The 265,068-nt window shown below is 46.2% G+C and overlaps 4 protein-coding genes across 7 annotated transcripts; all 4 read left to right on the plus strand.

Moving 5' to 3' along the window:
• Positions 1-115,587: 115,587 nt before the first annotated feature.
• HSD17B12 (hydroxysteroid 17-beta dehydrogenase 12) lies at positions 115,588-212,905 on the plus strand. Its single transcript, XM_075427451.1, has 11 exons — positions 115,588-115,788; positions 155,461-155,507; positions 160,911-160,986; positions 176,783-176,893; positions 181,015-181,079; positions 182,145-182,189; positions 192,557-192,591; positions 199,051-199,132; positions 204,057-204,122; positions 210,852-211,001; positions 211,224-212,905. The coding sequence occupies exons 1-11, from the start codon at positions 115,626-115,628 to the stop codon at positions 211,326-211,328; spliced, it is 945 nt and encodes a 314-aa protein (XP_075283566.1). The 5' UTR covers positions 115,588-115,625; the 3' UTR covers positions 211,329-212,905.
• A 333-nt stretch (positions 212,906-213,238) lies between these two features.
• ALKBH3 (alkB homolog 3, alpha-ketoglutarate dependent dioxygenase) lies at positions 213,239-236,013 on the plus strand. Of its 4 annotated transcripts, none has more exons than XM_075425102.1 (10): positions 213,239-213,353; positions 214,210-214,322; positions 215,552-215,586; positions 217,386-217,433; positions 219,018-219,121; positions 220,334-220,422; positions 223,586-223,795; positions 232,886-232,984; positions 233,513-233,617; positions 234,848-236,013. In XM_075425102.1, exons 1-9 carry the CDS (start codon positions 213,266-213,268, stop codon positions 233,603-233,605), a joined length of 879 nt encoding a protein of 292 aa, XP_075281217.1. In that variant the 5' UTR covers positions 213,239-213,265; the 3' UTR covers positions 233,606-233,617; positions 234,848-236,013. The 4 variants fall into 4 exon arrangements, with proteins under 4 accessions (XP_075281217.1, XP_075281218.1, XP_075281216.1 ...); XM_075425103.1 differs by having other exon boundaries at positions 233,513-233,609; XM_075425101.1 differs by having other exon boundaries at positions 233,513-236,013.
• Positions 236,014-244,299: 8,286 nt separating this feature from the next.
• LOC142361849 (uncharacterized) lies at positions 244,300-246,243 on the plus strand. Its single transcript, XM_075425105.1, has 2 exons — positions 244,300-245,559; positions 245,690-246,243. The coding sequence occupies exons 1-2, from the start codon at positions 245,412-245,414 to the stop codon at positions 246,241-246,243; spliced, it is 702 nt and encodes a 233-aa protein (XP_075281220.1). The 5' UTR covers positions 244,300-245,411.
• A 3,125-nt stretch (positions 246,244-249,368) lies between these two features.
• On the plus strand, positions 249,369-250,139 carry C7H11orf96 (chromosome 7 C11orf96 homolog). The gene has a single exon (XM_075426398.1). It carries the CDS (start codon positions 249,407-249,409, stop codon positions 249,767-249,769), a length of 363 nt encoding a protein of 120 aa, XP_075282513.1. The 5' UTR covers positions 249,369-249,406; the 3' UTR covers positions 249,770-250,139.
• The last annotated feature ends 14,929 nt before the right edge of the window (positions 250,140-265,068 follow it).

Below are 265,068 nucleotides of genomic sequence, written 5' to 3' on the forward strand. Positions count from 1 at the left end.
CAGCCCCCCCCCCCCTCAGCGGGAAAGCGGGAAGTGCCAACGAGCAGCAGCTCTGACTCAGCGGGGGCGGAGTCGAGTGTGACAGCGGCCAAACCCCCTCAGGGATAAGAGCAGCCCCCAGGGAGCGCGAGCGACCAGGAGCGCGGGCGAACAGAGCCGGCAAACAGAGGCGGCGCAGCAGCCCGGGAGCGGCGCAGCAGTTTGCGCAGCAGTTGGCGCGGGCAGGGCGAGCGGGGAAGGCGACTGGCAGGGTACAGCCGCCCCTTCTGGCAACTCAAGTAGTGGGCATCGCTCTTCCAGGAGATACTCTAGCCATGGTTACCACCCGTGGTAAAGCTGTGGCTCGAAGGAGTGTGGGGACCCAGACGGAGGCCCCATGCAAGAACGCGGGTGTCCAGGTCTCTGGCTGCAGGGAGTGCCTGAGCCTGGCGCTTGTACCGGAGGACAGCAGAGACAACGGCTGTGTTCGGTGCGAGCAGGTGAATGACCTGCTCAGCCTGGTGGCAGAACTGAAGGAGGAAGTGGAGAGGCTGAGGAGCATCTGGGAGTGTGAGAGGGAGATCGACTGGTGGAGCCGCACCCTACCCTCCCTGAGGCAGCGGCAGCAGGAGGCGGCTCCACAGAAAGCAGAGAACCCCCATCCCTCTTGCCACCGAGCAGAAAGAGGGGGCCTAAGAGATGGGGGGGAATGGAAACAGGTCCCTGCTCGGGGGGGCAAGCGAATTTCCCCCCAGCCTCCCTCACCTGCTCAGTTGCCCTTAAGCAACAGGTATGGGGCTCTGGAACGTGAGGGACTGGCCACAGAGGATGTGGGTGAAGGTGAGGCTCCATCCAGGGGGTTGCCTAGAACGAGTCAGACAGCCCCACGTATTACAACTGCCTCAACTAAGAAAAAAAGGAGGGTCATTGTCATAGGTGATTCCCTTCTGAGGGGAACAGAGGGCCCGATCTGCCGACCGGACCCATCCCACAGGGAAGTCTGCTGCCTCCCTGGGGCCCGGGTTAGGGATGTTGCGAAGAAACTCCCTGGTCTGGTGCGGCCTTCTGATTACTACCCCCTCTTGGTAATGCAGGTTGGCGGAGACGAGGTAGCAGAAAGAAGTGCCAAGGCCATCAAAAGGGACTTCAGGGCACTGGGGCGACTGGTTGAGGGATCAGGGGCGCAGGTGGTGTTTTCCTCCATCCCATCAGTGGCAGGGGACAGCACTGAAAGGGGCAGGAAAACTCACCTGGTTAACAGGTGGCTCAGGGACTGGTGCCATCGGTCAAATTTTGGCTTTTTTGATCATGGGGAGGTATACACAGCACCGGGCCTGCTGGCAACAAGTGGAGTTCAGCTATCACAAAGGGGGAAAAGAATTCTTGGCCACGAGCTGGCGGGGCTCATTGAGAGGGCTTTAAACTAGGTTTGAAGGGGGAAGGGGATATTGCCCAGCTCACTAGGGATGAGCCTAGGCTTAGAGTGCCAAGGCCAGGGGTGACATTGACAGCCCAGCTCAAGTGTGTTTACACCAATGCACGTAGTATGGCCAATAAACAGGAGGAGCTGGAAGCCATTATACAGCAGGACGGCTACGACTTGGTCGCCATCACAGAAACGTGGTGGGACAACTCGCATGACTGGCATGCTGTCATAGATGGCTACAGACTCTTTAGGAAAGACAGACCAACAAGGAGAGGTGGGGGAGTTGCTCTATATGTGAGGCAGCAACTGGAATGCATTGAGCTTGGCCTGGGGGCAAGTGAAGAAGGAGTTGAAAGCTTGTGGGTTAGAATTAAGGGACAGGCTCACACGGGTGACATTACGGTGGGTGTATACTACAGGCCACCCGACCAGGAGGAGGAGGTTGATGAAGCCTTCTACAGGCAGCTGCAAGCAGCCTCACAGTCACAGGCTCTGGTTCTCATGGGGGACTTCAACCACCCTGACATCAGCTGGGAAGACCATACAGCTAGGCAGGTGCAATCCAGGAGGTTCCTACAGAGCATCGATGATAACTTTCTGATGCAAGTGGTGGAGGAACCAACAAGGAAAGGCGCGCTGCTGGACCTTGTGTTAACAAACAAGGAGGGACTGGTGGAGGACGTGAAGGTTGGAGGTAGACTCGGCTGCAGTGACCATGAAATGGTCGAGTTCAGGATCCTGCGTGGAGGAAGCAGGGCGATAAGCAGGATCAAAACCCTGGACCTCAGGAGGGCTGACTTTGGCCTCTTCAAGGAGCTACTGGGAGGAATCCCGTGGGCCAGGGCTCTCGAAGGCAGGGGGGTCCATGAGTGCTGGTCGCTTTTTAAACAACACTTCTTCCATGCACAGGAGCAATGCATCCCCCTGAGAAAGAAATTTAGCAAAGGAGGAAGGAGACCTGCATGGTTAAACAAGGAGCTTCTAGCGGAGATCAGGCAGAAGAGAAAGGTGCATGGCATGTGGAAAGAGGGACAGGCCACTTGGGAAGAGTACAGAAACGTAGTGAGAGCATGCAGGGATGCGACGAGGAAGGCCAAGGCTCACCTGGAATTGAAGCTGGCAAGGGATGTCAAAAACAACAAGAAGGGCTTCTTCAACTACATCAGCAGCAAAAGGAAGGCTAGGGACAATGTGGGGCCGCTGCTGAATGAGGCGGGTGTCCTGGTGACGGAGGATGCGGAGAAGGCAGAGCTAATGAATGCCTTCTTTGCTTCAGTCTTCAGTGCTAAGACTGGCCCTCAGGAATCCCAGGCCCCGGAGGTAAGAGAGGAAGCCTACAGAGAGGACGACTTTCCCTTGGTCGAGGAGGACTGTGTGAGGGATCGCTTAAGCGATCTGGATGTCCACAAATCCATGGGCCCCGATGGAATGCACCCACGAGTGCTGAGGGAGCTGGCGGATGTCATTGCTGAGCCACTCTCCATCATCTTTGAGAGGTCCTGGAGGACAGGAGAGGTGCCCGAGGACTGGAGAAAGGCCAATGTCACTCCAATCTTCAAAAAGGGCAAGAAGGAGGACCCAGGGAACTACAGGCCGGTCAGCCTCACCTCCATCCCGGGAAAGGTGATGGAGCAGCTTATCCTGGAGGCCATCATGAAGCAAGTGGAAGAAAAGAAGGTTATCAGGAGTAGTCAGCATGGATTCACCAAGGGGAAATCATGCCTGACCAATCTGATAGCTTTCTACGATGACATGACTGGCTGGGTAGACGAAGGGAGAGCTGTGGATGTTATCTACCTTGACTTCAGCAAGGCTTTCGACACAGTCTCCCATGATATCCTCCTGGGGAAGCTGAGGAAGTGTGGGCTGGATGAGTGGTCAGTGAAGTGGATAGAGAACTGGCTGAATGGCAGAACTCAGAGGGTTGTCATCAGCGGCGCTGAGTCTAGTTGGAGGCTGGTGACAAGTGGTGTCCCTCAGGGGTCAGTACTGGGCCCAGTCTTGTTTAACTTCTTCATCAACGACCTGGATGAAGAGTTAGAATGTACCCTCAGCAAGTTTGCTGACGACACCAAACTGGGAGGTGTGGTAGACACACCGGAAGGCTGTGCTGCCATTCAGCGTGACCTGGATAGGCTCGAGAGCTGGGCAGAGAGGAACCTGATGAGGTTCAACAAGGGCAAGTGCAGGGTCCTGCACCTGGGGAGGAACAACCTCATGCACCAGTACAGGCTTGGGGTGGACCTGCTGGAGAGCAGCTCTGCGGAGAGGGACCTGGGTGTCCTGGTGGACGACAGGTTAACTATGAGCCAGCAGTGTGCCCTGGCTGCCAAGAAGGCCAATGGGATCCTGGGGTGCATCAAGAAGAGTGTGGCCAGCAGGACAAGGGAGGTTCTCCTTCCCCTCTACACTGCCCTGGTGAGGCCTCATCTGGAGTACTGTGTCCAGTTCTGGGCTCCCCAGTTCAAGAAGGATGAAGAGCTACTGGAGAGAGTCCAGCGGAGGGCTACGAGGATGGTGAGGGGACTGGAGCATCTCCCCTACGAGGAGAGGTTGAGGGAACTGGGCTTGTTCAGCCTGAAGAAGAGAAGGCTGCGAGGGGACCTTATAAATGCCTACAAATATCTGAAGGGTGGGTGTCAGGAGGATGGGGCCAAGCTCTTTTCAGTGGTGCCCAGTGACAGGACAAGGGGCAATGGGCACAAACTGAGGCACAGGAAGTTCCGTCTGAACATGAGGAGGAACTTCTTCCCTCTGAGGGTGACGGAGCACTGGAACAGGCTGCCCAGGGAGGTTGTGGAGTCTCCTTCTCTGGAGATATTCAAGACCCGCCTGGACAAGGTCCTGTGCAGCCTGCTGTAGGTGACCCTGCTTCGGCGGGGGGGTTGGACTAGATGACCCACAGAGGTCCCTTCCAACCCCTACTATTCTGTGATTCTGTGATTCTGTGATCTCCAAATCGGTTCTCTCTTTGGTTGGTGGAGGACATGGTTCTCCAGACATCATTGTTGAATCAACAAGGGCACATATTTGAAATAAAATACATTGTTTATGAACAAAACACAGCTTCTCCTCTAATCTTTGTGTCAACGCGCCATTTGCAAAAGGCTGGGCTTGGGGAGCTACAGGCTTGCCGCAGGAGCAGACAGAGCTGGGAGGCAGGAAAGCCTTTACCACTCCTGGTTAGACAACGGTTTTCTACGTATCTGTGGAAAATTCCCTGCACCTCTGTGTCTGACTGCTTTGCCATGGCAGAATGGAAGAAGGGAAACTTAACTAAATCAGCTGCCTGTCATGTAACCTACTCCCCAGCTTTTAGTGTTAAACATACTAAACATACTGCTTCATGATTCTTTTCAAAGAGCTAACAGTGTTTATGCACTTGCTGGGGGGGGGGTGTCAAACTTATTTGTTATGCAGATTAAGAGCAGCAAATATGACAGTGGTGGAAACTGTGATGTCAACATAATTTTTTTTTAATACTGTAAATTTTACTTCATAAAAGGATCCTTGACTATTTTTATATGTAATTGAAGATGAGTAGTTCTAATGCAAATTTTCCCTCTTTTTTACTGCAAGTGATTTTTGTTCATCTGGAAAGCCTGACAGAGGTATGAGCAAGTTGCTACTGTTGGGTAGATTTTTATAAAAGATGGGTGAATGTGTTAAATTTTTGTGAACCAAGCCTTCCCCTCCCAAGGCTACTTGGAAGGTTGGACGTTGTTGACTGGAGATGGGCATAGCTACATCTGTATAAACTCCAAGAGGATGATCACCTCCTGGAAGGTCTGGTAACACCTCCACTAGGATCATGGACTGGATTCATGAATGACAGAGATCTCTCACACAGAGCTGCAGGAGGAGAAACCGGTAAGGCAGGTACGAGTAAATGGAAAGAAGTTTCATTTGAGCTAGAAAAAAGTTAGGGCAAAGGCTTTTCCTTGGGCTAAAGCAATGCGTGGAGAGGCTGCTTACATTCAGTTTCGTTAACTGAGCTGCTTTGCTTTTATAGTGGTTGATAAGTACTTGGGAGTCACTTAAATGTAGCTGGTAAATCTTCCATTTCATGTGCTAGTTTTAAGATGTAATATGCAAAAACGTCCCCTGGTACAGAGGATCCACCTTACTACTTGGTTCCCTAACGCGTCACATGGTCAAATCAAGTGATTGCCACACGCTGAACTCTTTTCTGCTGCATCTGTCTCACTGATGATGAGAGGTGCCGGGATTTAAGGGAAGAGTAAGGCTGGTCCGTAAGAACCTAAAGCAGCAATATGTGGAGCACAGATGGTCATCCTTGGCTTTGACGAAAGATGGAATTAAAACAGACCTTTTCTGGATCACCCAGGATTATGCTCAGAGACAGCACTGATGGGCACTTAAAATTAGCCATTAATACTCCTGTCACTTTACATCTTGCTTGCTAGTGTATTTTTTTTTTATTAAGAAATGCAGCAAGGTGCACTGTATACCGACATCATACAAAAGGCAGGAACGCGAAGTTTTTTGTGCATGAACATACTGTAAATTGGTATTGCCACCAAGGAGACAGCAGGCTTTCGGTCTTCTTACTCTGCATTTCCAGAGAACTTGCACCTTATGATGCACCTTGTAAATATTTCTTGAAAAATACAGTAGTCTGACTTTGTGTAGTTCTTTTCTGAATCTTGGTTAAGTAGTTCAAGAGAGTGTGTACTGCCTTACTCTCCTAAAATTTGTATGTACAGCTGTTCATTTGCTACTCGGCTACTGTATGCTGTATCTGCCATACAACTAATTTTAAAATAGCCCATGCTTCCCTCTTAACTGTATTTTCACAAATTTTAGGTAATTTCTCTAAGGGTGCTGCATAAGCAGTACACAAAACTGAAGCATGGAAGCAAAAAGATCTGCTCAAGAGCATAAACTTGACCTAACGCCAGCAACAGAGCATCTGTCCTAAAGATTTCACCCATAGATGAATCTGCTGCAGAATGCTGCCTCCCACCCTGGAGAAGGCGAGTGGAAGAGTCTCCTTTCTCAGCTCCATGTCTTCAGGCCCCCTGTATCAGTGCAAAGAATGGTGGTTTTCAGTGGTTTGACTGTTCAAATGCGAGCCAAAAAAAACCAGATTATGCTGATCTTATGACCAGAAGACAGGTTGGGCAGCGTGTCTGAAGGGAAGCCAGTGAATTTTGTGGAGCAAAGGTGCACCTCTGCAGGGTGAGCTAGCTGTTTAAGGATGACATTCCTCTCCTTCCACTTAAGCTATTTTAAAATAAGCTAAGGTAGTTGTCTAAGCTCTATCTTCAGTAAATGGAAAAGATTGCTATCTTGAGAGGGTGATCTGCCCTTCCTGTTGTAAAGCATGACAGCTTGCCTGTTTGAACTGCCTGTTCCTTGCCATTGACTGTTGAGGTACCTTGGACCAAATGAACTTCACTACGACTTCTAATAATGAGACTTAGTAACTCATTTCATATTGACTGGCTCTGCTAAATGCATCACTAAGTAGTCTAATTTAGGGATGACATAACCATAGGTAAATGGCAAATTCCTCTCTTCTCCAGAAAAGTTATTTTTCCAGTTGTTCTCAGAGCATACCCAGAAATGAAGTAAAGATGGGCAAAAAAAGTCTCCATTTGTTTGAAGACAGCATCTTGCTCCTGACAGTCAAGGGCTTTTTTGGGCAAAAGCTGCAGGAGGAGAATCAGATACTTCCATCTATGGGGCAGTGACTTTGGTTCACCGTTGATCGCATACTTGTACTGGTCCAGGGCTGCGCTGATGCCATACAAAAAAGTAAACCCCAAAATACCATGCTGGCACCTTCAAACAACAGATTTTATAATGCAGTGGAGGCTGGAACCCTAATTTCCTTCGGCTGTGGACACCTTGCATCACCTATGATGACTAGTTATAATAACAGACTGAAAATATTAATCAGAAATTTGATGGCGCTTGCACCCTTCTTTCCCTGCTCTCTAACCTTCCCTCCTTCCCTTTCACAGAAAAAGGAATAAAAACAAGCACAAAATCCATCACATCTCCCTAACAATTGCGTGATGTAGCCGAAGATGCTGTGTCGGCTCTCTTGCAGTATGGTGATACTGAAACTTCTGCTTCTTGCAGTTTTCAGCAGCTGCCATGAGCTTCTCTGGGTAGCAATTTCGGACCTCCTGGGTTTGGACCTGCTTCGTGAATAGTAACCTTCCCCTCCCTGTTGCTGTCCTCCTGTATGACCTCAGGCAAGGCGTGTCCCCTCCTCCCTGTACCTCTCTTCCTCCCACATGTTGTCAGATGTCTTTTTAGAACATATGGGGGGTTTTGGATGCTGGAATCCTTGCTGTTTATGTCTTTGCGTGAGAAACAGCTGTAGTGCCAGAGAATACAAATAGTAGCAATGCAAATTAAAAACAACTGTGTGGAGACCTATGAAGCGGGTAATAAGAAGAGTTTAATAGTATCTGTATCAGCACTGAAAGAGTGAAAAAGCTTAAGAACTTCCCTTGGCATTAAGAAAGACGGAAGCTCCTGCTTTTCTCCGGAGGTACTGGCTGTTGTGTGGCAGGTTCAGGGTGGCCCTCCCATCTCAAGCATCACTTAGAGGTGTTCTTCTGGAGCGCTGCAGGTTGCCTTGATATCTTAGAGGACCAGGTGGCCATGTTTGGGTCAGCAAGACTCTCTCGAATGAGATGTCCCCAGACAGTAAGGTTTGTCACTTGCAGGGGTTGCTTTTGTTGATTTTTTTTTTTTTTCCCTCTTAAATTGCTGAATATACTCAAATGTGCCACTATTGATTCAAACAAAGCAGATGGGTCTATGAACACTGAGGCTTATGAAGCTTTTCTATCAATTTGTGGTCTTCTCACTGAAGTCTGATGGCTGGTCACCTGTGAGAGCCAGCAGAAGGTTGTCCTGCAAATGACTACCAGGAAAGGACAGGCAGTGAGATTAAAGGCAATTTATTTTCATTATTATTTTTAGGGAACCTGCACAAGAGTGATACAACCTATATTCCATACATATAATGTTAAGAAAGTCTGAATTAAATGAGAGGGTTCTCATACCTTAAGCTTTTGTCATTTTGAAGTATTGAAAAGCTCAGGATTGATTAGGCTCGGGCTGGAGTACCTCTCCTACGAGGACAGGCTGAGGGAGGTGGGGCTGTTCAGCCTGGAGAAGTGAAGGCTCCGGGGTGACCTTAGAGCGGCCTTCCAGTACCTGAAGGGGCCTACAGGAAGGATGGAGGGGGACTTTTCACAAGGGTGTGTAGTGATAGGACAAGGGGCAACACCTCTAAACTAAAAGAGGGCAGATTTGGATTAGATATTAAGAAGAAATTCTTCACCATGAGGGTGGTGAAACACTGGCCCAGGTTGCCCAGAGAAGCTGTGGCAGTGTTCAAGGCCAGGCTGGATGGAGCTCTGAGCAACCTGGTCTAGTGGAAGGGGTCCCTGCTGATGGCAGCGGGGTTGGAACCAGATGATCTTTAAGGTCCCTTCCAACCCTTACCATGCTATGATTAGGAACAGTGTTTTGATAAGGCTGGCTGTTTAAAAAAGCAGCCCCTCAAACTTTTGCAAAAGTAGTTGATTATTTTTTTTTTTAACCTTTCAAACCTAATGATCTGCTTCTGGGTTCTAGAGTAAAGATAACAGTAATGGAGTTCGATAGTCCCGGAGGAGGTGCAGTGACAGTGCCACAGAATGAACAGTTTCCAACACAGGTGGGGGTGAGTTAGCTTTGTGGTATTTATAATCTGGGGGGATTGTTTTAAGGCAGGTGTTTCCATTCGTTGATTTGTTTTCTTTAATCTAGTTTCAGGCTGCTCCTTCCACGTTCAGTCCTTCAGAATTGGGTTGTTACTGGTCTAACAGAGCTTTGCTATTTATATTTATTTGTGCCCACAGCATGCCAGGTGTTTCACAGAAGAGCCAGTCTCTACCTTGAAGAGCGCACAGCCCCAGGCATCAGCCCCTGGGAGACTTCCAGTGGTTACAGGCTTTGTCTGAGGAGCTCATCCCATGCCCCGGGGTCAGAGGGCTGCTCAGTCAAACCTTCTGGCTGCAGTCCTTCCATGGTAACACCACTGCTGGTTGTAGCATCCCAGCAGCCCACGTTTCTCGGAGAAGACAGTACTCTGCCAAATCAGTCATTGTTCCAGTACAGGTTCATAGAAAACTTTGAAGTTGGATTTTTGACTGTTCCACTTTTTCATCTAAATCCAATCTTGTCTTCTCTCTGTAATTGTTGAATTCTACTGTTGTTTTTTTAAAAAAGAAATTATTTCCCAGGGCTGCAGGTGTTACAGCTTGCAGTATGATATCATGAGTTACTGCTATGTCTTATGACTGCCTTTTGCTGTACCCTGTCTTGGGATCCACATGCTGAGGAGCAAAGAAGTAATATTTAAAAATCATTAAGAGACACTAACTTGCGGGCAGATGCAATCCAAAGAAAATAAGTGGAAGAATCCCAGACAGTTTTCTCCCATGACTTTGTCAGTCATTTTTCTAGATTGTGGCTATTTTACCATCCACAGTGACCCACGACTGGGAGTTCCAGAGTTCCGTTTAGTTTCTGGTGAAGAAGTGTCAGTTAGCTTTGAACCCACCCGTTTAGTGTGATGCTTCCTACTTCTCGTGTTAGAAGACACCACGAACAGTTGTTGTCCCTCACCTGTTCCGTTAAGTGCTTATCTAAGACACACCTTTCTGACTAACCCAAGCCCTGGCTAGACTTGGTTTGGCTTTCAGCCTACTGACTCATTTGGGAAGGTGGAACACTTGCTCTAAAGCGACTTTTTTTTTTTAGAAGGAGACTGTGCAGCGTCTGCAATCTGCTTTTTTCCCCGACTTCTCCACCTGGATTGCAAATGCTGCTGGAAAAGAAAGGTCAGGATGTGATTCAGGTACCTGAGGTGTTAACACCGGGGTGGCCAATCTACAGCCCACACACCAGATGCACCTTCTGGCCCACTCGCTCTCGCCCTCTTTCTCGGGGACCAAGGTCTGTGTCTCGTCATGCGGCACAGGTATGTGCCTGCATCTGGGGTCACCTGAGGAAGGGTTTTCTACGCCAGCAAGTGGCACGATGAGGTGTGTCAATGTCCCCACGCACAGACGGGTGCACGCATTCACGTAACAAAAAGTACCCAAGGCACGCCCCAGCTTATCAGGTTGCAGAAAGAGGACCCCTGTTTGCTGATCGGGCATCTGGCCCCACCAGCTCAGTGAGGTCACCACCAGGGGCTTTTTGAAAGACTTTGTGCTAGGTGGCATTGCCTGCCCCACCATACCAACGACTTCACGCAGCACCGTGGGAATGCGTGGCTGTACCGCTGTGGGAAACTTCCTTGTGGTTAATGGCGAGCATGAGGTATAAAACGAATTGCTGATTCGTTCACTGAGCCGGTTCTATTAACTATCAGACTGCCAGAACAAGCATTGGAACTACGGCCCTGGTAGTCTGTGCATTATCTGTTGATTACAGCAGTGCCTTACAGTCTTTTTCCATGAACTGAGAGAGGTGAATTGAGTGATCTCCCAAGCCCTAATTAATTAATTCCTGACTGTCATCATAGGGCAATTTTAATTACTTGGAGCAGCTTGGTCGGCACATCAGGTTGCAAAAGCTCTGCAAGTGTTGTTATCCTAGACATTCTAGGTTTATATGGGCCTTCCTTTAAATTCCTGTAGCGACACCCCCCTTGCAGCCGCACACAATAGCCATCCTCAGCAGGAGCATCACTAGAACTACTCCAGCAATGGGGGGGCTACAACCTGACTGGAGTCCTCTCCAGCCAGGGCGGGAAGGACAGCGTTTGCTCTGGATCGGATCGGCGTAGCACCGACACTGCTATCCCAACAAAGAGCCCTGTGTCTTTCACAAACAGGATACTTTGTGCTTTTAGAAACCCGGAGTGTTTCTTACCAACCACTTTCCCCTAAAATGTTTTGAAGACATTTTGACCAGAGGAACAAACAACTGGACACATTTTATTGTAGGCAAGCCTTTTTTTCTTCAACTGGAGGACCCGCAAGAGAAAAAACAAAAAGACATAAAGCCTCAAACCTGGGTGGGAGTTTCCTTAGAAACTCTTCAGAAAAGAAGCCAGGACAAACCCCTTCTGTGCGGACTGGAGTTTCAAACGTCTTCAGTGCTAGGCAGAGGAGTAGAGCCTGCCCATTAGCTATGTGAATCCAAGGACGGGGATCTTTTCTTTTCATCTTTTTATTTATCAGCTTAGCCCTGAGCATCTGGAGTTTTTGTCCCCTTTTTGAGCGATGGAGTGGCAGCTGTAGTTCTTCCTGTCTGGATAGCATGTCCTGGCATATCAGGTTGCTGCGATTTATCTGTTCGACATGCAACCCTAGAAGTTAGTGGAAAAGAAGAACAAGGCTCTGTAATATTGTCAGCGTGGCACTAGGAAGTTTGAGGGGGGGAGGAGAAGCGTGGATGAATCCGTAATACTGGTTAAAAAGCTGATGTTTAGTAGAATGAGCGAGAGCACAGCAGATGAGATGGAAGTGAATTCATCCCTGGGACTCCTGCGCTTTGAAGTGCCACCAGCAGCCCTGGATTGCCATTTCATACCCTTGCTTGCACACTGCTCCCAAGGTCTCCGCAAAATGGATCCTGGCTGGCACAGCTTGGTTTTGGGTGGATGAGGAGTGAGTTTTAATCTTTTTTTTTTTCGCCCCCCTGAATCCTCCTAGGATCCTCCCTTCTCGCAGCAAAGTGACTTCTTCACAGGGCTGCAGCAACCAGCTTTAGCTGCCAAGCACCCACGTTTCTCCACACCCCACGTCTCTCCACACCCCACGTCCTCCATGTTGAGCAGCCCGGCCACCCCTGCGAGCGCTGCCGCCAGCTCTGAGCGAATGGAGGAGACGGTGAAGGCCGAAGGAAGACGGGGCTCTGGAAAGAAACCAGGCAGTGGCAACTGCCAGCCTCTAAGTGCTTTCCCTGTTCCTTACCGTCTCCTCCAGCCTCTCAGAGCTGCTGTGTGGGAGGAAAGAGCAGCACCAGCAGCTGGAAGAAGGTGGGAGGAGTGGGAGGAAGATGAGGGAAGAGCACCTGGGGGCTGAGGGCCAGCCTCGCCGCCTGCTCCCTGCCGCAGCCCCCTCCAGCCATGCTCTTGTCACCCACCGAGTAGCCGAAGGGGCTGGGGAGCAGTCGTGGTGTGGGCAACGGGCCGTGGGGCGATGCCCCCACCTCCCTCGCCCTTACCGTGCCCCTGACATTCTCCGTGCCAGGAGCAGAGCCGTTCCTGACACTGAACCACTCCGGCACTGCCACCGCCTTGCTCCCTGCACCTCAAAGTTAGTGACCGGGCAGCCGAAGCAAAGATGAGAAGTGGCCAAGGGCAAAAACACGATTGCCCCCTCTCTGGGAGTGTTTGGGCCAGGGTGGATGGCCTGTCCTGCTAGGAGCAGGTAAGAACTGTCCCGTCCCAGTGCGCCTGTCCTGTCCCAGGGACTGTCCCAGTACCTTCCCTGGGGAGCCCGTGCGCTGGGAGGGCCTCGCGGCTCCGCGACAGCCCAGGAGCACCGGGCTGCCCGCGCTCCCCGTCCCGCCACCGCCGGCTCCTGGTCCTCGGGCCCCGCTTCTCGCCCCGCCTGCCCCCGGGGGCTCCCCGCGGGGCGGCCGAGTGCCCGCACACCCACAGCGCTGGAGCCTCCTCCGTGCCCCCACCCCGCGCATCCGGGGGGTCCCTGGGCTGGGCCCGGGGCGGGCGGGAGGCGGCGGGGAGGCGTCTTTCCGCGGGCGGCCGGCAGGTGGCAGCCGGAGCCCGGCTTGCGGCGGCCGGGGAGGGGGGCAGCGCCCCGCAGCCGGGTGCGGCACGGCCCGGGCGCCCCGTCCCGCCCCCGCCGCCGGCCCACCCGGGCTGCGGGACCCCCGCGGCGCCGGGCTGCCTGCGGAGGGGGAGAGGTGCCCGCCTCCGCGCTGCCGGACCTGGGCTCCCGTCGGTGCACCCCCCTCCCCCACTTTGGCGGCCCCGCGGCGGGAGAAGCAGGCTTTGCGGCGGTGTTGGCGGGGGGCTGCCCGCCGCCCCCGCCGCCCCCCTCCAGCAGCAGCTGCGTGTCAGCCCGCGCAGCGTCAGGGGCTCCCTCAGCCCCAGGGTCCCCGTGTGAGCGACTCGGGGTGCAGAACCCCGACGGGACGGGACGGGGAGCGCCGGGGGCGGGCGGTGGTCCCGCAGCCAGGCTGGAAACCCCCGGCTGCGGTGCCACCTCCGGCTGCGGGGAAACCCCCTGTCTCCCCCGCCGGCGAACGGCCCCGGGGGCGGACGTGGCTCCCCCGCGGGGCTGGGTGGGGACGGGGGGGCCTTCCCTCTCGCCCACGCCGTCTGAGAACCGGCGCTCTTTGCGCGGGACCCGGGGTGCGGGGGTGGAAAGGCGGCGGAGTGCCAGGGGCCATCCCCTCCCGGGCAGGCGGCGTCCAGCCCTCTGTTTCGAGGGGGGGGTGTGTGATGGGGGTTACCCTCTTCGGCTCTCGGTTCTGCTGGGGAAAGGGCTGCCCCTCGGGGGGGTTCTCCCGGCCGCCCCCGCAGTCCCCGCCGAAGCCCTCCTCCGGGCAGCTTCGCGCTGCGTCGTGAGATTCCCTCGCCTTTCACTGTGGGTTGGTTTTTTTTGGCCCAAACCTTAGTCACAGCTGGGCTAATCTATATATATATTGCACGAATTTCACGATCTTTCCTGTCCAACTGACCCTCCTCAGCTCCGTTGCGGGACCGGTCCCTCAGCTCTCCGCGCCCTCGGGGTTGCGGCACCAGCCCCCTCCCCAGCGCGGGAGCCAGCCTGTGGCGGGGGGTTCCCTGCTCCCCCCCCCCCGCCCCCGGAGGAGGCAGAGGCATCCTCCAGCCCTGCGTCTGTCCTGAAATGTCTGCAATTCAGACCAGAAGCCACCTCAGGCTCTGTCAGCTTCAGACCTTTCGGGCTGGATTCATACTTGGAGGACAATGACACCGCTTTCTCCCACGCTGGTTTAAATTCAGTCAAAAATCAGACGGAAGAGTCACGCTCAGGGCCGGGCTTGGCTCCGGACCTGGGAGTGAAACATGAGGGCTTCTCATCTGTTGGTCACCAGTCCCGCTGAGACAGGTAACAGCTGCCGTGTGGAGATCTAGAGGGGCAGAGCTGGAGATGTGGTGCAAGCATCCCCACCTCAAGTCCCACCACCACTCTTCAGTCCCTGCTCCCAGCCTGGGAGGTGATGGGAGATGAACTGGGATTTTGCCCCTGCAGGGTGTGGCACAGGCACTGAAGGCTGAAGTACACAAGCCATGGCCATGGTGGGGACTTGTCCTGCCCGCGTCTATGATGTTCTTTAATGTCTTAGGATACATAGGGGATGGCAGTCGACAGGGTTCTCTGTCTGCCCCCCATTTGCCAGCATGAAATGCTCTTTAAAACGCATTAAAAAAAAAAAATCCAAACACTATTAAATGCAAAGAAATCATGAAAAACAACAAGGAACAAAAGCTCTCAATCCTAGCTGAGCACTGCACAGACAGGAACCTGCTCTGACGTACATGAGCACCCCATAGGGATTAACTCTCTCCTGCCCAACAAAGCCAGCCTTCTAGTTTCTACTTTGCAGCACATTTTGTGTGCTATAAATGTATTTAATCTAGCCAGATAGGGAGATTAAAAGGTACAGGCTTAGTACCTATCTGCAGTTGCCTCCACCCAAAAAAAAAAAACCCACAACCCTGGTCCAGGATTTTTCTGCCTATATGTCAGATCTAGAGAAATTCCACTTGTGAAGCAGACACGAGAAATAGGCAGCAGAAGTCTAAAGCAAAATGAAAAGGAGCAGCTCTTGGAGTCTGTTTCCCCTTTGCTTGCCTGTAATAAATACGCAGAAGGGAGGCTGTTGCATGTCTACTACCAACCAGTTAATATTTTGCTACCCTTAACTGAGGTTCCTAAAGCCCTTCGCAGCCACTGCTTCATTCGGTCTCAGGTACCCCCGTCTAGGAGACAGCTGGTGTTATTAACCCCCTTACACAAAGAGGGGCAGTGAGCCACAGTGGGGGCTTGTGTAAAGCCACCTTACAGGCAATACCTGGAACAGAAATTAGGAGGTGAAATTCTCAGTTTTGACTTTAACCTTCAAGTCAGGTTTCCTCCTTTTCCCAAACCTGCAGTGCCAGACCACTGCAGTATCAAACGTGCAACGGCATCCTCCATCTTCTTGCCATCTTTGGTACCACACTGGAGTGGAGGGACATGTAGCCTGCAAGCCTCCACACCCTCGTCTGCCTATCTAGGAGACTGCCATTTGGAGAGCTGGACTAGGAGATTGACGCTTTTGGCTATCTGCATTATCCTTCATTTCTCTAATGGAGCATCATTGCTGAGGAGGGAATTACACAGAAATTACTTGCTTCAGGTACTGTGTCACTGTGTCTGTCACATGTTCAAGCACAGTGAGAAGGTCTGATGCTTTTCTCTATGTACCTTGTACTCCTAGTCCATTTTTTTTCCCCTTCTTCTGTGGGCAATTCAGAGTCTCACCACGGGACCACCTGCGCAGGCACACAGCCCGTAGCAGATCTCAGCTGTGGCTGCAGCAAGAAAAATTGGGAATAGCGCAGAAGAATTTATCCATTGCCATGACAATTGAGGCATAGCATTGCCTAAGTGAGCTTGTCCTTACCATCACAATCAGCGAATTCTGAGTTCTCGTTTTTTTACTTTCAGGTCTGATTGGACACAACTAACGTCTTGAGGTGCCTGACTGGTATCTGCATGTGCAGACACTGGGTCTCTCTTTCCCTGATAACCAGTTACTGTGGTACAGCACAGGACCTGAGCGAGAGGCTCCATAGCATCTGAGATGGCAGTGAGACTCCCGTGACTGAGGGGAGAGACTTGGAGACAGGTAGGTCATAACAGGTATGATGTTTTCCTTGAGAAAGCCAAGTGTAAAGTATTTACTAGTTTTCACTCTACTGCACTTCAAGAAAATTACAGAGAAGAAATTGCAATTTGTCCCTCAAAAGAAAGGGGGGAAATGGCTTCTTGGGAAGAAGGGATTTATGGCAGGGAATTCCTCATGTCTGCACATCTGTTCTAGAAATGGAATATGTTCACAAGCTGTATCCAATCACTTAACTGAATTCTTTTCCCGAAACACCACCTCTACTTTTCTTGATTCTGGGATGAATTCTGAATCTGTACTTTGAGTTCATCCTAAAATGAGACAGCGCTAGGTTGAAGACACTTAGTTAGCATTGCAGGAATGTGGTATGAGACATTCGGGTGTTATACGGTACGAAAGTGTGGTGGCCCGATACCGAATTCAAAAGCACCCCAGCAAGTTTCTGGCTGATCTGGCTGATCAGTTTGCCTTGTGTTTAATGTGTTTGTGCTCCCCACGAGTCAGTGCAGTGTCGAAGTGTTGGTGGAAGCACCATAGGAGACATCCTCGACTTTGCTGAGCCTCTTGTCTTCCTCTTGGCGGTGCCTAAGGCCCTTGCCCGCCACGAGGATCTCTCTAGAAGCAAGTACAAGGTTTGAGAGAGAAGTCACTAAGGGTATTGTGGCGTAAGAAGGTGGAGAAAAGAGGGAGAAAGCAGCAGCTGACAATCAGAATGTGAAAAAAAACACTAATTTCAGGCTTGTGTTGCTCAAAACCACCGTTCAGTGGCATTTGACCAGAAATGAGAACTTCTCAGCTGAGACCAAACAGACATCAGTGTGGTTCAATGTTTCTTGAACACTACAGAGGAAGGCTTAAAATCCCTTCAGTACTCCTAATTGCTTAACATTTATCTACCTCTAGGAAGTCCAGCAAAGACTGGTTTTCGTATTGGTTTAAGTATCCCGAAACTTCGGCTCAAAACCTAAAACCTTCCTCACCCGTGGCTGTCCAGGTAGTGGTGAGACCACAGCATCACAGATCCTCTTAAGGGTCTTAAGTTAAAACCGCTTTCTTCCAGCACTGCTCTTCTTGTCTCCATTTGCTAATTGTGAACGTGGAAACTTGATAGCCAGAGACCTCATGCTAGAGCCTTAAAGATCTCCAGATTACACAGCCGTAATTAAATTGAGGAGAGCAGAGGGAAAGGAATTAATATTAAAAAAAAAAAAATTAAAAAAGAAATTTTTTTTTTTTTTAAATTGAAAAAGAAACCACAACCTAACCCTCAGAAATCAAATCCATGACAATGAGTTTAAATGTATGGTGTGTGGCCAGTGACATATGAGTCACCTGAGCCTATCTTTATAAGAGTAGCAAAGTATGAATAAAACACCCAGCTGGCATGGTGCCACTGTCCCTGGAGATGTATCAGAGCATAACAGCAGCCTGCGCTGTCAGCTAGGGGCTTATTGTCATCCAGGCCAATAGAAATCTTAGTCCTGGTGCTTGGGTAAGAGTCATCCTACACCTCAGCCTCCTATTGCAAGTCTGCCTCGGAGCTGTCTTCTGTAGCTGTATTTCTCTGCACTGTCTTTACACCCTCATTTGATTTCCATAATCCCAAGTGAGTTTTCAAAAGAAGTCATAGTAGGTACCCAGGGCTCTTCCTCTCGTAGTTCTGTTGCCCGCAACTCTAACAGCTCCGCAGCGCAGGCTCAACTTATGCTTGCCTTAATGTTTCTGGGCTAACAGGGAAGCTGCTTGCTGCCCGCCAGGATTAGCGATCCAATGCACGGCCATGAAGTCCCTTTTACGCGGTGTGACCACAGACTTTGGCCAGGCCCATCCAGCTTCTCCCTTTGGTGACAAGAGTGTGGCCAACGCTGAAAAACTGCGCTTGCTCTCTGCAGTGTGGTGAGGTCATCTGTGAAATGGAGATTGTGGCGTCATGGATATTTGCAAAGCCTGTAAAAATGTTGAACTGACATCTGCCAGGAATGACGCTGGTTACAGTCAACTCCGCTCCAGCTAACGGGATAGATTAGATAAGCGATACAGGTGCCCTCCAGCTCTGCTGCTCTGTGGCAACCCCCTTAGAGCAGTTTCCACCACCACTGGCTCATCGATGAGCCATCACAACTGAAACGTAAAGAGGAGGAAAGAGCCTTTTTCAGTGTGGGGAAGAGAGCTTGTAGCAAATCAGCGTACTTCCAAACCTCTAATTATGTAGATACAGATATATCATAAATGCATAAGTTGGTACCCTGCCATAACTGAGACCTGTGTCCATCTCATCCCACCCTCTGTTGCCAAGGAGCAGACTACAGGGAGGCTGCGAGGGCAAGATTAGTTTCCCAGCAATAGCTGGTCTTCTGCTCTACAATGTTCTTCACCAGCACGCTGACATCGCAGCGGCGTCGTGCTAAAAGGTCAAACTCGTCCGGCTGCCGTGTTGTGGCTGCAGTCCCCAGGGGGCTTGCACAGCACGCGTGCTAGCTCACCCCCACCTCCAGCCCCAGGTGAAGCAGCCTTCTCCCTTGGGAAGGAAAGCCTGGAAGAGGGGAGAGTTTTTGCAAGAAGTGCCAGATCGGCGGTGGGAGCACAAGCCCAATTACCTCGCTTGAGCCGCGCTCCTCAGCCCCTAATCCCCAAAAGATGGGGGCTCTTCTTAGTGGCTCTAAATGGGAGTAACACACGAATTCCCAAACGAGTGAGGGAATTATGCAACCGCAAGGCAACTGCTCTCCTGCTCGTAGCGCTGGGAAGGAGAGGAGCCCTCCCCCGCGTCTTACCCCAGCAGACAGTGAGTGGGGTTTCCTTAATGGGAATCCCTCTGCTGCTTCTCCCCCAAATCCCTAGCTCGTGTGTGCGGGGGGTGCCACCTGCGCATCAGACGGGCAGAATGAGGCTGTCGACTTGTTTTTCATTCAAAGGTTTAGCTGAAGATAGATTAGAACTCCACACGTATATTTAAAGAGAAGTTTTTTCAGCAAGCGTAGTAGGCTTAGCCCGAATTGCCCACCTCTATCCACCCCTCTTCCTCCAGGGAAAGGAGGCAGTTCAGTTCTGTTGCCTCTCACTGTATCTGTAAGAAAGTTGTGAGGGAAAAGCTCAAACATGTGGGCTGACCACTCCAATAGAAAAAACAACAAAATCGAAAAACCACCAAGATCCTCACAAAGGAGCTGACAGCTTGAGGTTCACGCTGATGTTGGTGAAGACCAGTTGAGGAAAGGGAAGGGCTTTGTCCTTTCCCGGTGGTGTGGCAAGTGTGTGGTGCAGGGCAGATTAAGAAAAGTCAGGAGCTCCCCCACATTTCCAAACTTTTCAGCATCTTCCGTCACCTAACTTTCATTTACCCAGAGTTCAGAAGCATTTAGAAGTCATTAATTAATCTCAACCCCTGGCTTCCCCAGCTGCTGCTGCTGGGTAAGGTAGCATGACTTACCCTGGTCAGACCACAGCAGAAGCAAGAGAAAGCCTGAGGAGCATCTCCTCCCAGTGCTTTTCTACCTGTCAGGCCACGTCTGTTCTCTCTGCACGCAAGTGTGGGGACAGCGTGGTGCCTGAATGGGTTTTGCCAGGAGTCAGGGGTGTATTTGCATATGCAGATCTGCTAATTAAGTAACTGCCATAGCTGATGAAGGCTAGCTCCCTCCTAGGAGCCCACAGAAGATGATGACCATCCCTGCCTGGTATGGCCGGGGAGCAAGGCTGAGCCCTGGCCAGGAGGTGGGGACAGGGGACAGGTTGTGGCCCTTTAAGAGTGGATTTCCCCAACGTCACCAGGACACCCCTCTGGGGAAAGACATAAAGCCCCTCACATCAGGTGTCTGAGCAGCCAGGATGGAGCCTTCTCTACCCTCACCTCCCTCTGGGTGAGAGACCTTTGGGCTAGGGCTGACTCGGCTCGGCAGGGTCTAAAAGGGGGGACACCCCACCGGGCAGCCCCACCAGCACCAGGACAGGCAGCACCGAGGTGACCGCAGTCATCTGCTGCCCTGAGTCCTGAGTGCCCCTGCCCGCTGGCCAGGGTGGAGGCAGGGGGTGCCTGCGGGAGCCTCACGGCCAGACTGAGCGCAGGAGGGACAGTAGCTTGGGGGGGGCCTTGAAGGCTGCCTGAGGTGTCCCCCTCACCATGCTGGGCCTCGGCTGGGGAGGGCGGCTCCAACTGGTATGCATCCCTCCATGAGAGAGTAGTAGGAAAAATACTGGAATTTCTGCTTCTGTAAACCATCCTGCCTGTGAAATAGCTCAGCAGAAACATCTAGGAGAAAAAAAATTGAAGCATCTTCTCGATCACATGAAGGGTGTTGTGCCAAGGTGGAAAAGCTGGCTTTGAGTCCCCGCAATGCCACATACTCCCTCTATAGCCTTGGGTGAGTCACCCAACTTTCAATCACCCAGTTATAAAGTAAGTGTAAAAGGTTCTTTCCTTCTGTCTTTGTTGTTTTCTTTTTCTCCTCTTTCTCCTCTTTCCGTATATGAAGCTTCTTGGGCAGTCTCTTAATGCTGGACATGTATAGCTCCTGGGGTGTTATGGTGCAAATCTTCTTTGATTGCTTACCTCCTCCCATAACATAAATGAAAGTTCACCATTAAAATCCCTGTAGGAATACTGAGATTGGGAAAGGTTGTTTTGGGAAGGACAGGATGGAGAGGGGGGGGAAAAAAGGATTTTGTTCAAATGCAGACACTGCCCTTCCTAAGCCAGGCTGAGTTAGCACCCCAGAATCGAGTAATAAGTGCTACTTTTTTGTGCCCATCCCTGCTTTCAGCCATTCTGAGCTGAACCTTTCTGCTGCAGCATGTGTTCTTCCTCAATTAAAAAAAGGAAAAAACCACAAAATAAAATAAGCCCCCGATAATATATTTCTTCTCCCACTGCCGGAGTCTCTGCACCAGGGAACTGTGAATAATCTCCCAGTGCAAACAGCCCCCTGTGTAAAAATAGCAACACAACTGCAAACTTCAGGGTAATCACTGCTTGATTTCAAAATATTTGTTCTGCTCCTGCCCTGTCCTTTATCTCTCAGGCCTCTATATGTTGCTTTAGTGACAGCCCCTCGCCAGGTCTGCCTCCTCCAGTGTGCTCCACCATCATTAATGGAAACAATCTCCATCTCGGAGTATTTAAAAATGTACCCTTTTCTAAATATAGGCAATCTGCGTGTGCTTAACTACTACAGGGCAGAATGAGAGGGACCAAAATATTGACATGCGCTGGGTGTGCATAATTTGTTTTGATTCCTGCTCTCTCTCTCTCTCTCTCTCCCCCCCACCCCCCCATGCCAATCTGTATATTACCCACACACCTTGGTGGAAAATCTGTTATTATTTAGCAAGAGGAACGTGGCTGCCGCTTGGAGCCCAGCTCGAACGGAGTTTCCTTTGTTTATTTTTCCATCCTCTGTCCAAACGGTGTCAATGAGAGCGGAGCTTACGGAGCTATTTATAGCCTCTCGCCACGCTGGGCTGCACCTTGCCAGCAGCAGCGGCAGCAGCAGCTGCCCCAGGGGGGACAGCACAGGGCCACAGGGCTGGGCACAGGGCCCCCGGGCAAGGAGAGGCGGGCAGGGGAAAGCCTGGAAGGCGAGGAGGGGCCGGGAGCGGAGCAGAGGACGTGTGGGCAGCGGGGGCCATGGTGTGCAAGATGGAGAGGAGCAGAGGGCAGGTGGAGAAGCGGAGCCGTCTTGTACACTTGGCGGGGGACCGAAGCTGGAAGCATCAAAAATTGTTTTGGGAGAGATAGGAGGAGGGAGATGGGAGGCAGCTATTCCCTGGTTAGGACGGGGGCTTTGAGTGAAACCATCTTGGGGCAGCCCTTGCCTGGCATCTGGGAGTGACTGGGAGCTGGCTGGAGTGAGGCCTGCCTCTTGGGAAGCGGATCTCGGGGGTGCAGAAACATCCCAGCACGCCCAGTACAGAGGAAAAGTTTAAAAAAGAGCAGTGCAGGAGTTTGTCCCATGGGCAGGGGGCGACTGGTCCAGTGAGACTCATAACTGGGACTGGGGGACTCTGGGCTTGTGCAGCCAGTTGCTGCAGGGGGCTGGATGCAGGGTGTGCTGCGCACCCCTTCCCTGGCATCACCCCTGTTCTGGGGTGCCAGGCTCTGACCTTGGCTGGGGAAATGCACAGCGAGGGGCAGAGCCGCAGCACGTGTGGCAAGACCCCCCGAGAGGGTCTCGGCGCCTCCTCGCCAGCCCCCTCAGCCCCCGCTGAGCCAAACCCTTGCTCCCCTCTCCCCGGGGGTCCTGCCTGCCTCCTGCGCCCCACCGGGACCCTGCCCGCAGCTGGGCTCGGTTCATGCCTGCCTTCATGTGCGGATGTGTGCTGGTGGCAGGACCCTAAAAGGGGGTGAGGGCAACCGAGGAGGAGGAGGAGGCAGGCTGACAGAGGCAGGCTCTGGGGCTCGGCTGGCGGCTGTGTGGTGGTGGTGTGAGCGGTAATGAGCTTGCCCTTGGTGCAGTCTGCAGGGCTGGAGGTGCTGACTAAGGAGCAAAAATCCGGGGAAGGGGGGGAGTGGGAGAGGGAGCCCGCATTCGGGAGCGCGTGTGCGTGCTCTCTCCTGGGTACATGTTCAGAGTTTAGGGCCACCCTGTTTTCCTAATGGGGTGCAGGGAAAAAGCTGCAGTTTCTGCTTGAGGTATTGCTTGAGCTGGCAGGGAGAGCTGGGCTGGCCAGATGGAGGGATGAGAGGGAGGCAGGGAGAGAGAGGCAGGCAGAGATGGGAGGGGGGAGAAGGGAGCTAGACACCTACGCAAACACAGAGTGAGAGGAGATCCTTGGATGCAAACACAGACACAGGCGTCCTCCTCCTCCTCACATGCCCCTGATTCATTTCCACATGCCATACACGTGACATGCTAATTCAGGGCTACTACAGAACTCCAGGGCGAGAGAGGAACAGGAGAGAGAAATAAAACCCAGTAAGACACCAAACTGCGGATTTTTAGAGGGGGTTCAGCGCAGCTTTGCAGTGCCCCCCGCCCCGCGCTCCCTCCGGCTGGCCGGAGCCCCGGCAGGCGGGGGGAGGCCTCGCCAGCAGCCCCCCCTCCTCCTGACGCCCCCGCACACCCACGCACCACCACCCTGCGGGAGCGGTTCCACGTGAGCCCCGCAGCTAAACCCAGCGCCGCGGTGCCAGCGCGCATCCCCCTTCCCCGGGCTGGGGGTTACGCCAGCGGCACGCTCCCCTCCACGGCCCCCGGCACCACGCAGGCTGGGGCAGCGTGGGCTGCGCTCTGCCCTCCTCCCTAAAACCGGGCACTTGGCAAGCTGGAGTCTATATAAACACAGACACATAGGTCCTGCTTGCTGGAGGGCGAAGAAGCTCCAAACAACCCTGTTGCAAACCCCAGAGATCCCCAAGGTAAATGTTACCCGGCAGCAGCATAGGAAACGCTCCCCGCCGCAGCCCCCCCTCGCCGCAGCCCACCTCCCCACCGCAGGCCCCGGCGCTGGGTGCCCCTGCCTGCCTCCGTTCCCAAACCTCCTGCCCTGCCTGGCTCCCACAGCCGCATCCCCGCTGTGGCAGGGAGCTGAAAAGGAGGGGAGGAAAACTCCGAAATACAGCTGCGGCTGCCGGTGGGCTAGTGTAGCTGTGGCAATATGGCTGCTCTGACCCTGCTGGGGTTTGCACCAGCGTGAGGGACGGCACAGTTTTATCCTCTGTCCTTGTACATTTGCCTGGTTTATGCAGTGCTTTCTTGCCATCCACTTTTCTAACACTGGGTCCAAAATGAATGAACCACCTGGATTCATCATTCCTATGGTGAAGAAGTCGTGCCAGTACAAAGAGCCCTGCAGCCTGTGGAGAGCCAGCTGCCTCCCACCCCCTGCTTCAGGCTGTCTTGATGCAAAGATCTGGAGGGCCCCCTTGGTCACTACCAGGTGTGCCAGGGACCTGGGCAGGGGAAAGGAGAGATCCTCTTCAGAGCATCTTTGCCCCAGCACGGGTGGGCAAGGACTCTCGTCTTGGCTGTCCCAGGCAAACCAAGGAGGGGATCAGGTCCCCAGTCCACACCGGAGCAAATGCGGTGATCGAGACCGAGTGACCCTCTGAACTGTGCCTGGGAGCAGGGGTGGCCAGCAACGGCAGGGCCAGACCCCTCCCCAGCAAACCCCCAGCGCTGATGGGGGCTTCCAGCGCCCTATGGGGTTAGCCATGGCCCCCCCCCCCCAGCTCTCGCTGCAGCAGGTCATTCTGATGGGGGCTCAGGCCTGGGCAGGAGGAAATCCAGATGGAAAACACTTTTTCATTCAAGGGGGCAGGTTGTTGCACTCTGGGCAGCAGAAGGGAAAATCCCTCAACCTCTTTCCTGCACCCCCACTTCTGTTGGGAAATGAGGCAGGGACAGGTACCAGAACATCAGGGGAGAATTGTGTCTCAGCAGAGGCATCTTTGTATTCTTTTCTTCATTAGTTTAGTGGGCATGAGACAAGGCACTTAGTGGAGTTGATCCCTCTGTAGCATGGAGCACCAAAGATATTTTGGGCTGTATTGGATCCTTAGGGTGATTTTGCTAACTAGAGTAACCCTCCAGACGTCTCTGACAGGAGCTCCAAATCCAGTAGGGCAAAACCATCTTTGCCTTCTCTCGGATAGCATCTTGCGTGCTGTACCTTTGGAAAGCAGAGAGGAAAAATTTGGGTTGCAGTCCTGGGAATTTTCTCCCGTGAACAGGTGGCAGTTGCAATTTTTTCTCCAAGTGCTGACTCCCCTTCTCTTTTTGGGAGCCAGGGGAGCTGGCCCCGAGCCCCGAGACAGACAGCAGGCTGCTGTCTTCCGCTGCGTTCCTGAGGAGGGAAGCAAGATGATCTAGTTTACTGGCGGCTCTAGATCTCCCTGTGTGCAAAGGGGCTTTCTCTGCAAGGCTGGGTGTTTTGAGCCGAGACCGTGAAGAAGAACACACAGCGATCCCAGGTCTAGCTGCCATAGGCCATAGTTTTTATTGGAGAAGAAACCTGTGCCGGTTCATGCAAAGAGCGAGGGGAGAAGGTGGAAAGCATTCAAGTTAAATATTCCACCCGAGTATTTCAAACTGGCAGCCTCACGGAGTAAAAAATCCCACAAGCTGTATGAGACAGTGTGAGGCTTGCTGGAAAACAAGGCTTTCTGTCTCAGGCAGAAGAAACAAAGGTCACTCATAACACCCACTACTGTGTGTATTTTTAAACTCTTATTTATGTCCTTTCGCAGAGGCCCTGATCACGTTTGAGGTCCTTGTGTGTACAGACGTGAAGGTAAGGTCCCCACCCCGAAACACTGTCAGTGATGCACGCAGAAGGTTATGCAGGGAAGGGTCGTAAATACACAAATGCGTGAGCGTGTGTACGTATTTTATGTCTAACATTGTACCTCTTCACAATGTTGCCCTTGAGCCCTACGGGGCTAGACAGCCCCCCAAAAGCAACGAGGAAATCCCTGACCAAAGAAAATGCAACTGCATGTAAAGACCAAGCCTACCTGAGCGTTTAGTCCGAGCCCAGCAAGCGGCCACGCACACGCCAGCGCTGCAGGCCGGGAGTCCTGCCCCTCCCTCTCCCCGGTAACCGTGAGACTGCACTCCTTCCCACGGCTGCAGGAGCAAAGATTTTATTTTTCGTAATTGTATTAATACCTGTCCTTCCCTCATGCTAGCAATTTGGCTGATTTCTTGTTTATTGCTTTTCACCTTCCACCATCAATAATTCAGCCACATAGCCCCCAGGAGGTGGAGAGCTAACCACTTGTTTTACAGAGACTCGTCCGAGAAAGGAGTGATGCAACGGCAGGGACGGGAGCCCTGGCATTCCCGGCTCCCAACCCCAGCCACCATCCCGGAGACAGCAGTCCCACAGCCTCTGGTGCCAGGGCTCTCCCTGGCTTTGGGGGGCTGCTTCTGGCTTCTGTCTCTTCGGGTTTTGCCACGAATAACGACCGCAGGATGTGACCCCAATCGTAGAGGAGGACCACGGGCGAGTTCTGCATGGACGCTCTTGCCCGTGCTCCGCTGGCGGGTGCCCTTCGGTCTTGTGTGCCCCAAATCAAAGTGTTTGTGCCTGGGTCCTCTCAGGAGTCCCTCCGTAGATCGCGCTGTGGGGTGCTCAGTAAAAGCCAGTTCTCGTAATTAAACTGCTGCTGTAACCGGCCCCAGCAAATCCTGTGTTAGGGACTGGAAGGGGTGAGGAGGGAAAAGGCTGCGAAGAACCAGCTCCACTCGCGCTCTCTGGCGAGTGTCTGAGCCATCTAGGTCAGGCAGCAGCCATTTGCTGTGCCCTACCTGCTCCGCGCGTGGATGAAGGGGCACCGCGTGCTGCACGTGCGCCAGCCGCCTTGCTGTGCAGCTCGATTCAGTTACCCAAACCCTGTGGAAATAAAGGTCCCCCTGCTCCTCCAGCAAATGCTTCTTTTTGCCCCCTCCCGCGACCCCCCCCGCACGCTGCCCTCCCGGCTCATCCCCCCCCAGGCCCCGGCCGTTCCCTCGGGCGCCGTGCGTGGGCCGCTCTCCCCCCGCGCCCCCTGGGGCGGAGGCTCTGCCGGCCGGGGCGCGGGGCGGGGAGCGCGGCCGAGCCACCAGGGGGCCCCTGCGCCTCCGATTCATAAAAACCCGCGCATTCATTGACAAAAAACCGCCGCGCAGCCGGTGAATGGCGCGGCCGGGAGTTGGTGCCGCGGGAGGACACGGGGGGAGCGCGGCCGCGGGGCTGCTCTGCGGGCGAGCGACGGGGGCTGCAAGACACCCGTGGCCTCTCTGCGGCTGTCTCTGGCTGGGAGCTCGGGTGGGGGGAGGGGCAGAGAGCCCCATTCTGCTTCCCAAACTCCTCTGAAAGTAGTGGCAGCGGCAGCGCCAGAGCCGGGAGGGTGCTGGTGACAGTCACAGGCTCGAGCCTTAGCTGGCTCTGGGCATGCTTTTTTGGGTTTTTTTAATGTTTTCTAGCAAATGTGCTCAACTGCCAAACATTTTTAATCCCTTCGCGAGGTGAGACGGGAGAGGAGACTAATGGCTAGGAAGAATGTTTACACGCAGAATATTTATTTCTAAACAAACTCGATGTCCACCTCCATGTCCTAGCCTGGTGTGACTGGACCCATCCTCACCGTGGTAAGTTCCCCAGCTTCTGCTGTCTCTTCCTGCCCAACAGCACTGGTGTCAGGGTTTGGGGGGGGGGGTTGCACCAAAGGGCAACCAGATTAGAGGGAAGAGAGGGGGGCTGAGCCCTGAACAGGGAGCCTGGACCCCTGGGGATGCTTTAGCCCAGCTCTGCTATGGTCTCATCAGATGCCTACAAGTGCTCTGATGAATTGAAGGAGTAGGAACTGCTAATGACCGCTGTGAAGTCTTGCTTTCAAACAGATTTCCCAATGCAATGGATAAAAGAAAATACAAGATGAGCAGAAACTTTTCTGGCTGGGCTTCTCACAGCAAATAGTTGTTTTATTGGCTTTTTAAGTCCCATTCTCTCAATCCGAAATGGAGCCAGATGTGCCAGGAGTCAGTTGATAGCGTCACAGGATATGAGTCAAAATGTGCAGCTCACCACCTGTAACTCCTGTGACTGCAGTGGAGCTCAGCCAAGGACCAGTTTGGCAAAGAGGAGTGGTCAGGATGGTCCTAAGCAATATCAGGTGTGGATAAGCAACCCTCACTTCTGCCTGCCCTGCAAGACTGTGCCCATTTGCTGTAACCCATCCTCTCCATGTGTCAGGGCAGCGCAGTCAGACCTTCACCCACCACGGGCTGGGATCAGCCCACGTATACAGTCGAGGGCCCTTCCTCCAGTCGTTAGAGACTATAGCTCTCTACAACTACCTGAAAGGAGGTTGTAGTGAGGCAGGTGTTAGTCTCTTCTTCCAAGTAACTAACGATAGGACGAGAGGAGATGGCCTCAGGTTGTGTCAGGGGAGGTTTAGATTGGATATTAGGAAAAATTTCTTTACTGAAAGAGTGGTCAGGCATTGGAACAGGCTGCTCAGGGAGGTGGCTGAGTCGCCATCCCTGGAGGTGTCCAAAAAAACGTGTAGATGTGGCGCTTCGGGACATGGTTTAGCAGGCATGGTGGTGTTGGGTTGGCGGTTGGACTTGATGATCTTAGAAGTCTTTTCCAACCTTAATGATTCTATGATTCTATGTTAGAGACTGCACTGCAATAGGGGGTAGGGTTGCAAAGGGCGAGACTGACCCCACTCTCTGAATTATTTCCTGCCTCTCTTTCCTCTCTTTGATGGTGAGGCGGAGGGAAAAAGCCAGGCAGAAAGAAAACGTACCAGTGCTGTCCCGACAGCACACAGAGGGGAGATACTGGATTGCTCCATGGTGACAAGCCGGTGCGTCACAGGGAGCAGCTCCTCCAGTAACCACGCAGGGGAGGACCAGGCCTACAGCCACCATTATTCAACTGCAACAATTCAGCCTTCAATCCCCTTCATCTCACTTAGAAAAGGCAGAAAGCCCCTGTCACACGGGTCAGAAGGTAACCTTGCCCTCTGTCTCCATCTCTCCCCCGCACAGTTATGAGCAGGACATAGGTGCTGAAAGGTTTTATATAAAAAGAAAGAGGGAAAGCAGACTGGATTTACCTGTGGTATGAAACAGATTTAGCTCTTGACTGAGTTTGCCTAAAATGGCCTCTCTGAGACTTTGAGCTACAATGCAGTGCAGGTAGAAATAAACCTGTAAAGGGCTTTCTATCCTAAACAATGCTCTGACACCACAGCAATGTACACGCATGATAAAATTGTTGGGGAGATCAGCAGAAACAAACCCACACTGAAGTGTGCTAAAGCCTGGGACATCATATCCGAGGCTGCTGCATAGGGGCCTCCTGTCAGAAGCTTTGTGACTATTTCATGGTGCTGACAGCAACACCGCATCATTCAGCATTTGATGTGTGGCATGGGCAAACCTTTGGGAAGTCCAGTTCACCTTTGGGACATGTCTGGTTAGGTGCGATGCAGGATGGACACCTTTCAGTGTGTTACAAGTTTGCCAGCGCTTTGGTAGCGCCCTAGCTGATCATGACTTTGCTTTTGTTAAATTCCAGCTAAATCCCCCATCCCTCAGACTCCTTGCACTCTGTGCAACCCGGAAATTTCCCTTTGGAGTTCAAGTTGTGAGGGTAGCCCTCCCTTGCATAAGAAAAATACATCTTCCTTTGGCCTGGGGCTAGACACTGCCACATGCTTGTGTGCTCTGGTGCCTGTGTAGCCTGTGACCTCTAATACCCATGTGCCATGCAGCCTACCCAGACCGAAAATGTCCTGGTCCTTCTTCCGGGGCTGAAGCTTCTGCAGTAATTCCTAGTAGTCCTTGAACACAGGATGCCAAATTGATTAAAATGCTGAAAATACCAAGAAGTGTCTGTCCCACCTACAGTTAAATTTGGTAACTTACCTTGTCCGTCCTCCCTCCCCTTTTCTATTTGTTCTTCTTTGTATGATTCCTCATTTGGGCTGTAATATCCCTGTGTACAGAATGCTTGCCTATAGTTGACCATAACACGCTGTGTGCACTGAGCTGCCTTCTTTCACCACTATTTAGTGCTTGGAGCATTTGTTGCTGCACAGGTAGTGTGGTATCTCCCCGCTCTTCTAGAAAACTCCAATGTTCACAGAACTGCAATGTCTGAGAAGTCAGCAAGAAATGCTGACAGAAACATCCCTCCCCAACACAATCTTAACTGTGTCCTGCGGGCATTAGCTCCTGGGAAAGGCACAGCAAAAAGTGAGGAGCCGAACAGATAGACCTGAGACACTCTCTTTGGGTGTGCTATAATTAGAATCACAGTCAACAAATTGGAAATCCAGCATTTATCTGCATCTATTCTGAGCGTATTAACTGTGTTGACTGTAGCTGTATTGATTATCCTTTGGAGCAACTTGGAAAAGCTGATATCGTGATACAGTGCAAGGTCTATGCTGAGAGATGGCATCTGGGTTATTTGGTTTGCCAACAGAGGTTTGGCCGATGGGCTCGTAGTAATCTCTCGCTGCAGGAATCGTCCACAGCCTCGTGGTGTACATCAGTGTGATCTCATCTTTGGGAGAGGCAAGCGAGGCCATCTTGCAGAAGCAATCTGTTTAGAAAGTGAAAAGTCGAGATAACCTTTAGTGTGATGTGTGTAGGGTCAGCATCTGAGCATAGGCCAAGCCTAGCTCCCGCCTGTTTGCTGTGCATGACCTTCCCCTGCATTTTGCCACAGCAAGGGAGACGTTAGACTTTGTCCAGGAGTCGTCCGTGCTCCTTTCCAGCACGTCTGCAGCGGTGGGTGAAGGAGGGTGCTGGTGTGTGGGTGAGGGCCCTGCTCTGGCGCAGTGCCCAGAGGGCAGAGTTGAAGTTGCATTGCAAACAGCACGTGCAACACAATTCTGTATCGCCGGGGTTTCCACGCTTCCTTTCAGCCGCTCTGTGCTTCTCTACTTCCTGAAAGGAAATGAAGGAAATTTAATTCCCTCTAAGCAAAGTTTTGGAACATTCAACCCCACCAGAAAAGCAACCTTTTCCATGTCCAGAGCCCAGCCCTGCACACTGTGTTTGGTTCACTGCGTTGCACCCTGCTTCCCTCCCCTTTCTCCTCCCATCTTTGCAGGTACCAGCATGGAGCCCCGGCGAGGAGCTGGGGGAGGACGGTGGAGTAGCCTGGAGCCACTGAGCGCACTTTGAAAGGTGGAGAGGACAAACGTGAAGGGAGTGTATACAACGAGCAGGAGACCTGAAACAAAGCACTCCAACGCCCCGTGAGTTACGGATGTCAGTTGTGAAGTTTGTAAAGCCCAACTGTTCAGCTTCCCCCATTCCTCTTCATTGCTTTCATCCACCGTATTCCTTCTGGCTCTTTTTACTCCACTGTAGCGCTCCAGCTCCTCCGAAATCCCCGCCATTACACCCACACTCCGTGTCTTCTGACACCCTCCTCTTCCTCTCCATGCATGCACAGTTTGCAGCTCTCCTCCTTCTTTTTCTCACATGCGTCCACCTCAACTTTACCCTTCTCCTTCCCACCCCACACTCAGAGGTCCTTTGAGAGACCTGTGACCAAGGGGGAGCATGACAGCGCTGCGAGGTGTGATTGTACCAGGCGCAGCATGGCAGGACGGAGAACCAGAGCTGAGGTGCATTGGGAAGGGGGCTGGCAGCCCTGGGAATTCAGGGATTTGTTCTTGGTTGAACTACAATGCCATGTGAAGGAAAACACTGTCTAACCAGCTCCAAGTGGCTCTGGCTGCAGATGGGCATGGTGCCCAGCAGAAGGGCGGCAAGATGGGTGCAGATTGCCCCCTGACTAACATGTTCTGCTTACACAGTGGTAAGGGAGAGAGTTTCTAACTCACTCTCTTTGCCGCCTGCCTGGCCTTTGCTCTCCACCAGGCCTCTCGGCACACTTCTGGGCCAGTGCCCCCACGCTGCTCCCTTGCCTTTGTTTCCTGCCACCTTTTGATCCCCTCCCTCTAATCCCTTTCACCTCCCCAGAGCCCTAACCTCTCCTCCAGAGTCGTCTTCTGTCCGCGCCCAAGCAACCCACCCTGCCCCCGTTCAGTCAGTGCACGTGTCCCGAAGCCTTCCTTCTGTCCATCACCACCACCACCCCCAAAATGTAAAAAATTTAGAAACTCCACAACAGTTCGTGTTAAAGGGATTTTGCATCACTGACTTACTGGGACAGATGACCAAGGTGCTTGTTTTTCTTTGACTGCATTCATGTTCCTTGCTCCAGGTAACCTAATGCTGTTTTTTTGACTGTCCCTCGGTTAGTCATTACTGATTTATCCTGACTGCTTATGTTTCTAAAACAACATTGGACTGTTTATTTGAGAGAACTCACAAATGTTGTTTTTAAACCAGAGATAGTGGGGCTTGGACAAAAGGCGCCCTTGTAAAACGTGAGACACATGTACATCACTCCGTTCCCAAAAGCTGGCAACAGAAGCTGTCACCTGCATGGTGCATGGGTGCATCTCAGCTTCAACCAACACCCCGTGTCACCCAGAATCACCCAGTCATTTCACCAGCAAGCTGCCTGGAGATCTTCTTGCCTCAGCGCATGTCTGACTGCCCATGTGCGCTTCGCTTTCTTTGACTCGACCGTTTGGCAGGAGCTGACGTGGGGACTCGAGCTCGAAGGTCAGTCACATTTGCGGTAGAGTGTCATCGTTTGGGTGCTGGGCGCCAGCAGAAATGAATGCCAAAGAACGCACTGGTCTGAACAAGACCAAACCATCTTTTGCAAAATAAGAATACTAATGTCACCGGTAGTACAAAGATGAATGAATGCATGAATGAATGATTCATGTAATGGCCGTGCTTTCATTCTTCCCCTCGATTTTCCCCTCAGAACGATGCTAAACTTGGAGTAACCGGCAGGCTGCAGATGCAGTCGCAGCCGTCGTACATGTGTAGCCATTACATGGCAAAAAGTGACACGTGAGACGCCCATCAGAGGCAGGCTGCACATCCGCAACTTCTTGCTCAGATGGCTCCGAATTTGCCCCGAGTGGGATCAGCCGGGGCCTCGGGGAGGCTCATCAGCATCGCAAAAATCAAATCGAGCATGCGAATGTCGAGGTGTGTCGCCCCGCTTCCTTGTTGAGCAGAATGTGATGCTCGCTCTTCCCCACGGCAGAGCAACACGCACTCGCCGGGGTGGGTCGGAACGTAGACAGTGCCGAGGCAGCGTAAGTCAGAAGTGGTGCACCCAGCAGTGCCTAGCTGCAGCGGCGATTAATCAGTTAGGCCCTGATCCTGCAAACACGCAGCAGTTTAATGTTACTACTATGAGTAATCCCCTTGATTTCCAATTAGATTAGTCACAGTCTTAACACTTGGCACGTGAATAAATGTTTGCAGGGTGAGAGCCCTATTTATGGCCTGATCTTGCAAATTATGACTGTCTAGCACAGTGCCTCTGTTCCTGAACAGTTTCACCAATGCAAAAAAAAGAAAAAAAGAGCTTCAAACACTCCCCTGCATTGTGAGCACGGCAGGATTAGACCTGCTGTAGGTCCGTATGCACAGCCCTGCACGGCGTGGGTCGCGGGTGGGTGTAGCTGTGCCTTGCTGTGGGTGGGTGCCTGCTCAGGGCTCCGATGCAAAGCACTCGGAAGCCGATCGCCACCAATGTTTTCCAGTGTCCTTTACCACTGGTTCTAAGTTTTAGGTCTTGCATCTACAGCATAAATGGAATTTTTCTCCTATTTCTTTGTAAAGAAAGAGAGAGATTAAATCAGTTTTGCGAAGTTGGAGTGGAGACAGTGAGGAACCCAATAAGCAGCTTGCAAATTTAAATCGCCAGCCTAATCGAATTCCTCTGGGCTGCGGCGTCCTTTCTGTGAAATCAACCTGCATTAAAGGGACGGGGCTGCTGCTTGTGAATGTACCATCTCCACAAATTACTGCTGCTCCGTTGCATTGTGTTTGTATGAATGGGGGTGACATGTGCTTGCCCACAGGTCCACGTGAGAGAGGTGGGGTGAGGGAGGAAGGATATTTTTAAAATGAATCTAGAGGGAGAAAGTGGAAGCTGCGGCTTCGGAGAATGTGAATGGTATCCTAAAATAACCCCTGTCATCTGCCCACCCGCCCACCCTCTGCCAAAATCAAGGTGCAGCTCTTTCATTTAAAATTAATTCTTGGCCCCAGAGGGTATCGATAGATCAATATCTTGCGCTTCTGATCTCTTGCGGGCCACCCTTCAATGGCTCATGCAAAGGCTAAAAACAGAAAGATGCAACACAAAAGATACTGCAGTCAGCTCAAGCAGGGGGGATATTTTTAGATCAGAAAAGGGAAAGGAGGGGAGAGCGAGAGGGAGAGAAAAGAGAGGGAGTGAGGCGGGTCTAGGGTTTGCAATCTAATTTGGTCTCTCTCTCCCCCCCCCCCCCCCTTCTTTCTTTCTTTCGCTCTTTTTTTATTCCATCGGTGGTATTTTCCATACAATCTGATTTCTGCCTGCTCGGCTGGGGGGGGCCGGCACAGCAAAGCCAGGCTGAAGATTCTGGAGTTTTATGGCTCATTCCAGCTAGTGGCTTCTCTCTGCCAGTTGAATTAATTTGATACTATTTTTGAAAGTCAGTGTTTCTAAGGGAGACCTAATGACGCAATGACGTCAATGCAGGTCAATAGCACACACTGGAGGAACTGACTGTGCTACCGGGAGCCAAGGGCTGGGAGCCCGCTCCAACACCCCGGCTCCCGCACACGCACCCCCGCCGCCCCTCCCTCCCCCCGCACCCCGCGGGCTGTTCGCAAGCACCCCCACGATCCCCCCCCAAAAAAAACCCGAACCTAAACTAAAAAAAAATATGTGATGAGACGCAGTGCAGTGAAAAAAAAGCCCACTCTCGCTACCTGCCAAAGGCAGCGTTATTGTGGCGGTGCTCGCCGGGGGGGTGGGGGGGGGGGGGGCGGGCAGGGACACGCGTGTGCCCGCCCGGGCCGGGCTATAAATAGCGGCGGGGGCGCGGGGCGCGGGGGCGCAGCGGTTCCGCCCCGCGCAGTCACTCCGGAGGCGCCGGGCTCGGCGGTGCGGGGGCGGTGCGGGGGCGGCGGGCGGGGGGGGGAGAGAAGAGGGAGGGAAGGAGGGGGCTGCTTCTCCCTGTCTCCAAGTCAGGCTCGGAACACGAACTGGCTTTTTTTTTTTTTTTTTGCCTCTTTTTTTTTTTTTTTTTTGCCTCTTTTTTTTTTTCCCCCTGCCGTTCTCCTGGAAGAGTGCAGGCACACATTACGCGAAACCCACAGCCTTTCGCGATACACAGCTCGAAACGCGCTAGTTTATTTATACAGCCCCTCCACCCTCGGCTCTTCCCACCCGTCCCCAAATTACCTAGAAATCCAGCTGAGGCGTGGGAAAGCGGTTTTGGAGGGGGGAGAATTCTTTATTTTTGTTTTGTTTGGGGTTTGTTTTGGTTTGGGTTTTTTGTTTTGTTTTGTTTTTTCTTTGCATACAAAAATAAGTGAAGAAGATGTTGCAAGGTAGGTTTCTCCGTGTGTGTGTGTGCGTGCGTGTGTATGTGTGTGCAGGTGTTTTGCTTTTTGCAAAGTTTTCGGATTTCAGTGGCTAGATGCTTTTGCAAGAAATAGACTTTTCTGATTTCTTCTGCTGCCTGCCTTTGAGAAGCCTGGACAACATTGCGTTCCCCCCCTCCTTGCAAAGAGTTCTCTAGGCTGTCGTGTCGTGTGTCCTTTGTATTTGATGTTCCTGCAGGAAAGCATGCTGGTTTGCGAGCCCAAACTGCAGCCAGGGAGCTATGTATTTATGTATTTAAGACACCCCCCCCCCCCCAACACTTTTTGCAGAGGCTGCAACTTTCACTTTGTCACATTTTGGGCTGGGGGGAGAAGGAAAGGCATTGACTCACTCGGGTAACGCGCTTGCAAATTAGATTTTAACTGCAAAAAGAGTCAAAGTCAGCAGCGTTAAAGCTTGAGGAGGATGGAAGGGAATTGACATTTCTTGCATGGAGAATTTGCTACCACTGGGAATAGACTGAAAACCTGTAGTGGGGAAGGACAGGCAAAATAAGAAGAAAGCAAATGATGAGACAAAATACTAATTAAAGTGATGCAGGAAAGTGAGAGGCTGTTACAAGCTCTAACCACCTGTAGAGGGAAATCTTTATACATAGTAATTTCTGATCGCTGATCTACAGAGAAACTAAAGAGAATTACGTGTTCCAAACTTTGCTGCTCTGCAATGTGCAAGCTGAGATGCCAAGCTGCTCGGTTAATTCTCAGGGGCTTGCAAACTGCAGAGCCTGTTAGCTCAGGAGAAACTAGGGTTTAGCAGCTACTGAGTCTTAGTCTCCACCTTGGCTGCAGCCATCTGTGGTGCGTGTCCTGGTTTTCTTTAATGCTGCTGCACTTCATGTGGGTATCAACAGATGTCTTGCCTGAGAAGAGTGGGTTTGATTTACTGCTAATTTGTAGCACATTTCTTAATTGGGAAAAGTTGGATGGCCTTCACTGTCTGAGGGGAAGGTACCCAAAGTGGCTGTGAGGACCGACTGCTCTAACCAGTGCAAAGCCTCTTCCCCTCAGAGAACCCTACTCAACTTCAGCGTAACCAAAAAAGTGATAACTAACACCGTGTGATAATTCACATGGGGCATGATGTGAGTGATGTGCCACGCCTTGTGCCATGCCTTTGCTTCTGAGGAACCTCAGGGCACTCAGTGAAGCGATGAAGCAGCCTGACCTGAGAGGGGACCAAACATGGGACTGCAGGGTGATGGCCAAATGCCTCAGAAGTGTGAGGTGGCACTGGAAGTCAAAGCCATGGCAGGTGGTGCAGAAAGTCAAAAGTGAGGTGGTTTGGCAGCAGCGTTTTGCCTTCTCGCTTGCTCATGCACTCTTTTCACCCATTGTCATGAAGGGCAGGTCTGTCAGGAATGGGCCGGGGATTACAAAGCCCTCAACTCTTAATTCTCCTACCTAACACATCATTGGTCCACCTCCCCTGCAGAAAAATGGGCATCTTACGTGAGCTTGGCCTTGAATCACCTCTACGGCCATCTGTTCACCCCTCATCTGTCATTTGCCTATTCAGCTGAGAAAAGGTGGAAATCCCGTGGTTTATTGCTATGAATCTTGATGTGCAAGTCATCGGGGTCATCTGATTAGTGAGAACTGCAGGAGGTGAAACACCATGGGGCAGTGCCACTCTCTTCTTTCCTCCGCGTAGCGTTACGACAGCTGGAGTCCATCACCTGGGGGTGCTGGTTTAGGTCTAACCTTTGCCCTCCTAATATGCATTTGTGCCTCTGATTTCTGGTTCAATGACCTGTATCATCTCCTGCCAAAAAAGCAAGTTGTTCTCAACTCTCATTTTCTGAGGTTTGGGCTTCATCTGTTTTCTTTTCTCTGCTCCCCACCCCCAAACCTTTGACTGATCCGGATGTCTTGAGGGTTTTGAAATGCCACCAGGTCTAAACAGCTTCAGGAGCTCCTCACTTGCCACTTCAAGGACGAAGTCTGTGACAGGATGACTCTTCATAATTTCATTAACTCGTTTCGCTTCCCCTTCACTGGGAACTTCTGAGGTCCTACACATGGTCTTCTCAGTACAAACTCTCTTTAACCCAGATATTCTCACATCCACTTCACCTATGAGTCACTGCACTTTCTAGCCTACAATTACATTTGCATAGCTTGTGCAATAGAGGGAATTCTCCAGCTTGCACACAGCCCATCTACCTTCCTGCAGCATTCCAGATACAGTGTCTTTTCATGTCAGGTTTAGAGCGATTCTCTGTGTTGAAAGAGATCACCACTACCTTTTTTTCTGCCCTGTCCTTTCTCTCTACTTCCATATCCTCCTAGTCCAACAGTGAACAGGGCTGCATCAACACAGCAGCTTACCCTGAAAGTGCTTGTCTAGGTTTAGATGCTTCTGTTGAAGGATATTCCCTATTAGGCCTCTTCCTGCTTTGTATGTTCTTCTGCTACTCTTGATTTTTTCATGTCATACCACGTCCTGTGATGCCTCTTATCTCAACGAGGTCACCTAAGCTAATTCTAAAACAAAGTTTTTATTCAAGATGGTGGTAGCGTATGCCACCATGCAACTTACTTAGTGAGAGGTGGCCAGCCGTGTAGATGAAAATCCTGCGTTTCTTCTCACAGTACCTCTCTGGGTTGTCTTAACAATAATTGCACAGTGCTGTTACAGATCTAGATACAGCCTTCTTCACAGTAAATGGGCAGCTAAAACAGCGCTTTCTTATGAAAAGCCTTCAGAGACGCAACCCCACGCTACATTGTCTACTCTAGGAATAAGACGCAAAACTCTCTGCTGCACTATGTAGAGGAAGGACTGAAAAAAACATCAGTACTGGTGAGGTAGAACTGTATTTTGTTCTTTCATCAGACATCTTATGCTATTTTATGACCATCGATCTATCAGGCTTCAATTGTGCTAAATATTGTACTTTACGAGTGGATAAATGGAAGAACAAAACAGTTCATTGCTTGGACTCACCTCTAGTTTATGGAAAAATGAAGCAAAGGGCACCAGTCCACAAACTATCTGGCAGAAGTATTGCCCCCTCTCAATTTTATTGCAGACCTCTCTGGAAGACACTCCAAACTTCATTGACACCCATGTGCAATCTCACTGCCAGGTTAGTTCACCTCCACTTTCTCATTTGAAAAACTGGTATCAAGCCAAGATGAGTGGCTCCACTCATCCACGTACTTCATGGAGTATTTTCGACACTCCATGACATTTTTCCCCCAGAAACACCAGGATTGCAGGTAAGAATGTATGATTGTCTCGCCCCTGATACTTGCCTTATCGCAATGCAGTCTTGCAAATTCTTGTTGTATAGAAGCTTCAGTTTCTTCCACTTTTCAAGTTTAGTCACCAGCGTCCCACTGACTCCCACCGTAACTGTGAGGCCGTACCTCTTGCTCTTCCACTTGCGACTTTCCACTCCTCTTTGTTCTACCCAAGATCTCAAGTCCATCAACTTGTGTCTGTCTCTTACTGTGATCTTACCAAAATGATACGCAGAGCTGGAATACCATTCCGCAAAATTTATTTTTACCATGTCTCTTCCAAAATACAAAACCATGCTGGGACACAAGACATTTTCCTCTGTTCTTCATGGGACTCTGTCTTTGTTCTGTGCCCTTCCATTTGGATTGTTACCTCATGGGGCAGGTACTGTGTCTTGTTCTCTATTTTGTACAATACCCACCACATCATGGGTGGTTGGGTAACAATGACATAATCTGTCATTTTTTTTTCTTTTCCTCCCCTCTGAGTAAGGACCAGCTTAATTTTAAGGTCCCGACCTCTGTTTTTGGGTGTTGGCTCCAGACTAGAATATCCCACGTGGTTACTTTTTGATTCTGTGTTTGCACAGCATCCAATAGAATGGGAGCTTAATCGGTGATTGCAAATATACTATAGTAAAGCTCGTGTTTGAAAGTTTGTGACATGTGTTGCTAATGTAAGGAGCAATCAACTGACATAAGATTAAAGTGAAAAAAAAAATAACACATTTCTAAATTTAGCTAAGTACTTATTGTCGGTCTCGAACAACTCAGGATAGCTTTTATATGCAAACCTTGAACTACTCAGCAAATCCTTACATGGAATATAATGTAACAGACTTCGTAGCTCTGTTCATACAGTCCTACAATAATTGCAATTATTGCAGAAGCAGAACCAAAATTATGATCTGTGAGGGATTTGCAGAAGTATATGTGTTTCATCAGCTGGCTCTGCCGTAGGCATATATGGCAATACAATAACAGCCTGCACCTCACTGTTGTTCATCCTTGAATCTCCAGATATTCTACTAATACTCAGTAAGTTATGTGTGATACTCATTTCCCCATCCAGTTCACATCATGAGCTGGGGAAGTATAAATGTACATCTCCTGACATTAAGAGAATGTAAATGTAGCCACAGCAAGGAACAGAGATGAAACTGCTATCCATCCTTTGCTTTGATGTCCCCATGGATGAGGGGAAAAAATGGAGGAAACCACAGTGGTTCCACTACACGCATTTGGCCATCCATTGGCTGATGGTAGGGGTGTGATCAGCTGTATGCAATGCAGGGGTGCTTTGGAACACTGTCTAAAGGGCCTATATTCTTCTGAGTACTGAAGTGTGTCCTTCTTCCTGTTAATTTCATGGCATGTCTTGTCCTCTCTGTGATAGCTGCTGGTCCAATAGCTGTCACAGTTTTCCCTAGGCAACTGAAGAATGTCTTCACACCAAAAACTTGTTGAAGTTTCCACTCCTGTGCCCAGTCACATGAATTACCTCCTTCCAATTCATGAAGGAGTAACGCCATGTACCAATAGTTGCAGTCATTTATGTGGCAAAGCAAAAGAAAGAGAAGTATTGTAAGTTTCTATAGAGAAGATTCAGCAGCTGGGAAAATAAAAGCCATTGCTGCTTGGCCAGCTGGTCCTCTTGGGACTTCCACAAGTTCTGTACACACTGATGGTTTGCCAGTCACAGTCAGGGAACCAGGAGCTTAATTTGTAAACTGTGCATAACGAAGACAGCTTGGATCCAAGCAGAAACAGCTTGGATCTTGGTGCCATTTATAGGGTTGAACTTGCTATTAGCACGCAGTGCATAAATGTTAACTGGTGATAAAAATAGATGTTCAGACACAAAGTCATATGTGATCTAGATCTTGTGCTCCATTCATGTTTTAATTCTCCCTGATGTTATTGGAAGCCACTTTGCCAGATGTTTCTGTCCTACTGAACGTGGATTTCTGGAAGTTTGGGCTCTAGCTAGATAGGAATGCTAGAATTACTGAATGGTGTGAATCTGAGACTTTTCTTACCCCAAAAGGTAAGTAGAGAAGTGACTGATTGAATTGTCATGCTGTCCTGGTTTGAACATCCATTGGATTTTCTGGCTGAGTAGCAATTTTATGTTGTGATTGTTGATAGCCAGATTGGACTACATTAGAAGGAAGAACACATCAGAGGCAACAAATTAGGAATGAACAGTTTTACAGGAGCAGCATAGGTCAGGAGAAGAGCTCTTAAGACTGTGTCTTCATAATCCTATCAATCTCACCTTGTCTTTCACCTCACCGTCTATGAAATGTAGCTAAATGAATGTATTTTCTTTTTTCACCCCCCTGTCTTCTTCCTTGAGAGAACTTCAATTTTTTTCTTTGACTGGATGCTTTGGCTTCATGTTCTATTATCCTAGTAAATAAATTCTTCCTAAACTACTTCACTAAAACCCTACTCCGTATCCCATTCTCTCCCACTGGCTATGATACTGGCTAACTTGAGGTAAAGACTGACACATTTTTGGTATTTCTTCATCACTGCCTTCTCTTTTTTTCTACCAGCACAAGATCCTGTATGATGCACCTCAAAATGTTGTCTTATCCTTTTGTTCTTGTTTACAACTCTTTCTTTAAGGTGGTTGCCAGATATGTGTGCATGTTATGTTAAAGGTCATGGGTCTTAGTCGTAAGAAGTTCCATTTTAAAGGCTAATGAAAATCAAATCTTAGTGTAAAGGCTCATGAAATTCACAGCAGAATTCCTCAAAGGTTGTGTTCCATGTATCTGAAGTATGACGCCTATTCACTGTATTTCTTCCATAGGTTCAACTTTTATTGAAAAGTGGTATGATTTTCTTTTGATATCATCCTCAATTTTGAGACCTTAGTACTCTTTTCCAACACCTTCATTATGCTAATTGTTTTCTTCTTTTCATCCCTGTTACACAGAAGTATGTCTCTAGAGTCTGATTTTGCAGCCATTGGAGGAAGAGCCAGTTTCTGTCCTTTTACATGTTGTAGCCATGATATATCTCTACAATGTAAACAGAAAAGCTAAGGATAACAAAGTGACCAGGTATTACTGGCATTTCAGTCCAAAACCATTTGAAGTGTTTACTAACGCAATCTGTGTGAGATGATATTAGTACGTGAGTTGTCTGTTTTGTTGGTTTCCTAGTCTATGCATCCAGATTCTCGAAAAAATCCGTAAATCGAAGTCACAAGTCTTAATAAGTACTTGATCTTCTGACACAGGTGAGATTTTCTTTACTAACATACTGCACAACCTCTCATTCTCATGTTGGAGGAAAAGCACTCTTTTCCTCCTTGTACTTCCTTGTATGCTCTGATCTCTCTGATTATTTATATTGCTGTCTTCTCACTGATGACTTTGATTATCCCAATGCTATAGATATCTTCAAGAACACCCTGGTTAGGTAAGTAGGTATGGTCTTATCTTCTTTTCGTGGGTGGATAAACCAAGCATAAAGCAGTGGGAACTTCACCTGAAATTTGAGGAGAACCTCAAAAATATTTGAGAAAAAAGCCTTTCCATGAGAAATTTCAGATCAACACTTGTTGCAGCACATTTGTGATTGGAAGAGGACTACCTAGATCCTAATCCCTGACTTCAGCTAGTAATTACTCTTCTTCAGGTCCTTTTGCTAGCTTATACTTCGCCACCTATAATAGCCAGTAGATTGTTGAATAGATGTTGCTCTAGTTTATTCCCATTTCAGTGTGATTGCTCTTTCCTCTGGGTACTGTATTTTGCTGTAACAAGAGTTAACTAGTATAAGTTATTGATTGCCCTGTTACACAGTGAATTATACTCAAAAAAGCTGAGGTTTTCTGTGAGCTCCTGGTATATCTTGGTGGCACTTCATTCGGTTTCTGGTCGTCTTCTGCTCTCTGTGTGTCTGGAACATACCACGAGTCGTTCAGGTGCCCAGGTGAACTAGGCCAAGAGCAGACTCTTAACTGTTTGTGGGAGTAAGACTGGGTTAGGAGCACGTGTTACAGCCATTATAGTAATGAATCAATCCCTGGCTCCCAGGTCAGCAGAACTCCAAGGGTCTGAGGATGTAACACTCGAACTACAGCAACATGTTGTTAGGCTATTTTCACCTCATTTTGCAGCAGTCCCTCTGGCTGACCCTTGTCTTGAAGAGAGAAAGTGGAAACCATCTTCCAGGCCAAAATGAGAAAGAGGTGGAGCCTTGAAGCTGCTGGATCAAAACCCTCAAAAAGTAATGGATACCGCTAAAATAGCTTTGCTTGCAAATGAAGGAACTTTGTAAGTGGCAGATCGTAGTTGTTTTGAGCAGCAATTTTGTGCAGGCTATTATTTTACTACTAAAAATAATGGTAGTATTCCAATATGTGCCATTGTCCATAGGGAAGAGTTTGGAAGGGAAATTTCCAAGGGTGAGGACAGTCCAGTATGTAGATTGTACGAGTTACAAACTCTTTGGTGTCTCCAGTAGCTCTAAGTGAAAGGCCATGTACCTGCAGCTGATGGGCACTCCACTGCTTCAGCCAGTATCAGCGGTATTACTCTTCAGTGGAGGAAAAAATACAGAAGCCATTGCTTTCGTTAAGACTTCATTGGTAGGAAGGCTTAATTGTTTGGAAACAAGGAGATTGCTGATAACTAAAATATCAAGATAGAAGATAAATTTTCCTTTTAGCGCTTCTAATGATCAAGAGAAGTGGGAACTGCTGTTTGGTACACGATAGCCTGCCAAACATTCTGTCCAGTTTGGAAGGTTTCCAGCTCTTTTTTTTTTTTTTTTAAACCAGAGATTCACTGGGCACTGGACTTTGCTTCAACCAACCCTTTAACAACAGACAGGCAAAACAGGAGATGGTTCTCCTGAGATAGAGATAACACATTTGGGTGGAGAAGCAGAGGAGAGCAAAGAAGGAGGCAGGCTGCTTTTGTGAAATTAAGGCTGAAAGTTGGTACTACAGCTTCAGAAGAACATGTCAAACCCTTTGGTAGAAAGATTTAGTTCTTTCACTAAGATTGAACAGATTAGGAAAAGACCCACGAGTATGACTGTGAGGAGCTGCTCAGGATGGGAAGCAGGGAGGGAGTTCCAGGCATCTGGCCGGCTGGGGAGGGCCTGAGGTCCAGGAGCTGCAGTGCTTGCCAGTGTGCCCCCTCCTGACCGACTACTGAGATCATCCTTTGCACACAATCCTGTTGATACCTGTTCTTTGCAATGGAGAAAATCTAAAGCTGAACAGCTTTCCTCTGTTCACGTGCGCAGAGGTGAACATCACAGAGAAATGCAAAGCTCTGAGGGTACGTGAGGGAGGGAAGTGGGAAGATGACCATCCCCTCCTTCGACAGTAGGCCGTGGGTTGTCTGAGCGCTCTTGGGTCTGAATGTCAGAAGGTGGTTTAGGTGTGCACACCTCCATCCTTCAACTCCTGTGTGGCCTAACATTTTCATTCGTGCAGGGTGAGCTTCGTTGCAGCTTCTCGGAGAAGATATGTTTTGTGGTGGGGTCCTGAGGTGACAAGATCTGTCTTTGGTATGGGGCCTTTCCCTACTTTGGTATTGCTTAGTGTCATTCTGGCTTCTGGGCTGCTACTGGTGTACAGGCCATCTTTCCAGGTCTATACGGTGAAAACATGGTTTAAGCTGGGTTTTTCTTCCAGATCTGAAGAGCGACATCTCTCCCAGTCCTGGGAAGATGGGTTCGTGGCTGGCATGTGCGGAGATGTGTGAATGACAATGCGTCTGCTCGCTTCTACCAGAGAGTGCACGTAGTCATTTTAAATGCCTAATCTATCTCCCCGAGCCTGGCAGTGCCTGCGACGCGATCTTGTGTAGGTGTGTGATGCCCCCCTCCCCGGGTGCTGCTGCAGCAGTAGTTGGCAATGGCGTTGTGTGGCGAAAAGACAGAGAGGGAAGGAGAAACAACCTTACCTCACTGATTGCAGTTTATTAACATTAGGAAATTCATTGTCTATGAAAGAAGTTGGTAATAATTAAGGGAGTTAATAAATGAGGAATGTGTGTGTACAGATTAGACAGTAAATAACTTACTGGCTTCTTGATTGCCCTGGCATTTTGCTTCTCTCTTCATACAAGGTGTGAAGTGGGCTGACGGTGGGCAGAGCGCAGTAGGGGATTTTTGATACTCACCTGGGGAAGAGGCAGCCCCGTAAACCTTGGCTTCTCCTCGGGTGCTGGCGTGTGTGTCTGAGCCTGTCCCCGGGGGCGGGGAGGTTGTTTAATGCTTTTAGTGCCATTTTCCAACAAATGAGAGACGCGTTTAAAAATAGCAGCAGCCCTTTGCGCTTGCCTTTTTTTAAGGCATTTTAAGAAAGAGCTGCTTCCCTTTGTCTGGGAAGAGGACCTGCTCTTCGAAGTCCTCATTAGCTCCTCTGGGACCGTGGCAGGGCTCCTGGCGGCCCCCCTCCTCTCGCCGGCTGCGTGCGTTAATTGTCCCCTCTTCATGCGCTCAGTGGCAAGCGAGGTTGTTTCAGAGATGCGTTTTGCTCAATGGGAGCCGGGAAAGGTGCGGTGCAGAAAGGAAATACCCCTCTTGGCCAGACAAATCCCGCATTTTCCAGCAAGACAATTCTCTTTTGTCTGGTTGCTTTTGGGGCCAGGGGCTCGGGGGGTGCGAGTGTGTGTCTGTGAGTGCCACTGTGCAAGCTCAGGTTTAGCCATTTGCGTACAGACTATAGCAGCATTATAATTTTTAATTGCAATTTCATTTGTTATTCTCTCCCTTTCCCCCACCCCGCTCTCTGTATAATCTGGATCATTGCTCTCTGTAGCTGATTCCGTGGGAGACCAAGCAGAGTGCGTGGGTGCAGAATATAGAAAGCCAGAGCCATAGAATCTGTTATTTGCGTCATTCTAGGAGACGGGGCTGTTTGCCTGACAAATATACAGAATTAATCCTGGTTTTATCAATATCTGTCTTTTGCTACAGTAGCCAAATACAAGTGTAAGGTGGTAGTGGTACTAGCTGCTGCTGTTCCTGGAATTTGAGGGGGGGGACACACACAGGGGGGACAAGAAGGGGAGAGAGAAAGAAATGATGCTAAAATATATTCAGCTACCCCCATGCTGTTTGCCTTAGAAATATTCAAAAACCTGAGATTTTTGTCCAAATTCCTTGTTGATAAAATTGCTAAACATGAGAAGGGGATGGAGGGGGGAAGGGGGGGGGCAAGGGGGGGAGATGATTTTTCAAGGTCTGGCTATGCAGATTGCTCTCCCTGCCTGTGTTTCTGCACAGGATATGTGTGTGGTTTTAAGAAATCTCCCCCGTCCCCAGCACATATTCCCTTCCCCCCCCCCCCCCTTGCAAACACACATATGCACACCCCTCAGGATTTCTGTGCAACTGTACAGAGAGCTGCACAACACAAAATATGGGGCTTGCTAATTAACTCTTTTCCTCGAATTGAAGTGCCTTACTGCAAGCACAAAGCTCCGAGCACAGACATCTTTTATGATGAACTAGAGCCTGTGAAGAGGAGAATCTGAACGTGACGTCAATAGCTGATAACTGACGCAGCCTTGCAAAGGAGTCTCAGGCTGGCTCCTTGCAGCCTGCAAGCCCTAATGATTCTATTTTTTCCCCAGTCCCCCCTCGTAGTGAATTACTAGAACGCAAACACACACACCCTTTTTTTTCTCCGTATATATATTTATAGATCCTTTATTCACCAAACAATGGATTTTTTTAAGGGGGGAAAGGCACTGGGCGGGGAGTAGAGAATTTTTTTTTTTTAAAAACAAGCCTTCTTTGTGCTGGGTGCAATTCACTATATGAAACCGTCTCTGTCTCTCGGCAAAGCATCCCTGCCTGAAATCCACATTTGTGCATGATGGCAAACTGGTGCACGGTGATGGCTGTGTTTTTTCCAAAGCCCACTTCATAAAGACACTGCAAGAACACAGACCCGATAATGCTTGCGAGGCAACAGGCAGAGGCACAGAGACAGACTGAATACAACTATGGATTAGGGGTTTGTGCAGTAGGACAGCGTGGAAGGTGGTCAGTTTGGGTTGTTTTTGGTTTGAGGTTCGTTGGTTTGTTGGTTGTTTTTTTTTTTGTAAATTCTCTGCAATGATGCACCTCAAGCAACTGTGGATGGTGGTGGAGAAAGAGGCAGGGGTAGGGGGGTGCATGGTTGGGGGTGGTTGTGTTGTAGGGGGACAGACTTGATGCACATTTAATGTTTTGGACGTAGCGTTCCAGCGAAATGCCTTTGTGTGTGGATTTTTTTCCCCAGTACCTGCTAAAAATAGCATCAGGGTTTTGATCGCGTTCCAGAAATAGACAGAGGGTTGCACTTGTATAAAAAGCGAGCGCGGGTGGAAGAAAACCTGGACATCACTGCAGTATTTTTTTCCAACTCCTGTCTGGAAATTAATTGTTGGATTCCCTCGCCCCCCTCCCTTCCCTCGCCCCCCTCCCCCCTCCCTCCCCTAACCGAGGAGTTCCCGTTTGGGTAAGTAGTGATCTTTCCTGTGCATGGTGCAGAGAGCGGCTGTGAGTCTTGTCTTTTATTTTCTGCATGCCTGGATTAATTTTTTCCCTTCCTTTCTACTTTTCTTCTGAAGCAAGAGGGGTGTGCTGGTCTACGTAAGGAATTTGGTGCATGCACGGAGCCCAGAGACAGGGAATTCTTGCAGAAAGGGGAATCACCCTGCCGGTAAATCTCTGAATCAATAGCGAGCTGCAACACTCTCTCTCTCTCTGTCGGCGCTGTTGAGCCCCTCTCCCTACCCGCTCCCCCCCCCCCCGATTTTCGCCTTCCGAGGCGGGGGGGTGGGGGGTGGAGGGCGAGGCAGGGCCCGGCCGGCGGCGGGGCCGGAGGGCGAGCGGGGCCGGGCGCTGCCCGCGGGGCGGCTGCCGGGAGCTGTCCGCGCCCCGGTGCTGAACCCGCCGCCGCCGCGCGGCCGTGCGGGGGCCGCCCGGGCGCCGCTCCCGCCGCGGCTTCCCCGCCGCCCGCCCGCCCGCCCTTCCCGCCCGCGCGTTTGAAAGAGCCCGTACCTGATGATGGTGCTCCGCAAAATAAGAGGCTATAGGTTGCTTTATTTGGACTCACCCCTTCTCCTCCCACCTCGTTTTCCCCGCTCCGAGCGCTCACACCTTCCGCAGCCCGTGTCTGTGTGTCTGTGTGTCTGTGCCAGCGCTTGTTTTCATTCTCGCCCGTCCTTCGCGTCCCCAGTCGTCTCCTCACCGGACGAGTTGGTGGAACGGCGGAATTAGAGGCGAAGCCGCGGGGGTGGGGGGTCGCCGTGGCGCGCGCGGAGCTGTAGGGTTACCTCGGCGCTGCGGACGCCCGCCATCCCCTCCCCGCTCCTGCGAGCCGGGGAAGTTCTCGGCAAGGCTGCGAGCGGGCAGGTCCGCGGGCGCTCCAGCGAGCGGGGACACGTCTGTCATCAGCTCGCCTTAAAGGGGACGCGGGACCACCGCCCGGCCCCGGCGCGCGCCGCCCCGCTCCCCCGCGCCAGGGCACCCCTCCGAAACGGCCGCGGAGGGGGGGGGGGGCTCAGCCGCAGGCTCCCACCCTGCCAGGCAGACAATGGCCGAGGCGGCGGCTTCGCCCTCCGCGCGTCGAGCCGCGGCCCCGCAGCAAAAGGAAGCTTAGAAAATGGTGCACCTACCACACAAAGCCCGGCCAGGATTGCGGATCCCGCAGACAATGGCACGATGCGGCCGGGAGCACCGGCACAGCTCAGCTCAGCGGGCCGGGGGGCGAGGACACCTCCCAGCCGAGACCCCAGGCGGTGGCTCTAATCTAGGCACACAAAAGACATCATTTCTCGCAATTAATCGAACACCAGCGCCTGAATTCACAGCACGGTACTCCACCCACGGCTGCCCTTCGTGTCGAAACCGTCCCTTCCCCGAGCTTGCGTGGTCGTATTTACAAGCGGACCCGCGATCTAGTTTGTTTGTTGTGTTTTTTAAAGAAAGGGAAAAAAAAAATTCCCCTCACAACACGTGTAGCCAATCCTTGCAACTCTTAATATATCTCTATAAAACAGTCATTAGGAACAAGAAATGCCCTCCTTCCTCGCCCCCTCCCTCGCCCTCCCAGCCCTCCCCTCCTAGATCGCTGCCTCTCTTGGCACAATGCATAAGATTACCCTTAACTGGATCCTATTAAATAATTCAATGGTGGCGGTGTAATTTTGGTTGGAAACTGCACGGATTTCCAAGTCGTGACTGTAAAAGTGAGTAATGTGCTCTGGCTGCGTCATGGCTCCAGTCACAGATGGTTCCAAACTGAGGAGAAATCGTGACTTCGACTTGAGACGTCCCCTCTCCATGAAAAGACCATCCAATCGCAGCGGCGTCGGGGGGCAGCCGGACTCCGCGGAGCTCGCTTTCTCCTTGCTCTCCCCTCCGTCCGTCCGTCCGTTTGTGTGTGCGTGTCCGTGTGTCTCCGTGTGCGTGTGCCCGTCCGGGTATGTGTGCCTGCGCGCGCGCGTGTGTATAAAATCCTCAACAAGTTGCAGAAAGGGAAGGGAGAGGAGGGGTTAATCCCGGGGAATCTTCTGCACCTAGCGACATCGTGACCCTCCCACACAGTACAGTAACTTATATACATACCTGGAGGAAGGGACGCTTCGCTTTTGGGCTTTCTGAAAAAAAAAAAAAAAAAGAAACAAAACAAACAAAACCCCAAACCCAACCCCAAACCCTGTTGCTGAGTGTCGCACCCCGCGCGGGACTGCCCGGAGCGGCCAGGGACGCGCCCCGCCAGGTAAGTGCTGCCGGGGGTTCGCAAACTTCTGCTGCCCGCCCTGCTCCGCTCCCGCTCCGCTCCGCTCCGCCGCTGCCGCCGGGCTCGCCGCGGGCTCGGGAAGTCGTTGCCACCCGTCGGTGCGGGGCCGGGGAGGGAGCCGCGGCGATGCGGGCTGGGGCTGGCGCCAAGGGGGGGGGTGGGGGGGTGGTCTCGCGTGGGTTTCCCGCACCGCTGGCGCGGGACCCCGTGCCGTGGCGGAGGTGGGCTCGCGAGTTCTGGAGTTGGAGCTGAGGCGCGGATTCCCCCCCCTCGCTCCCCGGTGCCCCGGGGGTCTCTGCCCCGGCGGGACGCGGACGCGTGTTTGCCTTGCTCCTGCCGCCGCCGGTTCCCCGCAGGCTTTGGGCGGCAGACCCCCCAGAGTCGGGTGACGTGTCCTGGAAACTTTTACCGGGCGGGTGTCCCCGCCAGCCGGGTGGCTCGGGGCGCCGGGACGGTGTCACCGCGCTGAGGAGCGGACGGGACAGGACGGGACGGGACTGGACGGGAGGGGGCCCCCCCGCCGCCCCGGAGGCTCGACGGCCCCCCCGGGAAGGCGGTGGCGGGTCCCCCGTGTCCCCGGCTGTCCGCCGGGAGGTGGCGGCAGCCCGGGGCGGCCCCGGTGGCGGGGGAGAGCAGCGGACGGGGGCGCCCGGAGAGGGGCTCGGGGGGCTCGGAGGTGTCCGGGCTGGCCCAGCCGCGCGCTCGGACGTGCTCTTGTCGCGGGTTTGGTGACTGATTCAGCGTGGAGAGGTTGTTTCCCCCCCCCCCCCCCCCCCCTTATTTTTCCTTTATTTTTTTTTTCCTTTTTCTTTTTCCTTCCCTCCCTCCCTCCCTCCCTCCCTCCCTCCCTCCCTCCCTTCCTTCCTTCCCTCCTTCCTTCTCTCCTTCCTACTGCTCTCCTCTGCTCTCCTCCTTTCGGGGAAAAAAAAAAAAAAAGGGACAAACCCCCCCCCCCCGGCAGGCGCCGCGCGGGGCGCTGTGAGGCGGCCGCCGATTGGCGGTGACGATGTCGGCCCGCACCAATGGGCTGCCCGCCTGTGCTCTATTTATTTAGCGCTCAGGGGGGAGAGTTTTCTCTTTACGCAGCGCCCGCGCCCGGCGCCGGAGCCTCCGCGCGGAGCGGGGACGGGGGCACGCCGCGCGCCGGCACGTTCCCGCGGCCCCGCCGGGGGCGGGGGGGGGGGGCGCGGCGGCGGCGGGACACCCCCCACCCCCCCCCCAACCCCATCCCCCCCCGCCGCCTCGCCCCGGCGGGGTCCCGGGGTTTTTTCGGAGCGGGACTCGGTGGGGATGGGGGGGTGGGGACCCGGCGCGGCGGGGGATGGCGGAGCCGATCGCCCGTGGGTCCGGTGGATGTTTGCTGGCGGCAGCCGGATGGATTGGATGTGGGAAGCCGCGGGAGACTTTGCCCTTCGCGAATCTTTTTGCGGTCTGGGCTTGCTGTACATAACTGCCTACCCGGGAAGCCCTTACCCCAAAAAGCATTCGCGGAGGGCGCGTTCGCCGAAGGAGCAGCAGCCGCGATCGCCGAGCCTTGGACTTAACTAGACCGTGGGCTTCTATTCCTGGCACCTTTCCCTTTCCCCCGTCCGGCCACCCCCCCCCCCCCCCCCCCCCCCCCATGCTGTGAGTGTATATATGTGTCTCTCTAGATATCTGTGTAGTGAGAGAAACAAACGCCCTGCTCCCCCTCCCCTGCTCCTCTCGGTTCCCCCCAGACGTTCAGATATTCGCCGTCGCCTATTAGCCTAACTTTTTAATCGACTTTTGCCTAACGGAACAGATCACACCTTTATTCGGATAACTGTATGGCGGTTTTTATTTCATTAATGGAAAAATAAAAATAGAATGAAACTTCCCAAAAGTTCTCCGCCCTCACCTTCCCCCCCCCCCCTTCTCCCAGGGCATAGCTGTGTTTAAAAAAAAAAATACGGGTGTCCTAGCTAACCGAGATTAATTCATTAAAAAAAAAAAAAAAAATCTTCGGAGCGATTCATTAAATGCTCCGTAATCGGGAGCCTCGGCTTATTTCGAGGTGGGGAGGGTGGGATTTACTGGGATCGCCCCATAAATAATAGGGAGGGAGGAGGAGGGGGAGGCGCACGGATCCGCCGCGCTTTGGGGGAGACCCCAGTTAGCAGGAGATGCACCATGGAAGCGCCTGCCAAAGACGCCTCCCTCCCCCCTGCCCACTTCCAACCCGATTTTAAGCAACTTGCAGTCCGGCGATCTCTCTGATCGCTCTCTCACCACAAGCTAGTGCCCCCGAAAAGGGTAAAACAGGCAGAATCAGGGGGAAAACCCAGCCGAGGCGATGCTTTTGGACGAGGTGATTGCAAGCGAGCAGAGCAGCATCAGCACCAGCTCTCTGGTTCTGAAACTGCCTTGTGCGTGCACACAGCACTGAGAGCATCTCAGGCACGAGTTGGGGAAGCTGCATTTTCCCTCTCTTTGCGGTAATTACCAGCCCGGATTGCGTGGGCAAGAAATAAATAGCAAAGAGAAATCCCCCCCCCCCCCCCCCCCGCTTGCCGCCCCCCAAAAGCAGGAGCGATTCGGAGCAGATCTGTCCGTGCAGATCAGCCTCGTGAAAGAGACACGATCTCAGCAGCAAGTTGGTAGCGGAGTGGCCGCTTGACGCGACACAGGGGCCTGTGGTTCGCCCGGCCGTAAAATAAAAAGGAGGTGGGGGGGCGATCTGATGTCTCTGCTGTTAGAAACTGGAAGGGTTCTCCCCTCTGCTCCTCCGACGGCGGCACGGAGGGAGATCCGGCTGGGAAAGGGCTGCTCTTGCATTTCAGGGAAGCCTGCATTGGAGAGATCGGGAAAGGACCACAGTCGAGGCTAGGAGTTAATATTTCTCGAGAGATAAAAGAGATTTTGAAGACCTGCCCGCGCTTTAGAAAAAAGTAAAAGGACGGCTAAGGGACAGGCGAGGAATGAAGGCGAAGGAAAAGCACCTCGTTGTTCCCCTCCCTCCTTTCCCTCTTGCTCAGGACACGTAGCTTGAGCGCTGGCTGGTTTGATGAAAACAAAGGTGGAAGGGTCACACCATCTTCCAAGTAGACTTGCGTTTTCATAATTATTTGCCCTCTCCTATTTAGAGAAAAAAAAAAAGCCACGCGTTTGTCCTTTCCGGCCGCCAGCAAACCTCTTTGCGGGGGCTTTATTCGCGTGAGCCTGTTTTAAAGGGAGAGACGAGGTACTAGAGGGAACTTGGAAAAAACAGAGAAAGAGAAGTGATAAGAGGGATCAGCCAAGCTGAGGCTAAAAAAGCATCCTCTCTCCCCCCCCCCCCCCACCTACCGCCGTCCCTCCAGAGGATTGAAACCAGGAGTGATTTGGGGGGGAAGGAGGGGGGGGAGCAGCTTGGGCGCGGGTGGGAATCGGAGCCACGGCGGTGCAGCTCCACGTCTCCTCACCTTGCCAGCCAACTGTTGCTGCCATGCTAAGGGCTGCTGCTGCTGCTGCTGCTGCTGGGGGAGCCGCTCTGCTCAGGGTCTACCCCCAGCCGGGCTCCGCGGAGCCCCTCTCCCTGCCCTCCGGCCCCCGAGGGATTCTGTCCGCGCCGGGGGAGTTAAACACGTCGGGCGAGCCGAGCTGAGCCGCCGCCGCGCCTGCCCCCGCCGTCTAGGCGCCCACCCCCGGCAGCCCCCTCCGGGGGGAGACCCCGGCCCCTCTCCTCACCCCGCCGGGCCCTCGCACGGCCCTGCCCGGGCGCACCCCGGCCTGGCCTCGCCTCCCCCCGAGGTGCTGGGCCGGGGCTGGGTGGGGGTGTGTGTGTGTGGGGGGGTGTCCCCACGGGCGAAAGGGAACCGCGGGGGGTCCGCGCTCCCCTCGAGGCGTCAGGGCTACGCCGCGGCCAGGCGAGCGGCGGAGGAGCCCCCGGCGGGAGCCACCCCCGGCCCGCTTCACCTTCCTCTCCCTCTCCCCTCAGGTGCGGCCCAGCCCGTCGAGGCCGGAGGCGCCGCGGGAGCAGCGAGGGCCACGGGCAGGTGAGAGCGGTGTCGCAGCGGGCTTCCCCCGGGGCTCCCTCAGGCTGAGGCGGGGGGGGGGTCGGGGCCCTCGGGGCGGAGGCTGCGGGCCCCCGCCCCTTCTCCCCGGCTGCCGCCCTCCTCTGTGACCCCGGCGGTCGTTACAGCCAGGGCCGGCCTCAGGCAGCGCTAGGCCGCGGCCGCCCCGGGGTCCCCAGCCCAGGCAGACGTTGGTCTGCGCAGGGGAAAGCCCGGGTCGGCGGAGGGGAGGTGAGGGCGTCGGAAGAGGCGGAAAAATCCGCTGGAAGTTTATATGAATTATATATAAAAAGCCGCCGCGTTGAGTTCGAGGGAAAGCTGTCGTCGTAAGGAGGTGGGGAAGGCAAAAAGTTAGTGGGCTTTGCCTCAAATCTCCTGCTTTACCTCATCTTTCCTTCTTTATTCACCGGTTAACTCTCTCTTCCACTTCGTAGTCCAGTGCATTGTCCGATATTTGCAGTTCTCGTAGGTTTCATCTCATAGGTTTCTTCTTTTTTTTTTTTTTTTTTTTTTTGAATCCACGACCCTTGAGACAGCTAGCACAGTTTTCTGCCTACTGCTGTCATCATGGGGTAGCAAATTGAGAGGCGAGTTAATTAATGGCACGTGTTTTAACAGCAAAAGGACCCCCTCCCAGTAAAACAACATAACATCTTGTTGTGTCCGGTCATGTTTAGTGATCGTCCCCTGCTCTGTTTCCAGACCTGGCAATTTTGGAGAAAGAGGAAATGCATTCCAGTTACGAAATTAAAAGTTTATAGATAAGTAACTACAGCAAAGGTTTTTTACGTTTACTGTATTTTGAATTTTAAATTCAATTTATGAGTAAAAAAAGAATACCGAGGAAGGCTTTTTGCAAGACGTCCATTTTTGTCCTTTCATTCTGGCATCTAATTTCTCGACGGCCATTACCTGCTCACGAATTGCTGTGTCCTCTTTGCTGTAAAACAACAAAAATGTCTTCCTTCTGAAAGCTGCCATTGTGGACAGATGTCTTCAGAGGTGAGGGGCTCCGCGTCCACCTGACTTAGGTCAAATGCTTCATTAGGACCCGTAAAGCTTAGCAGCGCTTCAGTGGCATCAGCTAGTTTACCAGCAAAATAGACGAACTCTGCCTATTTAGAGAGAGGAAAGAAAAGCAGATCCTCATAGCCAAAGATGGACAAGGCCTGCTAGAGCCTCGAGTACATACACCTCCTAGGCCAGCGTTTAATCTCCCACAAAAGAGGACATATCAAATATTAAACTAGTACTACTCTTGAGGTTTTTTAAAAGGTCAAGGCATATATTGCTAGGAGCATGGGGTCAGTGCATGTTAATTTACGTCTGTTACTGCACTTAATACAATTATGTAAAGGCTAAGGGCCTATGAATAGAATTGCTGCTTAAGGCCTCTGAGCCTCCTGTATTCCTGTCAGTTAAGGGCTGAGAAATACTCCAACCATCTGTAAAAAATAGTTTTGTGAATACGGGTCTCATGAAATAATGATTAACACTCTTACCCTCCCCTTCTTCTACCCTACCCCCCAAAAAAATTTTATTAGTGTTCGAATCTTTTACAGATCATCTGCACATCAGTTCTCATTCTTTCTCTTTTAAATCTGTTATCACAAATGCATTTGGCTATAATATTTGCATTAACTGTGGTATGCTGCCATCTCATTTCTGGCTGTAGAGATTGCTCTAATAAAGGACACATGTAAATTAACTTTTATTATTATATTTTCAGGCAAGTTTGGTGGTGGTTGTTGCTTGTGTAGCTTTCAATAACTATCAACTTGCTGAAATGCTAGTAGTTTTTAAATATACTTTTGGAGGGGCATTTTCTAGAAAGTAAAATGAATACCTTTTGGCTTTTATAGTACCAGATACACCCCAGATTCAGCGGGTGCAGGTTAATTTGGTTGGTGTCATGTTGCTTCACCGCCCCCTCCCCCCCCCCCCCCAAAAGGCAAAAAAGTTGTCATTTCTCTGAAATTTTTTATGGGGACTGCTTGATGATCAGTAAGGTTTGTTGCTCGCTGGCAGTGTCCACACAAGTCTGTTTTGCCAAAATATTCCTACTGTTATTATCACCTGTTTAGCATGACCACTGGAACTGCTCTGATAATCAGTAATGCAGTTAGTGGTTCTTACAGCATGCGTAGCTGCCATTGCGTTTGTCTAACGTAGGGAGTGTAAGAGTGAAAACCCTGATGAAGCCTAATTAGCAGTAGAAGTGGTACGAAAGGTTAGCAGATTTATGGTACTGCAGCCGTAATAAGCAGTCTGGGGGAAAATACAGGGTGTAGGCTTACCAAACTTCAGGGAGGAGCGCTACAGCAGCCAAACTTAGTCCAAATGAGACTATGCTGTTTCACTTTAATTTCTGTTTGTAAACATAATCCATTTCCATTTGTAAATATAACCAGGAAAGATGCATTTGGACCTGCAGCAGTGTCCACGGATGTTGTCTGGAGCAGGGAGAAGTTGCACTTTATTTAAATACAGGCAGTTTTCTGTGTAAGTGACCTGGTATTGTTAAGAACACTACACAGAGGCACAGGGTTGACTGCACACGTCTGTGCACACGTGTGCGCAAAATACATATGTATGTAAATATAAAACAGATTTTTTTCCTAGCATTTTGTTTTAATTCTGGATGGTCAAGCTTCCTGGTTTGTAGAAGAGAGTCACAAAACTTGTCGCTGTGAAACTCAAAGTTTCCACTTAAAAATAAGAAGTGACACCTGTGTTGTGTAGCGTATTTGATACTGTTGTTTGGATGGGTTTGGAAGGGCGATAGAAGATGCTTTATTAATTATTATATCTGCACATGGAGACATACATCAAGGTAGCAGCATGACGTGAGTCTCATTTCCAATACAGCTTTAGTCTCTGTAGAACCTCCCTGGGGCTGGTACGCACTGTCTCCTCCACATGGCCACGGTGCAGCCTCCAGTGCAGCTCGGGTGCTTCCATGACAGGCGTTCCCGTCCCTGTGCAAGTAGCCACTGGCTGGGCTGTAAGCACGGTGGCACGAGGGCGTGCATTCCCATACCGATGGTACCCGTGCTGGTCACAAGGATGCAGCATGAACCTCCTCAGGAGAAAAGGGACGATTCCCTTGAGTCCAGAGGCGAAGCGTGACCCTTGTATTTGTGTAATGTTGGTAAGTCATGGCGTTGTTAGTCCTAATGGCTAGGCACCACGTTGTTCCCTCCCAAGCAGACATAGGTGGGAGACATGGGAGGAAAAGGGAGGTGAATTTTATTTTCCATTTGTTTTATTAGAGGATTCCCCAAAGCTCATTCTCTGAATTTGGCAAATCTCTGTTTTCCTCCTGTTCTCCTTGCTCTCCCATTGCAGCAGCTCAGTCTCCCAGGTGGTGGCCAAGCTATCTTCCGAAGTTGACCCCTTTGCTAGCCAGTGGAGGTACTGAAAGGGTTATCAGCAATTTCTCCCCACACCTGGAAGTGGCTGCTCCAGTTGGGCATGTTTTTTAAAAAGGGATCGGAGTAACATGAGTTTCTAGGCCAAGAATATAGTAAACAGTTTACTAAGAATAAAGTCAGGGTGTGCCTGGGAAAATGTGTTCCATCATCCCTTATTTTCAGCGAGATGTAAGTAAACAGTATGGGATAATACCATGCTAAATAGCTAACTTAAGCTACCCTGGGCTTCTGCCCGAGTGGACAAGGTTCAACTGCTGGGGAAACATGAACATTTTCAGTTTGCGTGCAAAGCTTTCTGAAAAAGGGAATTACAAAAAAAATTTCTTCTGAGAATTTGATTGTTTTAAATGATGCGTTTTCAAAATGAGCGCATGGTTGAAGGAAAAAAATGGAAAGCAATGGGGAACTGCCATGGAGAAATTACATTTAGCTTTTAAAGGACACGATTCTTCCATTTTTCCTCCTTGAATTCTCTGCCCTCACGTGAACAGTTCTACCAGATTGGTGTGGGAGGCAGAAAGCGCTGCCGAATCAGGGCCCACCGCACTCTTGAGCTTATAACTTTACTGAAGCAAATAAGGTTATTTTCCAGCAGAGGAATCGGGACAAGCACTGAAAGAATGTGTGCTGTTGTGCAGCTCGTCGCGTTACAGTCCCAACTGTACGGATGCAAGTCAGCGCCCACGTCGGTGTCCACCCTCGGTATGAGCAAAAGGTGGGAAAGGAGGAAGTGGCCTAGAGGAGAGCACGTTTGATCTTATGCTGAGTGAATGGCACATAGTGTCCACTCCGGAAAAAATGTCAGCATTTCCCAGGAGAGGAGTAAAGACAAAAAAGGCCGGTTAATTAGGAGAAGGTTTGGGAAGAAGTGGCCAGCAGCCATGACACTATCAGTTGTTTAACCTCAATATACAGAATATATAGTCAGCTGTATTAATTTAACATAAGTAGCATGAGCTGCGAGCGTCCAAAGGAAGACACAAAAGCCAACACAGAAACGTCTCAATGCCTTTGCCTTTCTCTGTCTGGAAAGCCTGGCTGGGTGACTTGCTAAAATTCTGCGTGTCTGGCGGAGCTGCCCCTGTCCTTAGTGGCAAGCTGATGCCAGGTCTCTATCACTTGCTGGTTTCCTTTCTAAATCTCTTTTATTATGTTGTTGTGTTTTAGTTAATTTTCAGCATGTGCTCCTGTGCTCTGTTTTGTCGCATTAGAAATGGCCGGTGATGTAAGTGAAGAGAAAACCAGTAGGAGTAGGGGGGTGGGGGGAGCGGGAAGAGAGGGGAAATGTGCGTAAACTATTTATTTGCTATGAGAAGGTAAAAAATCCTGATATACCTGTTAGAAGTTGCTGGCTGTGCCAATACGTTTGCCAATTTTGATGCAAACAGATACTCGTCATTAATTTGCTGTTTGTTGGTACATCTCCAGTGCAGGGATGGTGCAGTGAGGGGTTCGCTGCCCCCGGCACAGTTCTCAGCCCTCACTGTAGATCTGCTCATGTGGCCTCCTGCTCCTCGGAGAGGCTCCAGCCCATGCGTCCCAAACGCAGGGCCAGGCAGAATTGCCGCCTGGAAGAGGAACTGAATTTCCTCTTGAGGAGCTACAAAGAGAAGGACATCCTGAAGTATGGGGAGAGATGACACGGCTTTGGAGAGTGTTGGTTTTTGGCAATATATTTGGTAACTTTCTTTTCCTTCCAAATCAGGACGTAAGAAGCCAAAAAAAGAAATGAATTAGCAGAGTGACTCGTAGGCTTTTTAAAAAAAAACCTGTCCACTGTTGGTTCCCAGACTCACCCTCATCAAAGCAACACTTCTCAGTCACCCTCCTTACCCTCACAGGAGCATCTGCTGGGGAAGTATGGTACGGCACAGGCAGAGAAATGACTGAATGCAAACTCATGACGTGAACGTGGCAAGACAGTTCCTATTTCTCCTCTTTCAATCCCCTCTCTTTTAAAAAAAAATAAATAAAAATCCTGTTTTGCCCTTCTTTCTGTTTCATTGTTCCCCCTTCTCCTTTGTCTGAACTCAGGCACACGCGCACTGTCTCTCTGTTTTCCTTCCGTTGTGTCTCCCAGATTTTCACCCACCTCTGTGGACACCTGTGTCGGGAAAGGGCCCTCAGCCGATTCCCCTGCTGCGCTGCTCCTCCCGCCTCATTTCCTACGACGAACAAGACGAGCGCTCCTGGTGAGCACAGGAGTAGAAAACGGGGAGGCAGGGCGGAAGGCAGAGGCGTGAGCTTGGGCCTGAGCAGCCAGTTCAGCAGACGTGAGCACTAGCTGGGTTGGCCACTGTCTTCTGGCGCCTGGACGATCGCAGAGTTCATCATGGAGCAGAGGAAGCAGATGTCAGGGCCTGTCAATGTAAGTGTGAGAAATCTCCCCCTCAGCTGCTCAGTTTGGTGTTAAGGTTCCTCGCCTTAATTGCTTCGTAGGTAAATTAGGGTGGTGTGTGTTGCTGTGCCTGTTGCACAGGACGGACGTGGACTTTGCAGGCAGTGTGGCTGGATTTGCAATGGATTACCCATCTGCAGTGTGTTGCAGACGACGATGGGAATTGCAGGGCATTGAGGGGAGCATGTGCTCCCTGTTTATGATAAGCTGAGGCAAGCAAGGGTGGGAAGGAAGAATCCACTACACAAAAATAGGATTTGTTAACCTGTATTCCACATATTTGTAGAGAGTTTTGTAAATAAATGTGTGTGTGTGTATGTTCATATGGATGCATTTTTATCACGCAATTGTAGCAAAAGGCCAACCTAACTGAACCAAATAAGAAAAACAGGAGCAAGAAAATAGTCCCAACTTTATGGTACTGAGTTGTACCCTGAACTGTTCTAGTCCATATACGGGCAGGTCACCCACACCTTCATCTCTAGGCTTTATGAAGAGGTCGAGGGACTTGGGTATAGTGTGACATAAATGAACAATGTGCCACGTCACTAAGCAGAAACATTTGGGAGCTCTGCTTAGCAGGCTTGCAGTGTAAGGAGTGTTATGTTGAAGCGTGACCCTAAAAGTCAGCTTGAAGGACCTATGACAATGACTTCATAAAGCCCCATGTTTTTCTTTTTTAAAAAAGTGTGTTTGTGAGAAGGAACAGTAAAAACAAGTATCTTCTGTTTTTAAATTAAAAGACTTTTATATTTAGTGTCAAAAAGCCAAATGCAACTGATTTGTGTTAGTACATGACAGCAAGGAGGTAAAATGGCTAGGACAGGAAGATAAACATTGATTTTGTAGTTTTTTGGGTTTTTTGCTGGCCAAGCTGAATGAAATACAACAATAAAAAGCCTATAAAATGGGAAATCAGCATTGCCCTTTTTTTTTTTTTTGTTAGTTTCTCCAAGTGCTTTCTGGTTTTGCTCTTTAAAATAAAATCAGTATCAGAAACCATGACATTTTTTACATAATAATTTAAATTTATGCAACAGTTTTAACTTACTGTAACAATTATACAAGGTGCATTTTTTAGTTCTTTAGTTTTTCTGATCTGGTATTTGTGGACATAGAAGTCTTTGTATGTGCGTGCAGACTATTTTATGGGTGCGTGGACAGATGCGTGTGTGCACATGTGAAGTTATACACAAATGCATGTGCATGCAAATCTGTAGTAGAAATAATAAAGGCAAAATGTGATCGTTTTCTTGATACGTAAAAGTTTTACAAAAATTTAAAAATGGTTTACTGATTCACAGGTTTTACTGTACACTAAGAAAACTATGGTTCATTTCATAAGTATTTACTAAGTTTTTAAAGGCCTGTTTACTATTAATTGTGCTGAAGTACAGGGCAGACTGTTATTATATTGCAGTTTATGGAGTTGAGGACATTTTTTTAAAAAATAGTATTTATTGATGTGTGATTGCCTGCATTTCTGCGATTTCTATTTTTTTAACCCCAATTTTAACTATTTAGTCAGGAAAATAGTTTGTGGCTGTCTGTATTCACCAACAGTCTGTTGTGATACAAAGCTTTGTACGTTATTGGCAAACCCAGCAGCTATTTCTTGAGTAAAGTAACTACATCCTGATCCAGTGAGAGCTTTCCTCCTCCAAGCAGTCTTCTAACAGGACTTAGCCTGACCACAATAGGGCTTCTCACAGCAGTAAGCGCTGCTCAGAGAAGGAGATGCTTGCAGGGAAAGGCCTTTTGTCTTGCACTACTGCATCTGAGATTTTTTTGCCTTCCTTTTCACAGTGGGTAGAAATACTTTGATTGTGTTGAAAATCAAGATCTTGCTGAATTTTGCTTTACTTTTAATTGTCCAGTCGCAGGATTGGGTTAAATACCTTACAGCCCTCCCTGAAGGATCCTGGTTTCTATGAATTTCTATTTGTTGTTATTTTGAACAGTTTCCATAGAATATAGTTCTGGCACTGTGTGACTGATTCTCGGTTCTCATGCTTAGTAAATCCATTAGCAATAGATATTCTGGCTTTATTAATTCACTGCCCCATGCTACACCTACTCCAGGGCAGAGGGACTATTCAAAGCCTGAGAGGAATATTTGGTTTTCCAGGTCCTCTCTGCTCAGGTTGTAAAAGATGAGTGGTGTTTGGTTTGGTTTTTTTTTTTAATGCTAACAATTATTGCCTGGCAACTGAACAGAGACCTTCCAAACTCGTATCACATGAACCATTGGTACTTTGTTTGTTAGCTTGCTTACTTGTTTCCTTCTCTGATTATTTCTAGTCAAATTAGGCCTTTCTCAATGTAATGGGTTTTAAAAATATATGTGTAATGCAGCTGCCAAACTGAGAATAGAGATCCTGCAGTTTAGCAGTCAGTAAACAAAATGTGAGCAAGTACTTCCACGCCAATAGGTTTAAAGATTCCCAAATGAACAGGAGTGCTGAAACCCTTGTAACCTGCTATACTTTATCTTTTTGCATAAGACCTGCACTTACTGTCCTATATGGATCATGAGATTATGGAGTCAGTTCTGTTCCTACAGTAAGGCCATCAGCAAAACTTCTTTAGACTTGTATACAAGAAGTACTGGTTCAAGAATGAGTAGTTTTTATTCTGAAGTTGTTATCTGACCTCTTCTTTTGAGGCATATTCATCCTTTTCATTTATTTTCTTCAATTGATATATATGTATATACAGTAGAAACATCACGATTTAGCTATTTTGCTTGCTGCCCAAATTTAAGCAGATATTACATGCAAGAAAAGCAATCTTAGGAAAAAAAAAATCAGGAAAATCTGATGAGATTGAAATGGAAGACAACATTGTTCTGCATAAAATAATATTTATTGCATTTCATCTTCATTTTTTCTTTTGTCATTAATTTTGGGTGTTCCAACCTGCAAAAGACCACAGTCTGTCTCTCGCATCCCCCCGCCCCAGTCATGTAACACCCATTAAACACTACTGAACTCACCGGTACCACGTAAGCATGCCTACCTCTTATTCCCCACACTCCACATGTGAAATGTTAGGTAACGCTGTCCCAATTAAATAATGGTCATTGCTTTTTGCTTTTATTAAACTAAATCTGTCACTTGATTCATTCCCATTAAAAGAATTTCTTGTCTAAATTTGAACTAGTATAGTGGGACTCTCTATGTGGGGGTCTGGGTATATATGCATATATGTAGGGATATGTGCATTAAAAAACCAGGAAAAGTATAGTAACAGAAAATAATAAATAGACTCAAATGAATATGTTCTCAGTTCTTTTGTTTATAAGGCATTTGGGTAGGTTAATAGAATTTTAATTTGTTCGTGAAACTGTAGTATAGTTCTCCTGTATGGTGAAACAGTTATGCTGGAGAGGGATTTCACAAATTTATTGCTGTTCCGGTAACTGCTTTGAAAATGTGCTTGACCATGTATGTCTCTAAGGTGCATAGTGCTCACCTAGTTTAAATGAATCTGATCCAAACCCCACTGAAATTATGGGCTGTTTTTTCACTGAATAGGAATTGTATCAGTCCCTTCAGTAGCCTTGTTTATTTGAGGGAAACAGCTGTCAGGATTTCTGTTTGTGTGTATGTGTGCCTCTGTAGCCACGTATGTGTTATGCATCTATCTGTCCATGTACAAAACCGGCCTTGTGCATGCCTGAGGTGAGGTAGACACATGTGCGTGAGGTTGTACATGAGAAGAACTGTGTAGCAGTGGTCTCCTATGTTTGCACAAGTATGTATGGTTTTTTGTATCTAGGGGAACAGGCATCATCTAGACTTCAATGGGAAAAATAGCAGATTAATTTTTGCTGCTTTTTTCCATTTTAATCTGTCCTTGAAGGTCAAAATTATTTTGGTGATCACTTCATGTCACGATTTTTATTTGGAAACAGACTGTAATATCTCTGGCACAGGGACTGAGGAGTCATGAACACATATCTGAAGTGTCTAACACACCAAAGGAGGTTTTTATTTTGCTCCATAGTGGTAAAACAACTGTGGGCCAAATCCTGCTTGCTTTATTATCCAAATTTTCCTAATAAAGTCCACTTACTTCATTACAGAGCTAAAAATACTGTTTGCTTTCATAGATGGACTTTTGCATCTGTGTGTATCATAGACATTACATCAAATGGTTGTTCCTTGATTTAAAACGCTTTTATTTATTGGCTTGCCTTTCCCTGCCACCTAGTTTAGGAGCCTAACCTCAGACAAGCAAGTTTGAAATTTTAGGCCTTTGGTTTTTAAGCTTATGGATAGTCGCCAAACTATACGGCACTTATTTCTGTATCAGCTTTAAGAATAAATATGTATAGAATATAGCAATTAGGAGATACCACTTTCTGGTATCCAAAAGGTAGCCACACTTAGGTCTAACGGAGTTTCGGGCAAAGATGTCAAGAAACAAACCAGTGAGCTTGCTCTCTGACGTTTCTAGCAGTCCTGAGCAGTATGGAATTCGAGTAACAGAACTTCAGTGGAGCAAATAGAAGATCTTCGGTCCACGGGAATTCTGAGAGGTGCAAAATGTGCTAAGAGAGCATGATGAAATGTGCCCATTTGGTCATCTAGGCATCAGCCTCGGGTGAAACAGGTCTGTGCAGCCAGTCCCCTGCCCTCTCTGTCCAGTAGACATGTACGGCTGCGGCAATGTGTCCGGCCGGTTGAGCGGGCAAGAGAGGGGACAGGCACCGTCACGCCGAGGCCACCACCTCAGAGCACAAGCTCCGCCATAGCTGCAGCGCCAGGCCATGCTCTGCTGGGCTACCCACTGCCCTGCCGCAACACTAGCTCGGCCGGTGAGAACATCTGGGTTGAAATAAAGGTGGAATATAATTGGTCCTGACCCTTCATCCCAAATAGTTTTTAACTTTAGCGGGCTTTAGTCTTGTAAACCAGTAGGTCTGTAACACATGTGAAGTCCCTTGGAGCTGCGGTGGCTGGTGCCAGTCAGCTGAGCCGGCAGCCGGCCTCAGTGCCTGCAGTGTCAAGGCTCGACCTAATCTGTCTGTTGAGGAGGAACAAAAATGAAGCAAACTGAATGCTAAAAATGTAAGAGGGAAACTTAAACATCAAAAAGATACCAAAAATACTTTGGGGCTCTTTTTGAAATTACAAGTTTTGGATGCATGGTGAATGCAGACTTGGCTTCTTATTTGAAGGAATATTTGTAATAGCTTTGTTTTATTTATTTGGAAGTTAGGCAGTGTTGTAATGGAGACCTTGAGGATGTTTTAGAATTGTTGCTTAAGAAGCAGAGTTGCCTGGTAGAAGTAAGCCTTAATGAAAGTTTTAGTTTGTATATGCTTATTCAAATGTCCAGTGTGAGTAAGAGAGTGGGGGTTTTTTTTTGGGGGGGGGAGGAAGAGAAGTGTGTCTGGTAGGTATGCTACAGATTCCAAGCCCATGTGTGTAGAGGCCAAATGCAGCTCACTTTCCGTACATTATTTACCATAGTCTTGTTTCCATGAAGTGAAAGTATTTATCTGAGTGGCCAGAGCAGAAACTGACATAAGAAATTAGCCATAAGTATTATTCCTTTGCACCCTTTGGAAAAAAAAATATCCAAATTTATAATGTAGCAGAGAATAAACAAAAAATTAATACTTTGTTGTTCTTGCTATAGCTAGTCAGGGGGTTATTGATACAAAGTGCATAATGGCTGCTACAGCTAATAAACCAAAACTTAATTGCATGTTTTGATAACAGTCAAATCTGTATTGCTCTGTCCCATGAATCTAGTCCTACTACACATAAGCAGGATCTAGCCCATTGGCTTCATAAGGGCAATTCAAATGCATAAAGAGAGCATGTTTGGGCTCAGTCGTATGCAAGCAAAAGTCTCCTGCACATTTACAACAAACAAAGCAGGTTTAGGATGAATTTTTTACATGAATGTAACCCAAAGTAGGAAGGAAAAATAGTTCCATTGAGGTAGCAGTGGAAGCTAAATGTTAAACAAGCTTGGATCAGAAAAAAAATTACCGGAGCAGCATACTGCCATTTTATCACTCTGTCATCTGTTAATATAAAAGTTATTAAATAAATATGAATATTAAAAATAAATGTTAATCCTCTTTTTGTATTTACGCCATAGTAACAGTCATATTTTCCTTTTTTTTTTTAATTCTGACATTAAAAATATAAAAAATTTTTGCTGTTGAGAACAAAGGCTGGAGACTTTTTTTTTCCTCCATTTAAAGTACTGATTAACAATTTATTTACTTGTCACTTATTGTCGACCATCCCAGTCATTGCTTTTTATTTGACATTTTACTTGATGCTTCTTTCTGGGCAGTATATGAAGCAGGTTTTAATTTCAGTATGTTTCTAAGCCTTTATTTCTGCGTATATTACTAGTATTTTCCTTAGAAATACCTTGTCTTTCAAATGAGAATTTTCCCTCTGTAGCTTTACGTTTGTATTTCAAAGCACTAAATACTCTATACTGAAGTTTTCTTATTTTGAGCAGTCACTGTTTGGGATAGTCTTTCTTGCAAGCTTGGGCATTCAGGTTTGAGGCTATAAACACTTCTGTACGTATAAGTCCAATTTTGTGAGTAGTCTAAGCCAACAGGGCTCCTCAAACAAGTACGTCTTTGCAGGCTTGGGACCCGCAGATATTTGGATGGAGGAGAAGACACGGGAGGACTACAGATACTAAGTTTTATTTTTAATTACATGTGCCTGCCAGGATCATCAGGAAATATGACAGTACATTTCATGAAACTGGCTGGATTGTTTGGGACATGTAACACACAAATTAAACTGCTTGCTTAATTTGATACCATAAGATAAAGTTAACTCAAATACCTGACATCTTAGTCATATCTAATCATTGTGATTGTTGAAACCTTTGGTCCTGATTTAGTTAAATTTGTAGGTAATATTCTAACATCTGGAAATCTTCCCATCTGATGATACCCTGTTGAAAAATTTGCAAAACCAGGAATTGGTCTCTAAAATTTGTGAGGGGGTCAAAAAGCTTATTAAAGATGCTGTTAGATTTAACAGCTTTTTATTTTGTGTGTGGAAGTTGTTACAGTTGCTGTGGTTTTTCACTAAGAATTTTGTTTGGGTTAGTTAGGCTTTTTTTCCCTTTCGCCCCACCCCTTCCAAACTGCAGCCACAAATTTAAAACCAGCTAAGAAAAAGCTGCATGCCTGGTTCTTGATACCGCTCCTACTGAATTTAATAGGATCAGTATCAGTTTCAGAGGTGAGGGATATGGTGTAAAAGCAGAAGGACAAAGGTGCATAAAAAGAGTGTTTCACAACTCAGAGAATATTTATAACATAGTCAGAAGCTTGTGCAATGGGAGAAAAGAGATCTGAGGACATAGTCAATGGTAAATAAGGAGGCCAGAAAAATCAATCTTTTAGAAGCCATGTTTGCAAGTGTGACAAATATATCTGCCTGGGAAATGGCAATTAAGTTTTTAAACAATATTGGTTTTACAGTAGTGGAAATTACAGAAAGCTATGAGAGTCAAATTCTGCCCTTAGATGTACTCGTATATTACCTGTTGACACAGAGGGAAGATTTTAACATTTCACATCTGACTTGGAACCAAAACAAAAAGACTATTTTCAGATGACTCTGGAGTGACTTCCAGATCAGAGGATCCCAAATTGATCTGCCAATGTATAGAAATATGATTTCATGAGGCAGTGAGAGCAGCCTCTTTGGAGTCAAACGTGATAGCTATATAACTGTACATAGCAATGATAAATGGCAATTTTGGCTTTTACAGGAAAGAGGGAATTTGCTCATGTGTAGAACTTCATCCTACAGATGACTCTGTCTGCTGAAAGGAGTGAGAGCTATACTGGCCATCATTCCCTCTTCAAACTACTTCGTAACGGCTTTGCTCCTCTGTCCTGTAAATAGGACTAGCCCAAATGGATTGCTAGGTTCTGTGATTCAAATAGACTGCTAATAAGCAGGACTTCCACGTCCTCCTCCAGGCTCCACCAGCTTTGCAGTATAACCCCGGACAATCACCTGTTTTTCAAATAGTGTGTAGTATTTACGTGAGACGTGGTTCAGCAAAATGGAGGCTTCAACAAGCAGACACAGTTTTGGGCAGACTGATCCTAGGCAGCTGGTTACTGAACTGCAGAGATAGGTGTACGCTCATTTATTCTACTTCGTTCGCTTCCCTTATGAGTGTAGCTTGGTGATCCCATCTGAATGGCCTGGTTGCTGATAGTTTCTGAAGGTTCCTGTCTGGAATAGTCATTTGCTCCCTCTCCGTTGTTAAAAATGATTCAGAAGAAGAAAGAAGGCATCCTGCTGTGGCAGAAGGCCATGGGCAAAGATAGGTAGAAAGGCTTTGGTGGGTCTTCCCAAACTACACTGACCAGAAGTTAACTCTCATTTTTACCTGGCAGACCTCAGCAATGTCAACACTGAGGGTTTTTCGGCTTTCTTTAGAAGACCCGGCTAAGCTGCCTGTGATGTTTCTTGGCCCTTTGTTGAAGAAGGCAGTCATCAAATCCTTGATCCTAATTTGTCTTGCAAAACATTTTACTTATGTGGCTATTGACATATACAACAGTCTTAAGAAAATTCTGAATGAAAAGTTCTTGTCTCCTTGCTGTCAATCAGGATCAGCTTCCTGAAGACCAGCAATGGGGGTGCTCCTGTTAACTCTCACCAGGAAAAATACAGAAAGGAACGTCGCCTGAATGTCTTGCACACTGTAGCACCCGAACTGACAAAGGTGGTTTCCTAGGGTTGTTTCACACTTTGCTGCAAGTTTTGATGGATCCTTCTCCTGCAGTTGGGACATTCATCACTGCCCTGTCCTGTGTGGAATCTCTGGTGCCTAGTAAGGTGTAGCCTTTCACTCCAACTTGGGAAACTTACAGGTCTCTGTAGTCTTTGTGGCCACCTGCTTCCACAAAACTTGTGGGAACTTAATTATCATAGAGACCTGTATCCAAGTGCCAGGTCTGACTACAAACTAGCAATGCATTCAACAGTTACTGAACACCTTGATGGTTACTTTCGGTCTGTCATTTACACACACACACGTATGCACACATACACGTGCACACACGGAGCATGATCACAAGCCTTGTTGCTATAGGAAACCAGGCTAAAAACAAGCAAGGTCAGAAGACATGAGCTCACTGGTTTTCCTTTGCAGCTTCTTTTTAAAACTGCTAGCACAGGCTGTTTTTATTCATTAGATCAGATGTGTTCTTGGATGCTAGGTAATGGAAATCATACTTGCTGCACGCTCAGCTCTGTTGTGCAATGACACTGTGTTGTCTGCCATGGAGTCTGTCCGGTTGCCATCTTTGTCAGGCCTTAGCTCATTCCCATGTCATTCTCGACTTGATTCTGTAGTAGTACTTCGTGCTTTGGCTTGCAGGTTTCCTTCCTGGTCCCCTGCTTATTGCTGAGAATATCTCCCATAATCACTTTGATCTCACTGCCGAGTCTTGCCCACCTTGATAAAAGTAGCAGCATCACAGGAGAAAGGGATGTTCTCAGCTGGATTTCAGTGGTCTGCACCGTTTGCATAGAAGCCCAAAGCGGGGTCATCAGTGGTTAAATATAAAGGAAATCTCTAGTCTGGTTAGGACTAACTCAACCACTATTGCCTTTGCTTTAGCATAATTTATGGCTAAACCTTTATAATACAGAGGTACTTATACTGCCTAGCGTTTCTGAATGTGAGCCACATTCATCCTGTGACCAAGTTGATGGCCAGCCACCCCTCCAAACTGTTGTGTTGGCAACAGATGGAGAAGCAGTCTCTGCTGTCAGTTTGAGAGGCAGCTGTGAGTGCCACCAGCTGGCAAACCCTCCCTTTCCTCACCGCAGACCGTGTTCTCTACCTTTGAGGGTATTGTAGGCTGAAGAACTAACCCTGGGCAGGCGATCAAATGGATACCAGCGGCCCCTTGTCTGCAGACATTGATCACCTTTCTGGTCACTTATATACATGTGGGTACTTTTAACTTCTTGGAAGGGCAGGGTGACTGTGACCAGATGAATCTGAGGTGGCACGGAGCTGCAAAAATTCAAGAACTCTCCATTGGGGTCATGAAAGCCATACTTTTGGTAGCTTTTCATGTATACCCTTCCTTCTTTGGCCCCCCTAGTACAGCAACACAAATGTCTGCTCTTTTGACCAACATGGTTACTTGCGTAGACTTATGTGTCTTTTCAGCGTGAATTATTGCATTCTCTTCCACCTTCTTCTAGCAAATATAGTTACAAAGTACAAACTGTAAGGAGCAGGAATTCATCTGGGTATGCATGTGTAAAACAGCTTAATTAGTGATAAAGCATAGTACATATCTGTCTGTCTATCTATCTCATTAAAACATTAAATTATGGTGCCTACAAATGGGCACAGTTATTTGGACATTTATTTATCGTGTAAGAATAAATCCAACTTCTAGTTTTCCTTACAACTGTTTTAGAAATTCAGAAAATGTAGACTGACTTGGTTATGAGCGCCTGTCCCCATGGCCAGGGTAGGCTTGCTCCTTGCTTGTGATTTTCCACACTTTAACCCCTACTTGCTTGTACAGAAGTTCTGTTCTTGGGTAAAACAGAGAAATTTCAGCCTTGGAAAATATTTCTTCTTGTCCTGTCTGGATGGTTTTTCGTTTCCGTGGATGGAAATTATATCGTAACTGGACATATTGTTTATTAGTGATTCCTCTGCCTTCCAACTCCCTACTTGGATTGGCTGGCCTTTTGACCTAGTGATAATTAGTAAATCCTGGTGACACGTAGGTCACCCAGATCCTGTCTGCATTTCTACGTCTCCTCTCCCTGGGTTTGTCAGTGCTGCAGAGACAGAGTACCTGAAGTCACTCAGCAGTGGCTTCTAACCACCTGGGGCCTTCCAGGTACAAAAGCTCTTCTCAGCAGCAAGGGTTTGTTGGGGAGTGGGAAGCCTGTTAGAGTAAAGGTGGGAAATTGTAAAACTTGGAGTACTTCTGGCCACCAACAAGGGCATGAAAAACCTATTTTCTGAAACTCTCTTTCACCACCCTGTCCCCAGCTTCCCTAGAACCATATTGCCCTCTTTACTGGTCATGTGCACGTGGTTTGGGCTGGTCCTGGTGCTGAGCCATGAAACGTTTGTAGTCTGGGAGCTGTGCTGATGTTCTGGTTGATGTTATCGTATCAGCAGAGAAAGGAACTACTAGAATGCAGTTATTTTCAAGAGCCATCTAGGAGATTAAAGTTGCCACAGAGTATGCACCTATCTCCCTGCATGTCTTTCAAATCCTGGGCATATAGCATTAAAATCCTTAAAGAAAAGGGATCTGGCAGCTCACTGGGAGATATCTCAGAGCTGGCACCATGTATCTCGAAGGCTCCCATCACTGGCTGTGTCCATGCTAGTAAATTAAACGCATCCTGGAGCATTTTCTGGCATTGAGGTCAACTGGCACAAAATAGCCAGCATCCATACTATTAAGCTGTCTTGAATTCCAAGACAGGACAGCCGTATGCAAAATGCCTATTGAGAGCAGTCCCTGGCTCGTGGTAACTCCCAGCCCGCACCCGGGAGCTGTTTGGGAGAGTGCTGTTTGGCCCTGGCCTCGGCCATGCCACGGTGCTTCTAGAAACTGGAGACGAGGTGCCAGCAGTAGTGTCCCTGGCACCGTTTAGTGTTTCAGAGGAGGAGTAGCCAGCAGTGGTGCAGGTGACTGAGCCTTTGCCACAGCAACAAGATGGAAGGGTTGATCCTTTCCACAAGGGCTGAGATTCCCTCTCTTTGTCAGTCCCTTTGTCTTGTCTCTCAAACCTAGATTTTATTCTGATTAGTGCTGGAATGGTTTACTATTTTCAGCTGTTTAATAGTTTGCTGTTGTGATTGTATTTGATTGTGTTTGAATTTCTATCTCCCCAAGGATAGAGAAAGGGATTCTATAAATATTATTTGATTTAATTAATAAATGTCAGCTTCTTTTGTAATGTAGTAGGGGAGTGCGGATGTGCACTGGGAGAATGACCGGTAAGGCAGAAAGGCATTGCTGTTTTTATTCCTGTGCCACCTCTGCCATAGTTCCTGTGCCACTGTTGCCACTCTTAACGCCACCGCAGAGGGCGGTATGTATTATAAAAACCTTTGCTAATGCCCCAAGGTATTGAGGGCAGATCATAAAATGCTTAATACCTTCTCAGGTATTTTTTTTGTAACTCACGGTTTGCTGCCACGAGCCATAGAAGCCCCATAGTACAGATCCTACTGGAAGGACGTGTTTGGTTAACACGTTTTTCTGGGTTTGAGCATTCAGATTCTTTTGATCCCTTGTAGGCTCTTCAGCAGAAGAAGATGGTGATTATTTTGAATCAGTATAATTTCCAAGGCACGTCTTCTTACTAAAGTGTCCTCTGTAGCCTGGTGTAAGCCATGGTTGAATTTGGCCAGGCGTGTTGATAGGGCTTCTGCACGCTGAGTCAGATCATTTTTTGGCAGTGGTCTAGGAGGCGTACTTTTAGCCAGGGAGAAGTGGTTTCCTTTTGCTGATTATTTGATTAACTGAGAAGACTTTAAATCGTTAATAATATTTAACAAATCTAAAAGTAAAAATATAAATTAAAATAAAATTTTTTAATCAGATGCTGATATGTCTTGGGGCAAATTAGTGATGATACAGTGTCGTGTAGATTCATGGTAGTCTATTAAGGTTGTGCTTACACTCTCAAACTGGTGTATCTATTCCTAGAGCTATGTTGGATAAGTAAATAAAATGTCTTTGGTATTTTTGCTGTTCTGGGGCATTCTGATAGACTGATAGTTGGATGAAATATTCTGTGGGCCGGATGCTGTCTGCTTAACTCATGGGAGCTAGTCTGCTTATTTCAACAAGTTAGCAAAGCAAACTGGCTTTTGTTGTTCAAAAACTATTCCAAAAGCTGCACTGTATTTTTACTGAGGATTCTCCACTAATGTGGATGCCACTATATGCTTAAATTAATGGGAAACCTGTGGGAAAGTCAGAAGGTATGGCGCTGAGTTTGCAATGATTTAGGATTTACAAAAAAATCCTTGGAGGAGGGGCGTGCACAGGGCAGGTGGAACCAAAGTCCAATACACTCCAAATGGCATTCAGTAAGATCCATGGCTATTTCTTACCCTGTGACGTATGTATGGGGCTGCTGTGCATAGGAGTTATGCGTATACAGCGCTGGAATTATTATGCTCTAAACCAAGAATTTGAGAGTAGTTTTAACAAATGTTCTATTCATCTGTAAAATCTGGAAATGTATTCTGTCAATGGAGGTTAGTACATAAAGACTGATGACTGTTGAAAAAAATTGTGAACTTTTGTTTGAATATAACTATTTGTTTTGATGGTAATTGAGGCAATTCCTTCACTTTCCACAAACATTCATTAGAGTGATATTCTGTAGAAAAACTGTCACATGCAATGATGCATTTCTGTATCCATATGAATGCCTGAACTGGAAGTCTGCATGCAGCTCTTCAGGCAGCCTTTGATGGGTTGTAAATTTACCAACCAAGGGTAAAAAAACGATGTCAGGTTATTTGGGTGACCAACAACCCCGTGTAAATACTAATCTATGAGTGGTGACTTCCTAAAATACTCAAAGCAGTCATTTTAGTGAATAGCTTGTGAGCAATCTCATGGGCAGAAATATGTTGGCAATTACTCATTCAATAATTTGTGAAAAATATGTCTGCTCATTGACATTTTGAAAAAAAAAAAAGATAAATCTCATAAATGCATTGCGGGAAATATCTTTTCAGCTAACAACACAAAACACATGACTCCACTTACGAATATTTAACCTTCTGAACTTCTGATACTCCTTATCGGAAGAGGTCTGTCTCAATGTACAGACCCCACCAATTCCCTGAATAGCAGAAATGTAACCCCACAGTTGCGACACAATTTGAAAAAAAGCCAAACCTATGTGGGTGGCTTGGTCCCAATCTGAAATTTACAGCTGGCTGGTTTTCTTAAACAAAATTTCAAATTCTTATTCTTGGATGTGCTGAAAAAATGGATTGCAATTTGAGCTCTGAAACAAAATTCACTTCTAGAGGTTGTGATGCATGTGCATTAGGGATCCTAGTATGTGTTTGAAAAAGCAGTTATTTGCAGTCGTTAGTTTAAACACCTCTGCTGACCACAGAACAGTTTATCGCTTGTGATCTGTGATCTGCTGCAGCTAGAAGATTTATGAAGGCCCATTCCTGCATCATTCCCTGCTCATGGGCCATCAGGAATACCAGTTCTCTCACGCTGCTCCTCTGTGACATGCTTTAGAGATTCAGAGGACGTTGATTTTCTGTGGCTCCTTTTTCCTTTTATGTCTTTACTGAAACTCCCAGGAAGGAAGGTCATTTTTAAGGATATATCTTTGTGATGTGGACATGGGATATGAATTGAGACTGACAGATTCATTTCATGCAGAATACATGAATAGTGCTCACAACTTGTGGTTCGTATGTGCCTGCACTGATTTCAAATTGGTAGCTTGGCTGGCATAGCTACTTCCAACTTCTTTTTTTTCAAGGTTATTTGTACCATTTCAGCCTCAGCTTGGTAGTGACTGGACGACCGATCCCATCATATATAGACACGGAGCCCTTCATATATTCTTTGTCTGTTTTTTTAGTATCGTTTGCTGACATGTTTGCTTATTTTTTACAATTTTCTAATTAAAATCCAGTTCCTAAAGCACTTGTATTACTAAAATCATTTCATACTTTAGTAAAATTTCTTCTGGTTCTCAAGTATGCCGTGACTACTCTACCACAGTCAAACAAATATCCTTCCATTATAATTTGATGGTACATCAACATTAAAATGACTTTGTGTTGTCTGCCCATCTATCAAAATATTCCAAAAAGCAATTTATGATGTTAACAAATTTTGTTTTTGTATTTTGTACAGTTAAAAAGTGTGGAGAATTTTGAAACCCTTCGCATTCAAGGCCAGTTAAATGAAAATACAGCAAAAAAACACGTTCTGCAATAGGTACCTTACAAATCATTTGTTTGTCTGTCAGTTGCATCTGTCTTGCAGTGGAAATAATAGTTAAAAGGGGCACATGAGTGAAGTTGTTCTAGTTTTAGGTTTTGTTTAGAAATACAACAACTGAAGATGGGTAAACATATTTCATTGAACTTTTTCCTGAAATATACAATGCTTTTGTATATATTTTTAGATTTCAGCTTTCCTGTGAATGATTTGCTATCCAAATCCAAAACAGGGCTTTTCTAGTCCACAGTAATTAAAAAATGAAATCTAACAAGTATTAGAAAATGAATCGTGTTCATTGTAGATTGGTGACCTGTACTGCAATGCAGAAAGCAGATGATGACACAGAAGTCAGAGAGACTGAAAAGAGTGACAAAATTTATTACAAAATGACTACTGAAATTGCTAAGGAATCTGTGTTTTGAGGCAGCCGTGTGCCTTTAAGTCTGTCACAATTTGATTCAACTTCTTTTTTTTCTTTTTAAAGTGTTCAGTGATGAGACTGAACTAAGCATTCCCAGCAACTCTGGTAACGTTGATGCTGCTGGCCTGAAATACCCAACCTTTTGTCCCAGCCCTTCTCCTCCCATGGCGTGCATTAGTACACCTAGCCCTGTTATCAAGTGTCCCTCTTGTTCTGGCCCATTCTTCTTTCAGTCAGTGGGAATTACAGTAGAGGTTTTTGTGAGAACAGGGGCTGGCCCTCTTTCTCAGGATTTCTTTCCTCAACAAAACAATAACTTTGCACAATGCCTGATTGGTTTGGGGGGGCTGTTTATGATAACTACTTGAGTTCAACAGTGGTTTTGTATTTTCTTTTATTGTTGCTAATTTGAATTTATTTTTAAAAGGGGAATTAAATTACCCAGACAGGAAGATGTTGATGCAAATTTCCTAACTGCTAAGATAATAAGATTGAAATTAGGAGCCTGTACATATCTTCAAGAAGCATCAAAAATACATAACTACAATTTAGGGACCTTAGAAAGATTTCAGTTTTAACAGAAATGTGATTCCTTGACTTGCTTAGTTCAAGTCTGTTCTTTAAATGCCATGACCAGGACTGAAAAGCTCTTTGCTTCCTCAATGATTCAGCAGGATTGTGTTGAACCCTTCCCAAGAGCAACATTCTGCAACCGGCTTCTCCCCTTTTTCTTCAGATAATCTCAAAGACTCCCCAAACCAAGCACTGTAAGAATTATTATTTACAGACCATTCCACGGTATATCTTCTTTTTAATTTTACCTGGAAATTTTATGGGGGAGTTCAAACAACAAAACTTACGCTATGGCAGAGTTGTAATATGTACTACCGCACACGTACACGCATGCAATTATTTTACAGCTCAAGAAGCTTGAAGTCCATCTCTGAGACTAGCACTTTTTAACCAGTCGAATGCTACAAAAATGTAGCACATCTATCATTTATTTCTCCTTTTGCATACAGCTAATGGTACATACTCAGCCCGAAGGATCTTGCAGTGCTTTACAAATTACACATGTACAGGAATTCCTTCCACACTGAAATTCCCGGGCTTAGAGGGTGGGCTGCAGACAGGAAAATAATCAGCTTATGGCATGCTGCATAATGCGTGTGAACTACCAATGTGTGTAAGGATAATTCTGGCCAAGGGCATATCAGACAGTACATCTCACCAGTGCATCCTACTGGAAAAGACTAATATTTAAAAGCGGTATTAAAAATAAAAAAAACCACCACAACAACATTTTTCATTGACAGTATGACCCATTAAGTTTTTGTTTGCAAATATATATATTTATATACATACAATTAATTAGTGTTGATTTATCACTGGCATCCCTATAACTTGTCTGGTTTCACAACTAATTTCCTTTAAGCATTAGGTTTTAATAACTGATGGCAAAGGGAACTAGAAGAAACTTGGCTTACACATCTGAGAGGACCATATACATCCATATTGACTAATGATATTGACTTACAGCTCAAAGTACCAGCCCATACACACTGGTGTAAACTGTGAGCTAGACAGTGAAGTGTGTGTGTGCATTTATTTTTTAAATACTACAGCACCTAGTGCCTAATTCTTGTTACCTATATACTGCTGCCATCTTGGAGATCTCCAAACATTTTACCAAGATGAACTGAGAAATAATCTCATTTAAATGAAAAAAAGAAGGAAAAAAAACTCTAACAAAAACCTTAAGCTTTTTCTTCTCCATTTAACAAATGGGAAACCATCAAACAGTTATATGATATGGCTTTACCAATAATGCATGGTGAACCATGAGTTAATACTTACTGTCAAAACTGAGTGCCATAACTATATCTGCCATGCTCTTCCTCTGTCCTGGCTTATCCTTCAGATTGCTTTTGGGGCAGAGGCAGCCAATTGTGGGACTGTACAACCCTACCACAGTGGGACTAAATGTGGTTGTCCCTTTCCACCCGTGGCAGTTTTAGTGTTGGCTAGTGATTATAAGGAGAATAGCAATGCGCATAACCGCTCCAGTGGTACCAGCATCTTCTATTATAGAAGTCTTTTCACAGAAGATCTTCAATAAATGCTCCGGTATCTCACGGAGAAAAATGTGTTGACTACTACCTTGACCTTCCTACCAGCATGAGGAGAAGGAGCATTGTTAACCTTCATCTTCACCATAATTCTTGCTTCCTAGTTAATTTAACTTAGCTTCTCGAAGATGTTTCCCTTGCTTTCTCTTCTCATTTCACTCACACCATCTCCACACTGACTACCAGGATGTCTCTATTATCAAAATGATTACACCAACTCTCAGTTAATTTTGCTGTTCAGTTACTGTCTTTTTCTGCATATTCCTCAGGACAGATTTCTTCTGCAAGTACTTTCAGAGGAGATCTACCAGTGAAATGTCAATGATAACAGGTTAAAAAGCATGATAAAATAAAATGGCAAGGAATATGTGGAACCAAACAGCAACCACTGGCTGTCTTCTGCAGCAAACCCTTGCACTGCTTAAGCACCCCCACTCTATTTCTCCCTTTTCCTTATGCCCCTTAAGGTGTGTTTTGGATTAGTCTAATTTAGAACATGAGCTTCTCAGCAACAGATTGTTTTATATTTTTTGCCTGTACTGGGATATATGTATGTATGGCACCATATCAGTAACAACAAGAAAGGCATCAGCACAGTTACTTTAGCTCGAATTTGTGTCTACTGACCAAGGGATTCACTATTTCTGCTCCTCCATGCTTTGATTTTGAAGTCAGATCATTCATGACAAGGCTGCAGGTGGAAAGCCATGCTTTGGAATAAAACTTGAAGAAATGGGGGAAGAATATCTTTATAAATGTAATCCAAGCAGTTATTATTTAATGGCTGATATTTTTGGTTCTGTCATCCCACTTACTGCTGAAGAACACAAGCAGCTCATAAATAGAAAGAGGCATACTCAATGGGGAAAAAAAGCTGATTTTTTTTTTCTCAAAAATAGGGACTTCTCTCTGAAATGTATGTAAGTGGTGGTATGTACACATTAAAGTGTGCCTGCATTTATTGTAATTGGTGTTCTTGAAACATTATGTGTACACAATCTCTCTATGCAATAAAAAAAAAAGAAAAAAAAAAAGATGATTCAAGTTCAAAGAAAATTCCAGACTGATTTGGGCAGACAGTAGTATGAGAATGTGTACACAAGATACAAATGCGTACATAATGTGTTTGTTGTCTGTGTGTAACTGTCCACGTGTTCTCTCTGTGTGTGTCTGCGCATGTGCTCTTAGCTTTTTTAGTATTTGTATGTGTTTATGTCAAATAGTTGATTACGTATATTTGTGTTTATTTTTATGTGTGTTTGTCTGGACATACATACAATCCATTTTAAACGTTCTTCCAAGTGAGTAGAAGGTATAAGTATATCCATTTAGCCGTGTCTGTCAATGCTGTAATGAAAGGATGCATATACTTGAGTTCATACTACACATACTAGTTAGGACCTGTACTCGTCCATAATACATCTATGCACGCAGTCATGTAGACATGGTTAACCTGTTTTTGCCTGATCTGGAGAGCTAGTATACCTCTGCGCAGTAGTGTGTGTGCAAGGGAAGTGCGTTTGTGCTAGTTTGCAGACATTTAATATATTCTCAGTTTACAGAATGCTGACCACTGAGTCTTTATGACAACGTCAGGGTCAGCTGTAATTGCTAATATTAGATATTTTAATTTGTCAAGTCAATAATGTCCATATTCTTGCACAAAACTGACTCTTTTCTCTCATCCACAAAAAAAATCAGTATTACAACACTGTGAGAGAGGTGACTTTTTTTTTAAGGGCATGCAGAATATGGCCAAGATTGGTTTTGATATGTGTTTTGAATTTTTGCTTCATCCTTAGAAATACAAATCTTTAGATTTCTGATCCCAGGTTTGGGAATTGCATCCCTAGTAAATGTTTTATAGGCTATTTGTAGCTGTCTGGTGAGCCAAAGCAAAGGACTGTATCCGTCAGTTGTTCTATCTAGTTAGTTTATTAAGGGAAGCAACCCTCCTGAAGATCTCCTTGGGAGAATTTTGTACAGTTTGCTAAAGAACCAGGATTTTTTTTTTTAATGGTAACAGAAAAAAAAGTATTTCAGTCTCCAGCACCTTGAATAATAATAAAGACCTGGTTTTTCACTGCTTCATCTAATAATTCAGGCCTGTGCAAAGCAGGTGAGACACTCTGTTTTGCACTTACTTTTCTTATCTGAGTCTTGAAATGTGATTCCATAGTATGACACAGAGTACTGGTGTGGTGAAACGGATCCACTTTTCTTATGCGGAACTGAGTATACAAGGGGCAAGACAGCAGAAAATTAGGGCATAGGGGCCTGTCCCAATTCCCCTGAAGCGAATGGGAGCTGGATTAAGCCTAAATCTGTAATTACATAGGGGTAATAGTCTATCAGAACTCCCACTGAAGCAAAAGGGAGTTGGATCAAGCCCAAGACTCTAATTACATTTTTTCTTGCCATTTTTGTTCATATATTTTGTTTACTCTGGCTCATCATTACACTATTTTGTAATTAATGTGATGGGATTAGTGGCCATTAAATATCTGATTTCTGAATGGTATGACTTGTTCCTAGTGACTGATGTCATTGATGTGTGTCAGAAAGCTTTGTATATTCTGGTGAATACGGCAAGAGATAGATGAATTTATCTAATGATTGAAATGGTTCGAGGCTTATACATTTCCTACCAGCACTTCAAAGAGCCACACTACTTTGTGCAGAAAACAACATAGTGCAAGGCCACACCAGGATTTTTTTTCTCCCCTTTTTTCATCCTGGTGTTCATACCAATACCTTTGAAATTCCACTGCGAGGACTGGATTTGTTTAAGTAATTTGATAAGAATAGAGCATTACTGACTATGTGATAGGTAGCTGTTATTTGGAGAAAGTTTCCATGATACCTGTCGTTTTGGAGCACACCAGTACATTTGTTCAGTTTCTTCAATACCAGATTTCCTGCCGCTCTTCTGAGATCAACTCTGCAGTGGTATCAACATGTCATCTACAGTATAGACGTTTGGGGGTTTTTCCCATCCTGAATCCTGTCCCCAGACATCACAGTTCTAGAGTAAGAAGAGAGTTACCACACATAGCAGGCAAGGAGAAGTGTACTCGTCCTTCCAGCGGTACACTGACTGCACCATACTGGCAGTATTAAAACTGAAGGACTGTATAGAGGCCCTGGTACACGATGGGAATTCTCACTGACGACAGCAGAAACTGCATGCGTCAATCTAGGCAGGACTCCAGGTAGATGACGTCAATGTGGCTTGGAAAACATCAAAGTAGGAAATATATGCTGGAGCAAGGGGCATTTCTGCAGTCATTCTTCACGACATAATTCTAGTTAGTTGCCCATTAATAATGTCCTAAGACAGATGGGCACTGCTTTATTTTTGAGATTTTATTGTTTTGGCCTAATTTGTACTTCTAATTTGTGACCCTAAAATATAAGCTGAAAATTAGGCAAGGGCTTTACTGACACATGGGTGCAGAGTTCTAGAACAGCTTTCTTACAGGAGCAGTGGAAACAGGCAAGCAAATTAACTATGGGTTTTGATTAATTAATGGAAGGGAATGTGTAACAGGATTGTCCAAAATAGGAGGGCTTTACTCATCGACACAGGAGATCCCATCCACTGTATTAATCCGGGGAGCTGTGAAGGAAATAATTATCAATACGCTGTGGTAGGACGTGGTGAATCGTTGATACATCTGTTCGTTGCTTTCTGGGACATAAGGACTTTGACCAATTTGGAGGTGATTTGTTCCCAATTAATGTATTTTTGGCTACAGCAGAGGTACAGAAACTTTGAACCAAGTAGTAGGAGACATGTCTGTCAATTAAACTATCCAGGAGAAGTATTGGTAAGCGACCTTCAGTTACAGAGATATAAAGTCTAAGTAACCTCAGTCACTTCACTGGAGTCATTCAAGACTTAAACTGACAGAAGAGAGGAAAGAATGTCTTCCTCGTTGCATCCCTTTTATCCCGGTTAGATACAGCCTCAACTTGTATCTCCTATCTGCAGTAGGAAATACGGTTTTCTTTCAGATGGAACAGTATTTTGGTGTTTAGCTCACTTGACATAGTCTCTGTCAAAGAAGAACATTTTTTGAATTTAAAAGCCTGGTTTGCAGTGTTACCAATGTGGGCATTAAAATCCATAGGGCCACATCACATTGTAGTCCTAGCATGCCATTGTTAATATTGAGAGGGATATTTGCTGAAGAACAAGCAGGGTGAAATAGTTCATGATAAACAACAATAAAATGTTTAAAAATAGATCTGACTATCTAGCTTAAAACCAATTTCTTTCTTACATTTGTAATGAAGATTACTTAGAAATGTTTATGTGATTTTTAAAGAACAGTGTCACAGGGCCATTTTGGCCACTTGGTGCTTGCTGTCCTGGGCTGCACAGAGCCTGGGAACTCGAGGAGGCAGAGGAGTGGGCTGGCCAGTCCAGCTTTGCTGTTCTAAGTGGCCAAGGTGCACTGACAAACAGGTCCTACAAGCTGTGAAATGAAAGTGAACATGTAAAAATTGCTCTCTCTAGCAGTTCAGTGTGCTATTGGTAACAAAGGTAAGGAAGCTATTTAAAGTATATACCTTAACTAAGACATTTACCTTAACATTGCTTTTGAAAAAAGCAGTATAAAATTACCTGTCAAATCTATTTTAAAAGATAGGTTGTGTTTTGCTGTGAGGGAGGAAACCAGGTACTGGATGAGGAGACAGTTTCATGAGTGAGGACTGACATAAAGGTAAGCAGGTCTTCTCTGTAGACTTTTAATGACAAGGCTTCCTCCCCTGCTCCGCTGCCAGCAGATGCAAAGGGCAGTACATCCCCGACCAGTAAAGTTAGTGGAGTTTTGGGTGGGTTCAGAGGGGCTAACTCTGGTAGAATTCTGCTAGAAAGGGGAAAAGTGCAAGTTCTGTGACACAGCTTTTGTAAATAAATACCTAAATTATGTGTAATTCAGCAGCCGACCATTTCCTTAAACACTGACATCAAGATGCAGTAAATAATGTGAAAAAATTGTGTTAGTAAAAAAATTCTCTTTCCTAAGATAAAAAAAATGGAGAAAAGACATTGTACATGCAATATGTTTTTTGTTTTGTTGAAGGAGAGAGTGTATATGAAGAAAACTGAGCTAAGTTTAAGATTTCTGAATGTAGTACTGGTCAAAAAAATGACAGTACAAGATTTTATATACTTCTCTAGTTCATTCTAAGCAAGGAAAATCTGATTCCTCTGCAAAGTGCAGAGAGACAGACGGCACTCCATAGGTTTGGGCTGGGGCTCTATGTAGGTGACATGTAGGTCCTCAGCACAGAGAGTGATTTCAGAGAGTTAGGTGGTAACTTTTTAAACAGGTGATTACCCGCATTTCAGGCCCCAAGATCTGAAAAATCGAGGTATGTCTTCCTGCCTCTCACAATGTTTATTGCAGATCTCTGTGCTCCAGTCGTAAGAGGTCACGAAGCTTTACCAGGCAGATGGAAGTCCCACTCTCTGTATCTCGTACAGGTGGTTTGGCAGCGTTAGACTGGTAAAAGTACATCCAATGGTCCTGAATCCTTGCTGGCATGCAGGAGGGAAACTGCTAAAATCATTGCAGCTGCAGATGTTCACGTCAGTAACTTTGGCTTTAGTTTGTCACTAAAATGTGGAGATCTTTGCTCTTAAAATGTCTGGAAGTTTTCCACCATGGGTCAGTACTGTGTACCACGTAACTCCAGTTTAACAGATTGCATTTACATGCAGGGAACCACACGCATGTGCTAGGAATGGGTAGTTTTCTGCGGTCACTTTTCTGGAAGACACATGCCATAAACCTGCAGCAAAGAGTTAACAGTGGTGGGGACTAATAACAGAACAGTCGCTGACCTCATGGGATTTCAGCAGATCAGACCCCAAGCAGCTTTTGTGAGCAGACCCCGGGAGGGCGGTGCAGACGTCATGGGTTGGGCTTGCAGTTGTGCATTTTTAAAAACTAGTTAACGACTGTTGACTTTAGTGGAAAAAGCGTAATAAAAAGGATCTTCGCTGCTTAATGCAGAATGTTTTAACTTTTCAGAAGGTAGTTCTTACTCCTCTCTTACCCGTCTGGTCCTCTGGGTTGGCCACTTGCACGATAGGCGTTTTTGCAGCTGAGGACGCTGGAGCACAGCAAAGACGGCATACCCCAGGCTGTGCAGTCGGTGCAACCGGCAGCACACCAGACTGTGACCATTAGACTCCAGTTAAGTTATAGACCTTTTAAAAAATAAAATCTGGGGTTAAGGTGTTTGCTTAACTGTTTGGAAGTGGGGACTTTTAAAAGGCAGGGTGGTTTGTCTGGGGAAGCACTAATACATCATGATCTACCGTGAAAGGGCTAATAAAGGGTAAAATCAGCAGCTCCATGGGTCATAATACCTGTGGAGCAGGTACTCTTTTAAAGCAGACTAACTCTTTTCTTGCCTTATAATAGTTACCTTCCATGTATAAAAGCACCTTTTCTAGTTTAAATAATTGTTTTTATTAATGATTAATGGGCTCAGAACTTGAACTTGCTTTGTTTGTAGTTACAGAAATATTCAAAATCACCTGAATAGCACTAATTTCTATTTATTAGTAATGCCTTTTTTTTAAACAAGTGAAAAATAGGACAATTTACTAATTACATTTTAAGTAAGTTTCACAGTTAGTTTAAATGAAAGTTTGTTACACACCTAGACTGAAATTTTAGATGTCCTGTTTTAATTTAGAGAGACAGTTTTTGGCTCAGAGAAGGGTGATTCTGAACGGAAATGTTATCAAAGCTTTATTTTTGGCAACAGCTTTAGAAAACGACACAAGGTGTGGTCTCCTACACCTCCTGTAGTTTGGAGCTCTTGCTCTGCTGAAAGTGCTCCCGATTTCCTTGGATCAGGTCCATAACTATCTTTGTCACCTCAGATGGAGCCATCAGTGTCTCTCCATAACAAAAACCCCATTAACCCTTCCCTGCCCGGCACCTTCTCAAAAACTTGCTTCGATTCCAGCCATTCGAAGAACCAGCAGTGGAAAGCTTTTCTGCTTGGTTAGTCTTTACCAGACCGTCCTGATTTAACTCCTTTTTTTTGGAGAAAGTAAAGGAGTTTTCACCAATTCTACCTCTCCCCTCCCATTCAACACTTTCTGTATTAGCTGGGAAAATTCCTTTCCAGTTTGCTTCTTTTTTGGGGGGGAGAGGGGAAGCCTACGGTTTAACAGCAGATAGACCAGAGACATCAGGATCGCAGGTGAAACAGATGGAACTACTGGTTTTACACAACCGTATGCTAGCAAGAGCGTGCACCACAAAGGCCTGATCCTGACTAACCTTCCGTGCCTTTCTGTTGCCCTCTCTGTTTGACACCTGCAGGTCTGTGGATTGGAAGCCGATTCTGAGCCCTTGCTTTTGGTAGTGCCCCGGGTCTGAGCCCTTCTTTTGGTAGTGGCCGGGGTCCTGAGCCTGCGGGGGACGTGGGTGCCTGGGACCACGCAGGGCTGGGGACCTTGTGAGCATCCTGCCCTGTCTCCACACCACACTCTTCTCCTTGGCTTCAGAGTCATTTTTACAGGAGGCTAAACTGCACTGCTTACTGAAGGGGTTTATAAATCCTGGGGGCTAAATCTAAGCAATGATTTCCAAAATTATTTTGTCCTGTTAAGGTAGCTTCTATAAACAGCAGAACTAAAGATGCTTTCTGCTCTTTACTGAAAAAGTAAGGAATCTCTGCTGGCTATTTGGAGCCTAAATCCTACAACCTCTAGTGAATATTCATGCATATTCATGAAAATAATCTCAAAGAACTCAATAGGAACGTTTCTGTGGATCGGGATTATTCCTAGGAATGCAGGTTAGCATCATATCGCCCCGGCAGAACCTCCATTTGGTAATGCTGCAGTGCTTCCTCTCATAGTACCTGCTTTCAGAGCTGAGTTTTGAAAGCAGTAAATCAAAAGTAACAGTTAAAACTTTTAACTGCATGTTTCCAAATGCAGTATACATCAAACAACATTACCTATTTCAAATGAATTAAAAAGCAAGTAATCAAAAAAGGCCGTTAGCTGTAGTTTTGTTTGGATTTCTCTTCTTGGATGTTTGGGATCTGCTATAATGAGTCCTACAAAAATTAAAATATCCAGGACAGGCAGCTTGAATCTTTAACTAAATAAACAAAATGTTGCAAAGTACTAGACTTTTTAAAGGAAAGAAACTGGCGATTGGATTTGTAACAATAACTTGCAAATTTAACTTGGAAACCAGCTTTTTTTTCCAGATGAGGGAGAACCAGAAGTAGCCAGAACATTCAGAAAAGGTAACTATATTAGCTTTCAAAGCTGCTTTGAGAACATACTGTCTACTACAAACATTATTTTCACATAATCCTAAAAAACATATTTTCAATATTAGGGGAAATTTCATACGGGTCTTTTGACCTCCATAGTTAACTTAGGCAAAATACCTCCTGCCTTTAAATGTACTGCCTGAAATTACTTTTGTCTGGGGAAAAAAAAAAAAAAAAGAAGTTAAGCTTTATATAGCCTTTGTATGTATTACATATTGTGAAAGATTGACATACAGAGAAAGGTTCTCTTAATTATCTACAATTCAGACTTGAAGGACATTAAAAATTGGAATAGGTTAAAATTTAGGGAAAACACTACAGGACTACAGCCATCAGCCAGATAATTTCAGTGGGCAGCTTATTTTTTTTAAGTGAATATTTATACTAAATGGCATCCAGCTGAAAAATAATTTTCGGGGAAGTTATTTTCTTATATTATATTCCGGGAAGTTAGACTCATAATAGCCAAAGTACTACGCAGTATGCAGCTAAATATAAAACAAAGTAAGTTCGGTTATCTAATATAGATATAAATACAAGTATTTAGGAAATCTATTTAGAGCAAGGGTGGGGTGTTTTGTACCTTAACATACAGAAGAAAATGCTGAAGTTAGAATATTGTATGCTTTAGCCAAATATCAGTTATTTTTTTTTCCTTTTGCTGGATTTGTTTCCTAATAGTAATAAAAAAGATTTAGATTAACAAAAATGTCCACAGAGTAAGCATACCTAATTGTTACCAAGTTCATACGGTAAAAGTTAGAAGACAGTTGGGTTTTAAATTCCTGTGGACTGATCCTGCTCTCCTGAAATCAGTGGTAAAATTCCCTTTGGCTTCAAAGGGAGCTGAATTTCATGTCAGCTTTTTAAATACGATTCATTAACTCTTCAGTATTTTGCTGAAGAATAAAACTTCACTGTTTCTTTAAAATCAAAGTAACAAAAATTGTAGATTAAAATCTAAGCAAACGGGAGTAGCAAATACTGTAAAGAAAGCTTTTAGGTGGTTGCTATATTTAGCCTATCAGCTGATAATTTGATAAAAAGAATTCAGTCTTATTTATCTACTGGTTTTCAGTGGTTTGTAGGACTTAGCAGTTTTACATTCTCCGTATAACATATATAGGATCCGAAACAAATAAAGCCCTGCCCTTGCAGAATAAAGGCAGAAATATGTTTTTGCTATTAGAACAATAAGATCTGTCTACTGGATCTAAAACTTAGTTACTTAAGCATTGATATTTTAATGTTAGCAGCAGAAAATAAAGCAGAGAGATCTTTGTATCAAGAAATAATTTATTTTAATAAAATATAGAACTTTGGTCTTTCAGACATTAAAAAAATTCTTTATTTGTATTTGTGAGTTTAAATTTGTAGTTGAGTAAGTACGTTGTTTAAATAGCAAGCAGAGACAACCTTCGAAGAGGGGTAATTGGTAGTATTAAAACTTACAATTTGTACAAAGAGAAAATACTTTGATAAGGGCAAGCAATAAACAGAAGTCATTTTGGGGTTCATTACTATCCTGTGGATTCCTACAATTCATACTAATTCATATAACTTAAAGACTAAAATATTAGAACCATTACTCATCCTTACTGAATATATTTTTTAAAAAAAGTTGTGCTTTTTCCTCTTTTTCAAAAATCTCTATTGACTTTTCTACAGAGAAGCAAAAAAAGTCAGTAAATTCAATCATAATTCACAACTGCTCCTTCTCTTGAAGCAGATTTTTTACTATGAAATTACGAATAGGAAATTATTTGAACAGTTTTTTAAAGTTAATTTACGTAAGAAGCTTTTTGAAAGTTACAATATTATCTTACTTTCAACTGACTGCAGCTGGAATACAGCCCTTTTTCACATTTAATACTGTACATAATAATTAGCAAAACATGTGAATGTAGATACAGTTACAATTATTAGGAACATTAATTTGCATTGTTGAATCTTAGTGGGGGGTTTGTTCTTTTTTAAGGCTTTTAAGCAGTTAGCAAAGAAAATAAATTGAGATTAAAAAAATCTCTTCCAAATCTTCCTTAAAAACTTCAAAAACGTTTCTAAACCTTTAAATGTGGTTCGATATATTTTTGCCTATTATGTATAGGTTATTTATAAATCTTCTTGCGATAAAAGATTTCTATTTATAGATAGTTCATATCTCATTAAACCGACTGAGCAGACAGGGTTGCATCATACTTGTTTGTAAGTTTAACTGAGACTTATTTAATAGAACAATGAGCTATATAAATATTCTACATCAAGTTTTATCCAAATAAAAGCATTTGTAATAATTAATATATGTCAGCAGTCCCATATTGATATGTATCTGGAAGCTGTCTTTTCAGTTTCTACCTATTATTCTTGGAGTTTTTTCCTTTTATGGCTTCTAGAATAATAAACACAATATCCCTGTTGTTTTTGAAATTTATAATAAAGAATAAATATTTATTTTGTTTTGACATTGAAAGAAATTACTGATGGAAGGAGAAATGCACTAATTTTGCAAAGTAACTTTATGCAATTGAAGTTTTAAAGTCCTTGAAGTAAGGGAAGGAGTTTAAAAGAACAAAAGCAAACAAACTACCCCCCCCCCATATTTGAATAAAATTGTTTTTAAATGTCTGCTGCAATTTTTTTTTAAGAGGGGAAGACAGCTTTCTTGCTTTGGTAATGTATTCATATTCAAAGAATGCCATTAAAACTTACGATGAGAGTTCTACCACAGAACCTGGCTTTTCAAAGACTGGTCAGCTCCTTAAATTTAATTGAAACTACATTAAAAAAAATGTTTTCATGTACTAAGTAAACCTAAATGTTTACCTTGGAAAAGAATAACTGCATATATCTGATCGATGGAGACATGAACACCACAAAAGTGATTTTTTTCAAGGAAAGTAATTCTTTCCACATAACTTTTAAATCAATGGGCATCTGTTTATGGCCATATTAGTGCTACAATCAGAACAACAAGATGGACTTTATAAACTAAATGGCAGGTACGTACAGCATGATCTGAAGTGGGAGCGAGCTCAGAGTTGGCTGAGTGTAGTGGCAGCACATAAATATAAATGTCAGAAACAAAGTCCAGATTCTCTGACTACAGTTTCCACTGAAATACTACCTTAAATTGGAGTTTGCTAATTGTATGAGCTTCAATGAAATCATGTGCTTTTAAAAGATGCATTAATAAGCTTAAATATGATTATGTTACTAAATATTTCATTAATTAGAAAGTGAGCTCTGTAAGCCATAGTGTAAGCCCAATGTGGAAAACAGAATTGATGCACAAGTAATATGCTTCATTATTTATTAATGAACAGTTTTAGAAGTGAACAGTAAATTCTCCAGAATAAATTTACAAATGTGTACTTCTATTATGTTTTTTTGAAAATGTTTTTTTCTCCTGTCACTGAAATTATGTGTTCTTTTTGCTCTCTAGAAATAATGTCAAAGTTACTGAAAGGGTCAAACATATTATCAGTTTGTTTTAAGTCCCAAAAAAAGTTTTTCAAGATAAGGCAGATGTGGAAGATGATTCAATGATTTCCATTAATTTAAAAATTCCCAATGATGAAGATTCAGCTATAAATTATTGTTACAGTAAACCATTATTACATAATTTGATAGGAGTTTCTTCTGTAGGACACCATAAAAATAAGACAAAGTCCTGCAGTCAGAACTCCTATTGATGTTCGTATAAGATTAGGCAAGGCAGATACTGCAGGATTTGCAGTGCAGTATCCTCGTTTGTGACTGTAATCTTGTAACCAGAGCAATATCTGTATTAGAGGTTCAATTTTTAATACTTTTTTCTACTACAGCTATCTAGATTTCTGTTCTGTGTACTAATACTAGTACTTTTGCCACAGTTTTCATTGTTAATGTATTTCAAACAAGAAGACCTAATTGCTTGGTCTCTGGTCTCTAAAAATCCATCCTGTCAGGATGAGAATTAATTAATATAGCTTTAATTAACTTTAAGTTTTCCCTTTCCCTTTTTCTCCCTGGTTAATTTGGGAGAGGAGAAAAATAGGACTCAGATTAGTATAATTTCCCAACTCACATCAAATCCTGTGTTCCTGCAAGACAAATTCATGGGGTTATAATGGCATGCTGCTACTAGTATGTATTTTTTAACCTAAAATATACCATTAATTAAATTTATTTCACTTTAAAAAAATCTGTTTAATTTGCCTTAATGTTTATTGGAGGTTGCAAATTGTGATTTTAGTTATTAACTCTTAGTTTTAATGGTCATTATACTTACGGTATGGAATGCTATTTAAACAACCAGGCCTCATGCTTTTAAGGTCTAAAGCAACCATTCAAACTGTCTTCACCACTGTTCTGTTATAATAATGCAGCAACTCTGTATTTCATGACATAGGGATATAAGATGAGATGGCACTGTGTCCGCAAGGGCATCTAATGGGAACCGAAAGGAAAGCAGTCAGAATACAAGGATATCTGGATTTAAGTGGGTTAACACCAAACTTCTTTGTAAATTGCTGAACTGAAGATGTAATATTTCAATTCATATAACATCATAGGTGTGAAGATGTGAAATGATGTAGACTGTCTGATCTATATAAATCCAGCCAAAAGCTTGTCGGCGATCGTTGGGCTCATGTGATAGCAGTGACTAGTTGTACTGCAGTCTGACTCCACACCGACAGGGAGTTTGGCGCAGAGATGTAGCTGAGTTGGAGGTACAGGCTAAGCTTCCCAGCGGGGAGACGGGCCTGCCTGCCCTCGGAGCTGTCTGGCTCTGGGATGGGGACTGGTCCAGGTCTGTGTTACCTGGCTGCATTTGCTTGGTCCTCCAGAAATTTTTGGTCAGGCCTAGTTTTGTAAAAATTATTTGGCTACTTTCTAGTGCACCGTGCAGCTGGTTTTAATCAGGCTGTATTTATCAGAATATTTCTGTGTACAGTGTTCTATATTTACAGGTTAGACTTTGTGATTATTCTATCTGCTTGCTTAAATGGAGCTGAAGCTTTAGGAATAGAGAGCTACTATTTTTTTTCCACAGAAAAAATATTGTTGTGTAGAACAGACTCTATACAAAAAAGACGGTATGTCACCTAGCTGCTGGTGCATTTGTTCCTCACCCGTATGAGATGGAAAGTAACATGAAGCTAGAAGGTATTAATGGCTGCCTTAGACTAACAACTGGTAAAAACTAGGTGGACGCTGATAGATTCACTTGCCATCCGTGTGTGCTCCATGTGTGTCTCATTGTCCAATTTTAATTAAAATTAAGAATTTTTCCCATATGTGAAATCATTCTCTGGAATTTCGGAGTTCACTAGTGGCACACAGATGTGCAACAATAGTGCGGTATGGGTCATACTCTTCAGCTGTATGGTATGTAAGTGATACATAAGCTCTGAAGGTTCGAAAGGGGGAAAAAATCTTAGCTAGGTTGTGTCAATAAAGAGTGCTCTCCCTGTGTATTTGAGAAGAGGAACTGAAGTTTGAATTAATCTGCTTGAACCTTCTCTTTTGTTTGACTTTATACTCTGGCAGCTAGCTGGGTCCCTTTACAAAACACAGTAAGACCAGCTTCCATATCGTTGTTGTGAGAGACACAAAACCTGAGCAGAAATATCTTACCTTAACCTGTATGAAGTGGCCACTTCATACTGCTTTGATCACGAATAAGTACTTGAGCCCACAACCACTGTTTACAGATAGGTCTGTAATTAATTGACATTGTGTGGATAAATATCAGGCCCAAATTTTCTTCTGTACCCTTGCCTGATTCCTGATTATTTAAACTACGTTTGGGCAGCTGGAGAAGACTGGGTTGCTATTAGCCATGACTGAAAGTCCTGCAGTATTTAGACAAATAATGTAAACCTTTTTATAAAACATTCAACCATTAATATTGAGGGGCTGCAAAATCATATAGGACAGTAAGAAATGTCCATGGGAAAGACAAAGAGGGCCTCATTTTTCATAAAAATCTGTAGGATCATTGGTGTAATTTTTATAAAGCACTTAATTTTATTTTCTTTTTTAAAATATCAAAGTCACACACAGAATATTTCTGAAACCAGAACAATTCATTTTCTTTTTGTGGAAATCTATTGGATTTTGTTTCATTCCATTTAAATCATTATGTCATGCTTAGCACTGCGCTGCTGGAAACCCCTCACTGGTTTAGTGCTGACAAGTGTGCTTTGCTGTGTGGGAATGGCTAGACTTGGCGTCCAGGAAAGGGATGGCTGTACCATATGTCCAGGTTTAGTTGGACACAGATTGGTTTACAACCCATGAGTATGCATTCTTGAGGACTAGAGACAGTATGTTTTCGGATGGTCCTCCTGAGGATAAAAATGGACGTTCTGGTCATCCTCTGTTATTAGATGGTTTCTGACCTTCATTATGATACAAAGCAAAAATTTCTAGCCAACCTTTTTTGACCAGATGGTATTATTTATGATGCTAGCTTGTTAGAAGTGCAGGAGAAATAAGGGGTATTTTGTCTTTTGCAAGCAGTTTGATTTAATATGGTGAGCTGAATGTATACCATTTGCCTAGGTACCCTGGAATGTCAAATAAAATGTAGAACTAAGTAAAATACATTATTGTCAGATTTGCTGTAGGAGAAACGGCATACCATCTTCCCCAAGCTACAGTTGTGGAAGGACCTTGGGAGTGTACTAAACTGGTCTGAGCACAAGAAAATAGAAGGGCTGTTTGGCACTGAGTTGTTTTCATAGCTGAACCCCTTCAAAAAGGCAGAGGGAGATAGAGCAAGCTCATCGGCTGTCTCCTTACAAGCCAAAATAAATGACAGGTACCAAGGTTGCGATACTTTTTGTGACAATCGGAATCCACAGGATTTTTAGACATACTGAGCACTTCTTCCAACTGAGTCGAGTGGTGTGTGGTTCCCTCCCATTCTTCCACTAACAACTCATTCAGAAGGACTGGTGCTTCTGGGCTATGAGGATCACGCTATGCTTTTTAATTGTAGAAAGATGCTGGATGTATGGCAAAAAGGTAGTCACTAAGTGAAGCGCTGTTAATTGATCAAGTCTGAGAAGTCTTCTATCAGTCAGCCCATCTTGGAAAAGTTTTGTGTTTCCTTTTTTTTGATCTCATAGGGATCACGTGCTCGGTACCTGTGGTACGGTTCCTTTTGATGTTAGCAGGCAGTATATGTACTTCCTTTTTTGCGATCTACTATATGCAATGTCATTATGTGCAATATTTCTCAAACTTTCTGAATCTGGGACCTCCTTTTGACTCGCCTCCCTCCCTGTTATTGTCTTGAATTCTTCCCTTTTTCCATGATAGAAACTAAGACTCTATAATCGCTGCTTGGAAACTCACTCACTTGTCCAGGGAGACTGGACTTGCTGCCAGCAAGTTAAGGTAGTTAGCAGCCTAGTGGCTACCCTCGATAGTTGCAGGAACTTCTCAGTCCCCTGCTGTCAAAAACTGAGCTACTGCTGGCGAACTTTGTTTTTTTCTAACACTGTGAATATCCTTATGTCCTTTTGCAACCCATAGTTTGAGAAACGATTCTTTAGGAGAGATGAAGTTCCTGACTAGTGATGAATTCCCTAGCAGCACAGTTTTAGAAAGTGCTGGAAACCAGGTTTGTTGAAGCTGAATGCAGCACAGGTCTGTTGATAGTGGCAGAGGACCTACGTAATTCCATGACAGTGCGAAGTCCGTATGATCGTCTGAGTTACAGCCATCTTTCTCTCGTGTTCCTCTTCAAACAAGATTATTCTTGGTAAGGGATATGGGCGATAGAAAGAGGTTTTGATGTTGGTATGTTTGCCTTAAATTTAAGGAAAAAAGTATTTTTTTCCTTATGTTGTGTGTATATTGTTTTAGATCTCTTGATCAGCGGGTCTTGAATTAGAATTTGGAAAAAATTGTACTGGAAACCTATGGGGTTGTGTTACACTGGTTGTTTAAAATAGGGCCAGATGACATTTCTAATACCTGTGTTGTAATGCTCAGTGTATCTCTGTCGACCCCCTTGGGCAAACAGGGAGATGCTGCTGGCCCACAGGCATGAGCAGGGGTCCTTGACGCGATGCGGATGCTCTCCACAGATTCCTGTCCCCAGCAGCTATCCGGGCTATTTCTGTGCTCATCTTGGTCTCTCCTGTGTGAATGCCCCATTGAGCTAGGATCAGGGCACTGCTTAAGAGATTGGGAAAAGGTAGAGAGCTAAACTCTGGTGTGTTTGAGACAGAACTAGAGTGAAAAGGAGGTGAAAAGTCAGTGATCCTAGGCTGTGCTCTCTACACCTGTCACAGACACCGTTTGACCTGTTCACTTCTCTGTTCCTCAGTTTAACCTACCTGTCATGACAGTTACTCTCCGCTACAATTATTATTAATAATGTGACTATTACATAGCACCAGGGGTTATGCCTGATGCCTTCCAAAACAAATACATTAACGAGTATTTGTTAATAGTTTCTCCGCTCCTTGTTTCCAGATGGGAAGAGGAGAGAGGAGCAGGCTGCCCCTGTGATCACCCTTTGTAATCTGCAGCAGGACCTGTCAGGAGAGGGCTGCAGACCATTAGAAGCCCCAAGGAGAGACTGCAGAGCCCTTCAAGACTGCTGGCATGGCTAGGCAAGGCACCTCACAGGGAGTTCCCGCCTTTGCACTTCAGTAATCAGTATAACAGTAGTTGTCTTTGAAAGAACACCAACCCTCTTTCCATCATCTTTCCCATGTAGCTGTCTTCTGCCCCTCTGCCACACATAATATTTCAAAGGGTCTATTGATAATGCTTGCTGTGAGGCCTTAATACCCTTAATGTCGGAAGACAAAAGATGAGTAACAGTCACACAGCGAAAGTTATCTGGTTAGTTTAAGTAGCACAAAAATGTATAGTAAACATTTGTATAAAAGCCAGGTAAAATGCAAGGCAGAGTGCTCCAGAAGGAAATAATTTTTGTAAGTGCACCAAAAGTGGCATTTAAGAGCAAGGTTAAGTTATGAAACATGTCCTTTAGAGGAACCATTTTGAAACAGGCCATTGTATTTCTCTGTAATTATTTCTTTTATTGGTAATGATCCACCAATATTAATTGATGGATATTTATTGATTTCACGTGTGCCCGCTTAAGTGAAGCTTCATCATATCTTAAAGAAATTGATACAATTCAGGGTCTTTGCCCTAAAAGCTAGTGCAGCGAAAGCTAGCAGTAGCAAAGTCTTTCTCCCAGGACACTTTATCACCAGTGGAAATGCAGCCCTGGGTGAAAGCCTGATGCCAAATCCACGTGATAGCTAACTCCCACCAAAACACTGTATCAGCAGCTCCGATGCAAAATAGGAAACTGGGGACAAACAAGTCTTAGACTTTGCGGTTAGGAAAGAGTGAATTTCGGCACTTAAGAGGAATGTGGCTACACTGGGATACAGCTGTAGTGCGTTGTAAGTCTGTGAAAGTCGGTGGTGTGATCGTGCTTCCTGGCAAGCAGAGTGTTTTGTGACCCGGATGATCGTAGTGGTCTGCCTTCATATGGCACTGAAGCACTCGAAGGTGCGGGTGACTTGTGGGAGTGAATAACTCCACTGAACACGGAGGGGTGTATTTGCACACTTGAAATTAAGTGTATTTGTAAGTCTCATGTTGAACTGGCCTTGGAAACACAAAAGATGTCTTCTGGGGAAAGGAGAGGAGAGGTGGAGGTAGAGAAGGAAGGCTGAGAGAAATTCTTTGAGGGAGCAGTTACTTCTCTTCCGTGTAGTGGCATCCAGGAAAAGAGAAAACGGGAATGTGTGCTACAGAGTGCTGTGGAAGCTGCTCGTGTCTAGATGCATGACGTGGTAATAGAAGTCAAATACATAGTACCACAGTCTACTCGGACAGAAAAGTGTGTGTCTGAAGCGGATGGGTACACGATCACAATGCAATTCCCCATTTTTATTTATGTTTCATATGGTGAAATAAAACAGTAGGGTAAATAAAACTGAGATGTAAGTATTCTCACAGGAGTTGCATACGTAAGCTTTTAAAATTTAACTTTTGGCACGTAAACAGAACAACAATTTCTGTAAGCAGCTAGTGACAGTTTCTGTGTGTGTGCTTGTGGGATATGAATTTCTAGGAAAGAAGTTGAAAAATTGCATGTCGCGTGGCTCCTATGAACCTTTAAGTCTTTCCATTTACTCTCGATCTCTGAGAAACCCTTATGTCTACAAAGGCAGAAACTGCAGTGCTTTGGTAGCTAGAGGAAGATTTCGCTGTATGTATATGCGCCTGCTTGCACATACGCGTGAGCACATGGCTGCGTTTCGGTGTCCGTGCCGTAGAGAGAGGGTGGGCACATAGAAGGGAAGATACAGGTTTTGGAAATGTGGATGGAAGCGGGGTGTTTTATTTTCTGCTATTGATAGTTCTGGTTTCTGAAAGCGTTGTGGTTTATCCTGAAAAAAATTAGGGTTACAGAAGTATACGGTTTGGAAACTTTGATTAAACAAGGTCTTGGTGCAAGACAGTGGGGGTTCTGTATGGGTTGGAGAGTTTCATAGAGCTGGCGCTTGGCGCAAGGAGGAGAAATAGTCACTGGCAGTTGGTAGCAAGGAGATACAATGTTTCCCTCCCCAGGCAAAGTGAAGTGGATAGATGCCCTCCAATTTCCTACGGACTATGTCAGGAAGGGTACTTTTTTTCCCTAAAAGCATATGGAAGGGTAAATGCAGGGGCTGTTTTTTTTTTTTTTCTTGAGTTTGCAAAGGAAAATAATTGAAGGCAAACATTGTGTATTATAAGAAATATATTGGTCTACGTATGGCGTTCTCTTGTTGCCGATTACAGACCCAGAGGCCGGATCCTGCTGTCAGTGAAGTTAGTGGCACATTTCCTATTGATTTCAGGGAAAGAAGGAGCAGAACACAACCTAACGTGAGACAAGTGAGAGCTGCTGCTTTAGAAGGACGCTGCCCATTACATTTAGGCCCCCGGATTTTTTCTTCTTGGTCTTTCTTTTCCCATCCTGGGAAAGAGATGGACATGAATTGTTCATGTTATAAGTGTAATGAGGATTGTTTAAAAATGTAAATGTCTTCTTTAACATTGCTGAACTGAAAATAGAAAAGATTCTGCCAGTGCATGAAAGTGAAACTGGCTCAGAACAAAAGTGAAACCAACAGGCGACTTTCACTCCCCAGGCTGAGTGAAATGCAGAAAAGTAAATCCTAAACAGGTGATGATGAACAGTAAATTCGAATTTTTAATTTTTTTTTACTTTTATTAGTGTAGAAAAGTGTTGCTGGTGATCTAGATAGAGATTTCCCCTAAGATAGGTGTTTTCTCTTGATGGCATGTCTTTAAAAAGTCAGAGTCAGTTAAAAATGTCTGGTTTTTTTATTTATGATATTAAGGGGCATCTCTACATGTTACCCCCTTTTCCTTTTTCATGCTTTGCATCACAGGCTTGCAAGTCATTTACACACAGGATGCCGACAGGAGCATGTACTACAGCAGGACAGGGCTCACCTTGCTTTGCAAAAGCATGGGTGACTGTAGTCACCAAGTTACTAGAGAAGGAAAAAAAACCCCCTATCTTTAAAAATATATTAAAATGACAGTAGAATGTGTTTAATCTGTAAAACACTAAAAAATGGGAGAAAGTGTAGCAAATGGGAGTGGGAAACATTCAGTTCTTCCTGCCTAATCTAATAGGATCAGCAGCAGACAAATGTACAAAAAAAGTGGGCAAGGACCAAACAAAGCAACAGCAGAGGGTAAAAAAAGCATAGAGTGCCATGGAGAAAAAGAGAGAATGGGGGAATGAAATTATTTTGCTAAGTTAACATTGTGCAAAATGCTTCCTTGGTTCACATTTGTCAATGTCTAGGAAATTCGGTGGAAAAATATATGTGTGGCAACAGTCCGCTAGGATCTAAGCAGTATGAGGGGGGTAAAATATGTGGAAGGAGGAGGGTAAAAGATGGAAGAAAAGATTTCAACACAGGTAGATGCTTTTTTTTAATTTAAAAAAAAAAGGAGAGTTTAGTCATAAATACCACACCCTGCAGTGCTGAGGCTTTCTGACCATCACTTACATTGATAATGCTTATTAAATGACAAACTGAAGTAAGAGTTTTTCTGGAAATGTAATACACCGTGACTTTGTACTCATTATCTTATTTTTTTTTCCTCTCCCATTTGTTTGAAAAACTGTAGAGGGGAAAAAGGGCATGAAAATGGTGTATAGACAGTGATTTTAGCTGATATCTTCCTCGCAGGTGAAGGGAGGAGATAGAAGTCTCAAAACTACAGGCCTGTGTAAATTCTGCAGCGTCAGAAATAAGTACACAATAACACAAATCGCAGAAAAATGGGTAAAACAAACACCATATCTACCTGAGAATGTATTCAGCTTTTAAAACAGGGGAGGGAAAAGTTGACATGGGAAGGAATATCTCTGGACTCTGTCCCTCACGTAAGTGGCTTTTAAAAAAAAAAAAGACATTTCGATATATGTAAAATAAATATATTTTTTTCTTTTTTAATACAAGATCATGCTATTTGCAGATTAAATGTTGCTAATAAGATGGAGCATGCAGCAGTGTACAGGCCTCTAAGAACTGAAAACCAGATTTGGAGAATCTGGTACTTCAACTGATCATGTATGGAGCTAATTTTTTATGTGCATACCTGACTTATCAAAAACAATTTTGAGGGCTCTAATTAGAATGTACTAGGAGTTTTTAAAATGCTTTTCAAACCAAGAGGTACAAAGCCTTGTGAGGGCCAGAGAATCTGAATGTGCAGAAATGGGTCTAAGCATACAATAATTTGAATCTGTTCTCTCTTCTGTTACAGGAAGCGCGGCACAGCCCCAGTTCTGGACAGAAGGACGGCCGTCCCGGGAAAGCGGGCATCACTGCTCAGGTAGCGTGCTCTTACTGATGGCTTTTGACACAGAGAGAAAATAACTTTTCTGTTCGGATTAAATAGTGCCTGACCTTTTGGCCTTTTCGGTTTTGGAGTTTATTGACATTTCAGACAAACCCAAATATTTTTGTGTTATTTCGAGAGAGCTGAGGAGGCAAAGTGTTGTGAGGGAGGGAAGTTAATGCCAAATCCTTCTGAAGTCCGGTCGGTTGCAGGAGAGCAGGAGTGCTGACAGTGGTATGCTGGATTTTCCCAAAAGATGCAAATGATAGGATGTTATAGAAAGAGCGATGTATTTGTGAGCTGTGGTGTGTGTTTCAGTTCACCTCATATTAGAATAGCAAATAAATTGCAAGTGAGTGCTGTAATTTATGGTTGGTCAGAGACAGGGCTAAAAAATTAGTTCTTTCTGATTGTGCGTGGATTTATTGTATTGACAAATATATTTGATATGGTAGCAGTTAAAAATAGTCTGTTTTGATGAAGTTGAAGGAACAAGACTTGTTTTTAAAGCATGCTGGTTAATTAAGCAAGAGTCAGTAAGTGGCAGAAAGCTATAGACAGGATGCTTTTTGAGAAAACGCAATTGCTGGAGGTCAAATTAGTCAATAAGTAAAATTTTCTGATCAGGAAAGAGGCTATATTTCTGAGATATTTTATGCTTTGTGTGATCTTATTATACACCAATAGAGAGAGGAGCTGTGTTAAAGTGTTGGACTTGCTGTTTTATTTCGGTGCATCACTTGTTCTTTCTGTTTTGAATTGTTGATTCAACTCTGATAATTTAGACGAGAGAAATGTAAATTCCATTTACCAGATGGGATGTTTGTAGCATTTAAAAAAGAGAGAGATTAAAAATGGTTAGAAGTCTCTAAAATCTCTAATGTTGTTCTGTAGCCTTTTAAAAGGCAAAAATCCAAATAATAATATTTCCACTGGCAAAAAAAAATATACAATATCTAAAAACAATATAACCTGCTGTTAGAAGAACTTTGAAATAAACAATACGTGAAGATAGGTAGCTAGGATTTTGCAGTATTTTTCTTCCTCTAGTTTCCCTCCTTTTTGGCAAGGAAAATTGAAAGATTTCTTTTATATATAAAAGGAATAAAGAAATAAATTTGGAAGGAAACATTATGCTTGATATTTGTCAAAATCTGTTTTCTTATAAGCATTTTGGTTTTTAAATGTAAGTGCTGCGAAATAGTTCAGATCTCAAAGTTCGTGGGGAAAAAATGTTTCGGCATCTTTGTTCATACCTGAGGAATTAATTTTAGAAGTCCCTTTTCCCTGTTTGCAAAATACATTTTTATTAGATCTATGTATTTGGGTTAAGACTTACTTAAAATTACTTAATTAGGTTATACTGAAATTCTGAGTGATTTAAAAAGAAGGATTATGGTAATATGACAAAACATAACACTGTTTTCATTGAAATCCTTAAATAAAGCCCTTTTAACATGCCAATTCTAAAAATCTATAAATTTGGGGTGTTAAAATAGTACAAAATATAAAAAGGCCGAGCTCATAATGGCATGTATAATCCCGTACCAGTGAGCAGGGATTTTGTAGGTACGTCTGGAACATGGGAGGAGGTCCTTTATATCTGCAGTTTGTTTTTAAGCATTTCTCTTGTGGTGTTGTCCTTTTTAAGACTTTGTTATATGTATGTAAAATACTTCTAAAATGTTTGTGGTTGATTTGTAAAGAGAAAATGTAGAGAAAGAGGCAACAGTGTAGGTGCGCTAAGCTAGATGGCAATTCATTGTGTTTTCCCAGGAAATTCTGAAAAATATACCAAAGTAAAAATTGACACAGTGAGGAATAAATTGTAAATAATTGTATTTGTGCCGTTTGGAATAGCATGGCTGTGAATTTTCTTTAAAAACCTCCTGTAAGTGTCTGCAAAACAGTACAACATAAAAAGGCTTTCCAATTGTGTTTTCTCGAGATAAAGCTATTGGCTTGTAGGCTGATTTAAGGGACAAGGTATTAAAGAATAAACTTTAAAAAAAGAGCTATATACGTGCTTTTCTTATCGATAAGTTTTTTTTAAAAAAAAGGAAAATGTGTGTGTGTTTCTTTCCTCTGTGTTGTTTATGGTCTGAAATAAATAATACATTTGTAGTGATTTATTTTGTAAAAAGAAGTATTTGTATGAGAAAATCTGGCAGTAGGTTTGTTTTACTTCGTATCTGAATTTTGGGGAAATAGCAGAATGTTTCAGGGTATTTGCATTTGTTTCAGAGGTTGGAGCATAAGCCAGATTTCTGTGTAGTCTGTCAGGCAGTTACACGTCTGAGCATGTTACAGTTTGTAGCACTACAAATTAGAGCCATTTGACTCGTGTTTGCTGCAACAAGGCTTTTATAAAAAATATCGCAGACGGAATAGAAGCGTAGGGGCCGAGCGCTGCGTGGGGCAACTTGGGGCGCAGGTGCCGAGTGGCCGAGGGGGCTCGGGGGGGACCTGGTGAGTTTTGCTTTGGGGTGCTGCTTCTCCATCAGCCTGTGCCATCTGCCCCCGGCCCTCGCTCGCCTCAAAAGATGGATCCTGGCTCTCCGGGTTGTTTGTTGGTTCGCAGTGGAGCGGGTTAGTCGTGTGCCCACCATTTGCTACGTGTTTTGAGAGAGGGGCTGGAAGGGTGCTGTGCGTGTGTTTGTCACATGCATCCTGAGCACCCACATGAAGAGTGTCGGGGCAGGAGGGCACCCCACGACAGCATGACCGAGTTTCCACGCTACCGTCGCTGCAGGGCAGCCCAGCCTGTCCCGGTGACATCATCCCAAAGTTCTCTGGGGGTCCCAAGGCTATTTTTCAGTCAGTTTACTTACTACAGTTTGTCTTTTGAAACACACACAGGAAAACCCCCAAACAGGCAGCCGGGAGATGGCATTTCACCTGCTTGTTATCCACTGGCAGGGAGTGGGCAATTAATGCCCCCGCCTGCGGCAGCTGGGACCAGAAACCAGGCTGTGGGAGCACAGAGACCGGCCACGGCAGCAGCAGCGGACTGGGGCCGGAGCCGGAGCCGGGGCCGGGGCCGGGCCGCACCGCTCGCAGCAGGCACCGCCGGGCCGGGCCGGGGGCGGTTCTCCCTCCGGGGGCCGCGGAGGAGCCAGGCCGGGGCCCCGGGGGCGGCCTGGCGGCGGAGGGCCCGCAGCGGGGCAGCGGTGGCGGGCCGGGCCAGGCCGGGCCGGAGGGGGCCGGGCGGGCGGCTGCGGAGGGCCCTCGGCGCCGCAGAGGGTTAACGGCGGCGGGGCCGTGCAGGCTGGGAGTTGTAGGCGCCGCGGCATGCCGGGAGCTGTCGTAAACGCCGCCGCGACGCTCGCCCGGCATGGCGGGCCGGGTGCCCTGGGCCTGCCCGCCCTCAGCCGCCGCGCTGGGGCAGTCCGCGCCCGGCCGGCGCTGCTGGAGGGGGCCGGCTCGATCCCCCGCTCAGAGAGGACCAGCCGCGGGGCGCCGGCCTGGCCCGGCCGGGGTGCCCGCCTGAGGCGCCGGCAGGTCAGTGGCGGGTTTGCCCCCTTCCCCGGAGCCGCCCGGGCCGGGCGTGTCCGGCCGGCCCTGCCCTGCCCTGCCCTGCCGTGGCGGCGGCGCTGGCCCGCCGGGGAGCGGGCCGGGGCTGGGCGGCTGGGCCTCCCGCTGTCGCCTCCTGCCCGCCAGTGAGCTCCCGGCGGCGGGGGCCCGGCCCGGCCCGGCGGAGCCTGCCCGCGGGCTCGCCCAAAGCCGCTTCCTCCTCCTGCTCCCGTGCCGGAGTTCGCCGCTTCGGGCAGCGTGTGCGGCCCGGCGGCCCCGCCGCGCTCCCGCCCGCCGCAGCGGTCTCTGCTCGGGGCCCCGCTCGCAGCGTGCGCTGCCAGGTCGCGGCGGGCCGGGCCGGGGGACTGACGCCGGGCCGTGGCGGGAGGGCTCTCGGTTTGTGTCTGCCAGTCTCTTCGCCTGAGGCTTTTCTGGCGCGGGAGGGAAGAGCCGAGGTGCGTGGAGATGCGGGAGCGTGTGGGCGGCCCCGAGGGACAGAGCCGGGGAGGCGAGCGGGACTCGGTAGCCTCACCGGGTAGCGAGGGCACGGCGGGCAGGGAAGCGACAAGGGGAAAAGCGTTACGTGTTAATTTGGTTTATGCCAATAGCGGGCCCAAAGCACAACGTCAGGCTCTGATTAAACCTTCTGATGTTTCAGAGGAGTTGGTTATTTTCTTGGAGGTACCTTATTTTACGTGTGAAAGAAATGACGTGAAATAAATTAGTCTGGAGTGAATTTGGTAAGTTTTGTTTGTTTTTTCCCTCCTTACTTGTTGAAGGCAAATCTTGAAAGATGGTGCCAGGCATCACGGGTTAGCTGAACTTGGAGCTGACCGTGCGTAAACTTCTCGTGGGAATGGACCGGGAAAGATTCTTGTTAGGTACTTTCTTTTTCTTGGTAACAGTAATCCTCTTGAAATGCAGAAGAAAACATAATTTATTTGTAAACTAATAAATGAAGACGTGCAAAGAAAATTACGCTGTTGAGATCAAATAAAAAAGGGAGATATGCCGTAATAGGTCTGTTTTCTGTTGCACAGGTTACAGTGCAGCTCCGAGAGGAGGTGTGTGAGGAGCTCTACAAACATGTTTGTATTTGTGTCAGATTTTCCCAGTGATCATCACCTGAAATACAATCCTTAACGTGTACACAGATGGGTGTAATTCTCTGGGAGAAAGATAGCGAAGAGATGGTTTTTCATTTTTCTAGGGAAGGTATTGTTTTAGTGGAGGAAAAAAATGGTTTTTTGCTTATAAAAGAAGTTGCTGGGTAGACACAGAGAAGGGCTAAGTGTCTGAAGTGCCTGCTTTGTAACTCCTGATGGTTTGCACTTACAGAGTTAAGCTGTTGAAGATGACTTGAGATACAAAATAAAATATAAAAGTTCAAGACGAGGATAATGTGAATACTGTATTGTGTTTTAAACTTATTAGCGTATGGCCCACTCTATTCGCATCTAAAAAGAACCATTGCTTTTCCAGTTCTTCAATAGGAAATTAATTTTACTGGATTCTGTTTTCTTATTTCAGTGCCAATGGAAGTGCATTAGCACAATAAATACTATATATCCCCTTTCCAAAAATGTACAGTCTAACTTTAAATACTATATAAGCAGTGGAAGCTACACATAAAGGGCACAAAATACTTGAGGATACTCAATGGAAAGACAAGATTTGGAATACAGATGATCTGATCTCATAGCCGTAGTACGCCTAGCTGTAGAATAGCTTTTGGAGGGCAAAATAAAAGACAGAGAGAAAAATTTAAGGTGGGATGAAATGCAACATAGTTTTAGCAAAAGCAGACTGTGCCAGACTAACTTGTTACCCTGTGCTAGGATTTTCTAGACAGGGGGAATACACTAGATCTAATATGTTTCAGTGTCAGGAAAGTATTTGATATTGTACCATGTGAGGAAATTGTGTAAAATGGAGAAAATTTGGATTAGTTGCGTTGTAAGGTGACTTGGGAATGCACTGACAGATAATGGGTGGAAAGGGAATGTACTGGTGCAAAGGAGGCAGGGAACTGAATTTTCAAACACTGTATTGGAAAATATTCAGTTTTTTCTATAGTGGCACTAGTGAAAAAGCGTAACATCGGTGATGAAAATCTTAGGACACAAAACTGGTAGACTGTATCGATAGAGAGGAGGATTGGAATATCCACGTACCAACAAGATGAATCAAAACTGAGATTAACAGAATTAGATGAGATGTAGTGATGCAAATAGAAGCTAATCACAATTTGTTCTGGAAGAGCTCATCACCTCAGTGGTGAATTGGTAGTTGGTGTAGTAGTCAGCAGCAGAATGATAGCATACTGCTATGTGACGTGGCTGAGAGAATAAAAAAGGATTGTGTCCTAGGAATTATGAGGAGAAGGATTTCTTGCATGTATAGAAAATATTAATGTCAAAGTGTATGGCATGAGTGAGACCTTATCTGGAGCCCGAGTATCACTGCGTTCAGATAAATGGATGCAAACAGATGGGTTGAACAGATGCAGGAGAGGACCACATGGATGTGAAGAGGAATAGAGAGACAGAGAGATACAAAAGTGACAATTACGCAGTTTTTATGTAGGGGAGGAAAATAATTATGTGAGCTCAAGATTAGAGTAAACAAACAAAACAAATGCGTATAAAGGGGATAATGAGCACAGTTTGCTGGAAATTACAGGAACAGTTCTAACTATTGGACCACCGATATTCTGGAGTGGTTTCAAATGAGAAAGAAGTTTAAATTTCTTTTAAAATGAAGTTTGATAAATCCAGAAAAGAACATCAACATTTGGTTCTGCGTAGTAGTGGGGAATATGACTCGGGAATCCTGGATGTCTCCTCCCTTAATTCTGCGTTCTTGTGTTGGGAGATGGGTATATACCTTTACAGTGGGTCCATTTTGAAAGTGCAGCTGGTTTCAGTCATCTTAATTTCCTTTTCCATGAATCAAGTTCTTTTTCTCAGGTCCCTTACTAGAAGCTGAGTAGTTTGGTTATATTTGCTGTCAGCTGCTTATCAGCTGTGCTCTCTGAATTGTGCTGGCAGAAGAGAAGTAATGTGCTTTACCTCACTGACTTTAACACTGGGAGTAGACAAATGATGGTTTGGACACCGTGGTGGAAGGTGTACTCACACAGTGCTGCCTGACTTCTTGTCCCGGGATGGGCTATTTGTAGACGTCTTCATGGGACAATTTTTAGGAAATTATTTAAATGAGAAAGTCATCTAAGGCAAGACAAATACTGCATTCTGAAATGTAGGTATAATCAGCTCCCTTGGGATGTTACCTGAGACCTTGTATCTTTTTTTTTTCTGCCTTTTAGACTGTATGGTTTTTAAATAGAGCACTTAGTGTAGCACTGAAGAATTAACAGAAGAACCTTAAAATTGAAGAACATTGCTTTTCAGCAAGGCTACCATACTCTGGGCAGACATTTTAGGTGTTTACTTGGTATTTTTGCTATTTGGGAAATCTTGACAAAGCAGGGAATTAAGCCGTCGTTGCTCAGCCATCCATTTTAATTTTATTTTTCAGTCCACAACTGTCACAGTTTATTCAAAGAGAAAGAATTTGTTTTAAGGAAGTAACTTCCTATTCAGTGGTCAATAGAAAATTAAGTGATGGAATCAATCTGATCATCAATGTATGTGTTAAGTGCTACCAGTGGCACTTTCACTAGTTGCTGAAGCAGAGAAGTGAATGGATTATAAGGATTAGACTTCCTTCATCCCCCTAGAGGTAAATGAGTCATGTGAAAATGGAAGGCTCATTTGGTAGGAGACAGTAAGAAAGACTTGGAAGACAGAAAGAAAAAATATATATATTGTCTCTAAATGGTTTCTTGCACATTTTTTTCTATAATAGATGCTGGGATGTGAGCTACAGACAGAATCTCGACGCTTACAGGGCAGAAATGTGACGGTAAAATGATTCTATGAGTATAGAATGAAACATGCTTGGTGGTTATTTAACCTGGATTCCTGAAAAATAATTTTCTCTTCCATTGTAAGTTTATTTCTTTCAAGAAAATTATTCCTTTTAATAGCAGATATTTTCTCTTGTTCTTTTCTTAGAATCATTGGACCGTAAAGATCATCTGGTTCCAACCCCCCTGCCATGAGCAGGGAGCCCTTCCACTAGACCAGGTTGCTCAAAGCCCCATCCAGCCTGGCCTTGAACACTGCCAGGGAGGGCGCAGCCGCAGCTTCCCTGGGCAACCTGGGCCAGTGTTTCACCACCCTCATTGTAAAGAATTTCTTGCTTAGATCTAGTATAAATCTACCCTCTTTCAGTTTAAAACTGTTACCCCTTGTCCTATCCCTACAGGCCCTTGTGAAAAATCCCTCTCTGGCTTTCTTACAGGCCCCTTCAGGTACTGGAAAGCTGCTGCAAGGTCAGCTCGGAGCCTTCTCCTCTTCAGGCTGAACAGCCCCAACTCCCTCAGCCTGTCCTCGTAGGAGAGGTGCTCCAGCCCTCTGATCATCTTCGTGGCCCTCCTCTGGACCCTCTCCAACACATCCATGTCCTTCCCATGTTGGGGGCTTCAGAGCTGGACGCAGGACTCCAGGTGGGGTCTCACGAGAGTGGAGTAAAGGGGCAGAATCACCTCCCTTGACCTGCTGGCCACGCTTCTCTTGATGCAGCCCAGGATATGGTTGGCTTTCTGGGCTGCAAGCGCACATTGCTGGCTCATGTTGAGCTTCTCATCCAGCAGTACCCCCAAGTCCTTCTCCTCAGGGCTGCTCTCGAGCCAATCTCCGCCCAGCCTGTACTTGTGTTTGGGATTGCCCCGACCCACACGCAGGACCTTGCACTTGGCCTTGTTGAACTTCATGCGGTTCACGCAGGCCCACCTCTCCAGCTTGTTAGGGTCCCCCTGAATGGCATCCTTGCCCTCCAGCGTATCAATCACAATGACCTTTTTGATTTTGGAAGGAAGTCATGGACTTTCCCAATGTAATGGTGGGAGCACAGTGTTAGGGCTACAGCAAAGGAAAATCTTCTGACCTGGTTTGTCTATGTCATCCTTCAAGGTTTTCTGCTGAAAAAAGAGGCATTTCCACTAGTGTCACCAGCTTTTCGTTCTCTTGTGCTATATTACACTTCTTGAAACACTACTGACTGGAGGAGCAAATTTATGGAAGTGAGAAGCATTCACGTGATAAGATTGATAATTACATTTGCATGATTCAATAACAAAAGGAAAACAGGTAATATTAAAATATTAAACAAAAATAACGTGTTAGTGCTGTTATTAAGAATAGGACAAATCCATTCTTTTGCTGGTTTTATATAAACAAGTCTGGGAGGGATGTGTACGTGTAGATACACACACAGACATACATATATGTACATATACACCTGCTTTGCTGTGTATGCTGGCTGATGAGTAAAAATAGCAGACGATCAATATGTAAAAGTACTGGGAGCTTACACACTGAACAAAATCAAAGTAGGCCAGAGCTTGGTTTGGTAGCAGGCTGGGAAGGGGATGGCTCACTGCAGCCTGCAGCAGCATTTTTTGGGTTGTGGGTTTTTTAATTGTTTGTTTTTGATTAGTATTTGTAGGAATGCTTTGGCGCCAGGTCACCGCTGTTGTAAATCTTCGTATTTTCATTGGTGTCCCCAGAGGGATAGTGATTTACACCCCCCAAACAGATGGCCTTTTGGGTGGGGACATCATTGTGGTGTCTTTGGTCTTACATCATTTACTTCCTCTTATTCCCAGAAAGAAAAAACAGTCAAAGGAGTGGTAATTATAAGCTCCTCAATAAGCTCCTCCTATAGGGGGAAAAAAAAAAAAAGCTCAGTACCTCTAAAATGGTTGTATAGTTTGTACAAAAGCTGTTGGATGTTGTTGTTATAGCAGCATCTGTAGGAATAGAAACAGCAAGAGGAGAAATAGGAATTTTGGTATTCCCCTGGTCTCTCCAGCTTGTGCAGATCCTGGGATGGAAGGAAATGCCATCTTCTGGAGTTACTTATTTTGTTTTCTGCAGTGCCTTCACACACAGAAACTTCTGTCAAAATTTAATCAAAGCAGAATAACTAATAAGTAGGTAGGATAAAACTGTTGTTTGTACTTGTTTCAGAGTGGCAGTGGTCATTGCTGTCTCAAGTGTTTCTGTGGAAAGAGAGTCCAAATGATTGCTGATATTGTGGTATTCAGATAGATGACAGCTTGATTTAAATTACTAAGGCGCAAAGAGTTTTGCTCCCCCACCATCAAGCACAAAGAAGCATCGAGTTAGAGAAGCCAGACCTCACCTGCTTGAGCCAGGCAATATTCTACTACCATAAATTGCCCAACATAGTATCAACCTTTAATATTTCTCTTCCTGTTACCATCCAGAACATGTAGTTTCCCCCTTGCCATCTAAAGGTAAAGCTTAGGCCCCCCACATCACCTGCTCAGGTGCCATATGACCGTGAGATGACCTTGGTTCCTGCTCCTAGGTTTCTCCCTGTGAGAAGCGGAAACCTGAAGTTCAAATCCCATGCCCACCTCAGCAGATAGACCTCCTAAGAGCTCGTGCTTCATTCCTCCCAGGACCTCTGAGGTATGTGGAGAAGACAGGTATGGGATGGGTGTGCGTGTTGGAAGAGCTGTTGCTGTTTGGGCAGGAGAGAGCACAGTGCCCCATGGCTGAAGCGGATGATGAGGGCAACCATCTGCAATGATAGATACTTGGGATCCAAATCCTTGTTGTAGCAGGGAGCAATATACAATCTCGGGAATGACTGAATCCCAGGGTGTTTTTAAAATGCCAGCTTTAATGGTTAACATTTTAATGGTGAAACTCTTAGGAATTCTGGAAGCCAGACATTTTAAAGAATTACAGAAGGTTTGAAGAAAAAAATACAGAAGCGTAATTGGGTGTTAAAGACGGGAAACAGATTTTTTTTTTTTTTTTTTTTTGCCTTCAACTTCTGTCCCTGCTAGGGTCCTAGCTGAGCTCTCTGCCCTTGTGTTTCCTCACGTGCAAACTAGTGGCAAGTCATACTTAACGGGCATTCTTCAAAGTGTAATTCATGTTTGTGAAATACTGGGAGTGGCCAAAACAAAGTCTGCTAGAAGTACGGCGGGGGCACCAGAACTGTCGGGCAAGTGGATCTTTAAGGAGACACTCGGGGAGGATGGATTTTATTGAAAGGGTACAATGGCAAAGCTAGTCCACTGGAATATGGAAGAGGTGAAGTAGTTCAGTAGCAGGGAAGAAATGTTGCCTGATTCCTGCCCCGTGGATGTGAACCAGCTTGTGCTAGGCGGGCTCTCTCGGGGACAACAGATGCGTTGGAGGGGGCTGGAGGGAGGGCTACAGACACCATCTCGCATTCCGTGCGCTCCACAAAAGGATGCGGTGAAAGGGGTTTGAGTGCATATAGTACAGTGCAGGGGGTGAACAGTAGGTTGTAGATGAGGAGACAAAGGTTCGTTATCAAGTGTAGTCCATCATTTGGGTCTGGAAGTGGATGCATCGTGCAAGGTGACAGTGAGTGCTGGCAGCGGCATGACGGACACGTGTTCCTGAACTTGGTACCTTTTATGTGGGCAAGTGTCTTTATCGCTTATCTACAGTTGCGAAACTAGGTAGCAGAGACATCAAGAATTAAACAATGAGAACACAGTATTTCATTTCTACAGATGATATTTTCAGCTCAAAATCAATACATTCAGTGGGCTGTAGAATTGAAGAAGGTTAATCTTCTGTTGCCACGGACCTTATTATGTCTCTTCACTAAACACAAGCTGCACCTGGATTTGCGGCATGCACAACTATTAGAATTTTTTTTTTTTTTTGAGAAGTCCTTGATTTCCATCATTGCTGAGGGTTAAAAAGCCCCAAACTTTATATGTGTCCCACTTAATCCTTTCCTTGGTTTGCCTGATGAGAGGATCTGGAGCTCCTCATTGTAATCACTTCTAAAAACTCTAAATGGGGAATGGCAACAAAAAGAGGAATTTTGAGATTTTACAGGAGTCTCACCTGTTAGTGCATAGTAGGTAAAAGTGAAAAATCCTTGTATGAAGTGCTAGAAGTTTGTAGTGCCATTTGCATTGTTTCCTATTCTTCTTGTGGGGAATTGAATGGACTTTCTCATAAAGAGCAATGTGCGTCTGCATGGCATGTTAAATTTACAATCTGTAGACTCAGCTAGGTAATATGCCAAGTACTGTCTTGCTTTAGGTTGTGTTTAGCTTCCATTGCTACATTTGCCTGGAGTGATTTGCTGTTGTGAAATTTGGGACTTTAATCTCTGAAGCAGAAGGACAGGTTGCTGACGCCCAAAGTTTATTTAAGAAACGAGGAGTGTGTAGCTGTTACACAGTGTGGCAACCTAAAATGCCTGGGTGACTCAGTTTCAAAGCTAAGACTTGTGTGTCAAGGCTGACTTGTGTTTGCAGGTTCCTGTCCTTACAGAAACTCGAGTCAAAAGTGTGCAATTACAGGGTGGGAGATGCGCAAATCAGACTTTGTGCTTGGTTGCTTATTTATTGTGGCACTTACTGGTACCGGTTCCGTCCCTTTCTCTGAACCTGATGCTCTCTGTCTCGCTTGCATCTGTAAGCTCCGCAGAGCAGGGGCGATCGGCTCTGCTGCGGTTGTTCAGTGCCTGGGTGAGTTGGGTGCCGCTTCTTCACGAGTACCGAGGCGCCTTGTGTTAGGCCCACGGGATTGCTGGAGGGGCTGAGAATGAGAACCAGCTAGCTGCTGCTGTCAAGGCCACGGTCTAAAGCGTAGATCCCCAAGCCCCTGCTTACTGATGAGCACGCCAGGAGTGAGGAGGGTTACATAAATACCGGCTTCCAGCACTGCCCAAATACACTGCGTAAGATTTATGCACAGGATGGGGCTGAGAACACCTGCCCCAGCCCCTCCAGTCCTGCTGGCTTTCCCTGCCATCGTTGCAGCTGGTGGAAAACCAGTTATTCTGTGTGCTGGGCAACAGCTTCAGCTGAGGGCGCCGCACCCAGCACACGTCTGTGCCATGCTGTTGAGACACTTTGCTGGTGCCTTTGCTGGAGGAAAGAAAACTGAGTTCCTAGGTGAGCGCTAAATAGTGTGTGGGCTCGGAGCGGTATTGTGACCCCCGCAAGGGATGGAGTAGGTGCCTGAGTAAAGGCTCAGGATTGGGAATTCCGCACGAGGTATCTTACCTCAGCCCAGCCTTAGGATCCACTGCTATTTGAGGTGTCCTGAGAGATTTATTGGCATGTCCAAGTGGTTCTTGTGGAGTTCTTCACTTAGCAGGGTGGACAGTGTTGGTCCCGTTCTTAGGTATTCTACTTTTTGTCTGCAGTGTGCGCTGAGGCAAGGTGTCTTAGTTTGGGGCTGTGGATTTAGGCAAAGGCACACTGCAGTGCTCAGCACCGCAACAGCCAGGGCCTTTATTGAATCTGGGCTCACTGCGGTAAGTGTGAGTAATGGTAAGAGAGGCAGGAGAGCAGAATGACTGTACAGGAGGGAGAGCTGCACTTCACTTGCTAGAAGGAAAAACATATTTGTAAAGGGATAAAATTAGTGCTGGGTACAAGAATGCCATTTAACGAAACAAATGACTACACCTCTTCTCGGTGGCAGGAGACAAGTGACACATCACAGGTAACCAGCAGTCCCCCGTCCTGCGCTCAGGGCTGCTGCGGAGCAGGAGGCACTGCCGGCTGGGCTGGCCAGGCTGGGGTGAGGAGTGGATCCCCGCTCCCGGGTGTCGAGACCCCCAGCCAGGCGTCTCGCTGGGTGTACCATGAGGGACTGGCTTTGGTTCTCGTCTGTGGGCTGGTGGTAGGAGGTGCCTTCCTCAGGTACTGGGAGAGTGGGGCAGGAGGGAGGATGTACGTGTGAGACATGGGAATGTGGTCTCACTGAGATCTGTGATGCTCATGAGGTACTTGTGGTGGCAAAGTCACAGAGAAACTTAATAGAGAAAATTCAATGTCTCTTCTTATTGGATGCTCTTCTGTCCCCTATTTGTTGTATTTTATTTTTCCTCTCTGCTGTATTTTTGCTTTCTTTATGTCTGCTTTTGATATTTTCCTCTCTGTAGTTCTGCATCCTTATTTTTTGTTCATTTTTATTTACCGTTGCTTTTTCACTCATGCATGCCTTTACCCCTGTAGCTTTCATAAATACTTTCTCTTTTGTCTCTCTTGTGATCTGCCGTGCAGTTTGGCCACCTTCCATGTGCCGGAGCAATGCAGCCGAGTTGTGGGTCGGCTTAGGCTTGCATCACCACCCTGAACCAGATCACAGCTGCAGTCGGCTGGAGCTGCCGACGTGCCTGAACTGATAGAAGGTGCTGTGGTGACGTGAATGTCTGGGGCCTTGGCAAGGTATCCGCATACATGCACGTGTGCGTGTTGGTGTGCGAGTATGTTCAAAATGCCCGTCTGTTCCATCAGCTCGGCTGACTGGGTGCTGCTTTGGGCTTCGCAGCAGCTTATGGGAAATAGGAACGGACCTGCAAAGCTCATGGGAAGAGCGGGTTTAACCCTGAAAAGGGGGATATGCCCGTTATCTGGGGATGCATGATGACTGTAAGCAGGAGATCCAAAACCCCTCACTTGACCTTTGTGTAATTCTTTCCCTTCCACTGCGTCCCTTTCCCTGCCTGTGACTCATCTTCTAAATGCAGGCTGTAAGCCTCTCAGAGGACTGCCTTTCTCTCTGAACAGAGTAGCATAAAAAATAGCAACGCTGTTGAATAACCAGTATTATTTTTTAACACAAAAAGCCTGAGGACTGCCTTACTGTGTCTGTGCTTCTCTGTCCGGGGATATATTGGCTCCCCAAGAGAACAGCGGAGCAGGTTCTGTCCTGACCCACAACAAGGAGGTTATTGAGACAAGAGGTCTCTGGAGCTGCGCAACTGCAGTACAGTGGGCAGTAGATGTTGTAACAAAAGATAGATAGGCTCTGAAAAAGGCCAACAAATTTTTCATAGCACCCACGTACTTTCTTCCCTATTTCTGACCCGTTTGCAATTGGCAGCATCCCGGTGGTAACTGCGGTGTGGCTTACAAGGGCTCCCAGTAGGAAGCTGCCTGCTTCCTTCAGCAGGGCGCCCAGCACCAGTCTCCTTTCCTCCAGCCTCTACGTGTGCTGTCCAGCTGCCCAGTCCGCTTCGGTTCTCGACACTTGGTGACCCTGATGATCATACTGTTACCTTCCATCCTTCACTTCAGCTCTTGTGTTGTCTTTGACTTGTGGCAGATCTCGTGCTACAGCCAAACTGGTTCCTTTTCTCTTTTCAGATGCTTTTGCCTTATTCGGTCTCCTTACTGCCTGGTACTGTGGAAGACAAAGGAGTGAGAATCAGCGGTGTGTCGTTATCCAGCAAACAGTTTGAGAACTGCTTTGACAGCCAGTAGAAGAAAATAGTGTGATGTGGCCACAGCAAGGGTGTGCTCTTTCTAACAATTTACAGTTGCACTGTGATCCTAACCAGGAGTGATGCTCGAACCTCCCTCTGATTACCTGTATTCTTTTCTCTTGCTGTTACAGCGTTGTTTCTTTCCAACACACAAGTGTTCCTGCAAAAATGCCAAGGTTCTCCATGCAGATTAAAGTAGATTTACAAATTAAGGGAAAGCTGGTATGGAACAAAAGGAAAATTAAATTATCCTAGCAATTTTGCACTTCCTTGTCATCAAAGTCCTGTTTTTGGCAGGTGTTGTGTAGGATACGAACTCGGTGAGGGCTAGGAGAATCTTCCTTGTGTAAAGACTGCAGGAGTTAGCCCTGGCAAATCACACTGTTCTAAAAATAGTGGCCAGTAAGCGGTAGGTAGGCTCTCTTGGGGGGGGAGTGGGGGAACAGGAAGAAGAACTTGGTGAGAGCTTGATCCTCTGTGGTGTCACCTTTCACAGCTGAGTGACTGACAAAAGAAAAAAATGTGAGCTAAACCACCGTGAGGATGACTGCCTCCTGTTGTGGAATGGAACAAAGTCCGGTGAGGTGCTCCCTCCCATTAGATCTGATACAACTGCTGCATGATAAGGACTAATTTCTAACAGTCAGCTGTAAACCTGTAGATCAGCTAATGAGACAGCGACTTGACAAGTTTTTCATTGCAAAGTGTGTGAGAGTTTCATGCTTTTAATCTGCATCACTGCAGTGTATTGTTGAATCCAATGAGGTTTGAATCCCGCTATGAATTTGTTTTCCACAAGTAGATTATGAACACAAACCTTGGATTTCTATTAGTTATGTGTCTTTGAGTGAAAAGCTGTTGTGTGTGTATGTATATATTTAATAACATGAAATGTAACAAACATTTATTTTTATTAATAAAACAGATAATCCTATCAGAGAACTTTTTGATTTAATTTCTTTGGTCTTGTTTCTCTTAGTGTAGATGAAAGATCATTGAGTGCAATCTCGTGTATCTCAGGACACAGTTCGTTGCGTCAGGTGGCTGATGACATACAAAAGTGTCTGGTTTCTAAAGAAGAGCTGAGAGGTTGCGATAGTCATTGTAACTGCATCCACCTAATCTGATGTGGACCTAGGTGCAACACTCGGGGTATTGCATGGCTCCGTGGTTGGTGTCACCACCACTGTTGTGAGTTTTTCGACAATGGGGTGGCCTACGTGGCCCCGAGCCTGCTGGTGCCAGACAGGATTCGCTTTTCTCAGGGGGGGAAGAGGGTCTTTGCTCACGAGCTAGTGCGGCTGGTTGACAGGGAGTTAAACTAGGCTTTAAGGGGGATAATAGGCTCGCCCGTGGCAAGCTGTGGGATGACAGGCCAGGGTCAGAGGGATGGGGCGCTAGCGAAGGGGCCTCAGCCTGGTGCTCTGAGATGGGCTGGCTACACTGGAGCACAGCTGAAGTCTCAAGGATATGAGCCAGGGGCTCTTGAGGTGGTAGGGGCCAGCAGGGAAACACCGGTGAAGTCCCTCAGAGGCTACAGGGTGTTCCTCTAGGGAGGTGGCATGGCCCACAGCCCGGCTGAGGTGCCTCTGCCCCAACACAGGCAGTGTGGGCAGCAAGCAGGAGGAGTTGGGAGCCACCAAGCTGCCAGACGGCCACCACCTAGATGCCCTTAGTGGAACTTGGTGGGACGAGTGCCATGGCTGGAGTACAGCTATCGATGGCCACAGGCTGTTCAGAAGGGACAGGCGAGGAAGGAGGGGGAGAGGTGTTGCCCTCTACATCAAGACACAGAATGTGAAGAGCTGTCTCTGAAGAACCACCACGAGCAGGTTGGGAGCTGATGGGTAGGGATCAGACACGCGGGCAGCAAAGGGAACAGGCCGCCCGATGAAGGGGAGCCTGCTGACGAAGCCGCCTTCCTCCAGTTGCGGGAGGCATCGCGCTCGCAGGCTCCCGTCCTGCCGGGGGGCTCCAACCGCCCCAGGACCTGCTGGGGACGCGCTGGCGAGCTGCGGGCGGTCCGGGAGGCTGCCGGAGTGCACCGGGGAGAACTTCTCAGGCGGGTGACGGCCCTGCCGGGGGGTGCGGCCCAGGGCCTGCCGGTCACCGGCGCCAGGGAGCAGACCGGTGGCGCCGGGACCGGCGGCAGCCCGGGCTGCAGCGATCGCGCACTGGCGGGGCGCGGACACCCGCGGCCGTGGGTGCCACCGGCTTGGCGGCCGTGGCGTTGCCGGCGGGGGCGGCGGAGGCGGTCTGCCCCGGCGCGGGGTGGAGGACGGGGCCTGCAGCGGCTGGGCCGGGGTCCGGCGGGGGGGAAAGGCTGCCCGCGGTGGGGGGAGGGGAGCAACAGAGGGACGTATTCACGTCCGAGGCGGAGCCTGAGCATTTTATGAATGGGCTCATATGACGTCACCGGGGGCGGGAGGAGAGGCCCCGTCTCCCGCCAATCCTGCGAGACCGCCCGGCGGCAGGGCCAATCGGAACGCGGCCGCTGGTTGACGGCCGTCCCCGCCGGCCAACGGCGCTAGGAGGGCGGTGCCGACCACGTGGGGCGCAGGCCGCAAGTAGTACGGGGGCGTGTGGCCGCTCACTCCCTGCCCCCCTCCTTTCCGGCGCGGCGGGAGCGTGGAGGGGCCGCGCGGCCCGAGGGCGGGCGGGGCCGGCCGCGTTGCCGGGTTACCCGGTGGCTGAGCGGCCCCTCAGCCAATCGCGGCGGAGCGGGGGCGGGCGCCGTGACGGCTGCGGGTCGGCGGTGGCCGGGAGGGCTCAGTCCGGCCGCGGCCGCCTCCGCAGCATGGTGGCTGCCGCCGCGCTCCCGGCCGCTGGCCTCCTCTACTGGGTGGGCGCGCTGGGCGCCCTCTACGCGGCGGCGCGGACCTGCTACCGCCTGCTGGCCGGCCTCCGCCTCTGGGCGCTGGGCAGCGGCGCCGTGGGGCCGGCGCTGGGTGCCTGGGCAGGTGAGTGCGCGTCCCGGCCGGCCGTCAGCGCCGGGGCAGGGCGGGCCTCGGTCCGGCGGGGAGCGGAGGGGGGCAGGCCGCCCCCGGGGCGGGCCGGGCCGGGGCAGCGGCGGAGGGCCCGGCGGGTGCTGTCGGGGGGCAGCGCTGTTCGCCGGGAGCTGCGCGGCCGATTGGAACTTCGGCTCGGGCCGGGCCGCCCGGGACCGGCGCCGCGCAGTGCGGTGCCCGCCCGGGGGAGCCCGTGGGGAGCGACCCCGGCCCCGGCTCCTAGCGCGGCTCGGTCCCCGCCCCCTCCCCTCCCCCAAGCCCGGTGCCGGCGCTGGCGGGTGGCTCCGCGCGCACCGGCCTCGCGCCTCGCCGCTGACGTCACGCCAGCCCCGTCCCCCGTTGCCCCCGGAGGAGCGGGCCCTCCCCTCCCCCCGCCCGCCTGCCCGGGGGAAGCGGGCAGGGGGAAGCGGGCAGCGCGAGGCGGGGCGGCGGGCCCGGGGCGACTCCCGCGGGCCGCGGCTGGCGGCGGCTCGGGCCCCGCGGGTCGGGGGAGACGGGGACGCACACGACGTGCGGCGGGCTTCCCTCGGCCGCCGGTCCCCGGAGCCGCGCTGGGGAAAGGCCGCGGCGTCCCTCTCGGCCGGGCGGCGCCGCGGCGGCCCGCCGGTAGCGGCCGGGAGCCGGAGCGGGCCGGGAGAGCGGTCACAGCCGCGGCGTCCAGGGGCGGCGGGGAGGGAGGGCCCCGCGGCGGGCTGGGAGGGGTGAGGCGACGGTGACTGCGAGCCCCGAGAGCTGCGGCGCTGGGGCGAGCTGGGGGTGCCAGAGGCGGCGAGCGGTGCTGCCGGCCCGCCCCCGCGGGGAGCGGGCGGCTGCCGGGCGGGGGAGTTGGCGGCGCCGGCTCCCGGTCACTTCCGCGAGTGGCAGCGCAGAACTCGCGTGGAGAAGACGCGGCTGGGTAACTGAGCGTCTGCTTGCGTGAGGCGCCAGTAAGGCAGCAATAAAACCTTATCCCAGAGCACGCTGTGGGCCCTGCGTGTACAGGCCTGAAAGATGGCAGCGGGGCTTTGGGCAAGTTACGGCGTTGTCTGCAGGCGGCTGAGGCCCACGTCTGCCTTCCAGTGAGAGAAATGGTGTGTCTGTTAGGTGTGGTGGGCACAGGAGACTCAGCACCTCTTTGACTTGCTGGGGTTGGTTTTGAATATATTGCTACGTTGTGGTTACTGTAGCGTGTTCTGCATTGTTTCAAATGTGAAAGTTTGCAGTGCTTGAGCCAAACACCAGCTTACAAGCGGGAACCACAAACTGCAGACAGCAGGTCTTTCCTCAGTTGCATCCTCAAACATCACATGAACACAGAACTGCGATGCGAATGTCCACCGTCCCTGTTTCGTGCAGGGAACAGCAGCCCGTTGTAGGTGGCCAGCGGCTGCTCACGAGAATTATTCTTGTTCTTTGCCGTGATCATGCTCTTCAAGGCGTGGAGGAAGAGGAGCGTTGGCAGTACAGCAAAATGCCCTGCATTTGTTACCCCCGCTCTGAAGCGGGAGCACTGCGGTGATGTCAGGGAGGATGGAGAAATAGAATGGTGGTGCCTGCTAACCTGGACCGGGGCCGTCACTGCAGAAAGAGACACGGCCATGGTCAGCCAGCTGTTGTATGTCCTCTGCGTGCTGCTGATGCAGGCGAGATGCTGCCTTGCTGGGGCAGCTGCTGTGGTCTCTAGGTGAAACAAGAGGTTTTCTTGATCTGAATAAGCACTGGGGTGGTTTGCCCTGAAGCGTGTTGTGGCCCCAGCAGTAGGCTGGGCAGGCTCTCTGTTTTCTCTCCCACTGGAAAGGAGGCTGAAGGCCCAGCAGCAGATGTTTTGGGTCACCTTGAGAATTAGCAAGTTACTTAGTCATACTGTGGGAAGAAGTGCATCTCCTCCTCTCCTGGTCTTCTAAAAACCAATGGATTTGATGCTGATTAGCCGCTGTGATTCCTGTGACAATGCATTCTTTCTACTGCACAGCTAGAAGGCAACTTAACAAAAACTAGAAAGCCCTTACAGGCCCTTTTGTAAGGGCTTCTTACTGCCCTTTAACTCTTCTGCACGTCTGAAGTTCAGCTGCAGATTCTTTCCTGGTTTTCGTAGCTGGTTTTTGGTTGCATATGTGCAATTGCTTCTATGCTCTGTCTAATTTGCTGGTATTTAGAAGGGGCGGATGTGAGGAGGAGGAGCTAGGTGAACTGGTAATGTACTCTGAGAAAATTAGGTTTGTATTACTTTAAATAGCAGCTGTTTCGACAAAAAGTTAATTTTTCTACAGCCACACTTATGTGTGAAGGTCCATATGCAGCTTTTCTGGTTTTCTCTCCCCATAACTCACATCTGGCTTGGTTTTGGGTACTGCGCAGTGATGGAGGTTGGGTGGATGCCTCATAAATTGGTAACAGAAGATGACAGCTCCCTTGCTGGGAAAACAGTTTAGCTAAGTAAACCACATACTCGACAGGAGCAGAGTGCCAAGGAGTTGTTCTGAAATCACCAAGAGTACAGCAAAGATGTGGCTATTCCCCTGCCTTCCTCTAGACAGGGGGATCTGTTGGCAGCGCTGTTCATTGTGATCCGTAATGGTGTTTCCTGAGGTTGGATGAGAGTGTCCCATCGGTGGTGGTGGCAGGCAGCCACCTCGCTTCTCTGCCATTGACAGTTGGGAGTATTCTGGAGTGCTGAGTGTCTGGAGCAGGGAACCGTCTGCTGCTGTCATAGCTCCTGCTTGGAGAGTTGCCGTATCTCCTATTTTAGGAAGCCGCCTCTGTTTCTGGAAAAGATTTAAATCATTTTTCTGCCCCTTCCCTTCAGTAGGTTGGTGAAATGAAGTCAAAATCCAATGGTAATTCAGGCTAGGAGGGACCTCAAGAGGCCTCTAATGCAACCTATTTCTCAGAGCAGTGTCTGCTGTGAGATCAGACCAGTTCGGTATATGCAAACAGTCAACTCTGTATATTCAAAATACACCAGCACTGTAAGATGGAGTGATCTGATGCTCGAAAACTTCTAACATCTTGCTTATGTCAGATGCTTAAACTTTTCTTTTTTCTTGGCTCAAAATTGCAAATATTTTAATGAGAAATATTTATTTTTTTCCCAATTTGCTTCGAACTGATGTGTTAACTGGAAACAAAGTTGATTTTGACTGTGTAATTGGCCATATGACATGCAAAGAAAAGGCTTGTTTGCTTTCAAGCCTCGCAGTGGCTTAGAAAAGCACCCACTTCTTCCCCCAGTGCTTTTGATATAAGCATGGTTGAATAATCGCACATTTAGTGATTACAAAATGTCTGATAGTGATGATGCTTTCTCATGTGGTGAATACAGCTGTACAGTTGTACTGGGGCCAACAAATGTTTGTGAAGATGAGCTTGCCTTAATTAAGCTTCTTGGAGTTTATTCACTAACATGCAAAAATAACTAAATGTAGGCAATTCGCTCTAGGTTTCTTAAAAAAGACTCTGTAAGAGGTCATTAATTAGGATGGTGCTCTCAACTGCTTCTAACTTTCTGTAATTTGATTTTAGACAAAACCCTTACTCAGTCTTAAACTGTTCTTTTCCTGTGTAAATGTTTAACGAGAAGTTCTTTCATCGTCAGCAACTGGGTGAGTGCTCTTTGCCTGCTTGTGTTGGCTTCTTTTGCTGAACATGGGCTACGTTTCACTATGCATAGTCCAGCGTCTAAAAATAGCAACTTGTATACCAGAGCCACTAAGGGAGGCATGAACAATGTGTGTGACTGGGTACACGAGCAGTGGAGTAGGTGCTTACTTGTGTCTTTATGGTCAGGTCTTCTGAAAACTAAGAATGTGCAGGGTGATTCCCAAACTCTCATTGACTAATAAGGGAGTCGGGGTGATAACAAGCTCTAAATCGGACCTTAACAATAATGTTATTAGATTAATGAGGTGTGAGGCTGACATGGAGAGGAAGAATTGACAAAATGGCTTTTGTGCTTGTAAATGGTTTGAGTTAGATTCCATCTGTAAGATTATGTTTCCTGTGGTTCCTGGAAAATACAGACCCTGATCCTTATGAAGTTCTTGGGACAACCTTAATGAAGTAAGTTGGATGATAAATGACAATTTAAGAACTCCATACAGAGGACATTCACTTTAGTGGTGACTAGGTGGTAACTTGTGGATAACTTTGAGCAGCTTTCACAAGCAACGTCATTTTTCAAGCTCCTTAGCATCAAGTGAAATAGTTGTTACCTGGAGGCTTTTTTGTTCTCTGCAAATAGGTTTCAATCCCTGTTGCACAAATGAGTGCAGTCTTGCTTTGCAGGTGTTTGGCAATGCGCGGTGATAGTTGACAGACCATGTCATGAATCACTGTTGCAGATTAAACTGCCCAACCTTGTGCAATGTGTGGCGAGGGTGTAGTTAGTGGTGAAACAGAGAGTTGCAACCTCTCTTAGCACTGCTCTCTCTGCAGGATGTGAGAGGAGAGGCTCTGCGCAGCTCCCTGTTTTCCCTGCACCCGAGTGCTTGGCTGGTGTGTGCGGAGCTTTGGGAGAGCTTTTGGTTATCTCTTGTTCTTTAGCAGAATCACTTATTTGGGGATTTATCATCTTCAGCACTTGGGATCCGTGGCGAGGGTTTTCTGGTCTGGTTCTCAGTGCTGGGCACTACACAGACTCTTCTGCCCTTGTATGAAATCAAGCATGGCACTCGTCAACCCAAAAGGTAACATCAACAACGTGTGAAAATATGCCAGCTTGCTTGTAACTCTTGGTCTGACGGCTCAAGTCAAACTTGCAGCCTGAACTTGGAGCATGTGTTGTTTTCTTCTATAGCTATTTGCAAAAAGTGCTTCTGGAGAGTCATTGCACTGAAGTGTGGCTCTGGGAACGATCTGCTGCAAGTGTCCTCATCCTGTCTGAACTTCCCAGAAGTGCTGTGCTCCAGTGTCTATGGCTTTTTCATTTCCCATTTATCATGTACTGTTTCCCAGTATCCATCCTAAGTTTTCTCTGGTAAGAAAATTAGCTGTCTTCCTTTAGTCCTCAATCCTACTCATAGCTTGTAATTTGGAAGACTTCTGTCAGTGTATCCCTCCAGCCTGCTCTTTGTTGGACTGAGCAGGTGCTGCTCTTCCAGAGCAACCCAGGAGAGGTGGGATCTCTGACTCCGTTGTTCTAGGCTTGGCAGCTCGCGCTGCGTGGTACTTCAGTGGGCTGCAACTCCTTTGGAGACCTTGCAGCTCTTGGTGAGTCAGGGAGGAGGTTCTCCAGTATTTTTCCTGTAGGCTACTGGTACTAACATACCCTAAGATCAGTTTTGCTTCCTGGACAATATAAAGGAGTGAGCAATACTCCGTTTTCTACAGTTTTGCTGTCTTTCTGCTTCTTACTGCTTCTGTAACCTGATGTTACTGGCTGTTCAAAATGTCTGCTTAGTAGGATTGCTCAACACTTGTTTCGTTAAGTGCTCCTTCTTGCACTTTGGGGTCAGAAGAGGAGAGGGAGGGGAGGTGCTTAGAGCCCAGAAGTCCGGAGTCCCGTCTCCGGCTGTGCTCTGTGCTGTGTCCCTGCTGATGCGCTTCAGTGCTTCACTTCTGGCTTGCGTCAGCGCCTGCTGAGACTGAATGCTTACTTGTGGGCACCGCCAAGCTCAGGACCAACCTGGCTCATGATCTCCAGCTCTAAAGTTTGACTCGGTGTGAACACTTCCATTCTCCTGTGTGGTGGTTTTTTTTTTTTTTGAGAGATGCTTTTCATTTTTCGAGTGAAATTCTGGCTGAAAGTGTTCAGCAACACAGAGCTAATGTCACTGGGGAACTTGAATCAGAATATGAACAGGCTTTGCTGTGTTTAACTGCAGGAACAGAGATGCAGTGAAGGAGAGTTAAATGCTGTAATATGGTCTCTCCACCTCCACAAAAAAGCTAATGGTGAGTGGAGGACAGATGCTGTTTGCATTAAGGTGAAAGGAATACCCATCTCTGATAAACAGCCTGAGAGGGAAATGCTTGAAAACTTACTAGCTTGGGGGCTGAATAGCTGGGTTATTTTAAGCTAGCTCGATCTCTCAACCTTCTGTATATTTTGAAGTAGAAATACTTGTGATGGAAACCAGCTATTTAAAACTAGGGAATTTATGCAAGATTGTAATCTAGAGTATCTTTATATTTTAATCTAGAGTATTCTTTATATCACTTTTTTGGCCAGTGTACTTTGCTCTTCTTGGGGAAGGTTACCTGTGAAGTGCCCGGGTGAAAGCAAGGAAAGGCCGTGTGTAGCAGTGAGGAGCACAGAGGTGTCTCCAGCAAAGAAGTCCAGCTGGAGCTGTGCTGGTTGTTGGAGCCAGGCAGGTAAATGCACTCCTGTGTAAGGAGCAAGTGAGCTAGCAGGAGGTCCTGAGGGTGTGAGGGCAGAGCTGAGAGTGGGGTTTGGGGAAAACTGCAGTAGTTTACCACCTGGGAATTATTTTTTGGTAAGTGGATGAAACATGTTGTTGTTCTTGGTCTTATGAGTATTTTCATACCTAATCCATAGGGTTGGGATGACCATCTCTGCCACAGAAGGGATGACAGTAGGAAAGTATCCTTTCTAATTATTCCAACAGAGGTGCCAAATGTGATTCTTTAGGCTTGTTTATCACACGTTTCTGTTCATGTACAGCATAGCTAGTGAGTAAAGCATCTCATGTTGTGTTGGGCTTGCATGGTTTACTAACTTGCCTAATTAGATGTAGGGTTGCTGCTTGTAACTTCAGATAACTTCTGTTGCTCACTGTTGATAGGCTTTAGGAAACCTAGGTTCCTAGAGTACAGCAAAACGCTTTTCAGACTGAGTACATTAATATCTGAAAATGTTAGAATTAGGGCTATTTGACTTCCTCTGTAGTACCTTTAATTGAACAAAAGGATTCTGCCTTAAAACTCTTGTTTTTTGACTCCTGATTATTTAACCTTAATGTAGTATCTTTTTTCCAAGTCTCTGCATCTTCCCAGATTCCTGGAGTTGAAGTCGAGAGCAGTACACACTCACCCACTGGGTGAGTCATTAGCAGAGCTGAAATCCTGATCCACCATCTAAGCTTCTCCAGCAAACACTGTAAAAGAATATGCAAGGTTTCCTACTGAGCTTTTAAGTTACTCCCCTGCCTTCAGCAACAGATGGTGACACCTAAAGTCCTGGGGTTTGGTAGGTTTTGAAAGAAACTTCTTGTGTAGCAGTTCTTAAAACTGGAGGTGAGATGTCCAGAAGCTGAGCCTCAGGGAAAGCAGTGCCTGTCCCTTTGTTTCTTGTGCTGCTTTTCACATTTTTATGTCACCCTCCCTGCTGCTTCTCTCCTGAGGGTTCTGTGTTGTATTTCTCTCGTGACTCGGTTGCTTGTCCCAAAGAGGGTGGGAGACAGCTGTGTGGCTCAGGTTGAGGCATGGTCTGTGTGCGTCCAGTACTTGCTGCCTAGTGGACTGTACAGCTTTTGGGTTTGGTTGCTTGGGGTTTTTTTTCATTCTGGTTTTCCTACTTGCTACTTTCTCCTCTGAAGTAATTGTGAGCCATGGTGTCCTAGGAAGGTGTATTGCATCAGTCGTGCCAGTACCTGAGGGACAGCTGCACTTCCACTTCTTGAGGATGTCTACACTTACTGGACAAGGAAGACTAGGGGTGAGGAGCTCAGCTCTAGGGATGTTAATGACAAAGATTTTCCAGAGGATTTTCATGTGTGTTAGAAGACTGCTACTGAAGCAGAAAGGGAGAAGGGGAATGGGAAGTGTGGGATAACCTCAGTGGGGCAAATGTTTTTGTTGTTGAGGGGAAGACTGTTGTGCAGAGACTAAAGAGTCTCTGGTGTCCTTCTGAAGTCTCTAGTCCCCAGTTTTAGATGCAGAGGCTTGTGGAGGTGTGCATGGGTGTGTGTAGGTATGGAAAGCGGAAGGCAGAACCGTCTGCAGTGTGGCTGCTGCTACCCAACCAACGCTTACTTATGCTTGCGTGCTGCTCTTCTCTGTACTCTGCTTCACCACTGCATCCTTGTTCCTACAAGTCCCAGTTTCACGTTCCTCGCCTGTGTCCAGCCAATCTGTTCCTCCCAGACTCTTCCCTTGTATCTTTTCTGAAGCCTCTGGCTGAGCTGTTTCCTGTGGGCTTTGGCCACTCTGCTGCCTTCCCCAGGACTCTTACCCTGCCAGCAAAGGCGTTTGATCTATGAACTTGTTATTCACTAACGGTTTTCACAAATATTTTTTTCTTGAACAGGTCTGTATGCCCAGTACTCCTGATGTCCAAGTCCCATCTGCTGCGGGAGCTTTCCATCTCCAGAGTGTGACTGAGGAGAGGTGACTCAGCACAGCTCATGAGTCAGATCTCTTAGGAGGAGTGTCACTGTTTAAAGCAGGGCAGCGATAACCAAAGTGGCAGATGCTCTCTGTAAACCAAAACCAGGACAAGGAGGGAGAAGAAGCAACCAGCCAGGAGAAGGACAGGGCAGTAAAGGATTGCTGCACTGCTGGAAGAGGCTGCTACCCTATCAGTAGTTGAACAAGGGATTAGAGTTTCTTGGCATTTGTTCCTGCCCTCAGGTGTTGCATGTCCAACTCTGTGTTTGTTTGGCATGGCAGAAAGCATTGTGTGTTCTGATCAACTTACAGTTGTGCTTAAAGGCATGTTACCTGTCCTAGCACAAGCTCTTTACCTCAAGTCTGCTTGTCCCGGTAGTCCCAGTTCTGTCTTCAGATCTATGTCAAAACTTCTGGTGCTCTGCAGCTTTGCGTTAGTTCCTAGATACTGATCTAAGATCTTCCATTTGCTGGACTGGTTCTTCACCTTTGCTATTTTTTGCCAATGCTAGTTGTCATCTGGGTGTTCACTCCAGCCTCCAGGGCCTCGTTCGTGTTCGTTTGCACTGGAATCAGTTTATGGCCTCTCTCAAGTGATGTCAGTTTATAAATGAAGTATCATCAGTCACAAGAAGACTCAGAGTGGTTTTACGTCACGTCTTTCTAATGTAATTGTTTGGTGTGGGGAGAGAAGGAGGTAGATGGAGAGCTCTGCTGCTTTTCTCCTGCCTGTGGTGGCACCGGTGTTTGTCTTGTTCGGTGGTGATCTGGTTAAGGAGTCTGCCCCGCAGAAGACTGATTACTTTTGGCTGTTTATGCTCCTTAGACTGCTTTGTTGTGGGTCAAATGAGTTCCAGCGCAACAGAAGGGGAACTCGGCAGTATCATGAAACTGCTTGTTGAGGATACAGCTAAGCCCAGTGGTCAGCTTGAGTTGCTTCAAGCTGCTGCCAAAAGAATTGCTTCTGCTCTAGTCGCTGGCTGTGAGCTCTCGCCGCTTCCCTTGTGCTGCTTCCAGCTGACGCGTGATGGTGGTGCGGGCGGGTGAGGTCTGCTCGCTACCACAGCTGGCGGCTGACTGCGAGAAAGACCATCTGCAGGGTTAGCTGGTTCAGCTTGTTGATTTGCCTGAGAAGTTACTGCTGGGGACGCAGTCGGGAATGGATGGTTGGGTGACATCATGGTTGGGTGACATGCTGCAGCTATGTTGGCTTACACTGAGCATAGAACTGCAGGAGGAGCCTGGTGTCACTTTTGTTGCTTGGCCCCATCTTGATGGGCTGTTCTGAAGTCGCCTCTTGCTGGGTTCCGTGTGGGTCAAGGTGGGTGGCACGTATGCGGTCCTCTCATGGGTGTGTTGAGAGGTTTGTTTGAGTTGCGGAGTACAATTTGGAGATCCTTGCTAACAAGTTCTAACAAGCTCCTTTCCTTTTCAAAGACTGAGATAATGCTCTTGTATTGGTTTGCTAGTTATGGAATTAATTTCAAGAAAACTTTAAGCCACTCCTTACACAGTAGTTTTAGTACTCTGTTCTTTCTGTGGGGACTTCTCCTTAGGGACAGACCAGTTGTATTTGGCCATTTTTAAAACTCTAATTCTGGAACTGAAATCTTGATGTTTTACAATGTTTGAAAGTGTGAGGGTGGGTGGGAAATCTGTTCATCCTGAAGTCATTTTGACTAAACTTCCTTGGGTTATGAAGAAAGAGGTGGATTTTCAGTCTGCCAGCTATGCAGAATTGTGGTAGGATCTCATCCCAGCTGGATTCCTCACTTGTACGCTGTCGCTGGTTGTGGTTAAAATCAAAGTGTAGTAGAAGTTCTGATATGAAACATTGCCTTGCCAATGTGTGAAAATCATGCATTTGTTCAGAGAAATGTTAGTGTGACGTACCGGTATAGACTGGCTTCTTTAGTCACTGTTAGTAAGCTTTGCATTGAACCCACATCTCTTACAAACTAACCTAGAATTTGTCTCCTGGCAGCTTTGCTTTTTTCTTCTCAAACTTACTTCTTAGTGCAAATTCTGAAGTAGATCTGAGTATATTTTGTAGGTGCGTATTGTTTTAAAATAGTCTTTTCCATGGAAGATGATTTATATTTTCATTTTTAAAGGCTTGCTTTTGGGGGAATTGGTAGTATGGCATACGTCTAAGCAAGGGGTGCTGATCAGAAGTTTTAATGCTCAGTCCTGTCCTGCATGTAGTCTTACTAGCAGTGGGTTTTCTGCAGTCTGAAGTTTTGCCCTTATTCCTAAATCTTGGAGCAGTAATGTGGGTGTAGTTTTGGTTTGGGTTTTTTTTCCTTAAGGTGTCTTGGTAGCTTTGGTGCAGGCTACTTCCACAATTGCCTTTTTCAGCATGACGGATGTCCCTAAGTTCAGCAGTGCGTTGGTCTGCCAGCGGGGTGGGCTGCCCTGCCTCCAGCAGTGACCTGCTGTGTCCCGGCTGGCCTGTGGTCCGAGTGCTGACGTCCAGGTACGTGCCCTCCTGCTTTTGGCACAGCAGTGTTCTGGTGAGGTGCCACCGGCTGGCTGACCGTGCTGTGGGAAAGGCGTTGGGGACCTGAAGGAGAGCAGCAGAAAGCAGAGTTGCTGGAACAGTTCCTGCTGGCAGTGGAGGAACTTTGTGCTGTTCTGAGGGGGTCTCTCGCTAGCGGGACCTGGGGATAATAAAGCAGTTCTGGCAGGGGGGTCCTGGCTGGTGGAGTGAGGGCAGCTGGCTCGGTCTATGCTGAGGTGGTGAGAGCGACCTCCTTTGCCCTTCCTAGTGTCCCATTTCTAGAGGAGGGTTTTCTCTTGGACCAGAAAGAGAAGTCCAGCAGCAGGCCCACAGTCCCACTCGGAGAGGAGCGGGGGAGGCGCTGCTGGAAAGCTTTTCGGTCGTGTGTCCCTCTGGTGGAAGCTGTAAAGCTTTCTAAGTCAAAAGGTCCTGGAGAAGTGGGGTAAGGGGGCTGCAGGGATGGGATGTCAGAGAGCGGGGAGAGCAGCAAACAGGGGGGGAGAGGTGTGGCGGGAGGCTGGTGAAGTCAGCCAGGAGCCGGCGGGGTGCAGCCTGCCTGGGCGCCGCTTTCCGGGCGTGCGGGCAGTTGGTGGCTGCTGTCCCGGCCGGGGCGGGCCGGAGCGGGGCTCCCGCGCCCCGGCAGCGAGCGGTGTTAGCGTCGGAGGCTTGGCCACGCGGCGTGCCCGTGACGTGGGCGTGCCGGGAGGGACGCGTGAGGACAGCAGGCGCCCCTCCCCCCGGCCTGGGGCGGGGCGTCACGCGTGGGCGCGGGGAAATGGCGGCGCGGCGCCGAGTCCCTGTGCGCGCGCCCCCTTCCCGCGGCGCCGCGGCGCCCCCTGCCGGCCCCTCCCGGCGGTCAGGGCAGGGCTGGGCGCCGTCGGTCGGAGCCGGTGCCGCCGCGCCCCGCGCTGGGAGCCTCGCTCCGGTGGGCGGCGGGGGAATCCCGCCCCGCTCCCGGGGACCCGCGGAGGGTCCGCGCCGCCGCGCCTCGCCCTCCCCGGGCGGAGGAGGGGGGGAATGCCGTGGCTGCGGCGGCTCCCGCGCCCGTTACCTAACCGGTGACATCACGCGCCCGCTCCGCTCCGCTGGCGACGCGCCCGGGGCCGGCGCCGCGGCGGGCTCGCAGCCCCCGCAGGGGAGTGTGGCTGGGTTCCCCCTCCCGGAGCCCCGTTACTCCCGGGTGCGGGAGGCGCTCGCTCCCGGGGGGCTGCGGGCTGCCTGGTCCCGGTCCCGGAGCCGGCCGGCGGCGGGGTTCTCCTCCCCGAGCGTCGGTAACCGCTCGTGGCCAGCCGCGCGGGCGGTGAATGGACGGCGCGCGCCGCTATGAATGGGAAGGGGCGCCATTCATGCGCCGGGCCTCTGCAGCCGTGGGGCGCGCCGGGCCTGGGCGTGACGGAGCCGGGCAGGGGGTCCGCGGCCACCTCGCGTGGCGGGGGCGCTAGCGGGTTCACGCGCGGCCGGGGGGGCCGGGGGCCGCCTCACGCAGCCCGAGCCCCTGCTCTGCCCAGGGGGGACATGCGGCGGATCGGGTCGGTCGTAGCCGTGGTGTCCGCGGAGGCTGGATCCGAGCCCGTGTCCGCGGGAAAACCGGGGGGGGTGGTTCTGCGCCGGGGAGAACGCTGCGGGTCTGCAAGAGTCCGGGTGAAACAGAGAGGGCATCAGCGGCCGTTCCTTGGTTTATAAATGGGAAGGGAAAGGCAGTGTTGCCTGAGCTTTTCCTTCGGTCTTTAATGCAAACACCTACTGCAAAACAGCGCCGACACAAACAAAACAGCCAAGGATTTCTAAATTGAACAGAAGAGTCTCTAGTCTCCCTAATGCTCGGTGGTAATTTATGGAGGGCATTCCTCATGAGACAGCTGTAACCTTCCAAATTGATTAACTTGGGCATGTTAACATCCGTGTCCCCCTCCTGATAGATAGAAATACTCAATTAAAGCAAATGTAATTAAGAGTGGGATGGAAGGGACCTCTGTGGAACAATAATTGCCAAATATTATCGTTTTAACTAAAACAGTATATGTATATTTTAAGGCCAGAAAAATGCAGAATAGTCTTCAGATTTGATCGGTTTCTAGCACTACATCGTTGTCGTTCAGCCCTAGGCGACCCCCTTTTTATGAATGGCTGGTTTGGCTCGATTGAGGAGACTGGGCTCTGCTCCCTTCCTGCTTCAAGTCTGTGGGCTAGAGGGTGCTGCTGAGCACCGGAGTGATCTTCCTGACTATGCGGAGAAGAAAGACTTTTTCGAAAGGTGTGGTTTGAGCCCGTTTAAGCTTCTGTTGGAGAACTGCAGTGCACAAAAGCAAGATAGTCGGATGACTTCTAGTTTAGACAAAATCACACTTGTGTATCGGTTTCTAGTGCGTAGGCTAGAATGTAAAATGCGGACTTTAAACAAAATATTGCAGAGTACCTCACGCTAGTTGTAGGCAGGGTGTCTTTTGAAGATAAGTTTAATGGCTTTTCAGCAACTTTACACTTGGTCTTGTTTTGTGTGAACCATCTATTTGAATAGATTGCTTCTCGTCATAGTTAGGTAACTTTCAGACTATAGAAATTTGAATTCTTCTTGTGCTGCTTCTCTACATTTTTAAGATTTGCATTTATAAAATCTGGGCAGCTGAATAAAAAATTGCCAGCTACATCAGCTTTTATCTGTGCTTGTCTTTGCATCTTTTTAACAGCACATTATCTACTAAATATATTCGTAAAGCCATCTTTGACAGCGCAGGAGAAGCTATTTCCGGGTGTGACTGAGAGGGCTCCGCTTTTAACAGAAATAATGGTCTTATTGAGAGTGAGAGGGTATAAAAGGTGTAGAGCCATTCCTAGCATAGCATAAACATGCTCACCAGCTTCTTGTGGATCTTGGAGTGCACGCAATCATGCTTGAACCTGTGAGAGGGGCACCCTGAGGGGTGTTTTCTTCTCTCCCCAGAAGGGCTACTTTAGCAGTTGGTTTGAGCAAGATTGCACAGATAGTTCGTTTCAAACTCGCGAGGGGGAAGGGAGAAAGAGTCGTATTTGATGTTGTTTTGTGTCTTGGGTAGCACCAGGCAGCTTAAACTGTCTGGTCCACTTTTTTTTTGTGTGCTTGGGAACTGAAGATTTGGATGACCTTGTTTTGGTTTCGGCTGCCGCCGGCAACAAAAGCGCCACGCGGCCGCCCCTCCCCCCGCCGGCGTGCGGAGGAGAATGGAAAGAAAGAGGCAGAAACTGGTGGGTCGGGATAAGGGCAGTTTAACAGAACAGCAAACAGAGGGAAAACAGGAACAACAACGATACAAATAAGGAGAAAACACAACCACGAACCGTACACAGCCGCTCTCCCGAAACCGGACCGGCGCTGCGCCCGCCCCAAGCCGCGAGTGCGTTCCCGCCGCGCCGCTCCCCCCCCACCGGAACCCAGCGTGACGTCACATGGTATGGAATACCGGGCTCTGTTTGGCCAGGTGGGGTCAGCCCCCACCCCCCGGCTGTGCCCCTTCCTGGAGTCTGGTGAAAATTAACCCTGTCCTGGCCAAACCCAGGACATTATCCACCCCTTATTCCATACCATCTACGTCATGCCCAGGTCCCCCATTGTCCAGTTGATCACCACCACTTCTCCTGTCTCCAGATATCATTCCTTTAATCTATGGATCATCACTCTAAAGTGTCCGTTGAGTTCATTTAATCCATGACTTCAGGCTCCATCTGTCGTAATGGTCTTCCATGGCGGGAGAGGTGATGTGTGGTGATGGGCGGTCACTTGCCGCATCCGGAGCTCACGGCTGATATATCTGGTGCAGCCCGTGCCCACAGTCTGCAGGAGATGTTGATCTTGATGAAGTTGCTGGATGCCAGTTGTTGAAAACCAGGTCCAGTTCCATCATCGCTGTGCTCTGCTAGGTTTTCATCGAAAAAGTCCATCCTTCTTTAATCTGGACGATTCTTACTATGCTACTACTGGTACAAAATATAACAATTATAACAGTGATAACAGACAGTGACAGGGTTATTTAACAACTAACTTTATACAATTTATTTATGGACTATTCTCGCCCAAAATTAAATCCCCATGAGGTACACATCGGACTTCCCCATCCTTCTGCATTACCCACCAGGTACACCCAGGTCCTTGAGCAAAGGCAATCCCCCGGACGGGCTTGCCTTTGCCCGAGGCAGGACTAACCCAAACTGTCTTCCCTAACATGTTCCGCATGTGCACTACAGGGACTTTATCCCCTTCTACTGGGCGCTGAGGTTTTGACTGGGCAGGACCAGCCCGGTTGGTGGACCCTCTGGTGTTAACCAACCAGGTGGCCTTTGCTAAATGGGCATCCCAATTTTTGAAAGTCCCACCCCCCATTGCCCTCAAAGTGGTTTTTAGCAGCCCATTGTAACGTTCGATCTTTCCCGAGGCTGGTGCATGGTAGGGGATATGATACACCCACTCAATGCCGTGTTCTTTGGCCCAGGTGTCTATGAGGCTGTTGCGAAAGTGAGTCCCGTTGTCCGACTCGATTCTTTCGGGAGTGCCATGTCGCCACAGGACTTGTTTTTCCAGGCCCAGGATGGTATTCCGGGCGGTGGCATGGGGCACAGGGTAGGTTTCCAGCCATCCGGTGGTGGCCTCCACCATTGTGAGTACATAGCGCTTGCCTTGGCGGGTTTGTGGCAGTGTGATGTAGTCAATCTGCCAAGCCTCCCCATATTTATATTTTAGCCATCGTCCTCCATACCACTGAGGCTTTACCCGCTTGGCTTGCTTGATTGCAGCGCATGTCTCACATTCATGGATAACCTGTGCAATAGTGTCCATGGTCAAGTCCACCCCTCGGTCACGAGCCCATCTGTATGTCGCGTCTCTTCCTTGGTGGCCCGAGGTGTCATGGGCCCACCGAGCTATAAAGAGTTCACCCTTATGTTGCCAGTCCAGATCCACCTGAGCCACTTCAATCTTAGCAGCCTGATCTACCTGGTGGTTGTTTTGATGTTCTTCAGTGGCCCGACTCTTAGGGACGTGGGCGTCCACGTGACGGACTTTTACAGCCAACTGCTCTAGCCGGGCAGCAATATCTTGCCACAATGGGGCAGCCCAGATAGGTTTGCCTCTGCGCTGCCAGTTGTTCTTCTTCCATTGCTGCAGCCACCCCCACAAGGCATTGGCCACCATCCAAGAGTCAGTGTAAAGATAGAGCACTGGCCACTTCTCTCGACTGGCAATGTCTAAAGCCAGCTGGATGGCTTTCACCTCTGCAAACTGGCTGGACTCACCTTCTCCCTCGGCAGTTTCCGCGACTTGTCGTGTAGGGCTCCATACAGCAGCCTTCCACCTCCGCTGCTTCCCCACAATGCGACAGGACCCATCCGTGAACAAGGCATACTGTTTCTTATCTTCTGGCAGCTGGTTATACAGTGGGGCCTCTTCAGCACGTGTCACCTCCTCCTCTGGCGATGCTCCAAAATCTTTGCCTTCTGGCCAGTCCATGATTACCTCCAGAATTCCTGGGCGACTGGGGTTTCCCATTCGGGCACGCTGGGTGATCAGAGCGACCCACTTACTCCACGTAGCATCGGTGGCATGATGCGTAGAGGGGACCCTCTCTTTGAACATCCAGCCCAGGACCGGCAATCGTGGAGCTAGGAGGAGCTGTGCTTCAGTGCCGACCACTTCTGAAGCAGCTCGAACGCCTTCATATGCTGCCAGAATCTCTTTTTCAGTGGGAGTATAGCGGGCCTCGGATCCTTTGTATCCCCGGCTCCAGAACCCCAGGGGTCGACCTCGAGTCTCCCCTGGTGCTTTCTGCCAGAGACTCCAGGTTGGGCCATTCTCCCCGGCTGCGGTGTAGAGCACGTTTTTAACATCTTGCCCTGACCGGACTGGACCAAGGGCTACGGCATGAACTATCTCCCGTTTAATCTGTTCAAATGCCTGTCGTTGCTCAGGGCCCCATTCAAAATCATTCTTCTTCCGGGTCACGTGGTACAGAGGACTCACAATTTGGCTGTAATTTGGGATGTGCATCCTCCAAAAACCCACAACACCCAGGAAGGCCTGTGCTTCCTTTTTGCTGGTTGGTGGAGACATAGCTGCTATTTTGTTGATGACATCCATTGGGATTTGACGGCGCCCATCCTGCCATTTTATTCCCAAAAACTGGATCTCTTGCGCAGGTCCCTTGACTTTACTTCGCTTAATGGCGAAACCGGCTTTCAGAAGGATCTGAACTATTTTCTCCCCTTTCTCGAAAACCTCCTCCGCTGTGTCGCCCCATATAATGATGTCATCGATGTACTGCAGATGTTCTGGGGCTTCACCCTTTTCCAGTGCAGTCTGGATTAGTCCATGGCAAATGGTGGGACTGTGTTTCCACCCCTGGGGCAGTCGATTCCAGGTGTACTGGATGCCCCTCCAGGTGAAAGCAAACTGTGGCCTGCACTCTGCTGCCAAAGGGATGGAGAAGAATGCATTAGCGATGTCAATTGTAGCATACCACTTGGCTGCCTTTGACTCCAGCTGATACTGAAGTTCTAGCATGTCTGGCACGGCAGCACTCAGTGGTGGTGTGACTTCATTCAGGCCACGGTAGTCTATTGTCAGTCTCCACTCTCCAGTAGATTTTCTCACTGGCCATATGGGACTATTAAAGGGTGAGCGAGTTTTGCTGATCACTCCTTGACTCTCCAGTTGACGGATCAGCTGATGAATGGGGAGAAGGGAGTCTCGGTTGGTACGATACTGTCGCCGGTGCACCGTTGTGGTTGCGATGGGTACCTGTTGTTCGTCAACCCTCAGCAACCCCACAACGGAAGGATCCTCCGAGAGACCAGGCAAAATGGACAGCTGTTTAATTTCTTCCGTCTCCACAGCAGCTATGCCAAAAGCCCACCGATACCCCCTTGGGTCCTTGAAATACCCTCTCCTAAGATAGTCTATCCCAAGGATGCACGGAGCCTCGGGGCCAGTTACAATGGGGTGCTTCTGCCAGTCCTGCCCAGTGAGGCTCACTTCAGCCTCCAGTAGACTCAGCTCTTGGGACCCCCCTGTCACTCCCGAAATGCAAATGGACTCTGACCCTTTGAACTCTGATGGCATTAAAGTACACTGTGCACCAGTGTCCACTAGAGCTTTATACTCTTGTGGATCTGACGTGCCAGGCCACCGAATCCACACCGTCCAATAGACACGGTTGTCCCTTTCCTCCACCTGGCTGGAGGCAGGGCCCCTCTAATCCTCGTCAGAGAAATTGCTGCTCACCTGCTGTAAAAATGACTTGGAGGTCCCCTCCAGAGGATCAGAATCAAGGTCAAACTTTCTACCTGGTCTGGAGAGCTGGCTTTTGGAAACTGGAGCGGCACTTTTCCTAACAGAATCCCCTTTGGTGATTGTTTTACCTCGCAACTCACGTACTCGGGCCTCTAGACTTGAGGTGGGTTTTCCATCCCACTTCCTCATGTCCTCTCCGTGGTCACGCAGGTAAAACCACAGGGTGCCCCGTGGTGTGTAGCCTCTGTATTCCCTCTCCTGAGCAGGGAAACGCTTGCCCCTAATAGCTGAGATGATGGCCCGTACAGGTGGGGAGTAGGACCTACTCTCTTTCATTTGTCGGACCTCCCGGGCCAGTTTCTCCACAGCTGAGACAAGGGAGGAAGAGAGACTTTCCTCATATTGGCGGAGTCTGACAGCCACCTCGTCCACTGTTGGTGCGTCTTTACCTTTCCAGTTTACAACTGCCAGTGAGTTGGCATGCGAGGAGGGTGCGCTCCGCACAAACTTCCTCCACATGGATTGTGAGCACTGGAGTTCATCTGGGTCTGTGGGTACCTGCTCATCGTCTGTGTCACAGTAAACCAGCTCCCGCACAGCTAATTCCCTCAAGTACTGAATACCCCTTTCCATATTGGTCCACTTGCCAGGATAACATACAAAATCGTCACTGAAGGGGTACCTCTCCCTCACGCCTGACAGAAGTCTCCTCCAGAGGCTGAGGATTTGTTCCTTTTTCCCAATGGCCTTGTCAATGCCCCCATCCCTGGCCAGGGATCCCAGCTGCTTGGCTTCCTTGCCCTCTAATTCCAAGCTGCTGGCCCCGTTATCCCAGCACCGCAGCAGCCAGGTGGCAATGTGCTCACCTGGGTGGCGGCTGAAATCTTTCCGCATGTCTCGCAGCTCGCCCAGGGACAGGGACCGGGTGATGATCTCTGTCTCTATCTCCCGTGATGACCCTGGCTCATCATCATCCCTCCCGGAGCGATCTGCTCTCTTTGCGTCTTTCTTTAGTTTTACGGGGGCGACTGCTACCTGCACAGGTTGGTCATTGGGCTCAGTCACTGTGCCTGCGGCTGGAGCTGGGGCTGGAGCAGCTGCTGTGCCCGCTGGGGAAACCGAGGCAGACCCTGCAGCTGTGGCAGCGGCGGTGCCAGTCTGGGGGGCTGTGACTGCCTGCTGGGCTGGAGGGGCTGCAGGGCCGGCTGGGGGGGCAGCGCCAGCTGCAGTGCCTGCTGCTTCATTCCCCCCCCTTTCCCCTTTAGGGCTCTGAACAGTGTTGAACAGGGCTCGGTAGGCGTGGGCCAGACCCCAGCACATTGTGGTGATCTGTGTCTCTCTGGAGTTCCCAGGGTGGCAGCACACTTTTTTCAGATATTTTACTAGTTTGTCCGGTTTCTGTATTTGTTCAGGGGTGAGTTTAAAACACACCGGGGGTGCCCACTGCTCTAGACACCTGCCCATGCTGTCCCACACACCCAGCCACTCACAGCTATCCGGCCCCGGGGCAGGTCTCTGCACGATGTTCTTAACGACTTGCTTAACCCTAAACAAAACCTGCAACCCATTCAGGAGGCATAACAAAAGGAGAGTGCTGCCCTGAGCATCCCACGGGTACTCGAAATTCTCAAAAGCAGTTAGGACCAGCCTGAGGGAGAGAGGGGGGGCGAAAGAGTGGGGGGAGGTATCCCCTTCGGCTTTCCCCACAGACTGGGTTTGATTATTCACAAATTCTAAGACATAGGATCCGAGGTACGGAAATGACCGCAGTGCCGCATGCAAATACAAGACTAATTTCATGCACAGTGATGTTATCACATCATAAGTCGATATCGTAAGGTAGAGCAAAATTATCATCCTGATCTTTTTCCCCGTGACGATGAATAGCACCACAGGGAACAAGTACAGCAAGTACGGATTCAAAAACCACAACCATCTGATGAAAGACAGAAACATTTTTACCGGCGACTATTTAAGTAACACAGAAAAAAAAATGCCTACAACAAAATTTAACAAAATCTAAGAAAGCAGTTTTAACACCCGCTGCTCAGCCCTGCCGTTATCCCGGCTCCACGTCTGGGCGCCAATTAAATGTTTTGGTTTCGGCTGCCGCCGGCAACAAAAGCGCCACGCGGCCGCCCCTCCCCCCGCCGGCGTGCGGAGGAGAATGGAAAGAAAGAGGCAGAAACTGGTGGGTCGGGATAAGGGCAGTTTAACAGAACAGCAAACAGAGGGAAAACAGGAACAACAACGATACAAATAAGGAGAAAACACAACCACGAACCGTACACAGCCGCTCTCCCGAAACCGGACCGGCGCTGCGCCCGCCCCAAGCCGCGAGTGCGTTCCCGCCGCGCCGCTCCCCCCCCACCGGAACCCAGCGTGACGTCACATGGTATGGAATACCGGGCTCTGTTTGGCCAGGTGGGGTCAGCCCCCACCCCCCGGCTGTGCCCCTTCCTGGAGTCTGGTGAAAATTAACCCTGTCCTGGCCAAACCCAGGACAGACCTGAAATTTTGGGTCTTTTGATTTTCTGGGAATAGAAACATAATCTTTTATTAGAAGATGGGATAATATCTCTAAACAAGAAGATACCACTTCTCCCCTAAGCTATACTACCTTGAGAAGCCACCTAGGCTAATGGGTGTTCTAAACCCTTCAATTTTATTACCTGATTTAAGTGCTGGACACTTTCACCCGTAGTGGTTGCATTAGTTTCAGCCCACATTTATTGTAGACAAGGTGCACACAGATGTAATAAGGATGCGATGGATTGACCTGCTCACTTAAAATTGTGAAAGTCCTGCAGTCCCAGGGTTCTACAGCTTCATGTGAGGAGTGGGGGGAATGGGAGCAGCTCTTCCAGGCTCTCATGACACCGGCAAATGTTTCTCACCTCTGTCTAGCACGACACATCTTACGTTGCTGCTGTGCTCTGCCTTCGTCTCGGTACAACCACCAGGAACTGGCTGTGGGAACTGGCCCGGTCTCCTGGCTCATGGTCGCTTCTGTGGCGCAGGAGTGAAGCAGATGTATGCTTGTCCTCTTGCTTCCTGCTGTGTATATGCTAAAGGGCCTAAGCTTGCTTTCTGCAGTTGTCACCCTCCTGCCACCTTCAGAAGGCCTTGTAAAATTCCCTGTGTGACGCTCTCTGTACTGATGGTTTGGGTCTTCAGGTATGGAAGTCTCTGTTGCTTCAACTTGCCTGCCTTTGAGCAGGTTACGTGGTTTGGGTATGAGACTTGTTGCCACTTCAGCTGTTCTGCAGAATCCTTATTTTTGTACCTCTGTGTCCCTAGAGCAAATGCTAACTTCTCAGTGCACAGCTTGTTTTAACGTTGCTTATAGCCAAAATGAATAAAATATCACTGGGTGTCTTCCTGCCTCAATTTCTGTTCTACTTCTGAGCAGTCAGGATCTCTAAGAGAGTTTAATTCCCTGTTCTGTATATAGCTTCTGAATGAAGTCTCTCCAAGTCTTGCTGCTTTGCAGCTGGATTCCTTTTTCCCCAGGTAGCCTGCAGATGTTACAATTTCTACCTCCATCGGTTTCCCCATGCTTGTGTTGGAGGGGCGGGAAGTAAGTAGATCGTGTCGGTGGTGGGGAGGTGGAACTTGACTGCTCCAAACAAGTAGTAAAGAGTTGTCAGGCTTTTCTACTTGTGTCTTTCTTGCATGGTACATGATGTGAGGAGAACTCATGAAGGAGTGGAGATCTTGGAAATCTCCTAAAACAAAGCAAATGCTTTTGCTGAGCTCAGATCCATCTCTACACCTGCTCGCTCCTGTTCTGTTATGCACTGTAGGAGCTGAGGTGTGAAAACTGAAACAAATGTTAACTGCAGGCTGTGCATACTGGCCCGTGAAATAAGGTACGGATTGACTTGTGCTCCAGTTGTGTTTTTTTGTTTTATGGCTGCTTAAAAAACAAAAAATCTAAGCCTGGAACAGAATCAGGAAGTTAATGTAGAGTTTAAATAGATAATGAGACCAAAGGTTTGGAAATACAAAACCCAAGCCAAATGTGAGTTTGTTATGCATACATGATACATGCAGGGGAATTCCTGCAGGGCTGTGATCTCGTTGGCGTCATGGAGACATGGTGGGATGGCTCCTATAACTGGAGTGATGGAATGGAAATATCCAGGATTTTTAGGAAGGACAGGCAGGGAAGACGAGGAGGAGGTGTTGCCCTGTATGCCAGTGACCAGCTGGAGTACACAGAGCTCTGCCTGGGGATGGATGAGCAGCTGACTGAGAGTTTATGGGTCAGGATTGAAGGCAGGCACAGGTGATGTTATAGTGGGGGTCTGCTACAGGCCACCCAACCAGGAAGACAGAGAGGATGAGGCCCTCGATAGACATGTAGGAGCAGCCTCGCCTTCACAAGTCCTGGTCCTCATGGGGGACTTCAGCCACCCCAATATCTGTTGTCAGGGCAACACAGCAGGGCAGAAGCAATCCAGGAGGTTTCTGGAATGCGTTGATGACAACTTCTTCCTCCAAGTGATAGAGGAGCCCACAAGGAGAGGTGCTATGCTGGACCTGGTTCTCACCAGCAAGGAGGGGGCTGGTGGGGAATGTGAAGCTCCAGGGCAGCCTTGGCTGCAGTGACCATGAAATAGTGGAGTTCAAGATCCTTAGGGCAGTGAGGAGGGCACACAGCAAGCACACTGCCCTGGAGTTCAGGAGAGCAGACTTTGGCCACTTCAGGGATCTCCTCAGTAGCGTACCGTGGGACAAAGTCCTTGAGGAAGAGGGGCCCAAGAAAGCTGGTTAATCAAGGGTCACCTCCTCCAAGCTCAGAAGTGATGCGTCCCAACAAAGAGAAAGTTGGGCAAAAACACCAGGAGGCCTGCGTGGATGAACAAGGAGCTCCTGGACAAACTCAGGCACAAAAAGGAAGCCGACAAGGGGTGGAAGTAAGGACAGGCACCTGGCAGGAACACAGAGAAACTGTCTGAGCAGCCAGGGATCAGGTTAGGAAAGCTAAAGCCCTGACAACTAAATCTGGCAAGGGATGTCAAGGGCAGCAAGAGAAGCTTCTATAGGCACATTGGTGCTAAAAGGAAGACTAGGGAAAATGTGGGCCCTCTCTGGAAGGAAATGGGAGACTTGGTTACCTGGTATATAGAGGAGGCTGAGGTACTCGGCAACTTTTTTGCCGCAGTCTTCACTGGCAAGTGCTCCAGCCAAGTCGCAGAAGGCAAAGGCGGGGCCTGGGAGAATGAAGAACTGCCCACTGTAGGAGAAGATCAGGTTCGAGACCATCTAAGCAACCTGAAGGTGCACAAGTCCATGGGATGCGATGAGATGCATCCGCGGGTCATGAGGGAACTGGAAGTTGAAGTTGCTAAGCCGCTGTCCATCGTATTTGAGAAGTCGTGGCAGTCTGGTGATGTTCATAGTGACTGGAAAAGGGCAAACAACCCCAAAGACCTGGGGAACTACAGGCCAGTCAGTCTCATCTCTGTGCCCAGCAAGATCATGGAGCAGATCCTCCTGGAAACTATGCTAAGGCACATGGAAAATAAGGAGGTGATTGGTGACAGCCAACAGGTCTTCACTAAGGGCAAATCATGCCTAACAAAATTGTGGCCTTCTACGATGGGGTTGCAGCGTTGGTGGATAAGGGAAGAGTAGCTGATGTCATCTGCCTGAACTTGAGCAAATCATTTGATGCTGTCCCACACAACAGCCTTGCCTCTAAATTGGAGAGACATGGATTTGAAGGATGGACCACTCGGTGGACAAGGAATTGGCTGGATGGTCGCACCGAAAGAGTTGAGGTCGAAGTCTCGATGTCCAAGTGGAGTCCAGTGATGAGTGGTGCTCCTCAGGGGTCGGTAGTGGGACCAGTGCTGTTTAACATCTTTGCTGGCAACAGGGACAGTGGTACTGAGTGCACCCTCAGCAGGTTTGCCAACGACATCAAGCTGTGTGGTGCCATCGACATGCTGGCAGGAGGGGATGCCATCCAGAGGGACCTTGACAGTCTTGAGAGGTGGGCCTGGGCACACTTGGGCTATTGTAAAACCTAAAGGGTCCACATATCTAAAGGGCTGAAAACCCCCTGTTCTATTTTTAAAATAATTGAAAAAACCCTACCATCTGTGGAACTCTCATTGGCTTTAGACTTTTTGGCTGTTGAAACAGTCACATAGCAGAAATGTCTCAACAGTTGTCAGTTATACACAAGAACTTTTTAAAAGATCTCCAAGAGTGGAAATAACTTTGGGATGGATTAGATGTTGTATTAGCTTTGTGAGCTTTTCCAAGTCTTCCCAGAAATTCAGCAAGGAAACCAAGCTACTTCATATTCCAATAGAAAATTGGGAGGTCAGAAAATCCCCGTGTGGTATTGTGTGACTTTCTGGCCATGCAATCAATGCAGGGCAGCTGTTTGCTGATGGGTGTATCCATATGCTTCATGTGTAAAATCTGACTCTTTGTTGGAAGATCCAACTTTACCCCCAGAAGTCACCCTTTTTAATGTGCTGGTGCAGAGAAGGGGAAGGTGACAATGCAGGGTTATTTAGGTAACTTGTAACACGTTTTAGTGTGGCTTGGGCTCTTAAATGAAAGGTTCTGGGAGAGCCCTTGCAGCTATTGCGTCACTTACCAAAAATAGCATCTTTACTGCATAAGGCAGCCTGTCTGCAGTGTGGATAAGCCTGAGAAATTAGTGGTCCTTGTGAATGATGTTCAGTCATTTTTGCTTCTCAGTTAAGCAGGTTTTCAGTCTAAATTTTGAGGCAGAATGAAGTAAAAGGTTTTCTTTTCTGTCTGTGGGGGTGGGGTGAGGTTGGAAATAGCAGTGTCCATGGTTCTGTCTGCAGCATGAATCTAAAAATACATTTTTAAGCTTACTGAAATTACAGTTTAAAGACACTGATAAATATGTTCTTATATTGTAATTGTCTGGGGAAGGGAAGAAAAAAATTTGCTTTGTGTAGCATGAGGTAGTATTTCTCATCAATCAAAGTTTAGGAGTGTTTTTTTTTTTAATTACAATTATACAATGCAAACAAAGTATACTGTTAGTCTAAATTCTTATTTTAAAAAAACCCACAAAACCCAAATCCCTGTCTTTGAAAACAGAAGATCTGTTCTACAGTGTTGGTTTTTTTTTTTTTTTTCTCTTGCCTTCTCCTATTCTGAAATCTTAGTCAAGATGTACCAGCAAGGGAGTGTGTTTGTATTCCGGTGGTGTTGCTGAACCAGACAGGTCTGCAGCAGAGCATTTTATTTTTAGACTCTAGGTTGCCATTTTTATCCTGTAGAAAATATTCATCAGCATCTGGGTGACAGGCCATCAGTTTTTATAAATGTGTCAGACCACGTTTTTTTCGCCTCTCCCTCTCTCTTCTTCTCCCTTTTATGCCCTGCTGTATACATTTCTTTTTGGGAGGAAAGGGAGAGGGGGAACGAGGGTGCAGATTTTAATTCATGCATTAGATTTTTCGATTCACAGATCACACGGTTCATTCATCTTCTGTCCTCAGTTGCTTACGCAGCTTTGCTGATTGTCTGCAGTGGGTGAACTGTTCTGGTGCATTGAGCTGGAGGCATGGGAAGGGGTGAAATAGGTTTGCTGCCGGACCGGTTGCCTCAGCCACTCCCTCTCTGCTCGCCCCCAAAATACCCTGATGCGGCAGTGCTATTTCTGATAGTTTCATCTATGGTTCCAGGGTACTTGTCAGGTATAAAATTACTTCCTGGAGAAGCTATTGAAGATGTCTTTGCAATGAATTTATATAGGTCAGCTGACTTCTAAAAATAGAAGTGGGGAGATCTCTTCTGGTCTGGGATGCTAAGAAGTGGCTGGTGCATGGCAGTGGGTGCTCCAAACAAAGCAGTGTTAGGATAGTGAGGCAGTAATTCTCATTAAGCGTGAATCTAAAGCACAAATTTCTCTTCATGGCAGGAATGCCACATGTTACAGTTGCTCTCTAGGGTGCTGGACTTCTGGACCTCATAGTGCAGCTGCCCTGTGTATGCGTGAAAAGCCTGGGGCTTTCATAAAGAGTTGTTCCTTGAGTCTTTGAAAAGCCAACTGGGTTGGCAGGAACTCAGCGTGGACAGCTGTCACCAGAGGAACTGGTACTGCTGCTGGCCCCTTCCTTCTTCTCCTGAACCCAAACATGGGGATCTTGCTGTAGCAGGGATGGGGCTTGCTTTTGAGTGACTCTTGGCTGCATTTGCTGGTGTTGGGGAAGAGTTGTTGCCTGTGGGAGGTGGCAACCAGGAGCAGCTTGCTGCGAGTTAGCTCACTGCCAGAGGGGCACCTGCCTAGGAGGGCGATGGGTGGCATGATGGTCTAGCTGTGTGCTTAGGTTTTACCCGAATGACAGGAGACGTAGCATCTCAAATGCTAAAAGAGGACTGAGAGAAACAAGTGAAAAAGGTGCAAATACTCTGTCAGCAATTGAAGGTCTGAGTCAACTCTGTCCTGATTAGTTTTGATTTATTTGCAATTTTTTAAACTTTTGAAGTCTTGGGAGCACTAGTACCCAAGAAGTGGGTAGGGGCAGGGCCAAACTTAAGTGTTACGATAAGTAATGGTAGCTATTCACAAATGTAAGGGCAATAAAATGATTAGGATGGTTGGTTACGGGTACCTTTTTGGGTTAGAACTGGAGATTAAGTGTGTTTAGACTGTATATAAACACATGTTAAGCCTTCTTTAAGGGAGAAAAATGGATTGGATTTCTATCTTATTTGATTATGACTCTCCTAAGGAGGATTCTCGGGTACAATTGTGCACCTTTTGTGTATGGGAGTATAATATACTGAGTACGTGATGTGACTTAACTAGTAACCTCCCTAAGTGTGAATAATTAAAAAGTAGCTTATCAAAGATACACTTTGTCAGTCATATTTCTGCTGCAGGAGATAATGTAACACTATGCCTTTCTCAGGGTTAGAGCTTGTTTTACCTTCTACACAGATAGGTAGCCGTCCTGGTTTGAAACATTCCTTCCTAAAAATGGAACTCTCATTTTTGCATATTAGGATTTGTAAACCCAGGGGAAGTGACCTTGTGGATAAAAAGTTCAATGGTAGGTGGTATTCCAGAAGAAATTAAGTAACATGTGTTTTTCAGGTTTTTGATCTGTTTTGACCATGATGAGTTTGAAACCATGTTGTAAATAAGGGGTTAAGGATTGGAGGCTAGACCTAAAATGGTTTACTGTTGTGAAGGATAATGATATCCAGGTTGGATAAATGTTACAGGAGAAGGCAGGTGAGGCAGAAATGTGCTAGTGACTGCATGAAGTGAGCACGGGCTTGGGGTGGCTAGTGTGAGCCAGAGCGAAAAGGCTCGTCCACGTGTGAGGCTGCTCCTGTGCGGCCTCACGTGTGCCTTCAGCAGGCAGGGGCGGCAGTGGCTGAGTTCATCCGTGCAGACCTAGGTGAGCTGGTGAGTCCAGTTCTGTCCAAAAAAATGCCGAGGAGCGCAGTGCAGGTGTGTGGTTCCAACACGGCCAGCCTGCTCCTCGCTGCGATATTGGCACCAGTTTGGCAGCAAGTAGGGTGAACCCAGCCTGGCTCCCGCCTGGGACCCTGTTGGCTGTCTGCTTTCCTTCCCAGGGGCTGTGCTGCAGGGAGGTTTGTCGCTTGGATGCAGTGCTAGGGGAGCGCGTGAGTCCAAGGCGTTCCTCAGCGCTCTAGGAGGCTGAAAGGCTCCTTAGGGAGGCACCCAGTGATTCTGTGGGACACAGCTTGGGTCTGGGTGGGCTTATCAGCTGCAAGCTGCCAGGCTGTCTTAGGTGAGTATATACCCCTGGGAGTATCTGTAGCTGTCTGTCTTCTCAGAGACCATCCACCTGTCTTTCCCAGAGCACGTTTCATCTTGGGCACAGTGATCCTTGCTGCAGACTTAGATGCTGCAAACGTTTATTGTCTTTGGCACAATGTAGGGTGCTGATGAGGGTGGTGAAAAAATGTCCAAGCAGTTCTGCAGCATGGGGTTCACTGGAGCTGGAAGTTGAGAAGAAAAATCCGTTTCTACAGCTTCAGTTTTCTTAGTCTTTCTGTGCTTCCCAGTTTGCCTATTTTTGGTGTATTGTTGACGCACTGAAATGCTATTCTAACTTGCATTTGAAATTAAGATTTTAATTCTGGAGATAGGGAAGAAGCATGATTTTTCTAATAGGTGGAATATATTTAGATAGTTTTGATATTTTAAATGTACTTCCTGTTGTAATTCATTTGCTATCTGCAAACCTGTAGTCCAAAGAGATTCTGATAGAGGCTCCCATCAAAGGGTTGCCTGATTGATCTTATAAATTTTGTTCTGTTAGATTTACCTATTTAATAAATATATAAAATAACTTGAAAATCTACAACTTCAATTTAAAGGACAGAGAAAGTTAAGCAAAGTGATCAGCATCATTGCTTACTGTGATCAGGAGATGGTAGAGAAAGCAACAAATCCCAAACTAGCAGATCAGTTTCGAAAAGAACGGGAGGAGATGATGTCCCATGTAGGATGTAGTTCAGCTGTGTAGCTTGCTGTTAGTCTGTATGAGATGCTGAAGGTTTACATGGATTAAAAAAAACCCTACTGTAAAAGGTCTTGATAGCTTTTTCTCCTGTGAATTTGTCCAAAATCACAATCTGTAGCCCACCAAATTGCAGAGCTGCTAGCTGGAGACAGGAAGACTATGCTGGAGAGGCATCATGATGTGCTTGACTGCTTCTGAAGTTCTCCCCTGACTGCCTGTTACTGACCACTGCCAGGGGTGACACCTTGGGTTAGCTGGATCTCTCTTCTGAGCTGGAAGATCTATTCTTGTGGTAAAACTTACACTTTGAGACACCTTGTCTACACCATGTTTTTTTCCCTTGCTTCCAATATAGGTAGTTAGATATGTGCAAATAGAGGGAATGGGTGAATGATAACAGGATGCTTTCGTTAAGTTACATGGAGTTTTTTTTTCTAATGACCTGATGCGTGGGGATGTGCCATGCCCATACTGAATGATGCCTTATGCTTTAACTGTACCCAAACATTCATTTGAAGACTTCTTCAAGACTTGGTGTTTTGTATCATTCTGAATAGTTCAGGTCTTAGCCACGGAGCTGTGAAGGGTCAACAAGTGTTCCAAAAGTGTAAAGAAAAGGTTGTGTTTAGCACAGCATGTGGGGTCTCTTGACACGTACAGCAAAAAATTATGCAATTTCATGCCCACAGTCTGATCTTAAAAAGATGCTACAAGGTGCTGTTGCTGCTTTTCATGCCCCAAGTATTTTTGGAGACTGATGTCCTGATTTTGTGTATGGAGGTGCTGAAGTAAGATGATCTGAGTTTCTGCCAGCACAATAAGGAGTTTCAGAAGGAAGCCTTTCCCAGTTCAGGTTCCCTCCATGAAACCAGAGTCTCTGTTCTCTTAGAACCACTGTGCATTTGTGTTTCGTGTCATTTGTGTCTCGCATCTCGAGCTGCGACTAGCCACTCTTTCACGAAGAGATGAGCAGAGACTCTCTGGAAGTCAAATTGTGTCTTTGAGACGAGGAGGGGGAAAAGGAGAACTTCTCTGATGCCATCTGACAACCTGAGGAAGCCTGGAAGCAAGCGATTAATAAAGTGTACCAAAAATAATGAACAAATTAGGCTTATTTGGTTTCGTGTTTTCCTTCTGATCCATTAAATTTATAGTAATGAACAGATCCTTGTTGCAGGCTTGTAGCTCTGTTTCCAGAGTTATGTCTGTCTTGTCCTGCGCTGCTGTCTTGGGTCTCAGAGCTCTTCCAGCAGGTCAGGATCCTTACCCTTGCTGTGCTCTTCAGAGTCAGAAACAAATTTTTTCTCCTTTGAGATATCCTGATTTGCAGTCTTAATTGTGATGAACTTACATTTTCTTCCCAATTTTAACCTAAGCTTTTCCTTTTCTGGTGGTTACACTACATTAGCTTATGAAGAGCAAACAAAACCCCTTTAAACTCATCTCCTAGAACAGGTAACTCTTAATCATCTTAGCAACCTGTTTTTTTTTTCCAGCAGTTCCCATTTAAATGACTTAATGTATTATTGCTTTCTATTACTATGGGAAGCACCTCATTGGATGCAATCAGGTTGTATAAGTTGTCTTTATAGCTGCATCAGAGTGGCAGTTTATAGTCCGTTTTATATTCAGCCACTGCACCCCAGGTACGTTTCTTCTGTTGCTTACAGTGGTCACCTCAAGTCTAGGCAAAATTAGTCTCAAGTGTGCATCTTGACATCTGGTACCACCATGTCACCACGTAATATCTGGTAATGTTACGTTTTTGTTACTCTGGTCTGTACAACCATCTGATTCTTCGTGGTGTGAGGCTGTGATCCTTTTCAGTAGCTAGGTTGTCTGTGAAGTTCATAAAGCATTCCCTTCTTTGCGTGGGGGTCACTAGTAAGTGAGGAATAGGATTGTGCTGAGATCGGTGCCTGAGGAGTGTAACTAGTAGTTTGTTTTTTTTAATCCTAATAAAGTTGGGGTTTTTTTGTTGTTTTTGTTGTGTTGTTTGTTTTGTTTTGTTTTTTTCTGAACCATTGTAGGTGCCTCCCCAGGTAGCTCCTGATGATACTCTAAGATTCTTGTTTGGTTCTACTCGCCTATGGTCAGCATGTAAAACTATTTGCTTTTGCCTTGTAGGTCTGGAGCGTTATTCTTGTCTAAACAGATCACATTTTTTAGAAGTTTGACACAGTTTGCCTCCATTTTATCTGAATCTCTACGTTTTTCTATGCTAGTGATTATTCTGACACCTTGCATAGCTTTGACTTGAAATGAATATGCTCGTAGCTTGCCAACATAGCTTGTTATCCTCTTCTGTTTGCAGGTGTTGTTTTTTTGTTGCCATGTCACTGACTTGAATTTATTTTTCTGCCTGTTACAGATGTATAGTGAGAGAGAGAAGAAATTTGAGATTATTTTTTTTTTAGTGAATTCTTACGTACGGCCTTAGAGCCTTCTTTCAGCTTTGCAGGCTCCAAACCCACAGGCCCTTCTATGGGCTGCTTAGTTCATTCTCAGAAAAGCATCTTATCTATGCGTGTTTCCAGTGGCAAACACACTGACAGCCTTCAGATGGTGCCAGTCCTGAGTTATCTGGTCTTCGAAATTTTGCTGTTGTATTCACCCTCTCCTAGAGGCAGGAAGAACCCGAAACTGTAATTTGAATGACCTCCGCGCACGTGCTTTCTTGGCCTGGTCACGCCTGCGGTGACAGTCAGCATCTGTCACATATTGCACGATGACGAACAAATGAGAGCTTGTTTTTGCCAAATACTAATACTATGCAGTAACTCTTACTGTAGTGTCTTACTGAGCACCAGGTAGCTATAGCTTTTGCGTATGTTTGAGTTGACTTGAGCAGATGATCAAAAGCCTTAAAAGCAGCAAAGTTCTTGAATTCAAAACAGGGTGGGGTGGGGCCTTCTAAGTACAAGAGACAGGACGACAAAGTTCCCGTTCTCCTTCCAGACTCCCACGTCCCTAACACAGCAGCCCGTGACTAACAGGAAAAGGAGCCCTCATGGCAAAGATCTGAGCGAGAGCCGGTAAAAGAAGGACCCCTGAAACTGGAAGAACTCACGTAGAGGCAGTTGGAACTGGTGTTGCTTGAACGTTGCCTGTGACTTCCATGAACTCTTCCATGCGGTTTTCTTGTTGGGATTTCTAGATTGCTTCTAGCTGTCGAGTCTAAATAAATCTTAAGAGTGAACTGCCCAAAACCCTTTCTTGCTGTGGTTCTGGATGAAATGGGAACTTGTCAGTGCTGTGATATTTATAGAATATTTTTCTACCCACAATCCTAGCTCCTAGACGCAAGCTGTTACCAAGTAAGTGTTTGGTTCTGGGAATTGAACCTTTTTCTGTAGCCTGTCTTTTCAAAGCCTGACCATTAGGTGTTAGCTCCTTTGTGCAGGAAAAACCCTTTGTATGAAAAAAATATACAGAATTTCTAGGATTTCAGCTCTGGTACAGATGATCTTTCTGATGAGGCTTCCCATTTCAGCAAGTTAAATTGAGAATAGAAGTGAAGTTTGTCTTATTTTTGCATGGAGTTTTCTGGTTTTATTTAATAAAAATGCAGTGAGTTACTGCTGTCTTATTAACTTGCAGCCAGCATGCTTATCTTCTTTGTTCTTTGTTAAATATGAGCTGGCATGTGTTAGACTGCGTTAGCGTTCACTCTTTGGGACTTCAGTGGTTTCTAAATCTGGCATTGCTAAGCCGGTGCCTTGTTTGCTTGAATCAATTGGGGCTGCTATTTTTAGCAACAAAGGGGAATTGAAATAGCAATTTTCTTTCCATGTAATAGATCCCCAAGAGGAATACTGATGCAAGCTCTCTGTCATCCCATATTCTCCCCCTCCCCAAAAGCACTCAGACGAAAGGCAGCTGTCATGGTTTGCGGCGGTATTAATCTTTAATCAATCGAGTGTTTTCTGCATTCAGGTGTTCAGGGAAAAAAAAGGTCAGGATGAGGATCTGCCTAGAATAACTAAGCACTCGTGCATGGTCTGTGCAGTCAGAATTTGTGGGCAATGGCAGGGATAGACAGAGCAGCTAAAAATAGTGTTTGCTTCCAGTGATTCTCCAGTCTATTTTTGATGCTTGATTTTGATAAGGTTGATTGGGCTCTTACTAAAAATAGCCGTTCCTAGCAAGCTGAGGACAAAATGTAGAATATTTTTAACTAGCTCAGACTAAAGTACTTTTGTTGGCTGGAGATAATCTAGAAGCTTGGTATTGGTCAAAAGCCAGCGATTTATATAAATCTGTAATAAATGAAGCACTGCTTTATGCCAAGCAGGGATAGTCTTTTCTCCCCTTGCCAGCTTTTGTTTTCCCCAGGAGCTGTCATATTCTTAATATAGCCTCCGTGTTTCGTAGCAGAAGAATCTCGAGTCTTAAGTTATTTATGTGTTGTACTTTAAACCTATGATAAGGTTAGCTGTGCTATGAAGTTTCTCTCATCTGTATTGCTTTAACAAGACACACTAGGTTCCTAGTTTATTCTTTGTGTTGATGTCTGCTACAGCTGGGTGCTGTGCCGTGCCAGACCCTCCCTCGCATCCGGATTCAGTCTTGCAGGACAGGGAGGGCTCTCCTGTGCGGATGGAGGATGGAGCTGAGAGACTAGCTCTGCAGTAGCCATTTTGACAACAAATTTGAATACCTCTCAGGGGATCAGAAATGTAGCTGAGCTGCCCTCCTTGAGTCCGCTAGCTTGATTTTTTGGCAGGAAGAGTATAGGTATTCCCAATTGCTGGACCCACATCTTTCTAGGGGGAATAACGTTGTTAGTGGCTTGAGTTCTCCTTCCTAGGTAATGACGTGCATGAGTGCATCTGCAGTACTTTAAAAGGTTGCCTAAAAAGTCATGCTTTTTTAATGAAAACAGGAAAATGGCTGAATTGAAATGAATTTGTGTTTTGAAGAGATTAGTAGAGAACATGCATAATAGTTGTTAGCTTCATTGTGCAGGTAGTCAAAGCAGTGCAAGAGTATGCCTGGTGCTGTTTGCTAGCAGCAACATGGGTAAAAGTATCCTGTGCTTTATTCCATTACGAATTGCAAAAGCTTATTTTGCCATGGAAAACGTGTGTTTGTATCTGAAGGCAAGCTTGATCTCTTTAAGCTTTGTCTTCACTGTAGTCTAACCTTGAATTGAGGAGTCACGAATCTATAATCTTGTTTCAGCGTGATTGCTCTGCAGAACTGCAGTAGAGTTTTCTGTGCTTGCTGTTGCTCCCTCTCCCTGTGTCAACGCCGGTCCTTGCTCCCATCATGAGATGAGATGATTTCTACGTGCCTGCCTTGTGCTTTACTGCACCATTCTTTGCTTTTGTTTTACGATGTCCTGGCTGCATAAGAAGCAGATTAAAAGGTTCTTTCTGGGCCTTGAATATTCACTTCATTCACAAAACAAACTGCCTGGGTCTGTTGGGTGCCGCTTTTGCCTGGCTGTAGAACGGTAGTCCCCTGTTTAACAGCAGGTAGTGTTTATCTAGTATACCTCTTAGGAGGCGGTGGATGTTTTCTAGGTGACCTCTTATTTGGGAAGGCAGCGGCTGTCACTCCATACAAGCAGAAAGAACACGTGAGCTCCCTGCACCGCCGGTGGGGACCTTATCCCATGCATGTTTAGCCATGGGCTGTGGGATTTCTGAAGCATGCAGGTGCTATTGGAAGCATTTGGATATTCACCCCTCTGTAAGCCTTCTGGAGAAGAGTCTACATTTTTAGCCCCTGAAGTCATGTACCACTGGGCATATTAATCTTCTAGACTAAGCTGGCTGGTTGCACAGTGTGTTTCTTAGGCTTGGTCTATGGCTTTTTTAATAACAGGAAAGCTGTTCCCTTTTAGTGCAAGATCATGTATCCCACTGGCTGCTGAGTTCGTTCAGCTTTGCCCTGTGTTTGTCAAGGGTTGCCTTGACTTTGGTGCTGGACAGGAAATTGTGTCAATGCTTATGAACTGCGTCATAGCTGTTGTGTGTGTGACCAAAGCTGTGAAACACAGCATGTGAAACGTAGGAGGTGAAGTGGCTGGGTGGTATTAAGGTTTAGAGAATTAGTGAGTTGCGCCTATCGTTAACTAGTCCAGGAATAGAGGCTGTGGTGGATTCCTGTGTAGCTGTATCTTAAATTGAACAGATCATTGTAGGAGGTCAAAGATGTATAAGTAAACTCAAAAGAGGAGTTGAAAAGGGTTTCTTTGTTTGTTTTTTCCCTCCCTCCTCAGACCATATAGGAAGCAAAATTCTAGCAGTCTTTAGGGTAAAGATGCTATACTGTCCTTAGGTGGAGATTTTGGTGATTATGGAGCTGATTGCATGATGTGTTAAGGATAATAGTATAGTTAAAAATTTAACTGCTGATCTGAGTTCTTGTGCAGATGACTTGTGTATATATGCAGTGGCAGTTGAAATATCTACAGCCTACGTACGACATAACTTTGTCCAGTGGTGTGCGCAGATGATGCCCAGTACTGCTTTCTTTGCTTGGAGACCTTGATACCACATTGGAAGTTTCTCTTTGCACACTTGCACTTGAGTAAGGCTGTATCCAAAGCATTGGTGTGTTTAAAGTCACTTACACTTAAGTGGTGTACACCAGTGGCTAGCGTGAATGGTGATGTGTGTTACCAGCTTTCCCGCTTCTTGCCTAACGTTTTGAACAGTGTAGGGTCAGTTGGAATACAAGACTGTTCATGCACAACTGAAAGGAAAGCTGGGATACCTCTGTAACCTGTTAGTGATTATGCCAGTCTTACCCAGTCAAGCAAGTGTCATTGCACAGAAGACGAAGATGTTCCTTTGGTGTGCGGGACTCACTAGGGCTAGGCTGGGTGGACACTGTGACTCGGAACTGGAGTCGTTGGGCAGGTTTTTCAGAACTGAGAAAGGAAGTTGTCTTGCACGTGTCAGCTCGGTATTTATACATATGCTAGTTTCAAAAAGCATGTCTTGAGATGGGAATCTGTTCTGGCTGCTGTCTAATTATTGTGTGAAATATCTTGTGTCCAGACCTGTTGAACTCTCCAAGTAGTGGTAACTGCCTGGCGTAGAACATCTCTAGCCCAATGGGAGTGCATGTATTGATTTATTAAGAGTGAGCTGTTTTCAGAATATGTCATGTTACTGGATACCTTTCCTTATTTTTCTTCCCCTTTTCCTCTACAGCTCTGAAAGTCAGGGGAAGAGGGACGTTGACTGCTTTGCCTGAAATGAGGCAGTGCTTCAATACAAGCTTCCATTCAGGCAAACTTTTTTATTTGGTGGGCTCATATACGAGTTGCCTGGGCACTCTTCTTGCTTCTCTTCTGGAGACGGCAGATGGCTGAAGTGGGAAGCTACTACAGTTAGTCTGACTACTGAGTAAATGTCTATAATCACACTTATGAGCTAGTGCAACTTTCTTGTACAGACAATAACTTATTCCTTCCATACTTGCTTTGCCTTCTTTAAGCTCTGCCAACTGCAGGAAGTTTGTAACTTTTGCTAGAAGGCAATCTGTAGAAGAGACAGAATTTAAAAGCTTAATCCACACTTGGAGTTAAACTAGTTTCAGCACATCAAGTGCAGAGTGGAAATTTAGTTAAACTGGCACAGCTTTGGAGTGGTTAAAACTACAACACTTGGCTCTGGAATGGAAACATAATCAGCATGGAACTCAAAAATGCCTTGCTAATGCGCAGGTCTTACTAAAGCCTTTTTTTTTTTTTTTTAATTGCTCTCCCCTTTGCCATATCACTTTAGGTAATCCAAAATGGTGGAAGCTGGAGGAGGTGAATCTTGGCATTTGTGACGTTGGTTCAGTCAGTTGCCTTTACCGCACCTATTTTCCTTGCTTTTTCAACATAGGGTCTGAATATTGCTCTCTGCTCTGGCGGTTGTGTCTGTCTGGGCAGCTTTTCAGACACACCAAACTTCTCACTAGGATCCTGTAAAATGGGCAATAGCCACAGCTCCCTGACTGAACTGGGTGCTACTGGTCAGCAGCAGGACAGGTCTGTGTTAGTGTTTGCCATCGCGGTCCTCTGGTTCCAGCCTCGGTGGCCCCTGCGTGAGTGCAGCCATTGATGGGAAATCCATTTGCTTAGAATGGGTGAGAGCTGAGCCAGGCAGTTTCTCTTGAAGTGGCTTAGGAAGAGAAGTGTGGCCTTGAAAGTTGGTGAGGTTTAGGCTATATATTGGAAAGCAGTCCTTGTCATGTCTTTGTTCTTCAAGATGGTGTGGGAGCACAGAGCAGGAGACAAAATTGTCCTTCTCAAAGTGGAGCCACTAATAAAATGATGGTATTAGTGCCTTCGTGTGAGAAGAGGATTTCCCCTGTTGTTGAGAAAATTAGCTGCGTACTTTATTGTGCTGCCTATGTCTTTACCTGCAGCAGAAGCAAAACAGTAATGTGTATCAGCTAGGTGCCTGTTTATGTAGGTGATGGCTCAAGCACTTTTTTTTTCCTGATGGGATTTTGTAATGCTTTTCATCATTTATCTGTATTAGATTTGTTTAAATTTCTCAAGTTCTGTTCCACAAGGTACTTGAACCTCTGGACTACAGGTTATTTTAATTTGAAGTAGAGCCTAAAAAGGGAGGAAACGTTCTGTTACTTGTACTTCAGTTGGAAATCCCTGATCTTCAGCTTCTTAAGTCTTGTGCTCCAGCCAATTCTATTACAATTTACCTAAGCAATGGATTCAATAAATGAGGTAAATATCCTTGACTGAAATTGTACTTGCACTTTACTAAGCCTTTAAAGTGCTACAGATGCTTTTTTGGAGTCCTGCCTTACGGAGCATGCACTCTCAGCTGTCGTTGCTAGAAGCTGAACAACTTGCAGTGTCAGAAAACAGCATTTTAAAATGCTGAGCTTGTTATCTGGGAATAAAACCATTAAGTCCATGAATTTTCCATTGGAAGGAGGAGAAACGATCTGTAAGTGTTATAGTGAATGGCTATTCTTTAGGTACATCACGAAGTATAATGAAAGAAAAAACCTCTTTCACCAGGTCACTGCAGTTGAATGTTTTCCAGGTTGGGTCAACTTAGAACATGTCCGACTACTGTTGTAAGCCTAACGGGGAGTGGTACCGGTGTAGGTTTTCACTGTGCTCTTGTTTGTTTCATTGTTTTGCTTATGCAATAATGAATTGTGTGATAATGCATAATGTGAAACCCAAGATGAGCAAGGCTGAAACTGAAGCTTGTTAGTCCTTGAACTAAAGGTGTGGTGCCGTCCCCCAAGACTGTAATGCTGTCTGGCTAAATGGGTCACGATGTTGATACAGGTTCAGCTGCAGGCAAGTAGATTCCTGAGAATGTATTCGTGATTTCTTCCCCAAGGTCTGCTTTTTTAGTCATTTGGACTCTTGCTTGGCCTTTCTATATGTGGATTTGTTTCTGTAACAAAACTGTTACTCATACTTCCCTAATTGTGGCTGGGTAGGAAGTGGCAAAATGATGCGACACAGACACTTGGCTTTCCCAATAAAATTCACTGGGGCTGAAGGTGCAGCAGCTGGAACTCTGTTTACTACCTGGAGCATCCTGTATGTGCAGTATGTGTTAGTATGCTAACGGTACGGCCCTGCGTACCGTTATTACACTGGAGCTATGGCATCTTGGAAATAAACCTTGAAACCAGGGAAGGGGTAAATGTGTGTGTAGGTACCGTCATCTGTAAATCTAGCTAGAGTGAGGGGCATGGCTGCATCTTTCATTCTTAGCCTGTTACTGCACTGTTGGCTGGCCATTCAGGCTCAAATAGGACCTTCGCTGGCAGCTCCATCACTTGTTGTTACATCCACTTATTTATAGCTAGCAGGCACAGAAATTGAAATGGTTACAGCATTTCCTAGCTGTTATTACTCAAACAGAAATATTCTGGCTGCCGTTTGCATGCCAGCTGTTACGGGTGATCTGCAAGCGGTGACTAATCAAATCGTCTGCAAACACATCTCCTTCTGGTGCCCTGAAGGGAAGTTATTGCTGAATCCCAGTGCCGGACAACACCTGTGTCTGCTGTGAGCTTCACTCAGGTAGAGGTTGGTTGACCTGAGAGTTGTGCCAACACTCTCAGTTCAGTTTTCTGAAACATTAAACAAGCCCTTTTATGTGGGATAAGCAGTGGAAGCACAAACCAAGCTGTTCTGATCTGACACGAGGACAAACGGAAAAATACAGTATATTCTGTAGCCACTTGGAGAGTGAGAGCAGAGACGGATGAATGAGTGGAGAGCTAAATGAGTAGGATGTTGAGGTGTAGGCGTTGAGTTTGAGAAGGAAGAGCTGAGAGATAAAGGACATGGCGCTGAATGTGCTTGCTTAAAAAGTAGTTGGAGAAGCAGATTGTGCATGGAGGAATTGCTATTTAGTGAGCAAACTGAGATGATCAGCTACTGGTGTGGTGAGAGCCCTGGAATAATCAGTCAAACTAATGGCGTGTTGAGTCACTCGGAGCTTCTCAGCATGTGGAAAAGAATCCTGGAAAGACTTGCAGCTTGACACAGATCCCAGTCACCCACGGGTGAAGAAGTTTAAGCTCTAGCAGCCCAGCTTGCAACTGATGGCTGCATTGGTCACTCACGCTTGCTGCTGGTAAGCACAATGGTCACGGGGATCTGAAATCTACTGAAGAGTCACTAACACAGACCTGTTGCCCATGTCCTAAAATGTTTGTTTTATTGGGTGCTTACAGGCTTTAAGATACTTTTTATTTTAATATATATGTAAAACTAAGTTGAGAGCTGGTTTAGTAGTCATAACTGAGCTTTTTTAGTTGGATGTCATAGAAATCTCTCTTAGTCTGCAAAGCTTCTGAAGAAGTGTAGTGGGCCAGAGGACTGGCAGGAGAAGGGGTGCTGAACATGTAGTTCTTAAAAGAAATGTTGGGCTTATAACCCCTTCTCTTCCTCTCCTTTCTTACATATGAGAAGACTTTAGTGCAAGCTCCCAAAGAGATTTAATAAGCTGTACACCTATTCCAGAAACTTTGATGTGTCTCTTGGCTGGAATGAGTACTTCAATGGCCTGCTGTTGAACACTCATGGCAGTTATTTCTGTGAAGCAACTAAAGTATGTCTTTTTCTATTTTTTTTTTTCCAGTGGTCACAGGAGCTACTGATGGGATTGGAAAAGCCTATGCAGAAGAGGTAAGATTTCTTATCACTTGGAAGTGTATCTTGATCCTTGGCAAGATGTCATGCTGTCTCAATTCTGTCAAACAGCAGGTCATATCTCCTCACCTTGTCTTAACATAGGTATCTGTGGAGAAGGAGGTCTTTTGCCTTGCCTCCCTCAGGTGACCAGCCAAATGTCGTATCCCCTTTTGTTTCCTTTATTTGTGAATTCTATTTTCAGCCCTTACCTTGTCCTTCAGTTTTTGTTTTTAACTTTTTTAGTTTTTACAATTATTCTAACTTTCTCAACCCTTGGTATTTCCCGTTGGTATTTCCAGGCACTGACTAAATGGCATTTCTAGCTGCCTGCAGTGTGTTCCAGTTATTCCCTATAGTTTGTGAAGTCTCTGAAGCTGGGTTTTACCTCTATCTCTTACTGTACTTTTGCTCTTGGTGGATATGTGGACTGCAAATATGGTACTGGAATGTATTGTTTAAGACAGAAAGTTCCTGTTAGTATGGGGCAATTTAGCCTAGAAGCCTAGAGAACATCATGACAAATAGTGCTGACTACAACAATTTACAGCAAAAATAACTTTCAACTCCAGCATCAGTACCAAAGTGAGCCTGTCTGTACTCATTTCGGTGTTCTTTGACATAGCAGCATGACTTTTGTGTGAGGAGATCAGCAGTGAAAGATTCCCTTTTTCTGGAATTTTTTATTTTGCAGAGCCCACAGGGAAAGTCGTGTTCTTCTTTATGGGTAGTCCTCACCTTTCAGATTTCTCTTCCATCCCTGTGTGCCCTGTCACCTGCAGCCCTAGCCCCCAGATTCCCTTCTGATTTGCAAAAGGTAGTGCCTAGTCCTACTGTGTCAAGACAGGGGGAGTTGGCTGCAGAGGGAATTAAGCCTCATGCCAGTAGTGCCTGATTCTGGCATAGAGCTGATATCTTGTACATGCCAAATATCCCAGTGAAATTTTTATTATTGTTATGTATTTATTTAGAATAAAACACATATCCACCCTTAGACAGTTTACATGGGTGAAGAATACTTGATGACGTCAAGGGTGAATGCAGGGTGAAATGTGGAATACCTGAAAAGGCTTCTCAGTCTTTCAATTAACTCTAGAGATGTCTTCATAAGACTGCCAGTGGAGGCTTGACTTTCTACTAGAAATTCCCATCATGTTACTATAAGTTCTACTGGCATGCAGCTGCATACAGCTGCCTGGGCACTGATGGCTATGATTATAATCATTCAGATTACTTCCTTTGCCTTGGAGGAGTTTGTAAGAAATGTAAAGGTGTGTTGAGAAACGCCTCTTCGGAAGTTTGACGTGGTCACCAGTAAGTGATGGAAGAATGTTTGTGGATTCTCTGGTTATACTCTGCTCTGTTGGTTACTTTCCTTCTTTTCGAAGCAAAGAACTGTTTTTACGCTTTTCATGCTTGCAGTATTAAGATCTTTATTCCTTGCTCAGCACTGATGTCCTTTTCATCACTAGACCACCCCTTCACAAAAGGTAGTGCTGTAGTAAATGCAAGTTTTGTTCTCTGCTTGGGTAATGCTCACCCAGTCTCTGATTCCAAAGCAGCTCACTTTCTTTTTATCCTTTTTTTTTTTTTTTAAAGGATATGGTCGGGAGTTGCTATTTGTTGCCCCTTTTTTGCAGCCTGCTGTTTGCAAAACAGGAGTTAATCTCAGGTGTATTTGTATGCTAATGATAAACTAGAGGTTGTGATCCCATTGTGTACTCTGCAATACTCTGCTATGCATGTCTGCTTAGTATTGCTTGTTGTAGATCCTCTTGCTATACCTACTCTGACAAGAGCTTTAACTCTGCTTCGGTGGGCTGTCAATGACATTCCTTTCCATCTTGCAGAGGAAGGGCTTTAACAGCAGCTGTGTTTTGCTGCCAAAGTGGAAAAAGTGGTAGTTAATAACATGGGATTTAAGTAAAGTAGACACCTATGTCCACCAACTGCATTAGAATGGTAGTTCTCGTTTGCATCAATCCTTAGGCTACAAGAGCATCTTCCCAATGTTTTCTGTTCTAGGTGGGTTTTTGTGATTAGTTTTTAGGGTCTTCTTATTCAGCCTTTTCACAGAATCACAGAATGGTAGGGGTTGGAAGGGACCTCTGTGGGTCATCTAGTCCAACCCTCCTGCCAAAGCAGGGTCACCTACAGCAGGCTGCACAGGACCTTGTCCAGGCGGGTCTTGAACATCTCCAGAGAAGGAGACTCCACAACCTCCCTGGGCAGCCTGTTCCAGTGCTCCGTCACCCTCAGAGGAAAGAAGTTCTTCCTCATGTTCAGACGGAACTTCCTGTGCCTCAGTTTGTGCCCATTGCCCCTTATCCTGTCTCTGGGCACTACTGAAAAGAGCTTGGCCCCATCCTCCTGACACTCACCCTTCAGATATTTATAAGCATTTATTTGGTCCCCTCACAGCCTTCTCTTCTTCAGACTGAACAAGCCCAGCTCCCTCAGCCTCTCCTCGTAGGGGAGATGCTTCAGTACCCTCACCATCCTTGTAGCCCTCCGCTGGACTCTCTCCAGTAGCTCTTCATCTTTCTTGAAGTGGGGAGCCCAGAACTGGACAGAGTACTGCAGATGAGGCCTCACTACGGCAGTGTAGAGGGGAAGGAGAACCTCCCTCGTCCTGCTGGCCACACTCTTCTTGATGCACCCCAGGATCCCATTGGCCTTCTTGGCAGCCAGGGCACACTGCTGGCTCATGTTTAACCTGTCGTCCACCAGGACACCCAGGTCCCTCTCCACAGAGCTGCTCTCCAGCAGATCCACCCTAAGCCTGTACTGATGCATGGGGTTGTTCCTCCCCAGGTGCAGGACCCTGCATTTGCCTTTGTTGAACCTCATCAGGTTCCTCTCTGCCCAACTTTCCAGCCTGTCCAGGTCACGCTGAATGGCAGCACAGCCTTCCGGTGTATCTACCACAGCTCCCAGTTTGGTGTCATCAGCAAACTTGCTGAGGGTACATTCCAACTCTTCATCCAGGTCGTTGATGAAGAAGTTAAACAAGACTGGGCCCAGTACTGACCCCTGGGGGACACCACTTGTTACCAGCCTGCAACTAGACTCAGAGCCACTGATGACAACCCTCTGAGCTCTGCCATTCAGCCAGTTCTCAATCCACTTCACCGACCACTCATCCAGCCCACACTTCCTGAGCTTCCCTAGGAGGATATCATGGGAGACTGTGTCGAAAGCCTTGCTGAAGTCAAGGTAGACAACATCCACGGCTCTCCCTTCGTCTACCCAGCCAGTCATGTCATCGTAGAAAGCTATTAGATTGGTCAGGCATGATTTCCCCTTGGTGAATCCATGCTGACTACTCCTGATAACCTTCATGACCCTGATGACACTGACCAAAGATCCAAGTATAATAGCAGGTTATCTACAAAGCAACTGGGTCTTCCTTGTTCCTTAAGTAGAAACATAATTAGTTACTGGGATATCAGAGGATCATTATTGCTCTTTGGACTATTGCAGTTCCTTTCAACTCATCGGTGAACTCAGAGTGCTCAGCAGAAACCAGAGATCTGGTTTCATCAAACTCAAACTGAACTTTCTGCCGAGCACTGTATTTTTTCCAAGTTTGATTACTGAAGTGATACTCGTTCCTACTTATAGGGTCTTCCCTTGGCCGTTGTATGTGCTCTGTACTCGGAGAATTCCTCTTGTAAATGAGTTTCCATTTCCAGATTTCGGATGTGCTTCTCAGAGTGTGTCCCTTTAGTGTCTACATAGCAGCAGTTTCTCTCAGGCTCACTCTTGTGGTGGAAGTTTTCTAAACGTGTTGAGGTTCCACTAGCTGTGTGTGTTGTCATGGCTTCCCCAGCTTTGGAGACAAATACAGCTGGATACTTTTCCATAAAGCTCAGGTACCTACTTCAGCAATCTGGGAGCCCAGAGGTTATCGGTTATGACTACTGAAAGAAAGCAAACTGCGCATCAGTGATTTGGAGCTTGTACCCATGAGGAACATCTCTGGGCCTTTTTTTGGCCGAAGGGACCACAGCTATTTCAGACTCTGAGTAGATTACTGTCAGGTTGTCCTTGGTGTCACAGTCTGAGGTACTTTTAGGCAAAGTGTTTGCCTTCGCTGCCTTGATCCTGTGGAATGAGAGAATGCTATGTTATTCCCCCCATCCCCCCGCTCTTCGAGCCTACTGCTTGGCTTTGAGATGTTTATTCCAGTGAGCCAGGTGCTTATCTGGAGATGGAAGTGTTCATCCCTTTTAGACAGTTGTCCTCATAATACTAAATCATTTCCTTGAGCAGAAGGCTAAGTTACCTGTCAGCCTGAACTTGGTGGCAGTATGCTAGCAGTTCCTAGTGTGAGTGTCTTTGGTTTCATCACACCTCACTCTAAGCTCAAGAGAGAGCTAATACGAGATTTCTCCTGCTTAGAGATCACAAGTCGGAGTGAAGTACGGAGTCCACTGGTGAACTTTGTCATGCTTCTTTATGAATGAAGCTTTCTTGGTTTGCCTACTTCAGCTAGAAAGGTAGATGAGATTAAATCACTTTAGGTTGTCACTGTACCACGCTGTGGTGTGGTTTTTGTGGTTGTTTTTGTTTTTTTTTTAAGATTTCCTTGAAGACCCCCTTCTCATCTGCTTCCTAAGTCAGTGAAGGAGTTTTATAGGAGCAGTGAGAACTTACCTGTTTTCATCTGCAGGTGTTATGTCTGACAGGCAGTGTCACTATGAACTGTGGATGTATTGTTTTTACTTTTCATTGGAACAGGGACTTACAGTAGTCACAAACTTTGGTTTCATTGCAGAATATTTCAGATATGTAGCTGTCTTTTTGCAGACACTTTTAAATTGAGTTGTTAAATCGTGTTACAAACCTGCAGCGGTGGGTCTGATTTGATGACCAGGATATGCTCGGGCCACAGCTGAAGTTACACAGCTTCCCTAAAAGAACTGCATGAGAAAATTAACCTATGATTACTACAAAGTATGAGTGGAGCCTGACTGAAGGAAGCAAGTATGGAGTACTGGGGTCATCTTGCAACATGGTTGTTCAAGTGACTGCTGATATCTTTACTTGGCATATTGAACTTAATTATGGGTAATAACTTTTTTGCTCTGACTTGCGAGGGTGTTGTGAAAGTTCTGTAAAATACCTGCTGTTGATTTTTCTATTTTATAAATGTGCCTATACACCTGTATTGGACAGCTGAGAAGAGAATAAGTTTGCTGTGAAGGGACTCAAGAAGAAGCATGGAAGTATTTGTCCTGGTTTACCCCTTCATGTCACTATTTAAAATTGTAATTTTTTCAGACTTGCTGGTCATATATTGTTGTGATCAACAAATCATGCGATTCATTTCATTAGAATACTAACTTGAAAGCAGTGTATGATTGTTCTTATGTCTCCTGTTTTGTTTTGTTGCAGTTAGCAAGACGTGGAATGAAAGTGGCTCTAATCAGTAGGTCAAAAGAGAAACTGGACCAGGTTGCTAATGAAATAAGTGAGTTGAAAACTTCTTCCTAAACTTCACAGGCATGCTTATAAATGCATTTGCACATTAAATTCATACATGCTAATATATACTGCTTTAATTTTGAAAAAGGTTAGCTCTTGTGCACAGTGTAAATGTTGCAGACAGAAGTGGTAAAAGCCTTGCAGGTTAGTTTTGCACACGTTCGGATTTGACTTCTGGGAACAGTAGAGCTTAATTCCAGAATAAGCACTTATAAAACTGTTCGTCTTCCATAAGAACAGTTTACCAGGTTAAAACCAAAATACCACATATCCCCATAGTAGCTGTCTAAAATCATAATAAGGAGAAAAACATGTAGCCATTACTTCATCTGAACATTCCCTCAGCTTGAAGCAAGTTTGATTTCATGGGCTTCCTCAGCCAGAAGGGTGGTTTCTTTGTAACTCAGAGTTGTTAAAAACATGTTCTTTATGCTACTCATTGTATTACCAAGTACACAAATTTAGTGTGCGTAGTTTCCCCTTCCTCCTCCTTTTTTTTTTTTTTGTTTTGTTTGGATAAACTATTCAAAGATCAGTTTAGAGCTGTAAGCTTTTTTGGGGTGACAAGTGTGTGTAGTCATAGGAATATAGGAAATGAGTTACTGTGTTTAAAAACCTGTATGAGGGATTGTTTCTTCAGTAAGTGTTTAGTAAATGGCTGTAATGCAAAAATAAGGGAGCAACTTAAGTGTTCAGTCACGAAAGTAAAATGGGTGTTTGTATGGGGTCAGTTAGGAGAAAGCTTCCTCAAGTCTCACGCTGACAAATGATTTTTCCAATCAGAATAAAGTATAACCACAATACACAAGAATTCCTCTTGTAATCTATATCTCTTTTTTATTAAGCCAGATTTCATGCAAGGTTATTAGTTTGTGCAGAGTTATGTCAAGATAAAGTGAGAAGTGTAGCCTTGTGTGTAGAGGTTTTTGATAAGCAGGAGTGGGAGTTGTGTACTGTAAAGCAGGTTTCTCAGCATAATGATGTTGGGTGAAGAAACCTTTGAGATTATGCTTCTGTCTCACTCTCCCTTGTCTTGCTTAGAATTTCCTAAAATGATTTGTGTACTTAATGCAGATAATTGTAAGAGCTGCTCTCTTTCAGAGGTCATACATGTATTATTTTGGCTGGAGTTTGTTAAAGCTTTTAGTAAGTTGGTTAGTGGAAGCTTTTAGTAAGTTGGTTAGTGGCACCGCTTTACTGTAAAGCATAATCTGTAAGTCAGGCCTCCACAAATGGCCCTGTACTAAGTTGTAAGAGGCTGCTTTGTGTATGTAAGGACGACTAAAAGACTCAAGGACTTCAACTTGCTTAATGGTAACTGTTTTATTAGCTTACTGAAAGACAGAGGCCATACAATTCTGTTGATGTAAATGCTGCTGTCTCTGATTTTTAGCGTCCAACGTAAGATGGCATATGAAATTGTTTTCTAGACAGAGGAGACTTCCTTTCGATGTGTGTGTTTAGGTGGTAGAGAGCATTCCTTCTTCAATCAAAGATGACATCAAGTCCTATCTTCTGCTTTGGAAGTAATTGTCATTGTTCCTTAGTAACCTGCACGTGAGGATGTCGCTGAGGTGTCTGGACGCACCTGCGCTGCACCAGTCAGTACAGTCACGGTGTAAATTGAGCAGCGTAGGTGTCACTGCTCGGGTGACCTGCGTGAGCACAGCAGCTTACTGCAAAGACACGCAGGAGCTGCAGCAAGGTGGTCTGTTTGGTGGTTCACTGCAGCAGCTGGGTGCTTGTTTGCATACGTGGGCGTATGCAGTCACGTTTCTTACTATGCTCTGTGAAGTTGTTGTGCTAAGTAAAAGTGTAACCAATAGAAGCATCTACAAATATCTGGTTCTGGAATCAAACACTTAAGCATGAAGTGACAAGCTTCCTGAAAGTGGTCATAGCTCTTTCTGTACCAGTTTGGAAATCTCTTCCTCCTTAGGAATTAAGTATGGTGCTGACAAGACAGATAAATCTACTGCTTTGAGCTTTCAGCGCTTACATGATACCTGCTGGGGGATTTTTGCCGATTAAAAAAGTAGGTACACGTACCTAAGTAGAGCAGCCTGTAATACACAATTACTGTTAGGCCTCACCCAAACATTTTTCTGCTTTCTTTCCTAAACCGTTCTGAAATGAGATGACTCACGTTGGGTTTTCAGAACATTTCTTTTGACAACGCTGAGCTACTGAAATGCATACCTCGTTCACTGTGGCATATGCTGAAGGATTAGGACAGTCTGCATAATCAGGCAAGCCTGAGTCGCACTTGCAGATCCTGCTAGGTTTTAGCTGGGCAGAATTTTCTTGTATTCAGGCTCACGTGGTCTCTGCAGTCTGTTCAGACGTTGCCATGTATAAGGTGGGTGACTCTTTAGAGCTAAAGCTCTGACTGCTTGGGTGTTTCCCTTGCAGGCTCCTAAGGCAGCTTTAAATTTCTCTATGGTGGCCCTGAAATTGTCTTTCAAATTGACGCGAGCTTGCTTCTCCTGAGTAATGACCCTTAATGACTTTAAGGAAGAACGGCTGTTTAACTAATTTCAGTTCTTTGAATTGTGTGGGTTGTGCGTGTTTTCTGTTCCTTCCATGTTTTCACTGATCAGTCCTGCTCATCCTAGCGAACGGATGGGTGCCCTCTGCCACAAATCACGAGAGGGCTGTTGAGGGTCAGGTATGTTCATTCTGTTCAGAAGAGTATTTGCTTGTGCCCTTAGGAAATATTAGGAGTGATGTCTGTGTACAAAATGCAAGTTGCATAACCACCATCATAAGGGAAGTACTGCTATGTCTTTCTGAATGCTAAACGCCAGCTGGCCCGGATCTGATGTTTTTGTGGGTGTATGCACGTTAACCTGGCTGTACTGATGTTACAGGAAGGCCAGATGTTCTGAACTTGTGGCTCTGAGCAGTGAAAATTAGTGGATTAATTACAAGTAGTTAAAGACTTAAAAGACTTTCCAGTGTATCTTCAAGCATGTTGTAAAGCTGAATTTTTTGCAGAATACTTAGGTGGTGTAGGATTTGCCATGAAATGGAAATTCTGCTTTGTGTTCACTAAGAAATGGAGCATAGGCCACAGACTGAAGAAGAAAAAATTTTGAATTTCCTCTTCAGTCATCATGGACCACCTTTGCATGGAACAATGTAGGTTTTATGGAAACGTATTTGATCTTTCAATCAAGTTTTTGTACACAAACACTGACTACTAGGGTTGCTATACAAAATTCTCGGTCTAGTTTAGTTCACGCTAATGTCACTGTTCCAGCATCTTTTTAAAGTGTCTGTTGTGTTACATTGTTAAACATCTCCAAAAGTTTGTGGAGGATCAGAAAGAAAAATTCTCTGTGAACGGAGACAATTATTCGAGTGCCATGTAGTGAGGCTGTTCCCTGATTTGCTGTACTTAATAACGACTGTGGTCCAAGACATCTCAGGTGCTCTGTGCCAGCAGTTGGTTCAAGAGCCATGGATCTGCGAGCAGAAAAGCTTCAGTTATTGCACTGCTGCCCATAGGTATGTTCTGAGCAGACTTGAGAAGAACTTTGCCGTAGAAACTCATTTCCTAGGGGCTGCAATATGAAGAATGTAGTGAAAACCAGTTGACCAGGGAAAACACTTTAAAGAGAGCTTGCCTGTAGGGAGGCTGTCAAAAGAATTTGGTATAGGTGTACGTCATTAGCTGGTGGCTTCATAGGATGCATGGTGGAGTTGTGCATGAGCTGTGGGAGGCAAGAAAAAGCAGTTGTAGCTAAGTAGTGTTTCTACTTGCAAGTGTAAGTACCTACTTACTTGTAGGTAAGTGCATATGAATGTAACACGGGAGATTTTGAATTTGTTGTCAGTTACTATACAATCAAAAGCTGTTTTTAAATTAAATTCCCATTTTCTGATTTAAAATTGGTGGCTGTTAGTATTGCATACACCCAAGTGATAACACTAGCTCCAAAGAAATTGTTTGGACTGGAAAAAAATAAAATTTTTTCCAATGTATTCTCACAAATGATCGTTTAACCGGAATACATTCTTTTAAACCTTTAATACTGTTGAAGAGCTAGTGTCCAAAGCTTTAATTTGATTCTGCAACATTTGATTCTGCTATACTTTAAGAAAGTATAGGTTTCTGCAGTTAAGATCTATGTAGCTGACTACTTCTGATAAGTTTCCTGAGCTCGGTGTGTGGTGTTCCTGAAGTTGCTTGGTCATGGTAGTTTCATCCTGAGCTACTGTCTAACCCTAAGCTTTCAGGTGCATTCTAAACTGATAGCTGTCATGTGTAGACTTGGGATCTATCATGTTCTCACTTCTCTGGCGTGATTTGTGAACACAAGAAAGGAATGGGATGTGATGCCAAACCCAGAAATGTTCCTTCACCATTTCCTAGGCAGGTGGGTTTTACAGCTTTCTTCTGCTTTCTTGGTAAGAAGATAGCGGGCGGCATTCCGCAGCAGACCTGATGCTGACCACTGTGCTTGTGCCTCAGCTGTTACCGTGACCTCCTGCTACAAATGGCCAGTTCCCTTCCCCACCCCATGGCAAATCCATCCCCTGCAGATACTCAGCTGCACCTACCTGGGAGCCCTTTGCCCCTGAATCTCTGCCCTGTCACTTGCGTTTCCTCCCTCCCGTGCCCCGGTGAATACTCCGCACATCTGAGTTGGCAGGTGGGAATATTTGCATTTCATAGAGGAGGTTGGAATGCAGACAAACTCGATGAGGAAGGGGACATCATCGTCTTACTTTTCTTGCACAGATATGACAAGGTTCGCTTTCCTGAGCTTAACTTGGAGACTAACTGAATCTGGCAGTTATTTTGACCTTTTGTGATCTCTTTCAAGGTAAATTAATGTGTTTCCATCATCTGAGCCAGGTTCAGCTTGACACACTTGAAATCCCCCTGTATTTCTTGGACTTGACAAAATGGCTTCAAGTATTTTGGACTTGTTTTGATGCACCGAAGTCATCTTTCACATAAAGTTGTAGCATAAGGTTCTTTGGTTCAAAGTGAGCTCTTCATTTTCATCTCTGAAGAAAGTTTCCCTTGGATGAAGTGAAGAAAGTTCTGTCAGCCATTTACTAAAGGAGCAGTTGTCAGACACTGTAGGGAGCTGACAGATGATTCAAGCTGAATTAGTTTTTATTAATTTTTCAATAAATAGAATAGATGAACCCCGAATACAGTCAACAGAGCATGTAAGAGCCATAGAACAATTGGGAAGGGTGCTTATTTTTAAATGTGGGTGGTTTGTTTTCTCTTTTAAGAAGCATCCTGCTTCTGTGGTTTGGGTCCCTTCCCCCCCCCCCCCATCTTTTTCATCATCTCTTGCATTTTCTCAGTGAAATTTTGCCTGGATTAGTTTGAAGAAACTGAGCAGAATGCTTAGAGAGAAACGCTTGACAGGTGTCCTACAAAGCTACAGGATGCAGTCCTAGGACTACTTCACCCTTTAGGAGAATTTTGAGGCTGCGATGAGGTATGAGGAGCCACCAGTAAAACATCACTAGTCGCCTGCAGAACAGCCTTGCAAAATGACTTTGCATATCAGCTGTCAGCATATGGAGTAACAGACCATGTTGTCATAGTTGCTTTTAAGGATGAAAACCAGTTTAAGAAAGTTTAGCAGTCGAGTCATGGATTACGCATAGCAGTAAGTGATCTGGCAAGTTCTAGCAGAGAGTGCTTTCTCACGCCTGGCAAGACTGAATTAGCCTCTTCCAGAAAGAAGTATTGGAAGCATGCTTGCTTGCTGTGAACCTCACTGCCAGAGTGCTTCTGTGCAGTATTTGTTGTGTTGATAGTTTGTAAACCCATAAAGTCCAGGAGAAGAAATGTGTAAAGTTATATAAATGTGAACTAGGTGCTTTGGGTTTTGTTTTCTGAATGTAAACTACAGCAGAAGTAGCCTCTTCCACACCTCAGATACTCTGTATATATTGTGTCTATAGTTTCAGGACTAACTCTGGGATCTAATTGTGTCTGGAGTCTTGATGTTCTACACGCTAGGTGGCTGGATCAATGAGGCAGATGACTGACTTGGTACCTTTGAAACCTGGGCCGAAGAACCACAAATTTGTCATCCCTGCAAACATCCAGGGTCGCTGCCGCAGCTGGATGGGGGAGTAGGTTACATTTTCTTTAATACAAAGAAACTCACTGCCTGTCTCTGCTAACAACCTATTCGTAGTGTAAGCTTTTGTAGATGCCCAAAACAAGAGCCCTTGCGCTAGTCTCCGGACCATTAAACACCTTCTGTTAGCACAAAAGCTGCAATATATTGCTCATCACTTTCAGTGTAAAATAAACTGAATATTACATTAAAGATGGTATTGGATTGCTGTCACCAAGTGAAAGTCTCTTTTGCAGATCTGGTTTAAGGCAATTGGTGGGTGCTCTATTGCTGAGGCTAAAGATCAGGGCTTTTAAGAGGCTCTACAGGGAACGGTCTCTCTCTGGCCCAGGGAAAAGACTGGGTGATGCAAACAGTGCTGTCCTCCTCCTACAATGTGTATTTTAGTCTCTTGTCACTTTTAGCAGGTTGAGTTCCATTGCACCAAGCCCTTCTTATCTCTCAAAGCGGTAAAAATCCCCGATAGACTTCTCTGCTGAGGAAATGGTGATAATTGCTTTTATGTTTTTTTTCAGGAATTTGTTGCGAGGAAAATAATTATTGCTAGTTGGTGGCTCCTTGTAGAGAAAGGGAACTCAGTTTGTCTGTTTTTCACAACAAATTCTGTAGGGAAAAAAAAATGAATAAGAAAAATAAACAATTTTTTAAATGGTGTAACTGAGGGATACAAGTGTGCTTACTGTTTAACTCCTTAATCGTGTGCAACACTTACAGTGCTGAACTGGGTACTGTACTGCTTTGTGCCTTAGATGTGGACTAATTAACAAAGTATTTTCCCTTGCAAGTAACACTTTGGAGAACCCTGAAAACTGTGCCTGTAGGTGTCTCTTTTGACTACACTTAACACTTTTCTGTGGATCCTGAATGCAGATGAAACTATCAGGGACGTAAAAAAAAAAAGTGCCGAATTAGCCTAAAAGCTTGTTTCACTTTTAGAATTTGATTTAATTCTGGTGGAGTGACTTACTTAAATGTCTTGGAATTGACTTGAGACTAAAGGCACGATTTTTGTTGTTAATCCATACTATGATACATTTCAGTCTCTATAAGTGACTCTTATATTCTTCTTACTAAATTCTCCTGATCATTCTGGAATTCACCCCGTTGAACTTAAATCAGAAAAAAAGTGTTGGTGTTTTTTGTTTTGGTGGGATTTTTTTAATCATTACTGTTCTAATAATTAGAGGGCTGGAGAATTTAGACTTTTGTTTTCAAAAAGTGATGAAACATTCGTATTTATGTGTATATACATATCATGTGTACACATTGCACAGTCAGGCAATAATAATGACATTAAGGAAAACTAAATGTTACAGGAAGTATTGGAAATAGTCCATATGCCCATCATAAAATGAGTTATTAAACTAAAAATAGCTTTCTTCACGCTGTTTGAAAACCAGTACCACCAATGAATATCAAAAAAAGCCTTGGGGGTGTTGAAAATAGCACCAGGGAAAGAGGAGAGAAGGAGCAGGAGTCGGAGATGCTGCCTGTCATGCAGTACTAACCTTCCCACACCCCGTGTTTTGCCTTTCTCTGAAACAGCTTGGGATTGCGTCCTAACAAACTGCTTCTGCATTTTGAGGTAGCAATGAGGAGAACCGCACCAGGGCAGAACGATGCTGTTCGTGGCAGGCAGGACTCCTGACCTGCCTGAGGACGGCCGCTCACACTGTCTGGTGTCTGTCGGTGTCCCTGCTGCCGGAGCGAGGGGCTGTGCGCGGTGAGCGTCGAAGCTGCGCTTGCCTCACTGCCTGAAATAACATCGACGTTTGGAAACGTTGCGGTGACTTGGCCGTGCGGCCCCCCCGGCTCTCAGCCGCTGCAGCTGGTTTCACAGGCCGCTTGGTTTTGTGGTGTCGGTTAGCTTTGTAATTAGGATGAGCTTGATTGAGGGAAGCTTACAATGTTGAGCATAATATTTGGGTGAGTGGGCTTATTGATTAATCCTGGGTGGTGTTAAGAATGCTTTTCTGATTTGGTAAGTGTATCTTAGAAGCTGTAATACATTTTGACATAATGGGAGTCAGAGAGGAGCAAATGGAGGCAAGTATTAATAAAGTGTGTTTTCTTCCTATGTTTTGTAGTAACAGTACTGCTTATACACATTAAAATCCTCAGTGTCCCCTGTGGCTCAAGGGTTTGTGGATGTTGGCTTAGAGATCTGTCTTCTGCTGTGTCGTCTCTGAAAGCCGAGAAGTGAGGAGTTGACCCTGTATGTGTGTGTATATTGAAACTTTAAGCTGTTTAACAGAATTGTGACATTTTAAATAAGGTCTGGCATTTTTTACCCATTCTATACTTCTATGTGATTAGTTTTTTAAAATACTCTGTTTTTAAGGAAGCTGTACCTATGAAAACACATGTGCAGCTAGTGCAGTGTGTAAGGAATTCCCTGGCAGTGTTGCATGTGCAGTTGAATGAATGGAATCTGAGCCTGTTCGTTGGCACTTCACCAAATGTGCATACGCACGTGCTTGTAAAAATGTGTTGAAATATAGCAAGTTCTGTTAAATTGTAGGTAGGCATATCATTATGCTATGCAGAAAGTGATACAGTATAGCATTCCTGTCTGGAGACTTCTTTTGCAAACCAGGTGCAAACAGAGCTTGTTTTTAGCTACAATTTACCTCATCTTTTTGTTATTCCTTAGATTACCAGTACTCTGCTTCAGTTCTATAGAAATGTCTGTAATTTACATGTCATAATAAAAATCTTACCATATCTGTTGCTGCACATCTGTTCTCCTTTGGAACATTCATGTTCTGCGTGAGGTCTCTGCTGTGCAGCATCCCTCTGGATGAGGGGTCAACACTGACCCTCCCTTATCTGTTGTGCTGCTCTCCAGGCCCTGGCCTCTCTTGTTTCTTGTTGCGCAGAAATGAGAAGCGGGATCTGTCGTTTGGGGCAAGGACCGATACAGCAACACAAATGGGAACTCTCATCCCCACAGAAAGGGTAGCCTTTCGGGTATTCGGTTTGTCTACGGACTTGGTAATCAAAACATAAATAAAATGCATGTGGCAAGAGTCCAGAGGTTTTGCACTAGATCGTCTTTTCTACTTCTGTTACCTGTGCTACTGGGTTCTGATTCCTAAAGAGTATTGCAGGTTCTTCAGGGTTTCTGTTCTTTTTCCTAATAAATATCCGTATGCTCCTCTGGTAATTCTGTATTTCACCGTGACTGATTTTGGGGAGGTGTGTGTTTGTATCTCATTTCAGGTGTCTTTCTCAATACGTTGGACTTCATTAGGTAACTTAGAATTGTAATTGACAGCTGGTCTATATTCTGCTGAAAGGCAAAGCTCATTCCTTGCATTCTTAGGTCCCTACAAAATGATCAGAAAAAGCTAGCTCTTGTTATAGCCAGCTGACTTTAATGTGCTTCTGTATGGTGAATGTTATCAGTGCATAATAACAATCCGCTGTCACCAGTCTGAAAGTATTTGGTCCTTCTGGAAAACAGATTCCAGCCATACATGACACTTGGTGTGCTACTTCTGTGAACTCTGGAAGTCCCGAACTGGATACATTCCCAAAATGGATGGCTCTCCCTTAAAAGAAACCCAAGACTTCTTAGAGCTATCTGTAGCCACTCCATAGCCTTAAATTCTTCTTCATCTCTGCCCTGTATAGATACAGTACTAAAAAGCAGGAGGTTTTCGTGTTTTGCTTTCATCTCTTGGCTTCTTACCCTTTATTGAAAGGTTACAAACTCTTTCTGGAGACTGAGTACTGGATTAGGGTGAGTTTTGTCACTGGGACCGTACTGGAAAGGTGAGCTCTTCATTTGTGGCTGTAGTTGAATCTCCTTTCTTAAACAAATTTTTGCCCTCCTATATTTTTTTTACAGCTTCACTTGCATCTCTGGCCGACCTGACGCTAAAGACCAAGTCAGACTTACGTTTTTGCAAGCAGTTGCTTTATACCACATCGCTATGATGGCAATATTTATGTGAAGCTTTGAATGTAAAGTGATGAGGTGCTTCCGTTCTAGCAAGAGGTTTTTAATGCACTTTCCCTGATCTTGAAATAACTGTTCCCGGTACCTGCTCACAATGTGGGCCTCGTATCCTGAACCTCTCTGTTGCAAAGTTGACTGGATTTCTTTCAACATACTCGGTGCAAATTCAAGCTGCTGTAGCCAACTGCTTTGAAGCAGGTGGTGCAAGTACTAATACTATTTTATTAGGGATGATCTTCTATTTTTCCTCTTTCCCAGCAAGACTTTGTACCGCAGACCCCTGTAACACTGACATTGCTTCTGTCAGGTAAACTGAGCTGCATCTCCTGACCACCAGGCTAGGGGCTGTTTGTTTCTGCATCTGAATATATACAAGGTTACACCTCTGCAGGAACCTTCTTTCAAGCCCCTTCTTGCAAGTTTATCTGTGTCTGAAAACTTAACTTCCTCAGCATTTCTGTAGCCTGTCAACCAAGATTTCAGTTTGGGAGGCCTGCTGCTTTAGATTGCTTGCAAGCTTACAACAACAATGACAAAAAAAAAAAAAAAAAAAAAATTGGGCGATGCTTACCTCCTATCCACTTCACAATTCTTCATTAGTCTTTATTGAGGATGTAGCTCACTGTAGTTTCTAACTTTCCACTTTTTTTTTTTAATTCTAGTGTGATCCTCATTTTCTGGTAATGCAGTGCTATTTTGCACCTGAATCTTTAGTAGCAGAGGTATGCCCCACTTTGCCTGATGGTTCAGATTAGTGTTTTCCTAAAGTAGCAAGGTACTGGATACATTTCCTGTAAGTCGGACATCTCTGGCCTTTGGAGTTAATTCAGCTTTTGCTTCACCTAGTGAGGCTGTAACTGTTTTAACTGAGAACTCAGGTGAACATTGTGTCTCTTCAGCTGTTGCTTGGGATGGTGCTGGTGTGCTTTCTGCCACTGGGTTGTCCTTTCTCTACCTTGCTATCTTCAGTTCTCTGCTGCCTCCTTGCTGAAATGCATGGCTTCCAGCCACACCAGTCTGTCCTCCTCCGGTGTTACTGCCCTCACCTCCTCCCCAGTGCTGCAACATCTTTCACTTACGATCTTGCTGGCTACAAGCTAACTTCGTTTGGCATCTGGAGGTACTGTTTCCACCATAAGGTAGAACTGGGGGTCTCCTGTGGACCTCCTAGCCTTAATCTGCTCTTAAGCAGCCTTCATTCTTGCATTTATAAGTAAACAGTAATGTCACATCTCTGTAAGAATAGGTTTTCTTCTCCTGTGAACTATTGATGACTTTAAATCATAGAATCATAGAATGGTTTGGGTTGCAAGGGACCTTGAAGATCATCTAATTCCAACTCCCCTGCAGGGACATGTTCCACTATAGACCAGGTTGCTCAGAGCTCCATCCAGCCAGGCCTTGAACACTGCCAGGAAGGGGGCATCCACAGCTTCTCTGGGCAACCTGTGCCAGTGCCTCACCACCCTTATGGTGAAGAATTTCTTCCTAATATCTAATCTAAATCTGCCCTCTTTTAGTTCAGAGCCGTTCCCCCTTGTCCTATCACTACACACCCGTGTGAAAAGTCCCTCTCTGTCCTTCCTGTAGGCCCCTTCAGGTACTGGAAGGCTGCTCTAAGGTCACCCTGGAGCCTTCTCTTCTCCAGGCTGAACAGCCCCAACTCCCTCAGCCTCTCCTTGTAGGAGAGGTGCTCCAGCACTTTGATGATCTTCGTGGCCCTCCTCTGGACCCTCTCCAACACATCCATGTCCTTCTTCTGTTGGGGGCTCCAGAGCTGGACGCAGTACTCCAGGTGGGGTCTCACGAGAGTGGAGTAAAGGGGCAGAATCACCTCCCTCGGCTTGCTGGCCACACTTCTCTTGATGCAGCCCGGGGTGACTGGGCAAACAGCTGTAAGAAGAATTGGCTGAAGGCCATCAGGGTAGACATACCCAGCTCAGGAAGCTTCTGAGCAGCTAACTGTTGGAGCTTGGGATAGTAAATTGCAGAAATGTTACTATGTATTTTTCTTCTTGTTTACACCATTTTCTTCTTTATCTGCTACAGAATACCAAATACTTGCATAGATGGACCTTTAGGCAGACGTGGAATGACTGCCTAAATGTCGCAGTGGTTATTTTGAATAGTGGCATCTTAACCAAGTTTGAGATGCTGTTTGGAGTCCTCTTCTGGGGATACTAAGGGTAGAGTTTTCTTCCAGGGATTATCCATAAAAGCATTTATATTTCTGATGGTGTGTATGTGAAGAACATGGTCAAATAGCCTATTTGTTTCCAGACTGTCTCATTCTGTTTTGTGTAGGAGTGCGTAGAATGGGAACATGCCTCAGGAGGTCAGTTCTTCCTTACCACCTGTGCAAAAAGTGGCACTTTTTTCAGTCATTTTATGTTGCACTTCTAATGTGTATTTTTTATACTGCCTTTGTTTGCATGATAATTATTTTTCTGTAGGCATTGGTCTGCGACATGCCTATGCCTCTGCGGTCTGACCGTGTTCTTGGATTGCTGTTTGGATCTTTGAAAGACTCCATCCCATTATCTTCCACAAAAGTTCACTATGCCTGTTTCTCTTGTACAACACTTGTACCATCCTGCTGTATCATCATTATGGCTGTTGGTTTGTTCAGCCTTCCCACAGCTGTGAAGGTGTTTTGCCGAGGCTTTTTCTGTGGGCAACAACTGATTTGTCAAATGGTGGTGTGGTTGCAGAAGATATCTGCTTTTATTAGATTACCAGGATACTATTGTGCATAGTTGGTCTCTTGCTAAATCACCGGAGCCTTGGCTGAGGTCATACTGGCTCTGTAAATTACCTTGGATGTGTGCAAGTTTAGGTTAAAGCTGGTTTGTAGGGACAACACTGATCTCACCTGAGATTTTTAGTGAGATGATTAAAACACTGGTGTGTCGGAGTTGAGAAATGTGAAGGAGGCCTGCTCAAACTTCCTTTCCCATCCTTGAGACCTTATGGGTTGGTGATGACTGACTGCTGCATAACCGCTGATAGCATGGGGGTGTAATGCTCAGTCCCTACTGCTATTGATCACATGGTGGTGTAATATTCAGTCCCCCCTCTAAGAAGCATTTGGAGTACCAGTTCCAAAGATGAAATGTCAGATTTTCTTCTAAGTATATCATCAGGAATGCTGGACGCACTGGCAGATAACATCAGCTCTTTCAGATCCTCTAGCTGCTGACTGCAAAACCTGGCTTGATACCTTTCTTTCACTCCCTGTGGCTCCTGAGTACCTCATGGTCTTCAAGCTGAAAGCTCCGTTAAGGAGTTTCAGGTTTTCTCTTCCTGGACAGTGAGATTGCAGTCCCTGCTAGATGTCCTGGGTTAGGACATAGCCGGCTTACTCCTTTCTCTATCATGCTACATCTCAGAATCATTTTGGCAGAGAAAACAAGGATGTGCGCTACTCTCTCTTCTAGCCCATCTGTGTGAGAACATCTTAATCCTTCTTAAGATCAGGGAAATTCCCTTTTCCATTGTTCATACAGAACAAAGCACATCTGTTCTCCTCTGCACCTTGTGCTCTGACTGCTAGGATGAGCTTATGCAGAGGTGACTTTAAGTGATTTGCATCATTGTTTGGCATCAAACCGTTTTGTGGGGTGTATCTACTGGTCTTTTCACTGATGTAGTGGATCATCCCACCTATTGCAGGTTGTGGGACAGAGCACGGGGTATGCAGAAGTCGCAAGATACCTGAATGCTGGCGTGAAACAGGGAGGAGGGAGGGTTTGGTCAGTGAGTGGCACCTGCCAGGGCAGGACAGTCTTTCGTGCTTGCAGTGAGCAATGACACAAAGACTCTGTCCTCTGCCTGTGCCGGTGGGCAATCTTCTACTTTTCATATGATTTCATACACTGTGCTACCCACCCTCTGTCCGCAAAGGGTGCCGCACCTGCTCATAGGTGTGTTGCTGAGCTACCTTAAATGTAATGGCTCTTTGCTAATTTTCCACAGGCTCAAAGAAGGGTCTTATATGAACAGTGGTGTGAGGGCTTTTGTTTTTTTTCTGTTTATAGTATGAGGTCTTCAGATTTTTTTTTTCCTTACCTTGTCCTCTCAGTGTCCGTGTAGTGATTTTAATAGACTTCAAAGACAGATCAGTAACAGTCCTAGTGAAGAGTTCTTGGTGTGAAAGGGCCAGTACCAGCTGAGCAAATCTGTGAGGATGGTGTTTGGGTCCCTTAAACAACTTGCGTTTCACGAGGCATCTGAGTGGCGGTGAAGACAGCTGCAGATCCCGCAAAGCAGTTAAAAATGGCACGTGTGTAGCAGTGTGTGACTGGGGCTTTGCCCTCCCAGTCCACTTGCACATGTTAGATGTGCCTCTAACGCTGCCTTTAATTCGGTGTCCTGTAAGGACTTGAATGTGTGTGCTGAATATTAGAACAGTTGTGTTCAAAAATAGACTGTTTCTACCCCCCCCCCCCCAATGTTGAACTTGATTTTCTTCTGACGCGATCACAAGACTGCTGCTGCAGCAGGGGCTTAATGCTATTTACGTCGTCATTTGACATAGCAGCATCTCTCAGGGGATTTTTAAACAATGCAGCTGTTCAGGAGAGATGAAGAGGTTGAGGGTGGGGAGAGGGAAAAGGAGGAGAAATAATTTCATCTGCCATTAGGGATATGGTGGGGGGGGAGGGGAGGAAGCCAGCAAACGGGCGAGTTCAGTAGATTCATGATTCTGCATGAATGGACGGCAGGATCATGGGAGTCGCGGCTTTCCCTTGAATGGGAAGGAGCGTCATGGGAATCTGGCTGCTTCTAATCTTTTTGTGAATGATTCTTTTCCTTTAACATGGCACTGCTTTTATGAATGGCTCTGGGGACAAAGTGCTGCAGAATCCTTCTCAGGCTGTACACAGGTGCCTTAAGGAACACAGGGGTGGGAGTCAGGTGCAGCAAAGCACAGAGATGCTGCGATGTTAAGCTGCTGTTCTGCCCTTTTGAAGTCTGAGAGGACATTGCACCGATTTTAATTCAATGTAATTAATTTAGCTTGATGGAAGCAGAATTACTTTATACGTGAAGTATTTTTAATACTTGCTTGCTTCTATTTCAAAATGTAGTTGGCTAAGTGTATTTTTCCTGTTCTGTTAAGGATGGAGATGACAGCACAACAGAACAGTTTTGGAATGATTAAACTTGAAGTTCTGCACTTCTTGTTCACCCACTTGCTCCCACTTTGGTTTGTGTTCAAAATACTAAATAATCAAAGTTTTATGGCACCAGTGTGAATGGAAACAGAGGGCAATAAAGAATTGTTTTGCTTGGTCTGAGGCAACTCATTTACCATTTGGCTTAAGTATGAAATAAGTGTTCTTCACAAGCTGTACTTCAACACTGTTGTGTACGTGTGTTTTCTGATTTCTGCTTTTTTTTTTTATTCTGTGCAAACCTGTATAATTTGTTTTCTTGCCATCTTCATGGTCCCTTATAAAATGTGCTGAATCGTTTCAGAATTTACTTGTCACCAGAAGTAGCTTAATATCGCAAACTTCTTGCGCAGGTTATGTTAAAATTCAAGGATTCCTATTGCAGAGGTGAAAATGTTAATGTGTAGTAGCAGCTACTTAAAATAATGTTTTCTAAAACCATGATAACTGAGATGTTCTTAATATCTGAGTGGTAATTCAACTATTTCAAACTTAAACTTTTAAAATTTTTTTTTCTAGGGGAGAAGTACAAAGTGGAAACAAAAGTCATTGTGGCAGACTTTGGAGAGAGAGAAGACATTTACAGCAGAATCAAAGCAGGATTGGAAGGCCTGGAGATCGGTGTTTTAGGTTTGTATCTGATCTTTCAAAATATTTGAGTGGTGTTCCTTCTTGACATGCCTACCTTTTCCCCTGTTGAAGTTCATTGAAACCAATTCACGACAGCTAATATTTGCCTAACTGGAACTGTGTTGCTGCATGCTGGAGATGCTTTTAGCTTCGTGTTGATACCCTGCAAGAGATGGTGCCTGCATGTATGCCTACGTTCTAGGAATTGTGTGACGCTTACTGAACGTTTTCGATGTGTTATTGTGTGCCTGCTAAAGGCTCTGTAGCTGATGATTGCGTGCACAGTGACTTGACCTAATGCTGCCTTAGAAGTTAGGCAAGCTCCAGATACTTAAGTTCAGCTTAGCAGTAGAGCCCTGTGGGAGAACCGTTAACTTTTAATTACAGAGCTGTTGAAATTTAATCATTACAGTGTAGCATCAGATAACTGGCTCCTGTTTCAAAAGTTGTAGGGGTGTTCTGGTCATGTTGGTAAGCTGCGGTTCTTTTGCTGGTAGCAGTGCGATATGCCAGAGTATGGCTTGTGATGTTGTGGGAGCGTGGGCGGAGTGGTAGTCCTGGAAAAGACAAGGTGATCCATCCGGTGACTTTGTCAAATGTAGAACTGCGGTGATTTCAAGAAAGTGTTTATCACAAGCTAAGAGGAATTTAAATACAACAGCAATGTACCTGAATCTTTCCCTGAGTAAAGGCAGTTGGTTATCAGTTTTCTGGTTCTTTCGTTAGAAGCACGTATACCTGTGCATATCCTGTATGTCTGCGGTTACTCAGTATGGGGGTGAGAACTGGTGATGGCTAAAAATAAGGCATGAAATTTTATGAAGTGGCGTGGCTCAGACTTCTACTGGTAGATGTTGTCTGACGAAGTATTTCTCACTACAAAACTCATTTTACTAACCTGAACTGCAGGAATTGGAGCTAGAACTATATTTTTCTAAAAAGCGTATTTCAAAATAAATTTCTTGTACACATGATGATATACTATATGAACTTTGTTACTAATAGATTGCTCTTGTTATACAATGTCTGCAAATAATGCCCAAGAAAACAGTGTGTGTAAAAACTCAATTTAACCATAACATTAAAGGGTAAAGCCCAGAATGTTCCCTAATATACGTACAATCCATGACATCCAGTATTTAATTGGTATAAAAATTCAAATCCACTGGAGTAAATGCAAGTGCCAACAATGTGTTTTGTGTAAAGAATGTTTGTGACAAAGCTGTAGATGCCTGGTTTCTTGTTTCTGAAGGAAATAAGTTCCAAAGAAAGTCTGAAGATTAAAAGTAATGTCTGTTCTAATCTGTCCTGTCAAAATCAACTCGGGGAGCGTGAGGCTTGCAAGCTGCCTGTCACATAGCAATTGCTGCAGAATAGTGTATCACTTAAATGTCTCAAAACACCAGCAAACCGTTTACTGTGTGAGGAGCATATCCACACTGGAAGGGGTTTTATTATTTCTTAGGCTGCGATAAGGTTATGGTGATGCACAAAATAATGAAAATCTGACTCTTCATAGCCTTGCTCAGAGTGGGCATTAAAACAGTGAATGTGTCTCAAATTTTGTGTAAGCTTGTTACAGGAAAACAAGCATATTCCTCAAGCAAAGCCTGATTCTTGCTAATGTTTGCGTGAGCACCTTGACTAAAAACATGGTAAAAATAGCAACTAAATGCACTAGAGTTGTGTATTCTCCAGCTGAGTTAGTCTGCTTTTTTTCTAGCAGCCATTGCCAGTGCAGATTTACAGAAATCTCTTGTCTAACTGATCGCTAGTGGTTCTAGTAGAGCTCATGCTGGAGATCATCAGATTACAGGATACACAGGATTCTTCTTTTTCCCAGATACAGCTGTATTAATAGAAACCACTTGCCAATGTGATTTTTTTTTTTTAGCACAGATGATGGCTACTCCAGAAAGATTGTATCTTAATTTTTTATGGCAATTCATTTCGTGCTTTAGCGCCTTATATTTTAAATTCTGTAGCATTTGTTGCAATCCAGAATATAGCTTTTGCTGAACTGCCATTCGTCATGTTTGTGTGAGGGCAAAACATGGGTTAAAAGAAAACAGGCATAAGGGGTGAGTTCTCAGGTTCCAGTAAATTTTTTTCTTTCAGGTCTCATCTGGAATGATAGGTATGAGAAGCGTTGGTAGCACAACATAGTTGCCATTGATCGATGCTGATTACTTTTTAACCTTATACTTAGGCACCGGAGTCTCCACATACATCGCTCCAGATCAAGCTTCTGGTTATGTAGTTGCACAGAGTCTAACTGAAGTACTTACAGATTGAAATCCTTGTAAACTTCTTATTTGGAAGCTGCTTCTCACCCACGTAGGAAGGCTAAAAGAGTTTGCATAATGTTTTGCTGTGTGTTCAAAACAGCGTCTGTCAGTGACTTCGAACATGTGCTAGCTACAGCAATATGTTAAACGAGCAGAGGTGGGAAATCTTCCTTTTGCTGTTCTTCAGTCGCTGTGATTCTCGAAAGCAGTTTCAGCTGGACAGTGTCTTACCATGTTGTTACTCAGATTTCTCTAGGTAAAATACGCCTGTACAAACCAAAAACTGATTTTTCTTTTAATGTTCTGTTCCAAACTGCAGCAAAGTACGATGTGGTAGAAAATGATTGCTGGAAGTGGAATGGTACATATCTGGGGCCCAGTCTGCAGGAAGGGGTGTGAATTTGGTGTGACTGTCTCTGTAGCATGAATCATATAAATATTCTGTGTTTCGAGAGAATAAGCAAGGTTAGTCCCCAAACCCTGCGACGGTTCATAGCCAAAATCCTTTCCAGGGAGATGGACTGAAAAGTAGTTTATTTTAAGATGAAAAGAAGGAAAAAATCTGGCTCACTCTTGCAACAGTAAGGTTGGACCTTCTTCCTTTTTAAAACTTTTCTCTTTCTAAATGTAGCAAACGTCTGCTGGGAGTTTGCCAGCTCCCTGTTCTCCTCCAGTTCCTGTGTTTTTAAAGGTTATCTAGAAGTTAAAAATTGGAAGCACACAACGTGACTAATGAACAAAGAGTTTCCCTAGATAGATGAAGCTGTCAATACTCAATAGCTGTCATCCAGGGGAGCCCTGGAGTGAAGTTTGTGGCTTTGCCGGCCGCTCTGCTGCGTGTGTCCTGCCTCCCTATTGCTTCTGTATCTTTCACTTTGGGTGTGAAGATGATGGCTTTTGGCACAGGTGTACGGGCTATTTAATTTATTTTTTAATGAAAAAAAGGCATTGGTACCTTCTACTGGTGCTGCTTGCCCTGTGCAGGCGCCTGCCCCGGCAGAGCACAGCGCCGTCGAGCAGACGCGGCACCCGGGGATGCTCTGGGGTGCGAGGCGCCGTATAAATGTAAAATGTTGCCACAGCAACCGCGTGTCACACGATTCACTTGCGTAAGATGAACAGCACGTACTTAGGAAACGGAGATCCCATTTGCTGGCCTTTTTTTTTAATCCCCCCCTCCGTGTCACTGTGCTTGATGAAGTTCAAGGCGGCCCAGGCTGTTTGGGAGCCCTGTGAGGAGTTTTTCCCTACTTGTCCTGGGATTCGAGAACGGATATTGGCTTCACGTCGGAGAATAAAACCTTGCCAGGCTGGAGTGAGGGGAACAAAATAATTAGGTTTAATGAAATACATTTTCTCAGTTAATTTTTTAATTTTTTTGCGGAGGTTCTCCGTGTAACGGAGCCAGAAACCCTCTCCGGCGGCCTGGGGAACACGGGCTGCTCGCCCGGGCGGCGGCGGGGGGCCCCCTGCTTTCCCCCAACCCCCGCGGCCCCGCGCCCGCCGCCGGGCTCCTGCTGCCCCCTGCCGGCCGCGCCGCGCCTGTGCCTCTGCTCCGCCGGAATGCGGGGCCGGGGCGAGGAGGGGGGTGCCAGCTCCCAAACAAGGGGAGAACCCACATTTACACCTTCGAAGTGGCTTGCGGGTTCGCTCCCACATTCCCCTGTGTGTGTACACAGTAGATGTACAGTTCAGGAAACTTGGCTAGAGGGGTTAGAATGTTTTAAACGCAGCATTTTACGGGAGTAGTGCTGGAGAAGTGTCGTTAGTCAGAGCATGAGAAATCAGATGGCACCCAAACAAGCTAATGAAAACTTCATGCTTTCGTTTCAGTCAACAACGTGGGAGTTGCATATGTTTATCCTGAATATTTTCTTGATGTTCCGGACCTGGATAAGGTAAGTGCTTTTGTGGTGCCTTCACTGTGTTCTCACTGTTCGCTCCAAATGCTTAGCAGAGAGGGCAAAAGCATTTAGGCTTGGTGAAGGTGCCCACATACCAAGGTTTTCTGATCAGAAGTAAGGGCTCAGAGACCTGGGAGATCTACATACACAGCACAGCGCAATTCAGGTGATGACAGTCTCGGCTTCTCGTCTTGTGATTTTTACATCCTCTTCCCTGCTTCTTAATTTTGTATTTCCATTTCAGACAAATGTGCTGGGGTCAGTATTTGGATTCCACTCCCCTCTGCCTTCTCATCTGGCTGCTGTTCCTGAGCTGCTTCAGCTTGTGGGCTGGGGGGGTTCTTAAGCGAATGAAGGGAAGGGAAGCAAGCGACTCTGTGAATGGAAGCTGTGTATTCCATAACACTGTTATGAAACTTAAATATGACCGTTTTGGACTGTTTGTACTGTAGGAACAATCTTGGTTGCACTGGGTACATTGAAAACTCTGGTTGTGAACAATTTCACTGGTGCATGATTTTGTTTCTAAAACCCCTGTAGTTCACAATATCCGCTGTGGTTTTGTGTTTGCTGCTTAAGTATTGATAAATGTATCTGGTTTTTGGTTCACCTTCAAATAAGCTTCATAATATTTAACAAAAAAATCCTTTTTTTTTTTTACCTGATGAATAAACTTTTAAGTCACTAAAACACTGTTATAAAATGGTGAAGAGCAAAATACAGACATTAATTTTTGAACGTGTCTAAAATACCAGAATTTATTAAAGTTCATATATATTGCAAATATTGTTAGGAAATACAGTGTCAATGTGATACATCTGTGTTGTCCTTTATCAGTATGAGTCCCTAATTGGCGATCAAACTCCACCAAGAGCAATTCACAGACTTTGCTTTGAATGTCTGTCACTCTTCATGATACTTAAGCAGGAAGGCAAAGAGTAAAAGGTGGATGTAGAAGCGTAGGGTTTAATTTATCCTGGCACTTAAGCCCAGAGGGTGTGTAAATATTGATCAAATAACTGAAACCAAAACAAAATCTAAAACTTTGTTTTCTTGCAGACAATTGACCAAATGGTCAACATTAACATCATGTCTGTTTGTAAGGTAAGTGCCCCGTCACCGACGCGTGTTCTCGATGTCTTATTTCAAAACTGGTAAACAACTAAAATTCAGTTGTCTGAAGCAGTTACTTTCACCTGTTGGACCGCAGGTTCCTTTTTCACCTTAGAGTAACCCAGAGGTTATGATTGTCGTATCAGACTCTTCTGATTGTTGTGTGAAAGGTAATTTGTTGCAAAGATACCTGTTGGGTCTTTGGAAGAGCAAGGCATGTACACAGAACAACACTTAGTGCTTCTCCAATGCTTGTTGCTCTTGTCCTCCTTCTGAATCGTTCATTAGTTTCTCCTCTTGTATCTGTGTTTCTTAAGGTGGGCAACCCTTATCTCTACACACCTCAGGTTTTTGTGCACTGTAGTGAGAAGGCACTGACATGTTTTCTGTGAAATATGTGAGCAAGAAGGAGAACCAAGTTCACGGAAGCGTGCATTAACTTTTGAAGTAAAGTCACCTTCCCTTTTTGATATTTAAGCTGAAGATTTTATTGAGAAGAAATCAGCCTGACTTCAGGCAAAAACATATGGGTGTTCCCTTGTTTATTAACATGAGGCCCATGCAAAAATCAGATTTTGATCCTAGTATTTCAGAGCTTAAAAGGGGCAGAGGCAATAGCAGCTGCTTATATGACACCAGGGAGTCAAGTAGCGTACTACCAGTGAGTGCTGAAGAAACTCCTTGTGGTTACTCACTGCTAAACCTTAACTTTCTCTTCCTATGCATAACAAAATTTGCATCTCCATTAGCTGAGGGTTAACCTTTTGCCTCAGAGCCAAAATGTTAGATGTTTCAAAGCTGGCTCGGAAGATTTGACTTTCTTGAAGCTGTTTTGATTAGGTCAAGCGCTAAATTCACCAAGTACGGTCCTCTTGGAGAGTCTAAACTCTGAAGTGTTTTGTTTGCACGTGAGGAGGCACAGGACCTCCTAAAATAAGGCTTCTGTAAGATTTTCACACCTGATTAAAACATAGGCAAACTGAAAATGCAACCGCTGCATGACTGAATGGGATTGTTAATATCAGCTTGCGGCTGCGAACTCTCACTTTCACGTGTGTTTTATCTGACATCTTAGAACTACTTGTTGCAAAATTAGAAATGCTACAACAGTGAATCTTCAGAAACTTTTCCCCTGGAAAAAGACTGCTAGCCTGACGAAAACAGATTTTGGGTTGACCGAGAAGGATTGTGGCCCGTGGTGCCTTGTTGCACTCCTGCAGGATTTCATCAGAGAAGTCAGTTATTAATGGGCATCTTTAAAAGTTTTCTCTTACGGAAGTAATTTAGCAGACTTTTTTTAATGTTAACAGAGCTACACCAGGTGTAAATCTGAAGAAGTGTTATCATGCATTAGACCTCCTGGCAATTAGTGTGATCAGAATGCCTCTGCCAAGGTGTGACTTCTGTGCTGCGCCAGCAGAGGGAGTGCACTATTCAGTGATAAAGAATTTGGGGTGCCAGTCTTCCTGGACGAGTTTTGTTCGAATAGGAAAGTTACAGATGAACTACTTTAATACCTATTTCTGTACGTGGCAGGGTAGGATAATAGTTGAGGTCTACATTAACTCGATATACACCTAAAATTCCAGAGATTCAGCCAGATTATATTGGTTTCTGGAATAAACTAGTGCTGTTTTGTGGCTTGAGTCATCATATTTGTGATCGGTGGTGGTCAATAGAGTTGACATGTCATACAGTGTCATACAGTTTCTTGTAAAATTTGCATCCCGTCAGCCTCTTCACATTCTACTGTGGTTGTCTTCACGCGTATAAAAACTTACTGAAGATCTGCTCGCTGTGTGTTAATAGTGTTTTTCCTTCTGTTTGAAAACTTTTTTCTTGACCGTGAACAGCTCCTGCTACTGGGTGTAATCAGCGTTTGAGCATAAGCTTCCAGGCTTGAAAATGTTTCCTCCTGCATGAGCCTGTTGTGTAACTAAACAGTAGGCATGCCAGATGCTTACTGTTTTGGGGAGAGGAGCACATTAGAGATATGTACCATCTGTAAGTCATTTTTTCAGGAGAACTCATAGAACTAGAGAATCCTGGTAGGAAAAAATAATTTTAGGAAAAGTCTATACTTCCTTTCACTTAGATTTTTGGGACACAATGCTGTGAACATGTGGTTCAGTATTTTAGGTTGATGCTATCACTTATCCAGGGGTATAAGTGTGTTTAAAAAAAAAACCAACCAAAAAAACAACAATAATATTCTCCCTTCTTGTGTGATGTTTGGGATGGAGGAGAGCACCGAGTTCTTAAGCAAGGAGGTGAAGGTCTGCTGAAAAGGTGAAGGTACAGGAGAGGTAGAGCGGGTTTTGCTAGTACCCATTCAGGCTCTGCTCACAGTATCTCCAGATCCTGTCAGAGGTGTCACATAACCCAGCTCCTGTTACATTCTGGAGCACTGCCATCTTCTTCCTTGCCTTTCGGACCAAACTTCCTAAGTGCTTAGAAGGTAATGATATCCCCTGTCTTCTCGGTAACCTGTACCATGTGCCATCAGCAACACCTCTGTTGGACACCGTAACTTCTCTGGCATGCGTGTCGAACACCTCTGCTTCGGTTCTGGCCAAAACACTCCTTAGGCTTGAAGTGGGAAAGTCAAAATATTCAGCACAGTTTGGTTGTGCAGAAATGTTAAGGTCTGTTTTGTTGCTGTACACGCAGGTGTTTTTGAAGGGTAACGCTAATCCCTTACCTTTTGGGCCATCTTTTTCTGTGTTGGATTTCCTAGGGAGTACGCAGCATGTAAGAAGGGGTGGGCTGAGAGATAAGACCCTGTCTTCACCTCATAGCCTAGTTGGTCCTGCTGTTTAATACTTTTCCCATCTGTAAAGGATCTAATACTATGAAATTTTCCCTAATGCTTGAGAACTTGTTTTTTTTGTTCACAGCTTTTGAACATGTGTCTTTCCCAAATCCTATTGCACGTTGCCTGGCCCATCATGTCCATAGAGCACTGTTGGGTTAGGTCACCCATGAACCCCACAGTGGTGCAATTTTGGGGCTCAGTCAGCCTGGCATGAAGCGTTGTGATTCCTGTGATCTGCCTTCAAAGCACCCTGTAAACCACCGAAGACAAGCTATGTAGAACTGTGTAAAACACATAGGAAATCTCTCATCTTGTAAAATACTGGTTAAAAAACCTGACTAAACACCATGCTGCCCCTCCAACCACAGTGGATTCTTTTTAAGCTCTCTAGGAAATGTGAAATTTTTATGGGGATGTGTGGTGCAGGGCTTGCTCTGTTCTTCGTATAATATACAAAACAGCAGTGCCTTGGGTCTTGGTGATGCCATACATAGAATGAAGAATTCTTGTTTGTGGTATTTTCTCTGGAAAGCTTGAGACTTAATACAGCCTTATACAAGGATTGAGTTGACAGATAAATGAGGAAGGCGGGGTAGTATGTGAAGTTTCATGGTTCTGTCACAATTGCATCTTGAGCTTCTGGAGGGATATAAAAAGCAGAACTCTTTAAGGATTGTTGGTGGCAGTTCAGGTAGCATGGGTCTGTATTACAATTTTTTGATCTCTCATTGCATTTTGAGACACAAACTAAACATATTTCTGACATTGAATAAAATATTGGGTCAAAAGCCCTGGGGTTTTTCACTAACCAGCAAATGTTTAAGAGCCAAAATTATAGTTGCTCTTAATAGTTTTCATCTATACTTCCTCTGTGTCAACTGCACTTTCTTGTGTCACTTCACCTTTGTATGCTACAGCCTTTGGTTTCACCTGGAAAAACAATTAAACTTGATTTGGCTGTTGGATAAATGTCCTGAAAGCCAAGAATGCTGAACTTGCTGTCCAGTGGAAAAAACTGGGTAGGTAATGAGCATAGAGATAGCTTCTCATACTTCGGGGACTCCTCCTTTCTCCTTTGGAAGCTGCAAAAGAAACTTTGTATGTAAGGAACAGCAAGTATGTTTTTCCTGTTTGCAGCATCATGATATGCTAATTGCGTTGGGAGTGAGGCATAAACTGGTGTTCTCTTGAAAAATGAGTAGGACTAAATAGTTGAGGGAGTGCTGGCTTAGCGGTTGATTAAGCAAGGAGCTGAATTGGTTTGCAAGCTATTATGTTGTGGGGGAATATAAATTTTAGGCTTGCAGGCCAGGCTGTGTTTGGAAATTGGCACTGGCGGAGGAAGTGGGAGAGTAAATTACATATATGTACATGTCTTGGTGCCTGTGCTAATCTTCGCCTTGATCACCTTACTTATGTTATATACTTAGTGTCAAAGACAAAGGGAGAATAAGCCTACAAGATCGAGGATTTTTATCATCACCGTATTTGAGAAGCTTATAATTTGCTGAAGACTTCAAAATACGTAAATGCTTTGTGCTGAACTGAGAGATCTAGTGTCAACTGCCCTCTCAGTGGAAGAGGAGCGAGAGGTGATTTATCGCAGGTTGTGAATCCCAGGCGGGACAAGAGAACAACTCTGCCTGCAGAGTCTGAAACTGTGAGTTTAGGGGGAAGTAAAAACCCCAACAACAAAACCTGCAACTGATACAAAATTGAAAGGGGGAGAAAGAAGCTGGTGTATTTGAGAAAGCGGGGAAATATTCTTTTGCAGACCTGTGTGTAGAAAGCAGAAAAGCCTGAGGAGCAATAATCCTGAAAGACAGTAGGAAATGACATCTCTCTTTCCTGTGAGTGCTCAGATGAGCTACTGCAGCCTCATACCACGTCTGTAAAGGTACCCTGCCAGAAATCAGATGATAGTTGCTTGTACCCTGCTAGAACCTGATGTGAGTTTTTGTATTTGCTGTGTACTGGAGAGGATCACAGTAAGCGGAACATAATTCTGAAGGAAGTGGCAACACTGACTTGTGAGAGGAGATCACTCTGTGTATATGTGTATTCCAGTCTTGTCAAGAGATTTCTTTACATTTATATTCAAAGTCATAATCGAAGGGGGGGGGGGGGGGTGACGATTTTGCCAAGTACGTAATATAAGTTTATAACAGAGAGGGACAGTTGCCAACACTTGGAAGTGTTCTGTGAAGGTGGTCATGAATATCATTCAGATGGTCCAGAGGGAGAAATTTAGCGCTGCAGTATCCCACCTTGCTGACTTTGAACCTGAGAGAGTGATACACAGAAATCTGGAGCAAGAGAAATGTAGCTGTGATAAATACTTTTCAGAAATAGTCAGGGAAACACTGGGGATTTTTCTTCAAAGTGTAAGTAACTTGGGGAAACTTAGGAAATTCTAGAGTTCTGTGGCTTTTTGTGGATTTAGGGTTGAGACAAATACGTATTCCACATCTTGAAAAGAGAAAGCTCAGCCTTATTATTTGAGTAGTCTTTTTCCTGTGTAAAGGGCAGCGTGAGAAAGATGCTTAGTTGGAGAGCTTTCCCTTGTAAACTGGACTCTGAAAGTTTGTGGCTCTAAATAGGGAAGACTTTCTCTTCTAAAACTGTTGCTCAAAGGAAAGTCACTGACAATGAACAGGGCTTGCAGCGTGTGACATTTGGAGTTCCGTTTGTAGGTCCTGTGCCCCTTCCTGGCTGCTGACCTTGCCACGTGGGTTACTGTGCGATTTTCTGTTGACATCAGGTTTACTTGCCAGTTTTTACAACTATAAATAATTTTTATTCAGCTTGGGGTAGGAGCTGCATTAAGAAGGTATTGTTTCAAAACAGACACATTAGAAAAACTGAATAGTAGATGCTGAGAACAGGTTTCACAATAAATTTAACTGCTCGTCCAGGAGTACAGTTCCTTAATTCTTTCAGTGTAAGGTCTGCAGGTGAGTGTTGCGTGGGCGCGGTGTCAGTTAACTGTTTGTTAAACAGCTAGCACATTTGTGAACTTGTGTGAACCCTCTGCCCAGGCACTAGGAATTACCTTACGGTAGCAATGATGGTTTTGTACGAGTGGGTGCACCACGTGGAACTGCTGATCTCTAAAAACTTCTGTTGCTTTGAATTGTTATGGTTTCACCCCACATGGGTGAGCGAGATCTGAAGGAAGCTTGTGAGTTGCTTGACAAAGTAGAGAACTTGGACAAGTTTTCTACCTTCATCTTTGTTGTACTTGCATGGGCTTAATTACAGATCATTATACCTTTTGGAAGTGGAAAGAATGACTTGCAGTTATAACATCATACTGTAGAATGGTTTGTCTCTAGGTATACAACTGTAGTATTAGATTTCTGGCTTTGTAGAACAGCTGTGTGGCCCATAAGATGTGAAAGATGTCTTTGAATGTTTACCTCAGCTTTTCCTATTGTATTTTAGCAGTCTGAGTGAGTATCACTTGAAAGGTATTCAAAACTTTAAAAATTATTTTTCTTTCCCTAAGGTCTGCTCCTGAGCTACTGCTTGGGTTGGAGTGAGAAAAGACTACAACTCGGTGATCACTAAGAATGGGACATTTTTTTTTTTCTGAAGAAAAGTCACTGGAATTACATGGTTATAACTTCTAAATATTTGTTAGTCCTCTAATAGGAGCTTTTAAGTGTAGCACCTGTTTTAGAACATAAATCTAGCTATATGGCCGTGCATTTTTCCATCTGCAAGTAGGAATCTGCTTCTTTAGACTAAAAGTGGTGTTCCTTTTTCCAAGATTAGAAGGTAGAAGACAGTTCTGGGGAGGAAGATCGGACAATACAACCAGTGCTTGCCAGGCATGCAGTAAATGCAGTTGCAGATAAATGGACATCAAGAAATGATAGCTGCCTGTAAAAGATTAACGAAATGGTCTGTAATGAATCTCTGCCTTAGGTTAGCTGTTTGCTGTGAGCATCCTGGAACTTAGGAGCTGGATGGTTAGGTGTGAAAGAAGTTGACAAAAATAGCACAGCCCTCCAAACCAAAGAAACTATACCCCAAACTCTATGCGAGCATTGTGTGTATATGTGAAATCATTGAAAAACAAACAACCAAAACCCCCTCAACAACCACTGCTTCGTGGTTGTGTGCTAAACATAACTTTTTGTCAAACTATATAAAATGTAGAAGATTAACAACTTCTGATGTTGAGGAGACTGTCCTGAGCAAGTCTCTCAGACACACATACGTGCATGTTCTCACTCTGCAGTAACGCAAACTTTCAGAAATAAATAAGGTTTACTTTGGATGAGATGGCAGTTTTCACATAGCTTAGTGTCTGGCTACTTGTCTGAAATTAGCTGAGCCTTCAGAGTCTTGGGAACATTCACGTTTTCGACTGCAGCACTGGTATTTCTGTGGAAAGTAGTATTGGTTCAGAAAAATGGTTATGTGAGGGAAGCCCAAGTGGGTGCATTAATGACCTGCTGAAGGCACTCTTCTTAGGGTAATTCCCAACCTCTCCTTCAGGTTTCCTGCCACTTTCTTCTTCCTTCGTTGGATTGCCTGCAGAGAATCAAACACTGCCATAGATTTCTCTGGCATATCCTACATGCCAATTCCTATAGACTCAGACTTGCAATGCCTTGGCATTTATGAAATACACCCTGTTACAGAACTGGCTATCGCTCAGTAAGACCTAGCTAAAATCTGGATTCTTTTTCTGGGAGATTTTTATTCAACACTCAATGTTTGTTGTTGAACTGCCTATTTCACAGTGGCATGTTTGAGACAGGAGTGTTAACCAGTTTGGCTATTTTGGACAAAGATCGTGCAAGCATGTGTGGACACTGTTATTAGTGGCAAAACTGCATTTCTGCTATAGATTTGTTTTATTTGCATTAATGCTGGGAATATTTTGCGTGTGTGTACAATGTATACATTTGCCAGACCCGAATATGGCTGCAGGATGCCCTGCCAGCATTTTTCCAATAGTGCTTTTGCACTGCTGGAGCAGTCTGAGTGTGGACTTGGCTGGGTGAGGTGAGACTGACTCAGAGAGCTGCCTTCTGTTATTTTATTCTTTAAAAAAACAGTATTTTTTCTGTACATAAAGATACTGAATATTCATATATCTCTTTTCACACATCACAAGATGTAAAAATACAGATAGGAGAAACAGTTTTGCCCTATTTCACAGATTTTTGAAATTCCCTCAAAATATTGATTTTAATGGAAACAAATGAAAGTGATGTTGCGTATGAAATCCAATTTTGCCATCAGTGTTTTTCTGTGGAGGGGGAACAAATATTGACTGCCTGTCCAGCTGAACTTTAGGAACAGACTATTTAACACAGCTGGTGGTGAGAGACTTCTTGATTTCTACCTGAATTGTGTACCTGCTGTTGTATCTCAGCTATCAATGACTTCATCATTTTTTAATTTATGTAAATCAAACAATTATTGTAGCATGTTTTCCTGTGCTGTCATTTGGATAGCGGTAGTAACCAGCAGGTTCGTGATACACTGTCAGGGCTGTCTGGTGGGCTGCAATTTGGATTTAGACCATGAATGCGTTTGTGTGGATTTATGACAGTTTCAAATGAGGGGTCCCCTCTGCATTACAATGGGAGATCCTGTACTGGTTTTTCAGACCATTTATGGGTTGCCTTAGGGAAGGCAATTTCAGTCCACGTCCATGTGTCAATCTGTGGAGATGATATGCAGCATTACAGTGCCCTGAGAGGCAAGAAACAGTATGCTGCTTTTTGCCAAGGGGTCTGTAGGAGAGATCATAAAGCTTGCACCAGATAAAAGATCTGACAGTCTTGAACTAGTCTTAAAATCAGCCCAAATCATTCTTTATCCTTTTGCATTAAGATAAATAGTTGTCTCCACATCTCTTTTGAAGCATTAATATGTGAAAAAGCTTGTGTATGCTTGGACTTAATGTTAAAGGGTTTTTTTTGAAGTTGCATTAGATCTGTTTAACTTGGTGATGTTTACCAACTCTGAATACTTAGTATGACTTGTGGGGCGGTGCTGAGAGTTAGATATGCCAACAGCCAACTTCATGAAAGTGAGGTCTGTTCAACTCCTGCATGTACAGTCCCTTAAGGAAGCTGTCATGCAGCATGGCTGATGGCAAAAACTGAATGTTGTCATCTTTTGTGATTTTTCACCTTTATTCCTGGAAGGGTATGTTTTATAATTTAAAAGTAAAATAAGATAGAATAAATAACCAATGAACCAACCAAAAAACACCCAAAACCCAAACGCAAATTCAGTCATATGTGAGGGCTAGTGCGGTGGTGATAGCAATACAAATAGCTTGCCACAATAAGATTTGTTTGTTTGTAATAAGTGTTTACAGGTGTTTTGTGCTCCTGTATGTGCTGATTTCTTTTTTTATGCATGTTTTTTCTCCTATACTACTCAAATGTTTCATGTTTTAAGCTATCGAGGTAATTTGTTATCAGTGGGAGTAGCATTACATTTTGCGTGCCATTTGTATTTTATTGCCCCCTCCTTACTGTGTTCTCAGGAACTTTGGACCACCTTTTAATGATGTGAAAAGTGGGAACAATTTGTATTTCTTGTCTGAGCTGTCTCTGGTGTCAGTGACGTGACATTTATTCACAGGGCTAGGGGTAGGGGAGTGTTTGGCACAGGCTGAACTTTGAAGACAGTATTTCTTAAAGGCAGAAATCTTGGATTTAAATTGTATTTTAGGATGGTAGTAATTAGTAGTAGGAAAATCAACTATTTCACACGAATTAAAAAATAGTCAAAGTTTGGATCGATGCCTGATTTGTGTCCCTTGTCAGAGCTGCTCTGTCTGCAACTGGGAAGCTCGTTTTAGGATGACTGCTCTGGAGAATCCTTCAGCCAGGTTGTGAATAGATTGCTCGAGTCACAACAAAGGCAGGAGCTTCCAGACCAGTGAGGAGTTTCCTCATGTGGGTGTAGATTCTTCAGTGTGAAAACATCAGTGTAATCAGCAAAAAAATGTTTTGGGGTCTTAAATGTTTTCTGTAGGTAATATATTATATGGGAAACTTACCTTCACTAATTCTGTCCAGTGCTCTTGCTGCTCCACAGCTTATTTTTAGCTTAAAAGCAACAGTTCGGTAAGCCTAGCTAAAATGCACTGGATACTGTCTTGAGTCTTGGTATAGGTGGTAAATTCAGTCAGTCTTGAGGAAGACAGATGCTTTCTGTGGGGGGAGAAAGATCATGCATGTACCATAGTACTTTGGTGTTTTAATGTTCTTTAAAGACCATGGATGCTGCAGAGCAGTGAAGACGGTTTTTTATTTACTCTTATTGTACTTATGCTACTAGCTGGATGGGTGCATCGGATTCAGTGCACACACTACTTGACAGAGCCAAGTTATCCAGGTAGAATAAAAATAAACTGCCTACGCAAAGTATGGTCTCTGCTTCCCCAAGCCTTGGTTGGGGTGGAGGGGGTGGCAGCTGCTTCTGGGAGGAAGGGAGGCTTCCCTCCGTCTCTGGCTGTCTGGTGTCTGCATTCTCAGCCATCACGAATGTTTTCTTTTTGCAGATGACACGATTGGTGCTGCCCGGCATGCTGGAAAGGTGAGTCACACTAACACTATCCAGACAAAGTCATCATTATTTATAGGGGAGAATCCTTTCTTGAAAAATTCATTACTGTGACTAATCAGCCTGGTCTCCATGTTTTAATGGCAGAGTAATGCTGGGTGAGTCACGCTGATGGTGCATGAATCATCAGACGGTGGAAGCCTTTTCCACTCGATTCTCTTTTTATTTTTCCTCTCCCTTCTCCACTGTTGTGGTGATTCCTTTTAGAACAGAATTAAAAAGCCCGTCTGACTCATCGGCACTAACTCAACAACCTGCTATTCTGAGGGGGTGGTTACAGTTCCTGGGAATAACCTTCTTAAGGCTATTTCTCTAAGTCATTGTAAGTAAAATGGATGCAAAGAATGTGTTCTCATTATACAGTAGGAGGTATATTGAGGAAAGTCTGTGATCGTTTGGAAAAGTAGAATTGGAAACCAGATCTTTAAAGTAAGAGTTAATGCACGCCACTGTCACCACAGAAGATGTGTACTGACTACCTAGCTAGCTCCCAGGTGAAACTAAAAGGTGCACAGATTCCATGTAGTCCCTCCGGGCTGGATTCTAGCTGGTGTTGATGGTCCCAGGCTTATTCACAGTCTCTCTGGTGGTGCTAACCCCTAGGTTAGTTGTAGTGCTAACCTTTAGGTCAGGTCTGAGCTATGCTCACAATAGGAGGAAAGCTGTGTAGAACCATGCATGATAGTCACAATGGTATTGCCTCCAGACGAATGCTGTAGGAGGAGCACATATATGGGGCAAATGTCCCAGTCTTGACAAAGACTAAAAAAAATTGGTATTTCTTGTATCATCCCACTGTCTGGGAGTCTTCACTGCAGATCGAGATTCAATTGCTGGAGCGTTGCACAGATCTAAAGCAAATGTTTCACATCTAAAACAAAGTTTCTTTGTGGGTACAAACTGTCAGCTAGTGGTAGCATATCAGGGTGATGGTGAGCTTTTAGACTATTAGTTAAACAATCAGGACATAAGAATGAGTTAATTTCATGTAAAGAAACTTGAGTTAGAAAACAAGACCCAAGTCAGAGCTCTGGGATGGGGATGTAATATTTCCCAATAAAGCTGGGGCAAATGATGAGAATTATAGTACAATAGTGGTAGCTACTTAGGGTTTGTAAGTCAAAAGTTACTTGTTACCCATGTACTACTATTGATAAAGGGACCTGCCTTTTGTGAAACCACCGCTCTCTGAAGATGCCAACATGACCAAAGCTATTCTGCTTTCAAAGGGTTTAATGCTGTTTTGTTATCAGGTTTTGGAACTTTGAAGCTCTAACAATATCTTGCCTCATTTTCTTCTTTGTCTAAAATAATGTCACAGAATCACAGAATGGTAGGGTTTGGAAGGGACCTCTGTGGGTCATCTAGTCCAACCCTCCTGCCGAAGCAGGGTCACCTACAGCAGGCTGCACAGGACCTTGTCCAGGCGGGTCTTGAATATCTCCAGAGAAGGAGACTCCACAACCTCCCTGGGCAGCCTGTTCCAGTGCTCCGTCACCCTCAGAGGGAAGAAGTTCTTCCTCATGTTCAGACGGAACTTCCTGTGCTTCAGTTTGTGCCCATTGCCCCTTGTCCTGTCGCTGGGCACTACTGAAAAGAGCTTGGCCCCATCCTCCTGACACCCACCCTTCAGATATTTGTAAGTATATATTAGGTCCCCTTGCAGCCTTCTCCAGGCTGAACAAGCCCAGCTCCCTCAGCCTCCCTCGTAGGAGAGATGTTCCAGTCCTCTCACCATCGTCATAGCCCTTCTCTGGACTCTGTTGTAGTTATCCATTTAGCAGAATTGATCTGTTCAGCTTCTCGGGACAGAATGATGCATACTCTTCTTATAGCGTATCCTGTATATGTTTTTCTGTTATGTATTAACCTGGGTAAGATGATTTGAATGAAAGGCGGCAAATCAGGATCCTGCTGACTTCTGGTTGTGACTACCCTTGAGCACACCATATCATGTTTCTTCTCACTTTTCTGAACTACATGATTACCTCAGGAAACTCAAGGACAAATGTTCAAGAAGAAGCTTGGAAAGAAAAGGTTAATAGTGAGGGGTTTTTTTTTTTAAAAAGGCACACACATCTTGAACTTTTTCTCTGTGTGTGAGGAACCATTTTAAACGATTGCTCCATTTGAATGAAGGCCTTGGGTTTTGTCCCAGGCAAAAATATTTGAAAAAGCTTCAATTTTCTGTTTGCTTTTGTGAAGTCAAATGGGTTTGCAGTGCACAGAAGCAATGTCTGCAGCTGCCAACTCCTGCACAGTCATAGCTCACAGGCCATTAACACCGCTAAGAGTCTGTATCCACAGGACGACATGGATGTCTAGCGAATCCAAGGGCATGAATGAATGGTATAGCTGTACTGAGCTGCTCTGTGGGCCAACCATAGATGTCTCGCATTGGACCGCAGGTTAGGAAAAAGGGCTCCAGCTCTCAGAAAAAGACTAGACTAGGAATCCCATCTTCACTTGTTCAAGGAGGATAGCATGTTGAGTAGATAGATGTGATGTAGCACGCTGTAGCATCTTGCAGCTAGCTATAGTGCATACTTTTACATATTTGGATGTTGGCTTTATGGCAATATATTACAAGACAAATACACAAATAGAGCAGACTTTACATTCTTTGCATGCAGGTCTGGAAGGAGAAAACACAACTACCTCTTGGTGTGTCTGTTACTACTTATTTCTAATAAACATAGCAGCATTAGATGAATGCCATTTCTGGTAATGGCCTTTAGATTCTTTGCTGTGGTTCCTCTCCTGTGTTCTGAAACACTTAAAGTGACAATTTATAATCTGCAGCTTCCTATTACACTTAAATGAGCAGTTCCTCTGTAGATTTTCAGGCTACTGTCTAAGGTAGGAGACTCATAGAACTGAAAATCGAGGCTTGGTGTCTTTGGGAACAAAGAAACTACCACCACCAAAAAGCAGTTGACTGTTTCTAGACAAATATCAAACTATGGTATTTATTGCCAGGGAAGTAGCAAGTGCATAATTACATTACAGAGGAAGCTTGCTCTTTCCACTTGGCGTGCAGCTGGAGCAGGCGCTGGTTGCCACAGCAACAGGAAGATGGCTAAATATAGCCTCCCCAGTGCTGGACCACTTAAGGTAGAATGATGGGGAAGTGTGAGGGTGTGGGCCTGGCTCTCATCTTAACCAACTTCTTTTTTTTTTTTTTCCCATTAACTGTGGCCAGCAGGTCGAGGGAGGTTCTCCTTCCCCTCTACTCTGCCCTAGTGAGGCCTCATCTGCAGTACTCTGTCCAGTTCTGGGCTCCCCACTTCAAGAAATATGAGGAGCTACTGGAGAGAGTCCAGAGAAGAGCTACGAGGATGGTGAGGGGACTGGAGCATCTCTCCTACGAGGAGAGGCTCGGGGAGCTGGGCTTGTTCAGTCTGAAGAAGAGAAGGCTGTGAGGGGACCTAACATATGCTTACAAATATCTGAAGGGTGGGTGTCAGGAGGATGGGGCCAAGCTCTTTTCAGTGGTGCCCAGCGACAGGACAAGGGGTAATGGGCACAAACTGAGGCACAGGAAGTTCCGTCTGAACATGAGGAAGAACTTCTTCCCTCTGAGGGTGACGGAGCACTGGAACAGGCTGCCCAGGGAGGTTGTGGAGTCTCCTTCTCTGGAGATACTCAAGACCCGCCTGGACAAGGTCCTGTGCAGCCTTCTGTAGATGACCCTGCTTCGGCAGGAGGGTTGGACTAGATGACCCACAGAGGTCCCTTCCAACCCCTACCATTCTGTGATTCTGTGAACTGCACAGTTGAGTTGGATGGAGCCAAAATTTCTTTTTGCTGCACTGACGCTCATGTAGTTCTTCAGATCCCTCTCTGAAAACCTTTCTTCTGCAGTTCCTCTAACAAACAAAATTGTAATAGGAGTAATTGGAAGTGTTCCCCCTACACACATGCTTCTCAGTTTCCTTTTATCTGGAGGCTTTAAGTTATGAGCTTTTAAGGCTAGGACTGCTTTCTTTATAAAGAAAAAATAAAAACCACAAAACCCACAGTGGCATTGACTGCTTCAAAGAGACCAATACATGGAGATTCTGCAAGGGGCTGGTATTAATTTGTTGTGTTTCCAAGAGGGTTTTCTTCACTGGGTCAGACCATTAGTTCACTGCACCTAGATGACCTCCTCCTGCTGGAAGGCTGCAATCTAGCCAGATGCTGCGAGACCTGTGCTTTACAGCCTGGGTGCCAGTCTATCTTCTAAAGCTTCAGTTTGTTTTATAAGCATGAGGCTTGTGTTTATCCATATAAATGCTTACTCATTTTTTTGAATCCTGTTAAGCTTTTGTCTTCAATTAAGTTTTGTGGCAAGTACTCCCATAGTCTGAATATGAGAAGTGCACTTCCTTTTATCAGATCTAACTTTCAGTCTTTCATTTAAATAAATGTCATCTTTCTTTTGTATTCTGAGAGGATAAATCAAGATCTTGATCCTCATCATTCATTAGTCTGTATACTCTTATCATGGCTGCTTTTAATAGTCTCTTAAATAGCTATATTGAACCAATCTTTTCACGTCATCGATGTATCAGGTTTTTTTTTCTTCTTTTCCTGTTTCTTAAATCGTCAGGTTCTTAATATTTCTGTCCTGTATTTGGAGGGATATAAGTGTTCTGTACACTGTAACACAGGATTCTGGTGCTGGTGGATCTGTCCCTGCCGTTCCCACCATCTTGTCCTTTGGTTGCTTTTGGTGACTGCTGCACAAGAGAACTACTTTTGGACTTTGTTCAGGTTTTCCAGGGAGCAGATAGTTGATTTAGAGTCCTGCTATGTCTGTGATTAATTCATGTTATTTTCTTTAGTATGTATTGTTGGTTTTGTTAACATTGATTTTTCATTTGCCTTTCTATAGTCTGTTCACATAGCAGTCTGAGCTGTTTAAAAAGTTCCTCATAGTATTCTCCAATCTCGTAATCTCTTTAAAACTGCACTAATACTCATTTCACTGCAAATCCTCATTTGAGCTCATGAATAAATATCACAAGCACCACCTGTCTTGATATGAAAAACTTCTGGCTTCCACTGTTAACCTTTTGCTGTCATGAAAATTCATGATTAATTTGTGGTCTTATTTTCTCCACACTACATATTTTAGTCCATGTTACTACTTTATTTCACTATCCAAGCCTTGCAGATAACTCCTGAAAAATGCAACAAGCTTTGGCAAAAGTGTTTGAAATCCTGAATGACCGAAATCATTCTATTCTATTGCATTAGCCACCTCATTTCTAGAGGTGAATCAATCACACATTTAATTCACGCTTGTATCATGGCAGAAGCCATGTTGGTTTGAATCTGTTGTCATGATTTCAAAGACTTGTATCATTTTAATTTTAAATGGTCACTTAAACTCAACTGTTTTTAAGATTGTTACTTAAATCATTGTGGCAGCAGTGGCATAGGGCATACCTAGATGAACAATGTGGTGAGAAACTCATGGTCTGCAGGAGCTGAGCTGCATGGTGCCTACTTGTGTGAATGTTCTCACTCTGCACTAAACATGGCATACTTAGTATGTTTAGATAAACTAGCTTGAATTTACTATAGGGCAAGAAGAAGCAGAGATGCATCTTTCACCATGGTGAACTGTCTGGTAGCACCTTCTAACAGCATACTTGCCCTAATTTGCCGGAAGGTTTTGTAACTAATTCTTCCTATCTAACACTAAATAATATGTCTGGTTTTGAAGGTGAAACTGGTCTTGGAAATAGACATGCTCAAAACCAGTCAATGGGTTGGTAAATCCAGGAGTCTTACTTTCTGTCCTGCCTACACATGCTTTAGAAGTGCTTGGCAGAGAAGGTGGTAGCTAATTTCAGATTGGTACCCTTACTGAAATATGATTGTGGAATACCTTCAGTGTTACTGTTATACAGCTGTAAAACAACTCTTATTTTGTGTAGTCATGCACTGAATATCTTCCATACTATATTAAAACATTTCTGTATTTGAGCAGTAAATTCAGATACTTCCTATCTTGAAGATCCATCATGAAGTAACATTGAGAAGATGAAAGGCATTATCAAAGTGTAAACTATACAACAAACTTGAGTTGCCATTTCTGCCACCTTAGCCCGCAATTTAGAAGTTGGTTTTGGACTTGTGCCAGCCTCACTCCATCAGTTTTGCATAGTTTAGCCCAATGTGTGTGTATATATATATGTATGGAGCTTAATTCTCTTGCTGTATTGACCTTGGAGTTGTTCCTGATATATATCAGCTGCTTGAATACTTACATTGTGCTTAGTCATATTAGTAAATTTCAATTTAGGATTTGGTTGGGGTTTTTAAACAGATCTTAATCTCAATTGCGTCCTAAAGGTTTTCTTTATGTTTGCAGTAATTTTGTGAAACATGAAAGATGTTTCCTTTATTTCATGGTAATGCGTCTTCACTGCCTTTCAGATCAAAAGGGGCAATCTTGAATATCGCCTCAGCTGCTGGGATGTATCCAACTCCACTGCTGACTCTTTACTCCGCAACCAAGGTAAGTGCTCTTTTCCACACTGAAATCGAGTGTCAAACAAGCCAGCGCTACAGGAATAAATGTTTTGGTGTCCATCTAGTGGTGCTTTCATGAACTAAAAGTACCGAGTTTCTAACTTAAGTTTTTCCAGTAGTGGAAGCTGGAAGGTTGAGAGAAAGAGGAGTGCAGGAGTTTACTGGAATGGAAACAACTATTTTATATATTTAATCATGCATTCTACTTTCACAGGGAAAAGGATGCTAGTGTACAAAGTAAGCTTAGTGATGAGGTTGAGAAAGGACATTGACTAAGTTTAACTCTTTCTTATTTTGACTTTGCAACTGTTTTCCCCCTAATCTTACTGAAGATGTGTATCTTCAATATATGTTCATATATATATTGAAGTAGGACTCTTACGGTGCTTGCTGGAAGCAAACACTTGTCCTCCTTTTTTATTAATTGCCTTAAGTTTAGCATTTCAGGTAAGAGAAAGGACAGAGCTCTATGGCCTCGCCACTACCAAATAGTCAGCTTCCCCTGATCTGCTGACCATACATCCTGCTAACGTAGCCCAGTATGTCGTTTAATGTTCTTGCAGTGAGTGGATTATTGGCTTGTCGTCTCCCTGGCAGCCACCATAAATTCCAGGTTCTTTGAAGCAGGGCTTCTAGTTGACCAAAATTAAGGCATGGCGTTATCCTTCTCTGTATGCAGAACTTCACTCTGTGCCAGTCAAGAAATCTCACGATGTTTAACAGTAATCAAGTTTATCAGGGTTTCTCTGGACTGAAGCTCTGTCGTGTCAACTGCTCCATCTAATGGTGTCATCTGCAGATTAGCTGAGGGCGTGTGCCATGTCATCAGCTGGGTTGCTGCTAGGAGATACTGAAGAATGTGGGCCTTGGTATTGATCTGTAGGTTCTCAGCCTGTTATCAGCCAGATGTCAAGCTATTAATTGTGGCCCTTTGAGCCTGGCGGTCCAGCCAGTTTTCAGTCTGGCCAGCAGTTTGTCCTTTCAGCACGTATCTGCTCGACTTCCAAATGAGAATGCTGCAGAAGATGGTGTCAAAAGCTTTACTGAAGTGAAAATATATCTATACACACACACACATAGTTTATATATATTAAAAATCTGTTTCCCTCATCTACAAAGCTAGTCCACTCCATTGTAGAAAGCAATTTAATTGGTCAAACATGATTTGCTGTTGGTAAGTCTGTGTTGACTGTTTCTGATGTATCTTCTTGTCCTTTATGTGCTTGGAAATGAATTCCAAGGGGAGAGCTTCATGATCTTTCCACCAACTGAGTTAAAGCTGATGGAATCATTCTTGCCTTTTCAAGGAGGGCTAGCTATGTTAGCCCTCTTCCAGTTGTCAAAGACCTCCCCTAGTTTCCATACTCTTTCAGATACCGTAGGCAGCAGACTTGTATACATACAGACTAGTTCTTTCAGCACCCTTGAGTGAATCCATGGTGGCTCCATGGGTTTGAATACATCTAGCTTCTCAGATTAGTGCCTAAATTGTTGCTGCCTCTACCTATCCCTTTCTTTAAACAAAACTGGTGCATGCAGAGGCATGTGAGTAGGCTTTGGCTGTGCAAAGGCAAGAGGAGTGTTGCATACCTTAACCTTTTTCTATCCTTTATCTCTACGTTGTCTCCCTTATCCATCAAAAGACCTCAATTTCTCTGAAATTCCTATTGAAACTAGTATACCTGTAGGATCCTTTACTGCTACCCTGAGTGTCCTTTGCTAGTCTTTTCCTAGCTCAGATTTTATTCCTGAGTAACCAGTAGTGTTTTATGTTTCTCTTTTGTTACTTCTCCTTGTTTCTGTCTCTCATATGCTCATTTTTTAGTTCATCAAGAAGCCCTCCACTTAGCCAAGCACTCCTTGTACTGAAATTTCCAGTCTTCTTCCACAATAGGCTGGTTTATTTTACCAGTTCGTAAGTTACTATTCTAGATCTACTGTTAGATGTTAATGTTTGTTAATGTTAAATGTATCTACTCTGGTTTCTCTTTGTGTTACTGGGACAGTTTTGTCTTTCTGCAGCTGGTCTTGTTTTTTTTTCCAAAGATAACTTGTAGGAGCTTCTAAAATGTTCCCCTAAAAGATCTCTAGTTAACACTGTAAAGACGGAATATGAGTACATAGTATGGAACTGAAGTATGCATGATAAAACTAAATGCAAGAGATGTTTATACTGGTATTAAAGCAGTATGGCACTACAGCTTTTTCAGGTGCACCTGGTAATTACCTTAAATACTGCAAGGATTTCGGAGTTTAAGCAGAACTTTGACAGGGTGAAGAAACCTTCAGTAATGTCATTCATGTCAAAACAGACCTGTGTTTCTTCTAGACTCTTAGTAACGTCTCCGTATTTCCAGAAAGGAATTGATGCACACTATTCATACTAAAGGAGGGGATATTTAAGTTCAGAAATCATGAAAGCCTGAATTAGTTTTAGCTGATAAAATTTGCTCTTGAAATAGCTGTTTCCTGAGAGCTCAGTTCTTTGGTTTAATACAAGAGGTCACTTGCATTGTGGCAGTGCCTTCAGCTTTATGGAATGAATTGAGCTTTTGATTTTAGTGATAATATGCCTTACACTGCTTTGGTTAGTCTTTTTTCAATGAGAATCTCAAATATTTCTTCCCCCTTCCCCTAAGAAACTCAATTACACGCTAAGTAATCTGGCTATTCTCAGCACTGCTCATCTTCTACCACAGCAAGATTAGTAAGCATGAAAGTGACTCCCCTAATGTTGCTATAGAAAGACTGTATCTGCAATTTCTAGGTTTTTTTTCCTTATCTAATAAAGAGGGGGATTTAAAGCATAGTATCCTTCAGGTCTAGGTCAATGGCTTTGGCTAATTATCAGGAACAGACGCAGTCCAACTCTTTAACCTTCCCATGGAAATTTCCCTATGTTACAATGAAACGAAACACTTAAAGGAATCAGTCCTGTTTTTTCACAGGTCTACCTATCTACTTGTGTTAATACTAGTAAGTGAAATGTGAGGTTTCTTTCCTCCCTCCCATGTCTTAAGTGTTTGGGTTTGTTACTGGATATCCAAGGAGAAGAAACTTTCTTGCATGTGATGCTCATCTGCTTGTTCAGGGCATGTTTACTTAACGTTCCTAAGACTTTTTTAAGTTAAAGGTTTTTGGGGGGCTTGAGCATCTGGAGGTAAAAAACCCAACTTGTCTTGAAATAAATTATTCAAGAAGAAAAACTCCAAAGCTTATCTGTGTACTGGAGGTTGCTTTTCTTCTCATGTAAAATGAACATTCTCTTTATTGAACACCCTTTGCAACCATTAGAGATGACAGGCTTTTTGTACTGTCTCTCCATATTTGGAGCAGTAACTGATTTCGGGACTTTTGTGTAGAAATAGTTAGAAATTTGAATGATCAAAGCACTTTGATTAACACAATATAGTTTTTAATTTATTTTAATAGATTATTGGTACACTTTGTGCAGTTATCACATATACATCTGGCAGTTGTGTTCAGGGACTGCACCAAAGTAATTTGCATGTCTGTGCAAGTGCCTTACTGTTGCAGCAGGATGGCTAGCTCACTGGAATCATTGCTGCTAGACCAGACTTTCAGAGTCTGGTTCATGCTGAGTACTGAATGTCACTAAGAACTTATACTTCAGGGAGAGGGAGAAGGAAATAACAGTTGAACGGAAGATAAGCTTTTTTGGTTTAATGAGCCTCCTCCTAGCTAGTACAAGCAACTTGAAGGTGAAGAATAAAAGGACCTATCTGCTACACAGCAAAATCTTGTTTTCTTTCAGATCTTGTATATGCTCAGAAGAGTGTCTATAGAAAGTGCCCGATGGTATGGGACTGTTTCTGTTGCTTCTTGTATGGGCTGAGTTCAGTGGGATGACCTTGACAGGAAAAACACTGGGCACTGCAAACCTTAGCTGCTGGTTTCAGAACTGTGTTAATCCACTGGTGACATGGTGACCAAAGGAAGACTGTAAAGCGGGTGCAATACTAAAGCTTTGCCATTTGTTTTGAAACTGCTGTGAAGCAACTGCTTCTTTGAATACTTGAATTAATTTATTTAGTATCTATTTTAGCTTCAAGCATGAATAAGATAGTTCAATTCCTTCAGTTGAAGGTACTCCATTCATCCTACTTGGCTGTGTTGTTTCAATAAAACAAGAAACCTGATATTTTGTCTCGCTGGACTGCAGAAGGGAGAAGTGGAATGGTGGTTTAGAAGAACTTTGAGAGAGGAAATTTATGCTGGTTTGAACTGCTGAGTAGCCTTGGGTTATTAGGGCAATACTTTCTCTGTGTGGTTATGGATGCGGCTGTATCAGATGTGAGGGCATCTTGAAGGCAGGTACTACCCTCCACCTTTTAAGCCCTTTAACTTCTTTCTTTAAACTTCTAGTCTTGTAATTTCTAAAACTTCCAGAAGTTTGGAAGACAATCTGTGGAGGTGGATTTCAGGACTAGGAAGAAGTATCACCATAGGGTGGCATTTCTTTAAAGTGTAAAGGCAGAAGACAAAGTCCTTAAACACTATGTTTTACAAACCGTACACAAGAGAAATCTGCTTATATCACTAGTTAAAAAAATGTCTAAGGAGATAACGTAAGTAGTGAACCATATGAGCATAAAAAGTCTTATATTCCTTTAACTAGGCTTTATGTAACAAATCTAGTTCCTTTTCCTTCTAAAATAAAAGGGTTTTATTTGTTTACATTGAGCCTCACTTCTGTAAAAATACTTTGTAAGCCTGGGTTTTCTATTCAGATGGCATTGCTCTAATGCGCAAAGTTTCTTTGAAAAATTAAGGAAACTTTGGAAACAGGAACTCTAAATAGTAATTCAAATATGGTTACAAAAACCTACGAACTATAGTTCCCGTTGTGATACGTAGCACACTGCATATTTCCCTTCTTTTCTCTCTAGGCTTTTGTGGATTACTTCTCCCGAGGCCTCCATGCAGAATACAAGAGCAAGGGTATCATTGTGCAGGTGAGTAGAGTTTGTTTCATGTGAGTGTGGTTACTACAGCAACATTGGTGTCTTGGTAACGAAATGGAATCAGCATATTCTCTTATTCATGAATATGTGACACAGATTAAGGATAAGGACTTCCTTTGATCCCATTAGCAGTTTTCTTCAGTGACTCTGAAATGTTGTGTCTTAAAGCAACAAAAAACATAGTTTGTTTTTGGTTGGTGGGTTGTTTTTTTCTTAAGCTGAGGTTTAATTGAACCTTTAAGTATAAAATATTCCATAAACCTGTGTAACTCTGTAAAATACATCTTCATCCAACTTCATCTACTGGAATGCACTTTTGAAGTGAGTTTGTACAGAGATTCGATGGGTAACTGCTCAAAAGACTAGAATAGTAGCAGTCCCTGCAGTGTCAGTGAATCAACTGCTAGTGTAAGCATAGTAGCAAGAACAAACAAAAGCCTCAAAGACCCTTTGTATGTAATGGACTGATTTAATTTTCTTTAGCGCTGGGTTTCCACATTACTAATGAGTCTTGCTTTTTTTCATACTGTTTGTTTACCTTTCATGGTTTTAATTATTTTTGTGGGGCATAAAAACAAACCAAGCTGGTCTATCACAGCATTATGAGATTTTGCTTTAATATCACTTCTCTCGCATATTCTTGGTGTTTGCTTCCAAAACGTAGCTGGAGTTTCCAGCTTTGGTCACAAACACTGAGTTGTTTATTACTTTTTACACCTGTTACTCTCCAAAGGAATAGCCAATTTGATAAAGGTGGTATAAGATCTTACTTGTACTCTGAAGACGGTGTTATCTTTTTTAAATTCAGTTAGGAATCTTCTTACAAGCAGGATTAGCCTGTGTGCATGCCTGTCATTCCCTGTGCTGTATGGTGGTTCTCAAAATCACCTGAACTCAGAAGGCCCTGTGGGGAGTAAGGCACAAAGTTGCCTACCTTATTTGTGTCGTCATGAAGTGTGTGAGCACAACTTTTGTTACTGGCTAAAGAGAAGTTGTTACCAACTTAAGGCTGTGTTACCTTTTTGACATGCTAGATTTTTTTTCCCTCCCTTTAAGCATACTTAGCAAAACAAGAATTTATCACAAAGAAATGTCCTGCAGTTTAGTATCCAGATGCTTAGTCCCAGATATTTTGCATAATGTCCTGCCCCAGTTCCTGAGAGAGGACTGTGTTAAGAAAAAAGGCAATTGCAAGGTGAGATATTCCCCTGCAGTCACTGACCCTTTAATGGGAACCTCATTTAAACCTAGATTTAAGCTTTATGCTAAACATCTTAAGGGATGCTGTTTATCTTGGGCTCTGTTGGCAGTGGGAGGAAGCTGGCAAAGGTGGTCCCTGAGAGCATTCTAGCTACTCTTGTTGTGGACCTTCTTGAGGACAGACTAGATGGCATTAGTTTTATGCTGGTAACGGATTATAACTTGCTGCAGAGCCCCCAAAGTGTAACTTCTGCTCTGAGTGCTTGGTGCTGTGCCCTGGCACCCTGGGATGTACCTTCAGCTAAAGCAATGTGCAGCAATGCAGGATGCGTAAAAGGTCGCAGCACTCTGAACGGGTGCAGGTTCAGCATACAGGCTGGTTTGCCTCTGCTCTCAGTTCTTGAGGTGGATTAAGCTGGAGCAACTTTTAGTGTTTTATGTCTCTCTGTTACTCTCACAGGGCTTTCCAATTCTTTCCCTGGCTTCAGCCCCAAACGGCCCTGCAGTGGGTTAATCTTTACCACACTTCAAGTTCCTTACAGCTTTCTTTTCACTTTTACCCTTTTATATTACTTCTATCTCCCCAGTGTGGTTCAAATTGTGTTACTCACAGAAGAGTTTAGCTTCATTATCAGCCAGCTGATCTTCCAATCTGTTTCATTTACATGCAGTGTGGCCCTCTTAATCTGTGATCACAGTCTCCAAATGAGACTGAGGGAACTGGTAGCATATTTCTCTTTTCTACGTCAATAATATGCAGTCTTACGGTAGGATTGCCTGCCTGCCTACAAACTGTGAGGCACAGGCTCCTTCAGCACACAGTTTCACTGGCAACAGAGCTGGGTGTGATTTTTCTGTTTGGTTTGGTTTTGGTTTTTTGGTGGTGTTTGTGTGCGTGTTGCAGCAGGATGTCTAAGCTCTTTCTCTTTTCTGGTGTTTTCTCAGGTAAAGCTGCTGATAGTTACCTCAGTGTGACAGTATTTAGAGACAGGTGCTTGCAGGAGAAAGAAGCGTTACATCTTTGAGATGTCTTGTTCCTATGTGCATTTGTCGTCTCCTCCCCAAATTTTGTCTAAATAGTACTCTGTCAGTTTGAGAAGAGAAGAAAGAAGGAGCAGGTACTGGTCATTTATGACTAAGGAGTACCTGTTGAAACTGAAAAGGTAAATAACCCAGCAACTCATGCTTGACTAAAGGCATTAAACACAGTATGAATGTACATAGTATGGAAAAGATTTTCTAGCTTTTCGGTGTGGAAAAACTAGAAAAATTTTCAGTGTTTTACATTTTTAGCATGATAAACAAATGAAAAATTTAAATCTGGCTTTCTGTATCAACAGTTAAGTTTTCCTGTGCAACATGTCACAGGTTGTGGTAGGCTATCTTTTTTGTAACTCCTGTGTTGGCTAAGGGTGCTGAATTCTTGACAGCACTGCTTTTTTGCCCCTAAGTGTAGACAGTGAATTGCCATTCTGAGTTATGTGGGCCTGATGACCAATAGCTGTCACAGCTTTAATTTGTTATGCTAATTTTATTGCAGTCCATGTCCTTGTCGTCGTGTTTCAGCCTAAGTCACTGTAAACCACTAATGAATATTACGAGTACCTTCCTGTGAAGACCAGCTGACATATCTCCTTCAAGTCCTTAGGAAGGCTGCATTCCCTTTAGATTCTTTGAGGTTCTTCTCTTTGACCTTCAGAAGTGTAGCGCTTTTAATTCCAGCTGAGGTCACCATTTAAAACAGTTAACTTTTACTGTGCCAGTATCTGCCGAGTACAACTGTGTGAAAGGCAGAAACAAAGTGCAGGTGGGATTTTCCCAATTTCTGAAGTTCAACCTAAAGTATATCAGTTTTGTTCAAGTGGATTGCCTTCTCTGTGGAAGCTTAGTTTTGATAGTATATAGTGCTTTTATTGCAATGTAGCCATCTTTAGATTAAAAATATACTCTTTCTGGCTGACAGGCCTACTTAATTTTACAGAAGCAGCATAGTAATAGCATAGGTTAAAATTCTGTATGTGTTTACATGGAGAGAAAGAGATAGGCAAAATAAAAAAGGAACGAGGAAGACGACCATGAGGACTTCTCTCAAGACTTTTTTGGAAAAATCTCTCCCTGTAAGATTTCTGCAGACTCTTCTGAAACTTTTGCTCTGTTTTTTACCCTTTTTTTTTTACTCCCCTTTTTTAAACTTCAGTTAGTTACTGGCATTTTCCCTCTGTCTTTGTTACTATGTGTGGCGAAAGTGTAACAGTAAAAGCTTTCACTACCTGTTTTCTTCTGCCATATCAACTACATAAAATATCAGATCACAAAATCATGGAAGTTTTCATTTGAAGGAATCTCTAGAAAGATTTCTAGTCTAATCTCCTTCTCTCCTATCAGTGGGATTGCCTAGCAGTTAGCAGTGGGATTGCTGCTCACACTACGTCGTGGGCTAGTGGTGGCTTTATCCAGCCAAATCTTGAAAACCTTCAAGGGCAGGGATGCTGTGACCTCTCTGGGCAGCTGGTCTGAGTGTCGCACTGCTCTCCTAGCAGAAGGCTTTCTCCTGAGTGTCTAGTCTGACAGTCCACAGCCAAAATTGACAGTTTTACCTCTTGTTATTCTGTCTGACACTACCAAGGAAGAGTTTGGCTCTTATCTTCATAACTGCCCTTGAAATAAGTTTGGTCAGGTGTTGGGTCACTACCAGCTCCCTTTCCACCACACTGAACAAGCCCAGCTCTCTCTCTCCAGGTATTCGCAGCAGTGTGCTGTCCCCAGACTAATGGCGAATGGCATTTTGATGTTGCTTTTTAGATTTCTGTACAGGTCAGCTTTGGTTGCTGTAATTCTTGCATTTCCCCTTTATGTCCCCTGCCCTCCTTTTCACCGCAAAGAAATGGAAAGAAACTTCTTTGGAAACACTGGAGAGTTCAGGTCTTTTTTTAAGACTAAGGTAAAATAGGTGATAAAATTGAGCAAATAAGCTATTCTGGCTTTTGGGGGCTTATTTTCATGTGACTGTAGCATAATTAGTAGAGGCTTCTGTGCGGGACTTGAGATCTGACTTCTTGCATCCGTACAACACTCAAGACCCCAGTTCTGAGTGCCAGCCAATTTTAATAAGCATCAGAGCTGTAAGCAGTAGCAAATGTTTTAAGTGAGCAAGACACATTGTATTGACATAAGCTACTTTCAAGGCACGTTCTGAAACTGGAGAGCAGGCTAGGCTTTCCCTGGATAAAGACAAGAAATTTTCTATACAGTTACTTGCCAAGGTAGTGTGGGTTATATCTGCCTGAATGCAAAATGCTAAAAGGCTTTAGGGAGTGAAATTTATTTTTTTAATCTGTCATGCCAGGTTTAGATATGGTTCATGAATGTCTGAGTTCCTTGTGGGGAGGAAGAAGTGGGGAAAACGAATGCATTATACGGATCTCTTCATAGCTGTTAAAATATGGCACACTTAATAGGAAGATGATAAATCTAATGTCTCTGAAATTAAATACCTGTCTCTCTATTCCTGGAGAGCATTTGGGAGGAAAAACAAAAAATGTTGGAATGTAATCCTACATTACATCCTTCTGTGTGCCTCGAAGTCTGTGGATCAGTAGCTAACAAGTAGTGCTACTGTATGCTGGCTTTTTCAGGTATCCTCATGCACAATTGTTTGCCCCTTCTTGCAATCCAGTGGCTTAACTGGGTACTGCAGTTCACTTACGAAGTCTGTTTTGAGCAGAGGAAGACAGGAAATAAATTTTAACGATAACTACCGTGACACTCTGCATGGGGATGTTGCAGATACAATTTGGTAGTGAATAAAAAGCCTAGAATTGTTTTCTTTTTCTAAAACAGCAAACTAGAGATTCAGTTTAGAAATGTAATCTGAAAAATGGATGAGATTCACATTCTGGAGCTGAAACTAGGTACCTACGCTGTTGTGGTAACAGAATTAGTAGTTTTCTTACCCAAGCATTTGTAGCTTTTAGCGACTTTAAAGGTGATAGTAACTGCTTGCACTTCTGAAATTCAAGTCTCTGTGTTTTTCCTCTCCATTTGAACATGGACTCATGCAGTATATTATTGAAATTCCTGTTTCTAGAGAGGCGTGCACGGTTTTAATGCTCTAAGGTGAAGGAATGAGCAGACATACCAATGCTTCCTGCTTGTGGTGGTCAAATTCCTGTTAAAATGTGCACAGCTATGGCATGGGTAAATAGTCAATGAGAGTTCAAGTGGTTCTTTCCACCCTGTGCTATGCTGCTGAGAGTGTAATGGTAAATGTTTCTGGGGTCAAGCATGCGTGGTCATTGTTCTTTAAGAGACTAACATGGGGAAGCAGGTTTCCAAACTGTAACTTGCCCAAATATACTGAGTTTTGAGGTGGTATTCTCATTTTTGAGATCCATTAGTGTAGCAGAAGTGGACGCACGCTTCTCGGATACCTGCTGTAAAGGTATGTGAATCCTAGCACTCGCTGCTGTGATGGGCAGCAGTGACTGTATGTACTGAATCACTAGCACAGCCACGGACAGCATCTTGGGAAGCCCTTGCCAAAGTGTTGGTAAGCTTGCAACCTTTCTGAGATTGTGAGATCTGGTATGTTTAATGTCTAAGTGGCTATAGACCAGGGCTTTTTTGATCTCTCTTTTAGAGGCCTAGATTGAGAAGAAATTGAAAGAAATGCCAAAACCATGTCTTATAGCATGAGTCAGGGATAGGTGGAACGTGGTTTTGGATCTCTCAGGTCTGTCTTTCCCCACCATTGACATGCCTTTGTGGCACCAGCGTCCCTCTGCCAACAATATGCCCGTGCTGCTTCCTCTTGCTTTTCCATTGTGCCAGGGCTGGGTAGTTCTGAGACCCACCGCCACTTTTTCTGTTTCTTCTAAACATTGCTATAAAAGCCCATTAACTGTGCTCCGTTTCTTCACCCTTTCTTCTGTCCTGGAGGTCTTCCACTCTGGTACCGATACCTCCTCCTTCGTCTGAGCCCTGCTGTGGAGTTACAAGCTCAATGTTCCAAGTCTTCCGGTGTTCCCTTTTCCCCTTTCTCCTCCCGCCTTTGTTTCTCTCTGTACGGGTGCCCAACAGAGGAGCTGTTACTCCAGTATAAAATCTCTGTCTTGGGTTCTGCGCCTCCTTCCCAAGCAAACACTGGGCGTTTACTACAGAAAATCAATACTACAGCATTTTCTGTTAAACTGGAATGAAGTTTTGTACTTACAAGGCAAACTGTAAGAAAGGCCTGTCAACTATACGCTTGCAAGAGTGGTTTTTCAAGGGCCACAACAGGGGACGCTGACTGTCAACAGACCATTGAACTATCCTTCATGTTCCAAATATGGCCCACAAGATATCTGATTAAAAATGGTTTTGATATTGTACGGTGTGATCTTAGAATTGAGAAGAAGGCTGGCTTAAGCTAGAATTCAGTATACAGGTTATCTAATTTTCAGTGATTTTAGTTCCTTGGTGGATCTGTAAGTTAATCTGAAAGCATTCTCTGCTTAACATGATCTTTCCTACGTGCAGAGTGTTCTGCCGTATTACGTGGCAACGAAAATGTCCAGAATCCGCAAGCCGACCTTCGATAAGCCCAGTCCTGAAACGTACGTCAGAGCTGCCTTGGGCACGGTAGGCCTGCAGTCCCAGACCAACGGGTGCCTACCCCATGCGCTCATGGTAAGTCACCTTAGGAAAAGTCAGGGTCTGGAATGTCCTTTCTATGTGTCTATTATGGAAGAAGAGTAAAGAATAGTTTTGAATATTAAATATTTTTGTTCTTTAACTTCTAATCATAACTTGGTAATGTTTGTGTGTGCTGGTAACTGTTAGATTTCACTTAGCACAGGCTGTAAAAAGCTGAGACTTTTCCCCTGCCTTTTCCCCCCTTTTTTTTTTTAGGGATGGATCTTCTCTCTTCTCCCTACATCTGCTGTCATTAATATACTCATGAGAACAAACAAACAAATACGGGCTCGTTATTTGAAAAAAATGAAGGAGAAGTAAGTTGGAGGCAGCTTGATTTCAGAAGCCTGGGACTCCTGCAGGTTCCATACCCATACTGCAGCACCAAGTAGATCTAATGTTTTAATAAACACCTTCAATTGTAAGTGTACTTCCTAACAAGCAAAACAGCCTTGTCTTGAGGATACAGGTGAACCAAGACTGCTGGCTTCTAATATTGATTTAAAAAATAGGTTTCATTTGTTTATAATAGATATTACGAGGGGGGAAGCGCTTTGGACTAAAATTGCACTGTGCTTTAAGAAATACTTACATGGACTTGATCAGACACTGCGCTGCTGAGGAGCAGCTTGGTCGTTTGAGGTCCATCACATCTTTGTATTGCACGCGTGGGTGAGGGGCAGTAAAGTAGTAGCTCGCACATATTCCTGGACCAGGTGGGCAGGAGTGGGAAGGGAGCATATTTACTTAAGAAGGTAGCCTAGCGCTATTGATGGCGTGTAACTTTTTCCCGGCTCAGGTTTTGGGTACTTGCAAGGCTTCTGCATTGTCAGCCAGCTTGTGAGTGCTCCCCTGCCACGGTCCAGTGTGATTTGTGGTTATGAACTTCAGAGAAATGGGCCAAAAACCAAAATAAGTGTAATTTCTCATCTATAAATATATACAGAAAATAACATTGCAAAAAGTATTTAAATTCTTGGTTCTTAAATATGGATTCTAACTTTTCAGTAATGTGTAATCTTTACAATTTGTAATAACATTGTTAAAAATTCAGTGCCTGCTCTTTGCAATAGGTGGTGATAACACAATGTAGATAAATGTCACAGGTTATGTGCTGGTTGCTATGTAAAAGATTATGGGCACTTTAAATGCAGAGCTTGAAATGAGTTATTCTTCTTGTTAGCAATGATGGTTAAATTGTTTTTGAAGTATGTATCAGTCTGGTTTTGGTGAGGCCCTTTGAAATGTGAATCCTGAACATCTGAGACAGCTTTGGAAACGAGAACCATTAAACTTCTATAAATGTAGAACATTTTTAATTTAACTGATTTGTTTCATGGTTCTCTTCCAAAACGGACTGCTCCAGTGAGGCTGAAGTTACCCACCTCCTGGAGACGGGGACCAGAGCATGCGAGAAGTCTGCGCTGCTGTTGTCTCTATTTACCTACTCTATAAATAAAGATTTTGGTCTCTAACATTCCTTTTTATAAACATAAAATGTACTGGAACTTACAAGGGAAATCAAATTGGAAGCAGCTGCCGATGTTTTCTGTGGTGACTTCCTATGGCTGAAGAGCGGAGGTTGTTTTCTGTCTTTGTAAAAGTAATTTCAAGCTCTGGTTTTGAAGTGAAATGTACTGTGCTGAGGCATGACTGGAGGCTAACATTTCTGTACATTGAAAAAACCTGAATACCGATGCAATGGTGCTGATCAAACCCGAGATGTGGATCCTATCCCGTAGTTTTTGTCATTTCTTCGGAAGAGGGATGGAGCCAGCGGTGCGAGTGCTGTGGGAGCGCGGGGCTCCCGTGGCGCTGGAGCTGACCTGGAAGTGTTGGGCCAAACGCTCTGTGCGGTTTTGACTCTGTGAAACAAATAAAATGGGATTTACTCTGAATCTTTAATGTGTTGGTGTTTTCCTTAAAATGTCTGCCTGTGCATTCACGTGCCTGATTGATGTGGCAAAGCAGTGGCAGTCACTGTACTGCTACGTGCCAAACCCAACGCTTTTATTAACATTTTCCCGGCTGTACTCCTATTTTAAAATCACTGGAACACAAAGTAAGCTGTTGATTGGAACTATTAATTAAGCTATTCATTAGCGACAAGCCTTCGCTTTCAGCTGCTGGCTGCCCGCCGGCCCGAGGCCCCCGGAACGGAGCGGAACGGAACCTCCGGCGCGGGCTGCGGCGGAGGCGGCGGGCGGCGCACCGGGCGGGCCGGGCCGGGCCCTGCGGGCGGTGGCTGAGGCGGCGGAATGGCGGACAGGCGGCAGCGGGCCCGGGTGCAGGGCGGCTGGGCCGGCGCCCCGGCCGAGCGGCTAGCGGGCACGGCCCGGCTCGCAGGTAACGGCCGGGCGGCGGCGGGCTGCGGCGCGGGGGGGCCCGGCGCCCCGAGGCCGCCACCGCCGGGCTCGCAGGGCCGCGGGCGGGCAGGGGCCCGCCGCCGCGTTTGGGTCAGGTTTCTTTGCGTAGGCCGCAGGTACCTTGTGGCGGTTTCGGAGGCGGGAAAGCGTTGCGCGGTGGGCAGCGGCGGTGGGGAGGGCTGGGGCTGTGCGCGCCGGGCGTTGACACGGAGGGGGGGGTAGTGGTGGTGTCACAGACGCGTTTCATTCCACCTATCCCTGAGGAGGCTTAGACTTTTGCCATCTTTTGAATTATGCAGAGCGAAGACTTCGTCGCTGTTTCAGGCCCATCTCTAAGCCAGTTCGCACGTGTAAATAAAACACATGAAGTGGTGTGCCCGAGCTGCCCTTCCATACTTTCTCCCTGGTTTCAAAATCTGGTCTTATTAAAAGTGTTTTTATCAGAGAAATGTCTTGTTGTTTCTGTCCTGTTTTTGGCTGGGCCACAGTGAGTTCTTGTCCCAGTGGCTGCTGTGTTTGGGATTTAGTATCAGAAGAATGTTAATAACGCTGATGTTTCCAGTTGTTTCTAAGAAATCAAGGACTTTTTTCCATTTCTCGCGTTCAGCCAGTGAGCAGATTTTTTGTTTGTCATTGAATAACAAATATTTGTGAAAAAATTCCAGTTTCTCTGCAATTTTGACTCTTATGTAATGTAGGCTTGGCTGTTCCCTGGAGTCTCTGCCAAGCAGGGGAGAGTACCTCAAAGAACGATTCTTTAAGTTCTTCCAAAGTGTATTTTTTGTTTGGTGAAATTCTATTTCATGTGATTCTCTTTTCTTCTCTCTTTGCTTTAGCACCGAAGGCACTTGTGGCCAGCAGCCTTGCCCCTGCAGGCACCAGACCGGCGTGGGTGAGGGAAGATCAGCCTCACACTCAAAAGCAATTTGTCTTTGAAAAGCCATCAGAGGTAAAAATTACACGGTAACTAGCAGAATCTCATCCTTTATTCAGTTTCAAATGATAAAAATTATCGGACTTTGGGATTATATTCTCATGTTTGAAAACAAATTAGAAACTCCACTGAGCTGAGCTTCGGGCTTTTACCAAGCAGAGTTTACATCTGTCTTGCATGTATGGCAAACAGAAATTTGCGGTCTCTGTTTACCCTCAGACTTTGAGTGTCCATTACGTACCTGTTCGTAACTATTTTTTTCGGAGAGCCGGAAGACTGTGTTCTCCTAAATACTCAGAGTGATGCAATGTCCTAAACGTGATTTGAGCTCTGTTTTCCTCCCTCAGTTGGGGTATCTGTCTTGTTTGTTACAGGGGAAGAACGTGGGATTGGTTTCATAGATGTTGCTTTATGTCCCGTCAGCAGCTGAAGGATGTTGCGCTCTGTGCAGTGGGAGGGCGGTTCCTTTTGGAACTCTCATTGGGGGACAAAAAGTCTTGAACACTTCTTTATAAGCCGGAAGTGTTTGAAAGGCTGTCTGCTTGGCTTGGAAGGATTGGAGATAGTCTGGGAAGATTCTCTTGTCTCTATGGCAGAGCCCTGGTATCTACACAGTACTATGTTCTGACCCTGTTACTTTCTCAGCTCAGTACCTCCTGGCATCTCAGCACTTCACTGAGCTCAGAGAAGAGAAGCATAAACTCCTGATACCACCGGAATGACAGTCCAGGCTCAATTAAACTACTGTGTTTGTGTTTTGGTTTCTGTTTTAACAAAACCCAGCTATCTCAAGCTGTGCAGACAATTTTAAAGTGTCAGTTCCTGCTGTGCCTGGTCTGTGTTGTGTTTTGCTCGTTGTCTGGGGCCTGGGATTTGTTCATATCTCCTATAGTTGCTCTGGATTTTTACTTCCAAATGTAAGGATAGGAATTTTTTTTTGTTATAGTTGGTAAATAGCAACTGGTGTAATAATCCAAATAATTTAGAAATGGATGTCCTTCATGGGGGCAGCTGATTGTTAAAAACCGCCTGCAGAGGTAGCTGCAGTTGAGAGTTGCTGGGGCACGAAGAGAGTGATAGGGCTCTTCCTGCTTACCCACTGTCCAGAGGTGTGTTTTTCTCACTGACGTACGAGTAGGCGCCTATATAGAGTCACCAGAGCTGGCAATTCGTTCTGTTTGGCTGGAGTGTGCCAGGTGCTTAAATGTTTAATATTCACGATGCATTGCCTTGTTACCTTTCAGATGGAGCGCAGAGTTCCTGAGGCTGGTGTGATAGAGTGAGTATAATGCTGGCTTAACTGTCCTTCGTGCGGCTTTTCTGTCTTGTTGGTCAGTGGGAATCTAGCGAGTTCCTTCTCCGCTTCCAACTGCCATGCCTTTGGGAGAAATTTCAGTACAAATGTGGACTTTCATCCCTTTCATCCTGAGTTGAATTTATAATCGGGAGAGTCCAAGTCTGTGTTAACAGTTTTTATAGCTTTGGTGTAGCTGCATAAGCCAGGAAGAATGAACAATTGGACATTCTGGATCAACACCACTGCAAATATGTCTCCTTTGGTTAGCAATGTGCATTTTCCTAGAACAGTCCCTGTGTAAACTATCCTGGAAATTACTTTCTGTTACCCAGCAATGTAGCTGGCATGGCAACTCAAGCAGCACTTCCTTTGAAGGTTCATAAAAGCAGCCACTAGTAAGTGTCATAGTGAAGCTGGGTCTTCATACACTGTGGATCACTTACCCTTTGTGCTGAAGTGGGGGTCTTCTCAGAGTAACCTTGGCATGAGATGTGACAAGGTGTGGTGGTGTATGGTGAAGTTACAGGTTTTGAAAATTGAATTTGCTTCAGTTTGGTCATCTTGGTAGAATTTTCTTACGAAGTGGTTCCTAAGAGGCAAGTTACAGATTCAGCTTTCAACTTGCATTTTTACTTTGGACGCTCTGGGGTTAGTTTTCTGTAGCAACTTCAGATGTGATGTTAGGTGGGTATTCGTGCAGAGCAGGCATAATTCAGATGACATGTTCAGCTGCTGTCCCACTGCTAGCGTGGTAGCAAACAGTTCTGAGTAGAACTGCTTTGTGAGAGGTGTTCTTTGCATATTCTTTATGAATAGTAGTAATAACATCATATCTAGGTATTAAGCAAATTCAGTGTGTTAAGTGTTCTACAAATCAAATAAATAAATACAGAGGAAATAAAACTGTGATGCCGTTCTTGTCACAATAATGTGCCGTAGGTAATACAGCACAGTTTACGCTCTGCTTGTGCAGTATGGAAGAGATCAGAAGTTTCTGTTTATTTAACTTTTTTAAACACAGCACAGCACGAAACACGTTACGTGGTCACCTCTTGAGCTGGTGAAATGTTCTGAGGGAGAAGCAATGATGGAGAGCGATTAACTCCCGGAGTGTTCTAGGCAAAAAGAACAGTACAATGTTTGGATCTAGCTTAGGAGAAAGTGAGATAATAGGTGAAGCAAGCAATTCATACAAGAGTAAATAATACTTCATGACAATGCAACTTGTAACAGGGAAGAAATGTTTACCCTCTGTACCAGCTACAGTCATTAAATACTGCTGATGTACCTGTAACTCCATTCCGCGGTGTCACACAGGCTGATGAACGCTTTGCTGTTAGCAGAATGGTGGCATCGGTCATCTCACTGAAAACTGGATTTTGCATCTTCAGTTACACTCGTGTTCCTTGTGTACCTGTAAATGCAAACGTAACGGTCAGAGTGCAGTCTTATATGGCTGTCTCCTTCAGGTGCCCCACAACATCCCTCGTTTACCTATCTCTAGAGCCTGAAAATGGTGCATTGAGCCTTTGGTGAAATGAGAGCGAGAGGCAGGAAGCACACGCAACCTCATTTTCTTCTGCAGCACCCCTTGTTGCCTTCCTCTGACTCTTTCCAGAATACTGTTGCTTCCCTTAATAGCACAAAGCTTTTTTCTTTTCCTTTTTAAAGAATGCTGTCCCTAGTCCAGGCTGACAGCAGCTCTAGTCCATGCTGCTTGGTGTAAGATAGTTTTTTGTTGTTTGTCCATCTGACGGCTCTGTCCTTTCTCACATCCTCAGCAAGCCTGGTGTGTATGAGCTCAGCAGAGCACCAACTGGCATTTCTAGGTGAGTTGCACATTTTTTGAAACTTGTCGTTTGCTGTTGCAGAACAGCAGGGTGATAATCGGCTTTCTGAAGTTTGGTCTCTGCAGAGTGTTTTGACTCTGGCAGGTGCACATTGCCCTTCCTGTGTATCCTCTGTTTAGCGTACTTCTGGAACTACTTTGAGTATCAGGTAGCAGAGACTTACACAGTTCTGAGCAGCACTGAAGAGAAGAAAAATGAACCTCTTGACATCTAGTGCTTACTGCATCTAGTGTTCTTATCCGGAATAAGGAGAAGGGGCTATGTCTGTTTGTTTCACCATCCAGAGTAAGTTGCTGCTTGAAATTTGGGTCAGTATTCCTGCGTTAGCAAGTGCATGATGTCTGTGCTGTATAGCTAAGGGCTACCAAAAACTTTTAGCTGTAAATTGGACTTGTTTAAAATGCTTTTATTAGATTAATTTAACTTTAGGCAGATTTGGTAACTTTAGGGTTGTCCCTTTTGCTTACATGCTGTGCCTTAATTATTTCAGTTTCAGGATATTTCAAAACAAAACCTGCTTGTTCTGTGATTCCTGCTAACTAAAATGCATTTTATTTTACCTTGCTGACGTAGCTGCAATATCAGTGTGAATTAATTTCTTCTGAATTTGATAGGTTTTATTAATAGTGGAAAAAAATGCCAAGGATATAGTACATTTTTGTGCATTTATTTCAAAGCTTTCATCTTGGTTTCTTCTAAAACTGCAAATAAAGTTTTGTACCAATTTGAAAAGTAAAAACTTTGACCAGCCAGAAAGAGAAAAGGTACGTGACCAGCTGGGTTGTTCTGTCATTTTCTGGACCTTGTTTTCATCATATGTTGCTGGAATATATACATTTCTGCAAAGTTAATAATCGGATTTTGCATCTCTTTTAGTACCTTTACTATGTATGTTCTTATTGTGATGTCTTTGGAGCATTGAATACTTGTGAGAGTACCTCTTGTGAACAGCATTCCAACTTGCGGCCCACCACAGTAGCTGGAATTTTTTGAATGCTGCTGTTAGTACAGTCAAAATATAAAATGTACATATGAAAATATAAAAATGGGAAAGGTTAAATGCTATAGGGTTCTTGTGCTTGGAAAAGAGAGGATAGGATGGCAGCAGTTGCAAAGGACTATCAAGTTCTGACTGGCATGGAGATGGTGAGTAAAGAACAATTATTTACTTACGTTGATTGTAGTGCCGTAATCAGGGCTATGTAATTTGTCAGATGTGAAGTTAATAACAAGCAGAAGGATGCCATTTTTCACACAGTATATGGCTAATTGTGGGACTTGTAGGATATTGTTGGTGGCATACATTTTTATAGGTTTTAAAAAGCAATTAGACATGTTTGGTGGGGGGAAGACTCAGGAGGAGCTCCTGCTGCTCCTCCGGTTCTTCCCTTCACAGCTGCGTTTGGCTGTGGTCAGAAGTAGGATACTGGGCTTTAACTTTTGGTCTGCTGCATTGCAGCTATTCTTATCTCCTTTAGGAATCCTGGAAATTAAAATATTTTGTTAAAGCATATCTAGAAGTGTGTATTACTTCCATCTTTTCTTTATCTTTTTCTTCCTTAGGATTAATTTGGTCCCTGGCTTTATTGACTCAGAACAAGCAGACTGGATGTTTGAACAACTCCTCCAAGACATACCCTGGGGTCAGAGAACTCACATCAGACAGGGTGAGGAGGAGTGTGTAGAACGACTTTTCATGTCATTCCCAGGTCATTTCCATACCAAAAGCCATGCATTGTTTATCATTGTTTTTAATTTTACAGATTACCACTCCTTCACACATTTTCTTCTAGGTTTTCCATGCATCTCTGAAAAGTACTGCTGCTTATTTTTTAATCTCTAGCACTATGTTCCTGTTGCCAATTAAACGAGATCTTTCCAATTTAGAATTCCTTGCCTTAAAAATATTTTGATTTTTACTGCCTCCGGTTCTTTTTCCCACTCTTTTTTAGATTAAGTCTGTGCTCCATCCCTTCATACTGTCTCCTGTTGATGCTGCAAAAGCTGTGTTCTTTGAGGTTTCTATCACCAGAAATATTTTTGTCTGTCTCTCTTAAAATCCCAGCAGAGCATGTTTCTTTTACCTTGTCTTTGCTGATTAGTTCCGGTATGCAGTAAGTGAGGAGGCTGCTATTCTGGATTTGTTCGCTAAGGGGCACCTGTTGTAGCTAAATTTCTCTTCAGGCAGGATGGGATAGAAGATAGGTATATCGGAGTAGGTACTGGACAGGGCTGGAAAATGTCTTCAACATCTGTGTTTATTGGCTTGCAGTAGTGGTATGGTATAATGGAGAAGGTTACCTGTCAAGCATAGGAAATAGCTACTAAGATAGTCTTTTCAGAAGTTGAAACTACTTTTAACTTGATGTTTGCATTACTCCACAGAGCGCACACACATTTGACAAGATATTACTTGTCCAGCCTTGCTACATTCTGCTTCTGTAATGTCCCATTGACACTGCAGTCCTTTCCACTTCATCCTTCCCAGTGGATACATCTTGCAACTTATGCCAGTGTATTGGGCACTGGAACCAGGAGTGTATAAAACAAGCCAGAATTATATATAAAATTTCATTTTCGTTTTGTTGTGTTTAGCTTGTCCAGTCCCTGCCCTGTCTGGCATAGGGATGAGAAAATTGATGTAGTTCCAAGATTTTGGCAAGGTGATTCCTCTTGCAGAGACAGACCTGCTTTTGAATAACATTTCCTCACTTGATTTTGTTATGTAAGGCTGAGGATTTTAAGGGGCTGGTTTTTAACTTTAGGTGAGTGGACAGTCCCTTTTTGATCAAGTTTTTTGGCAGAATTGCATCATCTTTCAATTTTCAAGCCCTGTGATAAGGCAACTGAGATAGTAATCCTGTTTTTCTGTTTTTTAGAAGTATCTTTTGAGGAACCAAGGCTTACCTCCTGGTATGGGGAACTTCCTTACACATACTCCAGGATAACAATGCAGCCAAACCCGAATGTATGTATATGTTTACAGTTTTCTTTTATTATTGGCTACAAAGCAATCCCTTGCAGCTATTGAGACACAAAAATTCCCCTCTATCCTCTTATTTTTTTCTAGAGTTTCTATCAGCATTTCATTTCTGATCAGCAACAGGTTCTGGTCGAATGTAGGCAACTTCATGAAACAAGCATTATGAGTGGATTGACTGAGAAGAGCATGATCTGGTTGCTAAATGTTGGCAAAAGGAAACTCCATCCAGAGCTTAAAGTTCTACTTTTGGGTCACCGTATCTTTGCACAAAATTCTGAATTGTTCTCTGTGACTTACTCTGTCCATCTTCATGTTGGAGATTGTAGTGTACACAGTCATACTGAGTTTTTTGTTGTAAAGATACAGTAACATCAGTTACTGAAGTAGTGACTTTCACAAACACTTAGATTCAAAATGGCTTAAATGAGAATTTAGGCATATTGTTGATGCCTATATGAGTGCCATAAAATTCACACACACAACCTGCCTGCTCACCAACTCCAGATTGTATGATGTAATTTCCCACGCCATTTTGGAAGGCTTAAAAGCCTTCTGACTCCGTGATGTTTTGTTCATGTTCACTCTCTCTCTCTCTGGCTTCCAGCCTGTTGTCCCATCATCCTGTCTCATGGTATTGCTTTGTTTGAAATTTCCATGGCAGTAGCCTGCAGTGTTCTGAACCATAGGTTAAGTTGGACAGCTGAAGGCTGGACAGCGTGAGAGAAGTGTCCGAAGTCCCAGAACTGCCGCCAAAGGGGGGTACCTCCTAGCAAAGCTCCGTTTGGGATAAATGGAAAGGCATTATTTAACCAGATGAGTTGTGAAGATTTTGTAGTCTCAGAAGTACTGTAGTTCAAAAATTGCATAACCTCTGGAATTTGTGGTGGAAAAACAGGCGGGTTTTTTTTCTGATTTGTGGAATATTATTTGAAATCGACTGTTGTAGAAGCTGAATGGCTTTAAGGATTGGAAGTGACCCTCCAGAATTATTCTGCTGTACACTAACAATTTAAATCCAGTTTAGAATTGCCTGTTGTGGAAGCCATTGCTGCTCAGAGGTTGGATAGAGCCTCCATACCCTGAATTCATGGTTTCAGTTCAGTTTGCATAAAGTTCAGAGTTAGCACTCGTTGGGCCACTGGCTTGTTTTTTCTCACCCAAGAGGTACAAGGCCTAAATCAGTTACACATGCTGATCCAGTCTTTTGTCCCTGGATAATTCTGCTGTTTACTCAGAGAAAGAAACTCCAGCAGAAAGTGAGAGGCACTGGCAAACTTGCACAGCTGGGAGCCCACACTGCTGCTGGCTGGAAACTGCCTATAGGCAGGTACCTGGGTAGACTGCACAAGGACTCTCTGACGTTTCACTCAGCTTTGTAGGGGGGAGTTCCTGCAGCCTAGAAGCTGCAGTGGGTGGTGTAAAAAGCACAGTCCTTACCCACAGGTTAGGGTTTATATCACAAAAATATCCTGAGTAAAATGTAATTTAGTGCACAGCTTGGCCAAAACCAGTTACCTGCCTTGAACGCTTGATCTGCAGGAGTAATTAGCTTTGTGCCCCTTCTTTTTTGTTTGGTAAGACTGGGTGTGATTGCAGCACTGGTAGGTATGATCCAGTGCTCCTGCTGAATGAATTTTGGTATTAGCCAAATGTTTTGTTGTAAGCAGTGGTGGAGTTGGCAACATAGTAATCTTTCAACAAAATTGCTTCCTTTGCTGCAGGTTTGTAGTGGGTTTTCCACTGAATTGTAAAATTTCACTGCATGGTAACATTTTTAGGAGTAAATAATTCTGTGATAGGCATTGAAGGAATCTAGTCCTAGTCGGCCACTGAAAAGTGCTTTGAGTAATGCTTGGACTCTTCTGTCTGCATTGCACGACCTGTACCTACTGCACTTTCAGGCAGCCCAGTTACAAACTATAGCTTTTTTTGGGTGGTGTTCCTGATTTCCCTACATGTCGCATAGCTGCAAGCTATGTTTCTGTGTAATTAATTATTCACATGAAGCTTAGTCATTGAAGGGGTGACTTAGCTAGAAATACCCCTAATAGAGGAAGGTGGTGTGTTGAGGCTCCTGCAGTGTAGCCAGTCGGTTAAAAATGCTTTAAAAGTGGGTAAGCATGGAAAGAAGGTGGCACAGACTCAGTTATTAGAGGTGGCTACTAGGAACTAATTCCTTCTGTTTGTGCCTTCTGCCAGTGATGCACTGGGAGATTGGGAATCAGTTCTTTATCCTCTCTTGATCTGTGTTTCTGCTTATATAATGGGCAAAAATTTTCGCCTACATTGCTTTTGCTTTTTTTTTTTATGTACTTAAAAGCATTCTGACAGATGAAAGTCATGATGTAAGATTATAACATTAAATAATGATTCACTGGACTTAGTTGTAATGGAATGTGCAGAGCTGCCGTGGGCTCAGCAAGATATTAGTAAAGGAAAGGATGAAATTAGGGGCCTGTGACACTGGTTTTGCGAACCACTGAAAAGTTACAATGTCGAAGTCAGAACCCCAAGAGCTGGGCTCAACAAGCTGTGCTAACAGAGCGGGGACAGAGGCCCACGCTGTGACAGTGTTAGGCCGACTGTTGTCTCTTGCTCTGTGTCAGCAGCTGCAGGCAGTTGAGAGCGCGTAGTTTAGTCACTGATGCAGCTTTGTGGGTTGCTGTGCCCACCAGCAACAGCCAGGTAACTTGGACATTATCAGGCCCCTGTGTTAAACTGCTCTAGCTTGGCCAAGAGGTTAAAAAAAACAGGTATGCATGGGAGAAGTTGCACACTTTTTGTCTTAGTTAAGAAGTCCCAATGTTTATCCATGGTCATTTCAAGCAGATTTTACTCTGTCTGCTTTGTCACCTTTCAGTTAATTGGGGTGGCTGGCTACATTAGTATGAAAGGCAGGCTGGCTTCATCGTTGTAAGAGATGATTTAATATTGAGCAATAGGTAACAAAGGCGTATTTCACAGAAAACCCGTTCCTCAGCTTTACTAAAAATATAATCACAATTGTTCAGAGGCATTTGTTTGATTTCAAGTTTATTGTGATTAACGTGCAGTATATTTTGTTTTTTATTAGTTTTCCCCTTGTGTCTTTATCTGCTGCTGGCCTGCTCACATTATGTTCACCCTACTCCTGCTGTGCTGATTACAGTGGCATCCTCTGCTGACCATGCTAAAGGAGCGCATTGAAGAGTTCGCGGGCTATACGTTCAACTCTCTGCTCTGCAACCTCTACCGAAATGAGAAGGATAGCGTAGACTGGCACAGTGACGATGAACCATCACTGGGAAAAAATCCTGTCATTGCCTCGCTCAGCTTTGGTGCTTCCCGGACCTTTGAGATGAGGAAGAAGCCCTCCCCTGTGAGTGTTCATATCACATTAGGAGAGTCCTGTAGTTACTAATACATTTAGTGTTTTCTTCCCATTCAGAGAACTTAATTACTAAAAGTGTTTAACAGTAGTTGATGAAAGCACAACTCATTAAGTTCTGTGGAATAGACGTAGGGATCAAGAAATTTGTCACATGGAACGTGACATCTTGAGAGTGGGAATGGGACCACTCTAATAGCGTGCAGCAGCGTAGTACTGCCGTGAAGTGCAACCTGGGCACTCTTCTACCCAAATAAGGGCCCTTCCTGTAACCTGAAATTAAATCAGTAATGGTGGAAGAGAGCTTTCACTGTGTAAATGAACCAAAGAGTTGATACCATTTTCTTAAACTCAGGCAAACATTGCATAGTGCATAGTGTATATGGGATCAAAAGTAGCTCTGACTGCTCTTGTAAGTAAAAATCCTCTTAATAATGTTTGCATTTTGACTTATGTGTGTTCAGATTGAGGGACAGTGAACAGAGGGAAGGAGCTTATTTCTTTGCCATAAAATACCAAACTCTCGCATCATACTTCACAGACTAAACAGAGATCATTACTTTGATAAGGAGGCATGTGTGGAACATCATTTCAGGAATTAGTTGGTGATTCAGTAGTGAATACTCTTTACAGATAAAATGCTGTGCTTGGGAATGCTGCCGTTACAAGCCAACTTAAAACTTAGATTTTGCAGTTTGTATTTATCCAAGTAAAGGAATCACACATTCCTGTGCTGAGAATATGGGCCTCGTGTTAAGGTATCCTGCTTCAGATGTCTCTTCTGCATGAGCATTGTTTGGGAAGAAGTTTGTTGTCTGCTTATGTTGCTATTTATTCTGAATAAGTAATGCAGAAAGCAAAGGTGATGATTATCAGTCAGCCTGTTAGAAAACTGTATGCTGACGTACTGAAGTCTGCCCTTCAAGAGTCACCTTAGGTCACCTAGTCGTGAACAGCAAAGGTCAGAATTTGAACCAGGAAACAAAGAATTTGTATTTTTCGCATGTTCTCTGATTTATAAATTTTTTGTCGTCTGAAGTGAATTTAATCCTGGTCCCTGAGCATGAGAGCACATAACCAGTGCATTATGTCAGTGGGCATAGCATGAGTAAGTATCTTTGATGCTGTGATAACAAAATGTCAGCTGGAAAGTTCATTCCTCTGGGAAACTGTAAATGATGCTTGGATTAATTTCTAGAAGTGCATGTGTTCCCCTTCAATGCATCAGAATCAAAGCCACTTAGATTTCAGTATAAACTTTGCAGCTTCTCTCCTAAAAATCAAACGCAGTTCTTGAGCAAGATGTGGTTTTGGTCTGTTTTTTGTTTTCTGAAAAGACACCCACTATGAGCAAAGGGGGAAATTCAGTCTGTGCCATTCATAATTGGCCACCTTCTTTGATCTGTACTGCACGATTTCTTCCTCCTTCTTCCTGAGATGAATGATTTTCTATAGCTGTATTCCTTAAGCTCTCCTCCTTTTTTGATTCAGTGCCTCTGACCTGATATTTCTGACTAGTGGAGTCTTGCTACTGGTGAAGTGTATTCCTTTTGCAAGTGTGACATACCTGTTTCGAAAGTATGATCCCCATGTGCAGAGTGATCTTTGAATAAGTTGCTATTAACTGCATCCTGTGCCTAAGGGAACTTGTGCTTAATAATTATATGGCACACATTGCATATTCTTTGCACGTTCCCAAAGCCTGCAATTTTCTGAGAGCATCCTATGACACTACACACTTTGCCAGGTGGGAGTTACAAGAGGCTCTGATGGAAATTACAACCTTTCAGGCTGTACCGCAGAAGAAGTAATTTTCATACTCTATTGTAATGTAGCATTGTCTCTTTCATTAAGAGAAAGTTAAAGTTGATCGTAGATATTTGTAGTTTGATCATTACTTTGTTTAAAAGCAAGCTACAGGAAGAGGAATGTAGTCTAGGGAAAAGGGATTCAGGTTAATGGTCATCACAGGCATTAAGGCTCTCGCTGGTTTGTGATCTGCCAGTATCAGTATGTCGGGTTTTCCAGACTTAGTCTTCATTGAGGAGGGAAAAAGAAAGTAAATCCTTTTCCTTCCAAAATTAAGCCTCTTTGAGGGCCAACATTCCAGTATTTCAGATTCTAGAGTTTCAAAGGCCTTCATTTTCCTCTGTTCTTGTAAATGCTTTTAAGTATTTTGAGATGAAAGATGGAAAGATGTAATGAAACTACAAGATGAGAAATACTACGGTAGAAGCTCACTGTGGATAAATGGTACTGGAAAAAAAACTAAGACGGTTGCCTGTGTGTGATCATGTACTGGGTACAAAACAGTACGTACCACAAGTCAGGTAACGTCTTGTAGTGCTACTGAAGAACACTGGATCAGAGACTTCAGAGGCTTCAGTTCATGTTAGTAACTGTACAGATATTTTCCATATTAGATCTTGAAATGTGGCTGAACTTCGTAGAGAATGAAATCCTATTTCTCTAACTGCAAAGAAGACCAGTAATGTTAGTGAGTTGGCTTTTTTTGTGCACGTTTCTGTGAATTTTGACATTTGCTTGGTAGGATTTGGTGGCATTCACATAGCCTACTCTGTCACACAAGGAAATCCTTTTATCCTTTCTCTATGTTTTTCTTTGGCAAAAAATGGAAAAAAAAAAGTTATTTAGGTGCAAGTGGTATTTTTTTTCCTGAAAATTGTTCCAGGGTGAGGGGAAGGAAAGGTTCAGTCCTGTGTTTTTCTTGTTGGTGAGTACTGTACTGGATGAGTAAGTGTACATCATATAATAGATGGTAACGGACTGTAGAGACATGCATAGCCTGTTTGAATCTGCAGCAACAAGCATCCCTTGTGGATAAGTAGAAATAGTTCTTACTCAGCTTTCAGCCCAGTGCATGTAAAAAAGCTACAAATAGATTTCAAGAGTAAATTCCCCACTGGAATTAAGGAGACTTTTCATGGAAATTAAGATGACAGTAGAAACTGTTTTACTTTACCAGCTGGAGTTTTTCAGCATTCCTTCTTCTGTATACTGCCTTTTCTGTTTATTTGGACTAGTTGTGTGATTGTAGCTGATATTTCACCTTTGCTTTAAGTGGTTTCTTGGGTTTTTTGGGTGCCTTGGTACTGCTTTGGTAGTTCAAAGTCTACAGTGAAGTGATCTGGTTTCTTTTATTTTCTACTTCTAGTTCCAGTAAATTACTTTAAACTTTTTCAACTTTCTCTTGCCTCCCTATTCCGCCCCCCATCGTTGTAGCTTCTGCCTACACTGAAACCAAGACATGAATGCTTTGTTTTAGAGCTGTGAGTCATACACAATTCACACACAATCTATTGGTTTAGTCAACAAGTCCTTTCGTGCTTGCCCACAGCATAACTGTCACCACTGCACCACCGTGATCTCCTCCTGTTCTCTGCACAGCCTCAAGGCCCCTGTCCCACTCTTACATGACTTCATTGTTCTGCTCTAGAGGAACTGATTTCCCTGTGTTAGATTGGTCTTTCTGATACAGTCTCACTACCTGTTTTTCTGTTGCTTATCACTGCCCAATTCGGTGAGACAATGCCAGGTTATCTGATTAGCTCTTTCTGGAAGCCAGTGTGAAATGTTAGTTCAAGGGTGAAGGGTGATAGTTAATGTCCCACTAAGCTCCCCCATCCCGCTGCTGCCATAACGACCGTTGGGTGTAGTTGTCCAGCGACCTGCCGGGTGAACAGGTGTGGGTGCCGTAGGGACCATTGGGTGTAGCGTCCAACGACCTGCTGGGTGAACAGGTGTGGGTGCCGTCAGAAATGTTGGGTATAGTTGCCTGACGAACTGCTGTGTGAACAGTGGAAGGAGTTAGAAAGCCAGCTGCCAGGTTGCTCTTCTTCCATCGGTAACCTAGGAAACTGCCGGGTGCTGGGGAAGGGAGGGAGCTTCATGCGCATGATAGATAATAGCAGGATGTTCGTGGTGTTCTCAGAATCAGCCTTCAGATGAGTTAGTCCTTCAAATGTAACACTAAAACATGGTGCGTTTCTTCTGTCCTTGAGCAGCTGTTCTAGCACAAGTTAAAGATCTCTTAGTACTTTTGGAAACAGCAGAAAAATAACCCTTCATGTCCTAGCAGGACTAATTGAATATGAACATGGGAATATATGGAGCACAGTAGAAAAACAGGCTTGGATCAGGATGAGGAAGATTGAACTTTTGGGTTGGTGTGAAGGAGACTCGCAGACAGCAGTGGCTGCCGAGGACGAGGTGTTGTCCACCAGTATTTGCAGGACTTCACAGAATGACAGAATATCCGGGGTTGGAAGGGGCCTCTGTGTGTCATCTAGTCCAACCCCCCTGCCGAAGCAGGGTCTCCTACAGCAGGCTGCACAGGACCTTGTCCAGGCGGGTCTTGAATATCTCCAGAGAAGGAGAATCCACAACCTCCCTGGGCAGCCTGTTCCAGTGCTCCGTCACCCTCAGAGTGAAGAAGTTCTTCCTCATGTTCAGACGGAACTTCCTCTGCTTCAGTTCGTGCCCATTGCCCCTTGTCCTGTTGCTGGGCACCACTGAAAAGATCTTGGCCCCATCCTCCTGACACCCACCCTTCAGATATTTATAGGCATTTATAAGGTCCCCTCTCAGCCTTCTTCAGGCTGAACAAGCCCAGCTCCCTCAGCCTTTCCTCATAGGAGAGATGCTTCAGTCCCCTAATCATCTTTGTAGCCCTCCGCTGGACTCTCTCCAGTAGCTCCTCCTCTTTCTTGAAGTGGGGAGCCCAGAACTGGACACAGTACTCCAGATGGGGCCTCACCAGGGCAGAGTAGAGGGGGAGGAGAACCTCCCTCGACCTACTGGCCACACTCTTCTTGATGCACCCCAGGATCCCATTGGCCTTCTTGGCAGCCAGGGCACACTGCTGGCTCATGGTCAACTTTTCATCCACCAGGACACCCAGGTCCCTCTCCACAGAGCTGCTCTCCAGCAGGTCCGCCCCAAGCCTGTACTGATGCATGGGGTTGTTCCTCCCCAGGTGCAGGACCCTGCACTTGCCCTTGTTGAACTTCATCAGGTTCCTCTGCGCAGGGGATGACTTGAGCAGCTATAGACAAGCAGAGAGGAAAATGCGAGTGCTTTAGAGCTACCTTGCTTGCAGTCTGCTAGGTCAGCTGCAGGAAGACTGAGAGGGTTTAACGATAGTCCTGTGTAGGTGAGCAAGTGGATTACATGAGGAAAGGGCAATATAACTGATATTCGTTCTTACTGAATCCGTAAAGAAGAGAGCTACAATGAGGATTTCATCAGAGTTAGTGAGAATAAATGGGTAAAAATGCGGAAGTGTCGATAAATGAGACCACTTTGTGGAGGAGAGTGTTGCCACAGCTGGTGGTAGAGGAGTAAATTGGAAAAGAGGGATACAAACAAGATGGAAGTCTGGAAAATATGAGATTAGATGTTTTGTAAGGAGAAGTCTCTTGGTAATAGGTAAATAGGTAAAGCAGAAGACTAGAAGCCAGCATTCTCCATGAAGGCTACTGACTTTAGCCTTTGAAAATAATTTTGTCATTTGCATGTGTAACTGCATTATTATTTATACGTTCTTCTGCAGGACGTTTCCATTTACTTTTTCTTATAATGGAAGATGCTTCCACACTATCCAGAACCCATTTCTTACTACTATCTCAATAAACTTGCCTGAGACTTAAGAAAAAAACTTAGGTGATTTATGTAGATCTATACTGGGTTTTTTCTCTTTCTTCGCTTTTTGATTTTGATATCATTTGAGGAATAAAGCCTTGCTGGAGTCCAGGAATACTTACAGATTTCATGTTCACAGCTTCACATCAACTCATGCTGAGCTTCCTCACTTATTAACTATAGTTAGTTGAATTAAGGATAAAAAAAGGTTTTAGCCAGTGTACTTGAACAGTGTATTAAATATGCAACTGAAGATTATGAAAATCCCAATACACTAAGATTCAGAACAGTTGTTTCACTAGACCTCTTCTTGGAAGCAGCTAGTTTTGTAATACGTATATAGAGTTACAAAGTGACCATATAAAAGCTACCTGATGCATTTCTTTCCATGTTTGTTATCAGTATTTTAAAAAAGTCCTTTCTTCCTTAGAAGTCAAGAATAAATTTCCTTCATAAACTTCTTGACCTGCAAAACTCAACTGAGTTTTCTGTATGTCCAAAACCAGCTCTAGGGATAAAGGTTCTGAAGTGAGATTTGGTGGACAGTATTAGTAACGACATGTAAGACAGTAAAAACTTTTTGTCTAACTTTGCCAGCTTTGCAAATCTGATTGACATTAAAATCTCTTTTTCTTAGTAAAACTAAGCTCCAAGATGTCCCGTTTAAAACAGAATGTAACTGCTGCTTTTACATACTGCCTTTTAAAAAGGATGTTTTCTGCTAAATAATTTATCTTAGAAGAATTCCTTTTTAATCAAAGTGAACAAGAGATAAAAATAAGTCCACTGTTGTCCATCCACAAAGTGAAATGATGTAATCCTGTGAAATAGAAACCATGGTATTTCTCTGCTTTTCATCAGCAGTCGTGTTTATAGTACCTGTTGCTGAAATTTTTTCCTTCTTTCCCCTGAAGTTTAAGACAACGTGTCTGGCATTACACCTTACTTATAATAGAGCAAGATAAATGGCTGTTATGGGTTTGCATGGCAAGGTTTTGGTAGTGGGGGGCCTATAGGGGTGGCTTCTGTGAGAAGCTGCCAGAAGCTTCCCCTGTGTCTGATAAAGCCAGTGCCAGCCGGCTCGAAGACCGACCTGCCGCTGGCCAAGGCCGAGCCCATCAGCGATGGTGGTAGCACCTCTGGGATAACATAGGTAAGAAGGGGAAGAGAAAAAAACTGGGCAGTGAGACAGGAGTTAGAGAGAGGAGTGAGATGATGTGAGAGAAACAACTGTGCAGACACCAAGGTCAGTGAAGAAGGAGGGGGGAGGAGGTGCCTGAAATGTCGGAGCAGAGAGCCTTCCCTTGCAACTTGTGATGAAGACCACGGTGAGACAGGTTGTCCCCCTGCAGTCCATGGAGGTCCATGGTGGAGCAGATATCGACCTGTAGCCCATGGAAGGGACCCCATGACGGAGCAGGTGGATGCCTGAATGAAGCTGTGACCTCGTGGGGAGCCCCACGCTGGAGCAGGCTCCTGCCAGGACCTGTGGAGCTCAGTCTCAGTTGTCCTGTATTGTTTCCAGCTTCTTTGTGATCTGCTTCTGTTACAAGTGACAGAAGTTGTGACCTCTCATCTTCCCCATTTTACATGACAAATGTGACAAATGCCACTCTGGTAGTAACAGGTTTTGTTGAGTTTGGATAAATTGCTGCCTGCAGCTAGGCCTGAGATAATTGAGCATTGCCTCCTCCTAGACACTCGGCAAGTGTGATTTTAGGAGTCCACCAGCCACTATAAGAAACTGGAAGAGAAGATACTGCCTAACTAATTAAAAAATAAAAAGTATGAAACATTTGTTTAGCAGCTGTCTAAGATGTATGGTCCCTTACAGGAACACCATTATGCTTTAGAAGCTCAGACCTGGCCTGATTGTTTTTTTCTTATCTCTTTGTAGTAATTGTGTATTTCTGGCTTTTCTTTCAAGAACAACTGATTCGGTGTTCTCTTTGGAAAAAAGCCAGTATCTCTGCTTATAGAGGCAGTGGTACAGTAACAAATACGCATTCAGGCTGTTTGCAATATACTCAGAACCAGGTTAACCCTGTATTTGTACAATGTAGAGACTGAACCTGTCATACTTTTTTTTTTCAGTGGAAGACATTTATTATCCACTTTACACTTTCAAGATATCTGTGGCTTTCTATAACTTACAAATAAAAGACCTCTTAAGTCCCCTCCCTTTCAACACTAATTAAAACATTTCTTTAACTCCCCCTCTCTCTAATATAATCCCTGGATTTTGCAGGTGATTCCCTGTCTGAAACTTCTCTGAATTCCTCATTTCAGAGAGTTGCTTTCCCCTCTTCCTAGACAGCTTGCAAAGCTGACAATAGAGATCTATAAAAAGCAAAATATATGCTGCCATTCTGTATTTGGGGGGCATCCTGGTTTTCCTATTCACATTTCAATACTAAGAAAATAATCAGTGCCGACATTAAGTAGGCAAGATATTAAATGGAAGTTGTTCAAGGTTTGCAGCAATTTATGCTGCAGCTGTTGAAGGCTAAAATCAGCAGATAATAAAGGAGTACATAAACCATTATAATACCTGCCCATGTGGCATTCTGGAAGATAGCTCATGTCAGGCATAGTATGATTTCATGAGGAGGTTACTGTCAAGATTAACAAAGAGAACTGCATTGGCGTGATAGGCTTCCCTGCGCAATTTAACTTAGCAGTGTATTAGTCTGATTTACAATTGGAAGGGATAGTGCAAAGCAATAGAGAGTCGCTGTTCCCACTGATGCAGCATGTGTGAGACCAGTACGGCGGGGCTGCTATGTCCGTTTGCTGTATTTGTGCTTTAAAAGAATTGCATGTAATCTGAAGGCTTAAGAAAAGTTTGCAAATTATTTGTGTTCTAGTTTAGCAATCTGTTTTGGTTAGTGATGATAAAGTTTAAGACAACTTTTTTTACAGGGTACTATAGGAAAAGGAGATTTTTTTTGGAGAGGAAAAGTTCTTCATCTAGCAGATAATACTATACCAACATGCAACATCTAAACCAAGACAAATTCAGAGTAGAAGGAAGATGTGTATTTCCAATGAGGTAGTTAACTTGGAACCAGGGTGGCTATTGCAGAATGTCTCCATGCGGGACTGTTTATTTCAAGAGCGGACGGATGTTTCCAAAAGGTTCGCAGCCTTGCTCCAGAGTTTTGCACTAGGTGTAGGAACTTCTCGTTGAACTTTACTTGTGTTGTACAGGCAGTGAGACACAGTGGCTTCTTTCATCCTTAAAATGCTCAGCTCCTGAACTCTTTATGAAATACAGTAACAGAGAGGTTTAGACTTCTTGACCATGTGAGTGCTTCCTTTGCTCCTCTCCCCTCATGGCTTTTTAGGCTCTGCTGTAGAGGACTGGTTTTCTACCAAATGCACATGCCCACTTCTTCAGTGCCTAATGTTTCTTTTTAGGAAGAGAATGGAGACTATACTTACGTAGAAAGACTAAGAATCCCGCTTGATCATGGGACTCTGCTGATGATGGAGGGAGCTACCCAGGAGGATTGGCAGGTAGGAACCTCCTGGACACCGTCTGTGTGCTTTACTCGTAATGCAGTTTTATAAATATGCATGAGGCACTCCCGTAAAGGTAGGGGATGTTCCGTGCCCAGTGACACAATTGTTTCCCAGCACATTGGTATTGCTTTCTGCCTTAGAATTTCAAAGCACCCACAAAAACAAGGAGTTTTCTTTCAAGTGCTAAGTGATGTAACAGGAGTCAGCTCAGGTGTTCCAGCATTAAAGTTCAGCAATGAATGTTGCAGTCTTTAGCTGAAAGAGCAAAATCAATTTAGGAACTTGGAGTGTGAAAAGGGTGCAACTTAATTTAACAAGTCTACAGTAATCTACAAAGACCTTTTGTTTTCAGTGGCCCTGAGCAGTCAGAACATGAATTTTTTTTTTCCCTACCTAAATGTTTAGAAATGTTAATAACAAGGCATCACAGGAAATGAAATTTTCTTACCTGTATTTTAAATACAAAACCTCATGCTTTTGGTTTGTTGTTTGTTTGTTTGTTTTTCCTAATGCCACTTACAGCATCGGGTGCCGAAGGAGTATCATTCTAGAGATGCACGGATAAACTTGACCTTTAGGATCATTTATCCAGAATCTGATGGAGTTTGGAAGTGAAGAGGTACTGAGGTACTTTGGGCATTGTTGGATATAAACCTGCAGCAGAGCCAGAGTCTCAGATTGCTACAGATTTAAAGGAAGCCTTACCGGAACAGAGTTCTGTGCGATATGTGATGGGGGGAAGAATCAATATGATGAAGATCTTTGAAATCAGAAGCTGCCTGTGTTATGTGGACGGTGCTGTTTTGTTTTCAGAAATGATATGCTATTAGATAATACTAAATCAGGGGCTTTAAATTTCTGAAAAAGCAATGATCGTTCCTAAAAGAACACAAAGCATGTGAAAGATCTGAGAGGTACTGACGGGAGCAGAAAGAGTCAGTGAGCCATTATTTTTGCACCTTCTTTTGTCTCCCCTTTCTCACCCAGTAGTGATCCATGTTCTAAGCAATGACAAGACTGTTTTATGTAAAGCCAGCTCTGTGTGTGCTGTGTGTACAGAAATGAGAAAGCTGCACTTCATGATGATCTCCGAGTGTTACTCATTTCACCAGGGGGTAGTGCATTGCTTTTTATTTGTAGGTTGCAAAGTCTTTTCCAATGAAGCAATCCGTTTCATTATTTATATAACTGCTTGAATTATACTAGTGTCTAGTAGAACAGAGGGTCAAGGCTCCCTTCTGCTGTGCACGCTGTGGTCAGATTTTATCCTGTTTATCCGCGTAGACAAGGCAGACAAAGGAAAGCAACAGAGACACCTTAGTCAGGAGCCTTATCGGCCAGGCCAAAGCTGCCCGTTGCTTGAGTATTAACAGTCCTCCGTCCCTGCTGGCTTAAAACTGTTGCCTCTGCGTCGTAAGCAGGAAAATAGACAGAGAGAGGTGAAAAATACTACTTTCAGAATTTGCTAATAAGTTCTTAGTTTCTTTTTTGTTTTTCTTTTTAGCACAACTAAGTTGTGGCTTCCAGTGATTTCGGGTGGGACAGGAGATTGCAGCATCTCCAAAAATTAGGCTTGTGTTGCCAAATTTGATACCCAGAAGAACTGATACAAAGATTTGGACCCAAATTATTACAATCCCAATGTATGTCCGTTGCAAAGCTACACCAAGCAGAGTGTAGTAGCACCAGGTGCAGCACTGGTTCTGGTGCCTCTGCTCCTAGGTCAGTGCATATTGCATTAAAGAATATTACCTGGAGGGTTGTCTCTGGAACCTCTGCTGTTACCGAGAAGCAGTCAGCAGCTTGGACCTGATTCTAGGTTGACTCGCCGGAATTCTTCAAGTTTGCCTATCCTAGGTACGTCACCTGTTGGTGGGAACCAGGGAGCTGATGACTGCTGTCTGGATGTTAACTCAGGCACGCTGCCTACGTGGTCAAGTTCTCGCTGCAGCTAGAGGGCGTGGCATGTACTGGATCAAAACGCAGGTTTGCTATCTCTTCACTTTCTGCCTGAAGTAGGATCCAAGCAGGGGTAAATACTCTATGCCTTGTAACGTGTTAGCATTGTTAAGCAAGCTACCATCCCTCTGCAGTACAAGCATAAGTTGGTGTTTAGAAAATGTCTATCTTTTCTTAGCCAGCATTTGTTGTAGTTCAAAATTCTTATTTGATGAGAGCAGTCAAGTTATTAATACTCAATTATGCCTGTGTTTTAATATTATTGATGATCTAAAGGACAGGCTGTTGAGCCATTTCAATCCCTGTGCTCTGAAGTAAGGCAGAATCATTTTCTTTGTGTATCAAACAATTCTAGAAGCAGCTTCTCTACCTAAAGCAGCATACAGCTTTTGAAATAGCTTATTCTTCTAAAATGAATGAATGTTACTAGAAAACTTACTTTGTTGTCTAATAATGTCTTCACTTTCATCCCAGCTTGTATAGAACTAGGTTTTTGGAGTATATTTAATGTTAATTACTTGCATTTGAATCTAAGATCTGGGCTCTGTGATGTATCTCGTGAGAATTAGCGTTGAAGGAGGCAGATGCTTACTGTCGTGTTTAGCTCCTTTGGGTAGCTGGAGCTTTGTGCACAGCCCTATGTGCGTGCACAGGTTTGGCAGAACTGGCAGAGAGTGGTTTGTCTTAACCAAGGGCAGCACTCATTTCTCCAGGTATTCTGATGAGTCGACACTTTAGCCTTTATCACTTCAGACAAGCTACATTTATTGACTTTGTTAAGAGCAGTCATGCTGCAGGAGAGAGTAGGAAATGGGAACTAGATGGAAACTTTTAAACGCCCAAACCTCAGCCTGTGGAAACTGCAGCTCCTTTGAATGCACTGAAGCTATGGCACGTAACTGATGGTGGGGCCCTGGAGGCTGATGCTGTTTCGGAAGCACAGTTTTTCGCTTTCTCTGTTTCAATTTATAATGTTAACAAATTGTGGTTTCGTTTCTTTACCTCCTTTGATCTTGGAGAAGACCAAGGTTTCTCCCCAGCAATAAAATGATTTATATGAGAAATGCTGTATGCCGTGGAGATCTCTTGGGCTGATACCTGTTTGTTGCTGGTGTCTGCTGTGTTCTGCTCTCTCTCATGCGTTGACTGTGCTGCTGCTTATACCCAAATCTGGTTAACAGCGGGGAGAAGGCACGTGGCGTTGTTCCTCACCCTGTCCTGAGTGCCCTGGCTGCAAGGGGAACAGTTGGCAGAGAGGTCAAGTTTCTTTGTCAGCTGGGAACTTGTGGGTCCTTCCTTCCTCCCCCCACCTCCTCCCAAAAAAGTCACCTAGCCAGGTGGCAGCGGATGGTAACCTCCTGCCTGCCGGGACAGCAGGAAATGGCTTAGAGCGGAGGAGATGCCAGCCCACATCTCCTCGGGAGATCTTTCTGCAGGGACATTTTTCCTGTGGGTAGAAATTTGCTCCTGAATGCTGCAGGCACTTGTACCGTTCTCAGAACGGATGTGCACAAAAGTGACATTTGAGAAGTCTTGAGCCTGGTCACGTTCTCGTGGCACCTAAAGATTTTTCACTAGAGACCAGGGCAACCTGAAAATTTCTAGTGCTGCTGTTCAGCTGTTTCTGCTATTGGAGTCAAGTGCAGAGGGTAACGTATTTAGAATGGTAAATATGTGGTTAGGTTCCATTCTTAAAGATAGCTGGAGGAGCCTTTCCCCTAGTTATATGTTTTTGAAAACAGTATTTCTAAAAGTGATACCAAAAAGATTTATTTTCCAGTTACAAGGCTTGCTTCCTTCCTAGGACTGTTTTGACAGTACAATATTCCCAGCCAAAAGCTTTTTGAAAAAAAGGTTTAAATTCAGAATTAGTTACAGTAATTTAAAGTAAAATATATTGTTTATCTGAAAACAAAGGTTTATATGTACACAGAGGAGTCAGGGGCGGGGGGCTTGCCTGGGGTTTTTGGTTTTGCTGTTATTGCCAGACTCACTGATCTAAGCACGGAGCGGTCTGTCTGTACGAGGTGGTGGAGTAGGTGCTGAGAGCTGCTTTGAGCAGACCACTTCTGAATTTTGTTTTTCATATTCCCTGTATTCTTCCCGTGTCTCCCGAGCTGCGTCTCGTAGCCTTTACCTTTCCTCCTCTCACTCCCATTGTCATTTGTTCGTATTGATCTCCAGTTACCTCTCGTATGCTCCTTGCTGCAGGTGTGACAATATTTTTTTACGTAGCAAATATAAACTGTGGGTTTACTTTTTTCCTGTTTCTTCGTTCTGAAATGTTATTTTTCAGCAGAGTGTGTGTGTCTCTTCCAAGAAAAGCTGTCTAGTTGGAGGCTGGTAACAAGTGGTGTCCCCCAGGGGTGAGTACTGGGCCCAGTCTTGTTTAACTTCTTCATCAACGACCTGGATGAAGAGTTAGAATGTACCCTCAGCAAGTTTGCTGATGACACCAAACTGGGAGGTGTGGTAGACACACCGGAAGGCTGTGCTGCCATTCAGCGTGACCTGGATAGGCTGGAAAGCTGGGCAGGGAGGAACCTGATGAGGTTCAACAAAGCCAAATGCAGGGTCCTGCACCTGGGGAGGAACAACCTCATGCATCAGTACAGGCTTGGGGTGGACCTGCTGGAGTGCAGCTCTGCGGAGAGGGACCTGGGTGTCCTGGTGGACGACAGGTTAAACATGAGCCAGCAGTGTGCCCTGGCTGCCAAGAAAGCCGATGGAATCCTGAGGTGCATCAAGAAGAGTGTGGCCAGCAGGACGAGGGAGGTTCTCCTCCCCCTCTACACTGCCCTGGTGAGGCCCCATCTGGAGTACTCTGTCCAGTTCTGGGCTCCCCAGTTCAAGAAAGATGAAGAGCTACTGGAGAGAGTCCAGCGGAGGGCTACAAGGATGATGAGGGGACTGGAACATCTCCCCTACGAGGAGAGGCTGAGGGAGCTGGGCTTGTTCAGCCTGAAGAAGAGAAGGCTGCAAGGGGACCTAATAAATGGTTATAAATATCTGAAGGGTGGGTGTCAGGAGGATGGGGCCAAGCTCTTTTCAGTGGTGCCCAGTGACAGGACAAGGGGCAGTGGGCACAAACTGAGGCACAGGAAGTTCCGTCTGAACATGAGGAAGAACTTCTTCCCTCTGAGGGTGATGGAGCACTGGAACAGGCTGCCCAGGGAGGCTGTGGATTCTCCTTCTCTGGAGATATTCAAGACCCGCCTGGACAAGGTCCTGTGCAGCCTGCTGTAGGTGACCCTGCTTCGGCAGGAGGGTTAGACTAGGCGACCCACAGAGGTCCCTTCCAACCCCTACGATTCTGTGATTCTGTGAAAAACTTCATTCCTCAAAACTATGCTTTGTCTGTGGCTTTCAAACAGATGGAGTCTACTAGCTACCCCAGTAAAGGTTCCATTTTCCAAAACAGCCATCGCCTTTTCCGAAATGTGATGGCCCTCAGGCTTGATGGTAAGGAGCAGAGGAGTGGAAGCAGTTCTTGGTAAGGATGGGTGGTGGCCTGCCACCCTGAGGGAACATGCAGGATGGAGCTGCTCTGAAAAAAGGGCGGCTGGCTCTATCAAGAATATGTAACTATTCATTTATTTAACACCTGTATAAACAATAATGTTATTAATTAACCATACTGGTGTCTGGAATTGCTCTGTCTCTATGCTGTTTGCAGTAATCCTTTAATCACAGAACACCTGAATATTGAAGCACGAATTCTTGATGAGGTTAGAGTATATTTGATTGAATACTACGCTGTTAGGCCACACCAGGTGGATCTGAGCACATGCCATTTAAAATCAATAGCAAAGTTTCATCACTTCTCTGCTGTATTTTTTTTTTTTCCTAGGAAAAAACCCTCCTCAGTTTTGATGAGCTTTAAAGCCGTAGGTAATTTTATTCCCCCTATGTCAGATTAATTCTAGCTATATATTTTCCAGTAGCCAAGACTGATGGGCTTAGTATAGTTACATATATAGTAATTTGTAGCTACAGTAGTCATGTAGAAGGAGACGGGTTGCCGGGAAAGGGTTAAGAAACCAGAATTTTTGTACCGTAGTGCTGGCCAAGTACAGGAGACTGTTCTGGAGTTTGGGATAGCAGAGGTGGGATGGGTGCTGCGAATCCGTAATGCCTCCTCAAGGGCTGCTGCTATTGACTTAGCTAAAAACCATTGAACACCCACTTTGCCTTTTCTGGTCATAAACCTTTTCAGAGCAGATATGAAGTCTGCCTCACTACGTTTTGTTGTCAAAGTGCTGCTTTTCCATCCTTGAGGTTTCCATAGCAACCTGGGCCATTTGTTTAAATTGGCGCTCACTGGCCTGTCCTCCCCGCACGGAACTTCTGCTGAGATCTTGCAGGCATCATCTCTTCTTGGCGTGCCTGCGAGTGAGTCGTAAGGGTTATGCAGGGGCTGGGCCGCGGCTGGCCCTGAGAGCGCTGGCCCTTCCCCTGGGGCCATTCGCTCCGCAGGATGACAGATGCCTGCGCTAGCCCCTGTTGCCCTGTCTGATTTGCCTTCTTCTTCTGTGTGATGTTCAGTACGGCTTTGTGGAGTTACTGCGAGCTCCCTGGAAGAATTAGCTGGCAGGTCTGTGGTGGCTCACGCTGGGAAGGCAGGTCGCGGGAGAGCTAGGAGGCCTTGTAAGTGGAGAAGGTGGGGACCGTATTGAGGAATTTTAATTGGAATAAGGAGCAAGGCAGTCTATCCACACGGCTTCCATTGTTTGGTTTAGGTTCACTGGTGCTCAGATCACTCGGGAGGTTTTGCTGGCTGAGCAACACCTGAAGCAGAGTCTTCATATCACAGGGGACCGTCCGTGCAGGGGTGCTCACGGGATCCAGAGTGACGCCCAGCCGAAAGTTGTTTCTGCCTGGAGCTGTGTGTGCAGCTGCTTTGCTATTCACATGAGGGTGTCTGGTTTTTCTGGTCCCACGCTGATGAGTGGACTGACATCATGGGCGATCTCCAAGTTACCTCTGCCAGTCCCCTGCCCCTGGGCGTGTGTTTCCAGCGATGCCCTTGTGCCGGGGCAGCCTGCTGGGCAGCCCTGCAGCGGCTGACCCTGGGCAGTAAGCTGGCCGAGCATGGCCCCTGAAAGCAGAAAAGAGCAGAAAATGGGCCACTTGGCAGGAGCCCCAGGCTAGAGAGAGCCCCAGCATTGCATGGGATGGGGGAGTCCTGGCTGTGACTCGTTGCTGGCCATGGCATCCCCGTCATCGTTAGGGAGGGGTGTGGGAGGACTCCTGGCCCTGAAGAGCTTACAATTCAGAGATCAAAAGATGAAGCAGGAGTTACTTGCCAGAAGGCGTGCCAGCCTAGACAGACAATTGCACTCCCAGTTCAGTGCCCAGTTTGTTAGGCTGCAGAGCTTACGTGGTTCCCAGTATCCCCTCTCCCCAGGTCCTGCTTGCTGGAGGCAGATCTGTGCGGGCTTTCTGCACTGTGCCGAGGAGGAGACAGCCTGCCCGACCAGCGTGGCATGCCTTTACCTTGAAATAGCTGGGGGGGCATGGGAGGGAGGGGAGCCACAGGACGCACGCTCCTCGATTATTTGGGAGAAGCAAGTAGGAGTGATGGCAGAGGGATTTAAAGTTGCCCGGTGGCGGTGGTTTCTGTCGGGACGTGGAGGGTGGCTGGAGGCTCCCTGGGTCACGCGGCCGGGATGCGGCACCAGTACCCAGCACAGCGGAGGGGAAGCTGTGGGCACGCCGGTCGGAAGGGCCTGACAGACTGAGCGTAAGGCAACATTGGCCAAAATCTGCGCTTCCCCAGCGGCGATGGAGCCATCGCAGCTTGTGCCAGAGGAGAGTTTGCTTCCCTGGGGACGGGCTAGCAAGCCAGCACAAAAATGTCCTCCCTGGCCTCAGGGCAAGGAGAGTGGTGGAGCGAGGCTCTTCGGGCTGGATGCAGGACACAGCACCTGGGTGCTGCAGCAGCAGCCACAGGTAGAATGAAATGGCCGGAGCGCTGGCAGCTTCGCTGTAGCCTCCTTGCATTTTGCACTGAGCAGTCTTCCCTTCGGCCTGCTCATAGGTGCGCTCCTGGCTTCGCTTCCCTTGCAGAGGCTGAAGCGGCTCTATTTTATCTTAGGAAAGCTTCCTCCCGGCATTACAAAGATCATTCCTCAGCTTTGAGTGCTGTGGGCTTTCATCTGACAGGGGTGGGGTTGTACTCTTTTTCTTTCTGCTTGTCAGCATTAGCGGCACGCCGGATCCCCTCCGCAAGCGTCTTGGTGTAACCCTGCAGCCGGCAAGTAGGACCAGGCAGCCGCTCGCTCGCTCCTCCCGCAGCTCCTGCACTGGGATGGGGAGCAGAATGGGAAAAAAGTAAAACTCGTGGGCTGAGATAAAGACAGTTGAATAAGACAACGAAAGGAAGGAATGGTAATAATAGAATACGCAAAACAAGTGACACACAATAGAATTTTTCTCACCACCCAACGACCGATTGCGCAGCCGGTCCCTGAGCAGCAGTCACAGAACTGGCGGGTTTCGCGGAGCTTGCTGAGCTCGGGGAGCCAGACGAACTCACGGAAAAGTCAAACTCATGGAAGAAGTTCTTGCCCCCCAGCCAACCCCCATTCCTAAACTGAGCACGATGCCTACGGTGTGGAATATTTCCGCTGGCCGGCTGGGGCTGGCTGCCCAGCTGTGCTCCCCCCCAGCTCCTGCACACCTGCTCACTGGCTGACTATGAGAAACTGGAAAAAGTCCTTGATTTCATAGCAACAACCAAAGACATCAGTGTATTATCAACACTCTTCTCGTACTAAATCCAAAACACAGCAGCTACTGGGAAGAAAATTAACTCTGTCCCAGCCAAAACCAGGACAGCAAGCCAGGGTGTTGGTTGCTGGAACCAATGTCTCTCACCTGTTTACTGATGTGGTTGTAGTAATTTTTGTCTAAAGTCCCCGAAAAGGTTTAGGGACTGAGTAAAAAACGATCTGCAGGATTTTGTTACTTGAAGCCTGAGAGTTCATTGTCAAGAAACTTCTGTTTAATCTCTAGACTACAGTTGATTTCTTTTTTGATTACTTAAGAATAGGCTTAGAAAGAGAGGAAAAACGAAAATTTATTCTGCTGAAATACTTGGATGCTCTGCAGTGTTTTTAGCTGCAGAAGAAAGTGGAAGATAAAATCCTCCAGAAGTGCTAAGATCCAGTTTGTGGCACCAACTTAAGATTTTTGATCTCTGCTCGCATGGGAGAGGTTTCCCTTTTTCCCAGCCTGCAGAGCAGCCAGAGCCTCTGCGGCCGTGCTGTCTGCTGGTCAGCCCTGCCCTGCGAGTTCTGAGATCCGTGGGCACTCTTGTTCAGATCTGAGAGAGGACAGGAAAAGTCTCAGACATAATCCAGTTTCTTCAGCTCTTGCAAAAATCAGCAGCTGGGTACAGAATAGAAACCAAGACAAGCGTCCTGCGCTCAGGCAGCCGTGGGTCATGCTGGGCCTCCCCGACGAGGAGTGGGGGAATCCTCCTCTCCTCGCTCCCTGCTCCTGCAGCTGGCACGTTGCCTGGGAGGCAGCACCCCACGCATGGCCATCGACACCGGCCCGGCCACCACCTTGGCAGGGACCACGCGGAGAGACACAAACTCCTGGGATTCATCAGCAAAGTTCTCCCCTGCACACGCAAAGGCCTCTTCCCCCCCCCCCCCCCCCCCCAAACTTTATTTTTTTAATTTATTTTGTGGGGCAAAACATTTTTTTCAAGGTTTTGAGACAGGATGTGTTTTATTCATTGCAAAAGGTATTATTGAACTAGAAATCCTAATTTCTGTGCTGCTTCATTGGTAGGATCACAGAAACAGCTACTCATAGCAATACCTCGACAGATAAAGGAGGTTAGAGGTTCATTTTAATCCAAGTGGCAGCAGCTTGTACCAGCAGGAATATTCAAAGCAGTCAGTCTCTTGATTTGTTAAAAGTATGGTTTCATTCTTTAAACAGCTGAGTCTTCTGCAATCGCTGGTCTCCAGTTGTCTAAACCACAGTTTTATCTTGTCTCCTCACGGCACCGTGTGCTGATACGTCAGTAGGAGCGCTGGGAGAAGCTGCCATCCCTTCTGACGCCCGTCAGGCCAAACAAGGGAAATTTAATGTAGCCGTTTTCGTCAGGGAACATTTTGATCTCTTTGAAAACAAAGAGTTTTATTACTACATTTATTGTTAGTGGTGTGATGACAGCCAAATGCTGTTATCCTGTGACGTGCTACTGAAACACTGACTTCTCACTTCAGCTATCACTTTACAATGAAAACAATTCAATACAGAAAATAACATATTTCTGTGAGGAGCATTAATACATTTAAACATTTTGGTCAGTACTTTGCCCTAATGGCAGTGGCCAGGTGCTTGATGGGATTTATTGCAGCTCATAAAAAGTCAGGCCAGACTGAAGGTGAGGGGGTACGAGCTTTGCATACATCCGCTTTGCATTAACCGTGTTGTGTCATGAGCTCCTCGCAAGTATTAGGGAGTGTTTGTCACAACCCACAGCCATGCTGCAGCTCCATCCTCGCCTTGCAGCGCTGGCTGCTGCCCTTGGGGGAGATGGTCCTGCTCCCCAGCTGGCAGGGAGAAGTGATGTCTGAAGAGAGCGAGTGCTGCGTACCCTGTGGGCAGCGTGCCGTGCGGCCCCTGGCTGGGTTCTCCATCCTGGGCATCGACCCCAGGAACTGTCCCTTGCTCTTGTTACTCCAGCCTTGGTTCTGCTCTTGACTGGCCTGCATGGCCCCACCGTTCCTACTGCTCTCTCGTCCACGCTCCTGCCTTTGGCTGGCTCTTCTGCTTCTGGGGGTTCCTCATTTCAACCTGTCCTTCCTACCAAACTTGACTTTGATCTTTACAGTCTTCTTTTTAAAGCGGCCCAAGCCTGACCTGACTGACCTTGGCCAAGTTACAGCAGCACTCTTCTCGCACACCTCGCTGGGAAGCTGGAACGTGGGTTCGGTGACGTTCACTGCAGTGAAAATCTGTGGCAGGGTTAAACCTCCAGTGTGCTGGGCCTGTGGCCGCACCGCTAAAATGATTCAGCAGTGCACTGACTTCTGTTTTATAAATACATATATAGATTGTGTAGTTATACTTCATGGAGGTAACAATGCTCAGACTTCGTATGGCTGGCGCTGTGCAGTGGAATACCTGCCCTTCCAGGTCAGTTCCCAGGTGGCCAGAGGCGCCGTCGGGGACGGTGACCACCACGCATCCCTGTGCCCATAAGCACCGCTGGGCTCCTGGGCCTGGGCTCACCGGTCGTGGCTGAGGCAGAGGGAGCAGGAGCCGCAGCTACAGGACAGGGAAGAGGAGGAGCCAGGTTTCACGGATGGGCTGAGGAAGGGAGGATCGTGGGATGAAGCTATGCGTAGAAAGAAAAGGTTGGGAATCAGCAACTCAGCTAAATTTCACATACTTATTGCTTTGGGTTGACTCGGCAAGAATTTTTTCAGCTAAAATGGCCAAGTTATATATAAAGATGAGACAAACTTTTTCTCTTAAAAAGTTATTTTGTCTAGAGAGGTGTCTTAAAACCTCAGTAAGTGGCAAGGTGGCACCATTTCTGTGGCAGATTGCCTGGGGAGATGTAAAAATCCTTCCAGCGCACCCATAATTCATGCTCTGAACACATCCAGTTTGGAGCATCCCTCAGAGAACTTGCCCGTCCTAGCAACTCCCTGGTACGTCAGCAAGAGCTTCCTCGTGGAAGGGGCTTGTAGAAATAATTTTTCATAAGCTGCCTGCAAACACCCCAGGAGGGACCTGAGCCTCCCGGTGCCGCCGACTGGTGCCTTGCTGGATGTTTCTGCCCTGCAAGCTACGGCAAGCGCCGCAGGGGAGTCTTCTCATGCCTTCCTGCCCAAGGCTGCTCCCTCGTCTCATGATGCCAGGGACAGAAATCGAGGTGCGAGGGAGAGCCCTGGCCTGCGGGAGGCTGGAGTCCGGGTGTGCCGTAGAACAAGCCCGACCTTCTCTTGCCTACGGAGATTCCCAGTCCTGCAGCTAGATCCCTCCAACGCCGGCCTGCTGCAGAGGGCAGGAGGCACTTGCCTATCGCTCGGCAGGGAGGGCGCCGCTCGGCGTGGCCCGGGGAACGTGAGGCATCTGCCTTTAGGAAAGTACTTCAAGGGACACGCCAAGCATTTAGAACTCTGGCTGTGCCTCTCTCCATTGTCGTGTGATCCTCGCTGTAGGCCTACCCTCAGGCAGTCAGCTGCTGGGGCTGGCTTGGCTTTTTTTTTTTCCCTTTTTAAAGGAAGGAAATGTTAAGAAGCTGCTGAAGTCCCGGCAGAAACACTGGAAAGGAAGATGAAGGATATCCAGCCAAATACGTAAGGAAAGGGATAAGGCAGCCTGGGGCGCGCAGCCCTTGCAAGGCGCTAGTCAGGCAGCCTCTGGTGTAAATGCGTGCGCGTGCTGGGGAGAGCTGCGCTGCGCTTGGTGGTGCGGCCGGCTTCTGATGGCGGTCACAAAGTACCAGCGCTTTGCTCCAGGCAGCGGGCCCAGAGTGGGTTTCAGCTGGGCCTCGTCGAGCAACTTAGCTTCCCCCGTCAGAAAGGTGCAATTTCGAGTTCAAGTCAACTGCACGTGTGCACGCAGAGAAAAAGGTGAGGAGACTTACCTGCTGCTTTCAGAAGCGGGCGGTACCCACCGCCTCTGCGTTCTGTCCTTTCCTGTTTGTAAGCCAGGATCTGTTTGGCTGCAGTTCCCTGAATGCTGCTCTTATTATTTTTTAAGTGGTTGGTTCAGGATGTGAGCTGTCGTGCAGGAGGACTGCGACTCCTTCCCGCGTCGTCACGGAAATCACTCCACGAAGCAGAATGCCGAGGAGACGAAGGGCACGACGAGGCGCTGCGCGGTGGCTCGCCAGGGACAAAGCGCGGCTGGAAATGCTGCAAGAGGCAGGTTTTGCTCTCCCGCTCGTCCGAGAGGAGCTGTGGATCCCGCCGGCTGGGGATGGGCTGCAGGCATCCCACTGGGAAGCGGCGTGTCCCACGGACTTGCGAGGGACGCCCTGTCAACACCGCCAGCGGGGTCACCGCACCACTCCATTTCAGGGCATCTGCACTGGGATTGCCAACTGCAGGTGGTCTCTGGGGGAGCCCCGGCCTTTGAAAAGTTTCTTTTTCTACAGAAAGAGGTGCATCTCTCTCCGCCCCCCTCGCTCCTTACTCTTTCCTTCCCCTTCCGTGGCGTTCAGTCTGACAGCTGGCAAGAGGAATAATGAAAAGGCTTTGCCTGTATTTCCTATAATTGCATCATTAAACGAGCGACCTGATGGCATAAACTGATTTCTACGGTGCTGCTTCAGCAGCGTTAGTTGTTTCTCCTGCGAACCTGGCATTTCAGCTTCCCAGGGCCGCACAGCTGCCCAGTGGATATTTTATATAAAACATGCAGCGTTTGAAACGTTCCCGGCCCCAGGTAAAGGTCCCCTTCAGCCCCCGTGCAGTGCCCTGGCGCCCAACGTGACTTCAGCCCTGTACTATGCAGGGAAGAAATCCGCTCTGATGATCCCCGTGGCAGAGAGTTTCTGTAATCTATATCATGAGCTCACATTGCAATACCGGGAGCAACCCAGATTAAAGTCATGATTTAAACCACTGGAGTAAATATAGTTTTTACATTAGCGCATTGCAGACCTAACTTGGGGGATTATGTCAGAGTATATTTTTTCTGAATTGTCTCAAATAAAATCTTAAGGCCTCCCGGTTATTACCATGGTGATGCTGCTCCAAATCAGCACTGAAATTTCCCAGAGCATTTTAAAATCAGGATTGTGAGGGAATTAGATGTTCGCCCAACCTGAAGTGAAACCAGTTTGCTCTCACGCTGAACTTTCAGAGTAAAACCAGGCTGGGGATGCGCGTGTTGGATTTCAGATATCAAGTCAACTGGCCTTTTTTCGGCAGAACCCTGGGTCCTCGTACGCTAGAGCAGATCAAATTTACCTCGCTTCCCATGAATGCGAGATGCTTTTCTCCACTGCCAGAACAAGGCTGCTCTGTCAACCCATAGCTTGCCTCTGCAGGGCAGGCAAGCCAAGCCCCAGGCTGTTCCGCAGGCTCATCCCCTCGGATGGCCGCGCTGAGGAAACGCGGTTCGGTCCTGGTTGCGCTGCAGGACCAAGTCGTCGGGAATAAAAACTGTTGCAGATGGGGCTCTTGGAGAGAAAGTCGTCGTACTGCAGTAAGGGCTTTATGGGCTAAATTTAGCCATTAAAATCAACAGTAAAAACCACAGCCTGGAATGATCGAGCTGGAATGATTCAATTTGAGCAAACAGAAAACTGTTCCCTTATTAAGTGAATTGTATCTCCCAGCAAGAGGGCTTCAAACTGAACCTGGCCCTAGAGCCGCCCTGGGGAGCCAAGGGGCCGAGAGATTGCGGCCAGGTGCTTCATAAAGCCGAGGCTCTTCATGTCCCTGTTACACTGGCAGGAGGCAAGGCAGCCAGCCTTCCGGGAGCATGCGAAGGCGCGCGCGCTCGCCTCCAAAGCTCTGTTCTTGTTCTGTTTTACCCCTTTTGAGGGGGGGCCGTAATGACAACGGTTTGCTTCCAGTGCGGGTCCTGAAACATCGCCACTGCTAAGGCAGTTCGAAAGGAGCAGGGGCCAGTCCCGAGTCCTACCAAAAGATGAAGCTGAGACTTTCTGATGGTGAACTCGCAAGTCCCCTTCTGTGCGCAGAACTGTGGCCCAGGACCTGTGTGCCGTACGTAAGCTGCTGGTTTTTCTCAGGGCCCTTCTCTGCCTCTGCACGAAGAACACGTTTCATGGCAAGATGCAATGAACTCCAGCCGGCTGCAGATGTGCTGGCTGGAGCGCAGGACCCAGGGCTGCCGGGGTAAGCGCAGGTCTCTGCGAGCTGGGGGTGCCCCAGGTGCCCCCACGCCGCGCTGTGGTGGGTGCCGCCTGCTCGGCAGAGCTCAGAGCCCCAAGCGCGCTCTCCCTGTCCCCTCGCCAGCGCAGAATGGGATCCCTGATGCCGTTGCTAAGCCGCTGCTTCCTTCCCGGTTCCTAACCAAGCTTCAAAAATACCCTGGAGTGGGTGAAGCTGTACCGGAGAATGTCTCTATGGGAGCAGCCTAACATTAGCCCCGAAGAGGGGACAGACCAACCATATCAGGCTCTTCCTCCCTCACGCTTTTCTGCTCCGCTTCCTTCTGGCTCCTTTCCTGTTCCTATCGTCTGCTTTTCTTACGCTGCGGGGTTTTTCCATCGCTGAGCCTTCTTGGCACACACAGCTTTAGAGCGTGGTCGCGGCCGGCACTAGCGTGCAAGCTTTGGTTTCAGCTCCGTAGCACCTGTATGCTGGTTTTTCAGCCTGAGGCTCCGGTTCTGCGTCGTACCAAAGGAGTGTCACAGAGCCCACCGGGGAACGGGAGACTTTAGGATCCCTTCTAAAAGCAAAAAACCCCTATGGAGTCACACGGGAGGAGGTGGTTAAACCACATCAGGGGTGGCAGAGCTGCGGGTAAGACCCCAGCTAACCCGGTGCTGCCGGCGGTTTCTTGCCGGGGACCATCCCGTGTGGTCACTGCGTTCCCGAATTCCCGGGGAATTCGGACCCGGGCTCCCCTCGGGGTTTCCTTCGGCCCCGCTGCTCCCAGGGCTGGCGTGAGGGGGGGGCCACAGGGACCCCGGCGTCGGTCAGAGCGCTGCCAGGCGAGGACGGGGCCGGGCCTCGGCAACCGCCCGGGGGGAGCGGGCCCGGGGGGAGCGGGCCCCGGCCCACGGCCTCCGCGCTGCCCGGAGAGGGGCCTCGGGCGGGGAGAGGGGCCGGGCCGGGTCGGCGGGACCGAGCGCGAAGCCCCCGCGGCGGCAGCGGCTCCCCCCCCGCCCTCCGGTCCCCGGGGGGAGGCGGCAGGCGGGGGCCCGGGGCCAGGCGGACGTCAGGCGGAAGGGGAGCGCCCGGCGGGCTGCGGGGGGGCTCCGCCGCCGTCTGAGCATGCTCCCGCGGGGCAGCGCCGGGATATATAACGGCGCCCAGGCACCGGCGGCAGCACCGGCAGCTTCGCGGGGAAGACAGGGACGTACCGCGCCGGAGAGCACCGCTCCGTCCCGCCGGGTCCCGCTCCGCGCCGGGCAGCACCGCACGGCTCCGTCCCGCCGGGTCCCGCTCCGCGCCGGGCAGCACCGCTCCGCTCCGTCCCGCTCCGCTCCGGGCAGCACCGCATCGCTCCGCTCCGTCCCGCCGGGTCCCGCTCCGCGCCGGGCAGCACCGCTCCGCTCCGTCCCGCTCCGCTCCGCGCCGGGCAGCACCGCATCGCTCCACTCCGTCCCTCTGGGTCCCGCTCCGCGCCCCACCGGGCAGCACCGCACCGCTCCGCGCCGCCGGGTGCCGCTCCGCCCCGCCGCTGCCCGCCGGCCTCCCGGCGCCCGGCACGGCCGAGGCAGCTCGCCCCGCTCCGCCGGCGCCGGCCCCCGCGGCGGGCGGCCCCGCGGGCGGCAGGATGGCCGCCAAGCCGGCCGAGCTGATGGGCGTCTGCTCCAGCTACCAGGCGGTGATGCCGCCCTTCGTCTGCGTGGCCGAGGAGTTCCCGCCGCCCGCCCGCCCCGCCAAGGCCCCCAAGGGCAAACTGCGGCGGCCGCGGCAGTCGCGCTTCAAGACGCAGCCGGTGACTTTCGACGAGATCCAGGAGGTGGAGGAGGAGGGGGTGTCCCCCATGGAGGAGGAGAAGGCTAAGAAGTCCTTCCTGCAGTCGCTGGAGTGCCTGCGGCGGAGCACGCAGAACCTCAGCCTCCAGCGGGACCGCCTGGGCAGCTCCCGCCTCCGCAACAGCCTGGACTCCAGCGACTCGGACTCGCCCCTCTGAGGGCGGCTCGGCGGGGCCCGGCCCGGCCCGGCTCGGCCCGGCGGCAGGGACTGGGCTGCAGGGAGCCGCCGGCCGAGGAGCGCCCGGGGCGGGCAGTCGTGTCGCGATGTTTTCTAAGAAAGCGCTTGTACCTTCGTTTCTATTTGATTTTATGAAACTCTCCGCTTAAAAGACAAAAAAAAAAAAAAAAAAAAAAAGAAGAAAAAAAATCTTTTCTATTCGTTAGGAGAAATGAGCTGTTTTAGATGCATTGAGCTGCTGGACTTTATATTTATTTTTGCATTTAAACTGTTGACTGCATTAATTTAATATGTTTCTACCTGAATGTCTGTTATTATTTCCATAAAGAGTAATAAAATCTGATATATTTGCACAGTACACACCGGACTGTCCTTATTTCGGGGGGCTGACTGTCCTCTTCCAGCCTCCTGTGCCCCCTCGGAGGCCGAAGGGATTCAGGCGCTGCTGACAGCCCGTGCAGAAGCAGTAGTGCTTTCCTCGGGGACGCTGCTCGGAGAGGCTTTGCAGTCCGCGCTGCCAGGTACACGCTAACGCAGCGAGAGCCAGGTTAGACGGATTTTAGACAACTTTATTTGCTTGTTTGAGATCTTTGTGTTAAGCTGAATTGGCGTTTAAGGAGTGTTTGTAACTGGTTGTGTCTGAGAAGCTTAATGCTAACGGGGCACGCCTCGTGCACCCACTGAAGTGCGTGTCTACTTTGTTCCCTTCCAAGCTGGTTCTGTCTCTGCTCCCCTTCCCCTCGTGGCCCATGAGCTGTTTGGTGCCGCAGAGGTGTTTGGTGGTTGGATGAGGTGTGGTTTAGGTTACCAGAGCAAGTGGTTCTACGTGGACGTGCGTTTCTTGGAGTTGACAAGCAAGGGTGTTTTGGTGTGGTGTAGGAGGGAAGTTGCGTGGGGCTTCTCTGGGTGTGTGTGCTGGCACGTGCATGATTTCGTACGATTTTCTTTGTCCATGGTGTGCGTGCCAAGGAGCCTCTGAAGCTCACTGCCGAAAGAAGAGCAAATTCCCGCACCGGGAATCTTGTCACTGTATTTTCTCCGTATTCCTGTGCTAACAGTGTAATCCTGTGGGAGCGTCCTCCTTCAAGGCAAGCCTCAGGCAGTTGGAGTTTCCCAGTTATTAGGTATTGTCAGGATAACGAGCCGTAGCCTCTAACTGGCACTTCTGTGGTAAGGTTTTCTGGGGGCTACAGCTCTTCTGACGTCCTGGCTTGAAGTGTGATTGCAGTGATAAATAGGGATAAACGGCACGCTGTGAGCTGCTCGGGGGAGGTGAGGGCTGGGGCAGAGGCAAGCGATCAACCTGGTGCAGCTGGAGAACAGGGTGCCCAGTTCGGGCTGGCAGCCACGGACCCGGGGTCGTTCTCGCCGCTGGGCACTGACACATGGGAGATGACCTGTGTGAGGAGCCCGGTGGTGTCTCCAGGCACAGCTGAAGCCTCTCTCTCTCTAGTTTAAAGCTGAGGAAAATCGGGGGGAGGGGGGCTTGGTTTTGGACAGGTCCTTCCCCAACTTTCCGTAAGTGCAGGAAGAGTTTTAAAAAACCACTTGCAGTAGGAGAGCCAGCTGACCTCCAGCGCCAGGGGAGCGTTGTGCGTGCAGTTCAGCAGGTAAGGAGACAGGTCTGGGCTCTGCCCTGACCTCCCTGTAAAACAGCATTTAAACCACCCCACCTATCCCCTGGAAGCAGGCTGTGAAACAGCTGGTCACTCTGCCCTTGGACCCCGGCGGCCGCTTTCTGCGTAGGCGCGGTACATCGTACACAACATCTACAACAACAAGGCAAAGCAACTTGATCTCCAGAACAATTTTCAGCCAGGCAAACTGGACTCGGTGAGAAATAATCAGTCACTGGCAGCTGGGCTAGTTTTCCTCGACAAATTCCTCATGCTGTTACAAATCTGGGAGTTCTGCGTTTGTGAAAGGGTTTGAAACGTCTGTGGGAACTCCATAGCCGTGTGCCTCAATGCTGCATAATGTTCACCGAGGGCTAACGAGCTCCGTGAGGTTTCCGGAGGTCGTACAGCATCCTCTCCATGCTGCAGGTTGCAGACTACTTCTCAGTCTTACTTTGCTTTTGGCTCTGCTGCTAATCCCAGGGGCACGTGAAGTGCATGGTAGCTTCAAGACGCTGAGGGCGCACGGTGCTCTTCCTGGCTCATCGCTTCTGTTCGGCAGCCGTGATTAATAGCAGGCCACTTACCGTCGCCCTGCCTGTCCCTGCTTCTAGCGAGCAGCTGCGCTGCCGTCGTGCAGGAGGCAGAGGAGGCTGCGCCGCGCCAGCCAGCGGCAGAGCGTCGGGTACCCGCTGCCTGGAAGGCGGAAAATAACCGCGTCCCCTTTTCTGTCTGAAGAGGCAAATGTGCAGCCTAACACGGAGGACAAAGAGGGTTTGAGAATCTGTTGTCGCATCATTTTTGAGAAAAAGCCATCTTCCAGGGGTTAGGCCGAATAAGTAAGTTTCTCTTCAGCTGTTCTTTGTTAACATTTTTCTGCTCCATCTCAAAGTGAATAACATGGAAGATGCCAGTGCTAATGATAGGCTGGCGTGTATCTTCCAAACAGTTCTAATCGAGGCAAAAGGGTGAAAAGCCAGGGCGTTTTAGCTCTGTCCTGGAGAGGCCCTCCTGCACGCAGCTGGAAAAGTAAACCTCCCTTCCATTCTTCCTGTGCTGCTAATTTTGAAGGTCTCTCTTGCAAAGGTGTTTAGCATCACGGATATCTGTCCTGTAAGGATTGCGGGAAGACCTATTAAATTAGTTTTACTGAGGGTAATGACTGTACCAAAGTGATTTGAGTCTGTCACCCAGTACCCAGGCTGGAGGTGTGGGTTGTGCATTTCCCTTCAGCAATTCACAGCTTAAAAGCATCCAGCAGATTACAGTAACACTCAGCGTGGCAACGAGTGGGCACGAGCATCCGACGTCTGCCCAGGAAGGAGCTGGGAGCCAAACGCTGGCGGCACAGCAGGACAGGTCCCGGGGCGGAGGGCAGACTTGGTGCCCCAGGGGTGCCTTCAGCCCTATTCCTCCAGCTCGCAGCAGAACTGGGCTCTAATGGGACCTGCGTTTTAGTCTTGTGTCGCTTCGTGACTAAATCGTCCTGTCCTCTGCGGTGAGAGGAGCGCCTGGGGGGTGAGTAAAAGCTTGAACTCGAAAGCAATTCTTTTATTCTCTTCCTGTTTTGTGTCCAGTCTCCTTCAAGCTCGTCAGCATTTTCCCCTTGTGCTCGTGTTGAAATGCTGCCTTGGTGTAAAGCCACTCGTGCTGGCGTGGTGGATCTGTACCTCCACGCCTTGCGTTGGCCTGACAGGCGTGGAGGGGATCTGAACGGCGCAGCATCATAGCTCTCCTGGCATCAGGAAAACAAAAAATCCTCTCTGTGCATCTTACAGACAAGCTTTTTCTGCCTTTTTTTTTTTAACAAAACATTACAGTTAAATTCGACCCAGTAATTCATGGAGGATTTCTGTGATGTCCACCACAAGGGGCTGAGGATGGTCTCCTCTCCTAGCTGTGTGTGCACCGTTTCTGCTGCTGGATGACTTCTCTCATCTCCAGGTTTCCAGTGACTCGCTGGGGACGCTTCCGAGTGGAGCCGCTGTGAGGACCAAACACGAGAAGGTGCTTGTACTTCCTGCAGGTTTCTGTGCCAGGACCCCAGGAACGCGTTTGCTTTAGGACTGGCCAACGGTGACACGACTCCCAACCCTCACCAGCGCTGTGGGTCTGATCCTGTGGGACCGCAGTGGACCGACTGTGGGGCACTGCCCTGGGTAAGAAACACCCCACGGCCGTTGCTGCTTAACCTCCAAAGTGACACCGGAGCCGTGGGGCAAAGCACAAACCGAGGCACCCATTTAACTGTCAGGCTGACAGCGAGCAAACTGCTGCCTAGCAGGGGCCGATGGGTGAGCCCTGGCGAATCTGGTTGCTGTGGTTTTTCGAACGTTAGCAGCGCCGGGGGTTTGCTGGCTGCCCTCCAAGGAGTCGTAGCTCCCCGTAGCAGAGCCTGGTGTGTGCGTGGACCTCAGCCTCCACGGCCCCCGGTCTGAGGTGCGGGCTTTTGAAGCCACCACCAGAGAGACAAGCACGGTTCTCCAGGCTGCGTCCAGCTTCGTTTGAACCTCAGCTCCCATGGCATGGCTCAGCCTGAGCTGTCTTTTGTACTTGTGCAGGGTGCTCATGGGGCTTGCATTTCCATGGGGGAAAAAGCACCTTGGGGAGGTGCAGATAGTCTGAAATCCCTGGGCAGAACTCAGGCTGCCTGTGCAGTGATGCACCGGTGCCCTGGATTTGTGGTTTAGCTGCTCGCAGCCATCTTAAATATTGAGTGTGCAAGCTGTGTGCAGCACTTCAGCAAGCCTGGCTCCTAACTTTAGGGGTATGTTTTTCAGCTGTAAAGATGCAAGAGTACATCCCAAGCAGAAAATAATCAGGTGTCCAGTAGCAACGCCAGCAAGGGGAGCTCACCTTCTCCTGGAGTAGGAGGCCATTACACAGCACAGGGAGGTTGCCAGCTCAGCCCTGCAGGCTTGGTCAAGAGGTAGTACGTGGTCTTTCACTTCCACTTGAGCAGACACCTGAAGTCAGATGGCTGAACCTGGGGGAATTAATTAATCGTGGGAATGAATTAATTCCCAAGCAGCATCTCATCAGACATACACACGTGTGTGTCCCTGTGCCTGGTCTGTCTAGTCCAGAGCGAGCACTGTGAACAGAGCAGCCCAGCTCTTGACTGTAGAGCAAAGCACCTCCAGATATTTAATTGGCAGTGCAATTAGTTTAACTGGTACCAGGGGAGAAGGAAATACTTCCTACATAACCAATAACTGTGGTGTTGGAGTCGTGTAACAGTTTCTTGTGCTAGAGCATCAGCTCTAAGGCCATTAAATGTGTGAACTTGGTAATTAGGCACTTAGGACTACTGTGTTAGCAAATGTCATGGGATGTTATAAATAGCACAGGGTCAGATCCTGATTTTGGCTGCACTGGTGTGAGACTGGCTTTGGTCCAGCTGTACACTGGAGTTAATCTGGATTTACCGCTTGAGAATTCATGCTACTCGGTGATGTGCCTGAGCATGTGTCTGGATTGGCTTGAAATGTCCGAGCCACTGCTCTCCTGCTCTGTCACGCCCAGGATACTCTCAGGGCTTCACACAACCTGACAGAAACATAACCGTTATTGGTTTTGGGACTTCAGGAGCAGTGTGGATGATGTGCACCTGCCTGGCTGGGACATCTGTTCCCTGCTCCCAGATGGAGCAGGAGCTGGTGGCGGTGATGGGCAGAGGTTGGGGGAGCTGGGGCAAGACAGGAGGGGGCTTTCCTTTATGTCCTCCATGAGTCCATCGTGATATGAGACTGTAGAAGACTTTCTTTGAAACCAAACTGAAGTTTTCCTGGGTCCAATTTGAAACAAAAACAAGATCTACTGTGATAATTTATGACTCTGTCTGGAACAGAGATTCTTTGTTTGGAAATACTTGCATTGAAGAAGTTATTTATTAGGAACTGGTGAAAGGGAAGTTTTCTTTCTTGGCTTGATTTAAGACCCTGTTGTTGTGGAAGATTTTTTTTTTTTCTCCCTGTGAAGTAAATGACCTTTCTTGGGCAGGAGGCAAGGGGACTGGCAAGAAGAGAAAGAGGGAGGGAGAGAACACAGCTTGCTTGTGAAACGGCTCTTGGCTAACACGGAACCATGTGAAGGGTGTTTATGTGCTTGTTACTTTTAATCTCGGATTCTGGCAAGTCAGTGTTTTCCCTTTGAGAAGTATTTGGAGGTCCTGACCATGATCGTTAAAGATCCATTTCGGTCTCTTTTCAAAACAATCTCTAATGTCGAAGGGAGCCTGCACTCCACTGACTTGAATCTTTCAGGGGAAGTTGAACGAGCTAACGTGTTTTTTCCACTGTTCCTTAAGTAAAAGGAAACAGAAGTAAAGCGACATCAGAAACACAGGTTATCACTTGTGCTTAGTGTTAAACATTTGCTGCTAAGCAGAGTTGGGTGCATTTCGACCATATGGCAGCAGTGCCTGCGTGACTGGCATTCATCGGCCAGGAACGCATGCAGGGCGGTGTCACGGAGGCGCGGATGTGGCGTCGTGGTGACCTGCACAGCTCCAAGGTACTCTGCGCTTCGGGGGCAGGCTGGATGGTCGGCTTTTGGAGGGTTGGAGAGATGCAGAAGCACTGAAACCTGGGAGGACACAGCTCTGTCACTTTGCAGCGAGGCAGCTGAAGCAGAGCTGTGTGGGAATGGAGCTGTTGGAGCAGAACCAAATGGTGCAGGGAGAGGGGAGAGGCAGGAAAGAAAGAAAGAAGGAAGACAAAAATACCCAACCTCAGAGCGAATTTGGATGTGGCCCGCCTGCCTAAGCAGGCAAACAAGAGAGCCTGTTTGTAATCAGCTTCCATTAGTAGCACCCCTGAGTCTGTGCACCCTTGGGATCCAATGAAATGAAATGAAGTTTTGCCTGCTTTTTCTAGTTCTGAAGCATATTGACATTTTTGTGTGACATTTTTGTTTGTTTCCCAAAATAAGTGTGAGAGCTATTAGCCAGCTCCTCCTTTTCCCAGAAAATCAAACCAGAATAACCAATCCACTGACTCTAGGAATTTAGTTATAAATTTTATGACTGTGTTTATGGGTGCGTTTACTCCTGGATAAAATGTCCCTGTGTGTTTTTACCACACAGATGAAGCAAGCAAGCGGGCAGAGCAGGGGAGGCGGCAGGATCGCTGAGATTTCTGCTTAGCATTAGATGCGAAGGTGCTCCAGGGCTCAGAGCAGGGGTGCTGGCGGTTGGGACTCCTGGGGTTTACTCCTTGTTCAGGGACACAAAATGGTCTTGTGCTCTCAGGGAGTGGTGGAGAGTTACAGGAGAGAGTGCTGTTGCCGATCCTTTTGTCGGTGCACTGCATGGCCCTGAGCAAACCGCTTCTCTCTGGACCTCAGTTTCCCTGTAGGAGACCGGGAATTGGTGAGGCTTGATTCATTAATCCCTGCAGATGGAGGTCTGTCGCTTTGCAGCCATGAGAGATGCGTTTGGTTGGTGAATGGAGGGGGCTTGGATTTGTTCAGAGGACAAATGCCCTGCCATGTGATGTCACGGCTTATAAAACTCACAGCTGTGTGATGAGATCACCTGTGCCACAGAAGGAGGCTTTGCTTTGCCGAAGAGCCCCGTGCAGAGCCTGTGTCCCTTGGGTCCGGGGTCCCTGTGCCACCCGTCGGAGGCTGCGTGCAGCCCCTGGCTGGCCAGAGGCACCCGCCCTTCGGGGACACACACGCACTTTCTGCTGCTCAGCAGATACTTCTGGGAACTGGGGAGGAAAAAGTGTCCTGCCGCTTGCTAGTGAGTTGTGCTAGAATTTCAGGCTGAGAATGCCGATGAATGGTATTTGCACATTACCAGGCTTGCACGTGGGCTTCTCACGTGTCCCAACCCCTTGCTCGGAGACCTGAGCCTGGTGGCTCTCCTCCTTCTGCTATGGAGGCATCCCATGATGTTTCTACGTTAGGAAAGGGCTTATTTTGTCAGTGCGAATGTGAGTCTAGATCAGAGAGGAAGGACAGCTTCATGTGAGCATCTGAGAGAAGAGAGTGGCATTGTATCTGAGCTGAAATGGGGTTGCTTCAGGAGCTCAGTGTAAGGCAGCTGACCAGAAGGACAGACGAGGAACACGATGGCAGAGTAGGACAACCGGGAGAGGAGCAATGCTCTATGTGAAAGAAAACCTGGGCTAAACAACACAACTAAGCAAATGGTGCCAGCAAGTACCATAGAGTCCTTGCAGATGGAGATGTCACGCCTTCATAGGATCAGTATATGACTACGGTGGTGATACCGAGCACCCAGAAGTGATGCTGGAATGGATGAGCTGTTCTGAGAGAAAGAGAATGTGCAAAAGTAGCCAGTAAAGCAGTAATGAGAAATTTCACCTAACCTCGTACTGACCGGGTAAACATTACAAAAGTGCGTGGTGGTGATGCTGCGTTTTGCTACTATAAGCAGTGCTTCCTAGAGTAAGAAGTCTGAGCACCTACAAGCCCCAGGGGACCTCTTGATTTAGCCTAAGGAGTATACAGATGCGGTGAGGAGGAAGTTTGCAATAGAGATAATCAAGCATTCAAATTTCACGGCTCAGTAGGGTGAAATTTCCTCCCCCCATCCTCTACAGTAAAGACAACTTCAAGGATGAAAATTAGAAGAAGCTGAAAGAGTAAAAAAGGCTTGCAGATATTTAAGCTCTGGATATTAGGAGTCCATGATAAATTTGACTACCAGAAAGACTTTTCAGAAAGAATAAAAATAGCTAGCATAGTTAAATAGTAGATTAAAGAATATTATTAGAAGTAAAAAAATATCCTGCAAAAAGCATAAGTCATGTCCAAAGGGGGGGGAAACAGAAAGGATCAGAAATGCTGGGATGTTAAATGTGAAATCATAATAAGACATGCTTAAAAAAAGATTTTGAAGAATGGCTTGTAAAAGGCTAAAAGTTTCTGCTATAAACTTTTGCAAACATGTTGCAAGAAGGAAGCTCACTAAGAAGTCTTTGGCCCGCTAAGTCAACACTCTAAACTGCATATACTTGACTATATAGTCAATATGCAGAACTCTAAAGGAGCAATTATTGATGGTGAAAGGTGCTGGAGTTACTGGGGATAAGTGTGAGTCAACTTGCTACTCAGCAACGATTAAGTGATAAGAATGTTGACAACTAGTAGGAAAGAAATCAAAAGCAAAACAGAAGTCCTAATCTGACAACTGTCCAAAATGACAGTGCTCTGGCACCTTGAGTATTCTGTGTAGGTCTAGTCATTAAAAAAAAAAAAATCAGAAAAGGTATCTGTATTTCCTACTGTAGAACAGAAATTTAATGGAGTAGGATCTTTTTGTTTGGAAAAAAAGAAAAAGAAAGATAGGAGAGAGATGTAGGAAATCATGAATAGTTTGCAAAGATCAGTAAGGAACTTTGTAATTATTACTGACAATACGAGAGCTGGAGCAGCGTAGAAGTTATTGGACAGCAGGTTTAGGACAAACGAAAGGAAATTTTTCTTGCACTGTGAATAACAGAAGCGCGCGATTCACTGTCAAAGGATGCTGTGGATGCCAAAAGGACTAGCCTGCTCAAAATGCAGTTAGGCAGATTCCTAGGAGGAAGGCAGATGCAGAGCTAGTAGCGATCGCATGGGGATGGGGACAGAGGGTCCCCAAGCGATCACTGGCCAGAAGCCGGGTGGGCGCTCCCAGGCAATGCAGCGGTGCTTCCCTGCGGCCTGTGCACATGGCCACAGTTGCAGCCGGGAGGAGGGACCCTCATCCGACGGGCAGCAGCCTCCGGACCCCCCTGGGCTGCCTGCGCTGCTCTGGGGCAAAGCCCAGCCACCCAGTCTGTCCCAGTGTGAGCCCGCAGCTGCCCATCCGGGCAGAGCAAGGGCAGGCTTGGGGTGCCAATCCCCTGCCAACGCTCCCCTGGCAGCGGGCAGCTCTTGGCTGGGGACAGTCCTCATGGCTGTGGTGGGGCAACAGCCTCTTCCCCACGTGGCATCAGGTCTCTGGTGGGAAGCGAGCGCCGGCATGGTCTCCCTCCAAGAACATTATCGACACCTGCCTTGGAGGGAGGTGTTCAAGGCTGTGGTGTTTGCTGCACATATGCTGTATTAAGTCCAAATTTTTGGTAGGAGCCAGGCGGAACCCCCTGAGGCTTGTTGCGCTGAGCTGGCCGGGCACTGCAGGCGGGTGGGCTGCGGCGAGAGGCTGCGTGTCCCTGCGCAGCCCCTCTCTGCCCCACAGCGATGCCATGCCCGGTGCTGCGGTGCGTGCGTCTGGGGGTGTGTGTGCGCGCGCTTTTGGTTTGGTTGCTTTCAAGTGCTTGGAAATTCAGCTTTATAAGCAGAAAGCAAAGATTTCTGTGCTTGTCCTCCTGTGGCCCTATGGATGTGTGCTTTATCTCTTGCCCTGTGTTTAATTCCTGCGTAGGCACTTGGAGACTGATCTTAAAGTGAGCATCAGCACCACCTCCAGAACATGTCTAAACCAAGCAGAAGCGGAGTGCCAGCATACGGTTCCTTTCCAAATGCCGTGTTGGTCCTGCTAGAGAAAATGGTTATTTTCATAGGCTGCAGGGCTAACATTTCAGAGGGCAGGATTAGAAAAATAGATGTCCAAATTAAGAGTTGCGCCGCATTTTGCAATGATTAAGTAACTCCACTCAATAAGTGGAATTATACTGAGCGAGAATAAATCATCCCAGATTTTGGCTCCGGGTTCGTGGCTGGAGCCCAGACAATAATAACAGGTAGACTGGGATTGTATGTGAAAAGCCAGGACAGCGCTTCTCCCTGCTGTTACCAAATGTGCGGTGCCTGTTTTTTTGGACTACGTTCCTAGCTCACGCACAAGGGGCTGAAAGCTCTTGTCACCGTGTGATGGCCCCACTTCCCACACAAACACACTCACACACGCGTGCAAGGTCTTGGCTGACCCTCGTAGCTTGGCTTGACGTGTTTCCTGCTGCTTATCTGCTGGGCTTGGACGAGGCCAGGGAAACTCTGGAGAGGGTCCCGGCGTTGCTGAGCGTATTGGACCTTCCTGCTCAGGGCTTTCCAAGTCCCCCCCTCGCTCGGCTCCCCAGGAGACCTGTGCCCGCAGCTTCCCTGCGCTTTAGCAGAGAGCAGCAGCCTCAGGGGAGCAGGCGGGGTGGTTGCCCTCCCTGGGTGAGCAGGGTCGTCCGAGCGGGAAGCAGGCTGAGAGGAGGGCTGCCACGATGACAGGCGTCCCTGGTGCACTGCCGGCAGTGGCAGCAGCAGGATTCCCTGCGGAAACCCCTGGGGCCGGGAGGTCTTGCTGGCTTTCAGCCTGCAGCCATTCCTGCAATATCTGCTTTCGGTCCTCTGAAGGGCTTTCAGGCTTTTCTTTTTTTTAAATACTGTTCAGATTTTAAAAAGAAAACCGTACGCTGTTAAAGCAAGCGTGATGTCTCCCTTGTCCATCCACTGGCTCTTGGGAGCCCTCTGGATCCTGCCCATCCTCGTGTCTTCTGGGGCCTGAAGCCTGCAGCATGCTGCCACGTCCTCTGTCAACACCTTAAGACCGTAGTTGACCTGCAAGGCGTAAGGAAAACCCTCCAGGCCAGACTGCAGCGAGCTGGCTCCTCTGGGCTTCGCTGGGCTGCCTGCAACATCGGCAGGGCTGTATGGAAAAGGAAGGCAGGGCTCGGGACCCTTGGGGACTATTTTCTTGTACCTCCTGTGGTCATGTCCCTGTGAAACACCAGTTTTGGGTTGTTAAAGGAGTATATGCTGTCCAGCCCACAGAAAAGTACCTCTTTCGGCCGTGTTCCTCAAAATATAAATACGGTTGACATAATGTTTAGCTCAGCCTTCCCCAAGTACATTTTGTTTTGTGAAGCTCTGGTTTGTTAGTGTTCCCAGCTGAATAAAACCTGCTGTGAGGAAGCAGCGCTGAGCCCGCCGAGCAGAGCACCTCTTCCCACCGCCGCACACCCCATCCATCACACAATGTTCTGCTCTCTCTTGCCATCATCCCAAAGCAAACGAACTTCACGGAAAGCTTTAACGCTAATGTTTGTGCTGCCTGCTTGCTGCTCCCCAGTCTTCCCTGCGCTCGCAACTCTGATTTACAGCCCAGCGACTGCTTGTCGCTGTAACCCCAGCAGATTCACATTTTCCATTTTGCTATCTCTCTCTCAGCCTGACGTGTGCTCAAGTGGGACAGCACATCAGACTCGGCCTCCTTAGCAGCTTGTAAAGTACATCCCGGTTCTCAAAGCCAAGTGTTATTTTTACCCTCTCCCTCTGCTTGTTAGTGGCACTGATCTGAAGGTGGCTCTCACAGCTGTGTCCTGGCCACCACACGATTCGGCCAACAGCTCCCATCATACCTAACAAGGTGGGAGCATCACGTAGGCTGCCTGGCTGAGGGATGCCTGCACCCCATCCCCAGCCTCATTTGTTGGTTCCCCAGGCACAATCTCAGCCAGAATCAGGCTTTCCACGTGCTTCATTCACCTTGTGCATGCCTGCAAAAACCTCTGCATCGTTCTTGATGGAGATCTCTCCTCCTATCTCCTAGTGCCAGAGCACATAGAAGAGTTAATTAAAGACATTAACAAGGAAATATATCCCGTCAAAATGTTGGGGGGAGGGAGGGTTGGCCAGGAATTTGCATGTTTATTTTTTCCGCTGTGCTGATTTTTCTTTGCCCAGCTTAAACACTTGCTTTTGGTTCAAACTGGAAAAAAAAAAAAATCTGATTTTCCGTCTTGCAGCAATGCCTCGTGAGAGGTGCAGCTCAGCAGCCTGATGCTGCCCTTCTCTCAGCTGGGGTGGGTGAGGGCATCTCCCTCCTCGCCCTGGGGCTGCACCAGCCCCGTGAGGCTGCCTGGAAGGGCGCTGGCGAGGCGGGGAGGGTGGCAGGCCATTTTAGGGGAACTCAGGCAGAAGGGCAGTGGGAGAAGCCCAAGCAACAGCTAAAGGCAAACTTTCAAAATGCTCTGCTTTTGTTTCTTTCACCAGAGAGAGAGCCGTTTTCGGGAGGGGATTGCTTTTGCCTCTTTTTCTGTCTAACTCTAGGAGCTACCGGTGATGTCAGGCCCTGCAAAGAGAGGCGGGTGCGAAGGCAGAGGGCTGGGAGAAGACGCGTGCTGCCGCCCATCAGCAGAGGCAGTGGACTGAGGTAACCTTTCCGATCGCTCCTATAAAAACTGTCCAAGCGTCTCTGTCACAATCTTCAGACTTCAGAAAACATCATTGAGAATTTTATTTAATGATGCTGTAACAGGAAAGTGTTAGGGCTCCCTTGTTGTTGGCAAAAGGTAGGAGGACCTGACTGGTGGAGGGAGGCTGTGTGAGAGCGCAGGAGCAGCCTGCGGCGCGGGCACAGGCATTCGCCTGTCCTGAGCGTGCACGTTGTTCACTCACGAGCCGTGGGGCCGTGGCTCTCGGTAAAGTCTTCCAGTGCAGACAGCTAAGCCCAGTGCACCTCAGCCCTGCCTGCCTTTGGGGATGCTTTAACCCGATTCAAGCTCAGGAAGAGCTCTGACCTTTTTGTGCTGCTCATCTAGCATGGTTAACACAGCCCCAGCCCCAGCTGCTCTCACTGCATTTACAGCTCCTTGGAGATCCTCCAGCCACCTGCAAACATGCCCAAGCACCCACACAAACACACCACCTGTAAAACACGGGATGCAACCTACCCGTGGTTACGCAAAGCGCTTGCGTTTTCTCCGTGATTTACAGATGCGTGGGCCGAACACAAACCCAGCACATCACGTGCGCCTCCTGCTCGCGCGCACCAAACACAACCCGCGGCTTGGTTTGCCCCGGCACTGCGTCGGTACACGGAACCCAGGATGTGTCCTCGCGGCACAGGGTTCATCTGTCAAAGAACACGGCTGTCCTGCGCACACAGCAAAAGGCGAGCAGAGAAGCAGCTCCGCGAGAGGAGCTGCAGAGGCTGGGGGCCGCCTCCAGCCCACCCTCGCTGCCGGGTGGCTGCACTGCTGGAGCCCGTCCAGCTGGCCCCCGCTGCAGCGGGACCTGCTGGCCGAGCACAAAGACTCCTTGTAGGCTGGGGCTGCTGGGGCCAGACCAAACCGTGGAGAAAGCTGTCGCGCCAATATTTACCCGAAGCACATGCACAGCTCCGCATGCCGTCCAGAAACCCGTGCGCTCAGCGTGTGCCCTGCAGACGGATTTCCGTGTGTTTCCGTACGTGAATCCGTAAGAGCACGCGCGCCCTGTGCAGCACCCATGTAGCCGTGTGCGAGCTCCAAAATGCCCTGCGCACCTGCGTGCCTGCACTACACGTCGCGTTGAAAGCCTCTCTGTGCAGAGGAAATCACAGTCACTGGCACTGGCCGAAGTGAGGAGCGGGCAAGGCTCTTAGGGACGACAGTGTGTAGAAGGCAGACCTCAAACTGAAATGCCACCAGGATTTTAGAAGTGGGACTTTATGTCACTTTGGTGGCTAACAAGTCTGTGGAAAATAGCCTGTGGTTTCTCACCATGTGAATACTGTGTATGCATCCGCTAGTAAGTAACAATTAGCACAGCATATTCTCTGGCCAGCAGTGGTGGAGTGACAACCAGAGGGAAAAGGTGGTTGCCATTAATGGCAGTGGCACTGAGAGGCACTTCTGAGAAGTCAAAGCCAGCCCTTGGCTTGCTGAGAAGGGGCCTGTGAATGACATACAACGCAAGCGCTTGTTGTCCTTAAAACCAAAAGCAACCAAAAGAGCACAAATAGCCCTCAAATTATGACTGCTTGTTCTTGGATCGCGCTCACTGTGTTTCAGCTGCAGTCTCACAAGGTCTTAACCTAGGGCTTTGGTTTAGTATCTCTCCAGGCTGGGGCAGAAGGGAGTTTCTGGGGTCTCCTCTTGCCCCAGGAGTTTGCAGTGACTGTGTTTTAGTAGGCATGGTGGTTGGGTTGATGTTTGCACCTGATGATCTTAGAGGTCTTTTCCAACCTTTAGGATTCTGTGATTCTATGTAACAAAATGGGGGATTCAAGTGGGTTTTGCTGAGGCCCAGTGTCCCAAGACGGCTGGGCTCCTGCTGGCTCTGCTGCTGTCATGGTTTTGCCCTGCGAGGCTGAGGCAGGAGGTTAGGGCTCCTCTTGGCTCACAGAGCCACCACACAGCACCTGTGAGCCAAGGTTTCACCCCAGGCTTCTCATACTTCATATATGTGCTGGAGCAGGAGAATGACAAGCAAGTCCAGGACAAGGCTAAGTGTGCAGAGGGCTGTTAGTAGCCTTCACCATCCTTAAAGGAAAATTGGAGGTGTGAGTAAATGCATTTGAGGTTCTTGAGCTGGAAAATCAAGAACAGGAAAAGCAAATGTGTTGTTCTTGGCATAATCACCCATGTACCTCTCCGCTCCTCTCCTGTGGAACAAAATCGGAGCAGCATTACCTTACAGTATTTTGGGGTGCTGACTGTTAGTGCTCCAATATTTAAGGCTGGTAGGACCAGGTGAGGTAAGTGCTATTTATTTCCAAAAAGCTTGTGCATTTTGAGAGGGGTCTTGGTAGAGGAAACATGAAGGTATCAGAGCTATCTTTTCCTTTCTGTCTCCCATCAGGAAGGCTAAGTGAGGCAGAAAAAAACAGTGTAAGATTAAAGGAAAACAGAGGTGAATGTTACAAAGCTTTGGATGCTACGGGAATCTTTGTTGACACTTGACACCCAGCAATGCTGAGACTGTGACAAGATGTGGAAGCTGGTACTGCTCGGGA

Source organism: Opisthocomus hoazin, chromosome 7 (genome assembly GCF_030867145.1).
Source record: "Opisthocomus hoazin isolate bOpiHoa1 chromosome 7, bOpiHoa1.hap1, whole genome shotgun sequence".
Lineage (NCBI taxonomy): Eukaryota > Metazoa > Chordata > Aves > Opisthocomiformes > Opisthocomidae > Opisthocomus > Opisthocomus hoazin.

Excerpts from the sequence above, each read along its gene's own strand:
- HSD17B12 (XM_075427451.1), top strand. The coding sequence starts at position 115,626 with ATGGTGGCTGCCGCCGCGCTCCCGGCCGCTGGCCTCCTCTACTGGGTG. Across the intron at positions 199,133-204,056 it reads CTCTTTACTCCGCAACCAAG|GCTTTTGTGGATTACTTCTC; the intron begins GTAAGTGCTCTT and ends TTTTCTCTCTAG. Across the intron at positions 211,002-211,223 it reads GCCTACCCCATGCGCTCATG|GGATGGATCTTCTCTCTTCT; the intron begins GTAAGTCACCTT and ends TTTTTTTTTTAG.
- ALKBH3 (XM_075425101.1), top strand. The coding sequence starts at position 213,266 with ATGGCGGACAGGCGGCAGCGGGCCCGGGTGCAGGGCGGCTGGGCCGGC. Across the intron at positions 217,434-219,017 it reads GCACCAACTGGCATTTCTAG|GATTAATTTGGTCCCTGGCT; the intron begins GTGAGTTGCACA and ends TTTCTTCCTTAG. Across the intron at positions 219,122-220,333 it reads GAGAACTCACATCAGACAGG|AAGTATCTTTTGAGGAACCA; the intron begins GTGAGGAGGAGT and ends TCTGTTTTTTAG.
- LOC142361849 (XM_075425105.1), top strand. The coding sequence starts at position 245,412 with ATGGCGGTCACAAAGTACCAGCGCTTTGCTCCAGGCAGCGGGCCCAGA. Across the intron at positions 245,560-245,689 it reads GTGTGCACGCAGAGAAAAAG|TGGTTGGTTCAGGATGTGAG; the intron begins GTGAGGAGACTT and ends TTATTTTTTAAG.
- C7H11orf96 (XM_075426398.1), top strand. The coding sequence starts at position 249,407 with ATGGCCGCCAAGCCGGCCGAGCTGATGGGCGTCTGCTCCAGCTACCAG.